Below are 222822 nucleotides of genomic sequence, written 5' to 3'. Positions count from 1 at the left end.
GGTTGTAGGGTAGTTCTGTTTTTAACTTTTTAAGGAATGTCCATATCGTTTTCCAGAGTGGCTGCCGTTTGCATTCCTACCAACAGTGCAAAAGTGTTCCCCTTTCCCTACATCCTCACCAACACCTGTTGTTTCTTGTATTGTTAACTTTACCCATTCTGACAGGTGTAAGGTGTATCTTTTCATGGTTTTGATTTGTATTTCCCTGATGATTAGTGATGTTGAGCATATTTTCATGTGTCTGTTAGTTATCTGGATGTCTTCTTTGGAAAAATGTCTACTCATGTCTTCTTGTCCATTTCTTAACTGGATTATTTGTTTCTTAGGTGTTGAGTTTGGCAAATTCTTTACAGACTTTGGATGCTAACAATTTATTGGATATGTCATTTGCAAGTATCTTCTCCCACTCCATCAGCTGAATTTTAGTTTTGTTGATTATCTCCTTCACTGTGCAGAAGCTTTTCCCAAGAGTTCATTTTTGCTTTTGTTTCCCTTGCCTCCAGGGATGTACCTAGTAAGTTGCTATACCCAAGGTCAAAGAGGTTGCTGCCTGTGTTCTCCTGTAGGATTTTGATGGTTTCCTATTGCACATTTAGGTTTTTCATCCATTTTGAATTTATTTTTGTGTATGGTATAAGAAAGTGGTCTAGTTTCTTCTTCTGCGTGTTGCTGTCCAGTTTTCCCAACACCATTTATTGGAGGCTGTCTTTTTTCCATTGGATATTCTTTCTTGCTTTGTCAAAGATTGGTTTACCATATAGTTGTAGGTCCTTTTCTGGGTTTTCTACTCTGCTCCATTGACTATGTGTCTGTGTTTGTGCCAGTACCATACTGCTTTGATAACTACACCTTTGTAATATAGCTTGAAGCCTGGAATAGTGATGCCTCAAGCTTTGCTTTGCGTTTTCAGGATTTCTTTGGCTATTTGGGGTCTTTTGTGGTTCCATATGAATTTTAAGATTGTTGATTCTAGCTCTGTGAAAAATTCTGGTGGTATTTTGATAGGTAGTGCATTAAATTGTAGAATGCTTGGGTAATACAGACATTTTAACAATGTTTGTTCTTCCAGTCCGTGAGCATGGAATGTTTTTCCATTTCTTTGTGTCATCTTCAATTTCCTTCATAAGTGTTCTATACTTTTTAGAGTATGGGAATCACCCTTTAAAGACAGCATGAGTGCCCTTTGCCTTTTCCCCTTCATCTCCCTTCCTCCTGCCTGGAACACATGTTTTCATATGCAGCTTTGAGGTTGAGTCCATGCATAGTGGAACAAAAAGATCAATATCTGTGTCCTATTACCATAGGAGCACTGGACAGCCAAATGGATACTCATTTAGCAGAGAAATAAGCTTCTGTCTACTTTAAACCACTGTTACTTAGGATTTTCTTTACCCATATTTGTACTTAGGTAATATAGGTGCATGAACTTTGCTATACTCCACCCTTTTCACTTAACACTATATTAAATATTTTTTACTACCAACTACCCTTTATAACTGCTCTAGGCTGATTTTTTGTATTCCCCAAGATTCATATGTTGAAATCTTAGCCCCTAATGCTATGGTATTAAGAGAACGAATCTTTGGGAGGTGATTATATCATAAGGAGCCCTCACGAATGGAACTAGTGCCTTTATAAAAGAGACTCCCAGAGAGCTCCCGCATCCCTTCCACTGTGTGAGAACACCGTGAGAGACAGCCATTTATGAATCAGGAAGCGGGCTCTCACCAGACAGCAAGCCACTAGCAGCGCCTTAAGCTTGTCAGCACCCAGCATTGTGAGAAATAAATTTCTGTTGCTTATAAACCACTCAATGTATCATATTCTGCTACAGCAGCCTGAACAGATTAAGACAGTCATCATAATTTTTAATGGCTATTTACAATTTCATCTCATAAACGTGCCACAATTTGCATTAGCAATTCCTTATTATTGAATGTTTAAGTTGGCATTTACTTATTTATTTAGTTCTAAAAGCTCCCCAGTTCTAATATGCACATCCCTACTACAAACACTAGTATATAGTACAAGATGTGGATAATATTTTTGTGGCTATCCAGTTACCATGACACTATCCAATAACATTCTCATCCCCTTTTGATTTGTACTACTGCTGTTATCTGATATTACATTCTTATGCCATTAATTTATGGTTTATTTATTCTCTCCCATTAATTGATCTATTTTTAGGCCAATACACTATCTTTTTTAATTATCATACCTATACTATGAGCTAACTATAAATCGTATGTTAAAATACTTATGACTTTTTTTTTTTAACTTGGGTCAGTCAATTTCACCCATATGTCTTATAACCACAATTTCCTTTTTAGAGCTGGGTCTGTTATTTAAAGACAGTGCCAATAATAATGATACTTTGTTTTCTTTCTAAACAGTATTCATTTCACAGCTCCTTTAAATGTATTGTTTTGTTTGAGTTCTAAATGGAGCTATTATGACATTATTCAGATTAGCCTCATTCAACTACTTGGTCTCAAAAATTTGAAACCAGGAGATTTTCAAAAGAGGTTACAACCAGGCTCACTGAAATTGCTCTGAAATGCTTCTAAGGAGACAGCTGTCAACTCCTTTGGCTACAGCCGCCAGCGTTTGCTGTAGATTATTGATGGCGTTCCGCAGTCAGGTCAGAGCCCGTTAGCCTCTTGCTAACTTTGGTTGCAGCTGTCTGCAGTCACGCTGAGCATGTGAGGTCCGGCAGCACAGACCCTCCAAACACTGGTTCTCCGCCTGATTTCAAAATAAATCCCTATCAAGTAGGACAAATAATTGAAGATTTGTGATTTTTCAGCTTGAGGCCTCCTCTCTGATCTTAAGTTGATGAAGCATTGGTAGATCTGGTTGGAAAAGAGGTGAGAAGCTGCTGTCCGAATAGTAAAACATGAGAGAGACATTTTACAGATTTTCAGTTTGTACTGCTGGCAACAGGAAGATACAGGGCACTCAGCTGACCTCTCTGGATAGCATCTATTATGTGAGAAGGGATATGGAAAGAATATATTCTTCTGCACTTTAAGTGGTCTAACTACCAATAAAATATGGTTCGGGGCGCCTGGGTGGCACAGTCGGTTAAGCGTCCGACTTCAGCCAGGTCACGATCTCGCGGTCCGGGAGTTCGAGCCCCGCGTCGGGCTCTGGGCTGATGGCTCAGAGCCTGGAGCCTGTTTCCGATTCTGTGTCTCCCTCTCTCTCTGCCCCTCCCCGGTTCATACTCTGTCTCTCTCTGTCCCAAAAATAAATAAACGTTGAAAAAAAAAATATGGTTCATGTGTGATAGGACAAGAAATTCAAGCAATTTCTAAGATAATGTATTTTTTCGAAAAGCTTAAGTGCCGCCTGGGTGGCTGCGTGGCTTAGATGGTTAAGCGTCCGACTTCGGCCTGGGTCATGATCTCACAGTTCATAATCTCACAGTTTGTGGGTTCGAGCCCTGCATGGGACTCTGTGCTGGCAGCTCAGAGCCTGGAGCCTGCTTCGCATTCTGTGTCTCCCTCTCTCTTTTCCCCTCCCCTGCTCATGCTCTGTTTCTCTCTCAAAAATAAATAAACATTAAAAAAAAATTTTTTTAAAGGAAAGCTTGTGCCAATTAGATCAGCTGGAAAATGTCTATAACTATGTATCTACACAAATGTGTTTTAAAATGTTATAAAGAAAAAGTTATAGACACTATAATTAGTAGCAAGAAAGTAAAATGGAAGTCTTATAAGGTGGTGTGGAGATAGCTTTAAGAAACACCATAAAGGGGCGCCTGGGTGGCTCAGTCAGTTAAGTGCCCAGCTCTTGGTTTTGGCTCAGGTCATGATCTCACTGTTCATGAGTTCAAGTCCTGCATGGGACTCTGTGCTGACAGTGCACAGCTTGCTTGCAATTGACTCTCTCTCCCTCACTATCTGCCTCTCTCTCTCTCTCTCTCTCAAAAATAAATAAATAAACTTAAAAAAAAAAACACCATAGAAATAAACTCTTACATCGGGGCAGTCTAAAACAGAAACACGAATTAGGTGGAGATGATCTGATCGGATCATCCTTGTATAAGCAGCTTTACTCAAGCTAGGACTACTTCATGGAACTTTATGAACAAAAACTAAAGGGAACAGTGGAAAGGTTGCTCTAAATCAGAGTTTCCCAAGTTGGTGCCATCATAACAAATTGCCACAGAATATGAATACACGTGCCTTCATGAAAAAAAAAAATGTTCCACAGTCACATTGGTTAGGGAAATGCTGGATTACGCATAATTTCTACACTGCTGGAGTTCTCTGAGCCTTCAATAGACCAAAATAGGTCACGTACCTCCAAAAAGGGCTTTCAAATGCAGCAACTTCCCAAATTTACTTGACCTCTATTGAGGCAACCTATTTCCATCTCCTGAAATACTGGCTTGGAGAATACAGCTCAGAAAAAACATGTAGTTATTCAGACTTTTTTTTTTTTTCACCAAAAAGTCAGGCATGCCAAGAGAGCAAATGAACACTTTCTTTGATATCCTGCAGATGGAAAATTCAGGAATCTGCCGTGGTACAATCCTGAGATATTAAACAGGTCCTAGAGAATTCTGGAATAGCTTTTTAACATCCAAAGAGCATATAAAAATTGTCTTAAAACAGAAGAAGGGTGCTCAGATTTCTATTATGAGGTTGTTAATTTGTTCCATTTGTAAAATAGTAGAATTTTAGACTTGGGAAGGATTTTAAAAGAACAGCTAGTTTAGCCAATCCTCAGATTTTACGTGGAGACATTGAGGCCCAGATAAGTTAAGAGGTTTGTCTGGGATTATTGCCTTTGTTGGGTGTCTGGAGAGGAACAAGCCCCCGTTCTGACAGCCCTTGTGTCAGGCTGTCTTGGTCTCATAACTTCCATACATCAGGCCAGTTAGGTTTTTTTCTTTAGTACATAAAGAGGAAAATGAGGGGCGCCTGGGTGGTTCAGTTGGACAAGCATCCAACATCAGCCTAGGTCATGATCTCATGGTTCCTGACTTCAAGCCCTGTCTGGGGCTTTGCACTGATAGTGCGGAGCCTGCTTGAGATTCCCTCTCTCCCTCTCTCTCCACCCACCCCCCTCAAAATTAAATAAACATTAAAAATTTTTTTAAAAACAAAATGAAAATTCTTCCTTCCTTCCGTCTCACAATTCTCTCCGGAGTGAACAGTTTTGCTGCCTTTTTATTTTGTGCCCAGATATCTGTACTTCTCTAATTTTATTCAAAACTGTGTTCTTCATCTGTTAATTTATTCAATAAATATTAAGTAAGCACTGATGCTGTGCCAGTTATATACAATTTGAATCCCTGCTCTCAGATCTCTCAGTCTAGCAGGAGAGAGAGAATATTCTGTGATAAGTGCCATGGCAGAAGTTAGATAGATTCAAGGGCCACATTTCTCAGATTGTGAGAAATCAAGGGAGGTTTTCTAGAAGGGATAAAATCTGAATGGAGTGTCTGAAGGGCAAATAGAAGTAAGGCAGATGAATAATGGTGGTTGTCATGAGCAGCACAGCAAAAGCATAGAAGTAGGGGAGGGTGTAGTGTATGTGACAGGCAAGAGGAAGATAAGTTTGGAGACACAGAGAAATACCAGATCACAAATGGCCTCCTAAAGATACAATCCTAAAGATTCTGAATCTCACGTGTTAAAAAAGACCCAACTGACAGCAATGTGGGGAAGGGATTAAATTGTGCCAGAAGGCAAGAGGCTATGGCAGAGATCCAAGGGAAAGTCATGAGGCCTGGAACATGACATGAGAGCAAGAATAGAAGCAGGAACCTCATCTCCAAAGAGAGATGAATGTGACCTAGAAGTAGGAGAAGAAAACAAAAGTGGAGAGTGGATTGGTTTAGGATTTATTAAGGAGATATTATTGCCTGGCAGGCTCCGTTGGTAGAGTATCTGATTCTTGATCCAAGGGAAATGAGCTCAAGCTCCACATTGGGCATGGAGCGTACTTAAAAAAAAAAAAAAAGGCAGTAATGTTGCAGAGCTTGCTATTGGACTAGATGCGAAGGGTATAGACAAGGAGAAGACAGAATGGATGATGATTTCCGAGTTCTTGGCATAAACATCTAGGTGGATGTTCTAATGCCCTGTTCTGAGCTTCAGAGCTAGGAGACAAGCAGGATTGGGAGAAAATATGTTCTGGACATGTTAAGGGAGACATTCAAGATAATGGCAGTTTGACAATTGGATATGTAAGTGCTGAGTGAAGAGGAGAGGTTTGGGCTAGAGATCTTAATCTGGAAATTTTGAGTACATAACACAGATGTTTTATTTAAAGTCATGAAATGGATGAGATTCTCTCTGAGGAAGATGCACGAAAAAAGAGGAGGCCCAAGACACAGAATATTGAGGTCAGGAAGAGGAGAGGGAGCCAACCAAGGAGACCAAAGAATGGCCCAAGAGATGGCAGTAAAGGAAAATGAGAGCAGACATGTCTATGGAATTTATCAACTGGGAGCTCAGGGGGTAAGTAATGAACAGGAGAAGAAGAAAATGGAGATTTGGGAAATACAAGGGGAAAAATTGCAACTCTGGAGTTGGCAGGAAACAGAGACAGGCCCTAAAATAAGAATTTTCTACAGGTATTTGAACAACAGCAGGTTCTAGCATGGAAGGGATGGATGAGATTGGAGGGTCACATAGGGCCTTTTAGGTCATTGTAAGATCTTGGTGTATTATTCTGAGTAAAATGGTGAATCATGGCCGAGCTTTCAGTAGGGCAGTGACATATTTACCTTATATTTTGAAAGAGTCACTGGCTGCTGTTTTGAGAATAAACCTTCAGGAACAAGGAGGGCAGAGAGACCAGCAAAGAGCTTTTGCCATGACCCAGGAGAGATGATGAGGCTCAGAGCAGGGCCACAGTATGGGGGATGGTGAGAGGTAGAGAAGGGCAGCATGCATTTTGATATTTATACATCCATCAAGGAAGCATTTCCTATGTACCTATTTGTCAAGTCATGATTGCTATTGGAGAAACATTAGTCAAGAATGTGAATAGAAAGATTCAAAGTAAAAAGGAAGATTATAGAAAAAAGGGAAACTGGAAGAACTTCTTTTTCTTCAAAAAGAAGAAAATAAGAGAAAGGGTTACAAAGGTGGTAAAATGTGAAATCATTAAATGGTTAGGAAAAATGATAATCTAACTAGAAATCTATTGAAATACCAAAAAATCTGATAAGGAAGGAACCAATCCCAATTGTTTTCAAAAACTCTGGTACCATCTATTTCCCCTTAACTTTCCGCTTCTGTATTTGTTTCATTTAAAATAAAACTTGACATTTTTTCCATTTATTTAAAGACATCTGGATGTAGCACATGGGTCATTTCAAAAGTCCTGGCAGGGGAAGAGCTGAAGGGGAACACAGGGCAAGACATAAAGGAGGGAAGAGTGGTTACAAGGAAGGAACAAGGGATGTTTGGTGAGGGTAAGAGGTAAACAAATTTCTTCCAGCCCCCATGCCAGGGTCCACAAAACAAACAAACAAACAAACAATTTTAAATTGCATTTAACCAAGGCCTAAAACCAATTTTAAAAAGTGGCTTAGCTGTTAAAGTTAACAGGGGCATCTGGGTGGCTCAGTCAGTCGAGCTTTAGACTCTTGACTCGGCTGAGGTCATGATCTCTCAGTTCTTGAGTTTGAGCCCCACGTCAGGCTCTATGCTGACAGCATGGAACCTGCTTGGGAATCTCTCTCTCCCTCTCTCTCTCTCTCTCTGCTCCTCCACTGATTTCTCTCTCTGAATAAATTTTAAAATTAAAAAAAAATTTAAAAAGAAGATTTCCCTTAAAAAAAATTAGAGTTAACAACTACTATACTTTAAAAAAATTTTTAATGTTTATTTATTTTTGAGACAGAGAGAGAGAGCATCAGTGGGGGTGGGGCACAGAGAAAGGGAGACACAGAGTCCAAATCAGGTTTCAGGCTCTGAGCTGTCAACACAGAGCCCAATGCAGGGCTCAAACTCATAAACAGTGAGATCATGACCTGAGCCAAAGTTGGATGCTTAACCAACTGAGCCACCCAGGTGCCCACAACTACTACACTTTAAAAGTATATTGTATTAGACAGCTAGGGATGTTTAACAAAATACCACAGACTGGTGACTTTAACAACAGCAATTTATTTTCTCACAGCTCTGGGTACTAGAACTGCAAGATCAAGATGTTGGCTTGCAAATGTGTCCTTAGGTGGTCTTTCTTCTGTTCTGCTATATCCCTGGTGTTCCTGTGCTTGTCCCTAACTCCTTTTCTTATAAGGACACTTAGTCAAGTTGGGTTAGGGATTATTCTAAAGGCTTCATTTTAACTTACTCACCTCTCTAAAGATCCTATCTCCAAATAAAGAAGTACTAGAAGTTAGGACTTCAAACTATGAATCTGGGGTTTGGGGAGAGGGAGGGTCAGAGACACAACTGAAACGATAACAGTACTTAGTCAATTTCATTTAATTAAAAAAAAGAAAAACTTCATATATTGCTTGAGTCCATGTTGGAGTTTGGCTTACACCTTTAGAGAATGTAAACTTATTAATGGAATATCATTTTTTTCAGTTTATTTATTTATTTATTGAGAGAGAGAGAGAGAGAGAGAATGTGTGAGTGGGAGAGTGGCAGAGAGAGAGAGGGAGAGAGAGAATCCCAAGCAGGCTCCACACTGTCAGTGCAGTGCCCAACACAGGGCTCAAACTCACAAACCATGAGATTTGAAACCAAGAGTGGAATGCTTAATCAACTGAGCCACCCAAGTGCCCCATTAAAGGAATATCTGTAGTAGAATTGCAACAAAAATACAATAAACATGACTTGAATTTACTGCCTTTTCAATATTAGGAGACAAAAGATTGATTAGCAAAGTAAGCCTTCTGGCTATGTGTTACAACCATGGGCTTTTTCAGGTAAAGTACCTAGGTTAATTAACTCCTTCTACTGTTGTCAACAGAACAAAGATAAAAGATCTATTTTAACTCAATGATATTGTGTATAAATCCATGTATAAATCATGGAAAGCTAAATGCATAAGTCCTAACATGATAAAATTTGTTCAGTTGGGTTTCATTTGTTACATTTTCTTAGGATAAAATATTTCAGAAATAAAGTTAAAGAATAACTTTCTACATTTTGGTTTTAAAAATTCTCCATGGGCTTGAAAATAATAATTATTTGCTCATATTAAAAGTTGTCTGGGGCCCCTGGGTGGCTCAGTCAGTTGAGCACCCAACTTCAGCTCAGGTCATGATCTCATGGTTTGTGATTTGAGCCCTATGTCAGGTTCTATGCTGACAGCTCAGAGCCAGGAGCCTGCTTCAGATTCTGTGTCTCCCTCTCTCTCTGCCCTTCCCCCACTCATGCTCTGTCTCTCTCTCTCAAAAATAAAAAACATTAAAAAATATTTTTTAAGTCATCTGATAAAGGGGTTTGGAGGGATGTTAATTCTCTACCAAAAGCAAAAGAACTCATTTAAAATATTATGAGAGACCACTTCATATTTCTTATCATATTTCATTCTTTGTGGAGCAGAGGAAACTCTAGTTGGGCTAAGTTCTCAAAAATAGCAGTCAAAACATCTATTACATTTTATGGAAATGAAAATGTGTGTTTGAGCATTATATTTTCTAAAAATTTGTCTTTCACGTGCAAGTAAAAATTTATCTCTCCAAATGATACCCATTTCTCTTCTTCTGCCCTTATTTTCTTTTAAAAAAGTTTTTTTTTTTTTTTACTGTTTCATGTATTTTTGAGAGGGAGAGGGACAGAGTACAAGCAGGTGAGGGACAGAGAAAAGGAGTAGACACAGAATCGGAAACAGGCTTCAGGTTCTGAGCTGTCAGCACAGAGCCCAATGCAGGGCTCAAACTCATGGACTGTGAGATCATGACCTGAGCCAAAGTCGGAAGCTTGTGCTCCCTGCCCTTTTGTTTTTAGAAAATATGAATCACTGACGAGAAAGCAAAATCTAATGCTTTGACCTTGTAGCTATTGGAATTTCAATCTCAGGCTGTCCCATGCTCCGGTTTCAACATTCACTTATAAAAATATGTGTAGGAAATGGCTGCTACCAGATATTTGTTTCGTGGTGGGCAATGCCATCAGTCAATTACACTGCCCCCTTTTTCTCCAGCCTATTCTTTTCAAGTGTAAATTCTAAATAAGTAATCTGTTAAATTATTTCACATAATTTAAAATAGCATGTCATTACCATCAACCACCAAGTAGAATGATTCAATTTAAAATCCTTTCTCCTCTCTACTTGCTTACCAAAGAAATGATTCTATGATCAATTTGACCTTTTACCAGCGTAATTACCAAATAATTAGTAATGATAAATGATTATAATCTGAAATATTTTTAACTAATCATTAAAGGGTGGCATACATTTCATAAGAACCAAGAACCATAGTCTGTCTATAAAATATTAGAAATATTTAATTATTTCATCAAGTGCCTACTATGTGCCAGAAGCTGTCATCATGGAATTTATATTCTTAAACTAAATTAAAAAAAATAAATGAGGGTCTCCTGGGTGGCTCAGTCGGTTAAGCGTCCGACTTCAATTCAGGTCACCATCTCGCGGTCCGTGAGTTCGAGCCCCGCGGCGGGCTCTGGGCTGATGGCTCAGAGCCTGGAGCCTGCTTCCGATTCTGTGTCTCCCTCTCTCTCTGCCCCTCCCCTGTTCATGCTCTGTCTCTCTCTGTCTCAAAAATAAATAAACGTTAATTTAAAAATAATAAATAAATAAATAAATAAAATGATATAGCATATTAGAAGATATTAAGTGCCACAGGAAAAAATAAAAGCAGGGAAAGGGAATTGAGAATATGTATGTGAGGGTAAGAGAGTACAATTTTAGATAGGATGCTCAGAAAAGATATGATCTAAGCAAAGACTTGAAGGAGGTGAAGGAGTAAAGCATGTGGATATTTGCAAGTGGTTTAGATGACCAACCATCTCAGCCTATCTGGGACTAAGGGTTCCTGCTTTGTAGGCCTTCCAGTGTTAAAACCAGGTAGTCCCAGCCCAGGCAAACCAAAACAATTGATCATCTTAAAAGTGTCCCAGATAGAGGAAACAGGAAGAACAAAGGCCTGAGAGGGGAGCACGCCTGGCAGTTTCAGGAACTAGTAAGGAGGCCAGTGATCTAGAGAGGGGATGAGCTCAGTGATACAAAGAGGTCACATCATGAAGGACCTTTTAGTAAATACAATGGCCCTCTACCCAACTCCCCTTTTCAGGGTTGATGCACCCATCCCTAGCTGCTGCCAGTGAGCTAGTGCTGTGTCTTTCCATGGTCCTTGCCCTTGGCTACTGAAAACTGACTCCCCCAAGGTTACATCCCTTCTAGAGAACAGCCCATGACTAATGACTAGCTAATGTGGAAATACAATGGCTAGGCTTATCCCCTTCCCTCAACTTGGCCCACCCAGCTTAGATCTCCTCTTCAATTTGGCTGAGGCCTCATTTATAACCAACTGCACTTCAGCTCCTTCCTGTGCCTTTCTTCTTTACAGGTGTATTTCCTGAGAGCACTCCCCAATACACTTTCCAGATGCAACTCTCCATCTGAGTATCTGTATCTAGGGAGCCCCAAGTAAGACAGGCCTTAAAAGTGATTTTGAGAGAGATGTGAAGACTCTGAAGCTTTGGAAAGAAACTTAACCCTGAAATAGTTTCCCCCACCTGTCTTTTTCGGCATAGAAAAATATAGAACTTTCTTGGAGTTTATTTCAGATTGTTTTTGTGAACTTCATTGTAATGACTGCATAGGACTGGAGAACAAGGCTATAACCCAACTGGAAATTTTAAGTCTGCTGAAGAGTTGGAATTTCCCTTTATGTCTTCAAATGTAGTCAGTGGGTAAACTAACTCTTCAGATAATGCAGAGAAGTCTGTATGTTACTGGATGGACTATATCCTATATTGAATTCCATTGTTTGGGGGCTTCAGTTGTTTTACATAAAACAGGTAAGTAAAGTAGGTACAACCAAATGCAACCAGCAAAAGGGAAGTCCTTACCCTCAAGGATTTTATTCTATTCTATGAGCTATTTTATTGAAAATGTTCAGTAATAAATGGCTTACTACAGCATACCTCAGGACCTTAATTTCCTGTAGAACCAGCATTTGTAGGTAGTGGTTAGGGGGATGAGTCAATGTCAAATGGGAAAACAACTATCTCCTTTCTAATCAAACACCAACTTAAATATCCAGCCACCATGGACATATGTTAGCCACATTTAGAATGTCCAGCGTTTTCATCCTTCAGGCTTCACTGAAGAGTTTCCAGGCAAACGGTGGACTCAAAATTAATATTACTTAGGAAAATGATGAATAGGAAAATATTAAGTAGGTAGTATATATTCTTCATTATGTACACAAAGAGGCCCTTTATCGCTCAGTGCCAGAGTCCAGCTCCAGCAGGTCCGGGGGTTCCCGAAGGAAGAATGGCGTCGGTGAAAATAAAATAAAACTAAAATAAAAAACTGGAAAATAAAAAACTAAAATAAAAAAGTAAAACTAAAATAAAAATGGACACAGACAACAGCAGTGTGTTGAACTGGCCAATTTATTGTAGCAAACGTGGCATTACATATGCTAGTGATTTCCTTGTAGCATATGTCAACTATGTTTTTTTAACATTACCTAATTTTGAAAATGTTCCTATGTATAAACAACCTTTAAGAAATAACATGGTGATTTTCCCCTAACTTTCCCACATACCCTTTGATTATAGATTAATTTCTTACATTATTCCATTATGCATCTGCGTTTATCTATCATCTACAAAGCATTTGCTTTGCTGTTCTCGTAAAAGGCCCTCCATTTCTCAACACCTCAAGTGGAACAGTTACAGGGACGTGACCTCCTAACCACATGAGGCCAGAAAAACAATGTGTTTGCCTCAGTCCGAGGTGCCAGAAAGGGGCTGAAAAGGCCTTAGAAACCCATGCCTCATACATTCTGAGAGAGACAATGCACCTAGGAACCAATGAACCATTCTGTAGCTTAACCAACTAGGTTCAGTCATCATCTGGAATGCCTCCGGGGGGCCAGGTGGGCCTAGGGGTTGAAATCACCTGTGCCCAGAGATACACTCCTTAGTTGCCGGAGTGAGGCTTTCAAATCCATATGCCTCCCCTTTACAGGCCTTCTTTGCTGGCAAAGGTATGAGACTATCCTTCCTGTAAGTAGAGGAGTCTCCATAGGGGATGACAAGGGCTAAGCGTAAGGCTGCACAATTTCTTGCAGAACCTTATTTTCTTCCCTAATGGTTCTTTTCCTAGGGGGCCTGCCAAGGGCAATTCCCCAACAGACAATACCCCAGGTAGTTTTTTTTTTTTTAATGTTTATTTATTTTTGAGAGAGAGAGACAGTGCGAGCAGGGGAGGGTCAGAGAGAGAGGGAGACACAGAATCTGAAGCAGGTTCCAGGCTCTGAGCTGTCAGCACAGAGCCCAATGTGGGGCTCGAACTCCCAAGCCGTGAGATCATGGCCCGAGCTGAAGTCAGATGCTTAACTGACTGAGCCACCCGGGTGCCCCAACCCCAGGTAGTTTTAAGGCCAAATTACCTAAAAGTGGGCGGGCGTACAAGAAGCTTCACTGTCAGTGGGCCGCCTTGCAGTCACCAATCCGTCCACAGCCCGGGCTTTGCCACTCAGGCTGGGTAGCTCGGCTTCCAGCAGCTCAGTTCAAAATATTGTTTTTAACGAACTTTTCCAGTGTAAAAATCTCCCTGATATGTGAGTTTTTCCTGAATACACATGAAATTTCTATAGGGTGAAAAATTCCTAGTGATTAATATGGTTAACTGTATTTATGGTTTGTGTGTATGGTCTTAGCTGTTCAGATCTGGAAATGGAAACAAATCTTTTTGCTTGATAGAATATTTATAAGGCTGTGGCATGTATCATGGTTTGAGAGTTAGTAGATCTGAACTCCTGACTCTAAAACCAATTCATGTGTGGACTAGATTGACAGACCTAGGAAGGAAAATTCCTATAATATGATGAGTTAAAAAAGAGAATTCAACACAAAGTTAACTTACAAAGTAGACAGTAAACAGTGGGCCCTGGGAACCAACTCTGGATTCTGGGATGCGCTAGACAGTTTCACAACCTCCAGTAAATCCCTTAATCCTTCAGAGCTTTGGCTTCCTTATCAATTAGATAGGATTGATACCTACTCTGTCTCAGAACTGATTGAGTACATTAATAGCTATGAGCATGATTTGAAACAAGAAGAAAAACGTATTATTTTTTATTTTTAAAATTTTTAACTGGAAAAAAAAGCCATGAATTCTCTCCCCACATTAGAACATAGTCTTGAAATTAACTGATGCAGTATGTATGTAAAGTGCTTTTAGCTCTTTAGAAAACATTTTGTATTCATTAAAGATCAAATACAATTACACACACAAACACACACACACACTCACACACACATAAATAAGTCAGTTAACATAATCCTGTAATGTGCAGAGTGTAGCACATTTTAGGTGAATAAGTAAGGCTGAAAAGCAACAGAGGATTAACACATCTATCATACTAAATCACAGAAAATGCTTTTTTAATGTTTTAAAGCCAGTAATGCCCACAAATAATTAATTGATTTTAATTTTTATATTTATATTTAAATTTCATGGATTTAGCTTTATAAACAGAAACCTGGACTCGCCCAGTGATTTCAACAAATATCAGATATTATTTAAATTAGCAAAATATAATTCTTTCAAAAAGATCCAAAGAATTACTATTACAGTTGTACGTTACCTTAGCAATACAAATAAACACTCAATTATGGGATTTGTAGTTTTTCTTCTGCTTCAGAGATTAGGTGACATTTTATGGTTTTCCTTTTACCTATCTAAAACCAGACAGATCTCTGCCTGTGGTCTTCCAAATACATCATAATTTCTCCTTACACCTGAGCCTTGGTCAGACATATTTCACTTTATCTTGATTATCAGAGCACTAATTCAATAAATATTTTTCTATTTTTTGTCTTAAATACTTTAGAAATACAAAATTATATCAGAATTGTTTAATGTAATAGCTGTTAGTGAAACTCACTGTTTACCAGATGCTAGTCCAGGAGGTTTATATGTGTTAACTTAATCTTCACAACAATCCTATGGGGTACATATGATTATTATCCTCATTATACAACAAACAAAGGCACAGAATCTGACCTAAGGTCACATAGATAATAAGTGATAAACTTATGATTTAAACCAAGGCAGACTGGCTCCAGAGCCAGTGTTAAGCAATAGATTTTATTGCTTCTCATTGACAGTGCCTCAGCTTCTCAATTGATGTCATTATTCACTTGCTTCGGGCCCCTCCTGTAAGCCTGGAAAAATATCATTTCTTACCAAACACACCCTTATTTGCAGCTACTCTTTACCAGGGGTCTGCAAACTTTTTCTGTAAAGGACCAGATTGTAAATACTTTAGGCTTTGTGGGATAGTCAATCACTGTTATAATACTCAAAATGCAGTGTTATGGTGAGAAAGGAACCATAGACAATGTAAACAAATGAACATGACTTTATTTCAATAAAACTTTATTTACAAAAGCAGGCTGTGGTAAGCACAGTAGCAGACCTGTCCACTGAAACTTGACAGGCCACACAAGAGTGGCAGGAAATATTCAATGGGCTGAATAGGAAAAATATGCAGCCAAGAATCCTTTATCCAGCAAGGCTGTCATTTAGAATAGGAGAGATAAAGACTTTCCCAGACAAACAAAAACTGAAGGAGTTTGTGACCACTAAAGCAGCCCTGGAGGAAATTTTAAGAGGGACTCTCTGAGTGGAGAAAAAAAAGACCAAAGCAACAAAAACTACAAAAGACTGGAGAACATCATCAGAAACATCAAATCTACAGGTAACACAATGGCACTAAATTCATATCTTCCAATAATCACTCTGAATATAAATGGACTAAATGCTCCAATCAAAAGACATAGGATACAAGAATGGATTTAAAAAAAAAAGACAATTTCCATCTATATGCTGCCTACAAGAGATTCATTATAGACCTAAAAACACCTGCAGATTGAAAGTGTGGGGATGGAGAACCATGCTAATGAAGATAAAAAGAAAATGGAAGTATCCATACTTATATCAGACAAACTAGATTTTGAAACAAAGACTGTAACAAGAGATGAAGAAAGGCATTATATCATAATTAACGGGTCTATCCACCAAGAAGATCCAACAGTTATAAATACTTATGCGCCCAACTTGGAACACCCAAATATATAAATTGATAACAAGCATAAAGAAACTCATTGATAATACCATATTAGTAGGAGACTTTAATACCTCACTTACAACTGTGGACAAATCATCTAAACAGAAAATCAACAAGGAAACAATGGCTTTGAGTGACACACTGGACCAGATAGACTTAACAGATATATTCAGAACATTTCATCCAAAAGCAGCAGAATACACATTCTTCTTGATTGCACATGGAACAGTCTTCTGAATAGATCACATACTGGGTCACAAATCAGCCTTCAACAGCTACAAAAAGATCGAGATCCTATCATGCATATTTTCAGATCACAACACTACGAAACTTGAAATTAACCACAAGAAAAACTTGGAAAGCCCCCAAATACGTGGAAGTTAAAGAACATCCTAGTAAAGAATGATGAGTTAACCAGGAAATTAAAGAAGAAATTTAAAAATACGTGGAAGCAAATGAAAATTAAAACACAATAGTCCAAGCCCTTTAGGATGAAGCAAAGGCAGTCCTAAGAGGAAAATACATTGCAATTAAGGCTTATCACAAGAAGCAAGGAATGTCCCAAATACACAACTTAACTTTACACCTAAAGGAGCTAGGAAAGCAGCAGCAAATAAAGCCCAAAGCCCAAACCCAGCAAAAGAAGGGAAATAATAAAGATTAGAGCAGAAATAACATAGAATCTAAAACAAAACAAAACAAAACAAAACAGTAAAACAGATCAATGAAACTAAAAGCTAGTTTTTTGAAAGAATAAACAAAATTGATAAACCCCTAGCCAGACTTCTTAAATAAATAAATAAATAAATAAGAGAGGACCCAAACAGATAAAAATCACAAATGAAAGAGGAGAGATCACCACCATCACCACAGAAATATAAACAATTATAAGAGAATACTATGGGGGCGCCTGGGTGGCGCAGTCAGTTAAGCGTCCGACTTCAGCCAGGTCACGATCTCACAGTCCGTGAGTTCGAGCCCCGCGTCGGGCTCTGGGCTGATGGCTCAGAGCCTGGAGCCTGTTTCCGATTCTGTGTCTCCCTCTCTCTCTGCCCCTCCGCCGTTCATGCTCTGTCTCTCTCTGTCCCAAAAATAAATAAATGTTGAAAAAAAAAATTAAAAAAAAAAAAAAGAGAATACTATGAAAAATTGTATGCCAACAAACTGGACAATCTGGAAGAAACGGACAAATTCCTAGACATTTACATATTACCAACTCTAACAGGAAGAAATTAAAAAAAAAAATTGAACAGACCCATAACCAGCAAAGAAGTTGAATCAGTAACAAAAATCCCAACAAATAAGAGTCCTGGGCCAGATGGCTCCCCAGGGGAATTATACCAGACATTAAAAGCTGAGTTAATACCCATTCTTCTCAAACTGTTCCAAAAATAGAAATGCAAGGAAAGCTTCCAAACTCATTTTATGAAGCCAGCATTACCTTGATTCCGAAACCAGACAAAGATTCCACTAAGAAGTGGAATTACAGACCAATATCCCAGATGAACCTGGATACAAAAATTCTCCATAAGATACTAGCAAATGGAATTCATCAGGACATTAAAAGAATAATTCACCATGGTCAAGTGGGATTTATTCCTGGGCTGCAGGGATAGTTCAATATTTGCAAGTCAATGTGATACATCACATTAATAAAGGGCTAAGAACCACATGATCCTTTCAATAGATGCAGAAAAAGCATTTGACGAAAAGCATTTGTCAGCATCCTTTCATGATAAAAACCCTCAAGAAAGTAAGTATAGATGGAACATACCTTAACATCATAAAAGTCATATATGAAACCTCACATCTAATGTCATCCTCATTGGGGAAAAACTAAGAACTTTCCCCCTAAGGCCAGGAACATGACAGGGATGTCTACTCTCACCACTGTTGTTTAACATAGTATTGGAAGTCTTAGCCTCAGCAATCAGAAAAATAAATAAATAAATAAATAAATAAAAGGCATGTAATCTGTAAATTTAACCTGACTGCAATCAACATAACAGTAAGAATTCTTAAAATTTAGAACTAGACAAGCTGGTTCTAAAGTTCAGAAATAAGGATAGCCAGGAAAAATTCACAACAGAAATGTAAAGGGACTCCCTATTATATAATATAAAACTACAGTCATTAAAATATTTGGATTATGTTCATCAATGTAACATAGTATAATGTCTAGAAATAGACTACAAAACATAAGGTGATGATAATAGCACATCAAATTGGGAAGGAAAGTAAAATTATTCAACAAATAGTGTTGCAGTGAGAGGATACCACTTAGGAAAAAAAAATTGGACTCCTATCTTAAACTTTGCATGTAAATAAATTCCAGATAGATCAAAGATCTAGATATAAAAATAACTCCATATAAAATTAAAACATTGGAAAATTTTGTCTTCAATAATAACAACATGGCAAGAGCTTTCCAAGTACAACACAAATTCAGAAACCATAAGAAATGGTATACTTGTTTACATAATAACCACAGACGCTCTGCAGAAAATGGAACATAAAAAACCCATCCTATCTAAACTGAAAATTGAGATGTAATGTATAAAACATATATCAGAAGCAAGTTCCTATAAATTTATAAGAAAAAAAAAAACCTACTGGGGCACCTGGGTGGCTCAATCGGTTAACCATCAAACCTCAGCTCATGTCATGATCTCGTGGTTTGTGGGTTCCAGCCCTGCCTCAGGCTGTGTACTGACAGCCCAGAGCCTGGAGCCTGCTTCAGATTGTCTTCCTCTCTCTCTACCCCTCCCCCGCTCACTCTCTGCCTCTCTCTGTCTCTCAAAAATAAATAAATGTTAAAAAAAATGTTTTAAAGGAAAAAAGACCTACTATTCAAACAAAATAGGAGTGAAACACACAAAGAATATAAAAAATAGTTTACTAAAAAGGAAGCATAGATTTCTCTTAGATGTACAAAAAAGACAACAATCCTCAATTATATACTACGATGAGATGCTCTTCCCTAGCAGACTGGCAAAACCCCCAAAATTTTATAACACAATTTCCAAGCATTGGTGAAGGGGATGCAAATTGGTACAATGTCAGTGAAAGGCAGTTTTATAACAATTAATTGAAATAACAAATATACATAGTTTTTTATCTAGCAATTCTAGTTCTAAGTGCTTATAAGAACAAAATAATGTTTATAATCAATTGTAATAGATTTGAAGCAGACTAAATGTTTATTTAGCATTAGAAAACTGTTTTAAAATGTTATGATATATTCACATAATGAAATACAATGTGTCTCATGTGTGCTGGTAGGAAAAGATCTCCAAAAACTATTGTTAAGTTAAAATGGTAATATGTAGAACACTGTACATAGCTTGCTGATATTTGTGTGAATATTTGTAAATGCATGGAATAGTCTTAGATGGCTCCACAGGAGACTGAAATAGTGGTTGCCTCCTAGGAGAGAAATAAAATGGCTAGGGATCAGGGAGAAAAAGAGACCGATTTTTCACTGTATACTATTTTGTACTTTTGAATTTGATACTATGTACATATATTATTCAGAAAAAAAAAATTTAGATTAAGAGAGTCAATATTTATAAACACTGAAATATTTGGAATGGATGAACTCTCTGAGTATAAGGACAATGAGTGAAAAAGGCCAAAGACCATGACAAACGTCTCTATTTGAAGAAGGAAGTGTCAACTAGACATCATAAGGAAATAGACCAAGAAATAGGAAATAGGATAAAATAGTATCACAGACATAGAAAGAGAAGTGGTTGAGAGGAAACCAAAGCTTCCAAAGGAAAAAATAAATAAAATACATATAGCTATAAAATAAATAAGTACATATATATAAATGAATATATACAGCTGTAAAGTAATTCACCTGGGTGTCTCAGTCAGTTGAGCATCCGACTCCCGATTTCAGTTCAGGTCATGGTCTCAGGGTTAATGAGTTTGAGTCCCTCATCAGGCTCTGCACTGACTGACAGCACAGAGTCTGCTTGGAATTTTCTCTCTCCCCCATCTCTCTGCCCCTACCCTGTTTGTGCTCTCTCTCAAAATAAATAAGTAAATAGACTTTAAAAAGTTAAAAAAGAGAACTAAAAGAAATGAAGAAAAAAAAATTCTAATAGAAAAACAAAGAATGTGAAGGAACAATTCACAAAACAAGAAAATATAAATTTCCAATAAATATATTAACTTGTAATTCTGGAAATGCAAATTAAAAGAAGAAACCTCGAGGGTGCCTGGGTGGCTCAGTTGGTCAAGCCTCTGACTACAGCTCAGGTCACGGTCTTGCAGTTCCTGAGTTCTAGCCCTGCATCAGGCTCTGTGCTGACAGCTCAGAGCCTGGAGCTGCTTCAGACTCTGTGTCTCCCTCTCTCTCTGCCCCTCCCCTGTTCGTGTTCTGTCTCTCAAAAATAAACATTAAAAAAAATTTTTTTTAAAGGAAGAAACCTTTGCCTGTAAACCTAGAAAAGAAAAAAATTTTAATGCAATTCTCAGTGCTAATGGGAATGTAAACTGGGACAGTGTATTTGAAAAACAGTTTGTCAATACAAACAGTTTGTCAATACAACAGTGTGTCAATCAAGAGACTTATTATTGTTCATAAATTTGGCACTGTAATTTCACTTCAAGGAAATAATCAGAGAAATCTAATGTTGTATGCAAAGGTGTTCATCACAACATTATATCTGATACCAAAACAAAAGTCAATCTTGATGTTCATCAATAGGTAAATAAAGTATAGTTCATTTATAGGATAAAACACTGTGCAGTCATTAAAGTGATATATTCAAAGATTATCTTATTATGCAGGACAGTGCTTATAGTATACAATTAAATGTTAAAGGCAGTATATAACATTCTACATAGAATATTAAAGTTTTTGAAGAATGTACATGACTGCATAGCTCACACTTTTAAAATGTCTTATAATCATCTATGGGCGCCTGGGTGGCTCAGTCGATTAAGTGTCCGACTTCCGCTCAGGTCATGATCTCACGGTTTGTGAGTTCAAGCCCCACATCGGGCTCTGTGCTGACAGCTTAAAGCCTGGAGCCTGCTTTGAATTCTGTCTCCCTCTCTCTCTGCTCCTCCCCAACTCATGCTCTGTCTCTCTCTCTCCTTCAAAAATAAATTAAAAATAAATAAATAAAACAAACATCAAAAAATAAATAAAAAATAAATAAAATGTCCTATAATCATCTAAATTTTCAGATCACTGGTGGCTTTTATTACTTTGCAAGATGTTTCAAATCATCTGCAATGAAAGTTATGTATTTTATAATGAGGAAATAATCAGTATTATAAAAACAACAAAAATAAGAGAGCCAAAAAGTAATACATGGTCATCAATTGAAGTAGACACCTTTTGGGATGCCCAACCAGCCCACACTCCTCATCTCTGAGAACATCTTCTTGAAACCTGCTCCTCTCTCTCCTGATGGGACTGTCATTCATTCACTCAGTTCACCATCTCTCACACCTGCTTGACTCTTCTTAGATCAGACCCTCTCATTCAGAACTGAAAAGTTTCCAAAATGGTCTCCTTCCTCCAGCTTTAAAGCCTTCTGATCCACCCTCCACCTTTCTGTCAGAGGATTATTTCTAAATTGCAAATACAGTAAGAAGAAGAAGAAGAAGAAAAAAAGAATCCCTTTAGCACCCTGCTTAGTGCCCATAGGATACAGTCCATACTTCTTTGAATGAGTTCACAGCCTTCCATGATTTTTTATCCCCTAGCATTCTAGCCTTATGTCAATTTTGGTTCTTTTGCCCTAAGTATATTGAGCTGTTTGTGGTCCCAGCACCATATACCTGGATGCTTTATGTCTCTGTACTTTTGTTCATAATGCTTCCTCGGCCTCAAATGATGCCATAGTCTTCATCTATCCACCTGGCAGCACACATTTTTTCAGGAAAACTCAAGTGTGAAGCTTTTCCTGACTCCCCCAGGTGGAACTGAACACTCCCTCATTTGTGGTTGTACTTTTTCTTTCAGTGTTTTATTTCACTTCAGTGTGTACTTGTCTTCTTTCGTAAGTGGATGGTAAACCATTTGTCATCAGAGAACCACCTTCTCGTTTTGTCTCCAGGGCCTAGGTTAGAGACTAGTAAAAACTGAATAAATATTTGTTGATTAAAAGAAGGAAATGAATGCTTAACATTATCAAGTACTACAAAAAGGAAAGAGAGGAAGAAAATTCATTGAATATGGAAAGTAGTCATTGTTAACTTTGAAAGAACTGTTTCAGTTGGTTAAGTGGGGAGGGAGAAAGTAATGAATGAACAAATAGTGAACAAATAATCATTTCAAGTCTGGTTGATTTTTTTTTTCCCAAGAAATTTGTCACTGAATGGAAGGGGAAAGAGAAGATAATAGCTTGAAAGAATTCTTTGAATTTTCATTTTTATAAATAAATAGAAACTTAAGTATGTTTATAGGCGCAGAAGAAGAAACAACCCACAAGACAATTGTGATGTCAAAAGGCAAGATTAGTTGTATAGGAAGACTGTAGTCCTGTCTTAAAACATGCACATTGTAGTGGGTGATGGGCATTGAAGAGGGCACCTGTTGGGATGAGCACTGGGTGTTGAATGGAAACCAATTTGGCAATAAATTATATTTAATATTAAAAAAACATGCACATTGTAAATGGTTCCACTATTTATGCATCACATTTATTTTTGGTAACTGGGATGAGGAACTTCTGTTGGCTTTACCATTTTCTCAACCCCTTCGGATCAGTCTAACATTTGGTGACTCATTGATGTGTATGAACTGTGTGTTTTATCTTTCACTCACCTGGTTAGTGTTAGGCATGTGGAGGAAATGGGCTTTCTCTTTCTCTTCCTAGTAACCTCATATGATTATTTCCATATCTGTTTATCCTTAATACTTGCCAGTTGGTTTCTTCAGATCTGTTGCATAATTTATTAATATTTTTATTTGGCTGTAGCTACTATGTATATTAACCAATCAAGATGTCTTATTTTACTTATTTTTAATTTTTTTAAAGTTTTGTTTTGTTTTGTTTTGTTTTGTTTTGTTTTGATGGGGCCCCTGGGTGGCTCAGCCAGCTAAGCATCCGACTTCCGCTTAGGTCAGGATCTTTCGGTTGAGGAGTTCGAGCCCTGTGTCAGGCTCTATGCTGACAGCTCAGAGCCTGGAGCCTGCTTCGGATTCTGTGTCTCCTTCTCTCTCTGCCCCTCCCCCACTCGTGCTTGCTCTCTCTCTCTCTCTCTTCCTCAAAAAAGAAATAAACATTAAAAAAAAAACTTGAAAAGTTTATTTTGAGAGAGACAGAGACAGAACAAGTGGGGGAGGGGCAGAGAGAGAGGGAGACAGAATTCCAAGTAAGCTCCATGCTGCCACTGTAGAGCTAGACACATGGCTTGAACTCATGGAACTGCAAGATAATGACCTAGGCTGAAACCAGGAGTTGGACACTTAACCCAGTTAACCTAGGCTCCCCCAAGAGGTTTTAACAATTCTGGTTTTTATTTCTAAAAGCCTTATTGGTTTGTTTTCAAATATGCCTGGTCATATAGGACAGTCTCTTACTACTTGCTTTTATTTCGTCTTTTATTTCTTTAAACGTTTCATAAAGTTTTTCTTTTTTTCATCTTCTTTGTCTGATAAGTCCAATATCTGAAACCCCTGGGGGCAGATCTGATGTTTGCTGTTTCTGATACACTCATAATTTGCTTGCTTATATTTTTTATATCCCCTGATGAATAACTCTTGTTTAGTTGATATTAATCTGTGAGAATCTTGAGGGCTTAAATTGCTTTGTTTTTCCAAAGCTCCTCTTCTGTGTGGAGCCACATGCCCCTTTTAGATCTCTGGCTTCAGGAGAGAGCTGCTCTCCACCTTGCCTCTAGGCTTTCTCTGGGTGCTGGCAACGAGCATCAAGTCAGCCTGCCTCGGGGTTTACAGCCCACTGTGTTTTCTCTCCCCCAGGTCCTATGCACCCAGAATGACATTTTTTGGTTTGTAGTGGAAAACGACCTCCTCCGTTTTTCTTGTGAACCCCTTTGAATCAAGATTTTTCCTCCCACCATTCCATCAAAACTTCATCCTAAGGTTGCCAAGAACCTCCATGTTGCTAAATACAGTAGCCACTTCTCACTTGCTGTGACAGTTAATTTTATGTGTCAGCTTTGCTGGGCCACAGAGCCCAGCTATTTGGTCAAACACTTTTCTGAATGTTTGGTCAAAGTGTTTTTGGATGAGATTTACATTTAAATTGGTGGACTTTCAGGGTGCCTGGCATTGTAGGGTAAGTGACTCTCGATCTCAGGGTTGTGAGTTCAACCCCTACGTGGGGCATGGAGCCTATAGGAAGGAAGGAAGGAAGGAAGGAAGGAAGGAAGGAAGGAAGAAAGGAAGAATTTTGTCAAATGCTACTAACTTGCCCTCCTGTTGCAAACACTTTTACTTGATTTCTAGGGATTTTCCTCCAGCCTCATTGGCTAGAGAGGTTACACTAACAAATTCCAAATATGTATTTCTAGTTCAGACCTCTTCCTTTAACTCCAAACTCATATGTCCAGCTGCTTATTCTAAATGTATGCTTATTGTCTGATAAGTATCTTAAAGTAACATTTCCAAAACCAAATTATTAAGCCCCCCTCCCTTCCCATCCACACAGCCCAAATTGCTTATCCCCACAATTTTCCAAAATACGTGAAATAAGATTGTTCTAATCACTGCGACCAAAAACCCCATAGTTATCCCTGGATCCCTCTTTTTCTCTGACACCCTCATCTAATCTATCTGGAAGTCTTGATGCTCTATCTTGAGCATATAACCAGAATCCAACCACTTCCTGCCATTCCTGCTGCCCCCACCCTAGCCACCTGCCTAGCCACCCCCTGTCTGTTCTGAGCAGTAGCTGTTACCTCCCAGCTGGTCTCTGCTTCTACCCTTCCCCCAAAGCATTCAGCTCTGCACACAGCAGTCAGAGTGAGTCTTTAAAAATAACAAAGCCCACCTATCACTCCTCTGCTCAAAACCACAGAAAGCTTTTTGAATCTGCTCAGAACAAAAGCCTTAGTCTTTACAATTTCCTAAAAGATCCTATACAATCCCTTTCCCTCTCACCCCTTAACCGCCCTTCCCTGGCAGGTGTGATCTCACCTCACTCAGGGCCTTTGATTTTCCCTCTGCTTGAAATGCTCTTCCCATAGATATCTGCATGGCTCCCTCTCTCACATCCTCTAGTCTTTGTTCAATGGCTGCCTTCTTGGTGAGGTTTTCCTGATTATTATATCTGAAATCCAACCTAGGGGTGGGTGCCTGGGTGGGGCTCAGTCGGTTAAGCATCTGACTTCTGTTCAGGTCATGATCTCACGGCTCGGTTTGTGAGTTCAAGTCCCACACTGGGCTTGCTGCTGTCAGTGCCAAGCCCACTTCAGATCCTCTGTCTCCCTCTGTCTCTGCCCCTCCCCTTCTCTCTCTCTCTCTCTGTCTCTCAAAAATAGACAAACAAAAGATAAAATCCAACCTATCTCCCATTCTCTATAAGTTGTCCCTCTTTTATTTTTCTCCATAGCATTTATCTGACACCTGCACCTTTTACTTCTTTATTTTGTCTGTGTCCCCTTCACTGGAATGTAAGTTTCATGAGAATAGGAATTTTTGTTTTATTCACTGCTCTATCTTCAATCCTTAGTACAAATACTTCACAACAGTAGGCCCTTAATTAATATTTATTTAATGAATGAGAAATATTACTCTAAGTACTCATCTTGGCAAGGTTATGGGGAAGAGGCAATCTCTCACGTTTGGGGAGGTAAGCATAATTCCATGCACTATTTTTAGCGGTTTTGTGTCCCCTAGTGAGCCATTTGCTCAGGCACTCACAGCAAATGCATTTGCACCTAGACCTGCTGGCCATCTTCAATCATTTACATTACCTGCCTGGCCTTGCAGGCTATTGAATTTTCCACGCCTGGCTCACATTTCCATCCCTTAAATGTCCTCTCCCTGCTCATGCATACACAGCAAGAATACTCGAAATTCTCCTGCAAGTAGCATGTTTTTTACATGCAGCCACCTGATACACTCTTCTGTTTCTTCTCCCTTCTCCCAGCCTAGACAGTGCTCATTCTACTAGACTCAGTGTAAGCATCAAAGTCCCCAAGAGGCCTTCACTAGAAGCCTTGGCAGTGTCTTCTCTAGGTCTTGTTAGCATTTTGTGTAGAATTTAATGACAACTCTAGTATGTACCCTGTTGCTTTGAGTGTTTGGTTTGTTTCCTGCCTCCCAATCAGACCAAAAGCAAACTCACAGTGTCCTCACCATTGTCCCCAGGTCCCTAAAGCAGTGCTGGCACTACATTCTAGTTTCATGGACAAATTAATCATTGAATATCTGTTCTCATGTTTCTGTTCACTCTCACCGTGTTTTATGAGTAAAATGCTTAAAAGTTGGTCATAGGATATAAAAATGACACAACTGGATATAACCAGGAACACAATCTCCAAACACTGTACCAGAGTAGGACACTCTCCCTCAGAAGGATCTAGGGACAATTTCTGTACAGATAGGACATCCAGGATTGTTTTTCCAGAGGGTAAACGGAGCAGCAGCTTCAGCTCTTGTGTCAAATCTGCCATCATTTCAATGGAAAAGTCTGGACTATAATTTTTTCCACCTTTAGGAATGATGATAGAGTGTATTTCTTGGCTTATTTGCATGATTTTTATACAAAAGTTAAGGTTTTGGAAAAGAAGGATCAACTAGGGCCCTTTTTCTTCAAGTTTCTAAAGAGAAACAAGCTTTTCTTTTCTCTTCTCCCCTAAATCTCAGATAATATCAGTGAGCCATGGACCTAGCTTGTGTCACATGTTTTGAGTACACTGATCCACAGTGCCGGAATCAAGTAACTCCACACCCTAAGAAGTGGCTCTAACCCAGGATGACACAATCTGTAGTTGTCAGATTGCCAATTTAAAGAAGAAAGAAATGGTTTAAAGGCTCTTTGTTACATAATAATGTTTTATTCAGAAGGAGAGGAAAAGTTGGACTGATACAAAAGGCAATTCTTCCCATTTTCCACTTTATCCCACAACCCAATCAATTCTTTGCTTTTGTGTTGTTAGTGTCTCCTCTGACTTTATGCAATGGGATTTCTCCTGAGCTGCCACTCAGCTGCTGGAGTCATGGAGAAGCTTCACACACCTCCCCAGAGCAGCTGGAGACAGTGACAGTGGAAAGAGCCTGACAATGGGTGGAGATTATTTTTAAATGTGGTTTGTCCCTGTTTTGTTCAGGAACATAGGGATTTTTTTTTTTTTTTTTTTAATGTAGATCAACAAGAGAGCCATTTCTGACCACTAGAGAATTGAAGCAAGGAGGGAACACTTTAGCCTCAGATTTTGAGTCGAGAGCAGAATACATTGCTTGATCATATTGGCCTGTAGTTTTCTTTCTTTCTCTCCTTCTTTCTTTCTTTCTTTCTTTCTTTCTTTCTTCTTTCCTTTCTTTCTTCCTTTTTTTTTTTTTTTTTTTGGTAGTGTCTGAGGTAAATGTTCTTGACCTTTGTATTCAGGCTGATGGCTGGAACACATTAGAAAAACAAAGTAAACCTTATGACTTGGAGTGAGCTTGTTTTTAACATTCTTTTCTGTCTTACTAATAACTAGGACCTAGCCCTGTATTGAAATACCATGTAACAGAAACTAAAGAACTTTCTCTGTAACTTAACTAATACTCTTTAAATGAGACCTGACTTTCACTATGTTAATTGAATTTGACCATCCAGTGTTCTACGTCTTCAGCTTTGAATAAAATATTTGTCGATCTAAATTTTTTACACTAATAATGCAAGGAGTAAGTAAAAATGCCCTGATCAAACAAAAGTGTATTTCCCTATCAGAATTATGAATACATTGAAGGATTTTTCTAGGCTAGTGTTTTAAAGAAGCATCAACAAACCAGATAAAGGGTACTTGAGTATAGGTTTTTAATACAAAATAATGAGACTAGAAGTAATTTACAATTTTCAATTTTAACATTTGAGTAATAAAAACTTTTATGAAAATCATCTTTCCAGTGTGAGGTTTAGAGCAGCACACATTTTGCACTGAATACCTATTGTTTTTGGTTGGCCTGGTACCCCTTTCTCCCCTTTTCCTGGTAATGTGGCTGTCCCTTAGGAGGAGACTTCCTCCCATGAAGGGAACTGCCCCTTATGACACCCAACTGCCTACCTCATAGGCCAATCTTGTTCTACTGTTCACAGTGTTTGAACATTCATGTGACCCAAAATATCAGTTCCTACGTGAACTACCCCTAAGCTGGAGGATGTGCACATAGTGCTACCTAGGGCTCTTTTTGTGTGTCTAAAACAGACCAGTATGCTGCAGGACAGCTCGAAGGCAAGTCACAGAGAAACTGGTTTGACAGAAGCAGCTGAGAAAGATGCTGACTTTGCTTTGGTCTCTGCTCTGGTCTCTGAGGTCCCCGTGTTGCTGGGTGAACTGGCAGAACCCCAGGCCCTGAGGCCTCAACTCAGCCTATCTCAAAGATATCATGGAAGGTTCTTGGTAGTGTCCTGAGAAAGAATTCAAGGACAGATGCACAATGCAGCAGATGATCGAAACAAGTAAGAACATTTATTAAAGCAAAAGTATACTCTGGAGATGTGAGAGCTGGCAAGAGAGAATGAGAGAGAGAGAGAGAGAGAGAGAAAGGGGGAGGGGGACTGCAAGCCCTGCAACCATGTTTTACTGATGATTGTTAATTAAGGGGTGGAATACTCATTACTTGGGGCCAGAATTTCTTGGAAGCAAGGTTTCCCACCTTTTCTTCCTTATGTGCTCAGGGGTTTCCTATCATGGTACCCACCATCTTGGGCCTGTCTAATTTGATCTGGCCTCTTGTGGAGTGCTTCCAGCACATGCCTCTGACTTTCCCAATAGCTGGCCATGACTTCCTCTTTGCTGGCTTCCAGGTATCCTTTTAGAATCTGACTGCCTATTGTAACACCCAAAAATGCAATTCTTCCTTTAGTGTGCTTGAGCTACCTCACTATTATTCCAGAAAATCCACAGTATTGATCTAGAAAATCCATCACCTCTTCATCCCAATCCAGTTGAAATTGGCTTTAGTACTTTCAACGAAAGAGTTCTGACTCAGGAACACGTATCTGAGCGTATCATATATTGACATTTCATGGTACTTATTGGAAGAAAATTTATTAGAGACAACTAAAAAAAATAGTATAGTCAGTTTGCTGTATTCTATTATATAATGTATTGCATATTGCTAGAGGCATTTAAAACTGTTTGCTTTTAATGTGACCTCCTTTGGTAATCTCTATTACAAAGTTTATATTAAGAGTGACGGTAAATTGCTGAAATTAGGACCTTCCCTTAGTCTGAAATTTTATTTCATTTTCTATTATTTCTAATAGTTTTAAAGCACTACTGATGTTTAAGAGATAAACTTGTGGTATGCCCACATTATGTACCACCTCTATAAGCATGTGGATGGTCCTACAAATATTCAAATACTTTCAGCTTATATCAACTAATTTAGGCCGGGAAACCTAGATTCTAATCTTGGGTGTTTTGTTAACTAACTCTAGGATCAGGTATGTTGCTCAACTTCTCCTGGTCACAGGAAAGTGAAAATGTTGGAATAGGTCAGGGGTCTTCCAACTTAAAAACTCCATGACTTGACAACTAGAAAAAGTCAGTTTTGTTAGGAAAAGCGTTTGCTGATTTTACAAAAAAATCAAACAGTGCTTTTCACTCTTTCCTTTGGCCTGTTTAACAAAAACATTTTGTAAATGTGTAATTTGGGGGGTGGGGGGTGGGGAACCTACCTGAAACAAGTGAATGCAAATTATGTTGGCCTTGGAAAAAGTTCTTTTGTATGAAGGACTCCAAATACATTGGCCTAGATGATGAACTAACAGGCAGCCAAAACACACAAACAAAAAAACCCAAACCCAACAACAACAAAAAAACCCTTGAAAATGTTAGTTATATAACTTCAGGACCATGAAAGTATATTAAAACCAAAACCAAAACCAGATTTTGTTGTTGTTGTTGTTGTTTTGTTTTTTTAATCATTATTTTTGAGAGAGAGTGTGAGCAAGGGAGGGGCAGAGAGAAGGGGTCAGAGGATCCCAAGTGGGCTCTGCTCTGACAGCAGGGAGTCTGATGCAGGGCTTCAACTCAAGAACCCTGAGATCATGACTTGAGCCAAAGTCAGATGCTCAACTGACTGAGCCACCCAGGCACCCCGCAAAACAGGTCTTTTTAACTTCCTTAGTGAAAGAGAAATTTTGAGTTTGGAATTAAAATATCAAATGTAAAAACTGATAAACTGAGTACTCAAAGTGACTTTTAAATAAAAATTTTAAATATTTCTCTTAAAAATTCAATATTATATTAACTTTACATTCCTAAAACAAATGCTATATCCCTTTAGATTTTAAAATAGAATACTTTGGGGGTGCCTGTGTGGCTCAGTTCGTTGGGCTTCCAATTCTTGATTTCAGCTCAGGTTGTGATATTACAGTTTGAGATGGAATCCTGCCTTGGGCTCTGCACTGACAGCCAGGAGCCTGTTAGGGATTCTCTCCCTCTCTCTCTCTCTCTCTGTCCTTCCCCCACGGGCGCGCGATTGTGCACGCATGTGATCTCTCTCTCTAAATAAACAAACATTAAAAATATGAGTGATGTGATAAAAAGGCATTAAAATTTTTTTGATGTTTATTTATTTTTGAGAGAGAGAGAGAGAGAGAGAGAGCAAGTGGGGAAAGGGACAGAGAGAAAGGGAGACAATCTGAAGCAGGCTTCAGGCTCCGAGCTGTCAGATCAGAGCCTGACGCGGGGCTGAACCCACCAACCCTGAGATCATGACCTGACACTTAACTGACTGAGCTACCCAGACGCCCCAAAAAGACATTTAAAAAATAATAATAATAAAATAGAATACTTTGGCAATTTTTCAAATATTGATTTTGCAATGTTAAAGAAATACCCCCAAATTTTCATTTTGTTTTGCCCCTAAAGGAGAGAGTGGCAGCCTGAGGAATAACAGCCCAGTGCTACATCTCATAGCTTTGTGCCACCATCTCATAGCTTTGTGACTGTGGTATGTTAGGCAATTTTGGATGGCAATATACAGAAACTCAACAATGTGCCCTCAGGGAATAGCATTGGAATTTGGTTCTTGTTCCTTTGGTTTGCAAAGAATACGTATGCAAGTGAGAAAAACTGAAATCTCAGCCAGGGATATCAGGCTTCCCAGGAACAAGAGAAGTTGAATACCATGCTTCCTAGAAGAGGGATGCACACTGGGTTGGGTTTTCTGGAATACAAAATTTAGAGAGTGTTCAGAACCCAAGGCATCAGATCTTTTCTTCAAAAAAAATTTTTTTTAATGTTTTATTTATGTATGTATGTATGTATTTATTATTTATTGAGAGACAGAGAGTGAGCAAGGGAGGGGCAGAGAGAGAAGGAGACACAGAATCCAAAGCATGCTCCAGGAGAGCCTGATGTGGGGCTCGAACTCACTGAACAAGAGATCATGACCTGAACAGAAGCCAGATGATCAACCAACTGAGCCACCCAGGTGCCCTCAATCTTTTCCTTAGAGCAGGGGTTCCCATCCTGCTGAACATCCCAGTCACCTGAGGAGTGTTTTAAAAATATAGATTGTGTGGGGTGCCTGACTGGCTCGGTCCATAGATCATGTGACTCTTGATTTCAGGGTATGAGTTTGAGGTCCACCTGTGGTTTAGAGTTTACTTAAAAAAAATAGATAGATAGGTAGATAGATAGATGATAGATAGATAAAAATAGTGAGACCCCATCAGCAAAGGCTCTGGTCTAGTCCATATGAGGAAATGCTCTGGTCACTTCGTTGCTAAAAATCTTCCAGGTGGATCTTGAATGCCCTGCTCTAGGAGTTGCCTGATTTTGCTAGTCTCTCATTGTATGCTTTATGATCAGCCCACTACCAGTTGATTCTCTTAGCTTTGACTGCATGTGTCTTTTTTTATCACAGGGTCAGTGCTTCATCTGCTTCAAGCCTTAGCTCAATACTACCTTCTGAGTGAGGCCTTTCCTATTCCTATTATTAAAAATTGTACCCTACCCCTTACACTTTCTAGTCCCCTTTCCTGCATAATTTTTATCCAACACTTATTGCCTTCTAATATAATCTTTGATTTACTTATTTATTGTATTTATCATCTGTCCCACCCACCAGAATGCAAGATCCACAAGGCAGAATTTTTGTGTATTTTTGTCCATACTGTATCCCCGGCACCTAAACCAGAGATGCTTAATAAATATTTGTTGAATATAAGAGTTGAATGTGTAATGAATGTTTTCTGCTTAGTCATTGGGCTGACGTTATTCTGCCAGAGCCCTGCTCACCTATGGGCACCCTTTGTGTCTCCTTTTGGATCTCTTGGGGAGATAGTATCCCCAATTGATTGTCTGATTGGACCAGCTTTTTTGGATTGAGCCCCCCCCCCCCCCCCAGGTCACTTTTGAATGGGTGTGACCTGGCTGTTATAGATCACAGCAATTAGCAGTGACTCAGGGATTGCACAGCACAATAGTACTGCCTGGGGCCTCCCCTTCAGCATGGGCTGTGGGTGGGGCAGTTTCTTCAAGAAACCAATTTTGGTGTTGGGTGACTGTTCAGCAAATTACCTCACCCTACTGAGCTTCAGTAAGGTGGCTTTAACAACACCTGGGTCTGCCTTACCTCACAGTGAGTTCTTCAGAAGTTCCAGTGAACAATGTGTGGGGAACATATTGCACATAAAAGGTGCTTTCAACATTCACTTATTATAAAAATAAAACAAGACAAGTGTGAAAGTTACTTAATTTTAGATGACATTTAAATGTGGCTTTTAATAAAAAGCCCAAAGAAAATTGCAGGGCAGAAATTAGGAATTTAGGAATTGGTTGCAAAAGTGCCTTTGGGATGGTTTGCCCCCACCACTGAATGTTTTTCTTTAATGTTATTCTCATTTCACTGATTTCTATTTGGCAGGGACTCCTGATACATAACTTCCAAAAAGGCATTTAAGAGGAATAAATGCAAAGATCTGAACTCAGTCTTCAAAAACAAATTGCACAAATACAGGCTTAAGGAGACTTGGTTTTATAGCTATACATGTGTTAAAGACTTAAAAAGAATTTGGAGGTACTTTTGTTTTTAGTTGGCAAAACTTGATGTTTATGAACAATATAAGGTGGTAGAAAAGTGTTATTGTGATATCAGACTGAAATTTGAAATATCATAAAAATGTGGTAAATTATACTTCACTATTTCTCTCTTCATACCTGGGTTATTGGACTCAGTTCTGGATGCCACTTTTTAAGAGGCACTAGGGTATGATCAGATGAAAGTGTATGGAGGAGATGAAGGGTACATGTGAGTGAAGCATAGTATGTATGGGAAGGCATGTGCTATGGTTGTTGACTTCAAATGTTTAAAAGGCTATGTATGGAAGGGGAATGGGGCTGTTCTGTACTCAATACACGGTACTAGACTCAGATTCCCTGGGCCCTTTAATACACATTGTATTCATATTTATAATAATGGTTGAAAGTATTCTTATTTTCCCCTTTTAGAGTTGAACAAACTCACACTTGGAGTTGTTTTGTGCTAGTCCAAGTTCATACAGGTAGGAAGTTATAGAACTGGGATCTGACCACCCCGCCTCAGAACTTAAACCTAGTGGTATTTCCTCCCAATACCATAGCTACCTACAAATTTATAAGGAGACATATTTCAGTTCAATGTAAGGACTAGAAGGATTGCTCAAAGATGAATATCGTTATAAAGTAGTGAGTGGTTCCCTACCACATGGAGTTTGTGCCTATGCTGGACAGCTACTTTGTAAGGATCTAGTAGTCCCTCAACTTCTACATAGGCTGTATAAAGAAGGATATGCTTTGGCGCCTGGGTGACTCAGTCAGTTAAATGTCGGTAAGTGTTGGACTTCGGCTCAGGTCATAATCTCACAGCTTGTGAGTTCAAGCCCCACATCGGGCTCTGTGCTGACAGCTCAGAGCCTGGAGCCTGCTTCGGATTCTGTCTCCCCTTCTCTCTGACCCTGCCCCACTCACACTCTGTCTCTCTCTCTCTCAAAAAATAAACGTTAAAAAAAAATTCAAAAGAAAAGAAGGATATGCTTACCTTCATCACAAAAATATCAAAAATGAAGTCTAATCATAGAGCCAAAGGAACTCCGAGGCCTAGTGAATTTCAGTGATGGAGCTATGTTCATTAATTCAGTAGTTATTGGAAAATACAGCGCCCAGACTTCACCCTGGATTTACAACCTGATGGCTTTTGTTTGGTTTTGTGTTGTTTTTTCTGTTACAGCAGTTAGTCCTTATCTACTAACTGGGTAATACAGTGTGGAGCTAGAGGGTATGGAAAGAGGAAGGGCAGGGATGTTTGGGAATTACTGTAATGGATCGTTTGGCATGTTCTTGCTTTATTAAAACAAGGAAAGAATGTGGATGGTAGGAGGACAGGATTTTTTAAAAAACCTTTTTTTAATGTTTATTTTTTGAGAGATAGTGAGAGCACCCATGTGTGTCCATGAGTGGGGGAGGCGCAGAGAGAGAGGGAGATGGGATCCTAAGCAGGCTCTAGGCAATCAGCGCGGAGAGCCCAATGTGGGGCTCCAACTCGTGAACCGTGAGGTTATGACCTGAAGTCAGACACTTAACCTATGTAGCCACCAGATGCCCCCAGGGTTTTAAATGATAAGCAGAGAGGGGTGCCTGGGTGGCTCCCTCAGTTTGACGTCTCTTGTTTTCAACTAATGATCTCACCGGTTTGTGAATTTAAGTCCCGCATTAGGCTCCACGCTGACTGTGCAGAGCCTGCTTGGGATTCTCTCTCTCCTCTCTCCAGCCCTCCCCCCTCCCACACTCTCACTCTCTCTCTCAAAAATAATTAATAAACTTTAAATGATAAGCAGAGAATGCCACTTTGTTAAGGAAGAATAGAATACTGTGAAAGGTTAACAAGACAGGGACTGTGGATTGCACTGTATATTTCCCTCCTGGTGAATAGATGCTCAACATTTGTCTGCTGGAAGGAATGCCTCAACCTTCAACAAATACTCAAAGAGAAACTTCTTGGTGCTGAGCACTTTGCTAGGTCTGGGAACCAAAAATGAACTAGACAAAAATCTGCATCCTTTTAAGGAACTCAGTCTAGCAACAAAAGACCACCAAGCAAAGCAATGGGAAAAAAGTACTAAGGATAATCATAGCGAATACATAAAAGGTTTCATGAAGGCATAAAGGAAAGAGTATTTAATTCAGTGTAAGTGTATAGGGTGAGCACGTGGGTGTGTAGAAAAGAGGTGATGTCAGGTAAGATTCCAAAGAGATAATGATGAGTTTATTATCTTGAAGGATAGTAGGAGTTCACCTGTTTAAATGAGGGATGGATTTCAGATGGGGGTAAATACACAAAGATACTCAGACAGAACCTGTTGCATCTGTGCGTGAAATGTGGTGGGAGTCAGAGCTGGAGCTGAAGAGGTCTAGGGATCAGATGGTAAAATGCCTTGTATACCATGGTAATTAGCTTGAACCTGATTGCCCAGGTGGAGAGCCTCTTAAGAATTTTAAAGAGGGAGGCTCTGTGGTTTTGGAGCATTCTCTGGCAGTCATACGAAACAGAAGCAGAAATTAGGAAAGCTTGACCTAAAGAGTGGCAAAGAGGTTGAAATAGTGGAGACAGATTATTAGTCACAGAAATAAGCGGAAGAATTCATCGATGGGATTTTGATCAGAGAACTTTAGTGGAGAGAAATTTGATTGCCTAGTTGTTGGAATTGCAAGATTTTATCCATTGAATGAGGTGATACAGAAGCGAGTGGTACAGTAATACGGAAGGCCTGGGATTGGGACCATATGGTTGCCCTGTTTGTGTATATTAGCTGCTGACTCTTTTGAACTGAATTCAGGAAATGACATAAAAATGATTTGCGCAATAAAGTTAGAAGAACGAGGACTCCGAAGCCAGTACATTTGGAGAAAAATAACTAGGGTTGGTGAAGATAGGGAAGTAGGATTATCAGAGGGCCATTTGTGAATAAATTTTGGATCGCCCAATAGAAAAATCCCCAAAGAAAAACAAATGCCCTGAATCCAGCCCTTCCTCACTACGACCCATTTCCCCCCAGCTGCCTTCATTCTCCAGACCGTGGAGGTTAGAATTTCGAAAATCTTGGAGACCATATACTCAAACCTATATATGTCAGGCTGAGGACAGAGAAAAGAAACGATTTGCAAGCCGTCAAGTAGCGGGGTCTTTCCTTAAGACCCGGCTTCCAGACTCTAGCCCCAGTGCTCCTATCGTTACCCACACCGCTGCGGGCTTGGCAGCGCGGAGCCCCGCGCGCTGCCAGCTTCTCGGGGTCAGCCGGGGTGCGTCGGAGGCCCCTTCCTCGCCCCACCCCCACCGCAGCCCCGGTGGGACTGCCCGCCCCGCCCCCTTCCGCGCCGGGCGGGGTCGCTGCGCCGCCGCTAATCGCGCGCGCGCGGGGTCGCGCGGACGCGGGTCGGGCCGCGGGTGCGGGGAGGTCGCCAGGCCGCCCGCGCCGCCGCCCCTTGCCTGACGCACGGAGGGGCCGGAACACGATTTGCCGCGAGTGGCTGGAGTCGCCGCCGCCGCCGTCCAGGCCCGCTCCGCCCCCGGTCCGCCTTCCTCCCGCCTCGTCCTCCGCCTCCGCCCGCGCCTAGCTCGCGTCCCCGCGTCCTCCCCACCAACCCCGGAGCTGCCGGCCGCCCGCGCGAGCGCCAGCGCCAGCCAGGTGAGTGTGGCCGCCGCGCGGCCCGGGCGGCCCTGGCGGGAGGAGCGCGCAGGCCCCGCGGCCGGGCGGCGAGCGCGGGCGGGTGGAGGAGGCGGGGGTGGCGGGCCCGGCTTTCTTCCTGGGCGCGGGCCGCGGGGCGGTGGAGCCGCTCGGCTGAGGGAGGGGCGCCCGCGCCCCGCCGCCGCCACCGCAGACAAAGCGCCCGAGGTGGGAGCCCCGCGGGCGGCCTCTGCCTCCGCGCCGCCTGCCGGGTGCGGCCTCGTTCCGCACTGCCCGGCCGCTCTCGTCTCCCCACCCTCCCCGAGCACCCTTGTTCATTTTTGGGTGAAAGGGACACGCATCATGCAACAGGTTTGGGCGTTAATCCTCATTTTCCGGCGGGTCTTGTCCTCCCGGCGTGCGGGCACCACATGCGGAGGCTCCGGGCCCCGGGGCGAGCCCGGCGGCCGGCTCCGGCAGCCGGCTTCTTTGTGTGGCCAGTGACCAGCCTTGCCCGGTGGGTGGGGGACGCCCGCCCGAGGCCCCCGGGCCGTGGCGAGGCTCCTGGATGCCTGTGTTGCGGCGTGGGGCTTGGCTTTCCCTGGGCCTGCAGGCTGTTAACATCCCTTCAGCCTTTGGAGGAGTCACAAAGAGAAGGAAGAGAGGGTTGGCAAGGATCTCTGGTTATGTATTTATTTTTTATACGTTAGGTAGACTGATAGTAGAAAGGAGCCGCAGTCTGGCCGGCTCGTGAAGTTGCGTGTGGGATTTCGACCTGGGATGCACGGTTTGGACTTGCTGCTGCTCTGACAGCAAGTGGTTTTCTTGGTGCTTTGACGTCTTTCTCTCCTACACAGACATTATCCCAGAAGTTGGAAGTGCTCTTTGAGGGAGTAACTGTACAGCAGCTGTTTGACAGGTCACCTCTTGCTGCACATTTTGTCCGTGCCAAATATACCCACAACACATCCTGGCATAGGTTGACAAACTCTCAAATTAAAATTGCCACTCAAAATCCGCCCGTTTTGGAAAATATTAATCCACATGGTTTTCTTTGGCTTAATCTGGGATTATTTTCGTACGTCTGAAGAACTTTTTTCTAACCACCCCCCCCCCCCCAGGAGGAATACTTAATAAAAAACAATTTATCTTTGTTCATATACCTTGGTCATGCTGTTACCTAGCTGGTTTTGTTGGTATGCTATTTTAGTATAACAATACTAAATGGAAGGAAAATATCTTACTTGTGCTTTGAGCAATAAAATGCCTCTTTGTTCTAGAACCAGGAAGTTTTTATACATAATACTTTTTGTGGACAAAAGTTGGTGACTGTCTTTGCCCCATGACCCAATACATGAAAAAATTCCCAATGACTTAGAAAGCATTACACAACTCTATAGATTGTTTTTCTATCCCAAACCCCAGGAAATCATTTTGCTGTGTATTTATTCAAGCAACATAAGACTAAATTTAACCTTAAACATTGGGCCTAACTCTATAAACTCCTTCAACGTTAGGAATGAATTGATTGCATTTGAAGAGTTTGCTAAGCATTTTAATCCCTGAGAAGAGTAATGGGAAGGAGTAATTGATGGAGATTAGGAACCCCTGATGGATTTAGCAGAGTGGCAGGAGAACAGAACATGAAAGGTGGTAGACATTGCAAAGTTCCATCTACTTCAGTTTTAGTTGATAGGCAGGGGCGTATCTGAAAACTAAATGTCCACTTATTATAAAAAAGCAGAAAAACGTGTTACGTTCTGACCTATTTGGTTTTTTTCAGTGTACTCTGGAAAGACTCCTTGAAGCTCTTTCTACTCCCTACAAACAAACTTGCTATTAATAAGGACTTTTCTTTTGAAGAAATAAAATTATACCAAATTAATGTGATCTGTGGAAAGTTTCTCTGGAATGATTAGTAGTTTTACTTTACTAAAAAATACCATTCATCTGTATCACATCTGACTTCAGAGAGCTTTCATAGCTGTTACAAGCTACAGGAACAACCTCTTGGAAAAAGTAGAATATTGACTGATGACGAGGAGCAGAAACTTAAATTTTTATAATAGTTTTTTTAATTGAGATATAATTCTTACACCAACAGAATTCACTCTTATAATGTGTACAATTCGGTGGCTTTAGTATATTCACAAGGTAGTGCAAACATCACCAATTCAAGAATATTTTTATCATGCTGAAAAGAAACCCCCTTACCCCATAACTGTCACTCTCATTCCTCATTAGCTGTCACTCTCATTCCTCTTCTCCTGCACTTGGCAAATATTGATCTACTTTCTGTCCCGAGATTTGCCTGTTCTGGATGTTTGATATAAAATGAATCATACAAATATGTGGCCATTTGTGTCTTTTACTTAGCATAATATTTTTAGGGTTCATCCATATTGTGCATTTTGTCTACTTCATATTTATGGCTGAATAATGTTTCCTCTATGGGTATGACACATTTTGATCATTCTCTCATCAGTTGATGGACATTTGGGTTGTTTCTACTTTTTGGCTGTTATGATAAATGTTGCTGTGAACACTCATTTACAAATTTTTGTGTGGACGTGTGTTTTCAGTTCTCTCGGGTGTGTACTGAGATGTGGTATTGCTGGGTCTTATGATACCAAACTTCTATTGTCCAATGGCTGCACCATTTTACATTTCCACTAGCAAAATATGAGGGTTTCATTTTCTCCAGGACTTGTTAATGTTGCCTTTTTGATGACAGCCATGCTATGCTAGTGGGTCTGAAGTGGTATTTCATTGTGGTTTTCATTTGCATTTCCTTAATGGCTAATGATGTTGAGTATCTTTTCATGTTCATATTGGCCATTTGTTTATTTAGACAAAATGTCTATTTTATAATGATTTCTAAGTTTGTTTTCACATGTATTTTCTTATTTAGTCTTTGAAATGGTTCTGTAAGGTAAGTTTATCCATGTTTTACTGCTAGGAAGCTAAGGTGCAAAAAGGTTAAATAAATTGCTTGTTTTTTAACCTTAGAGTTAGTAGGAGGGTTTGAATGTAAACTCAGATCTTCCTCCGTTCTTTCCACTCCAAGAGGCATACAGAAGTTAAATTGTGTTTGCAAATTTGCTTGGCTAATCATTGACACAGTGGGGAAAAATAAATTAAAAAATCAAACAACAAAACACAGGTCCTGTGACCATACTGCCTCATATTCACCAGATTTTGTTATTTAAAAAAAAAAAATTTTTTTTTAACATTTATTTATTTTTGAGAGGCAGAGAGAGGCAGAGCATGAACAGGGGAGAGAGAGACAGACAGAATCCGAAGCAGGCTCCAGGCTGTGAGCTGTTTGTTAGCACAGAGCCTGATGCAGGGTTCGAACCCACAAACTGTGAGACCATGACCTGAGCTGAAGTTGGATGCTCAACCAGCTGAGCCACCCAGGAGCCCCTAGATTTTATTATTCTTTTAAAAATAAAGTCTTTGTTTTCTCCTGTCCTAATAAGGTAGATATGATTTCCATATTTCCTATACAGAAGCAACCAGAAAGAGTAAACTTAGTAACAGCTTCTTGGTGGCATAGCTAATCCTAGAACCCACTCTTCACTGAGACGTTGTGTTTTATATTACCCTACAGCTTCCTTGTTCTATTCTCCCACTGATATGTTCCCTTTATCTTAAAATAATTGAATAATTTTCCATTTTTCATAAATGTTAAAAATTTTCTGGATTAAACTGAAATTAACTTATTTTTGAGCAGGGCAGTTTGCCAGTTTCATCTTGAGGTGCAGGATTACTGAGGTACATATTTCAGTTTTTATGTGGCACTCTGTATCAGACATAGGTATGCAAGATTAACAGCTCCTTAAGTGTAGGGAGAAGCCATATGTTATTTATACATTTTTGCATATCCATTGTCCAACATAGTGTCCAGCACTATGAATACAAATGAATTTTTTTAATCCCCCCCCCCCCAAAAAAAAACTCAGTAAAAATGATCTGGTGCTGTTTTTTAGAATAAAGGCAGTAAAAATTCCAGAAAAAAAAAGTATTTCTTACCCCTGACACATGACCTAAAAAAATAATAAATGGTAAAAATTGGAACTTGACTTAAAATTCAGCATGTATCTTATGGAAGGAAGTAACTGTTCCATCCTGGGTTAAAAAAAAAAAAAAAAAAAAGGCTCTAGGGGTGCCTGGCTAACTCCATTGGTAGAGCACGTGACTCTTGATCTCAGGGTCTTGAGTTCAAGCCCCATGGGGGGGGTGGAGTTTACTTAAAAAAACAATAGGGTGTAAATACCTGGTGGCTGGCACAAGTGCTTATAAGCTCAGTGCCCATGCATAGGAGCTGCAACCCCCCTCCATGTTAAATAAATGAACGCCCAATGAGTAAATAGAAGAATTCGTTTTCATTGTAACAAGTAGAGAAGATACAGCAAATGAGTATTTAGGCTGTGCTTTTCATTTATATATTTTAATGGAAGACATGATGCATGTTCATTATAAAAATTCAGGTAATATGTAGGTATATTCAGTAAAAGCTGAAAACCTCCCTTAACTTCTTGTCACTGTCCTTTCCTTCACCCCCAAGATCATTCCTGTCCCAGGTAACCATTGTTAACGTTTAGGGTTTATATTTCCACCTGTATCTTTGATTAATGTGTATGTGTGTATAAATATATCCAACCATACATACATTCACAGTGGTTTTCCCTTTACAGATGGGATTGTACTACACATTTCCTTAGTTTTTATACTTATATACATTAAGATTTTTGCATTTATAGTCACAAAGGATAAATATAATATTTATGTTTTCTTTTTGGTTTGCTATCGTTGCCTGGTTTTGGTGTCAGAGTTAAGCCGCCTTCTAAGAATGAATTGAAAAACTCTCCTTTTTTTCCCCTGTGCTCTGGAATAGTTTAAAAATGTCTGCCCTTAAGCATTTATTAGAAATTCCCTGATAACTTTGGGGGAGGGAAGAGATCTGAGACAACCTTTTAACTTCTTCCTGTTTTTCTTGTTCTGTTGAGTTTTGGCCCGTATTTTCTATTACATTTTTGGGGAAAGAATCCTTCCATATACACACTTCCCTTCCCTTAGCTCTGATGAGTAAGTTGAGAAAAGCAAATGGTTAGCTGAAGCAGTGGATGCAGGAGTATATGTGCTTTTCTCTTAGGTCCAGGGTAAGGCCCTATGCTTACTAGTTGTATAACCATAGAGAAGACTTTCTCTCTTCAAACTTGTTTTCTTATCTGTAAAATGGTAATAATCCCTACCTCATAGGAGTCTTGAAAGTATTAAAATGAGATGTGAGCTAGCATATGAAAAAATCTCAGTAGTTGTATCTAATAAAAATTGACAAATCTATAATATTAAACTGTAATGTTATACAAATGTAAATTTGTCACTATAGTTACCATAAGTTGTTTTACTTTATCAAGAACAAGTTTAAGGAGAGGGAATGGTGGAGCTATGGATGGTTTCCACTAATAAATTAGAAGGCTCAATAAACATTTCCAGGTTATTTAGAATTTGATTTTGGTAGACAGTGATTTTTAAAAACTGAGTTGAATTCTCAGCAGCTTTTTTTTTTTTTAAGTTTATTTATTTTTGAGACAGAGAGAGACAGAGCATGAATGAGGGAGGGGCAGAGAGATAGGGAGACACAGAATCGGAAGCAGGCTCCAGGCTCCGAGCCATCAGCCCAGAGCCCGACGTGGGGCTCAAACTCACGGACCTCGAGATTATGACCTGAGCTGAAGTCGGACGCTTAACCGGCTGAGCCACCCAGGCGCCCCAATAGACAGTGATTTTTAAATACCTGCACAGTTTTGAGACAGGTTAGTGGGGAAAACACACCTGGATTAATCCTGCATTATCACTTATTAGCCTTGTGACTTCGGACAAGTTAAGAATTTCTCTCAGTAAAATGGGATAAATACATTAGCTTTATAGGGTAGGTATTAGGAAAGAGATAAGTATAGTGTTCATCTAAAAAGCATTCAGATTGTTTATTTTTATTTTTTAAAGTCTATTTTGGCGGGAGACGAGCAGAAAGAGATTAGCATAGTGTTTAGCATCTAATAGGCATTCATATTGTTTTTATTATTTTTTTTAAGTTTATTTTTCGAGAGTGGGGGAGGGGCAGAGAGAGAGAGAGACTCCCAGGCAGGCTCTGCCCTATCAGTGCAGAGCCCCTTGCAGGACTGGAACTCAAGGAAACCAACCATTAGATTGTGATGTGAGCTGAAGTGGGATGCTTAACTGACTGAGTCATTTAGGTGCCCCAGGTGTTCTGATTGTTAATTCTTTTTCTTTGCCTGACCATCAGTGACAAACATGCGGTGCGGGGTTCTGCTGTTTTAATGCTGCTTGATGTAGTGGAAAGAACATTAGGCCCTTAGACTTTTAGCCTGTGTTTTACAATTGCTAGCCATTGGCCTTGGACAGATCACCTGCTCAGCTTCTGTTTCCTTACCTATAAAAAAAAAAACAGCAAGAAATTGAACACGTGTTGAGCATCTATTTTATATGCATTTCGTAGGTAGTTTACAAATCTTAACCTCATTTAAATCTCCCAATAATTCTATTGAATAGAGATGATTATTTCCCATTTTAATGAAACAGAGGTTCAGGGTTTTCTGACATTTATTTGGAGGAACCCCCGCCCATGCCTGTCCATGTTCTTTCACTTGTTAGAGCTGTCCTCTCTTGGTGATGGTAGGGTGTGCCCCTGTGCACAGGGAATTCTGAATAAGCATACTGCAAACTGAAATACTAAATGTATTAAAAAACTCAACCACAGTTGGCTGAGACTACTTATTTATTAATGATTTCCATTAATAAAATACAAATAGAGGATGGTTAATGTATCCTAATGCCCATACTTAAGAGTAGTAATTTAAGTTTTTTAATACAGCACTTGAGTTGTTGATAATCATTTTACCTAAATAATTCATCAGGCTTCATTGCATTTCCAATTTGACCAGGTAGAGGAGAGGGAATAGGTAATGGTCATACAGAGAAATCTAAGACTGTTTGATAGTGGCGCGCACGCGTGCGTGTGTGTGTGTATGTGTGTGTATATGGAAGAGCTCAGAAGCAGCAGTTCTTTGACAGCTTGGTGTTTACAGAAACTACAGGTTCTTGGAAAGAAGTAGGGAAAATCTGCATTATAATTCGTTGTCTACTTGCAGACTTGCAGAGTCATTTGAAAAATGAACCTGCCTTTGTCAGCTGGTTTATAAAGAGCTATTGATTATGTTCTTGAAAGGTTGTGATACTGTATTTCCTTTGATAGGGGTTGCCAAAGCTTTTGCTATGAGTTTCATTTTATTTGATCAGAGTCCATGGTATTGACTGGCTTTTTTGTAAGTTTTGTGCTAGGGATGTGCAAACAAAACAAAACAAAACAACAACAACAAAAAAACCCGACAACAAAAAAACTGCTCTTGGGACATCACAAATTAAATTGTGATTGAATAATAGTATAGAAGGTCCAGAAATTCTGTCTTTTGAAACTTCAGTTATCATTTTTATTCTATTTGGTAGGAGTGGGAATTCCTGTGTTTAACTTAGAGAATTATCAGAGTAGGCTTGAATTGTGCTATGTAAATTCTCACTGTTATTGAATGCTTTTTGGAATACAGTACAAAGCATCATGAGGTATATGTAATTGTTAGAAAACGTGGTTCTTGTCTTCAAAGAGTTTATACTTAGGGAGGCACTGAAGGAAAAAACTAAAAGCACGTAGCAAATTCTTAAAGCTTGTGCTTGCTTTTTGTAAAATCAGTTTTGCTGCATTGGTCTTTGATAAGATACCGTAGGTATCTCTTGATGGTACTATCAGAAACCTCCCAACTCTTTGAGAAGTGGTAGTTGTGTATCTTGTATATCTAGTTCATCTTGTTCATTCCATAGTGTTCTCTTTGCTCCATAAAAATTACTGTTTGGTCTAAATACACATAATAGTTCCCATTTTGAGTACTTTTCTGTTTATCTCCTGGACTGTGGACTGGGCTTTCCTTTTTGTGATGCCCACTAGAAAGCCAAAGTCATTTGTGGCCCGCTCCAGAGCAGACGTAGTGATTTTATGTTGTACATATTTTTAGCCTTTTTCTTGGTACCAATTTTGGTGTTTTCTTTATTCTTTTGCATTTGTTTTTTAAATTTATTAACTTTTTACAGTTTGTGTATTCTTGTAAGTCTCATTAATCCTTTTCAGAACAAAATACTGGTACGTGTGTATGTGTGTACATACATGTATGTATATGAAATCCATGGAGGAACATATCGAGGCAAACAGATTAATGTAGTGGAGACCAGATGTGGCAAATGGGTTTTATTTCATGGGCCAGCTTTGATTGATGGTGGCTGCATGGAACACTGCATTAAGAAGTAGCTGGAGGGGCACCTGGGTGGCTCAGTTGGTTAAGCGTCTGACTTCAGCTCAGGTCATGATCTCACAATTCATGGGTTTGAGCCCCGCATCGGGTCTGTGCTGACAGCTCCAGCCTGGAGCCTGCTTCACATTCTGTCTCCTTTCTCTGCCCTCTCCTGCTTGTGCTCTCTCTCTCTGTCAAAAATAAATCAACATTTAAAAAAAAAAAAAAAAAGAGAGAGGGAATCCCAGGTAGGCTCTGTGCTATGATAGCACAGAGCCCAACTTGGGGCTTGATCTCACAAACTGTGAGATCATTACCTGAGCAGAAACCAAGAGTCAGATGCCAACTGACTGAGCCACCCAGGCACCCCTAATTAGATTTTTTTATCTCCTAAAATTCTAATTAATTTCCTGTATTATTTCCAGTGGCTTTGCCTTAGTTCATGTTTTTGTCATCCTTTTCATTTCATTTATTTTTTTTAAAGTTTATTTGTTCTGAGAGTGGGGGGGGGAGAGAGAGAGAGAGAGAGAGAGAGAGAGAGAATGAACGAACGAACGAACCAGAGACAGGGCAAGAGGGAATCCCAAGCAGGCTCTATGCTGTCAGCACAGAGCCTGATGCAGGGCTCAGTCTCACAAACTGAGATCATGACCTGAGCCAAAGTCAAGAGTCAGATGCTTAACGGACTGAACCACCCAGGTGCCCCTAAAATCTTAACTCTTAAATGGCTCAGTAAAAAGATGCTCAAATTTTTTTTTTAATTTTTTTTAACGTTTATTTATTTTTGAGACAGAGAGAGACACAGCATGAACGAGGGAGGGGCAGAGAGAGAGGGAGACACAGAATCGGAAGCAGGCTCCAGGCTCTGAGCCATCAGCCCAGAGCCCGACGCGGGGCTTAAACTCGTGGACAGCGAGATCGTGACCTGAGCTGAAGTCAGACGCTTAACCGACTGAGCCACCCAGGCGCCCCAAAAGATGCTCAAATTAATTCATAATAAAAGTAGGCACCAATTGATTGACAAATACCAAATAATTTGGTAACATGGATATAGAAACACAGATGTACTCCTAGATCTTTGATGGATATGCAAAATGCTACAATACCTACCAAAATTACAAAGGCAAGTAACCATGTCTAGAAATCTCTTATAGTATACCCACCTGCCCCACCACTGTGTGGAAGATAACATATACAAAGTTATTCGTTACAGTATTTGTAGGGACAAAAAAAGTGAATAACAGCAAACATTTATCTACACTTGGTATAGGGTCAGACACTGTTCTAAGCACTTTACACACTTTCTCATTAAATCCTCCCAATAATCCTATAAGGTAGGTGCTATTAACACTCCCATTTTATAGATAAAGAAACTGAGAGGCCAAGTATAAGTAGCCCAAGACCACATAGACAACGTAGAGGCAAGAATTTGAACCCAGGTAGTGTAGCACCAGAGCCTGTTTTCTTAACTGACATTAAGCCATCTAACTATAGATCAATATATGGTACATCCTTCTTAAGGAGTGTTACATTTTTAATTTTATTTTTATAAAGATTTTTTTTTTGTAATCTCTACACCCAACATGGGGGTTCAAAACTCACCCTGAGATCAAGAGTCGCATGCTCTTCACAGAGCCAGCCAGGCCCCCAAGACTACTACATTTTTAAAAAGAAATTTCCTTTAATTCCCCCTTTGAGTTCTAGGGTAGACTGAACTCAGTGACTGACTTCAAAAAGCAAAATACGGAAAGGGAAAAATAGTAACTTTACATTGAAGAAAACTGGCAAACATTACCTTAACCAAGGGATCTAGGTTAATATCACCAATGATGTCATGTAAATACATCAAGGACTCCCTCACATTACATGTTGAGAAGGGCAGCTCAACTTTGTGTATTGTTTTCAGAAATCCATATCCTCATTTTAATCATGAGAGAAACATTAGATAAACCCAAGTTGAGAGTTACTCTATAGCGTATCTGACCAGTACTCCTCAAAACTGTCAAGAAAAGACTGAGAAACTGTCAGAGAAGACTAAGGAGACAAGATAACTAAATGCAATGTGGTATTCTGGATGAGATCCTGGAGCAGAAAAAGGACATTAATGGAAAAATTGATGATATCCAAATAAAGTCTACAGTTTAGTTAACAATAATGTATTGATGTCTGTTTCTCAGTTTTGAGAAATGTACCACAGTAAGATGATAACATCTGAGGAAGCTGGGTAAGGTACATACAGGAACTTTTTGCACATTTTTTTCCACTTTTCTGTAAACCTAAAATTATTCCAAAGCAAAAGGTTTATTTTTAAAAAAGAAGATGACTCTGTGTATTGGTAGGAAAAAAAACCTCTAAGAAGTGAAAAATGAAAGGTGTAGAATATGTATATAGCATGGAATCTCATGGTGCCCCTAGAGATATTGTTTGTATAAAATGGATGGGAAAGCACATGTATGCATAAAGGTTTCTGGAAAGATACATAAGAATCTGATGACACTGGATGACTTTGTGGAGGTGAGAACTCAATAGTTGAGGAACAGGAATAAAGAAAAGACTTTTTAATGCATCCTTTTCTATCTTTTTAATTTTGAAAAATAGAATTAGCATTCAAAAAATAATTAACTTTTAAAATGAAATGGATGAATGGGCGCCTGGGTGGCTCAGTCGGTTAAGTATCTGACTCTTGATTTCTTCGGCTCAGGTCATGGTCTCAGCTTCATGATCCCAGGGTCCTGGGATTGAGCCCCTCAGGCTCTGTGCTAAGTGTAGAGCCATTTTGGCATTTTCTCTTTCCCTTTGCTCTTTTCCCTTGTGTGCTTGCTCGTGCTCTCTAAAAAAAAAAACAAATAAAAATTTTTAAAAAATTAAAAATTTTAGATTTTTTAAAAAAATTTTTTTTTTCAATGTTTTATTTATTTTTGGGATAGAGAGAGACAGAGCATGAACGGGGGAGGGGCAGAGAGAGAGGGAGACACAGAATCGGAAACAGGCTCCAGGCTCTGAGCCATCAGCCCAGAGCCTGACGCGGGGCTCGAACTCACGGACCGCGAGATCGTGACCTGGCTGAAGTCGGACGCTTAACCGACTGCGCCACCCAGGCGCCCCTAAAAATTTTAGATTTTGATGATGCTAAATAATTATAATAACTAGCTAAGGAATAGTTTGAACCTCGTAAAGACTAGAACTAATATTATGGTTGCAAGATGGACAGTCTGAGAAGTAGATCACTAAGTTGCTGACCTCTCTTCTGGTGTGGTAGTATGGTGTCTTGGTAATTGCTTTTTAAAAAGTTTGTTTGTTTGTTTGTTTGTTTATTTATTTATTTATTTATTTATTTTTGAGAGAGAGGGAGAGGGGGAGAGAGCATCCCAAGCAGGCCTCATGCTGTCAGTGCAGAACCAGATGTGGGACTCAGACTCACAAACTGTGAGATCATCACCTGAGCTGAAATCAAGAGTTGGACGCTTAACCAACTGAGCCACCCAGGTGCCCTGTTTTTAAAAAAGTTTTAGGGGTGCCTGGGTGGCTCAGTCGGTTGAGCATCCGACTTCAGCTCAGGTCATGATCTCACAGTTAGTGAGTTCGAGCCCCGCATCAGGCTCTGTGCTGACGGCTCAGAGCCTGGAGCCTGCTTCGGATTCTGTGTCTCCCTCTGTCTCTGCCCCTCCCCCACTCGTATTCTGTCCCTCTCTCTCAAAAATAAATAAACATTAAAAAAAAAGTTTAAAAAAAAAGTTTTAAGAGGTGGGGTGCTTGGGTGGCTCAGTCAGTTGAGCGTCCGACTTTGGCTTAGGTCATGATCTCACAGCTTGTGAGTTTGAGTCCCGTGTCGGGCTCTGTGCTGACAGCTCAGAGCCTGGAGCCTGCTTCATATTTTGGGTCTCCCTCTCCTTGCCTCTCTCCTGCTCATGCTGTCTCTCTCTGTCTCTCAAAAATAAATAAACATTAAAAAAAATAAAAAAAAAACATTTTAAGAGGTATTGCCACCATCCTACATTTGAAGCCAGCAATGAAGGAAACTGAAGGCAGGGGTAGAGGTTGGAAGGAAAGGTTATAGTTACATTAGAGTAAAACTGAAAGGTAATCAGCGTGACACATCTGTTATGATATTCATGTCTTTATTTTGTATAATAATTAGGCCAAAATTAAAATATATTGTAATTAGTTGTGTATATAAGTGTAATTAATTTTGACATGTAGTTTTAGAAGTATTTCCATACCATTGCCTTCTCCAGTATATATAATCATTGCCGGTTGGTAGTTTTGTTCCGATCATGTATTATGTGCTGTTTGGTGGTTGTTACTGTTAACTGCCTCCCTCCAACACCTCCACCTCCACCCCCAAGTACATGTAAAAATCAAAAGTGCTGAATCTTACTTTCCATCTACTGGATAGGGGTGATAGTGGGTGTGATGACCTTTTGCTCTTTTCCTTAGTTGAGTTTCATGTCTGGGAGTTCATGAGCTTAACCTAGCGCCTCATGGACTATACACACCCGGCTTTACCCCTAACACATTGGAGGTTCCAAGAACTCTGAAGCATGAACAGATTGTGGGATGGTGGAGGGGAGGAGGAGGTACAAAATGACCACAATTCTGAAAGAAGAAAGGGATGTCAAACCAGGAAACGGAAGTAGACACCATGAAAAATGGAATCTGGATGCTCAGAATTTGAGATTCTTGGCTTCTGAGGTGGAAAGAGTGGAGAGGGCAAAGTAGAGCTCATGTTACCTATGAACTCTTGACCCAGTTCCCCCGAGCATGGAGCTGGAGGAAAGCGGTTTTCCTGGAGGACTCAGCAAAATAAAAACCGTTCCTACTCCTTCAAACCAAACATTCTTCGAGATGCTTTAAACTCTAAAACAAGTCTGTTAAAAGATTTTCTTTCCTTTTTAAGTCATTTTCTGTTTTGATAGGGTAGGCTGAAAGACAGTGGCCTCCTGGGGCCAGCAGGTCTGAAGGATGCCCTGGGGTGGGAAGGAACTCAGAAGGCACAGGAAAGGGAAGCTTAGAGGCAGCTGAGAAGAAAAGCTGGAGTTTTATGGATTTTCACCAAGTTCTGGATTGTCTTTACTCACAAATAAGAGCTTTATTCCAAATATTTCCTCTCTATAGGATGGGCAGCTAACCAGACAGCTTGAGTTGTGGTGAGATGGAAACTACTACTGCTGCTTTGTAATTTGGGGTTTGTATTCAATTTACTTTGAAAATACCTAGAACTCCCAAGATCAGAAATGGGGAGTGGTTGCTTTTGGGCACCTGAATTAAACAGATGACAACACTTTAAATGTAGATGACTACAGTTTTAATTCTATCTTAAACATACAGTTTCTGTTTAAATGCCATTTGAGTTAACCCGCTTTTGTACATAGTGAGAATATTTAAGCCTATCAGTTACTTATATCTTAGTGTGAGTCATTTAAGCAAGTAATTATTGCTTTCCCCCTTGATACTTGGCTGAGATCAGGTACTAAAGAAGTAAGAATGTTGATAGGAGAGGTAATTTTATAATTTACATCTTCTGTGCAGGATCATGCTGGACACTGTGGTTGTTAACTTTCTGTGACATTGAAGATTTGAGGATAGCCTGGTGAAGGGAAGCATAGGTGTTGGAGCTAGGATAAATCTGGCTTAGGCTTAGCACAGAGCCTGGCCCTCCTTAATCATTCTACATATGGTAACTAATATCTCCCCATCCATTGCTATTTGATCATTATTATTCTTCTAATTTATTAAAAAAAAATTTTTTTTTCAACGTTTACTTTATTTTTGGGACGGAGAGAGACAGAGCATGAACGGGGGAGGGGCAGAGAGAGAGGGAGACACAGAATCGGAAACAGGCTGCAGGCTCCGAGCCATCAGCCCAGAGCCTGACGCGGGGCTCGAACTCCCGGACTGCGAGATCGTGACCTGGCTGAAGTCGGACGCTTAACCGACTGCGCCACCCAGGCGCCCCTCTAATTTATTTTTAGAGCACATCGTTCAGATATCAGAAAGTGCAAAGGTTTCAGTGAAATTTCCCACCCATCTGTAGTAAGATACAGTTTTTTGTTTTGTTTTTGCAGCCACACCTACTTCCTTCCCACGTACCCCCTTTTTACTTCTGGCAATCATTAATCTATTTTCCCTTTCTATAATTTTGTCATTTCAAGAATGCTATGTAAATGGAATCTGTAGTATGTAACCTTTTGAGATTGGCTTTTTTTCATTCTTTGTAGTTCTCTGGATATTCATTTAAGTTTTTTGTATCTAAAGAGTTTATTCCTTTTTAATTGCTGGGTAGTATTTCACACTGGATGTGCCACAGTATATTTAAACATTCACCCATTGAAGGACATCTGGATTGTTTTTTGAGTTATTGGTTTTTACGACTAAAGGTGCCACAAACATTTTTGTTTGGTTTTCATATGAACATGAGTCTTCGTTTTTCTGCACTAAATGATCAGGAGTGCAGTTGTTGGGTTGTATGGCTGCATGTTTAGGTTTTTTTTGGGTTTTTTTTGTTTTTTTTTTTTTAAAGAAATTGCAGAGGCACCTGGATGGTTCATTCAGTTAAGCATCTGACTTCAGGTAAGGTCATGATATCACCGTTCATAAGTTCAAACCCCTCACAGGGCTCTATCTGCTGTCAGCACAGAACCTACTTTGGATTCTCTGTCCCCCTGCCCCTCCCTTCCCCCCCAACTTCAAAAATAAACATTAAAAAAAAATTTGCCAAACTGTTTTCCATGGTGGCTGTACCATTTAATTTTTACTAGCAATATATGAATATTATGGACTGCATTTTGTTCCCTCTAAAATTTATATGTTGAATTCCTCACCTCCTGTACCTGTTTGGAGATAAGGCCTTTAAAGAGGCAATTTATGTTAAAATGAGGCCTTTAGAGTGGGCCCTAATCCAATCTGAGTGTTGTACTTATAAGAAGAAATGTGGGCACACATCCGTGAGGGATATTCGCAGTGGAAAGACCACATCGGGATGCAGTGAGAAGGTGGCTATCAGTGAGCTAAAAAAAGAAGCCTCAGAAGAAACCAAACCTGCTGACCCCTTAATCTTGGACTTCCAGCCTCTGGAATTGTGAGAAATAAATTTCTGTTGTTTAACCAACCCAGTCTGTGGTATTTTGTTATAGCAGATAGCCCTAGCAGACTAATACATTGAATGGTCCTTACCATCCCCCCCCCATTTTTTTAAGTGCTTATTTAAATTAGGGAGAGGGAGACAGTGTGTAAGCAGGGGAGGGCAGAGAGAGAGAGAGAGAGAGAGAGAGAGAGAGAGAGAGAGAGGCAGAATCCAAAGCCTACTCCAGGCTCTGAGCTGTCAGCACAGAGCCCAGCGCTGGGCTGGAACTCATGAGCCATGAGATCATGACCTGAGCCAAAGTTGGACACTCAACTGACTGAGCCACCCATGTGCCCCTCCCTCCACATTCTTGGCAACATTTGGTTTTTGACTTCAATTTTAACAATTCTGATAGGTGCATGATGAGGTCCCAGTGTAATTAGTGTACACTAATTGGTGTAATTAGTATTTTCTTGGTGGCTGGATGGCATTGAATATCTTTTGATGTGCTTGTCATTTGTGCATCCTCTTTGGTGGAACTATTCATGTTTTTTGCCCATTTTCTATTTGGATTTTTTTTTAACTGTTGGGAGTTTCAAGTATTGTTTTCTATATTCTAGATACTAGTTCTTTGTTAGATGGGTAGTTTGAAAGAAATTTTTTCCCACTCTGTAGCTTGTCTTTTTGTTTTCTTAACATAGTCTTTCATAGAGCAAAAGTTTTTGATTTTGATGAAGGCCGCTTTTTCAGTTTTTTCTTTTATGGATTCTGCATTTGGTGTCAAGTCTAGTGTAGCTATACATAGATCCTGAAAATTGACTCCTAAGATTTTAGAAAACTTGTGGAAGTTTGAGTTTTCTATTTTACATTTAAGACTGTGATCCATTTTGAGTTAATTTTTGTATAAGTTTCTCTCCACCCCCTTCCCCCCCCCCCCCCCCCCCCCCCCCCGCTGTTCCCATATATATCCAGTTGTTCTGTTGCCATCTGTGGGAAAGGCAATCTTTGTCCCTTGAATTGATTTTGTATCTTTGCTAAAAAACAATTGGGCATATTCATGTACCATTTCTCGGTTCTCTTTTCTCTTCCTTTGACCTGTATGTTCTTCTGCAAGTGCCACGGTCTTGATTACTGTGAGTATATAGTAAGTCTTGAAGTCTGGTAGACTGATTTCTCCTACTTTATTATTTTCCAAATTTATTTTAGCTATTCCAGTTCCTTTGTCTTTTTATATAAATTTTAGAATAATCTTCTGTATATCTACAAAGGATTTCGAAGAGAGGGACATGAAACCCGTGTGTTAATGAGGAGAATTGGTATCTTTATTATATTGTGTCTTCCAATCCATGAACATGGTATCTCTCTCCTTGTTTTATAGGTCTTTGTTTTTTCTCGTTAGCATTTTGTGGTTTTCAGTATGGAAGTATTGTGTATGTTTTGTTAGATTAATACTTAAGCATACCATTATTTAGAGTGATTATAAATGATGTATTTTGTGTTCACAGACTTGTTACTAGTATTTAGAAATACAGTTGATTTTTTTGTTTAAAAATTTTTTTTAATGTTTTTATTTATTTTTGAAGGAGAGAGAGAGAGACAGAGCATGAGGGGGGGGAGGAACAGAGAGAGAGGGAGACACAGAATTCAAAGCAGGCTCCAGGCTCCAAGCTGTCAGCACAGAGCCCGATGCAGGGCTCGAACCCATGAACCATAAGATCGTGACCTGAGCCAAAGTCGGATGCTTAACTGACTGAGCCACTCAGGTGCCCCCAGTTGATTTTTTTTTTTTTAATATGTTGTATTCTACAACCTTGCTGAACTCATCTATTCTAGGAATTTTTAGATTCCTTGGGATTTCCTACATAGATGAATATGTTGTCTGCAAAGAGGGGCAAATCTCATATTTATTGATCTGTATACCTTTTATTTTATTTTCTTACTGCACTGATTAGAACTTCCAGGACTGTATTGAATAAGATTGGTGAGAGTGGACATACTTGCCTTGTTCCTTAGGGAAAAATATTTAGTCTTTCACCATTAAGTATGATGTTAGCTGTACTTTTTTTTGTACAAGCTCTTTATCAAGTTGAGAGAGTTCCCCTCTGTTGATATTTTTCTAAGTTTTTATGATGAATGGGTGAGGAATTTTGCCAGTTGTGTTTTTGCAACAATTGATATGATTGTAATTTTTCCCCTTCACACTGGTAATATAGTGGATTACATTGATTGATTTTCACATACTGAACCAACTTTGCATGGAATAAACACCACTTGATCATTTTGTATTATCTTTTTATATATTGCCAACTACTATTTACTGTTTGGTTAACAATTTTTATATTTACATTCATGTCTTTGTCTGATTTTGGTACCAATGTGTAGTGCTAGCTTCATAAAATCAGTTGGGGAGTGTTCCCTCCTCTCTATTTTCTAGAGTAGTTGTTTAGAATTTATATTAATTCCCTTATAAACATTTGGTAGACTTCTCCAGTGTAAACCATCTGGGCTTAGATTTTTTTTTCAAATTTTGTAAATTGCAAATTCATTTGTCTTAATAATGTTTAAAGAGCTATTCATATTATCTGTTTCATACTGAGTGAATTGTGGTAGTTTGTGCTTTTTGAGGGAGTGCCCACTTAGTCTGAGTTGTCAAAGTGGCTAGAAGTGTTCATAGTATTTCCTTATCCTTTTGCTGTCTGTAGCTGGTAGTGCTATTCCTGTTTCATTCCTGATATTGGTAATTAATGTCTTCTTGCTTTTTTTTTTTCTTATTTTTTCTCGTTTTGGATTTATTTCGCTCTTCTCTTGAATTGGAACTTAGATTATTGATTTGAGATTTTTCTTCTTCTAATGTATGTATTTAATGTTATAAACTACACTACAGAACTGCTTTAGTTGTGTTCCACACTTTTTGATATATAGTTGACCCTTTAATGGCAAGAGTTTATTTAACTTATTATTTTTTAATGTTTATTTTTTGAGAGACAGAGACAGGGTGTGAATGGGGGAGAGGCATAGAGAGAGAGGGAGACAGAATTGGAAGCAGGCTCCAGGCTCTGAGTGGTCAGCATAGAGCCTGACACAGGGCTTGAACTCATGAACCGTGAGATCATAACCTGAGCCAAAGTTGGATGCTCGACTGACTGAGCCACCCAGGCACTCCTAACAACATGAGTTTAAACTGTGGGTCAACTTACATGGGTTTTTTTTTTCAGTAAATATATTGGAAAAATTTTTGGAGTTTTGTGACAGTGTGAAAAAACTGGCAGACAAACTGTGTAGCCTAGAAATAACAACAACAACAAAAAATTAGAGGTATGTAACAAATGCATAAGATAATATGTTAGTTTATAGATAGATGCTAGTTTATCACTTACTAACATAAAATAAATACAAATCTTTTATAAAAAGTTAAAATTTATCAAAACTTACTGCACACAAGTACTTCCAGACCATATGTGGCACCATTCCTAGTAAAAACTAAACAAATATAAAGATATAAAGATGCAGTATTAAATCATTACTGCATAAAGTTAACTGTAGTACATATTGTACTACTGTAATAATTTTGTAGCCACTTTGTTTCATATTATCTCACTCTTTGATGTCTAGCGTTAGTAATGTGCATAACACATACAGTTTTGTATCGGGTAAGACAATATTGATGTAGGGATTGACAGTTCATCTTTAAAAACAGGTACTGTAAACTTACACTATCAAAAAGTGCAGTTCAGTATTGTAAATGTTTTTTCCTTAGGATTTTCTTAATATTTTCTTTTTCTAGGTTATTTTATTGTAAGACTACAACATCTATAAAACAGATAAGACATGTTCATTGATTTATGGTATCTGTAAGGTTTTTGGTCAACTATAGTCTGTTAGTAAAGTTTCTGGAGAGTCAAAAGTTACATGTGGATTTTCTACTGCCCGTAACCTGTTGGTGCCCATAACCTGTTGGTGCCCATAACCTGTTGGTGCCTGTAACCTGTTGGTGCCCATAACCATAACATTTTTTGAGGGGCAACTGTACTGTATTTTAGATGTCATCCAGTTCAGTGTATTTTTATTTTTATTTATTATTTTGTTTATTTTGGGGGGCGGGTAGGGGCAGAGAGAGAGAGAGGGAGACAGAGGATCTGAAGCAGGCTCTTTGCTGACAGCAGAGAGCCTGATGCAGGGTTCGAACCCTTGAACCAAAAGATCATGACCTGAGCTGAAGTCAGACGCATAACCATATTTTAAATTTCCCTTGAGACTTCTAAATAAACCCTGGGTCAAACAAGAAGTGTGTTACTTAGTTTCCAAGTAGTTGAAGATTTTTTCTTTTATTTTTCACTTATTGAGTTTGGTTCTGTTGTTAGAAGATACTTTGTGATTTCAGTTATTTTAAATTTGTTGAGGTTTGCTTTGGTTCAGCATCTTTTTTTTTTCTTTTTCTTTTTTTAATTTACATCCAATTTAGCATATAGTGCGACAATGATTTCAGGAGTAGATTTTTAAAAAAATTTTTTTTAATGTTTTGTTTTGTTTTGTTTTGTTTTGTTTTAATTTGCGACAGAGAGAGACAGAGCATGAGCAGGGGAGGGGCAGAGAGAGAGGGAGACACAGAATTGGAAGCAGGCTCCAGGCTCTGAGCTGTCAGCACAGAGCCCGATGTGGGGCTCAAACCCACAGACCGTGAGATCATGACCTGAGCTGAAGTTGGACGTTTAACCGACTGAGCCATCCAGGCGCCCCAGGAGTAGATTTTTTAATGCCCCTTACCCATTTAGCCCATCCCTCCTCCCACAGCCCCTCCAGGAACCCTCTGTTCTCCATATTTAAGAGTCTCTTATGTTTTTGTCTCCCTCCCTGTTTTTTATTATTTTTGTTTCCCTTCCCTTATGGTCATCTGTTTTGTATCTTAAAGTCCTCATATAAGTGAAGTCCTATGATATTTGTCTTTCTCTAATTTCGCTTGGCATGATACTCTCTAGTTCCATCCATGTAGTTGCAAATGGCAAGATTTCATTCATTTTAATTGTTGAGTAATAATCCATTGTGTATATATATATCACATTTTCTTTATCCATCCATCGATGGACATTTGGGCCCTTTCCGTACTTTGGCTATTGTTGATAGTGCTGCTGTAAACATTGGGGTACATGTGCCCCTTTGAAACAGCATATCTGTATCTCTTGGGTAAATACCTAGTAGTGCAATTCCTGGGTCATAGGGTAGTTCTATTTTTAATTTTTTGAGGAACCTCCATACTGTTTTCCAGAGTGGCTGCACCAGTTTGCATTCCCACCAGCAGTGCAAAAGAGATCCTCTTTCTCCACATCCTCGCCAACATCTGTTATTAACTGAGTTGTTAATGTTAGCCATTCTGACAGGTGTGAGGTGGTATCCCAACATGGTTTTGATTTGTATTTCCCTAATGATGAGTGATGTTGAGCATCTTTTCATGTGTCTATTAGCCATCTGGATGTCTTCTTTGGAGAAGTGTCTATTCATGTGTTTTGCCTATTTCTTCACTGGATGATTTGTTTTTTGGGTGTTGAGTTTGATAAGTTCTTTATAGATTTTGGATACTAACCCTTTATCTGATATGTCATTTGGAAGTATCTTCTCCCATTCTGTCGGTTGTCTTTGTTTTCCTGATTGTTTCCTTCTCTGTGCAGAAGCTTTTTAGTTTGATGAGGTCCCAATCGTTCAATTTTGCTTTTGTTTCCCTTGCCTTCAGAGACATGTTGAGTAAGAAGTTGCTGTGGCCAGGTCAAAGAGATTTTTGCCTGCTTTCTCCTCGAGGATTTTGATGGCTTTCTGTCTTATGTTTAGGTCTTTCATCCATTTTGAGTTTATTTTTGTGTATGATGTAAGAAAGTGGTCCAGGTTCATTTTTCTGTGTGTTGTTGTCCAGTTTTCCCAGCACCACTTGCTGAAGAGAGTGTCTTTTTTCCATTGGATATTCTTCCCTCTTTGTCAAAGATTAGTTGGCCATATGTTTGTGGGTCAGGATCTTTCTTGATGTGTGGTCTGTATATTTCCATGAGTATTTGGAGAGAAGTATGTATTCTGGTGTTGATTGGTGGAGTGTTCTATAAATGTTGATTAGATTCTGTTGGTTGGTAGTGCTCTTGAGGTCTGTATCCTTCTGATTTCTGTGTAGTTGGTCAATCAGATGTTCAGGGAGGGATGTTGAAATCTCCAACATTGATTGCGGATTTGTCTTTTTAGTTCTTTTAGTTTTTGCTTCATATATTTTTCACTTCTGTCAGTTGACACCTGCACATTTAGGATTGCTATGTCTTCTTGATGGCTTGACCGTTTTGTTGTTCTATAATATGCTTTTCTGTCTCTGGTAAATTTCTTTGCTTTGAAGTTTGCTTTGTATGATATTAATGTAGCCATTTCTGCCTTCCTTTGGTTAATGTTTACATGATTTAATTTTTCACATTCTTTTACTTCCAGCCAGCCATTATAGTTATTTTTGAAGTGAGTTTTTTGTAGACATGTTTTTTAATTCACTGTGCTAATGTGTCTGAATGTGTTTAAACTTTTCTATTTAATGATGTTGTAGATATGTTAGGGCTTAAGTGTGTCATTTAATATTTTTATTTTCTGTTTACCTTTTTCATTTTTCTGTTTTCTTTCAGTTACTTGAGCATATTTTAGAAATTCATTTTGATTTATCAGTTGTGTTTTGAACATATCTCTTTGTATACCATTTTTGGTGTTTGCTTTAGGGTATTACAATCATACACATAACTTATTACAGCCTATTGTTCTCATCATTTTACCAGTTTTAGTGAACCATAGAAACCTTACCTCCTTCTATGTCCCTTTACCCTCCCCTGTTTATAATTGTCTAAAAATGTTTCCTGTATGTACAGTTAGAACCATATCAGACAATTACAACTTTTGCTTCAATGACAAACATAATTTAGAAAACTCAAGAGGACAAGGAAAGCGTATTGTATTTACCAATGTTTTTGCTTACTGTTTTCTGTTTTTCTTTCCTGATATTCTAAAATTCCTTCTTTTATTATTTACTTTCTGTTCAGAGGTCTTATTTTAGTTGAATTTGAAGGTATGTGTATGGGTGATGTTCACTTAGGTTTTTTTTGTTGTTTTCATCTTAGAAGGTCTTGATTTTCCTCTCGTGACTGAATGATGTTTTTGCTGAGTATAGGATTCTGGGTTGACAGTCTTTTCTTTCAGCACTTGAATAATATTGGCTTACTTCCTTATGGTCTTCATGGTTTCTGATGAGAAATCACTGTCATTTGAGTTGTTTTTCTCCTGTGGGTAAGGTTTCGATTTTTTTCTGAATGTTTTCTTTGTCCTTAATCTTCAGAAGTTTAATTATGTTGTGACTTGGCATAGATTTCTTTGGGCTTATCTAATTTTGGGTTCACTAAATTTCTTAAACTTGTAGGTTTATGTCTCTTGCCATATTTCTTCAGGTACTTTTTCAGTTGTCCCTTGCCCCCTTTTTGGGACTCCTGTGACACAGATGTTAAGTCTTTTGTTGTTTCATGGCTCCGCAAGGATCTCTTCATTTAGTTTTCAGTCTGTTTTCTTCCTGTTTTTAATATTGGATAATTTATATTCTTTCTCTTTTAGTTCAGTGATTATTTCCTCTGTCTCTACTATTCTGCTTTGAGTCCATCTAAGCTTTTTCATTCAGTTATTGTATCTTGCAGTTCTAAAGTTTCCATCTGGTTCTTATATCTTCTATTTCTTTGCTCTCAGATTTTGTTTGTGGAGACTCTCTAGTTTTTCATTTGTTTTGGGCATGTTCATAATTGCTCGTTGAAATATTTTTATCATGGCTGCTTTAAAATCTTTGCCAGATAATTCTAACAGCTTTTCATGTGGTCTCCACTCACACAGTGGGGATGGCAGGTCCTGGAGGGTGAGGACTCATTCTCAGATGAAAGTCTTGGATCCCTCCTTGGCTGTCTGTGATCCCACCTTACTTGACGGTCTTAGTGTACCTCATTACATATTCCTGAGGGTGGAAGTGTAGTCTACCCACTCAGGCTTGGTTGTCATGGGTGGGGGTGGGATCATGGTCTTTTGTATGGTGTTTAGTTAGAGTAGTGCAGTTATTGTCTAAAAGTTTTCTCTGTTGCTAGAATAGCCCTTCCTGGTCTTTGGCTAAAGAGAACAAGTTGGGGCCTTTTCTGGTTTGATCTGTTCGTGTTTGCAAGTAGCCAGCATTTTAGCTCCAAATGTGAGATAGATAGGTGAAGACCAAAGAAAACCCAGGGAATTCACCACTTTCATGTGTAAACGTTTTCAGTTGTACTTAGTGGGAGGAATGAGGAAAAAGTACATCTACTCCATCTTCTCAAAAGTGGAACGCCCTGTCATTCTTTATTAGTTCTCCAGTAACAGACTAATAGTCTGCCATTCAGAGACTTTTCAGTCTGCACAACAATCTTCGCTTTTCTTCCCATATCTAACTATCCCTATTTGTCTCCATCACACTGAACTTCCTCCTCTGTTCTAGACAGATTCTACACTTGTACTGTCTTTATATCATGGCCTTGATCAGTTTGTTCTGCCTGAAATACCCCAATTCTTCATCTCAAAATATATTTCCTATCATCTTATAACTTGAAAAATGTTGTTAGTGCTAAGTGATATCTTAATATTTTATTCTGTGTTAATAGTTATAGAGACCTGGCTAATGGTTTTGAATCCTAGTATCACATTATGGTCATTGGGGAGCTTTGAAACATTTCCTATGCCAGATCCAAACCCCAGATCTTCTGATCCATTTGGCCTGGGCTGGATATTTTTTAAAAGCTCTCCAAGTGATTCTAATATGTAGCCAGATTGAGAACCACTAGTTTAGAATGATGCTATCAAAAAATACAAGTGAGCACTAGTGGTTTCTGTCACTTTAAAGGTTCTGTTCTGGAATGCTTCCAGCTGTGCAGCTTTGAACTTTTGCCTTTCCTAGTTTTTACCTTAGCAGACTTTTAAAAACCCTGTTGTACCTGGTACAAATGACTCACTCATGTGATTGTATTATGAAGCATTACATGAAATCTGATCTGATTTGCAAAGAGAAGACATTTTATGAAAAATGTATTTCGTAAGTAACTTAAAATTTCCAAGTCTATTTTAATTCTCTTTTGATCTTATTTTTTATAATATGGTTGTAAGAACACTGCGGATTATATGGCATTCTATTGTATAGTCCATTTAAACTAGAGTTTTGTTAAATTATAGTATTAATCTTTGAGTATTTACTTTTAAGCGCTGAGAGATAACATAATAAAATACAGTACTTTAGGTGTAAAAAAGGAATTTGCTACTAGAGCAGAGAAATCAGACATTGGCAGTGATTAGTAAATATGGCACTCTTGAATGTCCTGTGATAAAATTGGTAGACATTTGGCATCTAAGTAGTTGTGTATAACTTAAGAGGTTGACAGGACTTTAAGTTTCAATAAGAAAAGCAGTTAGGGCTAAGGGGAAAAGGCAAGTTAGAGAAAGAGGAAAGTAAAAAGAGGTCAATTAATAGAGAACATTAGAGAAAAAAATAGGATCAAAGCAAGAATTCAATTAACTTTGGTGACAACAAAGCCTTTCCTCTGAGGAAGAAGAAATTAGGTGCTCCATTTCTTTATTTTAGGGACACATACTCAGTTTGCTTTGTTACTATGACCTTTATAAGAAAAATACACAAAGAATTATAAGATGACACAGACTTTTTTCTGCAGTTAGTATTTAGTAATAAACTAGTTTTGTATAGAAACTGGCATGGCTATGAGGGAACTATCTGAAAAGAGCTGTACTTTATATTAAGAAAACTTTAATGCATGGGCGCCTGGGTGACTCAGTTAAGCGTCCGACTTTGGCCCAGGTCATCATCTCATGGCCCATCAGTTTGAGCCCTGCATTGGACTCTGTGCTGACAGTTCAGAGCCTGGAGCCTGCTTCGGATTCTGTTTCCTTCTTTCTCTGCCTTCCCCCACTCGTGCTCTGTCTCTCTCTCTCTCTCTCTCTCTCTCTCTCAAAAATAAACTTAAAAAAAAACTTTTTTTAAAAAAGGAAACTTTAATGCATTATAGTAAGAAAGTTATTGGATTATTGTCAAGTTACTTGTTAAATTTTCTGATTTTTTAAATGTATAGTGTATGCTATAAGTATAATGCTTTATTTAATATATATATTTTTTGGAATATAAAAGTTTTGATGAAATTTAATTCATGATCAAGACTTTGAAGGGAATTTCATTCATGATCATAGAACTTTCGAGAGAAGGCATTAGTTTTCAGTACAGCAACCATTTTCTAAGGGTGTATTAGTGTCATTATACTTAACTATCATTTCAGAATTTGTTGCCACGGTTGTAGCTCTGTCCTGGTAGGCAATAAAGCTATTAAGCCCTGTGGACTCTTGTCTGTGGTGAACAGTGGTAGGGGAAGTCTTTGTGCTCCCAGACCTTGAGGGGAAATCTTGAAGTACCCTTTATGCTACTGAAAATAGGCCTTTTGCCATATAAGGTACATAGGTCTGATTATCAGGGCTTATTCTGAAAAATAATCTTTCTTTATTCTCAATAAAATCAGTCATTTTGAAAATTCCCACTTAAAATATCTCCAGATGAATTCAGCCATTTCTCTTAAATTCATGGAGTCCCTTCTATGCTTCACACACTGTACTTGTCATTTGTAGGGAGAGGGCAGACATATAGTGGAAATTAAAATTGACGCAATCCTGAATTTCTGGAGCATACGCTTTTAATGATAGATGCTAAATTTTATGCTTGGAAATATATTTAGGCTAGGATAGAAACATGTAGGAGGGGCCAGGTAAGTGAGGGTCAGATCATGCTTGGTCCCCAAAATGCTAAGACAAAGTGATCATCAGAAAAACCAGGAGGACAAGGTATCAAAGACCTCAACAGTCCTAATTTCTGTAGTTAGGATTTTGCATATTTGTATGTGACAGCATTTTTTCATAGAAGCTTTAACATGGATTATTGTCATTGATAATTTGAGGATCTCTTAAAATTAGTTTCACTTATCCCTGTAATGAGTATATTAGAAGGGGGTGCAAGTGTATCATTATAATATTTTTCTTTAAGCTTTTTCTTCTTGATGTTTATTTACTTATAGAGTGTGCGTGCACAAGCAGGGGGAGGGGCAGAGAGAGAGGGAAAGAGAATCCCAAGTGGGTTCCACACTGTTAGCACAGAGCCTGATGTGGTGCTCCATTCCACAAAGCGAGAGATCATGACCTGAGATGCAATCAAGAGTTGGACCTTAACCAACTGAACCCCCCCAGGTGTCCCAAGGACCCTTATTTGTTGGGTAATTCAACAAATAATAAGTTAGTCTTTTCTGTCAGTGAGTTCCCATTCACCTTAGAATGTGAGATAGTTGTACTGTGTGATAAGTATAGTAAGAGAAGGTGTAAGATAAAATCATAGCACGAAGGAAGGAGAGAATAGTTACTCATCCTCACATTGAGTGTTGTGTCAGGGAAGCTTTCACAGACAAGGTGAAGCTTAAGTTTTAAAGAATAAATAGGAATTTCTGTAGACAGAAGGGGATTTCAACAGAGAAAGCCACATATGCCAGAGCACCAACAATGAAATAACCATTGCAAGTTCAGAGAACTGCACTCGGTTTCTTGCCAGTGAGGAGGATGTGAGGTAGAAAGAGTCAGGGGCATGATCTGGAAAAGACTTAAATCTGGCAGAAGAGTTAGCTGTGGAGGACTGTTCATAATTTTAGAGTAGACTAGTGAGGCGGTTAATTCTGCAAGTGTGAAAGAGGAGATTCTGGAGTTGGGAATCTTTCAGAGGTTATACAGTAATTGAGGCAATAGTGCTGTTGAAGAGAAGAGGATAGGGTTGGCAGGTTATATGGCCATTTGTAGAGAGGATATAGGAAAAGAATAACTTGAAGGTCTATCTTTGGTTTTTAGCTTTGGCTTTTATTATAATGTGTATGTGGGTGCACACGTTGGGGAATGATATAGGAAGGCTTATTATCAAAAATTTAATTTTACCCAATTTTTATATTTTGAAATAACTTCAGACTTACAGAAAAATTTCAAAAATAATTCAAAGAATTCTATTTACTCTTCAACTCAGATTCCTCAAATGTTAGCTTTTTTTTTTTTTTTTTTTTCAACGTTTATTTATTTTTGGGACAGAGAGAGACAGAGCATGAATGGGGGAGGGGCAGAGAGAGAGGGAGACACAGAATCGGAAACAGGTTCCAGGCTCTGAGCCATCAGCCCAGAGCCTGACGCGGGGCTCGAACTCACGGACCGCAAGATCGTGACCTGGCTGAAGTCGGACACTTAACCGACTGCGCCACCCAGGCGCCCCAAATGTTAGCTTTTTAACATGTTTGTTTATTTACTTTTGAGAGTGAGTGCACACATGTGCATGCATGTACGTGAGAGAATGGGGAAGGGGCAGAGACAGATGGAGAATACTAAGCAGTCTCCGTGCCATCAGCACAGAGCCCAACACAGGGCTTGATCTCACGACAGTAAGATCATGACATGATCTGAGCTGAAATCAAGAGTTGGAAGCCCAACCAACTGAGCCCCACCCCACGTTTGCTTTTTATAAAGCAGTTGAATACACAGTTTTTCTGAGCCATTTGAGAGCAATTGAAGACATTGTGTCCTTTTGTCCCTAAATAATATTCAGGGTGCATTTCCCAAAAACGAAGCCTATTTTTTTCTTCTTATTGTTCGTTTATTTTAGAGCAAGAGGGAGAGGCAGAGTGTGAGCAGGAGAGGGGCAGAGAGAGAGAGAGAGAGAGAGAGAGAGAGAGAGAGAATCTGAAGCAGGCTCCAGGCTCTGAGCTGTCAGCACAGAGCCCAGTGTGGGGCTCTAATGCACAAGCTGTGAGATCATGACCTGAGCCGAGGTCAGACAATCGACTGAGCCACCCAGATGCTCCAGGATATTTTTTTATGTAACCACAGTATAGTGATCAAATCAGGAAGTTAACATTGATATAGCATTGATTTTATTCAGATTTGCTGAATTTTAGAGGGTGCCTGGGTAGCTCAGTTGGTTGAGCATCTGACTCTTGATTTAGGCTCAGGTCATGATCCTAGGGTCGTGTGTTTGAGTTTCATGTTGGGCTGTGGCTCTGTGCTGACAGCATGGAACCTGCTTGGGATTGTTTGTCCTGTCCCTGTCTGTCTCCCTCCACCCCTCTCCTCTGCTTGCATGCTTTCTCTCTAAAAATAGATACATTTTAAAAATTCAAATTTGCTGAATTTGATAATGTCCTTTTGAGTGAATGATAAACTACCCTTCCCTCTCCCCACCCCGTGCATAGGGTCCAGTCTAGGATTGTGTATTTTCATTTGTCATACCTTTTTAATCTTCTTTGGTCTGCTTTGTGTTTCACAATAGGACATTTTAAAAAATATATATATATAATTTTATAAAGGTTATTTTGAGACAGAGTGTGCATGGGGGAAGGGCAGAGAGAGAGAGAGAGAGAGAGACTATCCCAAGCAAGCTCCTCGCTGTCAGTGTAGAGACCAACATGGGGCTCGAACTCACGAACCATGAGACTGACCTGAGCTGAAACTGAGTCAGACGCTTACCCAACTGAGCCATCCAGGCACCCCCATGAGAGGACATTTTCGAAGAATACATGTCCACTGTTTTGTAGAAATATTGTCCCTTTTTTTTTTTTTTTTTTAATTTCCTCTTGATTAAATTTAGTTTGTACACTTTTGGCCAGAATACTCCAGAAGTATATCCATATATCATATCTGGAGACCCATGCTATTGTTCTATTACTAGTGATGTAAATTCTTATTAGTTGGTTATGGTGGCGTCCTCTAGGTTTCCCCACTGTAAACTTACTTTTTTTGCATTTGTAGTTAATAAATATCTTTAAGGGAGATACTTTGAGAATTTCTAAATATTTTATTTTTCATAACTTTTTTACCCATGAGTTTCACCATACAATGATAATTCTTACCTGTATTATTCTTTGTCTGACATGTACCCATACATTTTTGAGCACTTTATATTCTGACAATAAGATGTTCCAGAGTCATCTTATATTTTCTTTACCTCGTCTTGGAATCTGCCATTTTTTTCAAGGAGTCCTGATTATTTTTAGTGGGAACAGTATTCAGAAGTCAAGGTTCAGAGGCACCTTGGTGGCTTAGTTGGTTAAGCATCTGACTTGGCCTCAGGTCATGATCTCAGAGTTTGTGAGTTTGAGTCTGCTCTCAGGCTCTGTTCTGATTGTGTGGAGCCTGCTTGGGATTCTCATGCTCTTTTCTGTCTCTGCTTCTGCCAATCTCTCACTTTCTCTCTCTCTCTCTCTCAAAATAAATAAACTTAAAAAAAAAAAAAATCAAGATCTGGGCATCTGTGCTCCTTGCTCCTGAGATTTTGTTGATCTTTAGGCCTTTGTATTAGGATTCTCCAGAGAAACAAAACCAATAGGACATATGCATAAGGAGATTTATCATAAGAAATTGGCTCATGTGACTGTGGAGGCTTCAGGTCAGTCTGCATGGTAGGGTGGCAGGCTGCTGAGACAGAGGGAGAACCGATGATCCAGCTCAAAAGCTATCAGGCAGGAAGAACTGATGTTGCAGATTTCGTTTGAAGGCAGTCTGTTAGGGAATTCTCTCCCATTGGGGAAGGGTCAGTCTGTTTGTTTCATTCAGGCCTTTAGGTGATTAGGTGAGGCTCACCCACAAGATGGAGGGCAGTATACTTTACCAATTAAAATGTTAATTTCATCAAAAACTCTTGTAGGAACATTCAAAATAATATTTAATTAAATATCTGGGCAGTCTGTGGCCTAGTCACATTGACACATAAAATTAATCAGAAAATTCTCAGTGGACAGAGCTATGTAACATACACACACACATATATCTAAATGTTTTAAAGTTTTTTGAGTATATATTAACGTTTCCTATTCCAGCTATCATTATGGGGTTCATTTTAGCCTCCTTCCCACCTTCCATATTTGTAACTTCCTTTGACAGTGAGAAGTCTGGCTTTCATTATTCAGTTTACTTACTTATTTGCTCAATCTTAGAATACACAGAAAGAAAGAATTGCTAATTCTTAACACTGTAAAACCAAACAAACTCATTTATTGGAATTCAGTATTTATTTACAATTTTGTTTACAGCCTTAGAGTATATGGTAAAACTATTTTGTTCAAAAGTTATTTGGGTTATTTCTCCCCTCACACTGCCCCATTTAGTGCAGTATGTTTGTCATTTGAAATGCCATTAAGATATTTCTTTCCATTTGATTTCAATTATGGGATTTATTTTCCTCTCATCCTTTTAATCTTGTTATATTTCTTTGAGTATGTGAAACATTAGCATGGTTCCAAAAGTCAGAACTACACAGAATCATCTTTTTTCCTTTTCCAGCTTCCTATGCTTTGCACCCATTCTCCCCTACTTTCTGTAGGCAGTTACTCTACTTTATCACCTATTTTGTTTCTCTTTGCACAGAATGAACAGATAAATGTATATATCTTTTCCTTTTTATTACACAAAAAGTAACCCAGTACAGACATTGTTTTGCACTAGTTTTTTCATGTAACAGTGTATACTGGATATCCATGTTATTTTATGGAGGTCCTCTTCATTCTTTTTTAGAAGAATTGTGTGGATATACTCATTCTTTTTTTTAAATTGTTTTCAATGTTTATTTCTGAGAGAGAGACAGAGCGTGAGCAGGATAGGGTCAGAGAGAAGAGGGAGACTCAGAATCTGAAGCAGGCTCCAGGCTCAGAGCTGTCAGCACAGAGCCTGATGTGGGGCTTGAACTCACAAACCAGGAGATCATGACCTGAGCTTAACCGACTGAGCCCCCCCAGGTGCCCCACTCATTCTTTATTAAACTTCTCAATTTCTCTGGACATGCAGGTTGTTTGCAGTTGTATTTTCCAATTTGTATGTACTATAATGAATAATCTTGTGTAACGTGTATGGGTGCCTGGGTAGCTCAAACGTTCAAGCATCTCGATTTCAGCTCGGGTCATGATCTTGCAGGTCATGGGTTCCAGTCCTGTGCTGGGATCTGTGCTGAGAGCACAGAGCCTGCTTATAATTCTGTCCCTCTCTCTCCTCCTCTTACCATGCACACTCTCTCTCCCTCTCTCAAAATAAATACATAAACTTAAAAAAAAATAAAGTTTTAAAATAAAGTTTTTTAATAGCCTTGATACTAGAAGGATGGGTTGGTCAGAAATAATATCCTTGGTTCACACATTCCATGTTTCCGGTGTGGTCTTGCAGTATATATTGTTTTTGAGAAGTCTGTTACCAGCCTTAATTTTCTTTGTCCTAAGTTATGTGATCCTTTTGCTTGGAATCCCTGGTTTTATTTTTCCTTTTATTTTTAAAGTCTAATAGTTTTACTGGGATTTGTCTTAGAGTTTATTATAGTAGGTCAATTTTCCCTGCCATCTAGTGGATCCTTTTCATATGTAAAATTGGGTCTTGTTTCTGAAGTTTTTTTGGATTATAGTTTTAAACATCAGTTCCATTCTAACGTTTTGGTTTTTTTTTTCTTCAGGGGCTTCATGTATGCACAATTATATCTTATTCGTCTTCCATTTCAAAAACTTTCTATTTTTACTTCATTGTCTCATTTTTATTCTTTTGCTTTCAGTCAGTGTATTTCATTAAATTTTTACTTGATTTGGGGGCACCTGTGTGCCTCAGTCAATCAGGCCCTGCACTGATAGCACAGAGCCTGCTTTGGATTCTCTCCCTCTTCTCAAAATAAATAAATAAACTTAAAAAAGAAATTTTTTATTTGAATTTATTGTTGAGCACCTTGTAATTTCATCTTCAGTTCTGATGTGATTTTTTTCTTCTATTTCTTACCTGGGTTTAGTCACCTCTTTTTTCATTTTATTTTGCTTTTGTCCATTTTTTTGTTTGTTTGGTTTTTTTTTTGGTTCCAACTGCCTGTTTAAGGAGATAAAATTCAGTTTGGAGTGTTTATTAAAAGTTTTCTGCTTTGTTGTTTTTTGGGGGGTACTTTCCATAAGTTTAATTGTTGTGATTTTATATTTACAGTAGTTTCACATAGATGAAGATTGCTTATGCCTCTGCATTTCTATGAGCAAGGCTGATGTTTTAGGGGGGTTTTATAAGAATACTAATTCAAGATAGCCTCTGTCACTGTAGTAAAATATGGTTTGTTAGATGTCTTTATAAAATTCTTCTTGTAGGAGAGAGGGTTATGTGTCTCTCAGTTTGCCTCAGTGGTAGATATGTGGCGATTGCTGGGAGGTGGGAGAATCAGTCCTAGGAAAGGGTTCTGGATGGGTGGTACAGGGGTCCCTGTAAGCATTGAAGCTAATGTAATGAGCTTAAGCTAAAGGGGAGATTCTGGCATATCACCCTACACAGAACTGTAGCTAGGTCCTCTTGAGGTAAGAAGTAAAGCAACTTGTTGAAGGTCACAGCTCACAAGGGACATAGTTCGGATATGTCCCTTGTCAGTCTGACTCTAGTCTTAATCATGACACCCTGCTGCCTCTGCTTGTTTTCAGGAGCTCCACAAGCGGTATTGAAGTCATTAAAAACAGGAAGTGCTGCTTTGATGCCTCCTATTTTAATGGTATGCTTTGTATTAGAAGCCCTGGTCACTTCAAGAAAGCCCTTTTAAACTTAAATCATTTTTTTTTTTAATTTTTTTTTTTCAACGTTTATTTATTTTTGGGACAGAGAGAGACAGAGCATGAACGGGGGAGGGGCAGAGAGAGAGGGAGACACAGAATCGGAAACAGGCTCCAGGCTCTGAGCCATCAGCCCAGAGCCTGACGCGGGGCTCGAACTCCCGGACCGCGAGATCGTGACCTGGCTGAAGTCGGACGCTTAACCGACTGCGCCACCCAGGCGCCCCAAACTTAAATCATTTTTTAACAATCTTTCTTTCTTTCTTTCTTTCTTTCTTTCTTTCTTTCTTTCTTTCTTTCTTTCTTAAGATATTTTATTTTATTTTAAATGTTTACTTTTGAGAGAGTGAGAGCAGGGGAGGGGCAGAAAGGGGGTGGGCAGAGGATTTGAAGCAGGCTGTGTGCTGACAGCAGAGAGCCTGATGTGGAACTGGAACTCATAAACTATGAGATGATGACCTGAGTGAAGTCGATGCTTAACCGATTGAACCACCCAGGCACCCCACCATCATTTCTCATTTAAAAAATTTCAGTTTTTGCACGTTGTGTGTTACTACAAAAAATGTTTGTAATTTCTGTTGCCATAAACCTCACATCTAGAGCACAGTATTAATTAGTTGATGGCAGAAGTTATATTGCCTCAATTATTAGAAATACTTGCTAGCAAAAACTTTTTTTTTTTTTTTTTTTTTTTGAATGTGTAGAGGAATCCCAGAGTTTCCTTTATGGTTCTTTTGTAATTTTTCCAGATCAGATAGTCAGCCAGTGAGAGATGGGTGCTAGATTCAGGAGCCATCTAAATAGCACAAGAGGGGTGCCTGGATGGCTCAGTTGGTTAAGCATCTGGCTCTTGATTTTGGCTCAGGTCCTGAACTCACGGTTCGTGGGTTCCAGCCCTATGTTGTGCTCTGGGCTGAGAGGGTGGAACCTTCTTGGGATTCCGCGCCCCCCCCTCCCCACCCCCCCGCCCTTCCCCTGCTCCCCGCCCCCAATAAATAAATAAGAACTTTTTCTAAAATTTTTTTTTAACGTATATTTATTATTGAGAGACAGAGAGACACAGCATGAGCAGGGGAGGGGCAGAGAGAGGAGGAGACACAGAATCCGAAGCAGGCTCCAGGCTCTGAGCCGCCAGCACAGAATCCAACGTGGGGCTCAAACTCACAAACTGTGAGATCATGACCTGAGCCAAAGTCAGTGCTTAACCAAGTGAGCCACCCAGGCTCCCCAATAAATACAAACTTTTGAAAAAATAAATATTGCAGGAAAGAACTACGAACTGGAAAGTATTGATAGATACTAAAGTGAGAAAGTAAGGTGGAAGAAGGGATGATGGTGAATACTGTAATAAAAGTGATGATAGAATTTCAGAAAATGGAAAAATGTTCATATTATATACAGTGGCTTTTTCCAAATGTTCATGAAAACTCACTTAGGCTGTAAGGACAGTAAAGTTAAATAAGCCACTTCTAAAAGCCAGAGGTTATACAGTGGGTTGTAGCATAAAGAAGGCTTTATACAGTGCTTCTTTTCATTCATGATCTTGATGGGCCAGGTCCCAAGATGTTTCAGTAAAGGTTCCTGAACTATGTAATTTAATATTCTGCTCAAAGTAAATGCGTGCTCTATTCATAGTGCTTTGTCAAGTTAAAATTATTTAAGCTTGTTTTCTCCTGTTTCCTAATTGTTGTGCCCAGTGACTCTGAAATGAGAAAGCTGTGATGGGATCATAAGAAGGGAGTTAATTGAGCAAATAATGTGCATTGGTCATGTGCCAGATATTGTCCTGGACAGACGCACGCATTCATTCAAACACATTCAGATCTAACACCTACTTTTGATTTCAGACATAACCTTTTTGGTTCTATTGACTATAGCTAAAATAAATTGTTACTAAATTTGGAACTGTGCTCTTAAGTGTTGAAACGTGTGACATGCAGAATGTTTGGACTTTTCTGGGCTAATCCATATAATATTTAATTGATTCTTCTCCTAGGAGATCTGCCTGGTCTCTGACCAACCACTGCTGTTGACATGTTACAGTGAGTGCCTATTGTGGACGTACGCTTTTGCTTTTCTTAGTAATTTAATTAAAAAAGAGTATAATATGGTCATGGTGATAGAGTGAGAGTGAGACTGCTGAGGAAATGACCCCAGTCATAAAGTATGAAAGACCTGAAGAGACAGGGAACAAAAGTTTTGCCTGCCAGCCTGCTTCTTTTTATCTCCTGGTTTCTGTGTTTTGACAGAATTGATCTCCTCCTTCTCAGCAGTTTTACATGAGGACCAAGTACTCAGATCTTTCTCCATAAAGGGTTTTAGAATATGATGGTGACTATGTGAATATTTAAAAATTATATGTAGTCTACTTCTTGTGTCTTCTTGATTTTGAAATAAAATATTGCTAAATGCAAAAGAATTTTTTTTTTATTTTTCAATAGATGAAATTTATTGTCAAATTGGTTTCCATACAACACCCAGTGCTCATCCCAAAAGGTGCCCTCCTCAATACCCATCACCCACCCTCCCCTCCCTCCCACCCCCCATCAACCCTCAGTTTGTTTTCGGTTTTTAAGAGTCTCTTATGCTTTGGCTCTCTCCCACTCTAACCTCTTTTTTTTTTTTCCTTCCCCTCCTCCATGGTTTCTGTTAAGTTTCTCAGGATCCACATAAGAGTGAACACATATGGTATCTGTCTTTCTCTGTATGGCTTATTTCACTTAGCATCACACTCTCCAGTTCCATCCACGTTGCTACAAAGGGCCATATTTCGTTCTTTCTCATTGCCATGTAGTACTCCATTGTGTATATAAACCACAATTTCTTTATCCATTCATCAGTTGATGGACATTTAGGCTCTTTCCATAATTTGGCTATTGTTGAGAGTGCTGCTATAAACATTGGGGTACAAGTGGCCCTATGCATCAGTAGTCCTGTATCCCTTGGGTAAATTCCTAGCAGTGCTATTGCTGGGTCATAGGGTAGGTCTATTTTTAATTTTCTGAGGAACCTCCGCACAGCTTTCCAGAGTGGCTGCACCAATTTTAAATGCAAAAGAATTTTAAAGGATTGTGGCTTCCTCTTTTTCGGGATTGGCATTTTTAAGATTGAGTGTTCTTAATCTTATCAGAAATTTTTGATCATACAAAAACAGAATAGTAAAATGAGCCACTATTTACATACATATTGTCTACTTTCAACAATTAACACGTTGCCAAGTCTGTTCCATGTATATCCCTCCCCTGCCCCATTATTGACTCAAATTCCAGACAAATTCTATTTGCAAATATTAAAAGTCAGTGTTACTAGACAATAGGAGACTCCCCTAACAAACATAACGTTCATGTCATTAAATTTTAAAAATGAACAATCTGTTCAGGAACTGTTAAAGATTTTATTCATTTTATAATAAAAGTTACTACATTAAACAAGAGCATGGGAACTAATGTATTTAGGCCTTGGGCCCAGCCTTGGGTTTAAATTCTAGTTTTGCTGTTTATGAACTACATGACTTTGGGCAGGGTGACCTCTCTTCATCTCACTAAGTCTCAGTTTATTCAGCTGTTAAGTGGTGACAACACTAATTCTAATAGTATTGTTGTGAGTTCTAAATGAAGCAGCAAACACAAAGTGATTGTATATTGCCTTATAGAACATTTTCAGCACTGTTAGTCATTGTTTTTTTTTTTTTAAGTTTATTTATTTAGAGAGAGAGTGTGCACACATGTGAGCAGGGGATGAGGAGAGAGGGAATCCCAAGCAGGCTCTGTGCTGTCAGTGTCAAACCCAGGACTGTGGGATCTTGACCTGAGCTGAAATCAACGATTGGACGCATACAAGACGGAGCCACCCAGGTGCTCCAGAATTGTGCATCATTTTTATCCAGATTTCCCTAATCTACAAAATAGACAATTCTATTTACTTTTTTAAATTATTTTTTGGCAGTTTTATTGAGATAAAATTTACATGCCATAGAATTCACCCATTTTAAGTGTATAATTCAGTGATTTTTAGTAGATTTGCAGGGACTGTCACCATAATTTGATCTTATAACACTTTCATCACCCCAGAAAAGAATCCTTACACCCATTACCAGTCATTTCCCACACCTACTCCAGCCCTGGGCAACCATTAACTTACTTTCTGTCTCTATGAATTTGCCAATTTTGGATATTTAATATAAGTGGAATCCTGTAATATGTGACCTTTTGTGTCTGGCTTCTGTCACTTAGTATGTTTTAAGGTTCACTCATGTTATACCATGTATCAATACTTCACTCCTTTTTCTTGCCAGGTAGTATTCTATTACATGGATAATACCACATTTTGTTTATCCATTCAGAATCGATGGACATTGAGAGTGTGTGAGAGTGGGCGGTGAGGGGGAGAGGACAGTGAGAGAGAGAGAGAGAGAGAGAGAGAGAGAGAATGTCTTAAGCAGGCTCCATGCTCAGTGCATGGGGCTTTATCCCACGACCCTGGGATCATGACTTGAGTGGAAATCTAGAGTCAGACATTCAACCAACTGAGCCACCCAGGCACCCGATTTGTGTGTTTTTAATTTATATTTTATTATATGATAAAATAATACAGTGGAGAGAAGCACTGTGCAAGGTTTTAGGGTTTCCTGAAGCTGCATTTAATGTTATTTGCCATGTAGCCTTAGGAGGGTAAATATATGTCCTCTAGATCTCAGTTTCTGTTTTAGGTTTGATGTTTGTGTCCCCCCCCCCCCCCCCAAAATTCATATGTTGAAAACAATTCCCCATTGTGAAGGTATTTGGAGGTGGGCCTTGGGAGGTGATTAGTGTGCTCTTATAAAAGAGACCCTATTAGAACTCCCTTGCCCTTTCCACCATGTGAGGACACATGTAGAAGACGGTCCTTTTGTAGAACAGGGAGTGGGCCTTCATCAGGCACTGAATCCACCTGCATATTAATCTTAGACTTCTCAGCCTCCAGAAATATGAGAAATAAATTTTCTGTTATTTATAAGGCACCCAACTCTATGGTATTTTGTTAAATAGCAGCCTGAGCAGAACCATGAGAAATAAAGTTATTGTTTATAAGTCACTCAGTCTATGGTATTTTTGTTATAGCAGCCAAACAGACTAAGTTTCCTTATCAACAAAATGAAAAAGTTGGAGTAGATCCTCTCTGTGGTTCTAAGTCTGTGATTTATAAATCTGTTAATTTCTGTATTATCTTGGGAAATTCTCTGTGCCTCACTTATCAGAAAAAATGGGGATACTGACAAAATGGTATGTTGTTGTGAGGATGAAATAAAATTCTTGAACATAAAAAAATGCCAGGGTGTATTAAGTTATTTGGTTGTAATGGGGTTGTGGCCATTTTAGTGTGTTGGACCAAGAAAGCCTTAGGAGGGGATGGTTTGACTATGGCCTTTGGAGAATCATTGATAGTAAATCAGTAATTAGTGGAGGAGGGAAGTTTTACCTGCTAATAATAGGTGCTATTTATTGAATGCCTACCATCCTGGAGTATATTAAACACTAACAGTAATGTTAGTTCATCTAATCCTCAGTCCTGTGAGCTCAGTGATTATGCCCCTGAAGAGAAATTAAAGGAATTGCCTAAGCCACCTAGTTAGTAAGTGGCTGCCTTGGAGTCCCACCTGGTCTCCAAGGCCATGGTCTTTATTTACTGCTGCACTAAACTGCTTTTCAGAGGGAACAGCTCTTTGGAACGGAATTCTGTGGCAGGGAAATTCTTCAGTGGGGGAGGTCTTTGCTTGGGAAAGGTATCTGGTATTACTAATAGTCCTTATGAGGTATAAAAGAGGTGATTATTCTATAAATAGTTTTTATGTGCCTTAGATTACTTTGTTCCATTGATAGTGAAGTGACATTTCAGTTACTGAACAAGTTAAAGGATTTGTAGTATGTTCAGTATTGTTTTTGTAGTTTCACCTCAGAAACGTTAAAAGTATCACATTTTTTTTATATACATTGTTTTTAAAATTTTTTTTTTTTCAACATTTATTTTATTTTTGGGACAGAGAGAGACAGAGCATGAACGGGGGTGGGGCAGAGAGAGAGGGAGACACAGAATCGGAAACAGGCTCCAGGCTCTGAGCCATCAGCCCAGAGCCCAACGCGGGGCTCGAACTCACGGACCGCGAGATCGTGACCTGGCTGAAGTCGGACGCTTAACCGACTGCGCCACCCAGGCGCCCCTATATACATTGTTTTTTAAATGAGACTTTTAGCATGATGGAAAATAACTCTTCACATGTTCCACTGGCTTCTTTCTGCCTGGTAATATTATAATTCCATTTTTGAGTAGTTTTCCATTTTACAATTTTTTACCTTTTTTCCAGTGTGGTGTTTGGTATGTGCCTTCTACTGACATTATATAAACAAAAAAATGTGATAGTGCCAAAATCTCAATTTGTGTTAGATTTCCCTTGTACGGAAGTTGGTATCCAGCATATAAATAATTGGTTACTAAAAATTAATTTGTATGCCAATTCTTTGGAATTAGGAATCTGATGATACATAATGAACCTCTGTTCAAATCTGTTAAACTCTTTATATCTGGGATATTGGATTTTGTCTGAGATCAGCTCAATGAAAGGCATGTATGTCTTTGCCAAAGATAGAGTAAGAACACTTCTGTCTATGATAAAGACTGGGAGAGAGGAGTTTGGTGAGTACTCAGAGAAATTCTGAGGTGAAGAGGAGGGCAGGAGACGCCAATGGCAGGTGCAGAGGGGTTGGGATCTAGAAATGAGACCATGAGTTTGTGAAGTTATTAGGGTTGCGCATGCATCTTCCTCTGATGATGGAGGGAGACCTACCCAGCCAGGTGACCTCGGTAGACTTATCCATTGCCTTGGAGATGGAAGTGGCCCAGGCTTCTTGGAGCTAGTGTAAGACTGAGCCATGCAGGTAGAGAGCTCATCTGAGAGCTTTGGAAGCCTATGAAGAGGCTCTAGCCAGGAGGTACTCTATAGCTGGGGATGCCAGAAATTACTTTCTTGGAATTCTATTCTTCTGTAATTCTCTAAAGCAATATTCCTTTTTCCTTTGCCTCCCCAGTTTTGGTGAAGCAGCCAAACTCCTGAGAATTAATATAAGGAGAAGAAGAGCCAGAGATTTGAAAAATTAATAGTGTTAAAGAATTTTTAAAGCTGGACCTTCAAAATGGAAGTTTGGAGCTGCCAAAGGTTTGGTAGAATAGCTAGAATTGTAGAGAAATATTTAAGGAGCTAATAAGTTCCTTACATTTCTGACCTTGTAGACATCAGTGTCTGTGGCTCCTTCAAAAAATAAGGCTAGAACGGTGGTGTAGGAATAGCTATTTTTATTGTTTTTGAAAAGAGTTTTTAAGTGGTGGGCTATCATTACCATTAGCAGTAGGTTTTTGAATTTTTGAAGTTAAGTTACAGTATAGGACTTTTAATGTTCAAGCTGAACTTAATATAGAATTTTTTTCAGGGCGCCTGGGTGGCTCAGTCGGTTGAGCGGCCGGCTTCGGCTCAGGTCATGATCTCACGGTTCGTGAGTTCGAGCCCCGCGTTGGGTTCTGTGCTGACAGCTCAGAGCCTGGAACCTGTTTCAGACTCTGTGTCTCCCTCTCTCTGACCCTCCCCCGTTCATGCTCTGTCTCTCTCTCTCTCAAAAATAAATAAATGTTAAAAAAAAAAATTAAAAAAAAATTTTTTTTCTTTCAGATAGATTGATATTTTCATAGCAAACTTCAAATATTTCTCTTTCTAACCTTTCTTCCTTTCTCCCTCCCTTATTGAATAAACTAGGTCCTGATACATCTGTAAAAGTGGTGTTATATGGCCATACTTTAGCTTTCAATTTTATTTAGAGGAATTGCAGTTTCGTCTAAATGTGTATTTTGGTCAAAACTAACCATTACTTTATCATTTTTATTTAAACTGTATCCAAAAAGATTGTTGTTCTTCCATTTAGAACTGTCAATATTGTTGTAAAACCAGTTAATAATCATACACTGGCATCTGCCATAATGAGAAATTACATACATTTTCAGCTTGTGATCTGCTTTTGATGTATCATTGTAAAGTTGAGTAATGTTTATTTCTGCATTATATATATATACATATATACATATGTGTATATATACATATACACACACACACATATATGTATACACACACACACACACACACATGGTGAACCCAGTTAGATAGTGAGGATCTATATGTGTGCTTGCTTGTTTCCATCTCCACAATTGCTTTTATTTCGTAACAACAGAGGTATTCTGATCTGAGTTTAAGGACAGCTGTAGTATTTCTTATGGAACTGCAGGCTAAGGAGCTTGCATTCTGATTTTGTTCATTGCCATTATGTGTCTACATGATGTAGACTTATTAGAGATGATTTAGTTAGCCTTAGGCTATCCTAATGGGTTTTCACTGGTTGTTAAAGCTCCTCGAAGAATCTAACTAAATTTTCCAAATAAACTGGTTGATTTATACTTATTGAGAGAGGAGTTCCAGTGCACCCACTCATGTCATCAATTACAATCTCTTATGAAGTGTAATTTGCCCAGTCTTGATTAAAAGGCTTGCAATTCTCTTTTCCTGATACTCAGCACATCCTCTGCTGCCCTCTACTGGCTGCCCTTTGGTAGCACCATTGATGTGCATCTAACCACCATCACAGACCTGCCTTTCTCCAGCATCCCAATAATTTATATACCTGCTGGATCTGTGTGAGACTGTCCCAGTAGAAAGAAATTGGGAGAAGCTGCTTTGAAGGAAGAGCATGTACATGTGATCCTATGTTTGCAACACCACAGGGTGTTGACATCTAGGTACTTGTGATAATGATAGGATTCCTAGGGTGCTTTACTTTAGTGTTTGTTTCATTATTTATACATTCATTTATTAGATACTTGTTGGATGCCAGGTCTGTCTAGCATCTGGCATTGTCTTGATCTGTTAGGTGCTTACTACCGTTTTGTTAAATGAGGAATGAATGAATGAATGAATGAATACAAAGATAAATCTCTCAGACTTGGTCTCTGCTCTGTGGGGGGCAAGATGGCAATTTATTTGGCTGCCCCAATTTTCCTCTTTTAATGCTCCACGATTTTGAGAGAGATACTCAAAGTAGAAGATGTTTACAGATATCAATTGAAACTTCATTTCCTTTACATATCTAGTTCTCAGAATTCATAGTCTCTAACCATAAAGGGCTCTCTCTGTTTTAGATAGAATTTATTTTGCATCTAGGAATGATGATAATTTACTTCCTTGTTTTTTACTTTTGATTAAAGGTAACTTGCCGTCATGGTTGAATATTTTCTTCATATTCACTTGTCTCTAAGGCACCTTATTTGCTATAAACTCTGACTTTCTGCTTCTTTCATATTTAATAAATTGTAACAAAATAGGTCATTTTATTTTAATGTTTATTTATTTTTGAGAGAGAGTGTGTGAGGGGCAGAGAGGGAGATAGAGGATCCGAAGCAGGCTCTGTGCTCAGAGCACAGAGCCCAACATGGGCTCGAACCCACGAACTGCGAGATCACAACCTGAGCTGAAGTCGACGCTTAACTGAGCCACCCAGGCACCCCCAAAATAGGTCATTTTAAATGACCGTATGCGATATATGACATTTTCATTAAGCATGTTTTGAATTGTTTAATTCTTCCATTTCTTAACTTCATTTAGCAAGTTTTTAAGAACTTTTTTTCCCTTGCTTTATTAATTAATTAAGGTCAGGTAAATATTCATCATTGGTTTCATTCCTTGTTTGAGAATATAATCCACTCAGGTATATTTTGGTTGAATAAGCATCTTATGAAAAATACTGATCTCCATTAGAGAACAGCCATGACTTTGTGTCATTTTACATTTTATTGTGGTGATGGTAGTGGATGGTTGTATTTTGAAGATTTTCCTTTATTTTTTTGTGTTCATTGTTTTAACTATCTGTGAGATATATAAGATAACCAGAGATAGGCAAATTTGTTTTTGTTATTTATGTCTGTGCTAATGACTAGCAAAATCTAAAATAACTTTTGAGGGGCTTCTGGGTGGCTCAGTTAGTTAAGCGTCCAATTTTGGCTCAGGACATGATCTCATGGTTCATGGGTTCAAGCCTGACAGCTCAGAGCATGGAGCCTGTTTCAGAATCTGTATCTTTCTCTGCCCCTCCCCAGCTCTCTCTCCCTCTCTCTCAAAAATAAATAAACATTAAAAACATTTTTAAAATAACTTTGAAAAACTTTTTAATTGGAGCTAGTAGTACAGTAATCATTTTTCATTACTCTTCTCTTGTGACAGCAGTGAAAGATTGATGGAAAGGAGACTCTAGAAAGGTAAACATCACAGCTTTCATTTCTTGACTGCTTCACATTTTATCCACCAGGTCATTTGAATTGACCTATATACCCCAAAACTGTATTTCTCTTTACTTTAAGCTACTTCATCAGTTTCAACATGTTCTTAAAAAAAAAAAAAAACAATTTAGTGTTTTGTCATGCTGGGGTGGTTCAGTAAAGGAAAGTTTGAATAAAGCATTCATCTCAGGAGACAGTGACAAAAAATAAGATTGCTTCTGGATATCATAGTGTGTGAAAGTACATCTAGACTGGGAACTGAGACCATCTTCCTTTTTCACTTTATATGGAGAATACAATGGTGAAAAATTTGGTACTCTCAGTGTAAAAATCAATAACTTGGCTTGTAAACCTTGGATAACACAGATGCTACTTTAAGGGTCAGCGGCAGCTGTCATTTCTTAGGCCTTGGGGGATCCTAGGAATTCCAGATGTTTTCTCATGGGTACTGGTTAATTGGGTTTTATTGTAGCAAGGCTGAAAACCTTAGTATTGATGGACATTTTCATTCAGAATAAATGGTAACAGATTTAAAAAAGCAGACACCATCTACAACTCTAAATTGGAGTTTTGCTTCCTGTATCAATCGAGTTTCTCCATTGACTAGATGAGAAGGCTACTCTAGCTAACTTAAGTAGAAAGGGGATTTATTGGAAGGATATTATACAGCTCACAGAATTGATAAGGTTGGTAATGTAGGCTCAAAATAGTAAGGAATCAAAGGCAGGTGGTTGTGCATCCATGCCAAAAGAAAAGTCTGATTAGGAAGCCAGTTCTGTTTCTATGACTGAGTTGTACTTGTATCCGTATTACCCCTTCAGGGCTGAAATTCCTTTGTGGGAGCATCCCACTGACGTCCTAGAGCAGCAGGTCTCTTGTTTCCAGCTTGCACAAGTCTCTGAGATCAAAACTGTTTTTATAACAGTTCTTACATCACTTGCCATTTGCACTGATGATTGCAGAAGCAATGGTGGGCAAAAGTTGCCTTAGCATGAATCAAGATAGTAGCATGTATGTATATATGATATATACATACATATCATATATACATACACTTGTATACGTTATACATATAAACTAAATGTATATTGTAAATATATACATGTATATTATACACATATATGTCAAAAATTTTTTAATTTGCTTTTGAGAAAGAGTGTGAGCGGGGGAGGCACAGAGAGAGAGGGAGACACAGAATCCAAAGCAGGCTCCAGGCCCTGAGCTGTTAGCACAGAGCCCAATGCAGGCCTCGAACTCACAGACCGCGAGATCGTGACCTGAGCCGAAGTTGGATGCTTAATGGACTGAGTCTCCCAGGCATTCCTATATATGAAAATTTGATCAAAGATTAAACTTCAGGTACCTGGCTGGCTCACTTGATGGAGCATGCAACTCTTGATTTCGGGGTTGTGAGTTTAAGCCCCATGTTAGGTGTAGAGATTACTTAAAAATAAAATCTTAAAAAATAAAGTTTAAGTTCCTCCCTGTCTGTTGCCTTGACTTAATATTAGAATGTGGTTATCTATAGTGATAGCTCTCTTTCTGGAGCAGGCCCTTTATCGAAGTTATTTTAGGCAGCTGGGGGAAGGTCAGAGTTTTTTCCTGTGTCTTCTGTTTTAGCTCAACATAATTGTGCAAGGGGCATATCTTGGGGCAACTCATTCTGAACCCGGACATCATTGAGCTTTCAAATCTGGTCTCTCAAACAATGGTCACAAGAGAAGGGACCATAGATGTGAATCTGAGCTGTCTGGTTTTTGTAGGGCTGGGGAACTGATTGATCAGGTCAAGATACTGATCTGGAAACATAAAGTACTACCGGTTTCAGATTTGAAATGTATAGTGTGAGTTTTTCCATCATTTTTCCTACCAATTGTATTCAGCCGGGGCTGATGCTGAACAAAAATGAATGGGTTATAAACAAATATTCAGTAATATAACTTGTAAAGAATATATATAGTTTGACAGCATTTTTTCCTTGAAGAGAGGTACAAATAATGGTGATATTGTTTTAGTTGTATGCACAAAAGCTGTAAAATAATACACTTCTTTAATCTTGCTTAGTCATTATTTGACAAATTTTAAGGCTACATTTTTTCTTTTTTGTTAATATCTGAGGGTTTTTTTTCTTAAAGACTACATTTTTTCCCCCACGGCAGGGCTGTGACTTGAGTTTTTAGCTCTAGCTGATAGCACAGTACCTGAAATGGGATAAGTTTATTGCAATTATTTGCCAAATAAGTAATACACTTTCATGTGGAGTCACAAAGTATGCTTTGTGGTGACTATAGTTTATAATACTGTATTGCATATTTGAAAATTTCCAGGAGACTAGGCCTTTAAAAGATTCTCCTCACAAGAAAAAAAAATTTTTTGCAACTGTATGGTGACAGATGTTAACTAGACTGTGTTGATCACTTTGCAATAAATATGAATACTGAATCATGTTGTACACCTAAACTACTACAATGCTATATGTCAGTTATCTCAATTTAAAAAGAAAGAGGAGGCTATTACAAACAAGAGTATGGCTTAACTAAATAAAATGCAAATTAATGGGGTATTGTAAGTAACTGTCACAATATTGTGATGGTGGGTGTGAGGAGGGGTGGGGCAGGAAGGATAAAATGTGATGGAGAATACTCTCTTAGATATGCAATTAAGTATAGGTGGCTAATATAATTGAACCTTTAATCTTCTTGTTTTGTGTTAAAGGTCCTCACCTCAGAATCCTGTTTTAACAATATACTGGGTTGGCTCAGCCTCCAGGTGTCTGCCATGTTAAAGCTCCCTTTTAAGGGAAGCTGTCTTGTCCTTAGGCCTTGCTGTATGGATAGTCCCATTTTGTGTTTAGCCATAACCCCTGACTGTGACCAAGTGGACACTAGAAAATTAAACCAAAAACAGTAAACGTGGTAGGAACCAAACCAATTCCTCGGTAGGAAAAATCAACTGGGTTAAGCAGATTTTTTCCTGGAGAATTAAAAAAATTCAGAATGTGGAGAGATAGAGACAGTTAACAGTGGGGGCAAAAACTGAAACAGTGTATTAGGAAGTGTCTTGAGGTAAACATGACCAAAAGGTGTGTTACAGTGTGATATGAAGAAGCAAGAATGTGAGAAATCAGACACAGACATTCAGTAGTGGAACTGAAGTCAGATATTTGGAAGTTGTATAATAAGAGCAATAGAGAAAAGATAGAGTAGTTCATTCCTCTATTCGATAGTAATTTATACAGTTACTGCTATGTGTTAGACACTGTTCTAGCCCAAGAATACTGCTCTGAAAAACAGTTAAGATAGTGGGGTGCCTGGCTGGCTCAGTTGGTAGAGCATGTGCCTCTTGATCTGAGGGTCCTGAGTTCTAGCCTCACATTGGGTGTGGAACCTACTTAAAAAAAACAAAAAAGAAAAAAACAGTTAAGCCAGTGATTCTCAAATGGCTGTGATTTTACCTACCAGGGTATATTTGGCAATGTCTGGAGACATTTTGGTTGTTCGAGCTTAGAAGGGAGGATACTATTGGTATTCTAATGGGAAGAGGCCAGGGATGCTGCCAAATACAATGTACAGGACATTTCTTACAAAAAAGAAGGAATAATCTGACTCAAAATATCAGTAATGCTGAAATTGAGACACCCTGGGATAAGCCATCATAAGTATGTATTTCATAGAATAGTTATGATCTTGCAGTTGACCTTTAACTTTCTTTGTTTTCAGAAGTGACGAAGTTTACTGGAGTAAAATGGAGGCCTCAGTAATATTACCTATTCTGAAGAAAAAGCTTGCCTTCCTTTCAGGTATGTTTTCTTCTTAAAATTGGAAGTGTTTGATGTATAAATTTGTTTAAACTTTGTTTCTTTGACAAGTTTGACAGAATTGCATTTTTCTGTGAAGGTTTTGTTTCAGAGATATTTTGAGACCTCTTTTAATCAGAATGGGTAACTGTGCGAGCCACCTCTGTCACTGTTGGTACTTGGCAGGCCAGTATTCATTCTGTAATTGATTAAAATGACTTCTACAAGGTAGATGTCATGATATCTCACTTTTTATATAAAAATAAAATAATACTGGCCAAGAATAATTGACTAGCCAGCACTGAAGTAATTGTTTTTAAATATAGAATTAGTTTGTATGATATCCTGTATCCTAGCTTTTGTTTTCCATCTTCCATGAGATAGTTTCAGTGCACTTGGCGGAGTTAGGAAATATCAGCTGCATCGCTTTCACTTTGCACTGTTTGAACTTGGTTGTACAGGCTTGCATTTATCTCTAGTTATTAACCCAGAAGCGTGTATCAGCTAAGAATCAAAGAGAAACTGCAAGGTACCGTGTTAGTATGAGAGCAGTAGCATGGTACACTGAGTATAGTGATTTTCTGGAATTACGGATCATTGAGTAAATTTGCATGCGGTTGGGAATAGGCGCTGTGGCCTGCCTGTTAAGGGTTACTTGAGTTGTTTGTTTGTTTGCTTGTTTTTTAATTTTTTTTATCATCTTTTCTTTTTCACTTTAGATCCTATCAGAATTGTCTTGATCTTTAGGCTATAAATGTCCTAATGTCCTTTTTAGAAAGTGTATTGTATCCCTCTGTAAATTGGCATGTTTTTCTAGTGTATATTATAAAGGGTAAAATAAGTTCTTGAATTTCACTAGTATTGTTGTATTTCCTTTTTTTAAAAAACTTACCAGTTGACACTTATATTTTCACCATTCTTGTCTGATATTAATGGTATTACAGGAAACATTCTTATTCATTGTTTGTGTACTTTGTACAAGTTCAGCAGCATCAATTCCCGTAAGTGGAAGTATTAAGGAGAATTGGTATTTAAATTTGTGTTAAGTTTTGTCAGATTACACTCTAAGAATATTGTTTGAATTTCTGTTTCTTGTAACAGTGTATGAAAATGCCTATTTGCCTACACTGTTGCCAAAAATGGATATTATTATTCTTTCATAATTTTTATTAGTGGCATTTTTATGACACTCGACTCTATGCAGCATTTGACTTGGTTGGCCGTATCTGCCTTGAAAGTCTTTTTCATCTTTGCTTCTCTCTTTTTGTTTACTCTAGTGATTATTTTATTGTCCCTTAGCGAAAACTTGAGGGTGTGAGGTTAAGTGTGGTCCTGAGTGTTAGACCTGTCCTCTGAAGACACTTCCATAGTGGGTCAGAATGCTGTGGTTCAGATATGAACCTTTTTGCACATTTGGCTTAATGCAGTGATAAAGCTTAGCGATTTTTGAGGAGCAAATGAAAATTTTCCTTAGGCCATCCCTCTAGACTTCCTCTATTGATCATTAATTATTTCAACCAATAATTTTTTTTCAATATATGAAATTTATTGTCAAATTGGTTTCCATACAACACCCAGTGCTCATCCCAAAAGGTGCCCTCCTCAATGCCCATCACCCACCCTCTCCTCCCTCCCACCCCCCATCAACCCTCAGTTTGTTCTCAGTTTTTGACAGTCTCTTATGCTTTGGCTCTCTCCCACTCTTACCTGTTTTTTTTTTTTTTTCTTCCCCTCCCCCATGGGTTCCTGTTAAGTTTCTCAGGATCCACATAAGAGTGAAACCATATGGTATCTGTCTTTCTCTGTATGGCTTATTTCACTTAGCATCACACTCTCCAGTTCCATCCACGTTGCTACAAAAGGCCATATTTCATTCTTTCTCATTGCCACATAGTATTCATTGTGTATATAAACCACAATTTCTTTATCCATTCATCAGTTGATGGACACTTAGGCTCTTTCCACAATTTGGCTATTGTTGAGAGTGCTGCTATAAACATTGGGGTACAAGTGCCCTTATGCATCAGTACCCCTGTATCCCTTGGGTAAACTCCTAGCAGTGCTATTGCTGGGTCATAGGGTAGGTCTATTTTTAATTTTCTGAGGAACCTCCACACTGCTTTCCAGAGCGGCTGCACCAATTTGCATTCCCACCAACAGTGCAAGAGGGTTCCCGTTTCTCCACATCCTCTCCAGCATCTATAGTCTCCTGATTTGTTCATTTTGGCCACTCTGACTGGCATGAGGTGATATCTGAGTGTGGTTTTGATTTGTATTTCCCTGATAAGGAGCGACGTTGAACATCTTTTCATGTGCCTGTTGGCCATCCGGATGTCTTCTTTAGAGAAGTGTCTATTCATGTTTTCTGCCCATTTCTTCACTGGGTTATGTGTTTTTCGGGTGTGGAGTTTGGTGAGCTCTTTATAGATTTTGGATACTAGCCCTTTGTCCGATATGTCATTTGCGAATATCTTTTCCCATTCCGTTGGTTGCCTTTTAGTTTTGTTGGTTGTTTCCTTTGCTGTGCAGAAGCTTTTTATCTTCATAAGGTCCCAGTAATTCATTTTTGCTTTTAATTCCCTTGCCTTTGGGGATGTGTCGAGTAAGAGATTGCTACGGCTGAGGTCAGAGAGGTCTTTTCCTGCTTTCTCCTCTAGGGTTTTGATGGTTTCCTGTCTCACATTCAGGTCCTTTATCCATTTTGAATTTATTTTTGTGAATAGTGTGAGAAAGTGGTCTAGTTTCAACTTTCCGCATGTTGCTGTCCAGTTCTCCCAGCACCATTTGTTAAAGAGACTGTCTGTTTTCCATTGGATGTTCTTTCCTGCTTTGTCAAAGATGAGTTGGCCATACGTTTGTGGGTCTAGTTCTGGGATTTCTATTCTATTCCATTGGTCTATGTGTCTGTTTTTGTGCCAATACCATGCTGTCTTGATGATGACAGCTTTGTAGTAGAGGCTAAAGTCTGGGATTGTGATGCCTCCTGCTTTGGTCTTCTTCTTCAAAATTCCTTTGGCTATTCGGGGCCTTTTGTGGTTCCATATGAATTTTAGGATTGCCTGTTCTAGTTTCGAGAAGAATGCTGGTGCAATTTTGATTGGGATTGCATTGAATGTGTAGATAGCTTTGGGTAGTATTGACATTTTGACAATATTTATTCTTCCAATCCATGAGCAGGGAATGTCTTTCCATTTCTTTAAATCTTCTTCAATTACCTTCATAAGCTTTCTATAGTTTTCAGCATACAGATCTTTTACATCTTTGGTTAGATTTATTCCCAGGTATTTTATGCTTCTTGGTGCAATTGTGAATAGGATCAGTTTCTTTATTTGTCTTTCTGTTGCTTCATTGTTAGTGTATAAGAATGCAACTGATTTCTGTACATTGATTTTGTATCCTGCAACTTTGCTGAATTCCTGTATCAGTTCTAGCAGACTTTTGGTGGAGTCTATCGGATTTTCCATGTATAATATCATGTCATCTGCAAAAAGCGAAAGCTTGACTTCATCTTTGCCAATTTTGATGCCTTTGATTTCCTTTTGTTGTCTGATTGCTGATGCTAGAACTTCCAGCACTATGTTAAACAGCAGCGGTGAGAGTGGGCATCCTTGTCGTGTTCCTGATCTCAGGGAAAAAGCTCTCAGGTTTTCCCCATTGAGGATGATGTTAGCTGTGGGCTTTTCATAAATGGCTTTTATGATGTGTAAGTATGTTCCTTCTAACCCGACTTTCTCAAGGGTTTTTATTAAGAAAGGGTGCTGGATTTTGTTAAAGGCCTTTTCTGCATCGATTGACAGGATCATATGGTTCTTCTCTTTTTTTTTTATTAATGTGATGTATCACATTGATTGATTTGCGAATGTTGAACCAGCCCTGCATCCCAGGAATGAATCCCACTTGATCATGGTGAATAATTCTTTTTATATGCCGTTGAATTCGATTTGCTAGTATCTTATTGAGAATTTTTGCATCCATATTCATCAGGGATATTTGCCTGTAGTTCTCTTTTTTTACTGGGTCTCTGTCTGGTTTAGGAATCAAAGTAATACTGGCTTCATAGAATGAGTCTGGAAGTTTTCCTTCCCTTTCTATTTCTTGGAATAGCTTGAGAAGGATAGGTATTATCTCTGCTTTAAACGTCTGGTAGAACTCCCCTGGGAAGCCATCTGGTCCTGGACTCTTATTTGTTGGGAGATTTTTGATAACCGATTCAATTTCTTTGCTGGTTATGGTTCTGTTCAAGCTTTCTTTTTTTTTTTTTTTTAAATTTTTTTTTCAACGTTTATTTATTTTTGGGACAGAGAGAGACAGAGCATGAACGGGGGAGGGGCAGAGAGAGAGGGAGACACAGAATCGGAAACAGGCTCCAGGCTCTGAGCCATCAGCCCAGAGCCTGACGCGGGGCTCAAACTCACGGACCGCGAGATCGTGACCTGGCTGAAGTCGGACGCTTAACCGACTGCGCCACCCAGGCGCCCCTGTTCAAGCTTTCTATTTCCTCCTGATTGAGTTTTGGAAGAGTGTGGGTGTTCAGGAATTTGTCCATTTCTTCCAGGTTGTCCAATTTGTTGGCATATAATTCTTCATAGTATTCCCTGATAATTGTATCTCTGAGGGATTGGTTGTAATCATTCCATTTTCATTCATGATTTTATCTATTTGGGTCATCTCCCTTTTCTTTTTGAGAAGCCTGGCTAGAAGTTTATCCATTTTGTTTATTTTTTCAAAAAAACGACTCTTGGTTTCGTTGATCTGCTCTACCGTTTTTTTAGATTCTATATTGTTTATTTCTGCTCTGATCTTTATTATTTCTCTTCTTCTGCTGGGTTTAGGCTGTCTTTGCTGTTCTGCTTCTAGTTCCTTTAGGTGTGCTGTTAGATTTTGTATTTGGGATTTTTCTTGTTTCTTGAGATAAGCCTGGATTGCGATGTATTTTCCTCTCAGGACTGCCTTCGCTGCATCCCAAAGCGTCTGGATTGTTGTATTTTCATTTTCGTTTGTTTCCATATATTTTTTAATTTCTTCTCTAATTGCCTGGTTGACCCACTCGTTCTTTAGTAGGGTGTTCTTTAACCTCCATGCTTTTGGAGGTTTTCCAGACTTTTTCCTGTGGTTGATTTCAAGCTTCATAGCATTGTGTTCTGAAAGTATGCATGGTATAATTTCAATTCTTGTAAACTTATGAAAGGCTGTTTTGTGACCCAGTATATGATCTATCTTGGAGAATGTTCCATGTGCACTCGAGAAGAAAGTATATTCTGTTGCTTTGGGATGCAGAGTTCTAAATATATCTGTCAAGTCCATCTGATCCAATGTCTCATTCAGGGCCCTTGTTTCTTTATTGACCATGTGTCTAGATGATCTATCCGTTTCTGTAAGTGGAGTGTTAAAGTCCCCTGCAATTACCACATTCTTATCAATAAGGTTGCTTATGTTTATGAGTAATTGTTTTATGTATTTGGGGGCTCCAGTATTCGGCGCATAGACATTTATAATTGTTAGGTCTTCCTGGTGGATAGACCCTGTAACTATTATATAATGTCCTTCTTCATCTCTTGTTACAGCCTTTAATTTAAAGTCTAGTTTGTCTGATATAAGTATGGCTACTCCAGCTTTCTTTTGGCTTCCAGTAGCATGATAAATAGTTCTCCATCCCCTCACTCTCAATCTAAAGGTGTCCTCAGATCTAAAATGAGTCTCTTATAGACAGCAAATAGGTGGGTCTTGTTTTTTTATCCATTCTGATACCCTATGTCTTTTGGTTGGCGCATGTAATCTTTTTATACTCAGTGTTATTATAGAAAGATACGGGTTTAGAGTCATTGTGATGTCTGTATGTTTTATGCTTGTAGTGATGTCTCTGGTACTTTGTCTCACAGGATCCCCCTTAGGATCTCTTGTAGGGCTGGTTTAGTTCAACCAATAGTTTTCAAATGTTTTTAATAATAGAGAAAAAATTTTAAACCATAATCATTTGGGTGAGACATTTTGATACTCATGGGTATGGGTTTTTAAAAAGTAAAACCTGAACAAAACCATGAGTAGTTGAAGTCACTGTTGATTATCTATTAAGTTGAACCATTTGAAATTACATTTATTCAGGTTAAACAAACTGGTTGAGTATTGTTAATTTATATGGGTAACCTAATAAAAGAGGATCATTTATGTAGGTATGTCATGAATTGCCCTCATGGCACTCACGGGAGTTGTTTTTTTCACTTCACAGCTTTCAGTTTTTATTGATAGATTTCTAGCGATCATATGACGTTTTTACCTTTAGTATTTGCTGGTTTTTAAGCTTCTGAAATTGTCATAAATGTCAGTGGGGTCAGAGAACGGACTTCAGTGTGGAAGTCACATGGGGAACTTTTAAAGAAGCCATGTGTATTATTTAGATTTTTTAAAAACCTTTTTAGTGTTTTATTTATTTTTGTGAGAGAGCAAGTGAGTGAGCATGAGCAGGGGAGGGGCAGAGAGAGAGGGAAAAAACAAAATCCGAAGCAGGCTCCATGCTCTGAGCCATCAGCACAGAGCACAAAGTGGGGCTCGAACCCACGAACCGTGAGATCATGACCTGAGCCAAAGTTGGACACTTCACCGACTGAGCCACCCAAGAGCCCCAGTATTAGCTAGAGTTTAATGTTGATGGAAAATTGAAGAGGACTTGCATGTACACGAAATGGGAGTGTGTTCCGCTGCCTGGCTTTCATGCTTCTATATCCAGGTCCCATGTGCTCTTCTCAGCTGGCAGGACTTTTCTCCTTGTGAACGCAGAATGCCTGTCTGACCTCTGTGAGTTAACTCAGACCATTCTTTGTCACAGATTACTCTAATGCTCTTCTGGCTTAGCTAATAAATTCTACCCATTCTTCTTAAGTCTTTTCTATAAAGTTTTGCACCTTTATCACAGCTGTTATCATTTTCTCCATTTTCTGAGTCATTTTTTGTAATACTTTATGTATTTTATACACAGCCTACCCAATGAATTTGTATTTTATACTCTTATTTCTTATGACATAAAACTTTTCTTCCTAGGTTGATTGGAAATTTATTTTCCTCATAATGCTTATAGTGCTAGACATGCAATAGGTGCTCGATGAATTGATTACACCAAGAAACAGACTGGAAGAAAATTGAACAAAATGATAATTGCTATGTTTAACTGAAGATTTCATGGGTGAATTTTTTTTCTTTTTTCTCAAATTTGTATAATTTTGCTATACTACTGTAAACATTTACAATATATAAGATAAACAACTATTAGATAGTATTTTTACTTCTATCATAAACACTCTTTGTTTTAGTAACATTGGGTTCAAACATTTATTTAGTGCTTTAATATCTATTACATGTTATATTTATATCTTTTTCTTTTAATAGGAGGAAAGGACCGACGAAGTGGCCTCATTCTGACAATTCCATTATGCTTGGAACAGACAAATATGGATGAGCTGAGTGTTACCTTAGACTACCTACTCAGCATTCCAAGGTGACTCTAAAGGTGTCTTTTCTTAAATTTTGATATGTTGTCATTCATTTACTAATGATTCCTGTTACTAAGGTACCCATTGCTATCTTATCCGCTTTTATTAGTGACATTGTAATTAAAAACACTAGAATTAATCATTTCTGATACAACACCATATAAAACAATTATTGTATGCTCTTTTTTTTATAAATTTTTTTTTTCAATGTTTATTTATTTTTGGGACAGAGAGAGACAGAGCATGAACGGGGGAGGGGCAGAGAGAGGGAGGCACAGAATGGGAAACAGGCTCCAGGCTCCGAGCCATCAACCCAGAGCCCGACGCGGGGCTCGAACTCACGGGCTGCGAGATCGTGACCTGGCTGAAGTCGGACGCTTAACCGACTGCGCCACCCAGGCGCCCCTGTATGCTCTTAATACACTGAATAATGTGATACAGATTTCCAAAATGTATGTACTGTCAGCTTTTAAGGAATACACAGATTGAGCATCTGTATACCATGCAACTTGAGAAAACAGAATTTGGTAGAAAGTATTTTTTATTTAAACATCTATTTTACTCCATAGATATAGATCTAAATCTATGTATATTTAATCTATCTATATATCTACAGATATAAATTGGTAGGTTTTAATATACTGAGGAAGGCTATTAGCAGTTTAAAAACATTTTTATTTTTAAAAATGCCAAAAATGTTTGTTTTACTTTAAAGGTCCTTGGATTTTTAATTCCTATATTTCTTGGATGAAGACAAAACAAACTTTCCTTTTTGCTTCAGCTGACCCATCACTTCAACAATAAAAACAAGCTCCCTCCCCAACTTCCTCTCCCATATGTGATATTTGAGGGTTGAAGTCTGAATGCATGTTAGACTCACCTGGAGATTTTTTTTTCAAAATTCTAATGCCTGGGAGATTCTAATGCTCTCCAGAGATTCCGATCAAATTGTACTTGTGAGGTCTGCTCATCAGACATTTTTAAAAAACCCTTTAAACTTCCCAGATAATTCTAATGTGCAGTCAGATTTGTAAACCATTGCTATAAATAATGAGAATGAGAGATTTTGTTTGTTTGTTTGTTAAATAGAGAGGTGGCAAAGGGAACAAAACCATCTTTATTTAATGCTTTTTAAGGTCTAGATAGTGAATTTTAAATATTTTAGTCAGAGCAAACAGTTCTTTGTATTCTGGTTCTGTATTTTGCAACTTATTATGTAATAGGTTATTTCATTTTAAACCGTCTTCTAGAGTTCATGGTTAAAACTATATTTTAGAACAACTGACTTTATTTACACCTCCTTCCAATAATGGTCTATAATTTAATGATTCTCTTGCTGATTATTTTTTCCGTTTTGGGGAAATAGAGGTCTTCAAGTGAAAAATTTCAATTTTTTTACTTTCTGGAAAGGAAAATTCTCAAACTTCACAGTGTGTTAGTATTGGATAACCTTCCTAGTCCTCTGAGCTGCTGATAGCTATTTGTGTTATTCACCATTAGACAACATATTAGTTCTAGGTAAATAACACTAGCTAGACATACTGCTAACAAATTTGGAAAAAGTATCCATGCTTCATAGATATGTGGTCAGGGAACTTAGAGACCATCTGAACCAATTGCCTTGTTATATAGGTGAGGAAATTGAAACTCAGGTTATAAGTACTTGCCCAGGATCACACAGCTAGTTAGTAATAGAGCTGACACTAGAATCTACCTTTGCTGACACTGATCCAGAGCTCTTCATATTTCACATGAATAAAGTACAGTGTAGTTGTATTTTATGTGAGGTGAGGTTCTGAAGTTGGATTGTAACGCACAAATTACTGATAGTCAAAATTACCCTTGAATAATGCCCAAGGAAGGATTAGAATTAGAGACATACAAACTATTTTTCCATGAACATGCAGATTTTCCTCCAGTGACACTTGAGGAACATGTCACTGAGGCTGAGTTCCAGAAGACATATTTGGCTAGTGATTAAGTTTATGATAAGAAAATGCTTGCTTATGTATGCTAGAATCATGCTCAGCCCAGTAGAATGCCCCTATTGTAAGAGGCACTGTGTAGGTGAGGCTGGCTGAGGCACCAGCAGTTTGACTCACATCCTCTGTCTATTCACTCTGGATGTGCAAGCAGCAAGTACAATGGAGGACAAAAGTAGCCTACACTTTTAAAATTTCTCTCTCTCTTTTTCTTACGTAAATATATACATAATAGTCCTCTGTAAATTATGAATCAGTTTCTGCATATCCACAAATACCTGCTGGCTAATAGACAAGTTATGAATTGAAGCAAGATGAAAGAACTTATTCTAGCAAGGCAAAATAAATACTTGGATACTTTATTTTTGAAAATTGTTTTGCTAAGTTTTGGCCTTCTCAAGTATTTGTGAAAACTGAATTGCTAACTTTCTGTGTTCTTGGAACAGCCTTCTATAATTTGGGTGTTTAAAAACAGAGTTGGCAGCTCTGTATCAGTACTTGACATTTCCTTAGAGAACTAGAGTGTTTTTGAGCTCTTCATTGCAAATCTGGAGATCAGTTTATTGGGTGCAGTCTTGAAAACTGACTTTTCTCCTTCAGAATGTCTGCCATTCAAAACTGCTTTTATTTTATTTATTTTTTAAAATGTTTTTTAAAAATTTATTTTGAGAGAGCAAGAGATTGTGTGCGCACGAGTGGGGGAAGTGCAGGAGAGAGGGGGCGGAGAGAGAGAGAGAGAGAGAGAGAGAGAGAGAGAGAGAAACCAAAGCAGGCTCCACGCTGTCAGCATGGAGCCTGATGTGGAGTTTGAACTCATGAACCATGAGATCATGATCTGAGCCAAAGGCAGATGCTTAGCTGACTGAGTCACCCAGGTGCCCCTCAAAACTGCTTTTATTTATTTATTAAAAAAATTTTTTTTACATTTATTTATTTTTGACAGAGACAGAGTGCAAGCATGAGCTGGGGAGGGGCAGAGAGAGAGGGAGACACAGAATCAGAAACAGGCTCCAGGCTCTGAGCTGTCAGCACAGAGCCCGACACAGGGCTTGAACTCATGAACTGCGAGATCACGACCTGGGCTGAAGTCGGACGCTTAACTGACTGAGCCACCCAGGCCTCCCAAAACTGCTTTTAAATTATAATCCCCCCCAACATTTTATTATGAAATATTTCAAATGTACAAGAAAGTTTAAAGAATTGTAAATACCATTATGCCTATCACTTAGAAGTCTCCAACCAAAATTGAACTTGATCACATGTCTGTTCATTTACCCATCCCTCTTTCCATCCCAGAACTTTTTCTTTTTTTAATTTTTTAATGTCTGTTTATTTTTGAGAGAGACAGAGTGTGAGTGGGGGAGGGAGAGACAGAGAGGGAGACATAGAATTGGAGGCAGGCTCCAGGCTCCGAGCTGTCAGCAAAGAGCCCGATGCGGGGCTCAGACTCACAGACCGTGAGATCATGACCTGAGCTGGAGTCGGCCACTTAACCTACTGAGCCACCCAGGCGCCCCCATCCCAGAACTATTTTTAAGTTTACCCTATCAGATTGTGCTCAGCATGTATCTAGAAAGTTGTCCTTTTTAGTAGTATGTCTTAATTTTTTTGTGTGACCTGCTGTGTCTCCCAGTTTTCTGCTGTTAAAGTTTGGCCCCTCCTAAGCTGTGACTGTCTGAGGACAGCTCCAGCAGTGTGCTTGTGTGGCCTCATCCTCACAGGACATGCCCCAAAGTGGTCTCCTTTTGCAATGAACACATTAACATTTTGAATATATTAATAGATTTGAAAAACTTATGTAAAAATGAAAAGAAACTATTCAGTTTTTTATCTATACTTCGTGCTTATGTTTAATGACTAGAGACACCATATGATATATACATATTTTATATATTTATTTAATTTTGCTTTTTTTTTTTCATTTATTCCATTTAGTATTCCATATACCTGCCTGTTATTAACCAGAAATCTGAATCCTTATCTTGAGAATTCGTTTATTTTTATTTTTATTTATTTTTTAAAAATTTACATCCAAGTTGGCATATAGTGCAATAATGATTTCAGGAGTAGAATCCAGTGATTCATTCCCTGCATATAACACCTAGTGCTTATCCCAACAAGTGTCCTTCTTAATGCCTCTTGCCTATTTAGCCCATCTCCCCACCCAAAACCCCTCCAGCAAGCTTCAGTTTGTTCTCTGTATTTAAGAGTTTCTCATGTCTTGTCCCCCTCCTTGTTTTTATATTATTTTGCTTCCCTTCCCTTACGTTCATCTGTTTTGTATCTTAAATTCCTCATATGAGTGAAGTTCTATATTTGTCTTTCTCTGACTAATTTCACTTAGCATAATACCCTCTAGTTCCATCCACATAGTTGTAAATGGCAAGATTTCATTCTTTTTGGATATGTTCCTGTTTTAAACAGGTAACCCAGCACAACTGAGAATGGAAGCATTTCCTGATTCTTTTTCACATGGGTCTCCCCTAAGCCTGTTTTTGTTTCAGATCCTCAATTAGAGGGTGTAAATGAAATACTAAGTTTATGTCCAAGTAACTCGTGTCAGTTCTACGTGGAGTTCAAGCCTAACCATTACTGCCCCATTTTCTGTAAAAGGTCAATCATAGGTTTTAGTACAGAATAATAGTGACAGGTTTGGTCCAGCCTGAGTGTTAAATTTTAGGAGAGGCAAATCAAGTTTATCTTTTGTTTTCTTAGCTATTGCTGTATATTTTAGACATAAACAGCATGATCAGAAACTTATGTGAGTCTATAATTAAGAGATTCCTTTATGGAATTAAAGACAAGAAATAGAAATTAATCTACAAATGTTTTCATTAAAGAAGTAAATACTGAGACTAGCACTAACCAAAAATCTCACAAATAGTTTGTCAATCTCATATTGTTTTATTACATAATTCAAAATTTAAGATCAGAAGCATATTCACATTCAGTACAGAGAATGAAATTTGTTTCAATACTATTACGTGAAATGTGATTGTAAGATAATGAGACTACCTGCTTTTTTTTTTTTTAATGTTTATTTTGGTGGGGGGGAGGGGCAGAGAGAGGGAGACACAGAATTTGAAGCAGGCTCTAGGCTCCGAGCTGTCAGCACAGAGCTCGACTCAGGCAGGGCTCGAACTCACAAACTGTGAGATCGTGACCTGAGCTGAAGTCGGACGCTTAACCGACTGAGCCACCCAGGCACCCCTAGACTACATGCTTTTTAAAATCACATGACAAATGGCAAAACACATTTCTTAACCTTGTTTTCTCATTTTAATTTTCTAAGGAGACCCTTTAGAAAGTTTTTCCTATTCACTTCTGCTGGTGTTACAGTAGTTTATAGTCAAATTACAGTCTGTTTTTAGATTGTGAGGTCTTTGGGGAACCTGGCTGGCTCAGTTGGTAGAGCATCCAAGTTTTTTTTTTTCGGGGGAGCGGGTGGGACCAGCTCACGTTTAATTGTGACATTTTAAAATTGGACAATTGTTTTGACATCTCCCTCCTCCATATTTAGTCTCTTTAAAATGACAGGAAAACACCAACCAATCATAGGCTTAATGGGTTTCATAAGTTTATACCTTCAATTCCTATTTGTAGCATCCAGTATTCCTTTGAAATGCCAGACAGACCTGGCAGTGGCCAGCAGTACACTTCAGACCTCCAGAGTTTAAAAAAAAAAAAAGTGTAGGTTCTCTGAGTATTCGGTGTTGTAGTGGCACTTGTCCAAAACTGGTACATCCCTACCACTGGGGAACTTTAAATGTACCACTGGATAAAAAAAGCTTTTTCCCTTCAAGGGCAAGAAAAAAATCACTCCTCAAAGCCCACCAGATCTGACTGTGAGGTCTTTTTCTTGTCCTATCTCTTCAGGCTTGTTTTTTTCAGTGGAGCAAGAGAGACCAAGATCTGACATGAGTTACAAGAAATAAGACTGAGATGGCTATAAAGCAAGTGACCAGGAGCAAATGAGATGCTTCTTTACTTCTCACATCCAATATATGTGCTTCACAGAAAAACGACCAAAAGTAACAGTCCCACAAAATACAACAGCTAGAATTACAAAATCCATTCATCCGAGGGTGGTGGGAGGCAGGAAGGGGAGTTGGGAGGGTAAATGGCATAGGGAGAAAGAAAGTATTCAAATCAGTCCAGGCACAGGGGCTGGCGCTAGAGAAGAGATGCAGAAAAACCTGTGGTCCATTCAGACTCACTGGTGTTAAAAATCCATATACTGGTGTCAGGAAGATTCTGCCTTATACACACTAGAGACAGAAATCCCAGTTCCTCAGAGAGAAGGGAACATGCAGAGGGTCCTTGGCAGAGCGGGACCTGCCTTCCCTGGTGGAGGAGTTGATAAGGAAAAGAGCTCCTACAGCCTCCTTCCAGTCCCACCCATCTCCCTCCTCTGGATGGCAGGTGACTCAGTGGCCTGCAGGGGTCTTCAGTTTGGCAGGAGACAGATGTAGTGAAGGGAATTTCTCAGCAGAGGTTGAGCTACTCAGGGAAGACTACAGGTAGTCTTATGGAAAAGTCCGTTCCTTAAGAAAACCACCAAGAGAAGAAGCACAACTTGAGAAGGTATGCTTTGCCAGGGTTCTTTGCTTCATTGGTGCTGATTATGAACAGAGGAAAGAGAATGGGGAAGAGGCTGATAATACATGAGGATGGCACTGTTGTGAGGAAAGCCAGTGGCAAACCAAATCCAAAGTAGTACAGCCAGTTCCTTTCTGTGTTTGACAGCCAGTGGTGCATTTCAATTCCTTACTGAACCAACTCAAAGCAGTATACTCAAAGCAGTATAGAGAGTAGAGGAGGGACATATGCAGAAGACTAACCTGCATATGGTCTAGAAGACTAGACCTACAAGGTAGATGGGAAAGACTCACAAACATCCTCTGGATCAGGAAAGGAGCCTGCAGCAAAAGGTTGAAGAGCATGTCAGCAATAATTTTGCTGACACTAGGGAATAGGTGAGGCTCCCTCCCTGATACTGGATCATGCTAGATCAGCTGTGTCGTTAAACCAAATGGCACTGACAACATTGCTAAGCACAAACACGGACGTAAGGAAGAATTCTAGCCACAGCCAAACATCTCCATGTAGTGATGGATCACCAGTAACTTGGGCTGTTACTGAATGTAGCACAGGAATAAACACTTGATAAACAAGAGGAGACTTACCAGAATACTCCACCATTCCAAGTGCAGCACTGGAAAATTCTGATGATACACGGCTCACTCTCTTGCTTCCTTTCAATACTTTGGGCTCTCCTCTGCGCCACGACACTGCTTGCCCTTCTTCAGTACAGCTCCTCTCTCTTTGTTGAGTCCAAGCATCTAGCTTTGAGATGGTTCAGATTCCCCAGAATGAGCCTTTGATTCTTGTGGCAAGGTCCTGGAGAAAGGTTTTGACACTGTCAGCCATTTCTTCACCACCCGAACTACACAGAGAGAGAAACGTCTCAAAATCTTTGATCATGATGGATCTGGCCGCTCTGCTGCCTGGCTCCTTGCCCACCATGGGCCACTCAGCCCCTCCTGGCTTCTCTGGGCCCGCCACCAGCTCCCTCCCCGGCGCTTCCAGGGCTGGGGCCGCTGCACCAGCACTGGGCATGCCCGGGCTGCACTGGGCCACCGGGAAGTCAGGCTGGTGCCGAACGGAGCCACGCCATGCTGCCCTGGGTGGAAGGGCAGAGCATGCTACTCTTGATCTCAGAGTCGTGAGTTTGAGCCCCATGCTGGGTGTGGAGCTTACTTCAAAAAGACAAAAAAAAAAAAAAGATTGTGAGGTCCTTGAATGCAGAACCCTGTTTTATTTATCTCCATATCCACAATGCCAGTAAAGTGATTTGAAGAATTCATGTGTTCGTTATATGCATATTGAAGGAACAAACCACACTTAGCAACAGTCATAGAAATGACCTAAAAAACATCATGAAGGGAAATAGAACAGCTGTGTATAGTTCTATAATTTTTAAAAATGGTGAAATCATTATTTGAATCCCATAATTAGTTTTATAACTGCTAGTATTTTTTTTTATTCTTAACGGTAATTGACATACAATTTTATATTGGTTTCAGGTTTATAACATCATGATTTGAAAAGTCTGTACTCCGTGCTCACTATGATAAAGTTGGTCACCAAACATTGTTATTACAATACTATTCCTTATGCTGCAGTTTTCATTTCTGTGACTTATTTTATAACTGGAAGTTTGTACCTCTTAATCCCCTTCGCCTATTTTGCTCATCCCGCCACACTTACCTCCTTTCTGGCAATCACCAGTTTGCTCTCTGTATTTAATAGTCCGTTTTGTTGTTGTTGTTTTTGTTTTTCTATATATAAGTTAATCATATCATATTTTTCTTTCATTTTTTTTTTATAAAGGGGCCAGGCATTTTCATTTTGCAAAGGGGGCTTGTGTATTATTATTTTTTAATGTTTTACTTTTGAGAGAGAGAGAGAGAGTGTGTGTGAGTGGGGGAGGTGCAGAGAGAAGGGGAAGGTGCAGAGAGAAGGGGAAGCGGAGAGCCTGATGTGGGGCTCAAGCTTACGAACTGTGAGATCATGACCTGGGCTGAGGTTGGACGCTCAACTGACTGAGCCATCCAGATGCCCTGAAATTCTTTTTTTAATTTATTTTTTAATGTTTATTTATTTTTGAGAGCAAGAGAGACAGAGCATGAGCGGGGGAGGGGCAAAGAGAGAGGGAGACACAGAATACGAAGCAGGTTCCAGACTCTGAACTGTCAGCACAGAGCCTGATGTGGGGCTCAAACCCATGAACCGTGAGATCATGACCTAAACCAAAGTTGGACGCTTAACTGAGCCACCCAAGTGCCCCTAAAATTCTTTTTTTTTTAACGTTTATTTATTTTTGTGAGAGAAGGAGGGGGGAGGGGCAGAGGGAGAGAGAAAAAGGGAGGGAGGGAGAGAGGGGATCTGAAGCAGGCTCTGTGCTGATAGCGGTGAGCCCCATGTGGGGCTTGAACTCATGAACTGAGATCTGAGCTGAAGTCGGATGCTTAACCGACTAAGCTGTCCAGGCGTCCCTTCTTTGTTTATTTTACTTAGCATAATAACTGTTGGTCCTTCCATGTTGTTGTAAATGGCAAGATTTCATTCTTTATGGCTGAGTAATATTTTGTTGTATGTACACACACACACACACACACACAGACCACATCCTCTTTATTCATCTGTCATTGGACACTTGAGTTGTTTTCATATCTTGGCTGTTGTAAATAATTCTTCAATAAACATAGGATTCCATATGTCTTTTCAGATTAGTGTTTTTGTTTTCTTTGGGTAAGTGCCCTGTAGTCGAATTATAAGACTGTATGGTATTTCTATTTTTAAGTTTTTGAGGAACCTCTATACTGTTTTCCATACTGGTTGTACCAATTTATCTTCTTACCCTAAGAGCATAAGGGTTGTCTTTTCTCCACATCTTTGTGAACACTTGTTATTTTTTCTCATTTTGATACTAGCCATTCTTACTGCTGTGAGGTGATATCTCTGTGTGGTTTTGATTTGCATTTCCCTGATTACTGGTGATATTGAGCATCTTTTCATGTGTGTGTTTGTCATTTGTATGTCTTCCTTGGAAAAATGTCTGTTTAGGTCTTCTGCCTATTTTTTAATCATACTACTGAGTTTTACTTGGTGTTGAGTTGTGTAAGTTTTTTATATATTTTATTAATTTTTTTTTTAACCTTTATTTATTTTTGAGACAGAGAGACAGAGCATGAATGGGGGAGGGGCAGAGAGAGAGGGAGACACAGAATCTGAAACAGGCTCCAGGCTCTGAGCAGTCAGCACAGAGCCCGACGCGGGGCTCGAACCCACATACCGCAAGATCGTGACCTGAGCCGAAGTTGGCCGCTTAACTGACTAAGCCACCCAGGCGCCCCTATATATTTTAGATATTAACCCCTTATTGGATGTATCATTTGCAAATATCTTCTCCCATTCAGTAGTTTGTCTTTTTGTTTTGTTGATGGTTTCCTTGTTGTGCAAAAGCTTTTTATTTTGGTGTAGTCCTAATAGTTTACTTTTGCTTTTTTTTCCTTGCCTCAGGAGACATATCCATAAATATGTTGCTAAAGCCAGTGTCTGAGAGATTACTGTATATGTTTTCTTTTAGGATTTTTATGGTGTCTGGTCTCACATTAGGACTTCAATCCATTTTGACTTTACTTTTGTGTATGGTGTAAGAAAGTGGTCCAAGTTCATTCTTTTGCTTGTAGTTCTCCAGCTTTCTCCACACCATTTATTGAAAAGGTTATCTTTTCCCCATTGTATGCATATTTTTGCCTCCTTTGTCAAAGATTAATTAACCCATTCAAGTGTAGATTTATTTCTGGTTTCTCTATTCTGTACCATTGATCTGTGTGTCTATTTTTGTGCCAGTGCCATAGTGTTTGTGTTTTGATTATTATAGCTTTGTAGTATATCTTGAAATCTGGGATTGTGATACCTCCAGCTTTGTTGTTCTTTCTCAAGATTGCCTTGGCTATTCAAGGTCTTTTGTGGTTTCATACAAACTTTAAGATTATTTGTTTTAGTTCTGTGAAAAATTTTAATAAGGATTGTGTTGAATCAGTAGATTGCTTTGGGTAGTATGGACATTTTAACAATATTAATTCTTCCGAGCCATAAGCATGGTATCTTCCCATTTGTCTGTGTTGCCTTCAGTTTCTTTCATCAGTCTCTTAGTTTTCAAAGTACAGATCTTTCATCTGCTTGGTTAAAGTTATTCCTAGGTGTTTCATTCTTTTTGGTGCAGTTGTAAATGAGGTTGTTTTCTTAATTTCTCTTTCTGCTCCATTATTAATGTTAGAGATGCAACAGAATTCTGTATATTTTTGTATCCTACAATATTACAGATTTCATTTATTCTAATAGTTTTTTGGTGGCATCTTTAGGGTTTTCTGTATATAGTACCATGCCATCTTAAGATAATGACAGTTTTACTTCTTCCTTACCAATTTGGGTGCCTTTAAAAATTTTTTTTTATCTGCTGAAATTAGGGCTTCTAGTACTGTGTTGAATAAAAGTGGTGAGAGTGGACATCCTTGTCTTGTTCTTCATCTTAGAGGAAACACTTTCAGTTTTTTCACCATTGTGTATGATGTTAGCTGTGGGTTTTTTTTCACATATGGCCTTTATTATGTTGAGGTGTGTTCCCTCTAAGCCCACTTTGTTGAGAGTGTTTATCATGAACAGATGTTGTGTTTTGTTAGATGCTTTTTCTGCATCTATTGACATAATTATGTGGTTTTTATCTTTTCTCTTGTTAATGTGTATCACATTGATTAGCGAGTATCAGTTTTTGCATCCTTGGAATAAATTTCACTTGATTGTGATGAATCATCCTTTTAATGTGTTATTAAATGTGCTTTGCTAAAATTTGTTGATGATTTTTGCATCCATCTTCATCGAATATATTGGCTTGTGTTTTTCTTTTTCTGTATTTGTCTGGTTTTAGTAGCAGGGTAACATTGACCTCATATAGTGAATTTGGAAGTTTTCCTTCCTCTTCTATATTTTGGAATAGTTTGATAAGAATAGGTTATTAACTATTTTTTAAATGTTTGGTAGAATTTATCTGTGAAGCCATCTTGTCCTGGACTTTTGTTTGTTGGGAGTTTTTTGATTGCCAATTCAGTTTTGTTACTAGTAATTGGTTTGCTCACATTTTCTATTTCTTCCTGATTCAGTCTTAGAAGATCGTTTCTGGAAGTTAATCCATTTCATCTAGGTGGTTTAATTTGTTGGCATACAATTTTTTATAGCATTCTCAACAACCCTTTGTTTTTCTGTGGTGTCAGTTGTTATTTCTCCTCCTTTGTCATTTCTGATTTTATGAGTTCTCTTTTTTTGTTGATGCGTCTTGCTGAAGGTTTATCAATTTGGTTTATCTTTTCAAAGAATCAGTTCTTAGTTTCATTGACTTTTTCTAATTTTTTTTTAAGTCTCTGTTTCATTTGTTTCCATTCTCATCTTTATCATTTCTTTCCCTCTAACTTTTTTTTTTTTTTTTAAGTTTGTTTATTTAGAGAGAGAGCACACCCAGGAGCAGGGGAGGGTCAGAAAGACCAGGAGAGAGAATCCAAGCAGGCTGGGCGCTGACAGTGTGAAAGGAGCTCAGTCCCACAAACTGTGAGATCGTGACCAAAGCTGAAATCAACAGTTGGACACTTAACTGACTGAGCCACCCAGGCGCCCCTGTTCTTTTTTCTAATTCCTTTAGGTGCAAGATTAGTTTGTTTATTTGAGATTTTTTATGTGTCTTGAGATAGGTTTATATCACTATAAACTTCCTTCTTAGAACTGCTTTTGCTATATCCCAAAGATTTTGTACTGTTGTGTTTTCAGTTTTGTCTTTGTGTATTTTTTTTTTCTCTGATTTCTTCATTGACCTATTGGTTGTTTAGTAGCATGTTTAGCTTCCATGTGTTTGTGTTTTTTCTAGTTTTTTTTTTTCCTTGTAATTGATTACTAGTTTCCTACTGTTGTGGTAGGATAAGATGCTTGGTTTGATTTCAGTCTTCCTATTCCTAAATTTATTGAGACTTGTTTTGTTACCTAACATGTGATCTATCCTGGAAAATGTTCCACGTGCATTTGAAAAGAATGTGTATTCTGTTGTTTTTGGATGGAATGTACTGTATATATTTGTTAGGTCCAATGTGTCATTCAAAGCTATTGTTTTCTTGTTATTCTGTTTGTATCATCTATCCACTGATCTAAGTGGGGCGTTAAAGTCCTTTACTATTGTATCACTATCGGTTTCTCCCTTTATGTCTGTTAAAATTTGCTGTATATATTTAGGTGCTCCTGTGTTGGGTGTCTGATATTTATAGTTGTTACATTCTCTTGTCAGATGGATCCTTTTATCATTATGTAATGTCCTTGTTTGTCTCTCATTTTATTCATTTATCTATTTTTAATGTTTATTTACTTAGCAGGCAGGGGTGGGGCAGAGTGAGGGGGAGAGAGAATCCTAAGCAGGCTCAGGATTGTCAACGCAGAGCTGGACATGGAGCTCAAACCCATGAACCGTGAGATCATGACCTGAGCCAAAATTAAGAGTTGGATGGTTGACTGACTGAGCCACCCACGTGGTCTGCTGCAGTCTTTCTCTTAAAGTCTATTTTGTCTGATAGAAGTATTGCTAACCCAGCTATTTTTCCCCCTTCTTCTGCATGAAATATATTTTTTCATTCCTTCACTTTCAGTCTGTATGTGACTAGATCAGAAGTGAGTCTCTTGTAAGGCAGCATTTTTTTTTTTTTTTTTTTTTATCTAGTCACCCTATATCTTTTGTTTGCAGCATTTAGTCTGGTTACAGTTAGAGTAATTATTGATGGGTATGTACTTATTACCATTTGGTTAATTGTTTTCTGATTGTTTTTGTAATTCTTCCGTTAATTTTCTTCACTTGCTCTCTTGTGATTTGATGGTTTTCTTTATGTTATGCTTGGAATCCTTTCTCTGTTTTGCTGTGTATCTACTATTGGGTTTAGATTTGTGGTTACCATTGGGTTTATATGTAACATCCTGTATGTATAGCAGTCTGTGGTAAGTTGATAATTGCTTAAGTTGGAACACATTCTAAAAGCACTAAATTTTTATTGCCCACCCCCACATGTTGTGTGTGTCTTATTTTACATCTGTTTGTGTGTCCCTTGGAATTTTTGTGGATATAATTTGTTTTACTATAATTTGTGTTTTAACTTCTGTACTGGCTTTATAAGTCATTAATCTGGGGCACCTGGCTCATTTGGTTGAACATTACGTTCAGCTGAGGTCATGATCTTGTGGTTCATGAGTTGGAGCCCCGCATCAGACTCTCTGCTATCAGCACAGAGCCCCCTTCAATTCTCTGTCCCCCTCTCTCTGCCCCTCCCTTGCTTGTGCTATCATGTCTCTCTCTCTCTCTCTCTCTCTCTCACTCTTTCTCTCTCTCTCTCTCAAATAAGTAAACATTAAAAAAATTTAAAAGTTACAAGTCGTTAATCTACTACCTTTACTATATGATTGCTTTTATTTGTGAACTTTTTTCTTTTCATAATTTTCTTCTAGTTATGGGCTATGGTTTTCACTTAAAGAATGCTCTTTAGCATTTCTTGTAAAACTGTTTTGGCGTGATGACCTCCTTTAACTTTTGTTTATCTGGGAAACCCTTTATTTTTCAATTCTTAATGATAATCTTGGTAGGTAGGGTATTCTTGGTTGTAGGTTTTTTTCCTTTCAGTACTTGGAATACATTATGCTACTCCTTTCTGGACTGTATAACTAGTATTCTGTAGGTTATGTATCCTATATGTTCAGAATTTAAAAAAAAAAATCTATGGACATTTTTCTTCAAAGAAAATCTTAGCCAGAAGCAGAATTTATAAAAAAGATAGAAGTGGAGGTCCACAGCCATTTCTGCCCACTCTTATTTTCTCTTCTCAGACTTCACTCCCGCTGCAGGGCCTCCTCCCTCACTTTTAAGGAGACTTCTTGGAGCTTTTAGGACTCTGCAGAGCAATTAGAAGATAATTGGAATATCTTAGTTCATCGTTGATATGTTTTCTTAGACTTGAGAAGACTCAGTATAGTCTGAGAGTGTGACTGAGATGGCTTTCCTCTTTTTTTTTTTTTTTTTTTAAATGGGACTCACTCCCAAGAAATTTTGAGCCAGTGCCTTCCATTTTCCTCTTTAACGAATGTACTTTTACTAGATAGAGGTATAGTTGCATTGTCCTTAGAGTTATTTCAAAGCATGATGGTTGAGGGTTTTGAACATGCTTTATGCTCTTGATGAGTGTTTTTTTTTTAATGTAAGAAATTATCTCACTTGCTCAACACCTATGTATTGAAAATTTATAATGTGGCATTTTAAAATGTAACTGCTAAGCTAGTATTTCCTTTCTTTGCCATGTAGTTTTTATTTTTCTGTCCTTTCTGTTCCCTTTTTATATGCTTAAGTTCACATCAAGGGATGGCTAAATTGTCAAGCTGGACTAGTATAATAACCCCATTCTCTTCCCACTTTGCAGGCAAAACCAAGATTGATTTCGCTAAAACAACAGTTGTATCATCCTTCTCAGTTTTCCATGACCTCTTTTTTTCTGCACAGTGAATTCAATTCAGTAGCCATTTATTTTGCTGATGCCAGTGCAGACATTGTACATGGTGCATTGCGAAGGCAGGAAAGACTTAGGTCTTTGTTCTCAAGGGCAGTCTTTCAGTCTTCTCTGCCACGACCTTGTATGATTAGACTCACCTTTTCAGTTAATATTTCTTGAGCACTTATTATGTAAGGCACTTAGTTTTAGTACTTTTACTAACTCAGTTTTCAAAATAATGGTAAAGTAGATAGTATTATTTCTATTTTATAGATGAAAAAATGAGGGCGGAGAAATTAAGAAACTTTCTCAACTTAATATAGTGCCTTTGCTCATATTCTTTATGCTCAGTGTCTGTCCTTCACATTAAATCTTATTAGCTCCTTTATGTAGATCCTTCCCAGATTCTGCTGTTACCCAGATTTATAGCACTCACTGTTTCTGACTCTTCAGGAATTTAACCATAATGTGTTTAATGATGATTCTTGATTTTTTATTTATTTTTACATTTATTATTTGTCTTGATTTTTTTAATTTCAAAAGCATATATTGTTTCCTTAGTAACAAATAATATGTATGTGACTGTATAGTAGACACTAACTGAAATACTCCTTATTCTTTCATCTTTCTAAATGATTCTGAGCTCCTTGAGGGGAGAAACTGTATCTTATAATTTGTATTTTTCATAGCCCAGTGTAGTACCTTATTCTTAGTCGGTGGTCAGTGTGGCTTATGGATATGGGTTTCTACCTTCTATTTTATTTTACTGCTTCAGTTTCTCAGAGCTCTGTGTACTCAAATGTGGGCTGACTAAACCTAGTAACTTACCATTCTCAGAACATCTTATATTTTGTCGGAAAATTCAAACATACTGAAGTTGCCAGCTCATTAGAAACTATTTTGATGGACAGAAGTTTGTCTAGGCTGGTATTTCTTTCCTTTGTAGGACTTTAAATTCAGAATGAACCTGACCTGAGGATTTGCTTGTGGATTATGATTGGGAAGCATATGTGAAAAGGATATCTTAGATTTCAGGAAATAATAGATACCGTTAAGTCATTTAATTCTTTTAACAAACTTATGGGATGAGTTCAGTCATCATTATCCCCATCTTATGTATGAGGGTTCTGAGACATAGAAAGAGTAGGCAATTTAGGTGTCTTGACCAAGAGCATGTGGTAAACCAAGGGGAATTTGAACCTGGCATTTTGACCACTGGTTTGTGTTCCTGATTACTGCTCTGCAGCCACCTTTGCTATCGTCACAGTGCCATATTTATTGGTAACTTTTAGTATTCACATTTAACCTGGATCTATCACAGCTGATGATTGATATATGAAACAGCCTTGGTGAATATGGTCTTATAAAAGACATTTGAGAGACTTTTTAATTTGTTTTCACATTTCCTTTCAACAGTATATTCAGTATATACAGGCATATCCTGGAGATAATTGCGTGTTCAGCTCTAGATCACTGCAGTGAAGCCAATATGACAGGAAAGCCACATCCGCAGTTATTTCTTCAATCAAGTTTTGAAGCCTCGAAATCATCCATGAGAGTTGGAATTACCTTCTTCCAAACTTCTGTTATTGTCGATATTTTGATCTCTTCCCATGAATCAAGAATGTTTTTAATGTCATCTAGAATGGCGAATCCTTTCCAGAAGGTTTTAAATTTACTTGCCCAGATCCATCAGAGGAATCACTGTCTCTGGCAGTTATAGATTTTTGAAATATTCAAATAATAAGACTTGAAAGTCAGAATTACTCCTTGTCAGAATTACTCCTTGGTCCGTGGGCTGCAGAGTGGATATTGTGTTAGCAGGCATGAAAATAACATTAATCTCATTGTACACCTCCATCAGAGCTCTTGGGTGAACAGGTGCAGTGTCAGTAAACAGTAATAGTTTAAAAGGTATCAGTTTTTCTGAGCAGTAGGTTTCTACAGTGGGCTTAAGCCCATTCAGTATACCATGTTGTGAACAGATGTGTTTTCATCCAGGGTTTGTTATTTCATTTACACAATACAGGCAGAGTAGATCTGCATAATTCTTAGGGACCCTAGGCCTTTCAGAATGGTAAATGAGTATTGGCTTCAACTTAGTCATCAGCTGTGTCAACCCTGACAAGACAGCCTGTCCTTTGACAGTCAGCTGTTAAGTTCTCCTCTCTAGCTGTGCAAGTCCTAGATGGCATCTCCTAAAGATGCTGTTCTAATAGAAGACTGTTCTGTCTGCATTGAAAATCTGCTGTAGAGTAAACCAACTTCATTAATGATCCTCGCTAGATCTTCTGGAGAACTTGCTGCAGGTTCTGTATCAGCATTTGCTGCTTTACCTTGCAATTTTACATTCTGAAGGTGGCTTCCTTTCTTAAACCTCACAGATCAAACTCTGCTAATTTCAGACTTTTGTCCTACAGCTTCCTCACCTCTCTCAGCCTCCATAGTACTGTCTGGATTGGGCTTTGGTTTAAGGGAATGTCGTGGCTGGTTTAATCAGAAGATTAATCAGACCACTGAAACTTTCTCCAAAGAATGTTTTGCTTTCTTATAGTTCATTTGTTCATGGGAGTAGCACTTTTAATTTCCTCCAGTAAATTTTTCCTTTACATTCACAACTTGGCTGACTGGTGAAAGAGACCTAGCTTTTTGCCTTTGTTGGTTTTCTTCATGCCTTTCTCACCAAGCTTAATCATTTTTGGCTTTCGATTAAGAGAACAAAATCATTTGAACACTTAGAGGCTACTGAGCAGTTGTTAATTGGCCTAATTTCAATATTACTGTGTCTCAGCAACTAGGGAGGCCCAAGGAGAGAGGGAGACAGAGGAACAACTGTTGGTAGAGCAGTCAGAACACACACAACACGTATTCAGTTCTCTATCTTATAGGGATGTGGTTTGTGGCACCCCAAAACAACTATGGTAGGAACATTAAAGATCACAGATCACCGTAACAAATACATATATTTGGAGTTTGAAATATTGCGAGAATTGGGGTGCCTGGGTGGCTCAGTCAGTCAAGTGTCTGACTCTTGATCTTGGCTCAGGTCATGATCTCATGGTTCATGAGATTGAGCCCCACACTGGGCTCAACACTGGCAGTGCAGAGCCTGCTTTGGATTCTCTCTCTCTCTCTCTCTCTCTCTCTCTCTCTCTCTCTCTCTCTCTCTCTCTCCCCCTCCCCTGCTTACAATCTTTCTCTCAAAAATAAGTAAATATAAAAAAAATACTGCGAGAATTACTAAAGTAGGACACAGAGACATTAAGTGAGCAAGTGGTGCCTATAGAGTTGCTGGACCAGGGTTGCCACACAAACCTCCAGTTTGTAAAAAATGCAGGTCCTGTGAAGTGCAGTAAAGCAGAGTACAATAAAATGAGGTATACCTGTATTTAAAATCATTATTTTCTAGCTTAAAGTTTAGGAACTTGTTGATCATCCCAATATAGAATCATGGTACATCATCAGGATTGGAAAGTTACTTTAAGAATCATCTCCCCACTCTTAAATCTTCTTTATAGAAATGCTGCCAAGTACTTGCCCAGATTAATCTTGATCAGATTACTATTGATTCTGTAGTGATTCAATATCTATAGAAGTCACCCTTCCATTTTCTTTAGTTTTTTTTAATTTTTTTTCAATCAAACTTGGGTCTTAAGTCAATTCTTCAAAATTGTAGAAAAACTCATTTATGTTACAGAATAAACACCAGAACACAGAGCTTTAATGAGTTGCCAAAAAATTATACAGTTGTTAATACCACAAGTCTCTAGTCACTCAGTAAATATGTGAGACCCTGCAATGAACTCCTCATTGTTCTAGGTGCTGAGGAAATGGGTGAAGAGAGGAGACCCAGTCCCTCCCCTTATGGGCCTTATAGCTAATGATCAAATGAATATTACCAATAAGCACACAGTTTGTTGGATGTTTATGAATGCTATGAAGACAAAACATGAAAAGAGTTAAGGATGGTGTGTGTGGTACTATTTCACAAAATGATAAGATAATATTTTACCAGAGCTGATGGAAGTGAGGGGCAAGTAGCACAGATATCTGATGGAAGAACATTTAGGAAAGAGCATTTAGGAAAGAGCAGTTAGTGCAGACGCCCTGAGGTGAAAGCAGGCTTGTGGAATCAGCAAGGAGGTAATTTGGTGGGAGCAGTTTGAGAGAGGGACAGAGTTCTAGAACAGTGGTCAGAGAGGCTAGAAACAGATCATAGAGAGGATCTTGTAAACCATGGTAAGGGCCTCCGTTCTGAAGGAGAAGGAAAGCCACTGTTGCTTTCTGACTGGGGAGTGATACAATGTACACCCTCTAATATTTTTAAAGGGTATCTATATTTAAAGCACTGTGCTAAAGCTGCCAGGATATCAGTCAGATAATATCCTTGCTTTCTGGAAGCATGTTATCTAAGGATACATTGTAAATAAGTTATAATAAAAGCATAAGTGAAATTAGTTGCTATTATTTAAGTATAAACAGAGCTGTATAAGTGGAAGAGTTTTAATTAAAGAAATTAGTGAAGAGCCCCAGAAATCCCCAGTCTGTTTCTAGTCAAAGTGAGTGAGCTTCTTAAGGAGCCTCTCCTCTTTTAATAGTTGTTGTAATGTAGCTACCTCACCCTTGAAAGGCTCAAATGGGGGAGGACCAACGAGACAGTCTTAATAGATTGTTTTTATTGTTCTTTAGATGTAATTATAAACATATTAAAAGTATAGAAATTTATTAATATTAGCACTGCAGCTACTCTAACATACCCTTTATAGAGGACAGAACATGCTTCTAAACTTAAGATATTAGAAAAGAGTTGAAACTATCTCTCCACTTGTAGGAATGTAAAAACAAAACAAAAACCCACAATCCATTCCCATAGTTGAGAGATCACTGGTTTTGCAATTTTCAAATAGTATCCTTCAATTTTATTTTCATTATCTTAGTAAAATGTGAGAAAATTATGATTAAGGGTGTTTTTTTTAACTACCCCAAAAGATAAATTTAGAGCACTTTTACGCCCTTAAGATTACTGCAGATGGTATTTTCAAACTTCCTTACTTTCTTTGTCTTAACATACAGATTAATTTAGAGTGTGCTTTGAAATATAAATGTATTATTCACATAAAACTTCTTTAACAAAATGGTTGTGTAACCTGTATCTCTGAGATGCAGATGCCAATTGAAAAGAAAGTACCAAATTACGGGGATGGCACACTGATCTTGTCTCTAGTACCGGTGAGGGGAGGCCTTCCACTGAACAGCTCTGTGTGTCTTATGTCCTGCTCCTGCAAATTTCTACAATGCATTGGCAGAGACCCTCAGTTGGTTTTACTTCTCTGAAGACTACTCAACAGCCAGCTACCTGACCTAGGTTGACCTCTCTTGGTCTTGTATCCTACCTAAGTTAAAGTGCTCTTCCTAGATGTCTTGTTGCTGGGAAACTCCAGGAATTTCTTCCTTACCTGATCCTTCAACTAGCAGTTAGGTATCAGATTTGCTTCCCCAAGCAAGTCTTTATATGCTCTTGCTAATCCAAAGTGATCATTGTATTATCTCACATTTTTTCTGCCAAAGAATACCTAATGAATCCTTTGTTTTAAAATGCAAAATCCAAAAACAGAGTACTTAACCATTGTTTTAATTGAGATATAATTCACATACCTTAAACATCACCTTTTTAACTGTACAGTTTAGTGGTTTTCAGTATATTGACAAGGTTGTGTATCCATCATGCACTCTTATTATTTGCCCCCTCCCCCCCCAAAATGTTGTACCCATTAGAATTCACTCCCCAGTCTCTTCTCCTCCTAGCCCTTGGCAGCTCTTAATCTGTTTTCTGTCTCTGTGGATATGTTTATTCTGGAAGTTTCATGTAAATGGAATCATACAATGTGTGGGCTTTTGTGTCTGGCTTCTTTCATTTAGCATAATGTTTTCAAGGTTAATCTATGTTATAGTATGTACCAGTACTGCATTCCTTTTTGCATTGAACAATATTGCATTGTATAGATCACCACATTTTGTTTTCCTGTTCATCATTGATGGACATTTGAGTTGTTTCTGCTTTTGGCTGTTAGGAATTAGGCTGCTGTGAACGTTTATGTGCAGATTTTTTGTATGGACATTTTTTCAATTTGCCTCATCTTTTGAGTAGTTCTCTGTTTCCTTTGGAAACTCAGCTTCTATCCCTGCCTACAGGGGGTCTTAGAAACCTTTAATAATACCATCCCCATTCTTAAAACTTTATTGTTTGTCAGTGGAATTAGACCTCACTTTTCCAAGAACCATTTTTTTTTAAGGGTACTGTTTACTTCTCTCTATTTTTTTTTATATGAAATTTTTTGACAAATTGGTTTCCATACAACACCCAGTGCTCATCCCAAAAGGTGTCCTCCTCAATACCCATCACCCACCCTCTCCTCCCTCCCACCCCCCATCAACCCTCAGTTTGTTCTCAGTTTTTTTTTTTTGTTTTTTTTTTTCCAACGTTTTTATTTATTTTTGGGACAGAGAGAGACAGAGCATGAACGGGGAAGGGGCAGAGAGAGAGGGAGACACAGAATCGGAAACAGGCTCCAGGCTCCGAGCCATCAGCCCAGAGCCTGACGCGGGGCTCGAACTCACGGACCGTGAGATCGTGACCTGGCTGAAGTCAGACGCTTAACTGACTGCGCCACCCAGGCGCCCCTGTTCTCAGTTTTTAAGAGTCTCTTATGCTTTGGCTCTCTCCCACTCTAACCTCTTTTTTTTTTTTTTTTTTCCTTCCCCTCCCCCATGGGTTCTTGTTAAGTTTCTCAGGATCCACATAAGAGTGAAACCATATGGTATCTGTCTTTCTCTGTATGGCTTATTTCACTTAGCATCACACTCTCCAGTTCCATCCACGTTGCTACAAAAGGCCATATTTCATTTTTTCTCATTGCCACGTAGAATTCCATTGTGTATATAAACCACAATTTCTTTATCCATTCATCAGTTGATGGACATTAGGCTCTTACCATAATTTGGCTATTGTTGAGAGTGCTGCTATAAACATTGGGGTACAAGTGGCCCTATGCATCAGTACTCCTGTATCCCTTGGATAAATTCCTAGCAGTGCTATTGCTGGGTCATAGGGTAGGTCTATTTTTAATTTTCTGAGGAACCTCCACACTGCTTTCCAGAGCGGCTGCACCAATTTGCATTCCCACCAACAGTGCAAGAGGGTTCCCGTTTCTCCACATCCTCGCCAGCATCTATAGTCTCCTGATTTGTTCATTTTGGCCACTCTGACTGGCGTGAGGTGATACCTGAGTGTGTTTTTGATTTGTATTTCCCTGATAAGGAGCGACGCTGAACATCTTTTCATGTGCCTGTTGGCCATCTGGATGTCTTCTTTAGAGAAGTGTCTATTCATGTTTTCTGCCCATTTCTTCACTGGGTTATGTGTTTTTCGGGTGTGGAGTTTGGTGAGCTCTTTATAGATTTTGGATACTAGCCCTTTGTCCGATATGTCATTTGCGAATATCTTTTCCCATTCCGTTGGTTGCCTTTTAGTTTTGTTGGTTGTTTCCTTTGCTGTGCAGAAGCTTTTTATCTTCATAAGGTCCCAGTAATTCATTTTTGCTTTTAATTCCCTTGCCTTTGGGGATGTGTCGAGTAAGAGATTGCTACGGCTGAGGTCAGAGAGGTCTTTTCCTGCTTTCTCCTCTAGGGTTTTGATGGTTTCCTGTCTCACATTCAGTTCCTTTATCCATTTTGAGTTTACTTTTGTGAATGGTGTGAGAAAGTGGTCTAGTTTCAACCTTCTGCATGTTGCTGTCCAGTTCTCCCAGCACCATTTGTTAAAGAGGCTGTCTTTTTTCCATTGGATGTTCTTTCCTGCTTTGTCAAAGATGAGTTGGCCATACGTTTGTGGGTCTAGTTCTGGGGTTTCTATTCTATTCCATTGGTCTATGTGTCTGTTTTGGTGCCAATACCATGCTGTCTTGATGATGACAGCTTTGTAGTAGAGGCTAAAGTCTGGGATTGTGATGCCTCCTGCTTTGGTCTTCTTCTTCAAAATTCCTTTGGCTATTTGGGGCCTTTTGTGGTTCCATATGAATTTTAGGATTGCTTGTTCTAGTTTCGAGAAGAATGCTGGTGCAATTTTGATTGGGATTGCATTGAATGTGAAGATAGCTTTGGGTAGTATTGACATTTTGATAATATTTATTCTTCCAATCCATGAGCAGGGAATGTCTTTCCATTTCTTTAAATCTTCTTCAATTACCTTCATAAGCTTTCTATAGTTTTCAGCATACAGATCCTTTACATCTTTGGTTAGATTTATTCCCAGGTATTTTATGCTTCTTGGTGCAATTGTGAATGGGATCAGTTTTTTTATTTGTCTTTCTGTTGCTTCATTGTTAGTGTATAAGAATGCAACTGATTTCTGTACATTGATTTTGTATCCTGCAACTTTGCTGAATTCCTGTATCAGTTCTAGCAGACTTTTGGTGGAGTCTATCGGATTTTCCATGTATAATATCATGTCATCTGCAAAAAGCGAAAGCTTGACTTCATCTTTGCCAATTTTGATGCCTTTGATTTCCTTTTGTTGTCTGATTGCTGATGCTAGAACTTCCAGCACTATGTTAAACAACAGCGGTGAGAGTGGGCATCCCTGTCGTGTTCCTGATCTCAGGGAAAAAGCTCTCAGTTTTTCCCCGTTGAGGATGATGTTAGCTGTGGGCTTTTCATAAATGGCTTTTATGATCTTTAAGTATGTTCCTTCTATCCCGACTTTCTCAAGGGTTTTTATTAAGAAAGGGTGCTGGATTTTGTCAAAGGCCTTTTCTGCATCGATTGACAGGATCATATGGTTCTTCTCTCTTTTTTTGTTAATGTGATGTATCACATTGATTGATTTGCGAATGTTGAACCAGCCCTGCATCCCAGGAATGAATCCCACTTGATCATGGTGAATAATTCTTTTTATATGCCGTTGAATTCGATTTGCTAGTATCTTATTGAGAATTTTTGCATCCATATTCATCAGGGATATTGGCCTGTAGTTCTCTTTTTTTACTGGGTCTCTGTCTGGTTTAGGAATCAAAGTAATACTGGCTTCATAGAATGAGTCTGGAAGTTTTCCTTCCCTTTCTATTTCTTGGAATAGCTTGAGAAGGATAGGTATTATCTCTGCTTTAAACGTCTGGTAGAACTCCCCTGGGAAGCCATCTGGTCCTGGACTCTTATTTGTTGGGAGATTTTTGATAACCGATTCAATTTCTTCACTGGTTATGGTTCTGTTCAAGCTTTCTATTTCCTCCTGATTGAGTTTTGGAAGCGTGTGGGTGTTCAGGAATTTGTCCATTTCTTCCAGGTTGTCCAATTTGTTGGCATATAAGTTTTCATAGTATTCCCTGATAATTGTTTGTATCTCTGAGGGATTGGTTGTAATAATTCCATTTTCATTCATGATTTTATCTATTTGGGTCATCTCCCTTTTCTTTTTGAGAAGCCTGGCTAGAGGTTTGTCAATTTTGTTTATTTTTTCAAAAAACCAACTCTTGGGGCGCCTGGGTGGCGCAGTTGGTTAAGCGTCCGACATCAGCCAGGTCACGATCTCGCGGTCCGTGAGTTCGAGCCCCGCGTCAGGCTCTGGGCTGATGGCCACCTGTTTCCGATTCTGTGTCTCCCTCTCTCTCTGCCCCTCCCCCGTTCACGCTCTGTCTCTCTCTGTCCCAAAAATAAATAAACGTTGAAAAAAAAAATTTTTTAAAAAAACCAAAAACCAACTCTTGGTTTCGTTGATCTGCTCTACAGTTTTTTTAGATTCTATATTGTTTATTTCTGCTCTGATCTTTATTATTTCTCTTCTTCTGCTGGGTTTAGGCTGCCTTTGCTGTTCTGCTTCTAGTTCCTTTAGGTGTGCTGTTAGATTTTGTATTTGGGATTTTTCTTGTTTCTTGAGATGGGCCTGGATTGCAATGTATTTTCCTCTCAGGACTGCCTTCGCTGCGTCCCAAAGCGTTTGGATTGTTGTATTTTCATTTTCGTTTGTTTCCATATATTTTTTAATTTCTTCTCTAATTGCCTGGTTGACCCACTCATTCGTTAGTAGGGTGTTCTTTAACCTCCATGCTTTTGGAGGTTTTCCAGACTTTTTCCTGTGGTTGATTTCAAGCTTCATAGCATTGTGTTCTGAAAGTATGCATGGTATGATTTCAATTCTTGTATACTTATGAAGGGCTGTTTTGTGACCCAGTATGTGATCTATCTTGGAGAATGTTCCATGTGCACTCGAGAAGAAAGTATATTCTGTTGCTTTGGGATGCAGAGTTCTAAATATATCTGTCAAGTCCATCTGATCCAATGTCTCATTCAGGGCCCTTGTTTCTTTATTGACCGTGTGTCTAGATGATCTATCCATTTCTGTAAGTGGGGTGTTAAAGTCCCCTGCAATTACCACATTCTTATAGATAAGGTTGCTTATGTTTATGAGTAATTGTTTTATATATTTGGGGGCTCCGGTATTCGGCGCATAGACATTTATAATTGTTAGCTCTTCCTGATGAATAGACCCTGTAACTATTATATAATGTCCTTCTTCATCTCTTGTTACAGCCTTTAATTTAAAGTCTAGTTTGTCTGATATAAGTATGGCTACTCCAGCTTTCTTTTGGCTTCCAGTAGCATGATAAATAGTTCTCCATCCCCTCACTCTCAATCTAAAGGTGTCCTCAGGTCTAAAATGAGTCTCTTGTAGACAGCAAATAGATGGGTCTTGTTTTTTTATCCATTCTGATACCCTATGTCTTTTGGTTGGCGCATTTAATCCATTTACATTCAGTGTTATTATAGAAAGATACGGGTTTAGAGTCATTGTGATGTCTGTATGTTTTATGCTTGTAGTGATGCCTCTGGTACTTTGTCTCACAGGGTCCCCCTAAGGATCTCTTGTAGGGCTGGTTTAGTGGTGACAAATTCCTTCAGTTTTTGTTTGTTTGGGAAGACCTTTATCTCTCCTTGTATTCTAAATGACAGACTTGCTGGATAAAGGATTCTTGGCTGCATATTTTTTCTGTCTAGCACCCTGAAAATCTCGTGCCAATTCTTTCTGGCCTGCCAAGTTTCAAAAGAGAGATCAGTCACGAGTCTTATAGGTCTCCCTTTATATGTGAGGGCACGTTTACCCCTTGCTGCTTTCAGAATTTTCTCTTTATCCTTGTATTTTGCCAGTTTCACTATGATATGTCGTGCAGAAGATCGATTCAAGTTACGTCTGAAGGGAGTTCTCTGTGCCTCTTGGATTTCAATGCCTTTTTCCTTCCCCAGTTCAGCGAAGTTCTCAGCTATTATTTCTTCAAGTACCCCTTCAGCCCCTTTCCCTCTCTGTTCCTCCTCTGGGATACCAATTATGCGTATATTATTTCTTTTTAGTGTATCACTTAGTTCTCTAATTTTCCCCTTATACTCCTGGATTTTTTTTATCTCTCTTTTTCTCAGCTTCCTCTTTTTCCATAACTTTATCTTCTAGTTCACCTATTCTCTCCTCTGCCTCTTCAATCCGAGCTGTGGTGGTTTCCATTTTGTTTTGCATTTCATTTAAAGCGTTTTTCAGGTCCTCGTGACTGTTCCTTAGTCCCTTGATCTCTGTAGCAAGAGATTCTCTGCTGTCGTCTATACTGTTTTCGAGCCCAGCGATTAATTTTATGACTATTATTCTAAATTCACTTTCTGTTATATTATTTAAATCCTTTTTGATCAGCTCATTAGCTGTTGTTATTTCCTGGAGATTCTTCTGAGGGGAATTCTTCCGCTTGGTCATTTTGGATAGTCCCTGGCGTGGTGAGGACCTGCAGGGCACTTCCCCTGTGCTGTGGTGTATAACTGGAGTTGGTGGGCGGGGCCGCAGTCAGACCTGATGTCTGCCCCCAGCCCACCGCTGGGGCCACAGTCAGACTGGTGTGTGCCTTCTCTTTCCCTCTCCTAGGGGCGGGATTCACTGTGGGGTGGTGTGGCTGGTCTGGGCTACTTGCACCCTGCCAGGCTTGTGATGCTGGGGATCTGGCGTATTAGCTGGGGTGGGTAGGCAAGGTGCACGGGGGCAGGAGGGGCGGGCTTAGCTCGATTCTCCTTAGGTGATCCACTTCAGGAGGGGCCCTGTGGCAGCGGGAGGGAGTCAGATCTGCTGCCGGAGGTTTGGCTCTGCAGAAGCACAGAGTTGGGTGTTTGAGTGGAGCGAGCAAGTTCCCTGGCAGGAACTGGTTCCCTTTGGGATTTTGGCTGGGGGATGGGCGGGGGAGATGGCGCTGGCGAGCGCCTTTGTTCCTCGCCAAACTGAGCTCTGTCGTCCGGGGGCTCAGCAGCTCTCCCTCCCTTTGTCCTCCAGCCTTCCCGCTTTCCGAGCAGAGCTGCTAACTTACCTCCTCCCAGACGCTAAGTCGCGCTTGCTGTCGGAACACAGTCCGCCCGGCCCCTCCGCTTTTGCAAGCCAGACTTGGGGGCTCTGCTTGGCCGGCGAGCCACCCCTCCGCCCCGGCTCCCTCACGCCAGTCCGTGGAGCGCGCACCGCCTCGCCGCCCTTCCTACCCTCTTCCGTGGGCCTCTCGTCTGCGCTTGGCTCCGGCGACTCCGTTCTGCTCTCCAAGAACCATCTTGAGGCTAATGTGAATAGTTGGAGGAAGTAAGGCAGGATTGGTAAAATCCCCTGGATTGTTGGATTTATATTTTAGGAAAGGGTTGCTAATTACCTTTCCTATAATGTATGTAACTGATAGAACTTTGAGTGTGGAGAGGTTTCACTACCAATTCCTTGCCCTGCTAAGTAAAACTAAATGTCTTCTATTGTATTGGAGGGAGGACAGTTGAGATCCTTGCACTGAATTGATTTTATAAGTAGATAATAATAAAGCATCTATGTAGTTTGGTCTGTAGGATGGAGTTTTTCAACACAGTTGTTGCATTTTACTAGGGTAGGCTTTTGGGAAGTGTTTAATACTTGAATAATTGAATATAATATATAGCAGTAACACATTCCAATACTCAAGATATTTATTTTGTTGGTCAAATATCTGAGAATGCAGAGGTGGGTGGTATGTTCATACATGGAGTTTTCAGGCTTTGAATTACTATGTAGACCAAATTCTACCTCATCTCATTAAATTTCCTAAAAAGAACACCAGGGAATCCATTTCTGTTGGTTAGTCATAGCTTACGCTATTTTCTTCCTGTTTTAACCTTATACTTCTAGCAGGAAGGAGAGGTAAGAATCTGTAAGCACTTGGCAGCCACTAGTTATCTACTTCACTGTGATCCCATTTTACAGATGAAGAAATTGAAAGGCTTTTGAGATTATTTGAATGTTGCTTTGATTTCTTCCTTTTTTAGGCCATTGACATTCTGTACTTTCAGAGTAATTTTCTTGCCAGATTAGTTTGTAGATTGTCAACATTTCCTGAAATGAAAAAAGTAAATTGTTTGAGAAAACTGAAAGGATACTCTTAAACATTTTATTAATGACAGCGTAAGCCAGATCAAGTGAGATTAATGCTACTCCATATATGATTAAGCTATAAACTTTATTTAGGATTATAAAGAACAAAATATGAAGGCCGTTTTAATGTTTTGTAATTTTTTGTTGTTGTTGTTTCAGTGAAAAGTGTAAGGCTAGAGGATTTACCGTGATTGTGGATGGCAGAAAATCACAGTGGAATGTGGTGAAAACAGTAGTCTTAATGCTACAGGTAATTTTATTTTTGTCTATCAGGAAATGGTTTTATTTTATAGCAACAGATAAAGTGATAATGGAAATGCATTTCATTTATTGGACTGTGCCCAGACTTCTCGGCAGTGACTGAGTTCTGAAATGGACACTACTGGATTTTTAAAATTCAATTCTTAGAGGTATGACTTTGATTAGTAAAATAAATTTCAGACCTAAAGGTTTGTAAATGATCAAAAATAGTATGTCATGTTTAATAAATTTAATAAGTAGGCCAGTGAGTCTAAAAGTGTGATGTTGTCGGACTTAACTGGGAGCTTTTGCAGGCTGTGGTATCTGCATCATCCCCTGTCTACTCCATTCTGATCCTGTAGGTAGAGAGCACGATTTGGGTAAGTCTGTTCTGAAAAAGCTTCTCATGTGGTTCTGAGCAGTCTTTTCCCTTTTGTTCCTTTCCTCCGAAAAGCACCAGGACTCATGATGGTGTTGTTATTTATTTCTAAGCCAGAAGAAACGTACTTGACAGTTGTGTCCTTGGGGATTTTAGCAGCCCGCAAACCAGCATTTAATAAACAGCTGCAGTTACAAAGTCCGTGGTCTGAGCCTAGTCTGTGTTTTTCTGTGTTCCTCACAGAACGTTTTCATGATCCTTCGCATGTTCTAGGGACCTAGTAACTATTTGTTGCTTTATTATAAGGGTATTGAAGATGTTGTGATCTGAAATAGAAAAATAAAACATTTGAGTGATTGAAAGGCAGATTGCTTACACATATCTGGGTTTCTGTAGAAGGGCTTCAAGAGAATGTAGAAGTTAAGTGAGTTAAATAAAAGAGATGATCTAATTTAGATGAAAGAAAGTGAAAAGGGCATTCCTGGCAGGGACACTGACTTAGTGATAGCTCAGAAATGAAGCAAATATAATGAAGAGAGTTGATGGCAGGTCGGTTTAGGGAAAATAGAAGTTGGCAGTTACATAGGATAGTGAAATTCAGTTAAGTAAATATTAATGATATTGGAAGAAAGATCAAGAATTTTAAATGGATTGGGAAATAATTAGTAGCTGCTTTGGGGTTCTGTGGAAAGGAAGATAATGTAAAATTTCAAATGATAACTAAGGAGAATGATCCTCTTTTTTTTTTTTTGTTAATGTTTATTTATTTATTGTGAGAGAGAGAGAGAGAGAGAGAGAGAGAAAGCACGCAGGCAGAGACAGGGAGGGGCAGAAAGAGGGAAAGAGGATCCCAAGCAGGCTCTGTGCTGTCAGCACAGAGCCGACATGGGGCTCAATCCCATGAACTGTGAGATCATGACCTGAGCTGAAATCAAGAGTCAGATGCTCAGCTGACTGAGCCACCCAGGTGCCCCATGGAGAGTGATTCTTAGTATTTTATTTTTTATTTGGGACTATTAGGAAAAAGGGATTTGAGGGATGAGGATACTTTTAGTGTTAATATGATTAAGCATATGGTTAATATGGTTAAGACTGTACTAAGCTTCGTATGTAAATTATGTCATTTAATTTTATCCTCAGAACCTTGGGAGGCAGGTTTTGTTATCCCCAAGGGTCAACTGAGGCTCAAAGATTTTAAGTAACTTAGCCAGGTTCATACAGTGAACATGGGAAAGAGCCACGGTTAGAACTTAACATGGTCCAACCCCTAAGTCTTGTTTTTATCCTTTACAAAGTATATATTTACCAGTGGGATGTATTGGAGGAGGTTCCCAAATAAGGTACCCATTACCTTGTATTCAAACGTGTGGCCTAAACCTTCAAAATTAGGATTACTCCTTCGAGTTGGAAAGGATATAGCCTCTAGAGGATCAGTTTTTAAGGGAGCACAGATTGATATCCCATAACTTTTTCTGTCAGATACGTTCTGAGTACTTTTATATCCCACCCGTGAAGATGAATTCTTCTCAGTAAAAGTTGTTAAAATAACTATTAGGTGAGAAATCCATTAATTATGACCTTGTGTTGTTCTTCCTTTCATCCTGTCATTCACCTGTGTCACAGATGACCTGTTTGGGGCTTGCTGTTTGAACTGGACTTTGATCATTGGCAGTTTTGAAGAACAGTCAATGGATGATTTAATCCCCTCTTGGGATTTCTTTTCCGATAGGTATTTTAACAACTTTTGGATTTATTAGTAGTTAACATTTTCAGAAGTTGCAATGGCCTTTTGTTTACTCCTAGTCAAGCAGTTTCTACATACAAAATCGTTCATTGCTTTAATTTCAAAAGGTACGAGTACCAGTTGTTTGGGATCCCAGAGCTTAGTGTTGGCTTTGTAACTAATATTCTCTAAAATGAGTTTGGTTTCTCTTGTTTCTCGCAACTTTAATATTCAGTGATTTTGAAATAATAGTCTTCCAAAAGTCAATATATAAATAAACCTCAGTCTACCCTAAGTTTCCCAGCCTCTCTGATAACTTTGATACTGTTGAATTTACTTAACTAATGCATAGCCTGGTAATTGCAGGGGGCACTAGATTTGTGACGTGCCCAATAACATGTTTAAATGGAAAGATTTCTATTTTCTCCTTAATAATAATAATTATAACCATAATTTATTATTATTGTTATTCAGTTTTGCCATTTATGGTCTTGAATGGTATTTGACCCCTAGAATTCATAAATAAAGTTTTGTTGGAACTCAACTATGCCCATTCATTTATATGGTTTATGGCTGCTTTCATACTATGATGACAGGATTGAAGTAGTTGCAACAGAGACTATATCGCCTGCAAAGTCTAAAATGTTTACTGTCTACACCTTGAGAGAGAATTTACTGACTCCTGGTCTAGAACATTTGAAATGGTGTGATAGAACTTTAGAGTCAGATCTGGTTTGTCTTTAAGCTCCATCACTGAACAACTCTGTCATATTGGACAAGTTACTTTAGTTCTTTGAAACTCTGTTTATTCTTCTGTGAAACTCAAGTAGATCTCATTCTCTCAATTTTATTTAATGTGAATTCATTTATTTAAAGTTATTTATGGAGTGTCTTCTATATACCAGGCACTATCAAAGGCTGGAGATATAGGACTGACATGATAGTAAGATATTAGATATCTTACATAAAGTAGTACATTACTACAGATAGTAAGTAATTAGGCAAATTACTAAGTAATCTAACATCAGATAGTGATAAATGCTATGAAGAAAAATATAGTGGTAAAAGGAGACCGAGTCATATGGTGCTACTTTAGATAGGGTCGTCAGGGAAGGTCTGTCTGAAAAGGGAATATTTGAGTAGAATCTTAAATAGAGGGAGCATTCTTCTGTGTACGGGGCAAAAAACATTCCTGACTGAGGAAACGTCAAGGGCATAAGCTTGAGGCAGGAACAGCAGGAAACTTAGTGTGGCTGTGGTAGGGGAGTGATCTATGGGGAGAGGGGTATGAGGTGAGGTCTGAGGGTCATTGGGGCCCTGAGCTTGGAGGGCTTTCTAGGCCTTGGTAGGAGTTTGAATTTTACTCTGAGCATGAGAAAATATGAAGAAGGGAGGCCTGTTAAGAGGATATTTTAAAAGGCTGACTAGTTTGGGAATGTTAGCAATGCAGGTGGTAGAAATGGATAGATTTAAGATGTATTGTATTATTTATTGAGAGAGAGAGAGAGCACTCGTGCATGCGTATGAGCAGGGGAGGGGCAGAAAGAGAGGAGACACAGAATCTGAAACAGCTCCAGGCTCCCAGCTGGTAGCATAGAGCCTGACATGGGGCTCGAACTCATGAACCGAGAGATCATGACCTGAGCCAAAGTTGAACGCTCAACTGACTGAGCTACCCAGGTGCCCTCAGATCTATTTTAAAGATAGACTATATGGGTTTGCTGATAAAATATACATGGAATATTTATTGACTCAGTAAATGTTAATTTCCATTCTTTTTAAGGTAATATGAATAACCATATCTAGTAAATGTGAAATTGTATTTGTCAAAGATTAGCTTATCCTCTTCTTCAAGTTAATAATCAAGTAGAATCTTGGCTCTTTTGTATAATTACCAGCAAAAAATTTATTTTGTGAAAAAATTGATTTTACATCATTTGAAGAAATTCTCCAAGATGATTTTATTATGCCCCAAAATTTTTTTGAACACAAAAACAAAATTTGATAGTTATTTAAATTATATTGTAGTTTAATCTGAACATTACCTATTACAAAGATTCAGTAAAACACAAAAGTAATTTCATATGTACGGTGTTTATTTATTTATTTATTTTTAAAGTTTGTTTATTTTGAGAGATTGTGGGGAGTGACAGAGAATGGGGGAGAGAGAGAGAATCCCAAGCAGGCTCTGCACTATCAAGAGTAGAGCCTGATGCTGAGCTTGAACTCATGAACCGTGAGCTTATGACCTGAGCCAAAGTCGGACACTTAACAGACTGAGCCATCTAGGCATCCCCACATGTACTGTTTTTATTACATTGTTTATTTGAAGTCTTTTCTGAATCAGCTTGTCTTTCCAAGTATTTTTTTATTGCCATGTATGTTTTGAAGTTTGGAATATTTCTTTATTATTTTAATTCTTTTCCAAAGGTCTCTTAATTATTCAGCCTAACCATGAACATTTAGTAATTTATGGTGTTAATAAATTATTCATTTTACATGTCTAATTTATAATTATTATTTTTTGTATTTTATAGAATGTTGTTCCAGCTGAGGTGTCCCTTGTTTGTGTAGTGAAGCCTGATGAATTCTGGGATAAGAAAGTAACACATTTTTGTTTTTGGAAAGAAAAGGATAGACTTGGCTTTGAGGTAAATATACTCTATATAAAAAAGCAGAAGTGTGTTGTATCTTTAAAAATAGCATTTTGCTGATATTATTTTGTTTGCTTGTCATTGGATACTAAGCTGTGCTCAAGCAGTTCTCACACAGTGCCTAAGCAATGATTAGTGTATAATTGACATTCACATACTTGTTGAATAGATTATGATTCCTTGTCAAAGACCACTAATTCTTTCTTGTTTTCATTTGTATCACTCTGTATTTTTTAGTGTTTTTTTCCTAGTTTTAACATATTTCTAAAATTATTATTTTTAAGTTTATATCCAAGTTAGTTAGCATACAGTGCCATAATGATTTCAGAGATAGAATCCAGTGTTTCATCCCCTACATATAACACCCTCTGCTCATCCCAGCAAGTGTCCTCCTTAACCTTTGCCCATTTAGCCCATCCCCCCACCCACAACCCCTCCAGCAACAAACCCCTCAGTTCTCTGTATTTAAGAGTCTCCTAAATACAGGGCGAGAGAGGCTCCCTCCCTGTTTTTATATTATTTTTGTTTCCCTTCCCTTATATTCATCTGTTTTGTATCTTAAATTCCACATATGAGTGAAGTCATATGATGTTTGTCTTTCTCTGACTGCTTTTGCTTAGCATAGTACACTCTAGTTCCATCCATGTTGTTGCAGATGGCAAGATTTCATTCTTTTTGATTGTTGAGCAATACTCCATTGTATATATATACCACACCTTCTTTATCCATTCATCTCTTGATGGACATTTGGGTTCTCTCCATACTTTGGCCGTTGTCGATAGTGCTCAAACCCATGAAATACGAGATCATGACCTGAGCCGAAGTCAGATGCCTGATTGAGCACCCAGGTGCCCCTAGGTCTTGCTTCATATCCATTCTGATAATCTGTTACTTTAGTATTTCATAAAACCAGGTGGTTTAAAATCTATCTTGCTAGGTTTTGTGTATTTTTTGGTTCTTTTTCTATTTTTTGGATTATTTTTTATGATAACATTTTATCCGTATTGTAGTTTATATCTCTTATTTAGATTTTTTTTGTGTGTGTACACCCTAGGTTTACAGTCTACATCTTTTTTTTTTTAATGTTTATTTCTTTTTGAGAGAGAGAGAGATAGAGCGTGAGCAGGGGAGGGGCAGAGAGAAGGAGACACAGAATTGGAAGCAGGCTCCAGGCTCTGAGCTGTCTGCACACAGCCTGATGCAGGGCTCGGACTCATGAACCGCAAGATCATGACCTGAGCTGAAGTCTGACACTTAACGGACTGGGCCACTCAAGTGCCCCTATAATATACATCTTTAATTAATGGACTATTACTTGCAAATAATATACCACTTAACATATAGTGGAAATTACCTAAAACACTGTATATCCAATATTTCCTCCCCTTGTTTTCATACATTTCACTTCTATGCTGTAAACACACAATAGATGGCTACTATTTTTGCCATAGATAGTCTCTTTACATCAGTTTAAAATAAAAAAAGAATTTCATCTTTATGCCGTTTCTGGTGTTCTTCATTTCTTTTTGGAGATTCATCTTTTTGTCTAATATAGTCCTCTGTCTAAAAGGCTTCCTTTAATGTATCTTGCAGTGCAGGTCTGTTATCATTGAATTTTTTCAGCCTTTTTTTTTCCCTGAAAAAACCAAACAAACAAAAACCATTATTTCTAATATGGTTCTGAAAGGTATTTTCAGTGGTTATAGAATTTTGTTTCATTGTTTCTTTCAGGACATTATCATACCAGTGACTTATTTCCATAGCTGCTGTGGAGAGTTCTGTTCTTTGTATCCTTGGTCCCCTGTGTACCATATATTTTTCCCCCATTGGCCACCTTCAAGATTTTTCATTTAGTTTTTGTTTTTTCTGCAGTTTTATTATGTAATGCCTTGATGTATTTTATTTAGTATTTATTCTCTTTGGTGTTCCCTGAACTTCTTGCATCTCTGGTTTGATGTCTGCCATCAATTTTGGAAAATTCTTACTTTCTTTTCAAATATTTTATCTGCTCCATTTTCTTTTTCTACTTCTTCTAGAATTCTAATTGCATGTATATTAGACCATTTGAAAATTTCTGGGTTGGTGTTCTCTTTTATTTTTCCATGTTTTTTTTCCCCCCTCGGGTATTTCCTGTTGATCCATTGTCATTTTTTTAAAAAAAATTTTTTTTAATGTTTTTATTTTATTTTTGAGAGAGAGAGAGAGAGACAGCATGAGCGGGGGAGGGGCAGAGAGAGATGGAGACATAGAATATGAAGCAGGCTCCAGGCTCTGAGCGGTCAGCACAGAACCCAACGGGCTTGAACTCACAAACTGAGATCATGACCTGAGCTAAAGAGAGCCACTTAACCAACTGAGCCATCCAGGCGCCCATCTGTTGATAACATTTTCAGGTTTACTGTTTGTTTCTTTGGCTTTGTTGAGTTTATTGATGAGTCATTCATTGTAAACTCAACTTCATCTGTGTTACCATATGTTTTGTTTGTAGTATTTCTTTTTGATTCTTCGTTATAGTTTCTTTTTGCTGAAATCCCCCATCTGTTCTTGCCTGTTTTCTTGTAGTTTTTCCATGAGAACCTTTAGCATGTATTAGAGTTACTTTAAATTCCTTACCTGATAGTTCCAGTATCTGGGTCTGTCTTACTCTAGTTACGTCATTTGCTTTGATTCCTGATTGCCTTTTGCATGCCTTGTTATTTTTTGTGGCATGTTGGACATGTTGTTTAGGATAGTAAAGACTGAAGTAAATAGTATTTGTGCCTGTTCATGGGCCCATCTTGGTTTTCACTAGGTTTTCAGTGGGGCAGGAGAGTTGGCTGCGCCGAGTTGAGTTGGCTTTGGCTTTTGTTGTTGCTTTTATTTTCTTTAGTGCACCACAGGCTTCAAATTCCTCTTGAGCTACCTTGTGTTGAAGATGGTGCTAGCTTGCCAGAGACTGTTTTTTTCAGTGTTTATTTCACCCTCAGCTATAGGTCTTTCCTTTGTACCTTGCCTCAGAAAAGATCTCTCTCTGCATTATAGATGCAACCAAATATATAGTCAACCAAAGACTGCTGTTCCTTGCTACTCAGTGTTTGTCTGAGGGGCATTTTCTGTTATTCTGGTTCAGTCTCAGTCTTAGGCAGGCTTTGTGACACTGAGTCTAGGAAGTAGAGCCCTCTTTCCCAACTTTAGAAGGGCTGTGATAGTGTGGGCTCATCGTATATTCTTGCCTCCACCAGAAGATTTTTCTTTTCCTTTCCTCCAGCTACAGTGGGGCTGTATTTGTGCTCCAAGGTCATCTGGGTTCTGTTCCCTTTCCCTCAGCATGCAAAGGTTTTTGTTCTCTAGAGGAGATAGAGTTGAAGAATCTGGGCTGTCTCATCTTCATGCCTTTTCAGTGGTGGCTGCTGTTAACGTCTCCCAGGTCTATATCTGAGAGAGGCTGTTTGAAGTTTCTTACCTTTTTTTTTTTTTTTTTTGAGAGAGAGAGTGCATGCACGTACAAGTGGGAGAGAAAGTCAGATGTGGGGGGGGGGGAGAGAGAGAGAATATCTTAAGTAGGGTCCACATTCAACACAGAGCCTGGCGTGGGACTCGATCTCACAACCATGAGATCATGACTTGAGTGAGATGCATCAAGAGTTAAGATGCTTAACCAACTGAGCCACCTAGGTGCCCCTGAAGTTTCTTATCTTAACCATCCTTATCTTTCTCATGATTCCCAGGAGGTCTGTGTAGAAGAGCCTGCAAGTGAGATTGAATTCTTGGTGTGTCTGTACTTTCCAGAGGTTTTGTATTTTCACATTGGTTCACATTTGGCCCTTAGCGATTTGTTAAAAATGGTAGCTTAATCCTTACCTGGCTTGTATCATTTCTGGCATTTTCCACAGGAAAGCAAGTGTTCTAGTCCCATCTTTTCTTGAAAGCGCTAACCTATTCCTGTTTTTCAGGTTAATTGGTTTTCCTGGTAACTCTTGTGTGTTGAAGAAAAGTTGTCATTTTGCAGATTAACTTGCATTATTTTGGTGGTGGTGGTGCTGGTGGTGGTGTTCTGAGGGTTGGAGTATTGTTCATCTCAGCTTTCTACATCCTATGCAGATGGAGTTGAATCCCCCCACACCCCCATTTTATCTTGCGTACTTTTGTCATCGGTTGACTTGACTGTGAATGTGGACTTAGTGGAAAGATGTGCCGGCACTGTAGGGGAAGGCTGCCTTCTAACACCGTTAGAAAAGGTGTTACCCTGATAGTTGAATGAGAAACTGCATCTGAGGGAGGAGAAATAAAAGTGTAGTGAGGGAAGAGAGTAAAGGTTGCCTGAATGTTGCCATGATGAGTGAGTACTTCTGACAGGCAGGGAGGTCTGCTGTTCATGCCAGTTGTGCAGGAAATGTTGCTCTGAGAGAAAGTGAGCAGAGGCCAGTGGTTTAGAAACTAAAGCTGCGAACACGGAATAGGAGAGAAGATCCCTTTTGTGAAGAGTCTGTCACATCCTGCTTAAGCATAGGCATCTGCTCAGAAATGCTGTGCCTAGTTGAGTCTCATGCTATGAGTTCATAGTGACTAAACACATTGCATCTTGGAAATAAAGTAGAAAACAGTTCCTTTCTGCTTAGATCTGGTGTCATAGATTGATGTTTAAAACCCAACTATGAAAGTTTTTATACACTATATTGTTTTCTTTCAGTCATTGAAGAGATTTAGCTAGGATATTTTCCTGAGTAAATAAGCACTAGGCACTTATTAAAAAGCCTAATATCTTAATGAGATGAGAGTAATTTCAAATGCTGGGTAATGTACTGCCAAGCACATTCAACTTTAAGCGGCAGTTCAACACAGCCATTATATGATACTTAGAGCTATATATAATTAAATTCAACATAGATTCTCGTTTAATCAAAAATTACTTTCCTTGATGTTATTTGGATCATTTGGGCTGTTGTAATTAAAGTTGTGTTTTTGGATATATACTAAATATTTTTAAAGTACAACTTTGTTATAAGTACAGCATTCCTATAAGCAACAGTATGTTTTACTTTATAGAATAATCCATAAGAAAAGTTTATTTATTACCATCTGTCAACAACATTCATCAAATAAACACCTACTTGTTTTAATGACAGCTTGTTTTTCCCACATGATTTCACATTTCCTCGCTCATCATCATTCCTAAATTTTTCTTCTAGATGACTTTCTTCCTGTTTACTTCCTGATGTTTTTCATCAGCTATTGAATATTCAGCTCTCATTGCTCACCTAAATATTTCCTTATGTATTGTCCTATCTCTGAAATAGGTACCTACCTGTTCAGTTTCCCTTTTAGCAGTTCAGATATTCATGTACTTTTTGTCCTTCAGCAGCATTCTACCTGGTGGCTTTGATAGCTTTTGCTGGTTAGATGATAGTATCTGTAGTCTATTAAATGACAAGATAAAATTGAAGTAGTACGGCATTAACCTTATCCTCAAATTGGGAGACTAATAATCACAAAGGATCTTTACCTTATTCTTTATTGTTATTCATGAGAGTAAAAGTTATTTACTGGCAATGTTAATCAGCCACCATTATAAATTGTTTTCTTCTCTTATCTCCTTATCTCCTCTTAATACTGCATCTGATTCTGTTTTTTCCTTTTTCTTTTTTTGAGGCCATACTAATGCTAGGATCCAGGACCAGAGACTTCCTTCACATTCTGTTGGGAGCACCTCTGGCTCCGTGTATTATGACATCTTTCTAGTTTTTGCAGAAAGCAGTTTTCCCTTACTGAAAAAATAACTCCCCAGCTAACAGATACAAGCAGACATACACGTGTGTATATATATATACACACACACACATATATACACACATGAATCTGTAGTAAATCCGCAAAGACACATTTTTAATTCATATCTTCCACACACATTTTTACCATTAAGTAAAATAAAAAATGAAATGTGAGTGCCTGCAGAGTGAGAGGTTCTGTGTTAGGTTTTTTTGGGAATGTTTTATTAGGAAAGAATGAGTGTTCTAGGGAGAATAAAGGAGAAACAAGTTCTGAATCTTTTTATAAGTAAGTTTCTATACTAAAGAAAACCTTCACAAATGTTTTGATTAAAGACAATATGGCCAAATATCTTTCTCTTCAAACTTGCTGAGCAGTCGTATGTGCTAGTTAATTAAGTATTGTGGTGTAGTTATTTAATTTGTCTTACTTTAACCTCTTTTTCAAGTAATATTTACCTTTAAACATTTTTATGATTTTTATTTCCTTTGAATGAACTTGGCAAAAGTTTGAAAAACTTACGTAGGGTAGTGATCTTTTTTATCTAACTTTTTGCAGTTCCATTGTTTTATTCTGGCTCCCTTTGTGCTTGTTTTCTAGGTTTCACATTTCTTTGGAGGTAGATCTGAAGTTTAGATTCCTGCTTAAAATGATAGCTACTTTGAATGTAACTGATTAATCTTTTCTTCAAGAATTTAATGGTATCTATACATATTATTCATGGAGATGAATAGTTGAAAATAATTTAGAATTATTTAGCAGTTAGACAAAAATCAGAATATGATCTCTACCATAATCCTGAGTAGATCAAGCATATGTTAAAAGAATGATATTCATAAAAGTAAAAACATGACACTCCTGCAAATATAACATAAACACAAATCATACATAGGTAAATCATTGTCTGATGAGGTTATCAGTAATTTGTAAGGTGTGGTTAAGAGTTTTTGAGGAATTTAGGATTTTTACAGACAGATAAGATTGCCAAGTTAGATGCAAAACTGCTCAATGTCCTTTAGATCCGTAAATTCTAAATTTGAGGTTATGCTTTATTTCACGAGACCAAAACTGATCAGTTTCACTGATCATAAACTATTTGCATTTTTTCTGAACAATATCTACAAATTAACCTGTCTCTGACTAGTCTATAGGAAGTCAATCAAAGGTACAGACCCAGCATTGCTTGAAAGAACGGTAATATCTTCTGCCTGTTCCTAAGATTGAGATAGATTTTCTGACACATGAATCTCATTTCATCAAAATTATTAGTTAGCATATGATGATATCTCTGGTACTCAAAAATTATGGTAAAAAAGGAAGCATATGTTGTAATTAAATCAAATTTGAACTTTCATTTATGAACAGTAGAAGACTTTCTACCCTTTCAAAGAGTTGTCAGGCTAGGCTTACAAACCTTTTCTCACTTATAGTTGCTTAAAAAGAAATGTAAAAATTATAAAAATAAACCAGTCAATTTTTTTAAAGTATAAAAGTTAAAATTTCAAAGATTAGGTTATGAAAATAATTTCCCCTTCTGTTTTTGAAGGTATAGTACCATTTTCATCATAATTTATATATAGTCTTAAAATTGAACATAAAAATAGATAATTTTGTAAATAGTTTATAATAGCTCACTCTGCATCTTACATAACTGTTTTAAAATTAAAGATCATCCATACCATTTGTTAGATGGGAAAAGTCAGAATTGATTTATTTGGTGTATATCATGTTATTTGATGGTTTAATGAAGTTCCCTTTAATTCAGTATTTTATAGTATTAACAATTTAGTAAATCCTTTCTTAAAACAACCTCATTGTATACTACTTCTCTGTTATGCTCTGGGAAAAATGATAAAATACTATAGAATGTTATGGAGAGTGTTCTTGAGATTGTCAGAATTTTGGGGAGAAGTATTGCCAGTGAGTCAGTCTAAAGACATTCTTTAGGAAAATGTATTATTTTAAATGTTTTTTTGAGAAATGAAATCTTGAGTTTATGGTATTATCTTCTTTCTCCAAGGTAAGGAATTGTTTGATTTTTAAGGAGGTTTGCTTTTCTGCTCAAATGTAGTTTTTCTAACAATCCCTTGATTAGAATAGGTGACATTGTCAGTAAATATTTGAAAGAAAGTTCTACAGGAGATAAAGAACTGGCTAGTATGCTTAATATTCTAATGCACTGATACCTACCTATTTGTGTCTTTTTGAACTTTTTAATAATTCTCTAATTTGCAGTGTTATTTCTTATTAAGTAGTTAAAGATTTTCACACCTTTTTCTGCAGTTTTGGAAAATATTTCCTTAGACTTCTTAGCAATTATGGCATTATTTGTGTGTTTTTATATGAAGAATCCTGGGGTAAAGGGATTAGACATAATATGCATGACCTAAATGTGATATTTTGGACCTTTATTTTCTAATTTTGTTTTTAATTTTGGGGATGATTGCTTTTGGGTGTGTGTTTCCCCCTCTTTGAGGGGAAATAAAACATTTCCCGTGAGATAAAATAGCCCTGACTTTTCACTGCTTCATATTTAAATGTTTTATGAAGGTTTGTTGTATTAGTGGTCTCTTTCAGAACTGTTAACAGAAATATAGGAAATCTTACCAGTATTTTGTAACTTGAGAAGCTGTAATGAATAGCTTAGAGAAAAATCACCTAGGGGCACCTGGGTGGCTCAGTTGGTTGGGCGTCAACTTCAGCTCAGGTCATGATCTCATGGTTTGTGGGTTCCAGCCCAGCATCAGGCTCTGTGCTGACAGCTCAGAGCCTGGAGCCTGCTTCTGATTCTGTGTCTCCCCTTCTTTTTGCCCCTCCCCTACTTGCTCTGTCTGTCTTTCTCTCAAAAATAAACATTAAAGAAAATTAAAAAAAAAAATCACCTAGTGTGAGATTCCAAATTTGTTTCACCACATTGACTGTGATGCGTGTTAGTTCCCTCTCTTTGTTTTTTTGAAATGTAGATTATTTACTTTCTAATCTGTTTCTGCGCTTTTCCAACTTCCAGAAATCTCCTTGTCTGCATAGTTTACTTTCTTAGCACTCCAGTTTTACTTCAGGCCTAAATCCTTGCCCTTCCACCCCAGAAAAATACGGTTTCTTCCCATATTTCCTTTGCTTGTGCATTTGAATTTGCTCTTTTTGTGAAATCCTGTTTCTCTGTGACGCTGGCACTGGAGTGGAGTAGAATCATTGGTTCATTGTAGCTTGGTTTGTCATCTTAGAAGCAGTTGTAATTTATATGCTGTGTTCTGGCAAATGGTGTCATTTTCCAAAGGTAATTGCACAACTTACCTTTGTAAACAGAATGTACTTTTGCTGTGGACTGGAAGGAGGCTTTCTCTTTTCTTTTATGGATGCTTCTCCTGACTCACTTCAGAGGGGTGATACTTAGATACCCTTCTTAATTTTTTTTCCTTCATTCTTTTTGAACATTATCTAATAAAATAGAATCAGTTATTGGTGTTTGCCAGCTTCTTCTGCACTTCTCCTTGTCCTCAGTCCCCCTCTTAAGTAAAGATGAAATTATTGGAAGTACAAACTGATACTTCATCACAGTAGATAGGTCCTTAAGTTGTTAATTTTAAATGGTTGTGATTTTCAGTCTTCTGATTGTTAAAGCTATTGTTTTTCTCCATAGACATAATTTAGCTTTGAGATACCTTTGGTATTGATACAGTTCTGTGTGTCTACATGGCAGATCTATTTTCACTTTGAACAGCCATCAGTGAGTTTTATAAGAATATAGATTCTATAAAATATTTTCTAATAATAGAGAAAATGAGTCTTATGCAGGTCTATAATTGTGATATGTTCTTGTTTATGTCTATTTTGCATAAGTGTAAATATCATAACAATAATCTTAGGTAACTTTTTTCTTCAAAAGTTATGTTTCCTAAGAGATAGTATTTTCTTAAATATATTTTATGTGATAAAAGACAGTGACTCTGCACTGTTTGCATTTATGTTGGTTTTAGGAAAAAAGTTTTTTTTTACAAGAAATATTCAGATGCAAGTACAGCTTTTGCTCTGCATAACTAAGTAATTTCACATTTTCCCTTTGGCTTATTAAACTTGAAGTCTGTTACTAGTGACTTTAATGTATTTAGATACTACAAATACATATTTCTACATTTTTTATAATTTATGTTAACTTTTATTATTATTATTTTTTTTTTAGTGAGGCTAACCAGTGTGTGTAGAAAGTGACAAATACTCTTCATTGGGCAAGATAGGTCATGTATTAGAGAAGAATGGCCCAAATTAAATGTACAGCATGACAGCTTATTAGAATATGTCCTCTTATGAGCTTAAAGAGACATAGATAGTTTAACGCAACTGCCTTCTTTGGCAGATTGGAAAAATAGCCTGGAGTGAGTTCCTTTAGGCTGACTTCTACAAAGTCAGTGAATTTGTGACAGAGCTAAGGCACAAACCTGGAGTGATTGGTTCCTAGCTCGGTATCCTTACAATTAAATCATTATAATGGTGTTTAACCTAAGAAAGGTATTTGGAAATCATTTGGGATATTCTAGTAAAACCTTGGTCCCTCTGTGCTATTGCAACAATATTTAGATTTATTTAGAGTATTTTTAACAAAGGCTGTAGAAATAAATCAGAAAACTTTAATCTACTTCTTTTTATGAAAACAACTCTGTAGAATATTGCAGAAATAAAAAGCTCATTTCCTTTGTAGAAACATAACTTACCCATCCTTGTATTCCCAGCACTAGAACACATAGCTTCTAATAAATAATACTTCTAATCAGTTTAACTCTTTTAAATAATGAATGTTGAACAAATGAATAACATCATTAAAAGTTAAATTATAATAAGAGGGACATGAAAGGGATTTTTCAGTAGACATTTTTTCAATGTTCAAATAGAATATTGTGTCAGGTGAGGCACAGTAGAAGAGCAGAAAGACTATTCATTATATTTTACATTCGTTTCTGTTCAGGTGTCTTTTCAGATGTGAATTGGTGCTTAATTTAGCAAGCAGTATTTCTTCCTGGAGTAAATACATATTTCTTTTTCACTGTTAGTGTATATCTAGTTAATAGATTGCTAGGCACTTTGGACAAAGAAAAAGGCCCTCCGTGGGAGCTGACTGTGTTTACTCTTGCTCTTGTGGAGATATCTGTCTAGATCCCAGAAGAACTTGCTGGAAGATGAGATGATTCTTGTGGCCTGAACGCCACTTAACATTTACTGTTCAGTGTCATGCCTGTCCTCTAGTCTAAAGAAGCTGTGTTAGAACAAGAGAATAAAATAAAGCCCTCTGTGACAGATTTTTCAATAAGAGAAAAAAATTTTGTGTTCTTTTTATTCTGAGATGTTTATTTTGTTTTAAAAAAATTCTTTAAGATGTTTGTTTTGGGGTGCCTGGGTGGCTCAGTCAGTTAAGCGTCTGACTTCAGCTCAGGTCATGATCTCACAGTCTGAGTTCAAGCCCCATGTCAGGCTCTGTGGGGATGGCTTGGAGCCTGGAGCCTGCTTCAATTTTTCTTTTCTTTTTTCTTTTCTTTTCTTTTTTTAAACTTTTAATTTTTTAATGTTTTTATTTATTTTTGAGAGAGAGAGACAGAGCACAAGTGGGGTAGGGGCAGAAAGGTAGAGGGAGACACAGAATCTGAAGCAGGCTCCAGGCTCTGAGCTATCAGCACAGAGCCCGACGTGGGGCTTGAACTCGTGAACTGCAAGATCATGACCTGAGCTGAAGTCACACGCCCGACTGAGCCACCCAGGCACCCCCTGCTTCAATTTCTTTGTCTCCCTGTCTCTTTGCCCCCCCGCCAATTGCGCTCTCTCTCTCTCTCTCTTAAATATAAATAAACATTAAAAAATTTTAATAGATATTTAAGTTAGCTTTCATTATTACCTAAAGAGGAAGACTGTGAAATTGAGATATGCTAAACTTGTGCAAGAGAGATCGCATTAATTGCCATTTAAAACGGATGGATATAATATAGTTTGCTGCTGTTAAACTAACCAAAAATGTAATTTGGTGTTCTATATCTTTTCTTTTACTTTTTAGAAAATGTTTGTTTATGTTTTAGAGAGGGAGACAGCACACGCACATGCACACACACACACACACACACACTCACTCACCCCAACAGGGGAGAGAGGTAGAGGGAGAGAAAATCCTCCGTGCAGAGCCTGATGCGGGGCTCGATTTCAAAACCTTGAGATCATGACCCAGGCCAAAATCAAGAGTGGGACACTTAACTGACTGAGCCACCCAGGCACCCTTCTTTTACTTTTTTTTTTTTTTAATTTTTTTTTTTTTTCAACGTTTATTTACTTTTGGGACAGAGAGAGACAGAGCATGAACGGGGGAGGGGCAGAGAGAGAGGGAGACACAGAATCGGAAACAGGCTCCAGGCTCTGAGCCATCAGCCCAGAGCCTGACGCGGGGCTCGAACTCACGGACCGCGAGATCGTGACCTGGCTGAAGTCGGACGCTTAACCGACTGCGCCACCCAGGCGCCCCTCTTTTACTTTTTAAATGGAGGAAAAGGCATATAAACCCCCTCAGCTTTCTTACTACTACCATCTCTAGATTTCCCTTTGTTCTCCCTGTAACCTCCCTGCTTGCTGCCTCAGAAGTTAGCTTTTTCTTCAGTCAGGTACTGATAGTTGTTCCCTTCTTCTCTTGATTCTGTGTTTAGTTTTTAAATACAGTATTTGCTACATATTCTTTTTAAAAACATGTAGGTATATATGAAGCTTAATACTGAAATAAATACTTGGTTACCCACAGCCCATCCCAAGAACCCAAATCTCCATTCTTTGAAATAAAGGTAACTTATTTGTATTTATCCATCCTTTGTTCATATTCTCATTCTGTGTGTGTGTGTGTGTGTGTGTGTGTGTTAATTTAGATGTGAAAGACAAAATCTTAAGAAGAAAATAGGGAATGTTTACCTTTTATTATTCTTTTCTATTTGTATCTGTAGAATTGCCATTTAAAGATATTATTTGTTACTAAATATTGTATTTAGTTTCACTTATTTTTGAGCTTTTAAAAATGGTATGATTTTAATGTTCACTGACCTGCTTTTTCTCATTCATCATTATATATATAAGATTCATGCATACTCTTGCAGTGGATGTAGTTGATTCATTCTCACTGGTGAATGTCATTCCGCTATGTTATTCTGCTATGTTATTCTCCTGTTGATGGACATTTGGGTTGTTTCATTCTTTTGCCATTATGAATGATATGCTACAAAAATTTTTGTATATGTCTCCTGGTGAAACATGTATAAGGTTTTCTCTTTTTGCAGATTCACCAGACCTAGGTTATAGAAATGTTCAAATTTTTAAGATAATGCCAAATTGCTTCCCAAAGAGGTATTCTAATTTACATATCCAGTTGCAGTGTATAAGAATTTTTACTCTTCCACAGCCTTGCTTGATATTGGCTAATACTTGATATTTTCAAGTCCTTGTGGTCTTTCTTTCCCCACATTGTCCTTGGGTATCAGTGTTATGCCAGTGTCATGAAATGAGTTGGGACTATTCTCTGCATTTCTGTTCTCTGGAAGCATTTGTTTAAGATCAAAATGATCTGTTCTTTGATTTTTAAAACTCACTCATAAACTGGCGGGGCATTTTCTTTCTGGAAAGATTCTTTTAAAAGAGAGATTTCTATTTATTTTAGGCTTTTAGTATTTTTATTATAAAAATTATGAACACATAAAAAATACACAAAATATTATAGTTAACTCCATGAATTCCTATACCCAGTTCCAGCAGTCATCATTCCATGGTCCATCCTGCCCCCTCCTTACCTTAATCCACTTCTGTCAAGAAAGACTGGAGATATTGTAGTGAAGGAAATGGAGGACATTTGAATTTATTTGTAAATATTTTACTATATGTCTCTAAATCATAAAGGTCTTTTTAAAAAAATATAACCTAATACCATTATTCTACCTTAAAAGAAACAATTTGTTAATATCAAAGAGCCAGTTGGTTTTAAATTTATAATTACTTAATAAATGTTATAAAAGGATTTAGTTATATAAAAAATATATATGAGTTATATATCTCACTTTAAAATTTGTTTACAAATTTATATATAAATCATGCATGTGCATGGATTATTTGACTGATTGATTTGAATCAGGATCCAAAGAGTGGCAGCTTATTGTGATTGATTGAGATCCCTTTCCAAGTAGATACAGTCTTAAAATCTGATTTGATTGATTATTGATTTCTAACTTTTTTCATTGTGGTGAAAGAATATTATCAGTTCCTTTGAAATATACCAAGGCTTTTTTTTTATGGCCTCATACACAGTCAAGTTTTTAAATATTAAATGCTTCTTGAAAAGAATATGTACTTCTCTTATTATTGGTTGTGGGATTCTGTATTCATTAAATAAAGCTGTTTAATATCAATTTTTATTTCTCTTATGTCTCTTAAAGAGACAAGATTGTTGTTTTTCCTATAGTTTTTCATGGCAGCAAGCATCTGCATGGTGTAGTTTAACATATTCTTCTGCCTTTTTGATTCTCTGTATTTCCATAAATTGATAGTTGGATTTAGAGAATTGATTAGATTCATGTTTTCTTTTTCCAAGGCTTTTCATTGGTGGTGATGTGTTCCTTGATCATGAAACTCATAATAGTTGTCTTCTTTTTTTGTGATGTTAGCAGCGATTTATGTTTAATGCGTGGATTTATTAAAAATTTAAAATGATCTAGTTCTATTATTCTTTCTTCATTTATTAGCTAGAATACTTCTGTAACGAGAAGCTTACTTTCATTGATTATTTGTTTACCCAGTGGTATGGTTTGTATGTGAAAGTTGAGAGAAATGCCTGTTTCCCTTTGTTTGCTGGTTTTCAGTAAATTTGTTCCCCATTGTAGTCCAATGATTGTCATTTCTTTTGTATCAGTATGAGCTCATTGGATTAAACATACTTAATGTTTCAAAATATAGCACTTGTTAATTTTATTGACATGCAGATTGTTACAATTTTGGCCAGTGGAAACCTTTTCAAGACCTTTGGCACAATCCTAGTAGTCTTTGATACCATTCTTGATATCTGGATGAGAAGATATTCTAAGCTCATCATGTGTGTTTCTAGCCCTAAGACCTGGAATTGGCCTTTTTTTCAAAGAGCCTTGATTCCCTTTAGAGGGAAATGGTATTTGTAGGTAACAGTCTGGATACTAGAGGTGTGCATTTCTACAGAACTGGTCATTATTTCTAAACCTGTTAATGGTTAGAACTAGAAAAATTGTGTGTGTTTTTATTTAAGTTGAAAGATATCATGAGTTTAAATTGATACTTCCAATTCAAATTGAAGAGCATAAGGGGAACTTTTTCCTTGTTGTGTCTTCCTTCTCAAGAATTCCACTTTCTCAAGGACTTCAGGAATGGGAAAATTTAGAATGTCTTATATTAATCATTCGCTTTCTTCCTCATCAAGTGATCTTAGAATAGCAATACTAAAATTACCACTAATGGTATGATTCCTGAAAATGGGGTCTAGTGATTCACTTCATTGGTTATAGGTGGTTTTTTTTCTTATGTCAATTGTGATACATTATTTTTTATAGGAATTTGTCCATTTCTTGTAACCTTGCATACTTATTGACACAAGATTGTTCTGTGTCCTACTATCTTTTAAACCACTGCTGCCAATGTAGCTGTGCTCTTTTCACTTGTATTGCTACATATTTGTGCTTTTCTTACTGCTTTGTCGTCTCAGAAATTGGTTGATTTTATTTTAGTTTTTTCAAGGAACAACTTTTGGCTTTATTAATTGCTTATTTTTTACCTTCTTCTTTCTATTATCTTTGAATTTTTTCTTTTGTTCCCCCACTACCCCCCTGTCCCCAACTTCTTTGATAGGTTACTTAGCTCATTATTCATCACCCTTTCTTTTTGCTAATATAAACATTTAAGGCTCTTAGTTTGCACTTAATACATTGTTTTCAATACCAATTTTTAAATAAAGTCTAATTATGGTAGAATCAATTTTTCTCTGATAGTTTTATGAACTTTTGATACCATGGTTTTGTTACCTTACTAAGATTATCTTCCCCCACCTTTTAACCAAGCAGTTAGCAGTTTGGGTAAATTTCCCCTCATTTAGTGTTTATATTATAACTTCATACATGGTGTGGATGTACCCCACTTGCATATTGGGTATGTTTCTAAATTTTTCGTTTCCTTCTTTCTTTCTCTAGTAGTTTGTCCACAAGTTCTTATGTTGTTTTTCATTTTTTTACTTTTTAAAAAAGTTAGCTTTATTGAGGAATAATGTACATGTAGTAAAATTCACCCCTTTTAGCCTACGGAGATTTGACAGATACATATAATTATAAATCCTTCACCACAGTCAAGATATAGAAGAGTTCCATAATCCCCCAAAACTTTGCTCATGGCACTTTGTAGCCTCCCTTTCCACCATCTATGGTGTTGTCTTTTCTTCGTTTTCAGGCTAGTTGGTTTCTCTGTGACCTTGGCTCTTTGAGAAGTTCTACAAAAGTTATAATTTTATAGATTATCTGGCTTTCGTTATTGTTAGAGTGTGAATGGTGTTCTTTCTAGCTGGACACATTAAACACATTTTTCTTAGCACATCTTTTTTGGGGGTAGATTAGAATTTCCATGTATCATTTTTGCATTAACACTGCCATTTGAATATCTTTCTCTCATATGTGTATTTTATTTTATATTCTTGTATATCTTCATTGGAATTTTATTTGGTGCCACAGTGATCTCTTAGGTCATTCTCTAATTTATACTTAAAATCTTTTAAAGTTTAGCATTAAAAGATTATCACCTTAACACATCAATTTTAAGTTTATGTTATCCTGAATTTTACTCCATTGGAGGCCATGTTTTGTTAATATATAATCAAAGAAATGTTACAGAAAATTGAAAGTGTATAATTTTTTGATTGCCAGACTTATTTGTGCTTGTCACTTTAGTGTGCTTAGCTAATTTTAAGGCCATATGAAAATTTTTTGCTGAATATGTTGTATCAATGGCATTGATTTTTATTACCAAGAAGTTATTAATATTGGTAAAATTTTGAAAATATCTCATCTGAGTTGCTGGTGTCTCTTGTTTTTTTGTAAGTGGTTTAATAAATGGTATAGGATAGTTTATTTCTTAGATATCCACAGTTTATTGGATTAATTTAAATGCTTCTATTAATGTATTAAATCTCGTATTAATTAAATACATGATAACATATCATCATCTGGAAACAGTATTGCATATTTTAACCTGATTTTATCTCCTTACTACTTTCATGGCCTTTAACATTGGCTTACTAAATATTCTTTTTACTTTTGTAGGTTATTTTAGTGTCTGCCAATAAATTGACTCGTTATATAGAACCGTGCCAGTTAACAGAAGATTTTGGTGGGAGTCTCACCTATGATCACATGGACTGGTTAAATAAGAGGCTGGTTGGTATATTACCATGAGATGAAATGTTATTACATACAAATAAGACATACTTTGGTAACTTTATCATTTTAATCAACTACAGTACAGATTGTTCTTTGTTATAAAAATAAATTATATTGCATATCACATGATAGCATAATGCTTGAAGGCAGATAACTCTGGAGTCACATTTGGGTTTGCTTTTGGTGTTGTCATTTATAGCAGTATTATTACTGGTCAAAATTGTTAATGTTTTAGTAGAATAACAGAGTAGCATATTCTCCTAAGAGGTAATCTAGTTGATGTACCATCTTTAGAGATATTTAAACATCATTTTGAGTTGAAAAGCAGTTTGACAGGTTAAAGTTGGTATCTGAAAATGTATCTTTGGCCAGGCTGAAATTGCCCTACTCTGCATGATAATGGCATTGTTGGATTGAACTGCTGGGGACTAAAAGAACAACTTTTCATTAGGTCAGTTTAGATTACAGTTAATCGTTGGGGACCTCCACAGTTGAAATTCTATCTATAACTTTGGACTTGCCAAAAACATAACTACTAACAGCCCACTATTGGCTGGAACCCTACTGATAACATTAGCAGATGATGAGCATATATTTTGTATGTTATACATATTATATACCAAGTTCTTATAATACAGCAAGCCAGACAAAAGAAAATGGTAAGAAAATCATAAGAGAAAATACATTTATAGTATTGTACTATGTTTATCGAAAAAAATTTGTGTATCAGTTTGGACCCATGCAGTTCAAAACCATGTTGTTCAAGGGTCAACTGCTAATTTTATTGAGGAATAACAAACTTGTGGGTATTTCAGAATGGATAACCAATTTCCATCTTATTTGGACAGTGATACCAGACAAATGAGTATCCCCTTTATTAAGAACAGACTTAACCAAATCCCTTTTTAGAAATATTTTAAGAAACCATGTTAAGGGGCACCTGGGTGGCTCAGTCAGTTGAGCGTTTGGCTCTTAATGTCAGCTCAGGTTGTGGTCTCACAGTCAGGAGATCGAGCCCATGTTCGGCTCTGCACTGAGGGTGGAGCTTGCTTGGGATTCTCTCTGTCTCCCTGTCTCTCCCTCTGCCCCTCTCTCCCTCGTGCTTGTGTGTGCCCAGGCGCATGCTCTCTCTCAAAATAAACAAACTTAAAAAAAATGTTAAAATTATAACTAATTTATTCTTTCCTACATGCTTAGATATAAAACTTTTTAACTAATATATGCAACTAGTATGGATTGGTGATAGAAAAACATAAAGAAACGTTCTGTAACTGGAATTAGAAGATGAGTACTGGTCTAAATTATGTTCATGTAGTTAAAACTGTCACTGGTGCAGATGTTTCTCCATGAAACACAGGAATAAAAATAAACTTGTCTGATTGAGGAATAAAAATAATTTCTTACTCTATTTAAATTTTAAAAATTTATTCTCCATTGAAGCTGTTCATTGTTCTAGGAGGGATTTTGTCTTCTCTCCTTAAGTTGTTGTGTTTTGGTGGTTGAATTGTACTAACTGACATCAAGAGAAGGAAAGGGAATTCTGCCTGGCTAATTCTGTTGATCTTAACTGAAAATCCTTATGTAAACACTAACTTTAAGATTATTCTTAATATGTTAACAAAATCTCATATTGTAGGTTTTTGAGAAGTTTACAAAGGAATCTACATCATTACTAGATGAACTTGCTTTGATTAACAATGGAAGTGATAAAGGAAGTCAGCAAGAGAAAGAGAGGTAGGTGGCTAGTGTCATGCAATTATACCTTTGCAAAGCTGTGATTAACCTGATGAAGGATAGATACATCAGTTATTAATGCAAGCTAGAAGAATTAAGGTAAGCAATTCTCCAATCAAATTGACATACAAAGGTTGAATTAAATTTATTAATTCATGAGAATTTGCTTTACATGTAAAATTTCTTGATTTGAATCAAAGTTTCTCTACAAAAGACTTCTTTTTTAATGTTTATTTCTGAGAAACAGTGTTCTTGTGCATGTTGGGGAGGGGCAGAGAGAGAGGGGAGCAGAGGATAGGAAGCAGGCTCTGTGTTGAGAACAGAGAGCTCGATGTGGGGCTCAAACTCATGAGATCATTACCTGAGCCAAAGTTGAACGCTTAACTGAGCCATCCAGGCACCCCTCTACAAAAGACTTTTTGATGAATAGTAATGTATTTACTTTATTCTGACACTGTGAAAAATTCATTTGCAAGAATATGTTTTCAAAATGAAACCATTTTCATTTTAGAGTTCTACTTTGTGAAGTCTGGAAAAGGTTGCAGCTTGAAATAAAATTATTATAACCTTATTTAAATACATTAGTTCTTAAATGCCTACCTTCTAGAACTCTTATGTCCTTGTAAAATATGATATTCATGAGTTTAAGTTGGGGAGTTTAGTGTTTTATGACACTTGGATGAAGTAATTGTTCAGTTGTATTCTGTAAACGTAACTGACTAGATTTATCATTTTAACGGATTTCCATTGGACTTTACAATCTTAACAGTTTTCATTTTTTGTTGGTAGGCCAGATCCCTCTCCCCAGTTAAAAACTCTTAACCCTTTCTGGTCTATCAACAAAGTGGTAACTAGAACAGTAATTTTTTTTTCAATGTTTATATTTTATTTTGAGAGAGAGAGTGTGAGCAGGGAAGGGGCAGAGAGAGAGGGAGACACAGAATCCAAAGCAGGCTTCAGGCTCCAAGCTGTCGGCACAGAGCCTGACGCAGGGCTCGAACTCACAGACTGTGAGATCATGACCTGAGCCGAAGCCAGATGCCCAACCGACTGAGCCACCCAGGTGTCCCAGAACAGTAATTTTTCATTAGGAAATTTGAAAGAGTCAATACTCTTCCTTGTCTACATCTTTTGAATCTTATCTTAAAAATATAATGGGATCTTGATAAAATGCATCTTCTTATTCCATGAATACAATGTAGTCACATATCAGTTAATCGAGGTAATAAGGTAAGAGGAATGTGAGAAGGTTGGAGTTTAACACCAAATCTTGATTTAAGCAGAGTAAAAATATAGAAACAAATTGTTTGAATGGAAATCTAGTTAAGTCACAGCAAGCATTTAGGAACATTACTGCCCTGTAGATACCATATAAAAATATAAAATGTAAAATTTTTACATGTGTAACTATCCGTGTGTGTATAGATAACACACATACTGTATGTTACGGTTTAGGAATTGAAAATGTCATGGAAGTTGCTTGACAAAAATTAGCCAAATCTCTTGTGTTTTGAATAGTCCGCCAGAGTAATTTGAAGTTTCTTAAAGTCATATTCATAAGGAAAGACATTCTAAGAAGGTCCCTGTTGAAAGTGGGTTCATGGTCACAGCTTAATGCTGTTTACCATGTTTCCCTCTCTAAGAATGACTGGTTCTGAGAAAGCATTCTTGTAAAGAAACCTGCTTATTTGTTTCTTAGAACTTCCTGTACTTACATGCCAATGGGAACCCTTTTTCTCCACCCAATAATATCTTATTCAGTGTTTGGGAAATGCTGTTTTGCATGACTACATGAAGTATCAAATAAAATCTTGTATTTGTCATTTCCTCCCCAAGGAGCTCAAGTGTTATTGCCTAGTCTCTTTTAAACGCCAGATAACCAAGTCCATCCTCTTACAAATTTTCATCACTTTTTTAATGTCATTCCTCAGGAAGCATCCTGGCTACACAAGAGGTGAGGGCCTAGATTAATTGGCAAAAGTGAAAGATTTAGAGCAGGACCTGTCATTTCCAGCAGCAAGGTCCTACCTAGGTTTTGATTTGTATGTACCCTATCTTTCTATCATTTTCTACTTCCCTTATATGTTTAGGAAAATACAGGGCATAGTCCAACTGCAAACAAAACCCAATTAGTACAGGGAAGAGAGTACAACTGCTTGAGGATGCACACACACATGAATATTAGAGATTATTTGCAGCACTCAGAGGTTGCTGTAGATAAGTAAATGTTTGATTGGAGGATGGCTCCATACATTTTTAATGTTAACATTTCTGGGTTATTATATAGTCACACATTTCATTTTGGAACAGATATGCAGTGGGAATATACTAAAATGGATTCCTTTGATATATTTGAAATAATACTATAATGATACACTGTTTTTTCCAAGTAGTGTATTTGGTGATTTATCGCAGACTTTTGGGGGGCTACTAGTATTTAATTTTCTAATTGGTTTCTTTTTAATTTTAAGTTTATTTTGAGAGCGGAGAGAAAGAGGGAGGGACAGAGAGAGAGAGGGAGGGAAAGAGAATCCCAAGCAGGTCCTGTACTGTCAGCACAGAGCCTGACACAGGGCTCAAACCCACAAACGGTGAGATCATGACCTGAGTTGAAATCAGGAGTTGGATGCTCAACCAAGCTACCCAGGCACTCATCTCTAATTGGCTCTTTTTTTTTTTTAATTTTCTTTTTAGCATTTTAATTTATTTTTGAACGAGACAGAGACAGAGTGGAAGCAGATGAGGGCCAGAGAGAGAGGGAGACACAGAATCTGAAGCAGGCTCCAGGCTCTAAGCTGTCAGCACAGCCCAATGCAGGGCTCCAACCCACGAACCATTAGATCATAACCTGAGCCAAAGTCAGACTGAGCCACCAGGTGCCCCTCTAATTGGTTTTTTAATGCTTAAGGATATTAGCCTGGTAGAACAGTGTGCTTCACATTTCCATACTCTACTCTCTTGTTTTGATAATGTATAAAAAGTTTTCTTAGGTTGCATGGATAGAAATATTGTTTTAAAAAATTATTCTTTTGGTGTTTGTCAGGTCTGTGGATTTAAACTTTCTTCCATCAGTTGATCCTGAAACAGTTCTTCAGACAGGTAAGATGAAAAAATGTGTGTATCAGTGATAATCATAATCTAATAAACCAATCGTATATTGATTGGTTCATGAAATAAACATTGATTAAGCATGTATTATGTAATAGAAACTTGGGAATTTCAAACTGCTCTTTGGTTTAACCTAACTGTGTTAATATACTTCACAATATTTTTAAAAAGTATTAATAATGATATATAGTTAAATTATTTCTCCCTTGAAATATTTGTATTTATTTCTTTATCTGTAAAATAGAGATAAAAGTTTCTATTTCATTGGATTGCTGTGAGATTATTGTATAGTCATTATGTTCTAAGATTGTATTTTTAGGTGTTGTCATGTTTTATTCTCCTAATGATCTCTTGAGATAATTTGTTACTGTTTTCTCTGTTTTGTACTTGAGGAGGCTGAGGCTTAGGGATATGAAAAACTTGCTCATGAAGAGTAACTGTTAAACTCCATCTATCACCATATCACTAAAAACAGGTTACTATTGTCTGAATTTTAAGATGGGGAAACTGAGGCAAAAGGTTAGTAACTTATGCAAGTTACACAGCTAGTAATGCTGGAGTTGGGACTTGAACCAAGGCAGTTTGGTTTCAAAGTATGGTCTTTGAAATCATTATGTGGTACTGCTCCTCTAATGGAAATGTTTCCATAAGGAAAACATTAAGGGTATCAATTGTAAAAGCAGAAAAATAAATTACTTCGATCTTAGTGGCTTTGTGTGTGTGTGTGTGCACATGTGTATGTGTATAAACTATGTGTGTGTGTGTGTGTATATATATATATATATATATATATATACACACACGTGTGTGTGTGTAGAGTCTTGGCAAAAGTCTTCGAAGCAGTTGTTCTTCTAATTATAAAACATAACGAAGAGTAAAGAAATAAATTCAAAATATCTGCATTGTATTGATTCAGTTGTGCCAAGTGTTTTCAGTATGGTATAGATCTTACTTCCTTAGAGAAAAAAGAAATAATTGTAATCCCTGAATTGCTACATGTTTAGCAGATACAGTAGACTGTCAGTAAAAATATGGCTTACTCTAGGTTTCAAACGTAGTTCAGTGTTTCTATTTAACATTTTCAAAGCTACTGAAGCCCTTGAATTAAGAAATTTTTAAATTTGTATTTTAAAATTAACTTTATATGCCACTAAGTTCTTTTTTTAATATGCTATTGACTCTTAAATGTTTTTAAGTTTATTTATCTTTTTCTTTAAGTTTATTTACTTTGAGAGAGTCATGTGCGTGTGCGCAAACCAGGGAGGGGCAGAGAGAGAAGGAGAGAAAGAGAATCCCAAGCAGGCTCCACACACAATGCAGTGACCGACCTGGGGCTTGAAGTCCCTGAACCATGAGGTCATGACCTGAGCCAAAATCAAGAGTAGGATGCTTAAATGACTGAGCCACCTAGGCACCCCTGCTATTAAGTCTTAAAGTAGGGATGGGAAGAGAGTATAAAAATAGAGAAGTTTAGAATAATTTTGGTTATCTTTTAGAAACTGGAAATACCTTCAAATCATAATAAAAATTGTTTCCATATGTTTAAAGCCATTTAAGTTTAGGATGTTTCCCTGAATAAAGATTAAGAGAATTTAAAAGTATCTGCATATTTTTTTGGTCCTTGTCTAATAATTGAAATAGTATTATCCTGGAAAAACAGTTTGTGATTTATTCACTTTTTAAATTGTTAATAGGGGCGCCTGGGTGGCGCAGTCGGTTAAGCGTCCGACTTCAGCCAGGTCACAATCTCGCGGTCCGTGAGTTCGAGCCCCGCGTCAGGCTCTGGGCTGATGGCTCAGAGCGTGGAGCCTGTTCCCGATTCTGTGTCTCCCTCTCTCTCTGCCCCTTCCCCGTTCATGCTCTGTCTCTCTCTGTCCCAAAAATAAATAAATGTTGAAAAAAAAATTGTTAAAAATAAATAAAAAATAAAATTGTTAATATATTTACAGTTTTAGATACTGCACATTCTGCAATTTTAATTTCTCATGCATGAATGCATTTTCTTTACATAAGTTTGCTATAATTGAATAACAATGAATACAGTTCTGACACTGGTGTGACCCATCATGATTTGCAGTTAATAATTATAGAGATTCCTATAGACAGATTATTTAAATTTTATTTCGTACCAGTAATAAAGCTTTCTCCCTATAATCATACATGTTGTTACACTGTTAGCGTTCGTCTTAGGTGCTATGATTAAGGGTATGGGTTAATACTGAAATCCTACAACATCCTGCTTAGTATTGATTAGTATCAGATAGAACATACTAGTTACTACCATCATACAGAAATCTCAGAGCGTAATTATGTTCTACAGGGAAAGAGGATTGGTTGGCATAATTTCCTGAGTAATGAATCCACAAATAACAAAGAATGTAATGACAGCTTTAGAAAAAAATATCTTTACTAAATAGTGTAGCATATATAGTATATACATTCATGATATATAGCATATGTATAGTTTATATGTACGTTAATATTCATATATGCAGTTTTCCAACTCATTTCTATATAAATTTAAAAGTTGCACTTCAGTACTTATGACCTGGTAGATAGTTAGGCAGACATATAGGCAGATAGGTTCTAAAAATAAAGGATTAGAATGGAGAAGAGTGATAAGTAAGAATTGTGTTTCTCTATGGATGTTAATTATAACTGTGTATCTTTCATTCATAAAGGGCATGAATTGTTGTCCGAATTACAGCAGCGTCGATTTAATGGCTCAGATGGAGGGGTCTCATGGTCTCCTATGGATGATGAACTGCTGGCCCAGCCACAGGTTATGAAGTTATTAGATTCACTGAGAGAGCAGTATACTCGCTACCAGGAAGTTTGTAGGCAACGTAGTAAGCGTACACAGTTAGAGGAGATTCAGCAGAAGGTAATGCAGGTAGGTGTCTGATTTGAATATGTTTAACTTTTGAAAATTGTAAATGCTAGAGTTTTTAAGAAATAATTTTTCCTGTGTGACTGATTTTATACTAAGCCTTATTTATACTATGTAGAGAACCTAAGTCATAGCAAACCACACTAAAATCATTTTCTCTATATCTTTACAAATAGCGTTTGCATTAAAACTATATTATTTCTACAGTGATGACATTGAGCATACATCTTACTCTATTATGAACTTTAAAAATAACTAGTTGTTAGGAACATTGTGGTCTCTGTATTCTTGCAATAAATAACATTTTATTGTTGATTATTGATTTATTCTTAATTTCTAATAACTTGTTTTTTTGTTAATTTAGGCATTATGGAGAGTTATTCTTTCCTAGCAAAATGATGACATGTAATATAAGGAATTTTAGTATGAAATTTCATTATTTTTTAATGCTGATAGAAACCTTTAAATGTATTTAATACTTATGAATCTTTAGTTCCTTTTAAAATTTTTGTTAAAACAATAGGCTAAAAATACTGAAACTCAATACTAAGACATTTCTGTTACTTAGACCACATCCTGGTTTTTCTCTGTTGAATTATTAAGAAATAGATCTTAAATCTCTTAAATCCCACATTGAAATGTCCCAATGTTTTTATCTAGATTAATTCGTTCATAAGGTAAATATTTTTTAAGTGCTTATTATGTAGAAGGCATTGTGGTGGGTTTTCTATAGAATTATGTAATGGTAGATGTGGTTTTTGCTATCATCACATTAAGGGGACAAAGTCTTAAGTATTCAAGGGTATGACTGAAATGTGTGGGCCTTTATATAGGAAGGATTGTTCCTCTGGCTGTAGGTAATCTAGGAAGATTTAGCATACTTGAGCTTTTTCTCCAAGAATATGTAAAGACTTCACCAGGCACCTCCTTTAGGTTTTAAAGGAGAATTGGCACTTTGTGCAGCAGAAAGACTAACATGAATAAACACTAGCAGTATGAAATCCCAAACTTTGTTGAGGAAAAAGGAAGCAGTGAGTCACCATGGGAAGTTTTTGGCCTTTGAATCATAAAGCATGGTCAACAAGTAAGATCTAAATCTCAGTTCCTCCACTTATTTACTGTATGATCATGATCACATTATTCACCCACCTGAGCCTCAGTTTGACTTCCTTCTTTTTTTTTTTTAATGTTTTTTATTATTTTTGAGAGAGAGAGAGAGACAGACTGTGTATGAGTGGGGCAGGGGTAGAGAGAGAGAGAGGGGAACAGAGTATCCAAAGTGGGCTCCTCCCTGACAGCAGAGAGCCCGACATGGGGCTTGAACTCACCAACCGGTAGATCATGACCTGAGCTGAAGTTGGACACTTAACTGACTGAGCCACCCAGGCACCCCTGACTTCCTTCTTTTTTTAACCTCCCTTTCTTTCTCTTTCTTCCCTTCATTAACTAAAACAGGGGTAACAAGACCTCTTTATAAAGGTTTGTTGAAAGAACCCAGCACTTGATTAATGGTAGCATTATATTTATCTCCATTGCACTAGAGTCCAGTCTATATATCTGGTTCAGTTGTTGGCAAACTTTTCCTATAAAGGGCCAAATAGTAAATGTTTAGGCTTTGTGGACGGTACAGTTCTTGGAGCTGCTGTGGCTATTTAACTCTATTGTAATGTGTAGACATAATGTAAACAAATGTGTGGCTATGCTAAAATAAAACTTTGTTTGCAAAAATAGTGGGTAGTCAGAATTCGCCTGCAGGCAGTAGTTTGTTGACCCCTGACTAGGAACATCAGGGTGTTAGAGCGAAAACGACTTGAAAGGAAGGGGAAGTTGGATCATGGAGGATGGTGAATTCCAGGCAAAAGAATTTAGTCTTTCTCATGATAGCCACATATAAAGGGAAGATTTCCAAGCATACATTAATTGTGGACAACTTTTTCTATGTAATATATTTGTAAATTATAGACAGTATTAAACCTGGGTACACTTCAGCCAAGTAGCCTGAGAGTATCTTTGAAAACCATAAAGGTAGACTAGCATAGTGGTATATAACTGACCTAAGTGATCTGGGTCCACCTTTTTCTACTACTTCCAAGTTGTTTACTCTTGGGAAGGAAGTGTAACTTCTCAGTGCACTAGCTTCCTACTCAGTAGACTGAGGATAACAACAACAATAATAATACCTGCTTAATAGGGGCGCCTGGGTGACTCAGTCGGTTAAGGGGCCAACTTTGGTTCAGGTCATGATCTCGTGGTTCATGAGTTAAAGCCCTGCATCGGGCTCTGTGTTGACAGCTCAGAGCTTGGAGCATGCTTTGGATTGTGTGTCTCCCTCTCTCTCTGCCCTTCTCTTGCTTGTGCTCACGCTCGCGCTCCCTCTCTCTCTCAAAAATAAATACACATTAAAAAAAACCACAAAGATTAAAGAAAATAATGTTTATAAAGTGTTTAGTGTTTAGCATATAATGAGTTTTCTATTAATAGTATCTATTGCTCCCTTATTAAAAAATGAATGTCTACAGTAGTGTGACTTTTTGCTAGGTAGAATACAGTGGTGAGTAAAAATGCAGTTGTACCAAGCCCCAAGGAGAGTGGTGGGAGTTAAGAGTAAGAAGATAATCAGAGATGAATCATTTTTCTGGCTTGCAAGACTTGATGGGTAGTCTTGTCCAGTTAGGGAATGCTAGGTTTAAGTGTGGGTGGAAAAGGGTGTGAGAAACATGGGTTTGGTTTTAGACACGTTGAATTTGAGGTGACTTTGAGACACAAAAAATTAGAAGGGTAGTCCCAAACAGGTCCAGAAATCAGAGAAGTCTGGGCTGATCACATAGTTGTTTGTCATCATGTATAAATGGCAGTTAAAAGCATTAGTGTGGGTGAGAATTGCCTGGGAAAGTGCTGAGACTAGGTGAGAAGAGGTCTTTTTCATTGAGCTTTGAGAAACTCCAGCATTTAGGGACAAGATAGAGGAGCATATTCCTGAAAAGAAGGCAGTGAAGGATTGGCCAGAAATGGAGGAGAAAAGTGTGTAAGAGTTCTGTGTCATGGAAGCCAAGGGAAGAGAGCATTTCAGGATAGACTCAGGAACCCTGTGGAATGCTCTAAAAGATGGAATAAGACGACAGCTTAACATGTCCATTAGAATGCACAAGATTGAGGCCATGGGTGATCCCTAAGCATGGAGGGCTGGAAGCACCCTGGAGTGAATTTGGAATGACAGTGAAGTGTGGTGAAGGAGGCACTGCGTGTAGACAACTCACTGAGAATTTTGTCTCTGAGGGAATGATGAGAAATAGCAATGCCTAGAAGTGATAGAAAAAGGGTGGTATTAATTTGGTAAAGGCTGCTGTAATGAAGTACCACAGCCCAGGTGGCCTAAACCACAGAAACTTATTTTTCCACTCTAAAGGCTAAAAGTTTAAGATGAAGGTGTTAGCAAAGTTGATTCCTTCTGAAGGCAGCGAGGGAAGAATCTGTCCCAGATTCTTGGCTTGTCAGTGCCAAGAATCTTTCTGTATTTTACATTGCCTTCCCTCTGTACCTGTCTGTGTCCAAATTTCTCCTCCTTTTAAGGATGCTAGTCAGATTAGGGCCCTAACAACTTCATTTTGTTTATATATTTTCAATCTCAGTTTAATTGCCTCTTTAAAGACCCTATCTTCAGATAAGTATGATTATATTCTGAAGTACTGAGGGTAGGAATTTCAACTTTATGAAGAACACAACTCAGCTCACAACAGGGGTCAGGTATAATTTTGTTTATCTTTTTAAAGTAATGTGGAAAACTGTAAGAGGTTTAAAGACCAGGAAGAAGTATCTGTTTGGAAGGAGGGGTTGAATATACAGGAAAGAAAGGATAATTAATACTATCAAGTTCCTGACAAAGTGGAAATGAATAGACTTCCAAAGCACAGTTGAAAGGATTAGCTTTAGAATGGAACAGGGAGAACTCCATTGTAACAGGAGGAATGGTGGGTAGGATGGATCCAGAGGTGCCTCCGTACAAGTCAGACGTCATGAAGATGAATGGGTTCCTGTGTGATGTGTTCTTTTTTTCTGTAAAGTAAGACAGAGAAAGGCAATTTGCTTAGAGGTACAGGTTTGCAGGTGGAGTAGGTAGTGGTGGTTGAAGAGGATGAGGTTAAAATAAAACTGGAGACAATTCAAAATTTTCTTTGTGAGAATTGGAAGAGTAAAATTACCACACAACTGTACTTGTATTTTTAGGTGGTGTTAATCTTGGATTTATGGCAGAAACTTTCTGGCTTATTGTGTGACCTTATCAATTCTTAGCTAGATGTTGAGGTGCAGGCACAGAGAACACAGGTGATGGGATCATCCAGCATTTATACTTCACTACATGGGATCAGTGGGTATGATAAAAAAAAACAGAATGGCACATGCATTTTTAAAATGATGGACCAGCTCAATTGGATAAGAAACTAGAGAAGGGAGGTGATGGTATTTATGATGGTGATGATGGTAATGAGATTATGGTTAAAAACAAATACCCTTTATTACAATTCATTTTCTTTATGTGAGTTACACATTAATTGGATAGAACATTAATCTTCATATAATGGTTTCTGCTATTTTTCACAGGTCACATCTTAGGCAAAGATTTATTTCTTTAGCCAGAATGATTACGTAAATGTAGCTATATAGTCATGTGTATTGAACATGTCAGCATACACAGAACATAAACTGTACTGTCTATAGTCTTGCAAATTTGGGGAAAATGAAAAAAAATTTTTGTTTGTATAAAGATAATCATAAAGTTGAGTATCACTGTTTATGTTAAATTAGTGAAAATTGAATTTTTCCAAATTTCTTTTGTACTGTCTTATTACTGACAGCATTATGGAAGAGAAATCAATAGCTCTAATAAACTCTATGACAGGTAATAACCAATGTAATTATCATTTATTCCCCACAGTTTAAATTGGTGGCATTAAGAGATCATGTGGTATGCAGAGGTTCTTCTCCATGCTGCTGCTGCTACTACATTTAAAAATTAGGTTTTCACGTGCTCTGGGAAGGAGCTGATGCCACTTCACTGAAATATGCTGTCGTTATTCTCATTATTTACTCTGGCAGTAATTACTGCCGGCATTGCAAATGTTATTTCTAAGATCATCCATGTGCTTTTCTTCCTTTGTAGAAAAAGGAATCATGGGTGGAAAATAGGATACACTCCTAGTTGCATAAGTGTACAGCGGGAGGCTATGCTCCAGTTCTCCCAGTTCTTCAGGTCAGATGCTTGACATTTCCTTGACATGTCCTTCTGACCAGTTTGACTCCACAGTCTTCCACATATTCTCTCATGCAGCCTTTAGAAAACAGCCTGGCTAGGAAAGAATGTTATATAGTCACATGCATTTTTGGCCTCTGCAAATATTTGTCATGGTAGATTTTAAGAGCACATCTCCCGGACTTTAAGCTATATTACAAAGCTGTAATCATCAAGACAGTATGGTATTGGCATAAAAACAGACACTCAGATCAATGGAACAGAATAGACAACCCAGAAATGGACCCACAAACGTATGGCCAACTATTCTTTGACAAAACAGGAAAGAATATCCAATGGAATAAAGACAATCTCTTCAGCAAGTGGTGCTGGGAAAACTGGACAGCAACATGCAGAAGAATGATCCCGGACCACTTTCTTACACCATACACAAAAACAAACTCCAAATGGACAAAAGACCTAAATGTAAGACAGGAAGCCTTCAAAATCCTTGAGGAGAAAGCAGGCAAAAACCTCTTTGATCTTGGCCACAGCAACTTCTTACTCAACACGTCTCCAGAGGCAAGGGAAACAAAAGCAAAAATGAACTATAGGGACCTCATCAAAATAAAAAGCTTCTGCACAGCGAAGGAAACAATCAGCAAAACTAAAAGGCAACCAACAGAATGGGAGAAGATATTTGCAAATGACATATCAGACAAAGGGTTAGTATCCAAAATCTATAAAGAACTGATCAAACTCAACACCTAAAAAACAAATCATCCAGTGAAGAAATGGGCAAAAGACATGAATAGACACTTCTCCAAAGAAGACATCCAGATGGTCAACCGACACATGAATAAATGCTCAATATCTCTCATCGTCAGGGAAATACAAATCAAAACCACAATGAGACACCCCCTCGCACCTGTCAGAATGGCTAACATTAACAACTCAGGCAACAACGGATGTTGGCGATGTGGAGAAAGAGGATCTCTTTTGCACTGCTGGTGGTAATGCAAACTGGTGCATCCACTCTGGAAAACAGTATGGAGGTTCCTCAAAAAATTAAAAATAGAGCTACCCTCTGACCCAGCAATTGCACTACTAGGTATTTACCCAAGGGATACAGGTATGCTGTTTCAAAGGGACACATGCACCCCAATGTTTATAGCAGCACTATCAACAATAGGCAAAGTATGGAAAGAGCCCAAATGTCCATCGATGGATGAATGGATACACACACACACACACACACACACACACACACACACACGTATACACGATGGAGTATTACTCAGCAATCAAAAAGAATGAAATCTTGCCATTCACAACTACATGGATGGAACTAGAGGGTATTATGCTAAGGAAAATTCGTCAGAGAAAGACATATTGTATGACTTCACTCACATGAGGACTTTAAGATACAAAACAGATGAACATAAGGGAAGGGAAACAAAAACTAATAAAAAACAGGGAGGGGGACAAAGCAGAAGAGACTCTTAAATATGGAGAACAAACGGAGGGTTACTGGAGGGGTTGTGGGGGGGGGGATGGGCTAAACGGGGCATTTAGGAATCTACTCCTGAAATCATTTTTTGCGCTATATACTAATTTGGATGTAAATTTAAAAAATTAAATAAAAATTTTTTTAGAAGAGCACATCTCCAAGGTTATACTTTGCATATCAGTGTAACCACTTGAGGGTCACATTGATGTGGATTGGGCATGAAACTGTTTTTGCAGTAAGTTAATATTCAGATTGAACAAGATATCCTGATTAAAATTAAGTTTTATAGCCTAGTTTGGCAAACTACCATCATTAATGCATTTAAATAGACTTGTTTACTAGGGCGTCAACCTCCATTTGCATTGTTTTTGTTAGAAATAGTCATACATTTAATGTGTCTACATTACTGGTGTTGCATACTAAGGAAAATTACTTTCAGCATACGTTAAAACTATATGTGCACTTGAGTATGTAACATTTTTTGCACCAAGTGTATGTATGCTTTATTTAAAATTTATTTTTAAATTTATGACTCTTTGGAAGTTTCATGCTAATGAATTGTTTTTCCTCCGTTATCATGATTTATATTAATCTGCTTTTTTTGTTTGTAGAATATTCTAAAATCATAGTTTAAATGTTTAAATAATACTTTAGGATTTTAAAAATAACATATAATACATTATTAATAGTTAAAAACTTTTGGGAGGCTTTCATTCCACCCTTAGCATTTTATATTTATCTTTATGTCTGTATTCGTAATGTGTAGCAATCAGTGAGAATTGAGTTCCCAAAAGGAAATGGAAAATTGTTTAAAAATGTTTACATAAATGTCCTTAAGACTTTTTTTTCTTCTTTTTATTTCCATTTTTTAAAATATTGAATGAAACAGTTCAGGGACTTTGTTAAGAACCTCAGGGATCTTCCTGTAAAATACAGATGTGAAACTTTGTAAAGAGTGAATGGCCACACATCAGTAAAAGGATAAAGTCTATATGACCATTTCAATAAATGCAGGAAGAGCATTTGACAGGTACAACATCCATTCATGTTAAAAACCCTCAACAAAACAGGCCTAGAGAGAACCTACCTCAATGTAATAAAGGCAGTATATCAAAAACCCACAACCAACATCATACTTAATGGTGATAAAACAAAGTTTTCCCTAATGTTAGGAACAAGACCAGGATGTCCATTCTCAGCACTTTTATCAACAAAGTACTGTAAGTCCTAGCCACAGTAATTAGACAACCTAAGAAAAATTGATAAGTAAAATACTATTTGCAGATGACCTGACATTCTATGTAGAAAACCCTAAAGACTCCACCAAAAAACTACTAGAGCTGATAACTGAACTCAGTAAAGTTGCAGGATACAGTATCAGTGTACAGAATCTGTTGCATTCCTATACACTAATACTGAAAAAGTAAAAAGGGGAAATGAAGAAAACAATCCCATTTACAGTTGCACCAGAAACAGTAGAATATCTAGGAATAAACTTAACCAAAGAGGTGAAAGACCTGTACCCTGAAAACTATGAAAAACTGATGAATGAAATTGAAGATGGTGCAAAGAAATAGAAAGACACTCCATGCTCATGGGTTGGAAGAACAAATATTGTCCAAATGTCTATACTACCCAAAGCAGTCTGCAGATTTATTGTAGCTATTATCAAAAATAGCAACAGCATTTTTCGCAGAACTGGAACAAACAATCCTAAAATTTGGATGTAACCACAAAAGACCCCAAGACAGCTAAAGCAATCTTTTTCAAGATTTCAAAACAAAATTGGGGTATCACAATTCTAGTCTTCCAAGTTATATTACAAAGCTGTAGTAATCAGTGTGGTACTGGCACAAAAATAGACACATAGGTCAGTGGAACAGAATAGAGAGCCCAGAAATAAACCCACAGTTACATGGTCAATTAATCTTCAACTAAGGCAGAAAGAATATGCAATGGGAGAAAGGCAGCCTCTTCAGCAAATAGTGTTGGGAAAATGACAGCAATATGCAAAAGAATGAAACCATACCACTTTCTTTACCATACACAAAAATAAACTCAAAATGGATTAAAGATCGAAGTGTGAGACCTGACCTCATAAAAACTTGAGAAGAGAGCACAGGCAGTAGTTTCTCTGACATCAGCTGTAGCAACATTTTTTTCTAGGCAAGGGAAATAAAAGCAAAAATAAACTATTAGGGCCACATCAAAATAAAAAGCTTCTGCACAATGAAGAAAACTAAAAGCCTACTGAATGGGAGAAGACATTTGTAAATGACATATCCAACGAAGGGTTAGTTTCCAAAATATACAAAGAACTTACACATCTCAACACTCCAAAACAAATAATCCAGTTAAAAAATAGACATGAACAAACATTTCTCCAAAGAAGACCTACAGATGGCCAACAGACATATGAAAAGATGCTCAACCTGACTGATCATCAGGGAAATGCAGATCAAAACTGTAATGAGATGTCACCTCACACCTGTTACAATGGCTAAAATCAAAAACACAAGAAACCGCAAGTGTTGGTGAGGATGTGAAGAAAAAGGAGCCCTCTTGTACTGGTATAGCCACTCTGGAAGACAGTATGGAGGATCCTCAAAAATTTAAAAATAAAACTACTCTATGATCCAATAATCACACTACTGGTTGTTTACCCAAAGAGTGTGAAAATAATAATTCAGAGGGACACATTCACCCCCATGTTTATTGCATATACAATAAATTTATCTTTATTTACAGTAGCCAAGTTGCAGAAGTAGCCCAAGGATGGATCTTAGTCCATCTTTGGATGAATGGATAAAGATGTGGTGTATATATACAATGGAATATTATTCAGCCATAAAAAATGAAACCTTGCCGTTTGCTTGCAGCGACATGATTGGAGCTAGAGAGTATAATGTTAAGTGAAATAAGTCATTCAGAGAAAGACAGATACCATATGATTTCACTTGTGGAATTTTAGAAACAAATGAGCCAAGGCAAAAAAAAAAAAAAAAAAAAAAGACCAAGGAACAGATTCTTGACTATAGAGAACAAACTGATTAATGATCAAAGGGGAGATGGGGGGGATTACAAAGTACACTTACCATGATGAGCATTGAGTAATGTATAGAATTGTTGAAACACCATGCTGTACACTTGAACTTAATATTATACTCTGTTGTTAACTATACTGGAATTAAAATTAAAAACCTAATAAAAAGACTGAATAAAGAGGAGCTAGGCTTTTTTCTTCAGAAAAGTGGGAAATGCAAAGAAGGAAACAATTACTAGTATTTATCTACTGTGGTAAGTGTCTTACATTTAATGACTGGTATAATCCTGACAGCAGCTTTGTATGGTATATAGCATAGATACCATTTTAAAGATGGACAGCCCAAAGTGTTTCTACTAGTAGGAGCAGAGCCAGAATTCAGAATTGAAAATCATGCCCTGTGCTTTCTTACTCTGTGAAAGAGTGATACTTTCTATAGGCCAACAGAGAAAAACAGGACCCTAGTACCCTATCCTAGGGTACTAGTAGGACTGCTCATACAAAAGATTAAAGCAGAAAAGTAGAGATATTGAGGAGCAAAGCATTGTATTCCAAAAAGGACTTCAGAGCAAGGGTTTGCAGATGAACTTAGGACTCTGAAAACAGTTTAGCCAAGAAAATTAAAGCACTGAAGGCTATTCCATGAATACAGAATAATATTCTGACATTTTTTGTTTTTAAATTTTTGCTTCCTAGTATTAAAACCTTGTAAAGAGAAATTAAGAAGCTGAAAATATATTAATATTTAAGAAAGTAGAACATAAATGGGCAAAGAACATGAGGATAGAATTCACTAAAGATCATATACTTTTAGTAAACACTTGCAATTTATTCAATCTTAATAATATTTAAAAATATACCTGGAGAGATTTCTGTTGTTCAGTTTGGCAGAAGCATTTTAAAAGCAATAGTTTGTACACTTTGCACAGGTTATGCTCAGTTAAAACTTTAATTACGGATGTTCCAATAGAAACATGTTTTAGAGAGCAATTTTATAATGTATACTAACATGACATTGTCATTGAATTCAAGATCTTTACTGAAAATGTTTCCTAGGCAAACAACATCGAATTAGAGAAAAAAATGCTGCATATGAACTTCTCCATATATATATGTGTGTGTGTGTGTGTGTGTGTGTGTGTGTATATATATGTATATATACGTACATACATGTATATACACATACACACACACACACACACACACACACCCTAAGTTTACATTTAGGGCATATAAAAGATTTCTCAATGGTAGATACCTGAAGTCTTAAAAGTGGTATTTGAAGTGATACATGTGATACATTACTCAGCTTTTAATAAGGGGTGGGTTGATTGGATAGTTGGTTGGACAGATAGGAGGGAGGGAGGAAGGCAGGCAAGGAGGTCAGTCTTCTTAAAAACAGAGGTTTGCAGGGTGCATGGGTGGCTGAGTCAGTTTCGTGTCCAACTTTGCTCAGGTCATGATCTTGAGGTCTATGAGTTTGAGCGCTGCATCAGACTCTGTGCTGACAGTTCAGAGTCTGGAGCCTGCTTTGGATTCTCTGTCTCCCTTTCTCTCTGCCCCTTCCCCATTCATGCTTTGTCTCTCTTTCTCAAAAAAAAAAAAAGAACAAACATTAAAAATTTTTGTAAGTTTGCAGCTACTGAAAATTTTAATTGTAGCCACATAGAAAATCATTATAGTTTGGGGCGCCTGGGTGGCGCAGTCGGTTAAACGTCCGACTTCAGCCAGGTCACGATCTCGCGGTCCGTGAGTTCGAGCCCCGCGTCAGGCTCTGGGCTGATGGCTCAGAGCCTGGAGCTTGTTTCCGATTCTGTGTCTCCCTCTCTCTCTGCCCCTCCCCCGTTCATGCTCTGTCTTTCTCTGTCCCAAAAATAAATAAATATTGAAAAAAAAATTTTTTTTTAAAGAAAATCATTATAGTTTTATAGTATAATATTAAGTGAGCAACACAGGATAGAAATTCCTTGTACTCTGTAAGGATTAGATGTAGCACTTAAATTTGGAGTAACATGAAAATGCAATGCATGTGAAAACTTAATTGAAAGAAATATATATGATTTTTCCCTATGATGTACTTTTATATAACTACTAAAAATTACATGAACTATTAGATTTTTGAAGGAATAAATTTTAACCTGATAATAACGAAATGCAGTATGGGTCTGTAATACTTTGTTATAAAGTTCTGAGGTAAGCCTGTCTATCCAGGGTCTGTAATATTATGCTACAGACATACCGTCATTCACTTTTTAGGAGCTATCTTAAGTTTACATTTGGGGCATAACCATACATCTGTTTTTGAATTCCTTAATTTAGTAACAGGTAAAACTTGATAATAATATTATTTTTTCTGTTAAAATTATTTTACTGTGTCCATATAGTTTTAGTGTGTGTGTGTTTCTGGGTGAAGAGTTAACACAATTCTTTACTCTTTCTGCATGAAACTTTGATCTTTGCTTAACTCTCTAGCTCTCTTTCCTTGAAAACATGTAAAATTTGGAATGTCATCTGTGTTTAGTGGGCAACATTGCTTTTATAGTAAAAATTATTCTGGATCTGGACGGGGAGAACTAATACTTGATGGAAGGCATAACTTTGGGCATCCTTGAATTCAAGACTTTTTTTTAAAGTTTTATTTCATTTTTGAGAGAGTGAGTGTACATGAGTGTGCAAGCAGGGGAGGGGCAGAGAAAAAGGGAGAGAGAGAATCCCAAGTAGGCTCCATGCTGTCAGCATAGAGCCCGTTGCAGGGCTCAGTCTCACAACCGCAAGATCACAACCTGAGCTGAAATCCAGAGTCGGACGCTCAGCTGACTGAGCCACCTAGGTGCTCCGAATTTAGGACTTTTATAGTATGCATGACCACTGTGGGATATGGAGTTTTGATTCCAGAGTGCTCCCCAAATCTATCCCATATGGATCTCATCTCCTTATGCCTGAACTGTTAGACTGCTTCAGGGACTTGGCAGAAAAACATTTGATGCTGCTCTGGCAAACTTAGTTCATCACCTTACATCCTACTGAGCAGTATCAGTGGGAGCTCAGATGGTCTGTGGGTCTGCATGTTTAGTTCATCCCAGGACCCCTCTTGTGTACTCTAGTAGTATAAAACTACAGTTTTTAATTTTCAAATAGAGAAAAATGGTATTTTAGCTTCATATTAGTTAATTCATTTAGTTTTAGCAGTATTTTGAGAACGTTAAGACTATGAGTCAGGACACATGGCTTTTTGTGTCCTAGGTTTTTAATAATGGATTATATTACCTTGGGAAGTCAATCTTTGAAACTCAGTTTTCTTAAGTGGTAGATAAGAAATTTGACCAGTGTCATTTCTCATATCCTTTACAACTCTAAATCCTATAGTTCTTTTATTTCTTATCATATGTTAATTTTTAATCCTCTTTTATGGGGGCATTCCACATTTTTAGCCTGGCAGATGATCAGATGGCTGAAAGCCTAAGGTGCTGTAGTGTACATGCTTTCAAATTTTGATTTTGGAAAAGTTGTCAGATTATGGCCATATAGTTCCAAAAGAAATATTTATTGCCTTTACAATAGAATTTAATTTAAATTAAAAATACTTTAGGAACTTTGGGAGGAGAAAACAGTGGATGTTTGGGAAGCTTTTGATTGTTTCATCTCAACTTTCATTTATAGGTTGTGAACTGGCTTGAAGGGCCTGGATCAGAACAACTACGAGCCCAGTGGGGGATTGGAGACTCCATCCGGGCCTCCCAGGCACTGCAGCAAAAGCACGAGGAGATCGAGAGTCAGCACAGTGTGAGTGCTTTTCCTCTGCAAGTTACAGTGCTGTGATTACTGTGCATAATCAGCATATGTGGTACTAAGAGATAAGTTGCTGTAAACTTTAGCACAGGACATAAAGCATAGTATGTTTAAAAATTTTTTTTTTTCAACGTTTATTTATTTTTGGGACAGAGAGAGACAGAGCATGAACGGGGGAGGGGCAGAGAGAGAGGGAGACACAGAATCGGAAACAGGCTCCAGGCTCTGAGCCATCAGCCCAGAGCCTGACGCGGGGCTCGAACTCCCGGACCGCGAGATCGTGACCTGGCTGAAGTCGGACGCTTAACCGACTGCGCCACCCAGGCACCCCAAAGTATAGTATGTTTAATATTCAGAGGCCATAAGGTACATTTTGACTCCTTACTGTGTATTCATTGGAAGTTTGGTTTTGCGTTTGGCTCCAATCCAGTTTAATTGTATATTTTTATAGAAACATAATTCATGTGAAAATTTTTTAATTCATGGGAAATTTTAAAAATTACAGTGACAGAATAAAGAGTGGTAGTACAAAAACAGAATCTTCATCTGTAGTCCTGCGACAGAAACTATGATCCTTAAATCCTCAGGGAGGCTGTCCCTGTCTTATTAGGGTATATACAGTACAATTAATGCCTGAGAGTAATTCCAGAATTGTTGCATTAGTCACAACTGATGGAAAATGATTGCAGAGGGTACAGGATATCTTTCCATTCTTTGTGCGTTCAGAGGCTCTCGTTTGTATCTGTGAAGGGGATGATCAAACAAATCACAGTTATACAATTAGCAAATAATCTATAGGCAGATTATAGATAATAATTGTTCAAAAGGGTTTAAAATTGAACAACTTGTATATGGAGGAAGTTGATATATGTTAAGCCCCTGCTTTGTTAGAGTTAGCTCTTCATTACTGAGAAAGTGATCATTCAGTTGTGGATCAATTAGCTCACCCCTTTTTTCCCTCAAATTGTATTTCTTATGGTACTTTCGATAAATTGACTAGAAAATTGGAAAAATAAACTGAAATACATTAATTTCTACTTTTGTAGGTTATGTAGCTTAAATTGATTAGTTTGCACACACATACACACACACAGTATTCAACCTTACATATAATATGAAGAATAAAACATCTTTCCGTTAAATAGGAAATAAAAGAAGCCAGCACCCCCCCACCCCTGCCAACCAACGTCCCCAAAAAGACAAATCCAAGTGATCAGAGTATACTCTGATTGGATTTATGTGTTAATTGGAAAAAAGGTCATGTGTTCAGGGGTGACTATAGCGTGCATCCTGATCACTAGGATCTATAGATAATAGAGAACTGAAAAAAATTGATCAAAAATACTTTTAAACTCTGGACCCAGATGAGATTTACAGGTTATCTGAACATCCAGTTTTTTTTCTTTCCCCTATATCTTCCCCAGTTGAAGTGATAAATAAAAATTGTATAGTTTTAAGGGCACCTGGGTGGCTCAGTTAGTTAAGCATCCAACTTCAGCTCAGGTCATAATCTCACCATTTGTGAGTTCAAGCCCTACATCGGGCTCTGTGCTGACACCTTGGAGCCTGGAGCCTGCTTCACATTCTGTGTCTCCCCCTCTCTCTGCTCCTTACCTGCTCATACTCTGTTTCTCTGTCTTAAAAATAAATAAACATTAAAAAAATTTTTTTAAGTTGTATAGTTTTAGTTGGGGCATCTGGGTGGTTCATTTGGTTAACCTCCTGACTCTTAGTTTCGACTCAGGTAATGATCTTGAGGTTTGTGAGTTCACGCTCCACATTGGGCTCTGTGCTGACAGTGCAGAGCCTGTTTGGCATTCTCTCTCTCAAATAAATAAAATAATTGTATTAGTAAATGTATATTTTAACTAAATGAGATTAAAGAATAAATGTTGAATATGCTTTTCTCAGGAATAAATTTGAATTGTTGACCAAGTGTCATTGGCTCTTTACTAAAGGTGTATTTTAACAATATCTGACGTAATTATTTTCCTTCTTAATACATACCATTCTGTTTAGTTTTTTATATTTTTTTCATTATAATATTCCCCAAATCAGCTTTACTAATCTGCAGTATTGGCAGATAAAATACACACTATTCTCTATAGAATTTGTAAACTCACTGAATAACGTATAAGCAAGAGGTATCACAAGATTTGGATTTGGAATTATCTAAAGATAGTGTATATATTGTCAGCACTTTTCCTAATTAGTACTTGTAAGAGATTTAAAAATGAAATCCTGTAATTGAAAAAAATATGTGTATTTTATACATTTCACAGGTTCCAACATAATGTTTTCCTTTTATGCTAAAAAAAATTGAATAATTTGTATTTAGCTTATAACCTTTGATGTTCTTGGTATTTTTTAAATAACTTAATGCTGTTGATATTTTTGGCATAAACTATGACTCATTTGAACCCTGTGGATTGTTCTAGAGCATGTTACTATAGTATAACTCTATCCTATAATTTAGTTATCCTATAATTTAATTTAGTCCTTTGAAAACAGGGTTTTTTTTTTAGTTCTTGAAAACAGTATTTGCTATAGAACATTCTAGACTTCATCTAGAGGATTTAGTTATAAGAGTATCTGCAAAATCTTTTAAATAAAGATATGTGACACATGAGGGTCCTAAAGACAGGATTTATCTATATTTTATTATTTTTTTAAGATGTCAAGAGGAATAATTATAGTTAGAAGTTGGATTATATACCTATTATGAAGAACTTCACAAAAGGAATTGAAAAGTACATTTTATATTGCATATAGTGTGGATGAAATTACAAAGGGTATTCATAGAGATTCTCGTGTTTAGATTTTTATTTTTGTATTTTTATTTATAAAGTTTGAAAGTCATTTAAAGAAACACATTGCTGGGGTGCCTGGGTGGCCCAGTTGCTAAGCATCCAGTTCTTTTTTTTTTTTTTTTTCTTTTAATGTTTGTTTATTTTTTGAGAGAGAGCACAAGCAATGGAGGGGCAGAGAGAGAAGACACAGAATCTGAAGCTGGCTCCAGGCTCTGAGCTGTCAACACAGAGCCTGACATGGAGCCGGAACTCATGAACCACGAGATCATGACCTGAACTGAAGGTGGCCACTTAACCGACTGCGCCAACCAGGTGCCCCAGAATCCAACTCTTAATTTTGGCTCAGGTCATGGTCTCACAGTTTGTGAGTTTGAGAGAGCCTCAGGCTCTCTTTTGACAGTGCAGAGTCTGCTTAGGATTCTTTCTCTCCCTCTCTCTCTGTCTCTTCCCTGCTTGCACTCTCTCCTGTCTCTCTCTCTCTCTCTTTCTCTCTCTGCTTCACCCTCTCTCTCTCTCTCAAAAAAATAAACTAAAAAAAAAAAAAGAAACACATTGCTTATGAATGGCTCTTGTTTACTTGTGCACTTGTTTACTTATATGAAATCAATATAAAATTCCAGAATTTTTGAATTGTAAATGATCTAGATTATTCTTAAAAAAATTTTTTTAATATTTATGTATTATTGAGAGAGACAGCATGCAAGCAGGGGAAAGGCATAGAAAGAGGGAGTCACAGAATTTGAAGCAGGCTCCAGACGCTGAGCTGTCAGCACAGAACCAATGCAGGGCTCAAACCCACGAACCATGAGATCATGACCCGAGCCAAAGTCGGACACTTAACTGACTGAGCCACCCAGGTCCCCCGATCTTTTAGACTACTTTTAGACTACTCTAATAATACCATCACCTTATTTTTATACACGAAGAAACTTTTTTTGTTGAAGAGAGCATTTTTTGATGAATGGGTAGCTGGGTTGATACTCATAAAATCTTTTTCCTCTGTCTGCATCTCTGTACTTCTCTTTCTGTCGCTTTCTATATTTCTCTCTGTCTTGCTCACTAGCTCACTCTCAGAGAAAGCTACTGGATTTGATATGCTTAAGATAATAGATAATAACATTTTTTTTTCCATTTCTGTCCTCTTAGTACTTGAGGACATAAGCATATATATTGATGTTTGCATTTATAGACATGGTGCTCAAAGAAAAGAATCATTGATGACTTAATTATGGATCTCATTTTAAATGATGTGTGACAGTCAGTTTCAAAATTGGGGGGTGAGGACAAATAGGATGGACGTATAGAAGAAACAGGATTCGCCATGAGTTGAGTTAATAGTCACTGAAAATAGATGGCACAGAGAGTTCATTATACTGTTTTTTCCAGTTTTTAATATATTTGAAATTTTTCATTCTAAATGTTTACAAAAGAGAATTGCACTTTTTAAACCAATAAGTGGCACTACATTGTCACCTTGAGAATAGATTGATGCAGGATGAGTATATTAGCTTATGATCTGCTATCTTATTAAAAGTTTTCTTTTTCTCTTTGCAAGTAAAAGCACATCATAGGAATATGCAAAAACAAATCTATGATGCTTTAGGATTCTGTTTGTATCCCCCATCTCACAGTGCTGACTTCTGGTTTTCAAAGAGAAGACTGTTGTGTTGTGCCTTCTAGTAAGCAGCAAAACAGATGTACATGAAGAGTGAACACCCACTTCTCCTGAACATATTAGCCTTCAGTGAGCTGGCAGTGTTTCTCTCCGCCTAAATTAGGATTTGTATTTCTTGGTAAAAGCATAAATACCCATTATTTCACCAGCTGTGCATCACCACCAATTGCCACATGATTCCAGTGTCAATCCCGATGACTCCCTCTGTCCTAGTATGTGAGCATTCAAGCTCATTCCTTATCTGCCTCCTGCATCCAAATTACAATGTCTTGGAATTGATGTGTTTTTTTCTATGAAGTAATCCTTTTCTGTGCAGTTAAATGTTTATAAGAGGTAGACCAGAGGATGACCAAAACTGAGCCGAAGGCAGCCTGTTCACTCAGTGTTCTATAAATTTTATATTCTATTTCTTAGAAAGAAACATTTTGATTAATTTGAAGAGAGAGCGCACGTGCACGTGCACATGCACGACAGTTTTTTTTTCCCTTACATCCCAGGAGACTGATTATTATTTTTTTTTTTTTTAGGACAGGTGCAGTTCCTGGTAAGAGTTTCTTTAATTTCAGGTGTTAATTTCATGAACCAGACTAGTTTTGTTTGCATCCTTGTTCTGGTTACTAGGGCCTTTATATTCTAAGTTCAAACTAGGGAAAAAAATCAGCTTTAGTATGGTTTTGTGTGAACCCTAGTGGTCATAGGAGTCACCTGAAGTAATTGTTAAACTTCTCTTGCAGAGCCACATACCAGCAGACTCTGATTTAGTAGGTCAGGGTGGAACTTAAGTTTTCTTATTTTACTTATTTTTTTAATGTTTATTTTTGGGAGAGAGAGAGACAGACACAGAGTATGAGTGGGGGAGGGGCAGAGAGAGAGAGGGAGACATAGAATCCGAAGCAGGCTCCAGGTTTCAAGCTGTCAGCACAGAGCCCAATGCGGGGCTCAGACTCATGAACCGCGAGATCATGAGCTGAGCCAAATTTGGACACTTAACCTCTTGAGCCACGCAGGCACCCCACTGTGATGTAGATAGATCTCACTGTAAGAAATACTGATCCAGGGCGCTAATCTTTTACTTTACTATTTTACTCTGTATCATTACTCATTTTTTCAAAGAATTGGTTCTATTTTTTTAGAGCATAAACTAAATTTGCAAGTACTGTGGAGAAGATTGTGAAATTCCTTTCTATTTGAAAACGTAGTGATATTTTTCTCAAGTAGTATTTTCGTCTTTAAATCAATGTCTCTTAATCTTGTTTAAAAAAATGATTCACATTTACACCTTTAATTTATTTGAAATTTAATATTGTATGGTGTGAGGTAGGCTCCTGTCCGCCCCCACCCCCTCTCATGGACATAACCAATTTTCTTAGCATCATTAACTAACTTGTCCAGTAGTTCTCAAATATGGCCAGAGGATCTCTGGGAAGAGAAATTCCTGAGATTCTATTATAGGGTCCACAGGGTCAAAACTATTCATAATACTAAGGTGTTGTGTTTTTTACTTGCACTCTCACAAGTGGAGAGTAGAGTTTTACTACAGTCTGGCTAGGGGTTTATCAATTTTGTTAATTCATTCACAGAACCAGCTCCTGATTTCATTGATCTGTTTTTGGTTTTTTTTTTTTTTTATTTTGATCTCATTGATTTCTGCTCTTTATTCCTTCTTCTGCTGGTTTTGGGCTTTATTTGCTGTTCTTTTCCAGCTCTTTTAGGTGTAAGGTTAGATTGCATATTTGAGACCTTTCTTCCTTCTTTGGGAAGGCCTTGATTGCTGTATACTCTCTCTTAAGACCACCTTTGCTGCGTTCCAGAGGTTTTGGACTACTGTGTTATCATTTTCATTGGCTTCTGTGTCCTTTTTAATTTTCTCTTTAATTTCTTGGTTAACCCATTCATTCTTTAGTAGGATGTTCTTTAATCCTCGAGTATTCATGGTCTTCACAGATTTTTCTTGTGGTTGATTTCAAGTTTCATAGTGTTGTGGTCTAAAAATATGTACGGTAGGATCTCAGTATTTTTGCCCTTGTTGAGGGCTGATTTGTGTCCCAGTATGGGACCTATTCTGGAGAATGTTCCATGTGTACTTGAGCAGAATGTGTATTCTGCTGCTTTAGGATGAAATATTCTCAATATATCTGTTAAGTCCATCCAGTCCAGTGTGTCAGAGCTATTGTTTCCTTGTTGATTTTCTGCTTAGATGATCTGTCCATTGTTATCAGTGGGGTATTGAAGTCCCCTACTATTACGGTATTATTATCAATGAGTTTTTTTTTTGATTAATTGATTTATATATTCGGGTGCTCCCACGATGGCATAAATATTTACAATTGTTAGATCTTCTTGGTGGATAGACCCCTTAATTATGCCCACCTTCATCTCTTGTTTCAGTCTTTATTTTGAAATTTAGTTTGTCTGATATAAGTATGGCTACTCCAGCTTTGTTTTGATGAACATTAGTGTAATAGTTCTCTATCCCCTTACTTTCTGTCTGCAGATGTCTTTCGGTCTAAAATGAGTCTCTTGTAAGCAGCATATAGATGGGTCTTGTTTTCTTATACATTCTGATACCCTGTGTCTTTTGATTGGAGCATTTAGTCCATTTACATTTAGAGTACTGAAAGATACAAATTTATTGTCATTGTGTTACTTGTAGAGTTGGTGTTTCTGGTGATGTTCTCTAGTCCTTTCTAGTGTTACTTGCTTTTGGTCTTTTTTGTTTTGACTTTTCTCCGCTCAGAGTCCCCCTTAAAATTTCTTGCAGGGGGGCTCCTGGGTGGCTCAGTCGGTTGAATGTTGACTTCAGCTCAGTTCATGGGTTTGAGCCCCACGTCAGGCTCTTTGCTGACAGCTCAGAGCCTGGAGCCTGCTTCAGATTCTGTACCTCCCTCTCTTTGTGTTCCTCCCATGAGCACTCTCACTCTCGCGTTCTTGTTCTCTCTTTCTCTTTCTCTCTCTTTCTCAAAAACAAATATTAAAAAAATTTTTTTTTTTTAATTCTTGCAGGAGTGGTTTAGTGGTCACAAATTCCTTTAGTTTTTCTCTTGGAAACTCTGTCTCTCCTTCTATTCCGAATGACAGCCTTGCTGGATAAAGCATTCTTGGCTATATATTTTTCCAGTTCGGCACATTGAATGTATCCTGCCACTCCTTTCTAGCCTGCCAAGTTTCTGTGAATAGGTCTGCTTCGAACCTAATCTGTCTTCCCTTATAAGTTAAGGACTTTTCTCCCCTTGCTGCTTTCATAATTCTTTTCTTGTCTGTATTTTGTGAATTTGATTTGACTATGATATGCCTTGGTGATGGTCGGTTTTTGTTGGATCTAATGAGAGTTCTCTGTGCTTCTTGGATTTTGATGTCTGTGTCCTTCCCCAGATTAGGAAAGTTTTTTGCTATGAATTGGTCACATAAACCTTCTGCCTCTTTTTTCTCTCTTTGTCATCTTCTGGGATTTCTATGATTCAGATTCCTCTTTAATAAGTCACTGAGTTCTCTATGTCTTGTATTATAATCTTTTGCCTTTGTTTCTCTCCTTTTTTCTGTTTCCTTATTCTCCATAACTTTACCTTCTGTAATGCTGATACTGCTCTGCTTCATCCATCCTTGCTGTCGTGGCATCCGTTCAAGATGGTATCTCAGTTACAGCATTTTTAATTTTGGCCTGACTAGATTTTTTTTTTAATATCCACAGAAGGGGATTCTGTGGTGTCTTCTGTGCTGTTTTCAACCCCAGCTTGTATTCTTATTATCATGGTTCTAAATTCTTGTTCAGGCGTTTTACTTACATCTGTGTTAAGTCCCGGTTGTCATTTCTTCCTCTTCTTTCTTTTGGCGTGAATCCATTCATTTTTTCATTTGGGAGGAAGAAAGAAAATTAATGAAAATTTAGAAATTAAAAAAAAAAAAATCAAAGCTAGGTCCTAGGTGTCTTTCAGTCTGCTTGTTGAAAGAAGCTTGATAGAATAGAGAAAAAAAGGGAAAGGAGAGAAAGAAAAAGTAAAAAATGTAAAAATTAAAAAATAGAATAAAATAAAATGAAATAGAACAAAAAAATTTTAGTTATAAAAAATAAAGTAAAAACATTTTTTCTCTCTATTCAAGAAAGAGCAAGAAAAGAAAGAAAAAAACAATTTAAGCAAAAACAGAAGCAAGGAAAACGAGCAAATAAGTGAATCTGTGAACAGAATGAAACCCAAATGAAGTTACATCCAGTTTCCCCTAGAACTGTAACTATGAAGCACTCTATAGTTCATACATGGAGCACGTGGAGTGACTTGTTCTGGTCTTCTAGGAAATGTGCTTGGAGGGCAGGGTGCAGTTGGATGGGGCTTGGTGTATTGGCTCTGTTCTCCACTGGGTGACACTGCTTAGGCTACTGGGGTGGATCAGTGTGGTGCGCATGCTCGTGTGCACATGTGTGTGTGCAGGAGAGGTGGAAATGGCTTCACCCAGCTCCCTAGTCTCTGCCATAGGAACTTCGTGCCCTCACCAACCCACAATCAAGCACCCCTCCTTTGTCTCAGGCCTCCATCCACTCCCTGCCTCCACCCCATCCGTGTCCCAGCTGTCTGCCTGCCAAGCAGCACCTCCCTCCAGTGTTTTATCTCAGATGGGGTTGTGTTTCAAAACCTTACACTTCAGAGACCTCTGTGGCTTGGACGCCTGCCGACTCTCTGGTGGAGGGTCTTGCTGAGCAATGGCCAGGTGCCGGCTTGCCCCAGAAAAACTTCATGCGATCGTGCAGTGGCAGAGGTTCAGAGATTATGGCAAATCACAACACATAGCTGGCCCCAGGTTTCGCTGCACTATGGCATCTTTGTCCCAGTACCAGCAAATGTGGCTTCTCTGTGGGGTCCACTGGGACCTTTTCCTTTGGGGAGGCCATATGGCTTCTACCAAATACTTTCCAATCAGGGGAACCACTTCTCCCCATGTGGCACACAGACCTCTAAGGCTCTGCTGTCTGCTCCTGGGGATTTGCCATACTTCCTCACCAGAGCACCACCAGGCACTGAACTCCAAGACTTCGGACTCTGTGCCCCACTGTTTATAGAATCCTGGTCGTATTGAAACCCTCTCCCTTCTCCCTGTCAGTGGTTTTGGGGAACAGATTACTTATTCAGTCTTCCTGTGAGTGTTTTCACTCTTTCTCTCTCCAGCTACTTTCAAGGGAATGCTTTTCTTGCAGGACCCCAATGCACCACACTTTCCCCCTTTTCTCTGTGTCTTCTGTCTGAGAAAACAGCTCCCTGCCCTCTACAGCTTTTCTCTCCCCCAGTTCACCTCTCTGCACTGCGTACCTGCTGAGTTCTATGGCTCAAGTTATATAGGCCGTTGGGTTAATCCTCAGGTCAATTTCCTAGGTGTTCAAAATGGTTTGGTGCTGATCTAGCTGCATTTTAAGGACAAGATAAGCTCAGGGTCTCCATGCTGCTCTGCCATCCTTTTTTTTTTTAATCTTTTTTTTTTTTTTAATGTTTGTTAATTTTAGAGAGAGTGCAAGGAGGGGAGGGACGGGGGGGTGGGGGGAGTCATGGAATCTGAAGCAGGCTCCAGAATCTGAGCCATCTTCGCAGAGCCTGATGCGGGGCTCAAACTCACGAACCATGAGATCATGACCTGAGCCGAAGTCAGATGCTTAAGACTGAGCCGTGCAAGCGCCCCTGTTCTGCCATCTTAACTCCTACTCTCCGTTAACCTTTAAAATCACTGTATGGGGGCACCTGGGTGGCTCAGTTGGTTGAGCGTCCGACTTCGGCTCAGGTCATGATCTCATGGCTCGTGAGTTCGAGCCCTGCCTCAGGCTCTGTGCTGACAGCTCAGAGCCTGGAGCCTGCTTCAGATTCTGTGTCTCCCTCTCTCACTGTTCCTCCCCCGCTCATGCGCTCGCTCTCTCTCTCTCTCTCTCTCTCTCTCTCTCAAAAATAAATAAACATTCAAAAAAAATTTTTTAAATAAAATAAAAACAAAATCACTGTATGGTTTAAAAAGTATTTCGTGTATGGTAGTATATAATTAAATTTATATGATAACCAATAAAATAGGTAAGATAGATAATAGTGTCATCAGTGTTGTGTATAGAACAGGGTTTCTCAACTTTGCACTATTGACACTTTGGGCCAGATAGATCTTTATTGTAGGGGCTGTCCTGTGCATTGTAGGGTAATTTAGCAGCATCGCTGGTCTCTACCCACTAGATGCATTAGCATTGTGCCTCCTCAGTTATGGCAGCCAAAAGTGTCTCTGGATATTGGGAAATGTTCCCTATGAAGCAAAATAACCTCCCATTGAAAATCACTGCTATAAAGAAAGAAACTGGTTCTAAGAAATTAAGCGACTTAATGAAGATCATACCTTTTGTAAGGAAAAAAGACCTTGAGCCTGTCTTTCAAATCCAGTGTTTTTTTCACTACATCTGACTACATCATCTATATAATAATTTTCAAAGGTTTCATAGTAGTAGTTCAAGCAATAAAACAATGTGACAAATAAGCAAAACCCAAGTTTTAGGTACAGGGCACAAGAGTAGACCACATTTAGACCAGTACCTGTTACCTAACTTAATTTAATGCCAGCTAATCTGCAGTATCTAATAGAAAGCATCTTACATGTTCATTCAGTATGTATTGAGCACATACTATATATGTCACATATCATTCTATGTTCTTTGGTATATAACACTGTCTTATAGAACTTAAATTTATATTGGGAAAGAGGGAGGAAAGCAGATAAGAAAAGGCTTTCAGGAAAGGCCTCTCTGAGGAGATCACATTTAATGAGAGACCTTATGAAGGAGTAATTCAGGCAAAAGGAAGTTCAGATCTAGGACACAAGTGAAACCCCGTAGGCAGGAGTTTACTTGCCATGGTAAAGGAATAATAGGTATGTCTGTGAATAAGGTAAGCCACACAAAACCATGTTTCTAGAGGGAGTTCGGGCCAAAGCATGTTCACTTAGCCCATGGAAAGGAACTTGACATTTATTTTAAATGTTAACATGAAATCATTGGAGGGATTTTGTAGAAGAGAACTGATTTATGTTTTTAATTTTTTTTTTAATATTTATTTTTGAGAGAGATTGCGAGCAGGGGAGGTGCAGAGAGAAAGGGAGACAGAATCTGAAGCAGGCTTCAGGCTCTGAGCTGTCACCACAAGAGTCTGATGCAGGGCACGAACCTATGAGCCTTGAGATTATGACTTGAGTTGACTGAGCCACCCAGGCACCCCTGATTTATGTTTTTAAAAGATCATTGGCTATCATATGGAGAATAGGGACAAGGGACAGACAACAAAATAGGAAAACAAGAGACTAAGAATGGAGGCAGTAGATGTGATGAGAAGTTGTCACATTCCTGAGATTGAGCCAGTAAGACTTGCTCTTGGAAGAATCAGGTGTTTGACCTTAGCACCTCTGAAGAATGGGAAAACTGGGAAAGAAGCAGGTTGAGAGGCTTAGAACTAGTAGCTTTGGAGACAGGTTAAATTTTAGGTGTGTAATGCTCATCCAAATGGAGATAGCTAGTGGGCAGTTGAATATCAGCATTGGATTCAGGGAAGGGGTTAAGATAAGAATATTAATATGGGAATTACCAGCGCATGGAGGTTACTCAAAGACATGGGTAGGTGAGCTCATCCAAGCCCAAAGAGTACTGATTTAAAAAGAAAAGAGCCTTTGGAAAGCTGAGCCCCGGTCATCCTAAATTTAGAGGGCAAAAAAGCAGGAGGGCCAGCAGAGGAGCTGCTATGTCTCAGGGAACTAGAGAAAAAAGGCATTTCAAGGAGGAAGTGGTTGCCTTTGTCAAATGCAACTGAGGGGCCCAGTAAGATAAAGACTGAGAATTTGGTAAGAGCAGGAAGGACAAAATACTGACCAGAATGGATTAAAAAGAGAATGGGAAATGAGAAGGTAGAGTGAGTGTAGAATATTTATTTAAGGGATGGTCTTGGTCTTAAGGGTTTTGGGTTTTTTTTGTTGTTTTTAATTTAAGTTAATTTATATATAGTAAAATGCACCTGTCTTAAGTATATTTTGTTTTTAAATATAAGATACTGCATTTTATTTGTATGCTGGTAGAAATAATCCAGTTGGAAAGAGTGAGTTCATGATGGGAGAGAGAAGATAAGTGCAAGAGCAAGGCCTTATGTAGGCAAAAGAGGACAGAGGTAGCACGAGTGAAGGGGTTGGCTTAGATGCAGGGACTGTTTGTGTGCTATTTTAGTAGGGAGGGCAAAGCATAGGGCTGCAGATGGAGGGAGGGTCATAGATTTGTTGGTAAGAAGATGGGAGAGTTCTCTAATTGCTTCCTAGTGAAATAAGAGGCTAGATTTTTAGAGTGAAGAGAGGGAAAGGGAGTGGGAATTGGAGTAAAGAAAGCAAATAATTGGGAGAATGATAAAATGAATTGACTAGAGAAATGTAATAGGATTCCTGAAATTCTATTTGAGGTTATATATATTTGTATATTTTCATATAGAGAATGTGTATGTGTAGGTGTGTATTTTTTTTTAATTTATCTTTATTTAAAAAGACAGCTGTTCACATAGTTGTTATTATCCAGCTATGTTGCTACTCTGGTATAGGTACACAGTAGGCACAGAAACCCAGGTCTGAGGATTCTGCAGGGGAATCTGATGAAAGGAAGAGAGCAGGGCATGAGCATGGGTCTTGCCTTGGGAGATGGTTATATAGTCTCTGACCAAAGATAGACATGAGGACATGAGGCTCTTGAGTGCTGGAAAAGTAAAACAAGCAGGCCACTGAATTGGCCAATCTCATGGGGTTGTAGGAATGAGCATCCTAAAGGGTGTTAATTGGAGAGTCAGGAGCTGGTGGTCAGAGAATGAGATTATTAAAGTTAAGATTTGGGGGTTGGATAGTAGTGTATGAAAATGATAAGAGTTTGCATCTGTTGGGGTAGGTGGCCAAAGTGGGGTGAGGATAGGATGGTTGGAAGTGAGGGAGAGAATCAGGGAAAGAGTTAAGTGTGCTGGGTGAATGTCTACGTGGTGGGAGCCCGTGGGAAGGCTGGCCCAGAGAGGGGCAGTGACCTTTGCCATGCTCCCTGGGTAATGGGAAGCATTGGAAGGATGTTGTCCGATAGCATGCATTGTAAAGGAGAAGTGGGTTTTGAGGGAAAGGGAGAAAAAGTGGTCGGGTAATACTTTTCTCTGAGGGTGGACAGGTTTTAGGTAGAACAAGAAAGGAAATGGAACATTCAGAGACCAGGATAGATACTGCTGTTGGCAGGAGTGAGCTCCAGGTTGGAATGGAAGGATTTGGGGGTTGGGGACTTCTCATCTTCACTTGAAGAAATTTTGCCTTCGAAAATTGTCGTATATGTTACTTAGTTTATCTAAAGGAATTATAAAATGTAATGTAGTTTTTCAGGAACCAATTTGATCCTTAATTTACTTTACAACATGTGTGTTACAGGAATGGTTTGCAGTGTATGTGGAACTTAATCAACAAATTGCAGCACTCTTAAATGCTGGGGATGAGGAAGATCTTGTGGAACTGAAGTCACTGCAGCAACAACTTAGTGATGTTTGCTACCGACAGGCCAGTCAGCTGGAATTTAGGCAGAATCTCTTACAAGCAGCTCTTGAATTTCATGGTGTTGCCCAAGATGTAAGTGTCTACTCTGATTGCTTTTCTTTTCTTCAAATGATCTGAACACTTATACTTATCTGCACATAATTTTTGCAGGTTTGCATGTCTCCTAATTATTTTTCTGGAACAATAGAATAATTTGCTTGTGGAGAGATGATAAAAGTCTTTTTTTTTTTTAATTTTCATTTTTAAGTCATTTTGCATGCACATAAACCTGTTTTGTCTAGTCTTCCAACCTAGTTGATATATTTATTTTGATTGTTTCTCTGTTTATGCTTTATAACTTAGATTGAAATGGAAGTTGCAGTACTTTTTTTTACATTCTGCTGACCTGGATATAAATCTTTGTCTTCTTGGTGCATGCATCTATGTGTTCTGTCTTTCAGATAACATGTATTCTAATTATTCGTCCTTGTCTTTTAACAGCATAGTCTTTTTTCAAGTGTAATTGTGATAACCTCATTAGACATAAACCTCATTAATCATTAAACACTTTAGATGCTGATTACATCAGGGTTATCTCTTTGGTGTCCCTCTGCTTTAGTTGTCTCAGCAGTTGGATGGCTTATTAGGGATGTTGTGCGTAGATGTAGCACCAGCTGATGGAGCATCGATTCAGCAGACTTTAAAACTGCTTGAAGAGAAGCTGAAAAGTGTTGGTAAGCAGATTTTAAAAATGCTGAAACATAAGGGTTCTTTTTTTAGAAATATCATTACTATCGTTAGACAAGTCAACTTATACTGAACTAATGAGAATTATTTATAGGGAACATAGGAAAAATTAGTATAAAATAGGTTTTATTCCCTTGAAGGGTGTAATACATGGTAAAATTTTTATTTTTCATTGATGGCCAATCACCCTTCCTTCATTGGGCCTTTAGCCTTTCTTCTTTACCCAGCTATATCTACAGGTGCTATGTCTTGCATATCCTATGAACAGTTATTTGTAGTGCATGCATAAACTGTAATTAGCTGTGAAGTGTTCTGTGGTAAACCTTGTATGCCCCAAACTGTGTTTTATGCAATGATTTTTGTTGTTGCTATATCCTAACCTTGTGAATACATAGTCGGTTTGGTTCTGTGCATTTGTTTCTCCAAACTGGGAATATTGCCAAGGTTACCTACTCTCCCAAGGGGAGGATGGTCCCGTTTCACTTGACACCAAGGCCTTTTAACATTTTACTACAGTAGGAAGGAAATACAGTGAATTTCCCTACGTCATGATGGAGAGAAGATAGTAGATGTGCGAATGGGAAGGGAAGGTTATATTGAGGGGGATAGGATGGCAAAGGGGAATGGAGGCAAGGAAGCAGAAACCTGAGACAGAGATTTAGTTGAAAATGATGACATACCATTGAACCAGATTAATTAGTGAAAAGGATTTGAGGGAATGGGTTTGAAAAATCATGTTTGTATGGGCATTTTACTTGTTTGCAGTCTTTGTTATTTTAACACATGATAGGCATAGTGCATATTTTGTATCTAATATGCCCAATGCACTTCATTTCAAAGTGTCAGAAGCTTTCTGGAATCATATTTTTCCTTTAAAAAAGAAAAAAAAAAGAATTCCTCTATGCTAGTCTAGTTTGGAGTACTGTAAATCTACCCTAAATGTTACTTCTTGTTTGGTATAAGCTGGACGATGCCTGTACTCAAAACATTCAGCATCCTTTTTTCACAGTGATCATACATTGCTTGAATGCTTTGAAGTCTTGTAACTCTTCTACATTTTTTTGAACAAAATGTTTGCTGTTTTCTCCTAAAAATTGGACTACGTAAAAGCAAAAAGGAAACAAATTGAAAAATCTTACTATAACCAAGATAGAAATTCTCACACTTCCTGCTTTCAATTTTGAGAAATAATTGGAAATTCTCTTTATGGAGAATTTGGCATGAGAAGGAGCTCCAATTTGAACCACTATTATAAAAGGGGTTTATTGCTTGAAGTGTTCAGAGACCTCCACCCCAAGATAGTTTAATGCACAAAGCTGTTCCACTTGGAATCCAGGTACAATTGAGAGGATTTACTTGAGGGAGGGAAAGTGCCTCTTTTGTTTAAGAGATTAAATCTAGGACCTTTTTTTTTAGATGTAGGATTACAAGGTTTGCGTGAAAAAGGTCAAGGACTTCTGGATCAGATCTCCAATCAGGCATCCTGGGCCTATGGAAAGGATGTCACCATTGAAAATAAAGAAAATGTGGACCACATACAAGGAGTGATGGAAGATATGCAGCTTAGGAAACAAAGGCAAAGTTTGACTATTAATGTTAATTTTTGCTAAAATAACATAATATTAAAATAACTGATATAATTTACATTTTCCATACAGAGTATAGGGTCTCACCTGTGATATAGTAGGCATGTGTTAGGTTTTGGTGAATGGAATTATTCTGTGTAATTGTACTAACAACAACAGTTTGTTCAGTTAATGCTACCTTTTCCCTTTTTACCCACTGGTGAAATTTCACTTACACCCAAGTACTTCACATTCCATATCTTCACAGTAGCCTGTGACTCTTCTGTCCTTTAAGAAAACCCTTTTTGGAGGGGTGCCTGTCGGTTAAGCATCTGACTTCGGCTCAGGTAATGATCTCAGGGCTCGTGAGTTCAAGCCCCACGTTGGGCTCTGTGCTGACAGCTCAGAGCCTGGAGCCTGCTTTGGATTCTGTGTCTGCCTCTCTCTGCCCCTCTCCTGCTTGTGCTCTGTCTCTGAAAAATGGATAAATGTTAACAATATTAAAAAAGAAAAGAAAACCCTTTTTGGAGAACTTGGCTCTTTTCCATTTTCATTTAGTTTAGAGATGCTCTTAAGTGTGTCATCTGCATTGATCAACTTCTTCGTTTGAACTGAGTCACAAATTGTCACATATCCATTGTACTCATTTGATGTGAAAGAATAGACAATAGATTCTGGGTAAGAGGCTATTTAGTTTTCTTTGATATACAGCGAGGAATTTTTTTTAATTAATTTATTTATTTTTTTTAATATATGAAGTTTATTGTCAGATTGGTTTCCATACAACACCCAGTGCTCATCCCAAACGGTGCCCTCCTCAATACCCATCACCCACCCTCCCCTCCCTTCCACCCCCCATCAACCCTCAGTTTGTTCTCAGTTATACAGCGAGGAATTTAAAGGATTCTTTGAAAATTCAATTTGCAGTAGTAACTGGAGAGCATTACAAAGTAGAAGGTTAAATTAATATATGAAAGTATATACAGTGTAGCATGGTTGTATGAAATGTTGGCACACTTAGAAATTTTAACATCATCAGTAAAACCTCACAGAACACATCACTACATCACGCAGAAAATATGCGTTAGGCAGAAATTCCTTCTAGCCTAGTATCTGCAAACTTACCATTTCATTATTTATTCTAATCACAAAGTAACTCTGTTCTTACTAAAGCCAACTACCTCATGTTTTGCCCTTCCACTCTCATTCTCTACTCTGATCTCTGCCTCTCATTTAAATCCTTAAATCTCTCCTATTAAGAAAAAAATTATACACATGCATATACTGTCCTCTTCAACCGCTTCATTGTCATCTAGCCCTAGAGTTCTTCTTGTTGAAAGCTTAGCCATTTGAAGGTCTAATCTGCACTCATGCTACTTTCTCACTGACTGTCATTTACTTTTTAGCCCTCCCCAGTCTGACTGCTACCCTCACCATTTCACTGAACTTCTTCTCATTGATGTCACCAGTGACTTTGTAATTGCCGTATTGAATAAATGCCTGATCTGGCTCAAAATCTAGGGAATATTTTTGGTCTTTTTTTTTTTTTTCAACGTTTATTTATTTTTTGGGACAGAGAGAGACAGAGCATGAACGGGGGAAGGGCAGAGAGAGAGGGAGACACAGAATCGGAAACAGGCTCCAGGCTCTGAGCCATCAGCCCAGAGCCCGACGCGGGGCTCGAACTCACAGACCGCAAGATCGTGACCTGGCTGCAGTCGGACGCTTAACCGACTGCGCCACCCAGGCGCCCCATGGGAATATTTTTGGTCTTAATGTAGCTTGATCACACTGAATAGCATTGGACACCACTGACTTACTTTCTTCTTGAAACACTCTGACAACTTTGTCTTCTTTTGAAAACACCCTCATCCTGGCACTCTGTCTTCTCAGTTTTCTTTGCTGATTTCTTGTTCTGTCACTAATTTCACTGCTTTCAGGGTTTGAGGCCAAATCCTCTTCTCATTCTGTGTGTTCTCCCTGGACAGTCTTACTACTTTAATGACTTCATGTGATTGTAACTAAGTATTTATGGTTCTGACCCCACCCCTGCCCTTGCTTTAGACCTGTAATCCCACTTGCCTACTTAGTATCTCCAGGTATTTTCCCCCATACATTCCTCAGACCTAGTATGTTCAGATAATGTACTCTTCTCTTTTAATTTTCCAGGTAAAGTTACCATCAGCTACCAAATTTAGGATTTATCCTAAAATCCATACTCTTCCTCATCTCTTATAGCCTAGTTAAATGTCTTAAGTTCTACTTTCTCTGAATCCTGAATGTTTTCTACTTAAGATCTTCTCTCTTATCTGCCTCTGGCCTTGTTCCTCTCTAGTCTGTTGTACGTGACAGTAAATCTTTGTAAAGTGCATATCTAATCATAAAACCCCACTCAGTGACTTCCTTTTTTCTCACATGAAGTTCTGTCTCCTTGAAATAGTGTGGGAGACCCTTCATAATTAAATCCTGCATAATCTTATTTCCTGCAACTTTCTCATATAAACACAGTTGTTTTTACTTTCCTGAATGCACTGTGCTGTTTCATGAATCTGTGACTTAGAATACTTCTTTCTTCATTTTCTGGCTGATGGACTCCTGCTTATTCTTCATGATTCAGGGATACTTATTTTTGGAAGGCTTTTTTTTTTTTTAGATTTCTAAGGCATGTTTGGTCACTTGTTCCTCCCTCTCCCATAGAACTCTTTACGTAGCTCCACAGTAGCACTTACCATATTGTTTCTTTAGAAGTCCACCTCCCCAAATGCGACCAACTTAATAGTTTAGACCATGTCTTACATTTTCCAGGCACATTATCCAAGACCCAAAAGCATGTATTAAGTATATCTGTGATAGCGTTTTCATCATTACAGTGCCTTACATTGTTTAGCTTCAGATTTTAAACAATTCTTACCATAATCACTTCCTTTTAGTCCCTTATAGAGTTTCCTTTAACTAAGGTCATTTTAGTAATATGGGCTTTCATAAAGGAGGTCCTTATAAAAAATAGCCTTGTGACCATGGTTTCTGTATTGTTATTCAGCTTGCTGGAGAACATTGAGTGTAGCAGAGCCCAGTGCCTCCTGGGTAACTGGTTATTGGTGTTTGGCATTGTAGTGAATTTGAATTCTCCCTTCTGTCTAAATTAACATAGAATTGCATGGGTATGAAGGGAATGGATCAGAGCTGAGTTAGGTCAAGTCACCTTGAAAGCTTAATCTGTATATTAGATAGGGCAGACCACACTAAAATTTAAAAATACTTAGGGCACCTGGGTGGCTCAGTCCGTTAAGCATCCGACTTCGGCTCAGATAATGATCTTGTGGTTTGTGAGTTTGAGCCCCACATTGGGCCCTGTGCTGAGAGCTCAGAGCCTGGAGCCTGCTTCAGATTTCTACATTTCCCTCTCTCTCTCTGCCCCTCCACCATGCAAGCTCTCTCTTTCTCTCAAAAATAAATATTAAAATAAATAAGTAAATAAAATGTAAAAATACTCTGAATTGTATTTCTCTACACCCAGAGATCAATAGAGCTTTATTTCTTCTTTGGAAAACAGATGGGAGTGTTTTTTGTTTTGTTTTGGTTTTTATTTAGAATTAGATAGTGCTTTGGGTAATATAATGAAAAATGTTAACATTTTTGTCTTATTTCATTGGAGCATCATCTTCAAAATTAGTATTTGAGAAGGTTTACACTTTTTTTGAAGTTTTTAAATTTATTTTGTGGGAGGTGGGGAGAGAGAGAGAGAGAGAGAGATCATGAGTCAGGGAGGGTCAGAGAGAGAGGGAGAGAGAGAATCCCAAGCAGGTTCTACGCTGTCAGTGCAGAGTCCGATGTAGGGCTCAAACTCACAAACCATGAGACCATGTATGACCTGAGCAGAAATCAAGAATCAGACCCTCAACCGACTGAGCCACCCAGGCACCCTGACAAACTTTAAATCTTATCTTTGAGGCTTGTTTAATGCTAACTGGCAGTGGAGATTTCTTTGGATTTTAGTATACCACTATGTTTGTGCTTTGCTTCAGTATTTTGCAGAATCCATTCTATCCTTGAGAGTGTGTGATTAGGTATCGTTCAGGTGTCTTGAGGGTTTTGAAGTATTTGATGTAACATAGATATCCTTAAAATTCTTACAAATCAGTACAGAATAGTTGAAGTCTCCATGGTGTGGAAGATTAAGTATTTTAATATACTATAAAATATGTGTGCCAGATGGTGATGTTATAATAGTTATTAACGAAACTGAAATGATGTCTTAAATTTATGTTTGGGTTTATTAGATGTGAAGACATGGTAGATGTGCGAAGGTTAAAGATGCTTCAGATGGTGCAGTTGTTTAAATGTGAAGAAGATGCTGCCCAGGTAAAGATCAATCAGGCACATGATGTAGTTGTCTTCTCTTAAAATATTGATTTCACCTATTAAAAAAGTGTATTTTTCATGGTCCAAGAAAGTAAATGCATTAAGTCAAGTTCTAGCTTATCTTGTTAAAATAATAAAATGGTTTTTTTTCTTTTCAGTTACCGTACTGGTCTTATTTGGCTTATCTTCTCAATGAGATTCTCCATTTAGCTAGAAATTGGGATTATTTATTATTATTACTGTTGACTTTCTTGTGAGTTATTACATGCCAGGATTAAGGCTGGTGTAGCACGTTGCTTTTTAACCTGCAAGAGGGTTTTTTTCAACTAGATAAACAATGTTATCTCTATGTAGATAGCATCACAGAACATGTAAGATCTATATTACATAAACTCATGATCTTCTAATAATACAAATCATAGGATATTGATTTTATTTTTTATTTTTTAAATGTTTATTTATCTATCTATTTATTTATTTATTTTTGAGAAAGAGAGCAAGAGGGAGAGAGAGAATCCCAAGCAGGCTCTGTGTTGTCAGGCGCAAAACCTGACATGGGACTTGATCTTATGACCTGTGAGATCATGATCTGAGCCGAAATCAAAAGCTGGATACTTAATTTACTGAGCCACCTAGGCACCCCCACATGATACTAAAAGAATGCTTCTCTTGGGGCACCTCGTTGGCTCAGTTGGTTGAGCATCCAACTTCAGCTCAGGTCATGATCTCATGGTTCATGACTTCAAGCCCTACAGTTGGGCTCACTGTTGTTAACACAGAGCCCACTTTGGATCTTCTGTCCCCCTCTTTCCGCACCCCCCCCCCCCGTGCCCCCTCTTGTGCTTTCTCAAAAATAAACACTTTTTTAAAAAATAAAAGAGTGCTTCTTTTTAATACATCTTGTTAGATTTTACAGATTTTGACGGGGAGGAGAGGTCATTAATTCATGTAGCTTGGCATTGAATGAAATGAGCTATTAAGAAGTTAGGTTATAACTAGTGGGTTAATTAATCACATGGTAGTAATTTTTCTTTTTATAAATGCGTTTTGATATAATAAGAGTTATGAATCGAGCTTCACTTTCTTTATTTTTATTTAGGCAGTAGAATGGCTAAGTGAACTTCTGGATGCCCTGCTTAAGACCCACATCAGATTGGGTGATGATGCTCAGGAAACAAAAGTTTTACTGGAAAAGCATAGAAAATTTGTTGATGTTGCACAGGTGCAGAACTGGTTATCTTCCTTTTCTACAAGCTCAGTGTTTGAATAGCTTTCTGCATGATTATAATGTAACTTAACCCTCCAAGTCCAAGAAGGTTAGTCATGTTATTTCAGAAATATCACAGAACTAAGAAAAGTGTCAGCTGGTACATCAAAACTAGCCTGCATAAACTTGAGAGGGTTTATGTTCTCCTGAATACAGGTTCTGTATATGCTCCCTCTGATTTATATGTTATATGAATGCTGTTATATACTATGTCATTATATATACTGTGTTATATACTGTGCCATTTTTAGGCAATCCAACTGCTCACTCACTAAAGTTAATAAGAAATATGTGTTAATATCAGTAAAGTAGAAGTCCCAGTTTTTCGTCTCCTCAGTATTAGTATAACAACACAAACTGTGTGTGTGTGTGTGTGTGTGTGTGTGTGAGAGAGAGAGAGAGAGAGAGAGAGAGAGCGAGCAAAGTATCTTAATTTATTTTCCCTAGTAATTGAGCTCTCAGTGAACAGTTGTGGTTTCCTGTGTGGGATATAAAGTGCCCTATAAAGCGTCCATTTTCACCCACTTGTTGGTTAGTGAATGAGCAGACATTGTTTTTGGCCAGTGGAATCAAGTAGACTGAGATGGGGAAAACAGAGTAAGAGAATAAAACCTAGCAAGGAAGAAACTTACTAAAAAGTATTGCTTTCCTATCTTTTATTATGCATGCAGTTAATTTATAGTATTAAGTGCCAGTGGAGTCATTCCGCATTGATTTCTGGTAGTGTTACTCATTTGCAACCACAGTCCTCCTGTACACTTTTCCATCTCTCTTTTCAGAATTCTTTTATTGTAATTTCATGTATACTTTTTTTTTGTTTGTTTTTAGAGCACTTACGACTATGGAAGACAGTTGCTACAGGCTACAGTTGTGTTGTGCCAATCTCTGCGCTGCACGTCTCGATCATCTGGGGACACGCTTCCTCGACTGAACAGAGTATGGAAACAGTTTACAATAGCGTCTGAAGAGAGAGTACATAGGCTGGAGATGGCTATTGCCTTTCACTCAAATGCCGAAAAGGTTTGCTTTTTTAAAAAATGTAGTCTCAGTAGTATTTATTGCCTGTCTTTAAATATATTACTTTTAATATTATAATTATGTAGTTAGCTTGGTTTTTTTTCTTATTGCAACTCCTGTTAATCCTATGTTTAAAGTTTGTTTAGATGTAATGTATTCTTAGAGAGTTTAGATGAAGTCCTCTTAGTAATCCATACTAGTGCTGGCATACTGTGCTTGGAGAAATCCAAAACCATCCAGGAGTCCTCTCTCAACAGTGCTTCTCTTCTCTCCAGACCTGGTGCCCAGAATGTGCTCTCTATATTTAGGGTGGCACGACTCCCATCTCTTTCGTTACGCAAGGAAAGGAAACTTTGCCTCTGCATCTACTAATTGTCATAACATTTTTAAAAGAGCATTTAGTAATTTTATAATGTTTACACTAGAGACTACCCAACTCAAAGAGAGTAAGGATAAAAATAAAACTTTTTTTCATGTGTTATATTTAAAGATTCATTCTGGAATTTATTATTTAATGAATTCATTAGTCCCAGAAACCAAAAATGAAATGTGTAGTGTTATTTGGGCAGATTTTCAGCAGAGCCCTTTTCGGAACTCTGCACAGAGAAAATTTATAGCACCCAACCAACCCTTACATTTCTCCTCTGAGGAGGAGCTTCGTTATGTAGTTAACTTTGTTGTGATCTCGCACATTGAAAGTTTATGTGTGGGGGATGTTCAATATAATGAAATATGAGAAACCTAAATGTAAGTGTGATAGCCTAGTCTATAAAATAGAAGAGATATTATCAGGAATTAGATAGTTTCTGTCTTGTTATGCAGTACATCTGTTGGGAAGTGTTCATAGTTAACTCTCCCTGAGCTGGTCACTGAACTCCACAGGTCAGTATTTTGGTTTAAAATAGGCCTAATGATGATAAATGTGAAAGTATACATAAAATGGCTTAATTTGTTTATCTACTGATTGTTTTAATGAAAAGTTTTTATTGAAGTATATTAACATAGAAAAGTACACAGATCATAAATGTTCAGTGAATTTGTTGAATTCAGTCTGTTCGATGAATTTTCACGAAGAGAACATGACTGTGTGATCAGCTCAGTATTCAAACAACAGAACATTACCAGTACCCCAGAAGCTCTCCCACCCTCTTTTAGTCACATTGCTCCTTCTGTCCCTCCCTCCTATCTAAGAGGCCCAATTCCTAACACTACTGATAGCTTTTAAAAAAAATTAATTAATTAATTAATTAATTGCAATTCAAGTTAGTTAACATACAGTGTAGTATCGGTTTCAGGAGTAGAACCCAGTGATTCATCTCTTACATATAAAACCCAGTGCTTATCCCAACAAGTGACCTCCTTAATACCCATTGCCCATTTAGCCCTTCCCCCCACCCTCAATTGGGGAAATAGGGAGTGGAGAGCAGGTAAGACAAGTCTTCCAGGAAAGGCCTCTCTGAGGAGATCACATTTAATCAGAGACCTTGAAATGATATGAAGGGGTAATTCAGGCAAAAGGAAGTTCATCAACCCTTAGTTCTGTATTTATGAGTCTTTTATGGTTTGCTTTTCTCTCTGTTTTTATCTTATTTTTCCTTCCCTTCCCCTACATTCATCTGTGTGTTTCTTAAGTTCTACATATGATACTGTTTTTAAAATGTATCTTTGAGGCCACTCTGGAATACAGTATGAAGATTCTTCAAAAAGTTAAAAAATAGAACTACCCCTATGATCCAGCAATTGTACAACTAGCTATTTACCTGGAGAATTTAAAAACACTTATCCAAAGGGATACATACACCCTGATATTTATAGCAGCGTTATCTACAATAGCCAAACTATGGAAGTAGTCCAAGCGTCCATCCATAGATGAACAGATAAAGAAGGCATGGCATATCTACACAATGGAATATTACTCAGCCATAAAAAAGAATGACATCTTGCCATTTGTAACCACATGGATGGAGTTAGAGAGTTTAATGCTAAGCGAAATAAGAGAAAGACAGATACCATATGATTTCATTCATATGTGGAATTTAGGAAAGAAAATAATGAGGAAAGGGGGGAAAAAAGGAGAGAGAGGCAAACCAAGAAACAGACTCTTAACTATAGAGAACAAACTGAAGGTTACTGGAAGGGAGGGAGGTAGGGGATTAAACAGGTGATGGGGATTAAGGAATGCACTTGTGATGAGCACAGGGTATTATATGGAAGGGTTGAATCACTATATTGTACACCTGAAACTAATGTTACAGTGTATGTTAACTAATTGGAATTTAAATAAACACTTTAAAAAATAAAATGTTTCTGCAAGGATATTTTAAGGTCTAGACTTCTCTTAAGAGGTCCTATAAGAATGTAAATTGTTGAGAGTTTTTTGCATAGAACATTACTGTTCTTTTCCTTCTGTTACCTGGCCTTTTTTTCTTATCATGCCTGTAATCTCAATTATAAGTTATTTACTGTTCAAACCTTTGTAAAGCTTTTTGTTATCAGATGGTATTTTATTCTTGACTGTGTTTTATTTTATACCAATATGCATAAATATAACTCTAAGTAACTTACATAGTATAATGACTGAGAAGATACTTAAATTGAATCTAGAACTTCTTATAAGGTTCTTTATGAGTAATGCTGAAATGAACAGATTGGATTAAGTAAAATACAATGCAAAAAAAGTTGCAAAAATAAATACTTCTCATTTCCCCCATATTTTATGTTTATTTTTCTTATAATCTAGTGTGCATCTTAGACTTACAGCACATCTCAATTTGGACTAGCTGCTTTTCAAGTGTCACAAGACACATGTGGCTGGTTGCTACTATGTTGATCAGTGTGGGTCAGTACCTTTAGACTTAGCTATTATAAATTACAGCATTTTCTTTCTTCCTTTCTTCCTTTCTTCCTTCCTCTTCTCCCCTTTCCTCACCTTTCTAAATTTAAATGGTAATAGTTAAGGAAAAAGTAATATTTTATCAAGGACTACAGAACTTCCTATATGTGAATTATAGTTTTAGCAGTTTACATCAGGTAAGTCAGCAGATCAATTTTTAAAATAACTGTAGTGTCTGTCTAGGTCATCCCATCAGTTCTGTGTTTGTATACTTGAGTATATGTGGTTTTGCATTTATATTTTGTTTCATTTTTGTAAAGTTTTTTTTTTTTTTTAAGTTTATTTATTTATTTTGAGAAGAGGGCAAGGGAGGGACAGAGAAAGGGAGAGAGAATCCCAAGCAGGCCCTGTGCTGTTAGTGCAGAGCCTAACACAGGGCTCAATATCATGAACTGTGAGATCATGACCTGAGCCAAAATTAAGAGTCGGATGCTTAACCAATTGAGCCACCCAGGCTCCCCTCTTTCATTTTTTAAGTCTGTAAGCTGTTTGAGATCAAAATCTATATCTCAGTCCCATCCCAAGCTAAATAAACATTTAGCACAATAAATACTTAATGAATGAAGGAATACTTTGTAAGTACAGTTTGAACTTACTTTCCAAATAGTAGTTTAGTATTATTTTTTCTTGGAAATCACTGTAGACCTTTTGTATTCTCATTATATATTATTAGTAAGGATTATGTATTTCATTTTGTTAGGATTTTTTGAGCCAGTTTCACCAGTAATCAATCTTGTATAAGGGTGTATACATGAAGATGCTAAGAACAAAACAAAAATACCTTCAATCTACTGAATTTACATGAGCTTGATTGCCTTTCTATATTTCTTGATTAATGACACCATTTTATTTGTTGCAGATTTTGCAAGACTGTCCAGAAGAGCCCGAAGCTATTAATGATGAGGAGCAGTTTGATGAAATTGAAGCAGTTGGGAAATCCCTTTTGGATAGATTAACTGTTCCTGTAGTTTATCCTGATGGGTATGGTACATGTTCTTATAATCTTGTCTTTTTATTGGTCAGGTCTTAAAGTGAAATCATCAAGAGAGGAAAATCTGTTTCTTAAAAAGCCAAGTAAATTAGCTTTGGTTCACATCTTCAGTTCCTACAATAAATTAGTTTGTAATGAAAAGAAATGCAAACTCAACTGTTAGCAAAAGTGGATTTGGTACTTGCTATCAAATGTGCTTCTTGACAGCTTGTTGTAGAAGAAAGATCACTGATGAGGTTGATACTCCTGGGTTCTAGCCTTGGCTGTGATGATAGGGAGTAGGGTGACTTTGGGCTTCATCCAGGGAAGGGAAGGGGAGTGGAGGGGTGTAATGTATAGTGAGCTTACAATTTATCAAACACTAAGTTAAGCACTTCATTTCACTATTTTTGACCAAATGGTGCTAGACCAGTGTGATTATTCCTGATTTACAGATGTAGAAACTGAAGCTCAGAAAGATTAAGTGAGGTGCTCAGGATTTCACAGCTTATAAATGGAATTGGAATACACTGTCAGGTCTGTGTGGCTCCAAACCCATTCTCTTTCCAATATGCTGTACGGATTCGTAATTTCTTCATTTGTAAAACGATGGGGTCCTGATTCCCACATTCCTTTTACATTTCAAAAGATGATAGTAAAAGTAAGAAGTAATCTCATGCAAATAAATGGGCCAGTAAATGAATCTGAAGGAGCTTCATCCCTGAGGATCTTAGACCTTCTCAGTGAAAATAGTTTAGAAGTAATCCAGAGGATATTTAATTCAAATGACAGAGAAGCCAAGTCACTGGATACATCTATCTTACATTGTAGAATAGCATACTGGATGGGATTGTGGCCTCTGGAATCAGATTTCTTAGGTTTAAATCTCAACTCTACCACTTAGTAGCTGTAACACCTTGGGCAAGCCACTCAACCTTTCTGTGCCTCAATCCTGTCATCTAAAAAGTAGGGATATAAAATAGGGATATATTATTCATACCTCCTCAGGTTACAGGGGCAGGGGAATTATGTGAGCTGAATGTATATAAATTACTTGAATCTGATACATAGTAAGTGCCACTACTGTGTCATGAACTTCATGTGATTATTTGGAATTTATTTGGGGAAGATACGATTTTCTTCCCTTGAAAGAATATAATTCATTACCTATATTTATATAATCTTTGGTCATAGCCAAACTTGAACCATCAGAAATAACCTAAATACATGTTACATATCTGCAGTGTATGAAAGAATAAAATCTGAAAGTTTGTAAATTCAGCTTATAACAATATTGAAGGGGCGCCTTCTGGTTGTTCCAGGAAAGCCCCACTCCTGTTTCCACATTTCACAGCCAGGTGTTACAGCATCTCCTCTTCTCAGGTCAGCCTAGGAGCATCTATAACTGGCATTTTTGCTTGAGCTTCTCCTACTTCCACAACTAGTCATATGGCATTTCCTCATGTTTTTAAGATTGAAGAATAAGTACTGTGTGTTCAGATTTTACAACCACCTTTAATATGTGGATTTACTATTCTGTTCCATTTGTAGGATAACCTTTTGATGCTATACAAAGTTTGTTTGATAGCAAGCTTATTCAGATTTCTCTTTTGTCACATTGTCCTGGAAAAATAAATTAGATGATCTCTCTGAATTCACTGCTTGAAGACTCAGGTTCAAATCCTGGTTTCCCCACTGTGTGATCCTAGTTAAGTCATTTAATTTCTAGGCCTTAGTTTTCTGATCTTAAAAAATGCAGATCGTAACCAGATACTTTCTAAGAACTGTTCTAGCTGCAAAAGATTCTAGTGGCTCCAAATACATTATCTTTTCAAGTAGGATAACATTAAATGATTTTATCTATTAAAGTCCCAAGCAATGCCTTAACATGAAACAGATATTTTATTTGCCAGCTATATTAGACAGTTGGTGTACATAACCCTTATCATTGAAGGACACATACAGGTTTTATATTTGTGTTTGCTTATGCACCTTAAGCTGAAAAGTAAATATCTCCAATGTTTGTTTCTTTTATGGTTTCATTGTTGGATTGCATTGTTCAGTTTATTGAGATTGTCATAAGTAAACATTTAGTACAATTAATCTATTTCTTTCAACATATCTTCAGATATTTTATGCCATTTATAAAAATGTTTCTCTGCAGGGCACCTGGGTGGCTCAGTTGGTTAAGCATTCTACTCTTGATTTCGGCTCAAGTCATGATCTCATGGTTCATGAGATCGAGCCCTGCGTTGGCCTTTGCATGAAATATGAAGCCTGCTTGGGATTATCTGTCTCCCTCTCTCTCTACTCCTCCCTCACTCATGCTCTCTCTCTCTCAGAATCTTTTTTTTTTTAAAGAATAAAAAAATTTAAAAAGTTTGTCCTACCGAATTACTACTCAAAGATAAACAGTATGGTTTGCAAATGAACTAATGCCTTATCACATAGATAATTTTTATGATAATCTTTGCTTCCTTTTGAATTTGCTATGGTCAGTGGATTTATATTAACCTGATTGGGGTTTTTCTGTTTCTTTTGATTTTTAGAACTGAACAATATTTTGGGAGTCCAAGTGACATGGCCTCCACCGCAGAACACATCAGAGACAGGATGAAACTGGTTAGTCTCAAAAGGCAGCAGCTGAGACATCCTGAAATGATGACCACAGAGAGCTAATAGCTACCAGCTTCCCACAAATCTGCAGTTCATAATCCCGCATGTCGTTGGCATACTACAGCATTAGCTGCAATACATTAAGATACATTTCACAGTCAGAATAAGCCTCATTTCTCTCCATTTTACATTTCTCTCTACATGTTAACACTTTGCAACTACCAAGGCATAATTATTTAACATGCTTTGAGACCATAGACTCCAAGTATCTTAAAAGAAGGAACTGTAAACATTGCACTGAAAACTTGCTTTAAAGCTTTACCTGACCTGTCAATTTGTAGATGAACAACTGATAATAAGCTTTGAATGGTGCTAATAAGAGTTTAGGAATTCTCTCTATAAAAATGGTTGACCTTTCTCCCCAGGTGATGTAGTAAATTTAGATAATAGTTAAATTGTTACTAGTAGACAGTGGTGTACTCAAAAATTTCACTTTGTAATTCTTCAAAAGTGATTATTTTTATTGTGTCAGTATGAAGAAAATCTTCAGATCTTTGATATATCATATTCATTAAAAGACAGTTTCCTATTTGTATTGATAATGTATTAAAAGTTGTTTGTGCTTAATAAAAAGCTTCTTTTAAACATCTTATTTAATTTGGTGATTATATCCTGTTTCCAGACATGAGTGCCTTATTTACAAGGGCATTCTTAGGATTGTGAGGCTGGCATAGTATTTGTTCTTTTCATGTTTGTTGCATGTATTTTAGCCAGGAAATTCATATGTAAGCATGTGTATATAATATGCATGTTTAATTTTGAGAAATAATAAGTTTAGATCTTAAAGAACTTAAAAGTAATGGAATACTATTTCTGATTGTTCTCTTCTTCAATTTGAAAAATGTTATCCAAATTATTACCTACCTTGAAGATGCTTTATCTTTGGGGAGGAGTATGGGGAAGAAGGCATACATAATTACTTAAGTGTAATCCTTTATATCAGAGGAATCTTACTGGAGCTAAAATAGCATTTGTCAATAAAATTTAATTTCTCATACTAGAAGCAAAATTCTGAAGTAGTCTAGTAACAAAAATTGTACAACTCTTTTAGAAATAAAATTTATAAAATGTTAGTGCTTTTAAGTTTATATTAAGTTTAAATGGTAAAATACGTATTTAATTTTTGTGTTAATTTTTATTTCAGAAAATGTTTTTGAAAAAGATTAAAAATACTTTTTTAGTCTGTGATCAATACAAAATTATGCAAAGAATTGTATGCTGGTTTCTTTTCATGTCTTCAGTGATGTTCATGTATCTTGCAATGCAAAAAAATCCCTCTGCACCTACCGATTTCTCCAGCCTTCTTCACTGCCAGACTTCTCGGAGAAATCCATATCCATTCTCCCTGCATCCTCACCATTCACTGCTCAGCACCTTGCAGCCTGGTGTAACATAGCACTTCAGTGAAACTCTTCTCAGTGTGCTCTCAGTTACTGAATTGAATAATTTTTTTGCCCTCTGTCTGCGTTCCTTGTCCTCTGTCTCTGCAACATTTATACCATTTAGCGGCCTTTCCTAGACAGTGTCTCCACCCTCGAAGATGTTATCCTCTGCCATAACCGTGAGTACAGTCACACAGCTCTTAACTTAAAGTGTATCTACTCAAATGTGCTCTCAGATTCTGTCTTCGGAATGCTTCTGGAGGTATCTCATCCTTAGGGTTTCTGTTTTATCCCAGCATTCTCTGTTACGTATCTGGTCCAAAATTCTAGACCCATACTTTCAACTACCCACTTGACATTTCCTAGATGAAGTATCATATTTTTCACCTTTCTTCTCTGTGAGCAGTTTTGGTTAAAGGTGCAGCCTTTTTTTATAGTCAAACATGCCAGAAAATCTGTGAGAAACTTCTGCCCCCTTTTTTCTTATGCTGCCACTGCTTCTGAAAACATCCAGGAAATTCTTTCTATATTTGATAATCCTCTCAAGTCTTTTAGGACTTAACTTCTGAGTATGGACTTTTGTGATTCTTCATTTCAGTCTTCATAATGGTGCTCACCACATGCTACAATTGTTTATTGATGTCTGTGCCTGCTACATTATAATCTCTTTTGAGGGAAGGAATCTTGTGGGACTCTCCTGTTCCCAGCCTTTTCCTCATATGTAATAGTTGCTTTACTTCTTCTGTATGTGAATGGTCTGTTGTAGGCATTAGTAATAGTCCCCCTTATATGATAGTCTAAAGTGTGTTTTAAATATATTTCTTAAAGTTATGACTGACTTATGAATGAATCTACTCATAAGGAAGTGATTTGGTGTTTCAGATACTTATATATTAGGTAATTTAGATACTTAGTCACACTCAATATCTATTCTACTGAACTTCATAGTGATTAGAGTGCTTTTATTAAGACTTTGCTAGAAAAGAACTACACTGTAAGTAAAGGGGCTCTTAGTTTTATCATCAACTCGACTACTAATTGTCCAGTGAGTTAGTTGTTAATATGCCTTAAGCTATTTGCCTACAGCAAGAGTAAGGCAGCATCTGGAAATGTTATTTGTAACTTGACTATTTCAGATGAAATGGAATATGCTTTTGACATGATATTGTTCTTCATTTGTAAATTTGCTGCTACTTTCTATATGTATATCTGTACATACACGTACAGTTATGATTGAAAACCCAACAATGCCCTAACGTGATTTTGTTTCGTAGCATCATAGTGTACTTAGAGTACACATGAAGGAAGTGACTGCAGTCTGTTTGAAATCATGAGTGCTTTGTACATCATAAATTGACGTTGGTCCACAACTGGAGGAAGAACCATCATTTCTACATGCCATCTATTGGTATATGCCACAACTTTCCACATCACTTTAGCTCATCTCAGGGAATTCTTGGAGTGTTCATTGGGCTAGTTTTGTTTTGTTTTTTGTTTTGGTTTGGGGGATTTTTTTTCCTCTTGCCTTCTTATTGTGTATTTGCTCCTCTCTTAGCTCAATATATAAGTTTTGACAGCTGTTCTTCACATGTCTGACCCAGCAGATGCAAAGATGGTACCTTGATTTCAGAAAAAAATTGACTTCATTCCCAGTTCCCATTGTTGGTAACACATTGCTGATGGTGATGAGACGGCTCACCCTGCCAGCCAGGATGATGATGGCAGGTCTAGGCTTCATCACTGGGTACAGGATTAGATACTGCTCTCACTTTATAGGCATTTAAATTAGCCAGGTTGCTGAGTGTTACCTAGTGTTGCGTGTTGTTTCATTACCCCATCAGTTGAAATATGGAGTGTGCTGTTTAGTTTATTATTGTTGCTGGCAGAATCTAAGGTGCACTGAACATGACAATTACTTTTCTGATAGTGCTGCACAAACCATACTCTCTGTTCTAAACCTATTGTAACCAGTGATGTGATTATGACAGTATATGAACGTATTTCATGATAGAATCAGAGGAAGAACTCAGAATCCTCTACTACATTGTACGTTCCCTGCCAGAGAGGTTGGAGATTGCTGTGTACTTTTCCCATAGTAAAACCCTGTGGTTACTAGGAACTGCACATGCTCTGGTTGCTAAGTTCTCCACATCCTAAACTATTGAAAATGATATGGGGAACTATCATCAGTAAATATCAGTGACAAGAGTTAGCGTGATTGAGATAACTTTGGTTAAATCCCCAAAAGAGAAATCCTCTAGAATTAAGAAGATGGGCTGAAACATACCTGCTGAGTTAACCTAATTAGAAAACTTTCCAAGGTTAACTCTCAGTTCTGAAAATAGAAAGCTTCAATTGAAGAAAATGGAAAATACACTCCTGGTATGGAGGGCAGCAGATACCTTGATGAGGCAAAATTAAGTACTGATTTAACATCTGATATTATGTGGCTTCATTGTGTGCTATAGAAATGTCTGCGTTTAGCCAAGAAGCATAAATAGTGGCAAGAATAGTAAAGATCATAAAAAAACTAAAGTAAGAGCTGTACTGAATATAATGGAAAGAGTGGAGTTTGAATATCTGAGTTCAGAATCTGGCTTTGCCATTTACTGACCTTTGTAAAAATTACTCAACTTTTCTGCGTCTATAAATACAATCATACTAAAAAAAATGTGTTGAAAATTATGATGTTATCCAAAGTGGAAGGAATTATTACTATAATTATATTTTCAGAATGGAAAATAGAGCATTCTTTAATCTTGCTCTTTTCTCAGATGACGAGCGTGGAGTTGTGGGAGACATGGCACATTGTTTATGCTCACCTCCCTGAGCTCCATTTCCCCTACATTCAGAATTACATACTGGAAATACTAAGGGTGGAGTTGGTGAGCTCATCAGTAAATAACAGGACTCCTAAATCTGACAGATTAACTCTTTTATGGCAGGATGGTAGACCAGCGAGATGGAAGACAAGTGAGGAGTATCATCTACTTTGAGGTTGACAGGACATGACAGAGTGCCATTAAAAAATAAGTAAAAGTAAGTAAAAGTCATACTCAGAGTGGATCTCAGAGAGTTAGCATCTGCCTGTAGAAACAACAAAAGCAGAAATCTGTTAAAGTATCCTAAAAAAAGAGGTTAAAAGCATGACTTGAGACCACCATTAGTTCTGCTGTAGCTAGAGAAGAGCAGTCTTGATAAACTTGGGCAGTGATAATAACAAAGACTGGTCCTGTAATAGAGACTGCTAGAACTAAGGATGCTCTGTGAAAGAGCATAAATATAGAGCAGTGTGTTTTAAGACTGAAAAACGTTGACAGAGATGATGCTAAATTACCCAATTGCAATATTTTAGAGCAAACTTGAAAACTTGGCAACACTAGTCCGTGTGCTTCAAGAAAAAGTAGAGCCTGTACTAGAACATGAAGTACTTAGAGATCAAAGGAAAGTCAGAACTGTGACTAAATATTTTGAAAGCAGTGAGTAAATTTTTAAAAGAATCAAGATTATTTTTGTTAACTCTTATGAGAGTGTTTGTGTGTGTGTGTGTGTGTGTGTGTGTGTGTGTCTATACAATTATATAGAAATTCTTAGCAAATAACTAAAAATAGTTACCAGCCACTAGATAATAAGTGCAGTGTTGTTACAGATTTTAAGTTAGGCATGTGGAAAACTACTTCTGACAAAAGGCTATTGGAGTCTGAGGCCAGTCTTAGTGAATCTGAAGGAGTCACCTTAGAAGTATTTACAAGTCACATGCCATCACTTTAGGGCATCCCCCCCAAATAAGTCCTTCTTTGAAGAGACAGGATAATCAGATGTCCTTCCACTCAGAACATAGGGACCTGTGTGGTATGATCAAACCTCACATAGTGTTTTGGGTCAGCACATCTTTTCTATTATAGTTTGCCCTAGTTCTTTTTTAGTTTAGAAGTCAGGTAAAAGTTTCTGTGCTTGATATTTCTCAAGAATGTTTCTTCTATCTTAGCTCTTACGTTAGTCTACATCGCCAACAAATTCGCTCAGAATATATGGTCGATAATATGTATTCTATTTTTAAAAGGTGTGAGGGGATCAAAATGTCACTGACAGTTTTGAGCCAGTGTAGATCTGAGCTGATTCCTCACCTCACACTCAGGAATATCTTTTCACAGGCTCTTAAGTTTCTAAATTGACACTGGTCGGAAGAATCTGATGATTATCTTACTATGAGATCAATAATGAAATTTTCAGTGGCATTGTTTGGTAAGTGTTGCACCCTCAAATTCTCCAACATTTTATAAAACTTTTCAAACATAGAAAAAAGTTAAAATTTTACAATGTATTCATCACCCACGTGATAGTTAGCATTAGCTATGCTTGTGTTATACTTATCCACCCATCAGTTCATCAATCCAAATTATTTTTTATGCATTTTAAGTTGCAGACAGATTTACATTTCCTACTAATAACTTCAGCATACATATCAACTGGAACTCAATAATATGCTTACCACATTTTTAATGTAGAATTAGCATACAGTGAAATGCATAAATCTTAAGTGTGCATCACTGAGTTGTGGAAAATGTATACAGTGCTATCAAAATGTAAAGCGTTCTCAGAAAATTCCCATTTTGCCTTTTCCAGTCAATCCTTGACCCCACACCCTCCCAAGGCAACTACTGTTCTTTTGTCTACCACAAATCAAAATTTGTGTGTTCTAGATCTTTATGTAAATAGAGCCACACAGCATGTAATCTTTCTAGAAGCCTCTTCACTTACTATGTTTTGGAGGTTTATCCATGTTAGGTGTATTAGTAGTTCATTCCTTTTTATTGCTGAGTATTCTTCCATTGTATGACTATATTGCAGTATATCCATTTTCCTATTTAGGAATACCTGGGCTGTTTCCAGCATTAGTAACTATAAACAAAGCTGCTATGATTATTCATAGGTCTTATGTGAATGTAGGCTTTCGTTTCTCTTGGATGAATACCTAGGGTTAGAATTTCTGTGTCATAGGGTAGTTTTAAAAGAAACTGCTATACCTTTTTCAATGTGGTTATAGGGTGTCCTGGATTTTCACTCTATTTTGGATGTGTAGAAAGGTGTAAACTATTTTTATGATCCATGTTTGAAATATTAGAAGTGGGTTTGTGATAGAAATGGCATTGTTAACATGGTTGGCAGTTGGTGTTTTTTGAGAGAAGAAATACCTGTCTGCCCCAAGTAGCTCCCCAACGGGTATATATGCCTGAAATTTTAGCATTAGTTTCACTTCTTGAAAGATTCAAGCACTTCCCAAGTATGGTGATACATTAGCTAGAAGAAACAGCACTGGTTTGTTTATGTTACTAACTTTGCCACCTGTTTTCAATAAGTGAAATAAGACCGATTAAACAGAAGATTATTTCTGTTCAATTGGGGTAGAAGGGGTAGTCAAAAACATATGCTACTAGTCTGTCTTGGGTACAGCAATCTGAGACAGAACCATCTGGATGGGATAGCCCCCCCAATTGGTCAAGAAACCAGAAAACAGGGTGGGAAGAATTCTACCTCACTGTTGTGATAGGGGATAGCTATGTTTTTTGCAGGACATTTTAGCCTTTACAAATCATATTTTCTGTGTTTTTTGTTTGTTTAGCACCACCCAGCTGTAATTATTTCACACCCTAGTGACTTTGTTATTCACTGTTCTTTTACCCTTCCTCCCTGTTAAATTACATAGAGCAGTCACCTGTATAAACCTGTAAAATTATAATCATATGTATGTTTCTAATGCCTGTGTTCAAAGATATTTATGTATGGTTCATCCAGTCTTTCCTACTCAATTTTTAAGGGCTGGGATATTTGGCCTCTACTGTAAACCCCTATAATGTTCCACACATTGTAAATGCAATAAAAATGTTAAAAACTATTATTAATGGCAGTATATTTTGATATGTAGTTCTTTGATACGTTATCACTTTGGACAATAAGTTTGGTTTCTGTTAATAAAGATTGTTCATAAAATCTAGGGAGAATTAAGTCCTACTGGTCTGTGTAACAATCTGATGAATTCTGCATCTTTGAATCTATTTGAATTGTATTCTGTAAATTTTTTCTAACAGTATTTTCTAAAATATTTGATTAAAACAAAATGTAACTTCTTTATTCTGAAATAATGTGGAGTCCTAGAAGACAGAGGCTAAATACCCTTTCCCTTGGCGCTTCTCATTCTCTGTCCAACAGCCCCCTATCCCGTCTTCCCATAGGTTTGGCACAGAAATTCAGGGCTTCCTTTAAATCCTACATTGTCTGAAATTGTTAGGTTCTTACCACAATAGGTAGTGGTTAAATTTCCTTTGATCTTACCAAGAAGTCCATTTTTACAATTTAAAAGGTGAATATGTATTCGAGGCTGGGGAAAGCATTTTAGAACAAAGTTAGCTATATTTAAAATAACAAAATTAATCATATTATGCTATAAATAATAGCAGCTCCAGAATGGCTACCAGGAATTTAGAATTGGCAAAATTTGGAAATAGGCAAACCTTAGACCTTGTCCATTGAAGTTAAGTACATTTGGATGACAGTTAACATATAAGCAAATATATATATAGAAAGAATGAGCACCTGGATGGCTCAGTTGGTTGAGTGTCCAACTTCATTTTGCCTTAGGTCATGATCCTAGGGCTGTGGGATCAAGGCCCGCATCAGACTCCACATTGAGTGTGGAGCCTGCTTAAGATTCTTTCACTCCCTCTGCCCCTATCTCCTGCTCATGCTCGCTGTCTCTAAACAAAAAGAATGTATCTTTATTTTTAATATTTTCATTTTACTACAGTATTCACCACCATCTTTAGATTTCACGTTAGACACTTGATGTATTCACAAACCTGATCCACCTTCTGTGTAAAATCTCCAAAATATTCGGATAATCCTAACTCTTATGTGAAAGTCAAAATGAGCACAAGAACTACCCAGTTTTTGCCAGGTCTGAAAGGAAGAGAATTACAGTGATAGAAGTCAAAGTAACAAAAAATAGATGGAAAAACCGGAAAAGTGAATAGTAAGCATAAAAGCTTATTTGTGACCATGATTAAATAAAATGTAATTATTAACAAACCATATTCCCTTTTTAAATAGCCTTGTACTATACCAGACCCTAACTTAGCTACCTTTGGAAGCTTACCTTCCAGTTTAGTTACTTTGATAATTTAATATTAAGGGTCTAGTCTTAAAAATATTTAGTTATAAGGGTTTATAAGAATAAACAGTTGGAGGTGGGTGGGTGCCTGGGTGTCTCAGTCGGTTAAGCATCTGACTGGTGATTTCAACTCAGGTCATGATCTCAGGATTGTGAGATTAGCCCCACGTCAGGCTCTGTGCTGACAGCATGGAACCTGCTTGGAATTCTCTGTCTCTCCCTCTCTACCTCTCCCCCTCAAAATATTTAAAAAAACAAAAAATCGAAACAACCCAAGTATTTAAATAAATTTATCCCACAAGAATATTCTACCATTGAAAATGTCATGAAAGTTTACTAATTGAAATTGGTAGAAGTCTGTTTGAAAGATATTCATGATACATTACTGAGTGAAAAAAGGCAGGTTCCAAAACTATGGGAATATTATCCTTTTTTAAAAATAAAAATAGATGCTTGCAGAACTTCATTAAGTTACATTTGAGATGTGGAATTAAACCATTGTAGTTTTGTTTATTTTCTAATTTTTCAAAAATGGGTGTTTTAAAAGTACTTCTGAATATAAAATGGCTGCCAAGTATATTCTTATATCCTGAAATCTCTGTTGCAACAAGAATTCTCAAGATGAGGCTATAAAAAGTTGACCTTGGGGCACCTGGGTGGCTCAGTCAGTTGAGCCTCTGACTTCAACTCAGGTCATGATCTCATGGTTTGTGACTTCAAGTCCCGCATCAGGCTCTGTGTGCTGGCAACTCAGAGCCTGGAGCCTGCTTTGGATTCTGTGACTCCCTCCGTGCCCCTCCCATGCTCACTCTCTGTCTCTCAAAAAATAAACAAACATTAAAAAAATAATAAAACTGACATCTGCAGGAGAGGTTAAGATGGCAGAGGAGTTGAGAGACCCTAGTCTTGCCTCATCCCTTGAACACAGCTAGATAAATAAATAGATAAATAAATATCAAATCACTTTGAACACCCAAGAAATCGGTTTGAGGACTGGGAGAGCAAAACTGCATGACTAGAGGCAGAAAAAACCCTCCACATCATGGAAGTTAGGGCCTGCAGGGAGTTGACTTGGGGGAGAGAAGAGCTGCAGTGCTGCAAAGAAGAGGAAGCCCTGATCATGGAGAGAGGAGCGAGAGAGAGAGAAAGCATACACAGGAATTGCACAAGAAAAAGTCTTCCCCAAAACCACTGACCGGGAAAGGGAGAGGGGCTGAATACTGCAAGTTTTTATAAACAGCAGAGTGCAGAGTCTGACGTTTTGGAAGTCCGTGCCATCGCTGGGATTGTGCCTGGTGGGCTTGGTGGTGCTCTGGTGGGGAAGGAGGGTGGACACCCAGGAGCTGACAGTGTGGGCTGAGGATCTCCTGGGTTACACAGTGAGAACCAGTTCCCCTGCTTGGAGTGCTTTTGGGAGTGGCGGCACAACAAAGACACCAGCTGAGGGCAGCAAACCTTGGTGCTGGTTTTTAGCTGCACTTCACTGTGAACTCTGAAGCACCTCACAGTCACACAACTGATTTCTGGGACAAGCCAGCACCAGCCATAGTGCAGCAAGAACCCCAGAGGATCAGCATGGTCCACACTGTGCAGACCTCTAAAATTTGGAGTTTTGAAACCCAGCCACCTGCCTGAAGTAAAACACTGGAGTGCTTTGCCACCGGACAGGCAGATAGCTCAAATGCAGGCAGGGTGAAGGCAGGGATCTGGAAGAAGCTGACGACCCAGAGAGGTGATTATTTGCTCTTCTGTGAGGACTTCCTGAAGAGTGGTGGGCACAAAATCCCCACTCCAGGGATAAGAGGTCAGAGTGATAACATTTCCCCTCCATCCATCAGCACTGACCAACTTCAGGGAGCAAAACAGCGACACCAGTGAAGGCTGGACACCTTTAACACCAAACGCCGCCCCCCTGTACCCTGCAGGTGCATCTCCACCAGGGCAAGTCCGCCTGAGAAGACCCCTCCCCAGTAAGACCAGACAAACCCCTCACACACACTAAGTCTAATCATAGAGTGCTTCAAAGATTTTGGCTGTAGGGGTACTAGGATCTAGCTTCCATTTTTTTAATTAAAAATGTTATATTTAATTTTTATTTATTTTGGATCTAGCTTATTAAGTGGACCAAACCACACCTGGGATCTAGCTTTTTTTGTGTGTGTGTGTGTAGGGGGCGGGTGGCGGGGGGACCTCTTAATATAGCCATTAATCTCAGGAGCAGGAATGCAACAGGGTTTTCTAACAATCATACACACATACAAAGTGACCCAGTCAAGGGGGACCTAGGTGACTCGGTCAGTTAAGCATTTGACTTTGGCTTAGGTCATGATCTCATGGTTTGTGATTTTCAGCCTCATGTCAGGCTGTGTGCAGACAGCTCAGAACCTGGAGCCTGCTTCGGAACCTGTGTGTGTGTGTTTCTCTCTCTGCACCCCTCCCCTGCTTGTGTGCTCGCTCTCTCTCAAAAATGAGTAAACATTAAAAAAAAATTTTAAATGTGACCCAGACAAAATGACAAGACAGAGGAATTCACCCCAAAAAAGCAGGAAGAAGTCACATCCAGGGATTTAATCAATACAGATAAAAGTAAGATGTCTGAACCAGAAAATAAGTAATCATAAGGTTACTAGCTGGGCTTGAAAAAAAACATTGAAGATACTAGAGAATCCCTTAGTACAGGGGTAAAAGGACTAAAAACTGGTGAGGCCAAAATTTTAAAAAGCTATAATGGAGATGCAAAATTGAATGGATGCAATGGCATTGAGGGTAGATGAATCAGAGGATCGAATCAGTGATATAGAAGATAAAATTATGGAAAATAAGATGAAAAAAAAAGAGGGACAGAAACGTATTGGATCATTAATGTAGACTTAAAGAACTGAGTGACGCCACAAAATGTAATAATATTTGTTCATAGGAGTCCCAGAAAAAGAGAAGAAAAAGGAGCAGAAGGTTTATTTAAATTATAGCTGAAAACTTACCTAATCTGGGGAAGGAAACCGATATCAGAATCCAAGAAACACAGGGAACTCCCATTAAATTCAACAAAAGCCGGCCATCACCAAGACCTATCATGGTCAAATTAAAAAAAATATACAGACAGGAAAGAATCCTGAAAGCATCCAGGGAAAAAAAGTCCTGAACCTACTAGGGAAAACAGATCAGGTTTGCAGCAGATCTGTCCACAGAAACTTGGCAGGCCAGAAGGGAGTATCCTGATATATTTAACATGCTTAATGGGAAAAATACACAGCCAAGAATCCTTTATCCAGCAAAGCTATCATTCAGAATATAAAGGGAGATCGAGTTTCCCAGCCAAACAAAAACTAAAGAAGTTTGACTACTAAACCATCCCTGCAGGAAATTCTAAGGGGGACTCTTTGGAGAAAAAAAGACCAAAAGAACAGAGAACATCACCAGAAACACCCAACTTTACAGGTAACATAATGGCACTAAATTCATATCTTTCAATAATCACTTTGAGTATAAATAGACTAAATGCAGTCAAAAGATATAGATATGGTATCAGAGTGGATAAAAAAAAAGCATCTATATGCTGCCTACAAGACACTGATTTTAGACCTAAAGACATCTGCAGATTGAAAGTGGGGAATGGAGAATCATCTATCATGTTCATGGATGACAAAAGAAAGCCTGAGTAGCCATACTTATGTCAAACAAACTAGATTTTAAACAAAGACTGTAACAAGAGATGAAGAAGGGATTTATATCATAATTAAGGGGTCTATCCATCAAGATCTAACAGTTATAAATACTTATGCCCTCAACTTGGAGGCACCCAAGTATATAAATCAATAACAAACTCACTGACAATACAATAACAGTAGGAGACTTCAACACCCCACTTCTAGCAATGGACAGATGAAGCAGAAAATCAACAAAGAAATAATGGCTTTCAATAACACATTGGACCAGATGGATTTAACAGACATATTCGGAACATTTCATCTTAAAGCAGTGGAATACACATTCTTTTCAGGTGCACAAGGAACATTCTCCAGAATAGATCATGCACTGTGTCACAAATCATCCCTGTACAAAAAGATTGAGATCATACATTGCATAGTTTCAGACTGCAATGCTATGAAACTTGAAGTCAAGCACAAGAAAAAATTTGGAAAGACCACAAATATAGAGAGATTAAAGAACATCCTACTAAAAGATGAATGGGTTAGCCAGGAAATTAAAGGAGAAATTAAAAATTACATGGAGGCAATTGAAAATGAAAACACACAGTCTAAACCCTTTGGGATATAGCAAAGGCGGTCCTAAGAAGGAAGCACATTGCAGTACAGGTATACCTCAAGAAGAAAGAAAAGTGTCAAATAAACAACCTAAACGTACACCTTAAGGTACTAGAAAAGGAACAGCAAATAAAACCTAAAGCCAGCAGAAGAAGGGAAATAGTAAAGATTAGAGCAGAAATAAATGATACAGAAACAAGAAAAAAGAACAGATTAACAAAACTAAGAGCTGATTCTTTGAAAGAATTAATAAAATTGATAACCCCCTAGCCAGACTTCTCAAAAAGAAAATATAAAAGACCCAAATAAATACAATCATGAGTGAAAGAGGGAGAGATCACAACCAATACCACAGAAATACAATTATAAGAAGATATTATGAGAAATATATTGGCCCCCAAAACTGGGCAATATGGAAGAAATGGACAAATTCCCAGAAACATACAAACTACCAAAACTGAAACAAGATGAAATAGAAAATTTGAACAGACTCATAACCAGCAAAGAAATTGAATCAGTAATCAAAAAACTCAACAAACAAAAGCCCAGGGAGAGATGGCTTCCCAGGGGAATTCTACCAGACATTTAAAAAAAAAGTTAATACCTATTCTTCTCAAACTGTTCCAAAAAATCAGAAATGAAAGGAAAACTTCCAAACTCACTCTACAAGGCCAGTATTACCTTGATTTCAAAACCAGACAAAGATTCCACTAAAAAACAGAACTACAGGTCAATATCCCTAATGAACGAAGATGCAAAAACTCTCAACAAGATACTAACAAATCAAATGCAGCAGTGTATTAAAAGAATTATGCACTGCAATCAAGTGGGATTTATTCCTTGGCAGCAGAGGTGGTTCAGTATTCACAAATCAATCAGTGTGATACACCACACTAATAAAAGAAAGGATAAGAACGGTATGATCCTCTCAATTGATGCAGAAAAAGCATTTGACAAAACACAGCATCCAATCTTGATAAAAACTTTCAACTAAGAAGGTATAGATGGAGCATACCTCAATATCATAAAAGCCACATACGAAAGACCTACAGCTAATACCATCCTCAATGGGGAAAACCTGAGAGCTTTTCCACTATGGTCAGGAACAAGACCTGGGTGTCCACTCTCTCCATTACTGTTTAACATAGTACTAGAAGTCTTAGCTTCAGCAATCAGACAAAAAGGAAGAAAAAGCATCCATATCTGCAAGCAAGAAGTCAAACTTTCACTATTTGTGGTTGAGAAAATGCTCTATGTAGAACACCTAAAAGACTCCACCAAAAAAATTGCTGGAACTAATACATGAATTCAGCAAAGTCACAGGATATGAATTTAATGTGCAGAAATCTGTTGCATTTCTATACACTAAGAATGATGCAGCAGAAAAAGAAATCAAGGAATCTATCTAATTCACAATTGCATCAGAAACAATAAGATACCTAGGAATAAACGTAACCAAAGAAGTAAAAGATTGTACTCTGAAAACTATAGAACACTTAAGAAATAAATTGAAGAGGACATAAAGAAGTGGGAAAAAAATTCCATGCTCAAGGGATTAGAAGAACAGACATTGTTAAAATGTCTATATGACCCAAAGCAATATATACATTTAATGCAATCTCCATCAAATTAACACCTGCATTTTTTGCAGAGCTAGAAAAAACAATCCTAAAATTTGTACAACCCCCAGAGACGCCAAATAGCCAAAACAGTCCTGGGGAAGAAAGGCATCACAATCCTGATTTCAAACTACATTATAAAACTATAGTAATCAAAACAGTGTGGCGCTATCATAAATGTAGACACATGGACCAGTGGAACAGACTTGAGAACCAGAAGTAAACAGCTATATACTTAAACAATACTTAACAAGGAAGTCAACTAATACTTAACAAGAAAGCTAAAAAGATTCAATGGATAAAGAATGGTCTTTTCAATAAATGGCGCTGGGAAAACTGGATAACTACATACAGAAAATGGAATTGGAGCCTTATCTTACACCACTCACAAAAATTAACCTGTAATAGACTGAAGACTTAAACATAAGACCTGAAACCATAACACTCCTAGAAGAAAAAACCTAGGGAACAATCTCCTTGACATTGGTCTTGGCAACGATTTTTGGATATGGTGGCAAAAGCACAAGCAGCAAAAGCAAAAATCAGTAAGTGGGACTGCATCAAACTTTTAAAAAGCTTTTACACAGAAAAAAAAAATCAAAATGAAAAGACAACCTACAGAATGGGAAAAAGTATTTGCAAAGCATATATCTGATAATTGGTTAATATCCAAAGCATATAACCAAAACAAACAACCCACAATCATACAACTCAATAGCAAAAAAAAAGAAAAAAAATTCCAATTAAAAAATAGGGGAACTGTGGGGCGCCTGGGTGGCTCAGTCGGTTAAGCGTCTGACTTCGGCTCAGGTCACGATCTCGCGGTCCGTGAGTTCAGGCCCCGCGTCGGGCTCTGTGCTGACTGCTCCGAGCCTGGAGCCTGTTTCAGATTCTGTGTCTTCCTCTCTCTCTGACCCTCCCCCGTTCATGCTCTGTTTCTCTCTGTCTCAAAAATAAATAAACGTTAAAAAAAATTAAAAAATAGGGGAACTGAATAGACATTTTTCCAAAGAAGACACACAGATACAGATACATGAAAAGATGCTCAACATCACTAATACTAAGGGAAATACAAATCAAAACAAATGAGATATCACCTCACACCTATTAGAATGGCTGTCATCAAAAGACAATATAGATAACAAGAGTCGGCAAGGATGTGGAAAAAAGGGAATCCTTGTGCACTGTTGGTGGGAATTCAAATTAATGCAGCCACTATGAAAAACAAGATGGAAGTTTCTTTAAACATTAAAAATAGAACTACCATATGATCCAGGAATCCCATCTCTGGGTATATATCCAAAGGAAATTATCTTTAAAGAGATGACTGCACTCCCATGTTTACTGCAGCATTTTTCACAATAGCCAAGCTATGAAAACAACTGAAGTGTCTGTCAATGAATTAATGGTTTAAAGAAGTGATATGTGTACAATGGAAAATCATTCAGCCATAAGAAAGAAGGAAATCCTGCTATTTGTGACAACGTGGTTGGACCTTGAGGGCATTATGGTAAGTGGAGTAAGTCAGAAAAAGACAAATACTGTATGATCTCTCTTAAATGTGGAATCTAAAAAAAGCCAAACTCATAGGAACAGAATAGAATGGTGGTTCCCAGGGGCTGGATGATTGGAGTAATGGGGAAATTTTCGTCAGAGTACTAACTTCCAATTAGAAGATAAGTTGTGGGGATCTAATGCACAGTGTGGTAATTATTGTTAACAATGTTGTATGGTACACTTGAAAGTTGCTAAGAGAGTTCACCTTAAATGTCTTCACTGCAAAAAAGAAATGGTAGGGGCGCCTGGGTGGCGCAGTCGGTTAAGCATCCGACTTCAGCCAGGTCACGATCTCGCAGTCCGTGAGTTCGAGCCCCGCGTCAGGCTTTGGGCTGATGGCTCAGAGCCTGGAGCCTGTTTCAGATTCTGTGTCTCCCTCTCTCTCTGCCCCCTCCGCCATTCATGCTCTGTCTCTCTCTGTCCCAAAAATAAATAAACGTTGAAAAAAAAATTAAAAAAAAAAAAAAGAAATGGTAATTATATGAAGTGATGGAGGTGCTAGCTAATGCTACAGTGGTAATTATTTTGCAATCAGCACATTGTACACCTTAAACTACACATGTTATATGTCTCAATAAGGTTGAAAAAAAACAAATAGTTGGAATACTAATATTTCTAAGTCTAAAGTTTGTGATATCTCAATGTATCTTCAAATATCTCCACAAGAATTTAAATATTTTTTATTTTTATTACTATTATTTTTTAATGTTTATCATTTTTGAGAGAGAGCATGAGCGGGGGAGATACAGAGAGACACAGAATCTGAAACAGGCTCCAGGCTCTGAGCTGTCAGCACAGAACCTGATGTAGGGCTTGAACTCCAGCACAGGCGTGACCTGAGCCAAAGTCGGACACTTAACCAACTGAAACACCCAGGCACTCCAGGAATTTAAATATTTTTTAAAACACCTTAAAATACCTGATTAATGTTACAACACAGTTTAGTACCTGATATACCATTGGCAAGAAGGGGTAGTAATGGGTTAGTAATTTCACAGATTAAACCACAGAGGGTAGTATCTTTTTTTTTTTATTTTATTTTTTATTTTTTAAAATTTACATCCAAATTAGTTAGCATATAGTGCAACAATGATTTCAGGAGTAGATTCCTTAGCCATTTAGCCCATTCCCCCCTCCCACAACCCCTCCAGTAACCCTCAGTTCTCCATATTTATAAGTCTTTTCTGTTTTGTACCCCTCCCTGTTTTTATATTATTTTTGTTTCTCTTCCCTTATGTTCATCTGTTTTGTCTCTTAAAGTCCTCAGATGAGTGAAGTCATCTGATTTTTGTCTTTCTCTGACTAATTTCACTTAGCATAATACCCTCCAGTTCCATCCACATAGTTGCAAATGGCAAGATTTCTTTCTTTTTGATTGCCGAGTAATACTCCATTGTATATATATATACCACATCTTCTTTATCCATTCATCCATCGATGGACATTTGGGCTCTTTCCATACTTTGGCAATTGTTGATAGTGCTGCTATAAACATGGAGGTGCATGTGTCCCTTCGCAACAGCACACCTGTATCCTGTGGATAAATGCCTAGTAGTACAATTGCTGGGTCAGGGTATTTCTATTTTTATTTTTGTGAGGAACCTCCATACTGTTTTCCAGAGTGGCTGAACCAGCTTTCATTCCCAACAGAGGGTAGTATCTTAAAGATTGGAAATTATTACATTAAAGTATGAATTAAAGAAGTAGTGGAAAGGTGAAGGTTAGTGGACTCATGTCTTTGGGGAGTCACCCAATGTTTAAACATGGTCCTATACACCTCTACATTTTATCTGTATTAATTTTTTTAATGTTTATTTTTGAGACATAACGTGAGTGGGGGAGGGGCAGAGAGAGAGAGAGGGAGACACAGAATCTGAAGCACGCTCCAGGCTCCGAGCTGTCAGCACAAAGCCTGATGCAGGGCTTGAACTCACTAACCATGAGATTATGACCTAAGCCAAAGTCAGACGCTTAACCAACTGAGCCACCCAGGCATCCCTACATTTTATCTGTATTAAATATACCTGTATTGAAGGTCTGCTCCTTAGAAAACCAATACAAAAGCTAATACTCAATTTCAGAAAGTAGAGGGGATTAAAAAATCATGACTGCTTAAATGAGGACAATTCTACTAGCTAAAGACCTTCATTTTTGGTACAGGCTAATGTTGCCATACATATCAAAAACCCATGTATCTTTCTTTTTCCTAAGAATGCAGAATATTTAAGCAATAATGTTTATCAGATTTAGAGGGGAAATTTACATTTTAAAAATAATTTTAAGTCTTTTCAATAGTAGATTGTTTTCTCTCTTCACATAATTATAGTCACCCTTGATTATTCATAATCTGTGTTCATCACCTTGAAGACTCTTTTGTCTTTTTATTTCCTTTACTGTGTATTCCACTTCATTTCATCTTTTATCCTCTGCAAACTGTTTTCTAATTCACTTTTCTAATTTTTAAGAACAGTGCAAAAATTCTCTAAGCTCTTTTGTGCCTATTGCATTATTCTTTGTATTACTCTTCCCCTCAAAAAGTAATCAGACTATCAAACTATAACCTCTTTTTACTTGGAAATTACATCCATTTTCTTTAAAATTGAGATAAAATCAGGCCAGGCATCCTCATTCATCTTTACCCTCTCCAAATTTAATTTAACAGATATTTTTTACTGCTTGTGGATAAACCAGAAAGTGCTGAAGAAGCAATAATCCATAGAGAAAATCTACTCCAAGGAGCATATACAATCAAATTTCTTGTATGTAAGTGGGGATTATTCACCATTCAATATATCCACATCACTAAGCCTTCTAATATTCATTGCTCGTTAATCTGATTTGTTCTGCTGAATTTCTTCATTTGAAGTTCATACCTATCTATCCTTAAAGAGTAAATTTCCTTTACTTCTGATCTTATGATTTTACATCAGATTCAAGCCATTCAGTTCTAAGCTCATGTACATGACCAATGGAGAGATGCCTCATGGTAAATCTACTTTATTAAGAAAAAGAAGAAGAGGAAGAGGAGGAAGAAGAACACCAAGGAGAAGACAAAGGAGAAGGAGAAAAGAGAAAAGAAAGAAAAGACAGGAAAATAAGTCTGGGTACAAATCCATGAGTTTCTTTATGTACAAAAAGAAACATTTTAGGACATGCAAGTCCGTTGTTAACTTTTTGTACATTAAAGCCTTACACTTGCCCCTCTGTTCTGATTTCCAGTTCCTTCCAGAACAAAAAAAATAACCTTTTTAAAGCTATTCAGTAAACACTTCCTAGGCAATTTTAAGGTTCTTGAAATTACCTATCTCTGAAAAGTAAACTAACAGCTCTTCAAAATTATGTTAAATTTAAAATTAATGAATAATGGTGAAAAACAATGTCATCTTACATATTAAATATATCTATATTAAAATATATATCAATATAAATATAAAATATAAATGAAATAGATATAAATATATATGGTATATAAATTTATCTGTAAATATATATTATATATAAATATTTATAAATAAACATAAATAATCCAATGCAACAGCAAGTAAAAATAGATTAAATATTCAACATAAAGGCCAATTTCAAAATGAATGCTAAATATAGCTATTTCCTTTCTCCATGGATTTGTTTTTCTTAAATACCAGCGAGGTACATGGAAAAAAATGAAAATGCAAGAAAGTCATTTAAAATATTTATATTTAAACTTACCTGTATAAAGTATGGGGAAATCAGGAAGATAGAATTAGGAATCTGAGAAGGTAAAACTCCATAAAATAGGGGCGCCTCGGTGGTTCAGTTGGTTGAGTGTCCGACTTCGGCTCAGGTCATGATCTCAGGGTTCCTGGGTTCCAGCCCCATGTCAAGATCTCAACAATTTGTGGGTTCAATCCCTGCGTGGGGCTCTGTGCTGACAGCTCAGGGCCTGGAGCCTGCTTTGGATTCTGTGTCTCCCTCTCTCTCTGCTCCTCCCCTGCTCACACTCTGTCTCTCTCTCAAAAATAAATAAAGATTAAAAAAAAATTTAAAGTCCATAAAACAGATTTTAAACATTTTTTTTATTTTTTATTTTTTTATATTTATTTATTTTTGAGAGACAGAGAGAGACAGAGTACAAGTGGGGGAGGAGCAGAGAGAGAATGAGACACACAATCCGAAGCAGGCTCCAGGCTCTGAGCTGTCAGCACAGAGCCCCATGCAGGGCTCAAATTCACCAACCGCGAGATCATGACCTGAGCTGAAGTCAGATGCTCAACTGACTGAGCCACCCAGACGCCCCTAAGCCGACCTTTGAACAGCAGATGCTTCAATGTGTAATTTGTGCAAATGCCTATAAAATTACTAAACAATCCTATAGTGAATGTTACTAGGGGAATTGATTTCCATTCTTCTATATGTAAAATCCTTGATAATGTGACTTCATTTTAACAACAAACAAAAAAATAAAATAAAAGTAGGAAGAACTCTGACACAATCCCAAAGCAGTATTATTACGATCTTAATTTACATTCATGTATAAAAAACTATTCTGTATTATGATTTCTCACATTGATTTGGGAAGTTCTTTAACAGGGTTCTTGTCATTTCCAGGACATTAGGCTTGGTATATTTTCTATGTTATAAAAGCCTTCTTGGGGCGCCTGGGTGGCGCAGTCGGTTAAGCGTCCGACTTCAGCCAGGTCACGATCTCGCGGTCCGTGAGTGGGAGCCCCGCGTCAGGCTCTGGGCTGATGGCTCAGAGCCTGGAGCCTGTTTCAGATTCTGTGTCTCCCTCTCTCTCTGCCCCTCCCCCGTTCATGCTCTGTCTCTCTCTGTTCCAAAAAAAAAAATAAATAAATAAATAAACGTTGAAAAAAAAATAAAAGCCTTCTTGTCTGAGTGCTTCATGTATGTATTTTACCTTTAGTTTTCTAATGGGGAGAACTGAGAACACTCTGAGATGACGTTCGGTATGTCTTGGTGTAGGGTTCTGACTCAGAGCTCTGTCTAGGAAGTGCTCAACTGTGTGAACTTGCTGAATGAAGGGTGTGTGTGCCCTCCAAATGAATAATGTTTGACTTCACATTAGGATAAAAGAGCTTCCTCTCTGCGGTACTGGAGCAAAAGACGAAGAGGGAAGTGGCTGGGCTGTGGACTGACTTGACTCATCAACTTGAATAAAGCCACTGAATTTCTTCTCCCTTAATCCTCCAACTCCTGTCACAGAAATAATAATCCTGTGTTAACTGGAGTATAAGGTTGCTGAGGGTCCCAGCCAGATTCAGTGGTTACTCGTTTTACAAATCTAAAAGTATTTGATGAGGATGGTGCTAATATAGGAAATCAGGGCCTGTGCACAGCAGGTGCTCAGCAAACATTTTGTGGTGAGGTCATCAGCTCACCCTGATAGCAGGAGCTTAAAGCAGGGACAGCCAGAAGCAGAATCCAAACTCTACATAGAGTAAATTGACTTTGCTTTTGAAGTTCTTCCTTTGTGAGTGTGGAATTTGTGATAGGAAACTGGTTTGCTTAGGGTGGTGTTAGTTGTGTGGGGTGGGGCACAAATGAGCTGCTACTTTTGTTTCCATGTTTGATTTCCAGGTTTCTGTGAGTTTCTCTCATCTTGTTTCCTGTTTTCCCTAAAACCCCTAGGATATGAATATCTTTTTTCCTGCAGGTGTTAGTAACTTTATCCTTCCGGACATTCTCCGCAATCATTGCCTTTCATGTTGGGTTCGATGACTTGGGTGAGTGATGCATTAACAAAAATGAAGATTCTCATAACAAGGGACCTCTGTGTGAACACTGGTATGAGGCATTCTTACTTGGAGTGAGGATGCAGATCTTAAAGTCCATACAGTAAATTTTTAGAAACTCAGGCCTTAAAAAATATAATCTACAGTAGAATTTTGTTAAAACTGGCTTTGTCATAATAAACTGTTAGTAAATTATGAAACATCATCCCATATAATTGAGAAAGCCCATTGTAATACTACTTAAAAGAGCCTTATTTTATATAACATACGTGGAATGCCTGGATGGCTCAGTCAGTTAAGCGACCCACTCTTGATTTTGGTTCGGGTCATGATCTCATGTTTTGTGAGATTAAGCCCTGAGTGGAGTTCTGTGCTAATAGCACAGAGCCTGCTTGGGATTCTCTCTCTCTCTCCCTCTCTCTCTGCCCCTCCCCTGCTCATGCTCACTCTCTCTCTCTCTCAAAATAAAAAATAAACATTAAAAAATTATATATAATATACATATCTGCACACATATGCATATTATTATTACACAAATGCAATATATACATATTTACATTTGTTTCTTTATATCTTTATGTTTCTTACTAAAACCTCAAGTTTTAAAACGACACATTTCCTCCTTTTACCTCTTTATATACTTCCTACTAGAATCCATGGCTAATACCATCCTTTGTAGGATATCTGATTTTTATGTCCTTGGGTTTTACATTATATGATTTTTCCTTCCTTGGCAAAAACTCTTGCTGCATGGAGAAGTGACAGTTTCCCCTCAGTGTCAGTGCTGGCTTCCCAAGCAGTTGGAAGACCTTCTGCTCTTTAGGCCTCCCTGAGGATTACTCTGGGATGGAAATTCTCAGCCTCAACTAGAGTTTAGTAACAGTTGGGAAAAACAAAAGAAATTTAAATTTCCAAAATCAAATTGACTAAGACTCCTATCTTCTCATATAACCAACCACCCACTGTTCTGAAGGGTAACTCTTAGGACACTTCATTATGTTAAAGGGAACTCTATCAGACAGCGAACACTGCTACATCAAAGCCTAAGAGCACAGCTCAACACAGGTAGAAAGTCTTGTGACTTAAACTTTAAAAAATAAACACTGCACATGAAAGTTTTTCAGTGATCTTTTTTAACTTTTTCTGGTTTGAAATATTATACACAGCTCTCTCATTCAGAAAGGAGTTTTCCCAAATCAGTAATAGTCACATGGTTACTGTTCATTTTAATTGGAGTCTACACATATATTTGACAGTTTTCCAGGTCATATGTTTCTCTCAATAGAGAATTTTCAAGAAAAGATGTACACAAATATTGATATTTTGCACACCATCTTTGGTATACAGTTACTTAAAATTATAATAAACACAAGTCACCTTTGATCTTTTGACCAAATTAAGTATTCTTTGGATTTGCCTGAGTTTTGTTTTATTTTCCTTACCATTCATAGATAGGAAATTTGCTGGATACAGAAGTTGCTTGTTTATAATTATTCTTCCAGGTTTTACAGAAAAGCTAAGGATTTATATGTCATTAAATATGTTTAGTAACACAATCTTTGGAAGCTATTTACAGAAAGAATAAAACTGTCAAAAGGAGACATGATATTTTGAATATGTTATTCTTCTTAAGTGAAACTTATATCACCATAAAGAAGTTTCCCAAAGGAGCATTGTGTTGGTATTTGTGTGTTGGGTACTAAGGAGTTCATCCTACAGTCTCTTCTCCACAAAGAGTGTTTTTTGTTTTTGTTTCTTTTCTTTTTTATTTTTTTAAGAATGTTATGTCAAACGATGTCATTCCTTGGACGAAAACCCTGCAACACTGCCCCATCTCACAGAATGAAATCCAAAGTCCTTACTTCAGCTTAATAGCAGGGTAGCCACATAATTTATCATCCAAATAGGACTCTTACAAGTGAAAGGGCCTTAAGAGTAATTATGCCAGGGCAACAGATGTAAACCATGATTGTCCCAAGCAAACCAGGATATAGAGGCACCTACATAGAGGACCCTAGATGAACTAGGCACCACTAACTCTAGGGCTCATGTTCCATCAGACTCCTTTTCTCTCAAGACACGGCTCCAGCTACCCTGACCTACACTGGATGCTTTTTAAATATAACCTAATCATGCCCCAGCTACCTGGAATGTTCTTCCCTGAGATATGTGCATGTCTTGCCCTTTTTAATTTAATCCTGGTCTCTAACCAAATCTCACCTATTAGTGACACCTTTCCTGACTCCTTCCTAAAATAGTATCCCTCTTCTCCTGTTCACTCTCTCCTCCTTACCTTGCCTTATTTTTTTCCTTAACATTTATTACATCCTAACATAATTATATATGTACTTCTTGTTCCCTATTTGATTATGCCTCTTCCACCAAAAGGCAACTCCATCAGTGAATAAACCTTGTTTTGTGTATTGCTGTGTGCCTGGCATCTAGAATAGTGCCTGACACTTAGTAGGTATTTAACCATACTCAATGAATGCACAAGTGAATACATGCATAGAAGAATAAGCTGATGGCTAGAATGGAGGCTGTTTTAAGAGGAAAGAGCAACTTCCATTTACTTATGAATGGCAATTAAACGAGAATGCTTGTAATCTAAAATAAATGAGAGATAACAGGAGAAGTATTAAATAATATAAAGAATGACTTAGGAAAAATTTTGGCTAAAGTGAATGATAAAGATGAATTCTAGAAATGATGACTCACTGAAATGCTTTTACCATCTGATTATAGTAAAATAATTTCCTCCCTGGTAATGCATATTTTGTGTCTTTCTAATATATTTAATCCACTTGGGTTGTTAAGCATGTGTTTTAATTCGCCTTAATTTTAAAAATTTGTTTCAAATTTTTTGGCGGTTGCTAGATTTAGGATATCCCTTAGCAGATATTGTCATCTTAGAAATAATCACATATGCCTATCAGAATACCACCTATGTACCAGACATTGTTTTAAGTGTTTTTACAGATATTAACCTATTTTATCCTCCTTCAAAAAATATATGATGTAGGTATTCCCATCATCCCCAATTTGCAGTAAGGAAATAGGCACAGAGAGATTAAGGCAGTGGGACTTCAGAACCCATGCTCCTAACTCATTGCCTTTGCTATATTGGGTGATTTATTTTGTTGTTGTTGTTTTGTGACAACTATCAGTTTATTATTCCTGTTAGTCTCTATATTCTAATAGAAATACCCTGAATGTATCCCCTGATTTCTCTGGAAAATTCTAAATATGGGATTCAGTCTACTTAAACTACTACTAGTTGTTGTTCCCCTAGTTTTTATCACAGTGCATTTTTATCTGGGTTGCTTATTTTATTGGTTATGATCCATATTTTCTTCCTGGAATATCACTTTTTCAAGGTAGGGACCTGTGTTTCGCTCACTGCTGTATTTCTGATGCCTAAGTGATTGGCATAGAGCAAATGCTAATAACTGTTGGTTGCATGAATAAATACTGACTTAATTAAAAGTAACTTTTTGTTTTATATAATGTGATTCAGTCAATCAACCAGTATTTATAAGCACCAATTCTGTGCCTAGTGTTGAGCTCTGTATATGGCACTTGCTAAAGACCAGGTCCTCTTCCAGGCACTCTATGTAAACAACTCTTAATCTTTACGATGATCCTAGGAGGTGGTCTGAAAAGATCCTCCAAAATGTTAAGACATGGCTCCTTTCCATACGGAGCTTCAAATCTAGTTGAGAAATAATACTAATGGAAATGAAATAGTTAGAAACAAAGCAAATGTGTAATATAAATATATAATTATTAAATTTTGAGAACAGTCTTATTTTAAAAAAGAGGAATATAAAGGCAGGTATTTCAACTTTTAAAAGGAGTTGGTACTTCATTTTGGTCCTAAGTGGATAGAAGAAGGGAAGAAGGGGATAATACTCCTGCATAGAACAACTGAATTATAATAATGGTGTATGTCATTGGGCAGGTAGAAGGGGCCAGGACATATATAGCTTTGAAACCCAGGCAGAAAATTTTGGACAAGAAGTGGTGGGTATCAGTAAATCAGTGTGTATGTGTGATTTATAAAGTCAGGAAAATAAGTCTTCCAGTCTTATTAGTGGATTAAATAGAATAAAGAGCATAAAGCACTTGTCCCAGTTTGTGCCATATAGTTAACTATCACTAAATGGTAGCTATTATTACTGCTAACAATAATAGTAGCAGAGGAAGTTTTGCCTTGAATTTTTAAACTGGATAAATAGATTCATTCTGTTTTATTTATGTCAGGTCTATCTAATTTGTCTTTATAAAGTTTAAGTATTGATAGTATTAATTAAGACAAACACCTGCGATTCTCTATGAAGAAATGAGCAGACCTCACATATACTCCAACAAAGAAAATATGTTTACAAATTTTATTTTTTAAAAATTTTTAATGTTTATTTTATTTTGAGAGAGAGAGAGAGAAAGAGAGAGAGAGAGAGAGAGAGGGAGACACAGAATCTGCAGCAGGCTCCAGGCTCTGAGCTGTCAGCATAGAGCCCAACGTAGGGCTCAAACTCATGAACTGGAGATCATGACCTGAGCCGAAGTCAGATGCTTAACCCGACTGAGCCACCCAGGCACTCCAAGAAAATATGTTTAAAAAAAATTTTTTTTTAATGTTTTATTTATTTTTGAGACAGAGAGAGACAGAGCATGAGCAGGGGAGGGGCAGAGAGAGAAGGAAACACAGAATCTGAAGCAGGCTCCAGGCTCTGAGCAGTCAGCACAGAGCCCGACGCGGGGCTCAAACTCCCAGACCGTGAGATCATGACCTGAACCGAAGTCAGACGCTTAACCAACTGAGCCACCCAGGCACCCCAAAAATATGTTTTTAATGTGATATCTATAGACAAAAGTAAAATGTAATCACATGATCAAGTTTTCAACTACTAGCTACCTATATAGCTACCTATATTTTATTAAAATGTGCTATATGCCACCATGGAAAATAATGTGATGTTTCCTCACATTTAAGAAATTAAAAATAGAATTACTATATAATATGGCAATTCCATTTCTGGGTATACACCCAAAAGAATTGAAAGCAGGATCTCAAAGAGATAATGTATACACCCATATTCATAACATAGAAGCAACACAAGTGTCCACAGATGGATGAATGAATATAAAATGTGGTGTATATACACACACACACACACACACACACACACACACACACACGATGGAGTATTATTCAACCTTAAAAAGGAATGAAATTCTGACAGATACTGCAACATGGATGAACCTTGAAGACATTACTCTAAATGTAATAAGCCAGCTGCAAATACTGTATGATTCCACTTCTGTGAAGTATTTAGAATAGTCAAAATCATAGAGACAGAAAGCAGAATGGTGGTTGCCAGGGGATTGGGAGAGGAGGGAATGGAGAACTGTTGTTTAACAGGTATAGATTTTCAGTTTTACAAGATTAAAATAGTTATGGGGATAGGTAAGTGTAATGGTTGCACAACATAGTGAATGTATTTAATGTCTCTGAACTGAACACTTAAAAATAGTTGAGATGGTAAATTTCATGTTATGTGTATTTTACCATAGTAAAAAAATATTGGGGGAAAAAGTGCTATTTGTAACTCTTTAGAATCCAGTTATAGCCCATGGAAGATGGACTTGATATACCCCATGGAAGATGCTTCACTAAAATTCAGCTAGTATAAAAACAGGCATTTCCCAGAGGGATAAACAGAGACAGAATAATAACCCCTGAAAGATCCTCCATAAACTTCAAAGGATATGAGAATGCCTGTAAGGTTTTTTGTTTTGGTTTGGTTTTGGGGTTTGTTTTTGGTTTTTGTGTGTGTATGTGTTTTTTTTTTGGTTTTGTTTTTTTTGTTTTTTTGTTTGTTTTTTTTTTGTGATGATAGGGGAGGTGGAGTATAAACAAACTGTATCTCAAAAAGCTTTAAAAAAAAAAAAACTAACTAATTATAGTGTACCAGTTTCTGTAGTACAATGTATCTTATACCAACTGTTCTCCAAACTGTTTCCCAGTGTTAATGGTGCAAGTTGTAATTAAATATCATGCTAGATGAAGAAACATAGGTCAAGGTTCAAAACTAGCTAGGTATGGATGGACCTTCTATAAAAGGGGAAAGGACTAAAAAGTCAAAAAGGAAGAAAATAGAAAGCAAGGGACAGAGAGAAAAAAGTGATTAAAGTCTTCTAAAGGTTTTAAAGCCAAGAATTCGAATTTGAAAATATTAGTCAAAAATCACCTAAATTCATGCATGCAGTTTGCATTATTTTTCATGTCTCCTAACATAGAAAACAATTTCTGTATGCAACACCCCAGGCCTGTTCCATCTACTTAACAAAGAATGGTCATCTATACATAAAAAGGCAAAAGTACTACCTTTGCTGCTGAAGGGCTGGATTAATCTTTTAATAAAGTCTTAAATATTTCTAATTCCCTTTGTCCTTAAACTGGAATTAATCAGACTTGAAGCCATGTTTTCTGTCCTTTTTATCTCTCTTCTCCTTTGCCTTGGTGTGGGCCAGCGGTGCCACACATTCCACCCTGCGGTCCACACCCGTTACACAATCCTCCATCTGAAGTGGGGCTTTATGGACATAACCACTCTTTTCCCAGCCGTAGTCTTTGCAGCCTGCTGACTAAAGGTCTCTCTGCCTTCTGAGGGTCTGTATGCAACTATGACACACTGAGTTTCTAACAAGATTAACTTGGAGTGAAAGTGCACTGTGGATTTTGGGTGCAGGTCACTGTTTGCTGTTCTGGCTGACAATGTACACAGTGATTTAAGCAACGCTCCTTTGGGCATTTTAATTTAGGGTGTGGGTATTATGTGATACAGTTGTCAACTCTTGGTTTTTCTTGAGGGCAATTAGTGGAAAACTGGTTTTTCTCTGTTTGTTTTGGTTTGTTTGGACTATTTGCTCAAGTGGAAGGAACCTGCCTTTGACACTGAGGCAAACTCAACAAAGAGTTCAGGTTGGTTCTCCATCTCTGCCGTGAAATGAAATCATTTATGATATTTTCGACATCATGGCATCTCTTGGTATCTACTCTCCCAAGCTTGTTCCAACTGCACCCTTCATGGTGTCAGACAAATTTGTGGATCCCAGCACCTGGGATCCAGGCGTGGTTTCCGTTTTGCTGGCCAGCAGGCAGATGCTGAGACCAGAGACCTGGGTCATGGCTACATAATTGCAGAGCAGCCATGACACGTTCTGAGAAACAAAAATAACTGCTGAACACCAAAGTATATGTGAAAGCACTTCCCCACTTTGACTCAAGAATATTATCACGAACCTTAACAAAACAAAGCAATGGCTCTGAGTCAGTCTTCTCAACATTAGGCCTGAACCTGAGCATGCTTTTGAAATGAGCTAAAGGTTTAAACAGTGAGCAGACTCTGTTTCACTCTGTTTATTGCTATATCCTCCATTCTGGCTTTGTCCCAGGGATTTCCAATGGCTCTAGCGGCTTTGGAGTCAGTATCTCTGATGTATTCGCATCTGACCTCTGACCTAAACTTCAGTGTTATTTTCAGCTGTTCTTTGACAGGGAATCCAACAGCTGCTGTTTAATACCACAGACAACTTGTGGCACACGCTGGGTTTCTAGCAATAGGATTAATCTGCTGATCTTAGCTCTGATTTGAAGCTGCATAGGTGGTGGGGGGAGAATGAAAACCAAACCTGAAAGTATGTTGTTATCCTTTTTAAAAAAAAATTTTGTGCAATATACA

At 37.8% G+C, this 222822-nt stretch overlaps 1 protein-coding gene and 1 pseudogene across 6 annotated transcripts; one reads left to right on the top strand and one right to left on the bottom strand.

The window, feature by feature from the left end:
* Positions 1 to 36764: 36764 nt before the first annotated feature.
* Positions 36765 to 200632, top strand: SESTD1 (SEC14 and spectrin domain containing 1). 6 transcript variants are annotated; one of them, XR_006296875.1, is made up of 19 exons: positions 36808 to 37083; positions 84227 to 84306; positions 91684 to 91792; positions 120512 to 120602; positions 125232 to 125345; positions 142424 to 142537; positions 144177 to 144274; positions 147318 to 147373; positions 150064 to 150275; positions 163713 to 163835; positions 177756 to 177950; positions 178477 to 178591; positions 180021 to 180180; positions 184450 to 184531; positions 185631 to 185753; positions 186627 to 186818; positions 190568 to 190689; positions 193228 to 196480; positions 197682 to 200632. XR_006296875.1 is itself a non-coding variant. In XM_043577191.1 (18 exons), the coding sequence occupies exons 2-18, from the start codon at positions 84252 to 84254 to the stop codon at positions 193355 to 193357; spliced, it is 2091 nt and encodes a 696-aa protein (XP_043433126.1). In that variant the 5' UTR covers positions 36765 to 37083; positions 84227 to 84251; the 3' UTR covers positions 193358 to 200632. The 6 variants fall into 6 exon arrangements, 4 of the variants coding, with proteins under 4 accessions (XP_043433126.1, XP_043433129.1, XP_043433127.1 ...); XR_006296874.1 differs by having other exon boundaries at positions 193228 to 197775; positions 198891 to 200632; XM_043577191.1 differs by having other exon boundaries at positions 36765 to 37083; positions 193228 to 200632.
* Positions 97758 to 99205, bottom strand: LOC122481518 (annotated as a pseudogene).
* Positions 200633 to 222822: the final 22190 nt, after the last annotated feature.

Source organism: Prionailurus bengalensis, chromosome C1 (assembly GCF_016509475.1).
Source record: "Prionailurus bengalensis isolate Pbe53 chromosome C1, Fcat_Pben_1.1_paternal_pri, whole genome shotgun sequence".
In the NCBI taxonomy this organism is placed as follows: domain Eukaryota; kingdom Metazoa; phylum Chordata; class Mammalia; order Carnivora; family Felidae; genus Prionailurus; species Prionailurus bengalensis.
This window is presented reverse-complemented; position numbering and strand designations above follow the sequence as displayed.

What these genes read in the sequence shown, in the direction of transcription:
- SESTD1 (XM_043577191.1), top strand. Translation starts at nt 84,252, where the DNA reads ATGGAGGCCTCAGTAATATTACCTATTCTGAAGAAAAAGCTTGCCTTC. An exon ending in CAGTAGTCTTAATGCTACAG is followed by an intron (nt 120,603 to 125,231) that starts GTAATTTTATTT and finishes TGTATTTTATAG; the next exon opens with AATGTTGTTCCAGCTGAGGT. An exon ending in AGATCGAGAGTCAGCACAGT is followed by an intron (nt 163,836 to 177,755) that starts GTGAGTGCTTTT and finishes TGTGTGTTACAG; the next exon opens with GAATGGTTTGCAGTGTATGT.